Genomic DNA, 245,782 nt, shown 5'->3' with positions numbered 1-245,782 from the left:
GGAATGTTCTATAGCAAAAAGTGTAAAATATATATATTTTTTAAAATTGTCGCTCTTTTTTTTGTTAATAAAAAAATAAAAACCTCAGAGGTGATCAAATACCACAAAAAAAAAAACTCTTATTTGCGGGAAAATAAGGACTGTAATACAAATATGTAGCAGAATACAAATTGGCCTAAAATGTTAAATTTTGATTTTTAATTTTTTTTTTTTTTTTGAGAATGTTATATAGCAGAAAGTGAAAAATATTGTTTTTTTCTTTTTCAGAATTGTCCCTCATTTTTTGTTTATAGCGCAAAACGCAAAAAAAAAAAAAAATGCCACCAAAAGAAAGCTCTGTTTGTGGGGAATAAAAGGACATCAATTTTATTTGGGTACAGCGTCGCTCGACCGCAAAATTGTCAGTTAAAGCAACACAGTGCCGAATCTCAAAAAATGGACTGGTTATTAAGGGGGGTAAATCCTTCGGGGGCTGAAGTGGTTAACTGACCAAAGCTTTCCAGCAAAAGTGGCAGTTTGAGGGCCGAGACAAACCATTGACCACTGACAGGGGTGCTTAGAATAATTGGCTTTTATGTAAATAAAACCATCAATACACATCTCCCCAACAGTAGATCCCTCCCAGCAGCAATTGACCCTTCCGCAACATAAGACCCCCCCCCTAGCCAACAACAATAGACCTACCCAGCAACAATAGACCCCCCACAAAAAAATAGATTCCCCCAGCAGCCAGCACCAATAGACCCTCCAGTACACCATAAAATGCATTCAGTGTTGGAGGTGGCGGAGCTGCGTTTCCCAGCATTCCTGCTGAAAAAAAAAAAAGCCCTGGAAAGCTCTATTTGTGGGGGAAAAAAAGGACATCAGTTTTATTTGGGTACAGCGTCGCACGGTCGCGCAATTGTCAGTTAAGGTAACAGTGCCGAATCGCAAAAAATGGCCTGGTCATTAAGGGGGGTAAAACTTCCGGGGCTGAAGTGGTTAAAGCAGTGGAAAGAATGTAGTTTTTCCATAAATGAAACCCCTGCAATGTAAAGCAAAACACGCCGCGCCTGCAGAACACTCAGCCTTGTTTATTTTCCATGAAGATGGCGGTAAACAGAACCCGCGTGCCTCTGATCAATTTTCAGAATGAAGCGTTTTATTACCTCGGAGATCTCTCTGGTAACCAGATCCTCCTGTACAGCCGGCGCCAGGTTTTATTGGTTTTGCAGCTCCCCGGGGGGGATTGACATGAAAAGGCAATTTGACAATATTGGTTACTTCTGTAGGACTGTACAGCGCGGTGTGCGAGGTCAGGGCGGTATGTGGGGTCAGCAAGGTCAGCGAGGTGTGTGAGATCAGCGAGGTCAGGGCAGTGTGTGAGATCAGCTAGGTCAGTGAGGTGTGTGGGGTCAGCAAGGTCAGCTAAGTCAGGGCGCTGTGCGAGGTCAGGGCGCTGTGCGAGGTCAGGGTGCTGTGCGGGGTCAGCGGGGTCAGGGCGGTGTGCGAGGTCAGGGCGCTGTTCGAGGTCAGCTAGGTCAGGGCGCTGTGTGAATGTCAGCGAGGTCAGGGCGGTGTGCGAGGTCAGGGTGGTGTGCGAGGTTAGCGAGGTCAGGGCGGTGTGCGAGGTCAGGGCGGTGTGCGAGGTCAGCGAGGTCAGGGCGCTGTGTGAATGTCAGCGAGGTCAGGGCGGTGTGCGAGGTCAGGGCGGTGTGCGAGGTCAGGGCGCTGTGCGAGGTCAGGGTGGTGTGCGAGGTTAGCGAGGTCAGGGCGGTGTGCGAGGTCAGGGCGCTGTGTGAATGTCAGCGAGGTCAGGGCGGTGTGCGAGGTCAGCGAGGTCAGGGTGCTGTGTGAGGTCAGCGAGGTCAGGGCGGTGTGCGAGGTCAGGGCGGTGTGCGAGGTCAGGGCACTGTGTGAATGTCAGCGAGGTCAGGGCGGTCAGGGTGCTGTGCGAGGTCAGCGAGGTCAGGGTGCTGTGCGAGGTCAGCGAGGTCAGGGCGCTGTGCGAGGTCAGGGCGCTGTGCGAGGTCAGGGCGCTGTGCGAGGTCAGGGCGGTGTGCGAGGTCAGGGCGGTGTGCGAGGTCAGGGCGGTGTGCGAGGTCAGGGCGGTGTGCGAGGTCAGGGCGGTGTGCGAGGTCAGGGCGGTGTGCGAGGTCAGGGCGGTGTGCGAGGTCAGGGCGGTGTGCGAGGTCAGGGCGGTGTGCGAGGTCAGGGGGGTGTGCGAGGTCAGGGGGGTGTGCGAGGTCAGGGGGGTGTGCGAGGTCAGGGCGGTGTGCGAGGTCAGGGCGCTGTGCGAGGTCAGGGCGCTGTGCGAGGTCAGGGCGCTGTGCGAGGTCAACTGAGTGTGCGAGGTCAGCGCGTTCGCAGGTCTGGTGATAGGAAAGAGATCTTTGTATTCCGGAGACGTTACAATGTCATCCAATCTCCTTCACAGCGATGCACACGCCGTATATTATATATTCCATACAAACCCCCATAGTAATCGCTGAGCAACCACTAAAGTCCCATTCACATTGCTGTATTCCCATCTCTCGTGCTTTGCATAATTACCAGTCCCTATATTATCCATAGACTGTATACATATCCTTTTTATTTATTTATTTTTATTGGGGTTAAGAACAAACAGAGTTCTAAGCAACCACTAAATTCCCATGGCTATTTTCCGATCTTCTGTGCTCCCCATAATTCATACCAATCTTCATACTATCCATGGATTGTATCAAATCATCTTTTTTTTTTTTTTTTCAATGTAACCACACCACATACAATGTTTCAATGTAACAATCTTTAAACATGATTTTTTTTTTCTTTTTTTTGTTGAACCAAGTCTTCATACTGTCGATTGACTATAGAAAACCAACCTTCCTTTTTTTTTTTTTCTTTTATCCTTTTTTTTTTTACGTTCCTTTTTTTTTTATTTGTATTGTATTGGCGCTGATGACAACCAGAGCAAACATGGAGATGTCGCCCTGAGCAACCACTAAAGTCCCATTCACATTGCTGTATTCCCATCTTCCGTGCTTCCCATATTTCATACCAACATTCATACGATCCATGGATTATATCAGATCATCTCTTATAACAATCGGTTTTTAAAAAATGAATCCATGACTGATCCTGAATTGATGAATTTAATTATAATTTATATTTTTTTTTTTATTGTTGCTTCAGACAGACAAAATAAAGGTGAGTGATCCGTATCGATATTGTCTGGTCTTTGCATGTGTGCTTGTTTGTCGAGTTCAATAATTTCAACATTAAAATCAGAAATTGCATGATTGTTATAAAGAATAATTAGCAATAATAAAAAACGTTAAACCCCAAAACCAAAACTGTAACATATTGCAGCTTACCAATCAATTGATGTGGCGGCTGCATTTGTTTCTCTTTTTTAGGTTTTTTTCCCCTCTGTTTTCACCTAGTGATCTGGCCAGTAATACATCATCTGTATTAGTGTGCCCCCCCCCCCCCCCACTCTGGTTGAAGGAGCACAGGAGGCACCTCTGGACAGCAGCATTGTCAGTCTGAGGGGAGGGACGTGTTAGATGTATTAGCAGATTTAGATCCACTAAGACTCGGCTCACACCTAATGCAGTTTGCTTTTGATCCATTTCTGCAGTGCATTTTTGCACTCATTTTTTATGTTTTTTTTTTTTTGTTGGCAAATTTGTTGTTCGACAGATTACAAAATAGGAACAGGACACTTGGAATGCTCTTTGAAAGAGCTGGGGATTTTATCAAGTGCCAATAACTTCTTAATGCAAAATCACATATGAAAATGTAATAAATTTTATTCATAGCTTTGTTTAAAAAAAAAAACAAGAAAAATAATTTAAAATAAGTTAAACATTTATTTAAAAAAACGTATCGTGTTTTTTGTAAAAAATTTATCTTTTTTTTTTCTTATTTTTTGTAAAAAAAATGTATCTTTTTTTTTTTTCTTATTTTTTGTAAAAAAATGTCTTTTTTTTATTTTTTGTAAAAAATGTATCTTCTTTTTTCTTATTTTTTGTAAAAAAATGTATCTTTTTTTTTTTTTATTATTTTTTGTAAAAAAAAAAACGGATCATGTTTTTTGTAAAAAATCTTTTTTTTTTTTCTTATTTTTTTTTTAGAAAAATGTCTTTTTTTTATTTTTTGTAAAAAATGTATCTTCTTTTTTTGTAAAAAATGTATCTTTTTTTTCTTATTTTTTGTAAAAAAAATGTATCTTTTTTTTTTCTTTTTTTTGTAAAAAATGTATCTTTTTCTTATTTTTTGTAAAAAATTTCTTTTTTTTTTTTCTTTTTTTTTTTTTTTTTTTAACAAAGCTATGAATAAAATGTATTGAATTTTGTTTTTTTGGATTATTGGCACCTAAAAAATCCTAGCTCTTACAAAACGCATTCAAAGTGTCCTGTTCCTATATGATATGGGATGCGGTGCCCTTGAAATTTCCGCTGACTGTTCTATCCTGTCAAATGCAAAACGCAAATCATGGCAAAATCACATTAAAAACGCACCGCATGCTTTTCTGCAGCTTCTCCATTGAAGACTATTGAACCAAAACTCACGGTTTTGTATTTAAAAAAAGTCCCTGACCCTTTCCAAAAAATGCAGCGGCTGAAAAAAGCACAGATGTGAGCGTGTCCCATAGGGAACCAAGGCAAGTGGACTGTAATGCGTTTCTGCAAAAAACACCAAAATAACGCATAGGTGTGATCCCACCCTTACAAATTGAAGCCAAACTCCAGATCAGACTTTATTATCCTTTACAGCAAATACTGTATTATTATTTTTGTTTGGGATAAAAGTTTTACATAAAAGCCGATTATTCTAAGCACCCCTGTCAGTGGTAAATCGTTTCTCAGCCCTCAAACTGCCACTTTTTCTGGACAGCTTGGTCAGTTAACCACTTCAGCCCTGGAAAGTTTACCCCCCTCCTTAACCACTTAAGCCCCGGAAGATTTTACCCCCTTCCTGACCAGGCCCTATTTTGCGATTCGGCACTGCGTGAATTTAACGGACAATTGCGCGGTCGTGCGATGCTGTACCCAAATAAAATTGACGTCCTTTTTTTTTCCCCCACAAACAGAGCTTTCTTTTGGTGGTATTTGATCACCTGTGTGATTTTTTTTTTTTTTTTTTGATAAGAATGTTTTTTCTCTGTCGCTCATTGACAGACGTAGTCCTTGATTAATATCAACTCGGGTTATACTGCCCTCTACAGGAGTAGGACTAGACAGGAAAGAAAACGTTCTGGCCACACCCTAGGGGCAGTCCCAGAGGGTATATCCTCTCACTTCCTGCTACAGCAAATCAGTTTTTTTCTGTCTAGTTAGGAGTAAGGACCTAGATTCCTTGCTAGGATCTTCGGTCCTGGCAAGATTTTTTTTTTGAAATACTTTTTTAGACAGCTTTTTTTCTCCAGTGTTCTGTGAGATCTTCAAGCAAGTACGCTGAAACTGGGCGACGGGCTGGATGTTGAGATCCGGTGGTCACCCCAGTCAGCCTACGAGCGCGTGCAGGCCATAGCTCCGCGCTGGGTCGGCCACGACATAGTCCCACTGGACGGAGACTGACCCTGCGAGTTAAACGTCTCGCCTGGACGCCAATGACCAACAGAGTCACGGCGTCCGTATTGGTCGACAGCCCCCCCACCCCGGTGGAGAGGGGTTCTGTCAGGAGTTGGCGCCCGCCTGGTTCCGGTATGGTGAGTAGTATGTTCCCCCTTTCCCCCTGTCGGGTTTGTTGGTGGACGCGGGCCCCTCTCTGGGATGGTCGGACACTCGGTTTTCTGGGTCTCCCCTCTATCCTATAACAGGTCACAGATCCCCCAATTTGAGTGTGATTTTTGTGAATAGAAACCAGGAGGCTTGGTTTGGGAGCTGACTATCTAAAAGTCACTATATGACTGTAAGGGTGACTGAAGTCAGTGGCAGACTACTAAGAGGCATTACTATTGAGGTATAGAGGTATCCTACCTGTCTAGTGTGTACACAGGCCGATGCCTATGCCTGAGTTACTGCAGCCACAGATCGCCATCCCTCCAGAAAGCCGGTCACTTCCACAGGCCACACAGCCTCCCGCAGGCCGCACAGGCCGAATGCACACATCCCGCAGGCCGCAGCTAGCTTGCAAGCCGCCGCTATCCTACACAGGCCGCCGCCATTTTCCTGCAGATCGCACGAGGCCGCCATATTGGCGTAGCCTCGTGTCTCCAGCATGGGGGCGGCCATGTTTGAGGTGACCAAACACCTCGTGGAGTAATTGGGAGGCTCCGGAAGGCGTGTAAAGGGGTGGAGCCGCCTCCTTGGCCCAGGGAAAGCAAGCCAAAGACTTCCTGTCTGTAACAGACAGTGCTGGAAGCAGGTTGATAAGAAACTTCTGTACATCAGGTGAGCTTGGGGTCTCTCTCTCTCTCTCTCTCTCTTTCTGAGGGGTCCAAGCAGGTAGACTGAGGGGCGCTACTGCGCTGGGGGACTAAGTTAAAAAATAAATAAAAAAAAAAAAGTTTTTTTTTTCTTGCAATTAATTTTTTTGTGTTTGCTGGCAAGTGTCTTGTTACATGAACCCTGCCACTCATGTATCCCCACCTGATCCCCTCGGGGGGGGGGGGGGGGCCGCAGGACCCTCCAGTACCCCACTTGTGATGATGCGTTATCAGCAGTTTTGGAGTCTTTGGTATCCCGGGTGGAGGTAGCCTGTCAGGGACGGGGGTCAAGAAGAGCGACCCCCGCCTACCCCTATTTCATCTGATACTTCAGATACGGATTCTGAGCTTGTCATTGCCGGGAAACCTTAAATCTTGAGGTTACACCGGCAGAGGTAGCTGAGACTCGTATTCCTTTTTTGGTACTAGCAAGCCTACCAAAATGGTGAAGGGTTTCCCTTGCCCAAATGGGGTCTTCCGTAAACGAGCCCCTGCTATTTCCAAACGCATTGCCAGGCGCTATCATTTTGAGGAATCCCTCATTACAAAGATGGACGGTACCACCAATAGTGGACTCACCGATTTCCAGACTAAATAAAGCCACTGTTATCTCGTTGGATTGACAGAATGGGCCCCACCCATCTCTAGGGTGGGGGGACGTCTTCACTGGTTTCCAGATCCAGGGCTTTCCAGAATCCCGGATAAAGGGGTTCGCAAGGTCATATGGTCGGGATACAAGATCGAGTTTCGATCACTTCCACCGGTGCGATTGTTCCCTTCCAATATTCGACATCCCCGGGTCACTTAAAATGCTTTGCGGGGAACAGCTTGATGCAACAAGCAGTGGTAGTTCCCATTCCTTGGAGGAGTTCTAGTCGAACCTGTTCACAATGCCCAGGAGAAAGGGCTAGGTGCGTCCAATTCTGGTCTTGGAAGAGATGGGTCCATCCATACAGTGGTGGCCTCCCTGTATCAGGGGGATTTCCGGGCGTCCATAGACATTTAGGATGCCTATCTTCATATCCCCATCTTCGCAGGACATCAGCGTTTTCTTTGCTTTTCCCAAAGATCATCCCTGGTTCCCACCAGGAGACTGAACTATCTGGGCCTAATTTTGGATACATCCTTGGCAAGAGTGTTTCTCCAGGCGGAGAAACTCCAGAAGATTCAGTCAATGATTCGGATGTTGCTGTCCCTCAACTGGCTGGGATTGATGGTCGCCTCCTTAGAGGCAGTACCGTTTGCCCAGTCTCATACCCGAATTCTCCAAAGAGGAGATTCTTCTCATATGGAATCGGAATCCCGATTCCCTGGGCAATCGGATCCGATTGAGCGAGCAGACCAGGGAGGCTCTGGTCTGGTGGCTTCGGTCTCCGATGCTCAGCCAGGGGAAGTCATTTCTTCTGATAAATTCCAGATTACCGAAAAGGTGTTGGAACTGAGAGCGATCAGACTTTGTCTGATTTACTGGACCGAGCAGCTCCAGGGCAGTCCGGTTCGGATCCAATCGGACTATGCCACGGTCATGACTTATGTCAATCACCAAGGGGCACCAAGAGTGCCCTGGCGGCCATAGAAATGGCCAACATTCTTTATTGGGGGAACAGTTGTTCCAGTTCTCTCCGCGATATTTATCACGGGGGTGGACAGGCAGATTATTTCAGCCGTCAGATTCTGGATCAAGAGGAATAGTCTCTTCATCCAGAGGTATTTCACCAGCTGTCCCTTCATTGGGGCACCCCGGATATGGATCTGTTGGCAGGTTGGCTCAACAGGGCTCGCGCCCGCGATCCTCTAGCGGACGCAGCAGACGCGCTGAGCGCCCCGTAGTGGAAGTATCAGCTACTGTATGTCTTCCCCCCTCTCAAGTTACTGCTGAGATTTCTCCGCAGGATAGAGGTGGAGGGAACTCCAGTTATCCCAGTATTCCGGGCTGGCCTCGTCAAGCCGGGTACGCCGACTTGGGCAGGCTAGTCGCAGACGCTCCTTGGAGACTTCTTCTCAGGGAGGATCTGCGGTCTCAAGGACCGATCTTCCATCGTGCTTTACAGTCGCTGGTTTTAACGGCCTGGCCATTGAGACCCAGGTACTGAAGGACAGGGGATTGTCAGCTTCAGTTATTCCTACTCTAATTAAAGCAAGGAAAGCGACTTCTAGCAAGGTCTATTATCGCACATGGAAGACTTATATTGCGTGGTGTGAATCGTTGGGATTTCCCCCACGTACCTATTTGGTGACCCGAATTTTGGCTTTTCTGCAAAAGGGGGTTGGGTCATTCCTTGGTGCGGAATTTCATCCAGGGGGTGCGGCACTTGGCTCCGCCAGTCCGCGCGCCCTTACCGCCCTGGGATCTTAATTTGGTTTTGTCGGTTCTGCAGAAACCTCCCTTTTTAAAATATCAGGGAGATTCCCTTGCTTACATTATCCCAGAAGGTGGCCTTTTTGGTGGCTATCACTTCTGCACGCAGGGGGTCAGAACTGGCTGCATTATCATGCCATTCCCCATACCTAGTGATTCATAGGGATAAGGTAGTTCTTTATCCGAAGCCATCCTTTCTTCCTAAGGTGGTTTCAGACTTTCATCTGAATGAAGATATTGTGCTACCTTCCTTGTGTCCTCAGCCCAATCATCCTCGGGAGTTTGCGTTACATTCCTTGGATGTGGTTCGGGCAATCAGGGTATACCTGAAGACTACGGAATCGTTCCGTAAAACGGATTCACTTTTTGTGATCACGGATGGCCCCAAAAAGGGGTTGCCTGCATCTGCCGCGACTATCTCCAAATGGATCAGACAGACGGTGGTACAGGCTTATTCTATTAAGGATCGGAATCCTCCATTCCCTGTTAAGGCGCACTCCACTCGAGCGCTCAGTACTTCCTGGGCCTACCGCCATCAGGCGTCAGTGGTCCAGGTGTGCAAGGCGACTACCTGGTCGTTGGTTCATACCTTTACAAAATTTTATAAAGTTGATGTGATGGCATCGGCGGATGCCTCATTTGGCCGCAAGGTTTTGCAGGCTGCAATTTGAGGAGACCGGTGGTCTACCTCGAGGGTTTTTTTCGTTGGAATTTCTGTTGAGTCTCATCTTTTGATTGATGAGCCTTTAAAACTTCTAGTTGGCACCGGTTGGGCCTTCTAGATTGGATTTTGATTTCCATTATCCCACCCCTCATTTGTGGCACTGCTTTGGGACGTCCCGAGTTGATATTAATCAAGGAGGACTACGTCTGTCAATGAGCGACAGAGAAAAATGGATTTTTGTAAAATCTTACCATAAAATCCTTTTCTCTTAAGCTCATTGACAGACGTAGTACCCGCCCCTCTGTTTTTGAGTTGGGTTGGGTTAAATTCTCTAAACACTGCTTTGTGACATAACTGATTTGCTGTAGCAGGAAGTGAGAGGATATACCCTCTGGGACTGCCCCTAGGGTGTGGCCAGAATGTTTTCTTTCCTGTCTAGTCCTACTCCTGTAGAGGGCAGTATAACCCGAGTTGATATTAATCAAGGAGGACTACGTCTGTCAATGAGCTTAAGAGAAAAGGATTTTACGGTAAGATTTTACAAAAATCCATTTTTACCAAACATATGTAGCAGAAAACAAATTGGCCAAAATTTTTAAAAAATTTTGATTTTTACATTTTTTTGGGGGGGGAATTCCATATAAAAAAATGTGAAAAATATTGTTATTTCTGCAAAATTGTTGCTTTTTTTTTGTTTATAGCGCATGATCAAAAAATCGCAGAGGTGATCAAATACCACCAAAAGAAAGCTCTGTTTGTGGGAAAAAAAGGACGTCAAATTCGTTTAGGTACAGCGTCGCACGACCACGCAATTGTCCGTTAAAGTCATACAGTGCCGAATCGCAAAATACCCCCTATTACTCAGGAAGGGGGTAAAATCAAAGGGGGTAAAATTGTTCAGTGGGAAGCTGGCACGTGTGTCCGGCGGACCTGATGTCCGCCGGTCACTTGCGATCGTTGGGTGGAGAGGGACAAAGGCAGGCGTTTAATGTAAACAAAGCCGCCTGTCACTCTCCCCTGTGTAAAAGCACTGATCACTCGGTCCTGCTATGTAGGACCGTTGATCTGTGCTGTTACACACACAGCCACATCCCTGCACAGCTAGAAACACGCCCCTAGGGACACACTTAACCCCTCCCTCTCCAATAAAGTTAACCCCTTCACTGCCAGTGTCATTTTTACAGTAACAGTGCATATGTATAGCACTGATTACTGTAGTAATGTCACTGGTACCCCCAAAAGTGTCAAAAATGTCAGTCAAGGGTCCGATCTGTCCACCGCAATGTCGCAGTACCGCAAAAAAAATTGCAGATCGCCGCCATTACTCGTTAAAAAAAAAAAAAAACAACAAAAATGACAAAAATCTTTCCCTTAGTTAGTAAACGCAATAATAAACGCAATGTTTTTTACCAAACATATGTAGCAGAAAACAAATTGGCCAAACATTTTTTTGGGGGGGAATTTCATATAAAAAAATGTGAAAAATATTGTTATTTCTGCAAAATTGTCGCTTTTTTTTTGTTTATAGCGCATGATCAAAAAATCGCAGAGGTGATCAAATACCACCAACAGAAAGCTCTGTTTGTGGGAAAAAAAGGATGTCAAATTTGTTTAGGTACAGCGTCGCACGACCGCGCAATTGTCCGTTATAGTCACACAGTGCCGAATCGCAAAATACCCCCTGGCCAGGAAGGGGGTAAAATCTTCCGGGGGTTAAGTGGTTAAGGCAAGTGGGTGAGAGAAGGATCGGGTGGGTGGGAGATGGTGAGGGACGGAGCAGTATTGAGTGGATGCTGGACAGAACGGTATCACCCGGGTGTCACTTACGGCAAGTGGGTGAGAGACGGATCAGGTGGGTGGGAGGGAGATGGTGAGGGATGGAGCAGTATTAGGTGGTTGCAGAATGGAGTGGTATCACCCGGGTATCACTTACGGAAAGTGGGTGAGAGATACCGATCTGCCAGCAGATCTGCTAATGTGGAATTACTTGCATCTATAATTTGTACATATGTGAGTGGCATATCCAATAACATTTGTACACAGAATTATGCTATGTGACATCATTTTTCCCTTACATGAGCATCACCACCTAATGGTTGGAGGAGAAGACCAGTCTCGGACCCTGACATAGGATGTACAAAATATCCACCGATACCGATATTTTGGCCATCACATATTGGTATCGGCAAAGAAAAACCGATATCGGTCTATCACTAAAACAGAGCTTCCTTGGTTACTGGTATTTGATCACCTCTGCGTTTTTTTTTTTTTTTGCGTTAGAAACAAAAAAAAAAGAGCGACAATTTAAAAAAAAAATATATATATATATATATATATATATTTTTTTTACTTTCTGCAAAAAAAAACAAAATGTAAAAAATGTAATTTCTTCATTAATTTAGGCCAATATGTATTTTGCTACAAATTTTTGGTAAAAACAAAAATCCCAAAAATTGCACATTTTAGAGTGGCCTTTTATTGTGGCCAGCCTAAGGCTCCTTTCACACGGTCCACTGTCCGGTGCGGTCCGTTCTCTGCTCAGCGGAGGATTGATCCGCCGATCCCCGCTGAGCAGGCGGGTGGCAGCTCTGTGTGTGGAGACAGAGCTGTCAGATCCCCGCTGTTCTCTATGGGGGAATCGGATGAGAACGGACCGTCTGTCCGTTCTCATCCGATCCGCTGGACGAATGGAAAATAGGGTTTCCATCCATCCGGATTTCAGGGACAGGATCGGATGTCAGCGGGGATGTCACCGACAGGCGGATCTGATCGGATCGTTCGTGTTAAAGGGGCCTAACACAGATTTAGACAGATTTGTGAACAATATTTGAGAGAAATCTGCCTTTTCTGTACAAAGAAAAAGTCTTAGATCTTTGAGTTCAGCTCATGAAAAATGGGGGCAAAAACAAATGTGTTGTGTTTATATGTATATATATGTGTGTGTGTGTGTGTGTGTGTGTGTGTGTGTGTGTGTGTGTGTATATACAGTGGGTACGGAAAGTATTCAGACCCCCTTAAAATTTTCACTTTGTTATATTGCAGCCATTTGCTAAAATCATTTAAGTTCATTCTTCTTCCTCATGAATGTACACATAGCACCCCATACTGACAGAAAAACACAGAATTGTTGACATTGTTGCAGATTTATTAAAAAAGAAAAACTGAAATATCACATGGTCCTAAGTATTCAGACCCTTTGCTGTGACACTCATATATTTAACTCAGGTGCTTTCCATTTCTTCTGATCATCCTTGAGATGGTTCTACACCTTCATTTGAGTCCAGCTGTGTTTGATTATACTGATTGGACTTGATTAGGAAAGCCACACACCTGTCTATATAAGACCTTCCAGATCACAATGCATGTCAGAGCAAATGAGAATCATGAGGTCAAACGAACTGCCTGAAGAGCTCAGAGACAGAATTGTGGCAAGGCACAGATCTGGCCAAGGTTACAAAAAAAATACTGCTGCACTTAAGGTTCCTAAGAGCACAGTGGCCTCCATAATCCTCAAATGGAAGACATTTGGGACGACCAGAACCCTTCCTAGAGCTGGCCGTCCGGCCAAACTGAGCTATCGGGGGAGAAGAGCCTTGGTGAGGGAGGTAAAGAAGAACCCAAAGATCACTGTGGCTGAGCTCCAGAGATGCAGTCAGGAGATGGGAGAAAGTTGTAGAAAGTCAACCATCACTGCAGCCCTCCACCAGTCGGGGCTTTATGGCAGAGTGGCCCGACGGAAGCCTCTCCTCAGTGTAAGACACATGAAAGCTTGCATGGAGTTTGCTAAAAAACACCTGAAGGACTCCAAGATGGTGAGAAATAAGATTCTCTGGTCTGATGAGACCAAAATAGAACTTTTTGGCCTTAATTCTAAGCGGTATGTGTGGAGAAAACCAGGCACTGCTCATCACCTGTCCAATACAGTCCCAACAGTGAAGCATGGTGGTGGCAGCATCATGCTGTGGGGGTGTTTTTCAGCTGCAGGGACAGGACGACTGGTTGCAATCGAGGGAAAGATGAATGCGGCCAAGTACAGGGATATCCTGGACAAAAACCTTCTCCAGAGTGCTCTGGACCTCAGACTGGGCCGAAGGTTTACCTTCCAACAAGACAATGACCCTAAGCACACAGCTAAAATAACGAAGGAGTGGCTTCACAACAACTCCGTGACTGTTCTTGAATGGCCCAGCCAGAGCCCTGACTTAAACCCAATTGAGCATCTCTGGAGAGACCTAAAAATGGCTGTCCACCAACGTTTACCATCCAACCTGACAGAACTGGAGAGGATCTGCAAGGAGGAATGGCAGAGGATCCCCAAATCCAGGTGTGAAAGACTTGTTGCATCTTTCCCAAAAAGACTCCTGGCTGTATTAGATCAAAAGGGGGCTTCTACTAAATACTGAGCAAAGGGTCTGAATACTTAGGACCATGTGATATTTCAGTTTTTCTTTTTTAATAAATCTGCAACAATGTCAACAATTCTGTGTTTTTCTGTCAGTATGGGGTGCTATGTGTACATTCATGAGGAAGAAGAATGAACTTAAATGATTTTAGCAAATGGCTGCAATATAACAAAGAGTGAAAAATGTAAGGGGGTCTGAATACTTTCCGTACCCACTGTATATATATATATATATATATATATATCATTTTTTTTATATTATAATTGTATCAGACAATTACAGTATTCTGAGTTCAGCTCATGAAAAATGGGGACAAAAAACAAAAGTGTTGCATTTATAATTTTGTTCGGTGTTTATATACCGATCAGCCATAACAATATGACCACTGACAGGTGAAGTGAATAACATTGATTATCTGGTTACAATGGCATCTGAAAGTCGGTAGGATTTATTAGGCAGCAAGTGAACATGTTGTCTCTGAAGTTGTTGCTTTGAAAGCAGAAAAAAATGTTCATTGCAGTTTGTGCATGGGGGGCAGTGTAGCCACAGACTGGTCAGGGTGCCCCATGCTGACCCGTGTCCAAGGCCAAAGGAGCCTACAATGGGTACATGAGCATCAGAACTGGAGCACGGAGCAATGGAAGAAGGTGGTCTGGTCTGATGAATGACGTTTTCTTTTACATCATGTGAATGGCCGGATGGGTCACTTACCTGGGGAAGAGATGGTACCAGGATGCAGGATGGGAAGGGGACAAGCTGACGGAGGCAGTGTGATGCTTTGGGCAATGTACTGCTGGGAAACCTTCACTCCTGCCTTTCATGTGGATGTGACCCAAACCACCTACCTAAACCAGGGCTGGCCCAAGACATTGTGCTGCCTGGGTCCAAGAATGAAATGCTGCCCCCCCCTCCCTCAAAAAAAAAATCACGCTCACCAAATGGCCCCCACATCCAATATTTTATATAAATATAAAATGTAGAAAATATTATATATAATGTTATCTTCCATCTTCTTCCATAACTCCCCACCGGACCGGTCAACCAAACACCCCCTGTCTGTCCTCAGTCCTCCTGTCACTCCTGTGTCTGCCGTGCCCACCACCTTAGAAGATCCATCCTGCCCTGCGTGATGTCTGACGTCATTGCGCACACCACGAATACGCGAGGGGCGTTCCGCCTCCTCATACTCATCAGTTTGTACTACGGGCGGCAGTATGAGAAGGGGAAATGCCACCCGTAACGTGACACAAACTGATGACACACAAAACTGCTTGAAGAAAAATCTTGGGCTTCAATTTGCTGCCCCTCTCAAAGTTCCGCCTGGGTCCAATGGACCCAACAAGACCCATGGTAGGGCCGGCCCTGACCTAAACATTGCTGGTAACCAAGTACACCCCTTCATGGCAACCATATTCTCTGATGGCAGTGGCCTCTTTCAGCAGGATAATGCGCCCTGCCACACTGCAAAAATGGTTCAACCATGGTTTGAGGAACACAACAAAGGATTTGAGGTGCTGACTTGGTCTCCAAATTCTCCAGATCTCAATCCAATCCAGCATCTGTGGGATGTACTGGAAAAACAAGTCTGTTCCATGGAGGCCGCACCTCACAACTTACAGGACTTGAAGTATCTGCTAATGACAGCTTGGTGCCAGATACCACAGTGTACCTTCAGAGGTCTAGTGGAGTCCATTCCTTGATGGGTCAGGAAAGGGGGACCTACTCAATATTAGGTGGGTGATCCTACAGTTATGGCTGATGAGTGTGTGTATATATATATATATATATATATATATATATATATATATATATATATGTCTGTGTGTGTGTGTGTGTGTGTGTGTGTGTCTTCCAATATATTCATTATATTATATATTAGTAAGGATGTGGAATTCTCTTATGCAAACAGTGGTATCAGCAGGGAGCATCGATAGTTTAAAAAAAACTATTAGATGGGCACCTTAGAGACCACAACATACAGGGGTATACAATGTACAACATACAGGGGTATACAATGTAAAACATACAGGGGGTATACAATGTACAACATACAGGGGTATACAATGTACAACATACAGGGGTATACAATGTAAAACATACAGGGGGTATACAATGTACAACATACAGGGGTATACAATGTACAACATACAGGGGTATACAATGTACAACATGCAGGGGGTATACAATGTACAACATGCAGGGGGTATACAATGTACAACATGCAGGGGGTATACAATGTACAACATACAGGGGGTATACAATGTACAACATACAGGGGGTATACAATGTACAACATACAGGGGGTATACAATGTACAACATACAGGGGGTATACAATGTACAACATACAGGGGGTATACAATGTACAACATACAGGGGTATACAATGTACAACATACAGGGGTATACAATGTACAACATGCAGGGGGTATACAATGTACAACATGCAGGGGGTATACAATGTACAACATGCAGGGGGTATACAATGTACAACATACAGGGGGTATACAATGTACAACATACAGGGGGTATACAATGTACAACATACAGGGGGTATACAATGTACAACATACAGGGGGTATACAATGTACAACATACAGGGGGTATACAATGTACAACATACAGGGGTATACAGTGTACAACATACAGGGGTATACAATGTACAACATACAGGAGTATACAATGTACAACATACAGGGGTATACAATGTACAACATACAGGGGGTATACAATGTACAACATACAGGGGGTATACAATGTACAACATACAGGGGGTATACAATGTACAACATACAGGGGTATACAATGTACAACATACAGGGGTATACAATGTACAACATACAGGGGTATACAATGTACAACATACAGGGGTATTCAATGTACGATTAACCGCAAACTCACACACACATAATAGGTTGAACTGGATGGACTGATGTCTTTTTTCAACCTCACTAACTATGTAACTATATATTATAGTGGCAGATATCCTCCTTATTACTGTAAAAGCCGAAATGCGTCGGGCGCATGAACCACCCTAATAAAAAAAAAAAGTTATTAAATACCATCATGGTTCTGCTAGAAAAAAGTATTTGAATATTAATATCTATAAAATATTTTCGTCCTCTGTGGTTGTCATCTACAGAGACAGAGAATAATGTCTCCAATATCTTCTCCAAAAAGCAGATTTAATTTCCAGAATATTAGACGTTATTATTTCCTCCAGCTCAGAATCTCAGTCATCCAAAGTCGGCAATTCAATCCTCCCAAAAATTACCAAGTGACTTTCGTGTCTTACATGGCGCTAACGTCTCGACAGTTCTGTTTCTCCACTTCATTTTTACCACTAAAGCCTCCGGAAGATTTACCCCCCTCCCCCTTATGACCAGACCATTTTTTGCCATGCGTTACTTGACAATTGCACGGTCGTGCAACGCTGTAGCCAAATAAAATTGTTGTCTTTTTCCCCACAAATAGAGCTTTCTTTTGCTGGTATTTGATCACCTCTGCGATTTTTATTTTTTTGCGCTATAAACAAAAAAGAGCAACAGTTTTGAAGGAAATTAAACAATATTTTTTACTTTCTGCTATATAATACATAAAAAAATAAATAAATAAAAAAAATCTAATTTTTTCATAATTTTAGGCCAATTTGTTTTCTGCTACATATTTTTGGTAAGAAAATCCCAATAAGTTTTATATTGATTCGTTTTTGCAAAAGTTATCGCGTCTACAAACTACAGGAAAGATTTATGTCATTTTTATTTATTTATTTTATTTTTTTTATACTAGTAATGGCGGGAATCTGCGATTTTTAGCGGGTCTGCTATAAAACATTTGCAATTTAAAAAAAAAAAAAACGAAAAAACCTAATTTTTTTCATCATTTTAGACCAATACATATTGTGCTACATATTTTCAGTAAAAAAAAAAAAAATCCCAGTAAGTGTACAGTGATCACGTCTACAAACTAGGGGATGTTTTATGGAATTTTTATTTGTTTTATTAGTAATGGCGGCGATCAGCGATTTTTTTTTTTTTTTTTGCAGGACTGTTATTGTGGCAGACAAATTGACACTAACTGACGCTTTTGACACTTTTTGGGGACCGGTGGCATTACTACAGTGATCAGTGCTAAAAATATGCACTGTTACTGTACTAATGACACTGGTAGGGAAGGGGTTAATATCGGGGACAATCAAAGGGTTAAATGTGCTCCTAGGGAGTGCTTTCTAACTGAAGGGGAGGTGCTTTGACTGGGGGAAGACAGAGATCCATGGTCCTGCTTCGCAGAAACACAAGACCTCCTTCTTCCTCTGACAGAACGGCAGTCTGCCTCTACCTTGTGAACAATCCCAGCGGACATCACGTCTGCCAGGCACGCTGATTAGTTCCCGATGTGTCCAATCACAGTGATTTCACGCAGGAGGGCCGCCCTGCCGCAGTATATTTGCATGGAGCGGTCCTTAAGTGGTTCAAGTATAACTAAAGGCCAACTTTTTTTTTTTTTTTTTTTTTTTAGTTTTGGATGGAGTGGAGAGGGATTAGAACCTCTGTCAGTGTTTATTGCTGCCTGTGCCCCCATTAGGGAGATTCACCCTCTCTATTTGTTCTGTTTACCATTATCCCGGAAAGGGAAAAGAAAATCCCAGATGTTGGGTTGTCCCCAGAAAGGTAATAGAGGGGAAATCTTCCAATGGGGACACTAGTTCTGGTGATCTAGGGGTCCCCAAGGAATTTCCCACATTTGCATGGATTTCCTCTCACTTCCTGTGTTTGGCTATGGGACAGGAAGTGAAGATAAACCTCCCAAATGGACAAAGCACGCAAAAATCTAGTAGCTCTTGCACCTTTTTTTTACATGCATCAAGTAGCTCTTGCGCTTTTTTTTTATACATGCATCAAGTAGCTCTTGCGCTTTTTTTTTATACATGCATCAAGTAGCACTTGCACTTTTTTTTCATGTACATGCATAGAGTAGCTCTTGCACCTTTTTTTTGTACATGCATCAAGTAGCTCTTGCACCTTTTTTGTACACGAATCAAGTAGCTTTTGCACTTTTCTTTTATACATGCATCAAGTAGCATTTGCACTTTTTTTTCATGTACATGCATCAAGGAGCTCTTGCACATTTTTTGTACATGAATCAAGTAGCACTTGCACTTTTCTTTTTATACATGTATCAAGTAGCACTTGGGTTTTTCTTTTATACATGCATCAAGTAGCTCTTGCACCTTTTTTGTACACGAATCAAGTAGCACTTGCACCTTTTTTTTGTACATGCATCGAGCTCTTTCACCTTTTTTGTACATGCATCAAGTAGCTTTTGCACCTTTTTTGTACATGAATCAAGTAGCTCTTGCGCTTTTCTTTTATACATGTATCAAGTAGCACTTGCACTTTTTTTTTTTTTCATGTACATGCATAGAGTAGCTCTTGCACCTTTTTTTTGTACATGAATCAAGTAGCTCTTGCGCTTTTCTTTTATACATGTATCAAGTAGCACTTGTACCCTTGTTTGTACATGCATCAAGTACCACTTACTCTTTTATTTGTACATGAATCAAGGAGCTCTTGCACCTTTTTTGTACATGAATCAAGGATCTCTTGCACCTTTTTTGTACATGCATTAAGGATCTCTTGCACCTTTTTTATACATGCATCAAGTAGCACTTACACCTTTTTTGTACATGCATCAAGTAGCACTTACACCTTTTTTGTACATGCATCAAGTAGCTCTTGCACCTTTTTTATATATGCATCAAGTAGCTCTTGCACCTTTTTTGTACATGCATCAAGTAGCTCTTGCACCTTTTTTATATATGCATCAAGTAGCTCTTGCACCTTTTTTGTACATGCATCAAGTAGCACTTACACCTTTTTTGTACATGCATCAAGTAGCACTTACACCTTTTTTGTACATGCATCAAGTAGCTCTTGCACCTTTTTTATATATGCATCAAGTAGCTCTTGCACCTTTTTTGTACATGCATCAAGTAGCTCTTGCACCTTTTTTATATATGCATCAAGTAGCTCTTGCACCTTTTTTGTACATGCATCAAGTAGCACTTACACCTTCTTTGTACATGCATCAAGTAGCACTTACACCTTTTTTGTACATGCATCAAGTAGCACTTACACCTTTTTTGTACATGCATCAAGTAGCTCTTGCACCTTTTTTATATATGCATCAAGTAGCTCTTGCACCTTTTTTGTACATGCATCAAGTAGCTCTTGCACCTTTTTTATATATGCATCAAGTAGCTCTTGCACCTTTTTTATATATGCATCAAGTAGCTCTTGCACCTTCTTTGTACATGCATCAAGTAGCACTTACACCTTTTTTGTACATGCATCAAGTAGCTCTTGTACCTTTTTTATATATGCATCAAGTAGCTCTTGCACCTTTTTTGTACATGCATCAAGTAGCACTTACACCTTCTTTGTACATGCATCAAGTAGCACTTACACCTTTTTTGTACATGCATCAAGTAGCTCTTGTACCTTTTTTATATATGCATCAAGTACCTCTTGTACCTTTTTTATATACATGCATCTAATAGCTCTTGCACCTTCTTTTGTACATGCATCAAGTAGCCGTTGCCCTTTTTTTTTTGTATATGCATTTAATGGCTTTTGCTCCTTTCTTGTACATACTTTAAGTAGTTCTTGTACCTTTTTTTGAGCATTAAGCTTTTCACATTTTTTCCTGTGCATTCTTTCACATCTGTTGTGCGAAAAAAAAAAAAACATGCATCCACTTGCTGCGTTTTGGGTGCCACAAGCACAACGCCTGCTTTTTTGCACATTTTTTGTAAATGTGAGCGATTTTGCGTACGTTCACGAAAGGCCACAGTGCGATTGCAGCCCATCTCTCAGGGTAGTAGATGTGCTCAGCCTGCATTCAGTGACTGTGTCAGTCCATGTCACTTTTACACAGCTCCTCTCAGCCGGTCGCTAGCTGCGCTCACTGGTGCGTGCACATTAATTGATTCGGGTAATACTCGTCCGTGTGTCAGGATCGCACTCAAATCTTCCGCTCTGATTGTATTAGACTCCGCAGCTTATCATGCAGAGAGGACAATTACAGTACAGGGAAGCGTCTAGGTTCTAGCAGGCGTCTCCACCGGTCGCACCATTCAGACGGCAAAGGAGAGTTGATTTATTCATGAAAGTATAATGACGGCAGATCGCGGTTATTGGAACGGCGGGTTTGGTTGGAAGCCGCCTAATTATGCAGATAGGAATATATGGTTATTGTAGCGTGGCCTGCCGCAGTTTCATCTGTTCAGCAGTCGCTTTTGTGAAAAGGTACAAAAGACGTTGGAGAGGTGCTCCGGGCCCCTTTATAATTATCAGAATACAAAGAATGGGTGGGGTGGTGTCAGGTATTTTCCTGGAACGTGAATGTGAATAACTCTTCCTGGAAGCGGAGAAGAGCTCAGGGGTAAATGACATTTTGGGATTGGAACGGAATCGTGACCCACAATGTGCTTGTGTGCTTCTGTCAGAATACCGCTTCCTCCAGTCTTGAACATAGATACCGTATATACTCGAGTATAAGCCGACCCGAATATAAGCAGAGGCACCTAATTTTACCACAAAAAAACTGGGAAAACTTATTGACTTGAGTATAAGCCTAGGGTGGGAAATGCAGCAGCTACTGGACCCAGCTGGACCACCACAAGACCCAAAACAGGGGCTGCGGGCATGGTACAGGAGATGCAGGGCTGAGGGCATGGCACAGGAGAAGGAACAGGCATGGAACAGGAGAAGGAACAGGCATGGAACAGGAGAAGGAACAGGCATGGAACAGGAGAAGGAACAGGCATGGCACAGGAGAAGGAACAGGCATGGCACAGGAGAAGGTTCAGGCATGGCACAGGAGAAGGTTCAGGCATGGCACAGGAGAAGGTTCAGGCATGGCACAGGAGAAGGTTCAGGCATGGCACAGGAGAAGGTTCAGGAATGGCACAGGAGATGGAACAGGCATGGCACAGGAGAAGGTTCAGGCATGGCACAGGAGAAGGTTCAGGCATGGCACAGGAGAAGGTTCAGGCATGGCACAGGAGAAGGTTCAGGCATGGCACAGGAGAAGGTTCAGGCATGGCACAGGAGAAGGTTCAGGCATGGCACAGGAGAAGGTTCAGGCATGGCACAGGAGAAGGTTCAGGCATGGCACAGGAGAAGGTTCAGGCATGGCACAGGAGAAGGTTCAGGCATGGCACAGGAGAAGGAACAGGCATGGCACAGGAGAAGATTCAGGAGATGGGACAGGCATGGCACAGGAGAAGGTTCAGGCTTGGCACAGGAGAAGGTTCAGGCTTGGCACAGGAGAAGGTTCAGGCTTGGCACAGGAGAAGGTTCAGGCTTGGCACAGGAGAAGGTTCAGGCTTGGCACAGGAGAAGGTTCAGGCTTGGCACAGGAGAAGGTTCAGGCTTGGCACAGGAGAAGGAACAGGCTTGGCACAGGAGAAGGAACAGGCTTGGCACAGAAGAAGGAACAGGCTTGGCACAGGAGAAGGAACAGGCTTGGCACAGGAGAAGGAACAGGCATGGCACAGGAGAAGATTCAGGAGATGGGACAGGCTTGGCACAGGAGAAGGTTCAGGCTTGGCACAGGAGAAGGTTCAGGCTTGGCACAGGAGAAGGTTCAGGCTTGGCACAGGAGAAGGAACAGGCATGGCACAGGAGAAGGAACAGGCATGGCACAGGAGAAGATTCAGGAGATGGGACAGGCTTGGCACAGGAGAAGGTTCAGGCTTGGCACAGGAGAAGGTTCAGGCTTGGCACAGGAGAAGGTTCAGGCTTGGCACAGGAGAAGGTTCAGGCATGGCACAGGAGAAGATTCAGGAGATGGGACAGGCATGGCACAGGAGAAGGTTCAGGCATGGCACAGATGGTACAGGCATGGCACAGGCATAGCAAAGATATCCAGGGCTGCCATCAGGGGGGTACAGCCCATACACGTGTAGGGGGCCCGGGGATTCTGAGGGGCCCAGGCCCCAACAAACCAGATTGAGTTGTTGCTGTTGTAGTAACTAGCAATTGCTAAAGCAGGGTGGTCGCAGAGTAAGCCGATGCAGCTGAAGGGATGTCTCTTTGCTGACTATTTGAGGCCATCTCTTTGCTGGATTGGAATGTCTCTTTGCTGAATATTTGGGGCTGTATCTTTGCTGGATTGGATTAATTTTCATATATTAAGTTGTAAGAGTGTTAAAATAAAGGCACTGAAGGACTCGGTGTGCACTGAAGGACTCGGTGAGATGGCCAGTGGGCGGATTCGGTGGGACGGCAAGAGGGTGGGCCCTGGGGAATATTGGTTGTCAGGCCCGGAAGGGCCCAGGCCTAAAGCTGTGTAAGGGGCCCCAAAATTTCTGATGGCTGCCCCGTATGGCACTGATGGTACAGGAGATGCAGTGCTGCGGGCATGGTACAGGAGTCTCACTTACCTTTACCTGCAGTGCTGCGGAGGAGTCTCACTTACCTTTCTGCCTTACATTTAAAAATGGTGCCGCCCCGCGCCAACACATCACTGCGCATGCGCCGTCTGCCCGTGAATAGCCGAACCTGTACAGGCTTTCCTGAGCGATAGCGGCGCATGCGCACTGATCGGGGAAAAGGCAAACGAGACCATGACTCGAGTATAAGCTGAGGAGGGGGGCTTTTTCAGCATGAAAAAACATGCTGAAAAACTCGTCTTATACTCGAGTATATACGTTATCAGATATTCTAGCCAACCCCCCCCCCATACAAAACCAGCCGAGAAAAGCTTGTATAAGATCTGGAAGGAAACGCTAACCTGTGAGCAGCGACACCAGGAAAAAATCCTCCCCTCCATCCAGGGAAGGTACTGGTCACAGTATGGATTGTGGGTGCTGTTTTTGGGAGATAAACCGCCCAAGGAGCAGACAGCCGAGTGAAGCACATTGTGGGGTCACAATAAATATAAACTGAAAAACAGATTCAACAAGACAATTATTCAAGTAACAATTTTGTACCAGCTAGTGCCGGGACAAGGCCATCTGGAGCCCAAGGCGAGCATGCCAAATTGTGCCCCCCACTTCCTAAGATGTACGCTATTGTCAAAAGTATTGGGACGCCTGCCTTTACACCCACATGAACTTTAATGACATCTCAGTCTAATGCCTCGTACACACGCATCGATTATTGGCCGGGAGCTTTCGGCCAACGTCCGATCAGCCGTTTTTCGACTTGTTAGTATGATGCTTCCGACAACCGACTCCGACTTTTCGGCCGAATAAAATCTGGTGTGCAGGCTATAAAATTTTTGTTGGCCGTCAACACAACGGCCGATTTTCCATCAGTCAGTACAGATTTTGGCAAACAAAAATCTGATGAGCAAGACTGGGCATGCTCAGAGAAGAAAAAACACACGGAAAGTAAACCAGCACATGACATCACTTCTGAAGTAGATTTTTGTTGGCCGAGAAAATTTGTGTGCAGTCTAGGCACATTCCAACCAACAAAACACCACTTTGGACAAAAGTCGGACGATTGGTCGGCCGATAATCCTTGCGTGTGTACGAGGCATTAGTCTTTAGGGTCTTTGGAAAAGAGTCAGGGGCTTGTTTCCGCGAATGTGCTGCCCTACCCGCAGAGATTTGCCCACACTCGATCACACCTGTAGGTGCAACAAGCCTTGCATGTGGTGGCTACATGAGCTTTCTTTTTTCAAAGTTTCCTCCACCTGCTGGTAACACGCTTCCTGTCCTAGGGTGACAACGCTCATTGACTATATTGTATATATGGTTGAGCAGCATTGTCCCCCACGGATGCTATCCTGATTTGTGCTACCATTTGCAAAACCATAAAGTAGGACTTTTATCGGTGCTCAACGCCTGAGGAATGGACACAAATGAAAAGATTTATTTTAAAAATCACATTTTTATTACATAAAGATAAAGGATGCAACGTGCAATAATTATTTAAAAAGAAATATATCAGACACATGTAGCCTGCCACCCACGCTACACTATATTACCAAAAGTATTGGGACGCCTGCCTTTACACACACATGAACTTTAATGACTCCCCAGTCTTAGTCCGTAGGGTTCAATATTGACCTGGCCCACCCTTTGCAGCTATAAGAGCTTCAACTCTTCTGGGAAGGCTGTCCACAAGGTTTAGGAGTGTAGGGCCATACACACTATTAGATTTTCTGAAGACTTTTTCCTTCAGATTTACCTTTTCTATGTAGTGCAAGGGCCTGCCAGATTGCAGACAAATTGAAAGTGTTTAGGTTTGACCTCATATTATATGGTTTTGGTAAGTCTGAAGGAAAAAGTCTTCAGAAAATCTTATAGTGTGTATGGCCCATTAGTCTATGGGAATGTTTGACCATTCTTCCAAAAGTGCATTTGTGAGGTCAAGTACTAATAATGAGAGAGCCTAGTTGTCAGTCTGTGCTCTAATTAGTCACAAAGGTGTTCTATCGGGTTGAGGTCAGGACTCTGTGCAGGCCAGTCATGTTCCTCCACCCCAAACTCGCTCATTCATGTCTTTATGGAACTTGCTTTGTGACTGGTCCAAATCATTTGGTGGAGGGGGGATTATGGTGGGGGGTTATTTTTCAGGGGTTGGGCTTGGCCCCTTAGTTCCAGTGAAGGGAACACTTAAGGCATCAGCATACCAAGACATTTTGGACAATTTCATGCTCCCAACTTTGTGGGAACAGTTTGGGGTTGGCCCCTTCCTAGTCCCAACATGACTGCGCACCAGTGCAGTGGTTCCTTCACACCAAGCTGGTCTAACTATGTCTTTACGAGGCTGGCTTTGTTCACAGTCATGCTGGAACAGAAAAGGACCTTTCCAAGACTGTTGTCACAAGGCTGGAAGTACAGTGGAAAGCTAGAACCCCTGTCGTCCAAAAGAAAATTTGTGAGGTCAAGTACTGATATGGGATGAGAAGACGTGGCTCACATTTGGCATTCCAGTTCATCCCAAAGGTGTTTAGTACGGATGAGGTCAGGGCTCTGTGCAGGACATTTGAGTTTCTCAGGGCTCTGTGCAGGACATTTGAGTTTCTCAGGGCTCTGTGCAGGACACTTGCGTTTCTCAGGGCTCTGTGCAGGACACATGAGTTTCTCAGGGCTCTGTGCAGGACACTTGAGTTTCTCAGGGCTCTGTGCAGGACATTTGAGTTTCTCAGGGCTCTGTGCAGGACACTTGAGTTTCTCAGGGCTCTGTGCAGGACACTTGAGTTTCTCAGGGCTCTGTGCAGGACACTTGAGTTTCTCAGGGCTCTGTGCAGGACACTTGAGTTTCTCAGGGCTCTGTGCAGGACACTTGAGTTTCTCCACACCAAAACGTGTCAACCCATGTCTTTATGGATCTGGCTTTGTACACATTCATGATAGAACACAAGAAGTCCTTTCCAAGACTGTTGCCATGAGGCTTTGAAAGCACAGGGCAAGTTAGAAACTCTGCCATCCAAATGAGCATTTGTGAAGTCAGGTACAGATGTTTAATGAGAAGACCTGGATCAAAATTCGCATTCCAATTCATTCCAATGGTGTTCAGTAGGGTTAAGGCCACTTGAGTTCTTCCACACCAAACTGGTTGAGCCATGTCTATACTTGGTCATTTGGAGGACTGTCTACACATTGCTGGCCTTATTGTCTACATAACCCTTTTTCTACCTTTTTAACATGGAGGAACCCTTGAAATAACTTTTTGGCTCCAGGGAAACCCTGCTAATAATTATATATACAGCTCACAATACATTAGTGTGATGGTCCGTGGAAAGAATGCTCCTTACACTTATGGTTATTGGGAAGAATGCCCTACTTACAGATAGCCAAAAAGATCATCGGTGTCAGTAATTACTCATCAAAGAGGTAGAAATTGCTTACTGCCCAAGGGATCCCTGGAAACCTCTAGAGCAGTGGTTCTCAACTCCTGTCCTCAGGACCCACTAACAGGCCAGATTTGAAGTATTTACTTGGGGAGATACAGACTAGAATACTGCAATCACTGAGCAGCAAATTATATCACCTGGGATGTATTTTAGTTATCTTGCTAACCTGGCCTGTTAGTGGGTCCTGAGGACCGGAGTTGAGAACCACTGCCCTAGCGAAACCCTGGTTGGGAAACCTTGATCTACATAATCTTCTTTGAAAGATATGCCTTCAGTAAGGTAAAGATTGGGTGGAGAGTAGATACCTGTTTAAAAGATTTCCGTCCCACTGAAAATTGAAAGGTAATAGTGGGTACCAGGTCTCTCTTGGGAAAACCAAGGGAAACCACCAGAAAGACTCTGGAAAGTGGGGATTTGAATGTGCCCAAAATACCAGAAAAAATATTTTAAAAAGTTCTTTATAAATTTTATTCAGAAAGACATTTAAAAAAAAAAAGACAATCATGTATTAAACATTCTACATGTCGTCATACAATAGAAGGAATATATGTATTGCACATTCTACATGTAATCATAATCGATGGATCAACGGGAGCTTCTTCAGGATGCAATAATGTATGAGCCTTCCAATAAATAAACTGTAACGGAACCGCAACCCAGACTGTGCTTGTGGGCTTCGGTCAGTATACGGCTTCCTTCAGTCTTGAACATAGATATCAAATATTCCAGCCGCCCCCCCATAGAAAGCTACCCAACAACCAGGCCCGCCGCAACAAGGCAGGCAAACCAAGCAATTGCTTGGGGCCCCGAGCTGGCCTGGGGCCCCAAGATAACAACTTTGTCAGTCATCTATTTCTCCTGGATATAAAATGTACAGCGGCGGACTGAGCAGTCAGGCACTCTGGACGTGGTGTATATGACGGACGATAAGTAGTGGACGGAGGGGAGGGGCCCGGCGCTGATTCAGTGTGAGGAGGGTAGCTGGGGAGGGGCCCGGCGGCGGCGCTGCTTTTGTGTGAGGTGGGGAGGGGCCCAGTGGCCATTGCTGCTTTAGTGAGAGGAGGAGGAGGGGCCCAGGCTAGCGCTGGATTTCCATTGGTAGTGGCTAGTTCCTGCCCAGTAGAAGGACCCTGGTGATGTCACAGACCATGTGACTGTTTGGTCACATGGTACAGAGAAGTACAGGAAGTGGATGGAACTCATCACATCCCATGTGTCTGCTCTGCAGGGAAGGTCTGTTCCCGGGTTTTTCTTCTGCTTCATCTTCTGCAATCTATGCCAAGGAGGGGGGATGTCTGTATATGCGGGAGGGATGTCTGTATATGGGGGGGGTGTCTGTATTATATGGCGGAGGGATGTCTGTATATGCGGGAGGGATGTCTGTATATGGGGGGGGGGTGTCTGTATATGGGGGAGGGATTTCTGTATATGGGGGAGGGATGTCTGTATATGGGGGGGGGATGTCTGTATATGGGGGGGGTATCTGTATATGGGGGGGATGTCTGTATATGGGGGGGGTGTCTGTATATGGGGGAGGGATGTCTGTATATGGGGGGGGGATATCTGTATATGGGGGGGATGTCTGTATATGGGGGGGGGGATATCTGTATATGGGGGGGGGGGATATCTGTATATGGGGGAGGGATGTCTGTATATGGGGGAGGGATGTCTGTATATGGGGGGGTATCTGTATATGGGGGAGGCATGTCTGTATATGGGGGGGGGGGGATATCTGTATATGGGAGGGATGTCTGTATATGAGGGGGGGTATCTGTATATGAGGGGGGGGGTATCTGTATATGGGGGGGATGTCTCTATATGGGGGAGGGATGTCTGTATATGAGGGGGGGATCTGTATATGGGGGGGGGGCATGTCTGTATATGGGGGGGATGTCTCTATATGGGGGGATATCTGTATATGGGGGAGGGATGTCTCTGTATATGGGGGGGGGGTGTCTGTATATGGGGGGGGATGTCTTTATATGGGGGGAGGGATGTCTTTATAAGGGGGGAGGGATGTCTGTATATGGGGAAGAGGGATGTCTGTATATAGGGGGGGATGTCTGTATATGGGGGGATCCAGCTCAACTCAATGGTCTCTCCTCTGAGGAATAATGTGTGTATTTGCATTATCCCACACAATTTTAATAAAAATATATGAATCATATATTTTTCATATATTTTTATTAAAATTGTGTGGGATAATGCAAATGTATGTACACATCATTCCTCACAGGAGAGACCATTGAGTTGAGCTGGATTTCACATAGAGGCCATATGTTACAAGAACTACTCACAATCAAACAGAAACCGCCAGGGATCGTCAGTATGCGACGCTGACACGCCCCCGCACACAGGACACCATGGAATATATATATATATATATATATATATATATATATATATATTATACCTTTTAGCTGATAAAAAAAAAAAAAGGCTTTGCGTGTGTGCGGGGGTCGGGGGGCCTCCATGTCCATTTTGCTTGGGGCCCCCAAATTCCTTCAAACGGCCCTGCCAACAACTTAGCTTGTTCTGGAACCTTCCTTTATTGAACAACTCACACAGTTTATATACAGCATGGACATCCCCCTCCTGATCAGATTACCCCATCAGGTCAGGGGTTGCCTTATTACATTATCATATGCAGATGAAATTGTATACAGAAATATAATTAACATATCTAAAGAACAACCGACACAAACAGTACACTATTTCCACTCAGCAACTAACAGATGACAATGATTCAATCAACCTTAGCCAATTAACTAGCAGATGGCTGTCCTCGAGCTTCTGAAATACAATACATATTATCATAAGTGTAAACACAGAACCCATTGTAGATAACAGGTGAGTAAATCAGCATGTTCAACAATGTGTGGAAGACAGGTGGTTTAGCTGATATTAGCATCTGCCATGAGTCTGACTGTTTGAAGCCTTCACATGTTTCTTGAGATACATAGTCGACAAATATCACTGTCCCATTTGAAGCAATCCATACCATATTCTCAGTGTCCATTAAGTACCTGTCTTTCACTCCCAGTGACGCTGAGTACCGTCGCATAAACAATATACGATAAGTATCAAATTAGAAATATATACATTACACATAAACAAACATGATACAGGACAGGAGTTGAGAACCACTGCTCTAGTGGAACCCTGGTTGGGAAACCTTGGTCTACACAATATTCTTGGAAAGATATGCCTTCAGTGTCCAACGCAGTTCTGTCTTAGGAAGCTGTACAAAGAACTCCAGTATTGGAGGAGGCCAATCTCATTACTTTACAGGTCCGGACTCTCCTCCTTCCATTCCCCCCCCCCTCTTCAGTTGAATGATGCTCCACTCGCTTCAGGGTCCCAAAAGTGTATACCATCCAGTGTGACAAATATGTAAGCCATTGCGCTAAAATGGAAAATTAACCATGTGGCATTTATTATTGGCTTGCAAAGGCTTTTGAGATAAGCCACTGAGCTGTAGATATCAATGCTTGCTGTTACCTGCACTTGTCTTGAGTAGAGTCCATCATAACCAATCAGACTGCAGCGGTTGTTTTGCAGTGCGTACAATGAACACATTCATAGTATAAGGGAAAGGAGTGCGTGTGCTATATCAATACACTATCGGCACAATCCCCATATATAAATATGTATAAGGGGGACGTCCGTCCATTCTCTACCATTTAAAGATTGGACAGGACAATTGGGGATTTTTAAGTGCCTAGTAAGAATTGTCTACACAAATACCGTATCAGAAACATATTACAAATTTCAACAGTTTATTACAATATTGTTAAAAAGCGTTATTCACATGAATGGGCAGTAATTCAGGCGATTTTTACAGTTCCAAAGAGCATAAGTGCATGTGGATTTTGGATCAACGTGTTTTGCCCTAATGAAGGGCTTCTTCAGGATCCATTTGCAAAAGATTCAATGCACTACGTAAACAAGAACAAATGTGAGACAATATAACATCCTTATCCAATAAGAGAATGAGAAACAATAGAACATACTCCTTTGATAAAGATGTCTTATATCTCAGTTATTAACCATATATATCAATAATACTTTTTAATCTTTACAAAAAGCAATCTACATAAAAAGAGGAAAGGGAACAATGTGAGAAAAAAAAATGATTAGGCTTGAAAAAGAATGACTAATGACCGCGCACAAACGCATGGACTATCCAGAAGCTTTATTGAAGTAATCCATAAGTAAAAAACATCCCAGCCACTCAAGACAAGGAACAAACGATGCATTCCACGCTAGGGGTATGATAAAGCGCTCTTATTGTGAAACGCGTCAACATTTGTTCCTTGCTTTGAGTGGCTGTGATGTTTTTTACTTACAGATGACTTCTACAAAGCTTCTGGATTTTCCATGCATCAGTCTGCCGTCATCCACCTCTCTTTTTTAAGTTTCTGCCGTTGCAAGCCGAACCTGCTCCTTTCTGTCTGGATTTGGGGACCAGAGTATAGGCCAGGGGTGTCCAAACTATGGCCCTCCAGCTGTTCAGGAATAATTCCCATGAGGCATTGTAAATCTCTGACATTCACAGACCTAACTAGGCATCATGGGAATTGTAGTTCCTGAGCAGCTGGAGGGCCATAGATTTGGACACCCCTGGTATAGGCGAACCGAACCTGGAGCAGTGTATTCGTAGGGCAGCCTATTGAAGTGAATGGGCTGCCCTATGGGTATTGCGCGGGAACATGCATAAGAAAGCATGCGTTCACCTGCACATCATAAGGCAATCGGTTTATATAAGTGAAATCATAGTCTTCTTCAAACAACGGTAGGAGTGCTTGGCGGGCTGCAGGAACGCTCACTAAATGTCTAGCCATTTTATTTATAAATCTTTCATTTCATTTTGTGTTTATAACGTCCGACCCCTGGTAGTAAGTTTGTGATATTTTATATCCTCTTTTTATTCTCCTACAGAGCCGTACACGGTTGGATATAGTCAGTCCAGTCTGATCCACCTGGTGGGGCCCTCGGATTGCACGCTTCACGGCTATGTGCATGGAGGTGAGTTCTGAATTTATTTCTGAATAGTTGAAGATTTGCGATCAATTCTCAAAGTTTTAAACATAAGGATAATAATCTGTATTGTAGTCATGTGACTGACATTGTCTGGTCCCATTGGACCCAGTAAGGCGCATGCTGGCCTCTTCCACCAGCTATGATCTGCCTGCATTAGAAAGAGCAGCATAGAGACCCAAAACTAGGGATGCACCCATCCGATATTCGGATCGGATATTGGCGTTGATATGGCCATTATAGCTGGATCGGGGGATCGGTAACATTGACCGATCCACTGGCCGATCCGTTTTTTGCTGAGTCCTGGCTCAGCCATCCCTTACTTGGTGTAGTAGTATGGGATGGGAGCCGCTACTTCCTGTATAGTCCCAGCTCACAGGCGGAGTGATATCAGATGCACTCCGCCTGTGAATGGAGGAGCCGTACACAGCGGCTTTGCTCTGTACTGAAGCCACATGCTATATATGTAGCTCCGGATCGGTTCCGGTATCGGCGATTTCACAATGCCAGATATCGGTATCGGGTCCAAAAAAGTCAGATCGGTGCATCCCTACCCAAAACAAAAATGAGAAATCGCTATACAGTGTCCAACCAGTGAACTTCAAATATAATATTACAGACTTTAAATAGTTGTGAGAATGAGGTCCTTCCAAAAACAGCAAATCCACATTCACATGAGCCCATGCTAGGAAATTCAGGTGAATAGGGACACCACTTCAGTGCACCTTCACCATCCGCTCTAGAATACGCTTACCACATAGGTCTGACTTCCAAATTCTAAGAAGTCAACGTGCGCCTGTGTCACAGAAAAGGATATTACTCCGGAGGAGGATGGAACCATTGTGCTCAGATACCTCTCATTCCAAGGTAACAATCATGGCCGCCATGGTAAAAAGAGAACCGGGAGACCACATAGCGTGAATCCTTAAAAATTAAAGACTTACCGATTGCGCTAGAGCTGAATGACGGCTACAGTACGGTCTTCCAGTTCTGGAAGGGTGTCTATTGACGTCTTCCCAGAACCATTCACCCGCTGAGGCGCACACCCGGCGCTCTCTGGACTCGGGGAAAAGAGATAACAGTGGCTCTTCCAATGTCCAATCACAGCTGATCATGATGTCAAAATTGACATTATGGATTTGTTTCTTTTCTTTTTCAACTCAATTCACAAGGAGTCTGGGATGCAGTATGACTATACAGAGCATTACGTTTTTGAATATATTTTCATATATTTTTTGGGGTGGAATGAGCCTTCCACAATTTTGGTGGTACTGGTATACTTTTTTTACCATTTGAATAAAGTCCTATGTGTGTGTTTGTATTTTATTTATGTGTTATGAATAACGGTGCATCAAAGTTGTGTGGCCCAGTTGTAGTCACATCTTACTATTTTGGTGTTGGTATGACAAGTTAAATATATGATAAATATTTAATTATAAATTATCTTTTTTTGATTGAGTACAGACATTGATATTTCTCTGTCGCTCATTGACAGACGTAGTCCTCTTTGATTCATATCAATTGGGTTATACTGCCCTCTACAGGAGTAGGACACTAGGCAGAAAAAAACGTTCTGGCTCCACCTTAGGGGCAGTCCCAGAGGGTATATCCTCTCTCTCTCTGCTACAGGATGTTAGTTTTTTTCTGTCTAGTCAGGAGTAAGGACCTTTTTCTTTTTAGGTAGCTTTTTTTCTCCAGTTTTCCTGTGAGATCTTCAAGCAAATCACGCCGGATCTGGGCGACAGGCTGGATGTTGAGATCCAGCGGTCACCCCAGCCGGCCTACGAGCGCGCGCAGACCATAGCTCCGCGCTGGGTCGGCTGCGACACATTCAAGTAAGTATGCTGGAGCCGGGCGACGGGCTGGATGTTGAGATCCAGTGGTCACCCCGGTTCAGCCTACGAGCGCGTGCAGACCATAGCTCCGCGCTGGGTCAGCCGCGACATAGTCCCATTGGACGGGGACTGACCCTGCGAGTTAGACGTCTCGCTTGGACGCCAAGAACCAGCAGAGTCACGGCGTCCGTATTGGTCGACAGCCCCCCACCTCGGTGGAGAGGGTACTGTGAGGAGAGGGTGCCTGTCAGTTCCGGTATGGTGAGTAGATGTTCCCCCTTCCCCCCTGTGGGGTTTTTGGGATACGGGCCCCTCTGTGTATGGTCGGATCCTTTTCTGACATTAAGGTTCTACCTCTAGCCTATGACATGTTCACATATCTCCCTGTGATAGTGTGATCTGGTTTGGGAGTTGACACTCCAGCAGGCTTGGTTTGGGAGCTGACACTCCAGTAGCCTTGGTTTCTCCAGTAGATTTGATCCAAGGAAGCCTGGTTCGGTTTACTATAGTAAAATATAAAACATCCAGGGCAAAGGAGGTAATAGCAAGCACCTACCTTATACTGAGGGCTATCGCCATGCTCCCGCAGGCCGACGGGCCGCCATCAGCCTTTTCAGAGCGTTCACAGGCCGCTGCACTGGAGGAGCCACGCTAGATCGGCAGTCCGCCGCCATTTTGTTGTAGACCGCACGTCTGCATTGTCTACATAGGCCGCCCGCAGGTCACGCAGGCCGCCATTTTTTCGTAGCCTGGTGTCTCCTGCATGGGGGCGGCCATGTTTGATGTGCCCAGCCGACCTCAAGGAGTAGCTGGGAGCGCCGGAAGGCGTGCACAGGGGGCGGAGCCACTTCGTTTTAACCCGGGAAACCTAGTACAGGACTTCCCAGTCTGCATAGGACAACGCTGACAGCAGTTAGATAGAAACTTCTCTGCATCAGGTGGTGAGCCCTTGGGGTCTCTCTCTCTCTCTCTGTGGGGGTCCAAAGCAGGTACGCTGAGGGGCGCTATTGCGCTGGGGGATTACATATAAAAAAAGAAAAAGAAAGAAAGGTATTTTTTATTTTTTCAATTTTCACTGGCAAAGTGTCCTGGATTAACATGGACCCTGCCACACATGTATCTCCACCTGATCCCCTCGAGGTGGCTGCAGGACCCTCCAGTTCCCCATTTACTATTGATGCATTGTCAGCAGTTTTGGAGTCTTTTGTATCCCGGGTGGAAGTGGCCTGTCAGGGACAGGGCGCAAGGAAGCGACCCCCGCCTACCCCCATTTCATCAGAAACTTCAGATTCAGAGTCTGAGCCTGTCACTGCAGGTGCAGGTACCTCATCTGGGGTTTGTGTCTCGGGTACTGTCTCTTCAGACAGTGAGGAGGATGTTTCGGCATCTAACATAGCCCGAGAGGAAGCGTTGGTGAACGCACTAATTGTATCTGTCCGGGAAACCTTAGGACTACAAGTTTCATCGTCGGAAGTAACTGAGACTGAAATCCCTTTTGGTACTAATAAACGCACCAAAATGGCGAAGGTATTTCCCTTGCCCAAATGTTTTGGCAATGTAATTAAGGAAGAATGGGGTCATCCAAAACGAGCCCCTACTATTTTCAGACGCATTAATAGGCGTTATCCGTTCGAGGAATCCCTCCTCAAGAAATGGACAGTACCATCTGTGGTGGATTTTCCAATTTCCAGATTGAACAAAGCTACGGTTATCCCATTGGAGGATGCTCCGTCCTTTAAGGATCCAATGAATCGTAAGGTAGAAGCTGTGTCTCGCGCCATCTTTTCCCTGATTGGGTCAGGTTTCAGACCAGTAATTGCTATTGGTCTGGTTTCACAAACTGTGACAGAATGGACCAAGTGGTTACGCCGGGACTTGGAGGGGAGAGATATCCCCCAGGCGGTATCAGATCTGTTGGAACAGATGATACAAGGGTTACAGTTTGTCTGCGACGCTGCTCTAGACGCCACTCCATTATTGGGGCGAGCTTCAATTTCAGCAGTGGTCCTCAGGGGTACACTGTGGCTAAAATGTTGGTCAGCAGACCAAGGTTCCAAGAGAGCTTTGGCTAATCTCCCTTTTCAGGGTGAGCGCCTATTTGGGGCCAACTTAGATGAGATTATCAAGGATCTCACTGGAGGCAAGAGCACTTTCTTGCCACAAAGTACTAAGGGTAAAGGACCTCGTCAGAGATGGGGGCCTTCCTTTTCCTCTCATAAGAAGTTTTTTCGCCCCACGGGCGACAAAGCAAAGCCCTCCAAAACTCCTTCAGGAGGTTTCAAGGGGCGCTGGTCGGGCAAGCAAAAGTCCGGCTCTTCCAGACCTGAAGATAAGACTACTAAAGCCTGAAGGTGCGCCCCCACCCATAGCTGGGGTGGGGGGATGTCTTCACCGGTTTCCGGATCCATGGCTTTCCAGAATCCCGGACAAGTGGGTTCGCGAAGTCATAAGGTCAGGTTACAAGATCGAGTTTCAATCTCTCCCACCAGTGCGATTCTTCCCTTCCAATATCCGACTATCCCCAGATCGCCTAGAAGCTCTGCGGGGGGCGGTCACGGATTTACTGCAACAAGGAGTGGTGGTCCACGTTCCTTGGACAGAGCGTTTTCAAGGGTTTTATTCAAACCTGTTCACAATACCCAGGAAAGAGGGCAAGGTGCGTCCAATCCTGGACTTAAGAGCACTCAATCTTTTTGTCAAGATACAAAAATTCAAGATGGAATCCATTCGCACAGTAGCGGCCTCCCTGCATCAGGGGGATTTTCTAGCATCCATAGACATCAAGGATGCCTATCTTCACATTCCCATTTACGCAGGACATCAGCGTTTCCTGCGTTTTTCCGTAGAAGAGAGCCATTATCAGTTTGCGGCGTTACCCTTTGGTCTCGCCTCGGCTCCCCGGGTCTTCACAAAGGTGCTGGCCCCAGTGTTGGCGCTGTTGCGACAACGAGGCATATCGATTCTAGGTTACCTAGACGATCTTCTGCTCCGTGCGGAGTCTCCGCAGACCTTGTTACAAAACTTAGAGATCACCGTGATCTCTTTGCAAGAGTTCGGGTGGCTGGTGAACCTGCAGAAGTCTTCTCTGGTTCCCACCAGGAGGCTCGAATATCTGGGTCTAATTCTAGACACATCCAGGGCAAAAGTATTCCTTCCAGCGGGGAAACTCCGGAAGATTCAATCAACAATTTAGTTGTTACTATCTGACAACTGGCCTTCTCTTCGGACTTGCATGAGGGTCCTGGGTTTGATGGTGGCTTCCTTCGAAGCAGTACCATTTGCCCAGTCCCATACCCGAATCCTTCAAGGAGAGATTCTTCTCAAATGGAATCGGAATCCAGATTCCCTGGACAATCGGATCCAATTGAGCGAGCGGACCAGGGAGTCTCTGGTCTGGTGGCTTCGGTCTCCGATGCTCAGCCAGGGGAAGTCATTTCTGCCAATATACTGGACGATTGTGACCACGGATGCCAGTCTATCCGGATGTGGAGGAATTCTCGGTCAATTATCTGCCCAGGGGCTTTGGTCCCTGGAAGAATCCAGGTTACCGATAAATGTATTGGAACTGAGAGCGATCAGACTTTGTCTGATTCACTGGACCGAGCAGCAACAGGGCAGCCCGGTTCGGATCCAGTCGGACAATGCCACAGCTGTGGCTTATGTCAATCATCAGGGGGGCACCAAGAGTGTCCTGGCGGCCATGGAAGTGGCCAGCATTCTTCGTTGGGCGGAACGGTTTGTTCCAGCTCTCTCCGCGGTATTCATTCCGGGGGTGGAAAATTGGCAGGCAGATTATCTCACCCGTCAGATTCTGGATCAACGAGAATGGTCCCTTCATCCAGAAGTTTTCCACCAATTGTGCCTTCGTTGGGGCACCCCGGATGAGGATCTGTTGGCATCTCGGCTCAACAGGAAGGTGCGGAGGTTTGTAGCTCGCTCCCGCGATCCTCTTGCAGATGCCGCAGACGCGCTGGTCGCCCCGTGGGGGCAGTATCAGCTACTGTATGCCTTCCCTCCTCTCAGGTTGCTGCCGAAGCTTCTTCGCAGGATAGAGGTGGAGGGAATTCCAGTTATCCTGGTAGCTCCGGACTGGCCTCGTCGAGCCTGGTACGCTGACTTGGTCAGGCTGGTAGCGGACGTCCCGTGGCGACTTCTTCTCAAGGAAGATCTGCTGTCTCAGGGACCAATCTTCCATCCTGCTTTACAATCGCTGGCTTTAACGGCCTGGCTATTGAGACCCAGGTGCTGAAGGACAAGGGGTTGTCAACTTCAGTTATTCCTACTCTAATTAAAGCTAGGAAAGCGACTTCCAGAAAGATTTATCATCGCACATGGAAGTCTTATATTTCGTGGTGTGAATCCCTTGGGTTCCCCCCACGTTCCTATTCGGTGACCCGAATATTGGCTTTTCTGCAACAGGGAGTTGAGCAGAAGCTGGCCTTGAGCACTATCAAGGGTCAGGTTTCAGCATTAGCAATCTTCTTTCAGAAGCCTTTAGCTACTCATTCCTTGGTGCGGAATTTCATCCAGGGGGAGCGACACCTGGCTCCGCCAGTGCGCGCGCCTTTACCGCCCTGGGATCTTAATTTGGTGTTGTCGGTTCTTCAGAAGCCTCCCTTTTGAAGATATTAGGGAGATTCCCTTGCTTACTTTATCCCAGAAGGTGGCCTTCTTGGTGGCCATCACTTCTGCACGCAGGGTGTCAGAACTGGCGTCAGAACTGGGCGCATTATCCTGTCGTTCCCCATATCTGGTGGTTCATAGGGATAAGGTGGTTCTTCGTCCGAATCCATCCTTCCTTCCTAAAGTCGTTTCAGAATTTCATCTGAATGAGGATATTGTATTACCTTCCCTGTGTCCTAAGCCCAGCCATCATCGGGAGCTTGCTTTACACTCCTTGGATGTGGTTCGGGCGATCAGGGTATACTTGAAAACGACGGACTCGTTTCGCAAGACGGATTCACTTTTTGTGATCCCGGATGGTCCCAAAAAGGGGTTGCCTGCATCTGCCGCGACTATCTCCAAATGGATCAGACAGACGGTGGTACAGGCTTATTCTATTAAGGGTCGGGAGCCCCCGTTCCCTGTTAAGGCGCACTCCACTCGGGCGCTTAGTGCGTCATGGGCCTTTCGCCATCAGGCGTCAGTGCTTCAGGTTTGCAAGGCGGCTACTTGGTCGTCAGTGCATACCTTTGCAAAGTTCTATATAGTTGATGTGATGGCATCGTCAGATGCCTCTTTTGGCCGCAAGGTTTTGCAGGCCGCAATTTGAGGAGACCGGTGGTCTACCTCGAGGGTTTTTTCCGTTGGATTTTTAGTTGAGTCTCATCTCTTTTGTCTGATGAGCCTTTAAACTTCTAGTTGGCACCGGTTGGGCCTTCTAGATTGGATTTTGATTTCCGTTAATCCCACCCCTCATTTGTGGCACTGCTTTGGGATGTCCCAATTGATATGAATCAAAGAGGACTACGTCTGTCAATGAGCGACAGAGAAAAATTGATTTTTGTAAGATCTTACCGTAAAATCCTTTTCTCTTAGCTCATTGACAGAAGTAGTACCCGCCCCTCTATTATTGAGTTGGGTTGGGTTAAATTCTCTGACACTTCTTTGTGACATAACTAACATCCTGTAGCAGAGAGAGAGAGGATATACCCTCTGGGACTGCCCCTAAGGTGGAGCCAGAACGTTTTTTTCTGCCTAGTGTCCTACTCCTGTAGAGGGCAGTATAACCCAATTGATATGAATCAAAGAGGACTACGTCTGTCAATGAGCTAAGAGAAAAGGATTTTACGGTAAGATTTTACAAAAATCCATTTTTTTGCAAGGAGGTTGAGCTTCAATCCATTAATTTTGGTGTTTTTGTATGTAAACACAATTGCCAGTTATTGGCATTCCTTTCCTCACACCTTCACAGCATGAGGAGAGAGCCAGTATCGTGAAAGGGGACATCTACACGTGTCCTGATTATCAGTGCAGCCCTAACAGTGCTCATCAGTGCAGCCTATTAGTGCTGCCTATCAGTGCAGCCTATAAGCGCTGCCTAGCAGTGCCAATCGGTGCAACCTATTAGTGCTGCCCATCAGTGCAGAGTATTAGTGCTGCCTATCAGTGCCCCTCAGTGCTGCACATCAGTGCTTCCCATCAGTGCAGCCTATTAGTGCCCTTTAGTGCTGCCCTTCAGTGCTGTCCATCAGTACAGCCTATTAGTGCTGCCTATTATTGCCCTTCTGTGCTGCCTATTAGTGCCCTTCAGTGTTGCCTATTAGTGCCCTTCAGTGTTGCCTATTAGTGCCCATCAGTGTTGCCTTTTAGTGCCCATCAGTGTTGCCTTTTAGTGCCCTTCAGTGCTGCCTATTAGTGCCCTTCAGTGCTGCCTATTAGTTCCCTTCAGTGTTGCCTATTAGTGCCCTTCAGTGTTGCCTATTAGTGCCCATCAGTGCAGCTCATCAGTGTCGCATTTCAGTGCCCATCAGTGGAGAAAAATTACCTGTTTATAAAAAATGTTACCGGAAACTTAAGAAAAATTATTTTATTTTTTTTATTTTTTTTAAATATTTGGTCTTTTTTCGTTTATTTAGCAAAAAATAAAATCCCCAGTGGTGAATAAATACCACCAAAAGAAAGAGTAAAAAAAATGATACAAATGTCATATGGGTACAGTGTAGCATGACTGCGCAATTGTCATTCAAAGTAGGACCGCGCTGAAAGCTGAAAATTGGCGTGGGCAGAAAGGGGGTAAAAGTGCCCGGTAGGCAAGTGGTTAAAATCAATAATACTCACAAAGTCTTCATATTCGCATATGTATGCAAAATTACACCCCGGGACTGGCGCAAACTGTTTCTGAGAATCTGAGGCCTGATGACGTCAGACGTCGCGTGTGTGACGTCATCACGCACTTGATTCCCGGAAACAGTTTGCGCCAGTCCCGGGTTGTAATTGTTCATGCCAGTCCTGGCTTTAAAAAATAGCATAGAAATCGTATTAGTGACAATGGAAAGTGCGTGGGCCTTTTTTCCTCTCGGTCTGTGTACACATCAGGCCCATAGTGACTGTTAGCATGAAGAGTTACAATGCAGCCTCACCTGATCACAGGTCCATTTGATGTAATATATGGAGCCGTTGCTACAGCTTGCAGGTAATTGAGGACGGAGTGATTTGTTTTTAGAGCATTGCGCCCCCCCCTGGGCTCACCAATAGACTCTCAGCCAGCTGACCTTTTATTATTAAAGGAAGACGGCGCAGAGCGGAGTAATATATCCAGACAGCACCGCTCTCCTCTGAAATTTAATGATACGTCTCGGTGTTCGGGGATGACGCTTCTCTGCTGCTATATATAAATGGGAATCCCTGAGACGATGTGAGAACTGCTAGAAAAAAGCTCACGCTGGGTCTCCAGTCATATTAAAGGGCACAAAGTAAAATCAATCCGTGGTACTGCTGGGGGGGTATTCAGCAAAACCCGCAACTGTGCCGAAGTCAGAAAGTGCCCTCTATTTCCATTTTTGAATTAAAGAGGTTTTGTAAACTCAAAAAAAAAAAAAAACCCTAAGACAAAGGTATAATGAGCTAGTATGCATTGCATACTAGCTCATTATGTACTACTTACCCTAGAATGAAGCCCCCGCAGTGCCAGCCACTCAGCGGTGACACGGCCGACATGCTCGGCCGTCCTGCTTCCTGGTTCGCGTCCTCCGGCCATCTGATTGGCTGAAGGCGTGATGACATCACTCCTGCACATGCTCACGGGAGCCGCCGTTCATGGCACAGGGCTCTGAAGGAACGGCACGTGGTGGTCATTCCTTCAGAGCGCATGCGTCGATGACGTCATCGGCTGCATGAAAAGTAAATATCTCCTAAACAGTGCAAGTTTAGGAGATATTTACAGAACCTATAGGCAAGTCTTATTGTAGGATCACCTATAGGTACAGTCAGGGCTTTTTGTCTTGAAGAATAGGTGCAGGATACTCCCCCTTTCTGACTTTCTGTACAACAATAAAGCCTTGGCAGCAACAACAGATTTTCCCCACAGCCTGCATCAATAGACCCCCCCTTAACAGTAGATCTCTCCCAGCAACAACTGACCCCCCCCCCCCCAGCACCATAAGACAAACCCCAGCAACAATAGACTTCCCCACCAGTAACAATAGACTTCCCCACCAGTAACAATAGACTTCCCCACCAGTAACAATAGACTTCCCCAGCAAAAATAGACCCCCCTGCAGTGCAAATATGGATCCCCTCCAGCTACAATACACCCCCTACCAGCCACCATCAGTAGACCCTTCAGCACACCCCAGCACCCCTTGCATACATTCAGTGCCAGAGGTGCCGAAACTGCGTTCCCCCCCCCCCCCCACGTTCTTTCTGAAAAAAAGCCCTGGGTACAGGTTATAAGAGAGGGTTTACAACCACTTTAAGTGAGCAGGGCTGCTGTTAGAAATCACGGGGGCCCCATACAGCCTACCTGAAAGCCCCCCCCCCCCCCGAAAATATCAAAATGGATGTTTTTTTACTTAACCACTTACAGACCGTATGCCGCAGTTTTACGTCGCTAGTTTGACGTTAAATACCGGAGTTATGGCAGCAGATAGCTGCTGTAAGAATATTTAATAATAATCTCGCGCTCGTACTTCATTATGTCAGAATATTTATACTGCTCTGAATATAACAGTGTCTATTTATGGTTAATAAGCAAAGATCTGTGAGGAAGGAGAATCTCCACTTATTCCACAAATCAATATGTATTGAATTCTTTTTAATTGATTAATTTCTTTTTAAAAGCATATACCAATCTTAGTGAGTACAGTCTACAGCATGGAATATATATATAAAATATTTATTCTCAGACATGTATTCACAATAAATGATCAAATAAGAAGTGACACAAAGAAACAACTCTACATAAAATACTAACTTTAAACAATTAATGCAATGTGATGTTTAGCTCAATAATGAAAGTGAAACTGAAACAAAGTGAAAGCAAAATGAAAGTAAGATTACCATTTCTTCCCAGGTATAGCACAAACCATAGGTAACTGTTCTATATAAACAGACCACAATTGTCTGCGAATCACACGGCCGAAAGTCATTCCACTGCAGATGGAGTGAGAATAAGCCATGCAAAACGGAAGACTTAAAATCGCAAATAATGCGCTAAATCTGATATTAATAAAAATGTATAAAAACAAAAATCAGCTCTTTAGAGAAAAATCTATTATGGTTTATACGGCTGGGATTGTAATCTTATTACCCTTAAATATGCAATATAAAACATATAAGGAAGGAAATAAACAATTGTTGAATAATATCAAATAACACAGCAAGATTATATTTACCACACTTAAGATGGCTGCTAGCTTCAAATAGTCGTTACCAGAGTCCTAAGATGGGTGCCTTTCTTAAGATGGTGGTGAGTGAGGGAGGAGTTTCGTTTGGCGTCCCTCAAAGTTTCAGATGAATGATGGAGCAAGATGGAGTATGTCTGGATGAGTCTATAAATGGATGTAGTAGCGTGTGTGTTGTATGTGTATTGTATGTTGGGCAAATGTAATGTGTCCTATCTCTCATCTGGGTTCCTCTTTTATACGGTAAGAACAAAGGGCTATAAAAATTACCATAAGTTAAACCCAGAGGGATGAAACATTATCCCCATTGGTTGGGATATTCTATACCTTAACTGGTGAGGTCATAGACACACCTCTCCTGATAATTCAATTCTTTGTATAATAAAATTAAATGATGATTTCTCTATATTTAAGAGTAATCATAAAACACATATAAACTTGTCCATACTCTCAGTACATACATAAATGTACATCTGTATCTCCATCATTCACCTTGGCAAGTAATGCCATTTCAATAATTATATTTTTAATACAATATAATATTTCTATATGGGAAATATCTCAACTATCCCAAGACTGCATTTATTAGCATCTCCAAAAGAGGGCAGTAGTGTACCGTTCATTAGATTTTATATTATCTTTATTATATTTAACATAATTACCACTATTCTTATCTGATGATCTTTGACCTGTCTGGCTAGTGAAGATCCATTAATTATTTAAATCCTGACATAACTGTCAGACATTTAGACCAGGATTGGAAGATCTATAGTGTCATAAAAACTTACACTGGACCTACACACAAACTTCTCTGAATGAGGTAATTAGTGACGAGATACACATGTTCTTACACTTAAAAATAAAAAGAATTCTAAGTAAGATTACTACTGTGAGAATATAAACCCAAAATGTGATATAACATTCCTAAATATATATGTATATTTTGAAGGTTTTTTGATCCTTATCTACCTATCAATAGTATGGGGTTTGCCACCGTCCCTATTAGAATCGTGTTTGGGGTTGGTACCTCAGGCCATGAAAAAGTGGGGACTTTAACCACTTTACCACCGGAGGATTTTGCTGTCTTCCGTCCAGGCCACTTTTTGCAATTCGGCGATGTGCGACTTTAACTGAAAATTACGCGGTCGTGCGACGCCGTACCCAAACGAAATTTACGTCCTTTTTTTCCCACAAACAGAGCTTTCTTTTGGTGGTATTTGATCACCTATGCGATTTTTACTTTTTGCGCTATAAACAAAAAAAGAGCATTTATTTTGAAAAAATAACAATATTTTTAACATTTTTTTTTATATGAAATTCCCCCCCAAAAAAATGTAAAAATCAAATTTTTTTAAAATTTTTGGCCAATTTGTTTTCTGCTACCTATGTTTGGTAAAAAAAAATCGCAATAAGCGTATTTTGATTGGTTTGCGCAAAAGTTATTGCGTTTACTAACTAAGGGAAAGATTTCTGTCATTTTTGGTGTTTTTTTTTTTAACGCGTAATGGCGGTGATCTGCGATTTTTTTTTTTTTTTTTTTTTTGTGCAGGGCTGGGATATTGCGGCGGACAGATCGGACCCTTGACTGACATTTTTGACACTTTTGGGGGTACCAGTGACATTACTGCAGTAATCAGTGCTATATATATGCACTGTTACTGTAAAAATGACACTGGCAGTGAAGGGGTTAATTTTATTGGAGAGGGAGGGGTTAATGTATGCCTGGTGCTTACTGACGTGTGGGGGGGGAGGTGACTTTGTGAGACAGGGACAGATCGGATGTCCAGCTATGCTGAACACTCCGATCTGTCAGTCCCTGTCACTTAGGAGATCCGCCCGCTCTGTTTACACAGGCGGGCGGATCTCCTCACTCGATTTCCCGACGATCGGGGCAGAGCAGCGGCGATCGCCGCTGCTCCTCCCCTGGCCCGACTCCCGCTGTGAATGAAAACAGCGGGAGCGCGCCTCCGGCGGCGCGCGAGCGCCGCCTACAGGGGGAGGAGTCCAGCGACGTAGGTCTACGTCGCTGGACGGGATCGTGCCACTTTGCCGCAGTACGCTCAATGTGAGCGGTGGGCAAGTGGTTAAGGGCAAAGTAACAGAAAATAAACTAGGATAAAGGTAGTAAAAATAAAGCATTTGTTTACTGTTTTTGTAACATAATATATATATATATATATATATAGTAGAATAGATAATTGTGAGGGGCTATAGACCCCTGGGGAAGAAAAGTGATTTAGTTCGGAGATGGTGACAGGTGTGAAAGATGTGACTTATTTTTGGGAAGCCTCCCAACGCGTTTCGGCTCTCAGTCGAGCCTTTTTCAACTGTAAAAGTCACAGTTTATCCATTATTTTCTTGCCATGTGTGATGGTGTTGATCCCTCTGGAGCAACGAGAGCCAGAGCCGTGTAGCGGTCTATGCTGCCATTGAAGGCCGCCACCTGTTCAATCTTTACTTCAGATTGTCCCATCAGATGGTCCTCTGGTGTGTGCTATGTTATCCCTTGGTCGGAACCTGGTATGTCCAACCTTGCAGGGTTCCTTTAGGTAGGTATCACTCTCTGTGCAACAGGAATGATCTATATATATATATATGTCCTGATCCCGGGCTATGTATCTTGCCACGGTGGATCACTTGCTGTGAAATACATAACACGGTGGTCAAGTGTACAGCTGCATCATAGTATATAAAGAGAGTGTATACTATTTTGCTTTATAGCTTGCCTTTACCTTTAGCCAATTGCTCAGGTGAGCCCTCTCTTGGGTTGCTAGTGGTATTGCCAATTTGCTCGGTTGGCTAGGCTGTGTGTGGCTCCTTCGGTCCTCTCTTCTCCCTGGCAAATCACACCTGTCACCATTTCCGAACTAAATCACTTTTCTTCACCAGGGGTCTATAGCCCCTCACAATTATCTATTCTACTGTGTATATATATATATATATATATATATATATATATATATATATATTATGTTACAAAAACAGTAAACAAATGCTTTATTTTTACTACCTTTTATCCTAGTTTATTTTCTGTTACTTTGCCCTTAAAGTCCCCACTTTTTCATGGCCTGAGGTACCAACCCCAACACACAAATATATATGTATATGCCTTACATATAATGACATAATTATGGCTAATATCTTTTCACACATAAAAATGTATCTTTAAAAACTTATATATAGTTCATTTTAAATGTCTGCTAGAGTATACTGGGGTATTGTCCATTGTTATATACAGATAAGATTACAAGCTAGACTAGTATGGTGTCTCGCTAATTGATCCTTATCTGATGAAATGTCCATGTACCCCTTTATTTATGATAAAAGGAATACAAAGACCTCTGTTGAAATTCTACTCTCTCTTGTAACAGACATTTTGGTTTAACAAGTACATATGAACTCTCATTCACCTATAAACAAGATGGACGCTGCACTATTCAGAATCTTATATGCATAATATGGAATATACATGGCTTTTTAAATCCATTTTTTTTCCTATTATTATATTAATCACCCCCAATAATCCCGACACTGCCATAATCCCGGTATTTTTTTAAACTGCGGGCGTTCTGCTTTAACATAAGGGTGGTTCCAGCGGCTGATTCGCAGCAGGATCACCCTTATGGGCGGCGGGAGAGGTGAACCCCCTCCTGGTGCTTCCTGGACGTTTTTCCCCGCTTACCGGTAGCGGCACCATTTCTCCCACTGACACCAACAGTGGGGCACCATTTCTCCCACTGGCACCAACAATGAGGCACCATTTCTCCCACTGACACCAACAATGAGGCACCATTTCTCCCACTGACACCTAGAATGGGGCACCATTTCTCCCACTGACACCAACAATGAGGCATTTTACAGTGCAGCCCCCGTTACATCACAGTGCCCCTTTACAGTGCAGCCCCCGTTACATCACCGTGCCCCTTTACAGTGCAGGCCCCAGTACATCACCATGTCTCTTTACAGCGCAGCCCCCGTTGCATCACCGTGCCCCTTTACAGTGCAGCCCCCGTTACATCACCGTGCCCATTTACAGTGCAGCCCCCGTTACATCACAGTGCCCCTTTACAGTGCAGCCCCCGTTACATCACCATGCCCCTTTACAGTGCAGCCCCCGTTACATCACCGTGCCCATTTACAGAGCAGCCCCCGTTACATCACAGTGCCCCTTTACAGTGCAGCCCCCGTTACATCACAGTGCCCATTTACAGTGCAGCCCCCGTTACATCACAGTGCCTATTTGCAGTGCAGCCCCCTGTTACATTAATGTAAAGGGGCACTGTAATACAAAACAGGGTTGTGGTGTGATGGGGGGGGGGGGGGGGGGGGGGTTAAGAACAGACTCCATGAATATCCAGGCAACACCCATCCACAGGTCCCTGGAAAAATTGTCTGCCATGAAACTGATCCCTGGTGCCAAACCGATGGGGGTCCGCTGTTCTAGAGGTTGTATATCGTCTCTTGCATTGTGGGTATTTCTGGAAGGCAGAGCGGACTTTTCCTCCATTTTCCTGTCCCCCCTCCTGATTGGTGCACATCACTCTCTAGGCACGCTGCTTTTAACGCCATTTCAGTCACATAAAATTAGAAGCGTCATTTCGCACCTCGCCTACTAACGGCTCGCAGCTAACTCATGCGATATTTACCAATAAATTAGCTGGGATTGCTGTTCCAAGTGCAGGTGTGCAAAGTAACAGCTCATTAGCATATCCTTTGCTGTGTATCTGGCTGGAGAATGCTGGAGCCAAATGGAAATCTTTGTTTCTCTTTTTTTTTTTTTTTTTTTTGGAGAATTTCAGCTGGTTTTAAAGGAAAAGTACGATCTTTAGCTGAAGCCGATTCCCGGAGTGCTTTTCTAGATTTACAATCATGGCTCTTTTCCCAGCAATGTTAAGGGCTCATTCACACTAGCAGTTGGGGGTGGTAAAACACAGTGGTTGAGCAGGTCACCCTGGTGGATGATGCAGGCTCAAGTGAGGTGCAGGGTCTAAGCACTAACTGGTATTCCCCCGGAGCTCCTGATGGTGGGGATGGGTTTTGCTGCGTGTTAGTACCAGGTTGTGGTCCTCAGGATCGCCCCACCAGGAGATGAGCAAGCCGGGGTTCAGTAGCGGATATAGCAGGTAGGGATCACGCAGAAGTGTAGTCAGTAAACAAGCCTAAGGTCGTTACCTGGTGGTAGCAGGCTGGGATCAAGCGGAAGCATAGTTAAGGATCAAGCCAAAGGTCGGTAAGGAGTTGTTGCCTTGAATATATTTCTAGTATTTTTTTTTAGGAAATAAGAATTTAATTGTATATATGTGTGTGTTTGTGTGTGTGTGTGTGTATATATATATATATATATATATATATATATATATATATACACATACATACACATAATTAAATTTATATTGCCTTGAATATATATCTAGTATTTATTTATTTTTTTTGTAGGAAGTAAGAATTTAATTGTATATATGTGTGTTTGTGTGTGTGTGTGTGTATATATATATATATATATATATATATATATATATATATATATATAATTACATTTTTATTGCCTTAAAAAAAATATATATATATACTAGATATATAGTCATATTAACCAACAAATACTGACCCTGCTAAACTTGGTACAGACATCTAGATGTCAGTGACCTCAGGGCACAAAAGAGTTAATCTATTGCAATCAGATGCGGCAAGATGAACACGGGAGTCACTTAGGAAATGGCTGGGATCCTCTAATGTTAGGCTCCATGTACACAGGACGTTGTTAAAAGTCCCTTTGAATGCTGGAATTTTTAGGACGTTTGAAACGTCCGTTCAGTCGCGTTTGTACCCGCGTTTAGCGGGCGTTTAGCGGCGTTTGCGGGCGTTTGCGTTTAGAAGCGTTCCTAGAGGTCAAAAAAATTATTCCCCTTTAAAATGGAAAAACGCGAACGCTAAACGCGGGTCATCGCGTTTGGACGCGTTTGGACGCGTTCGGACGCGTTCAGATGCGTTCGGACGCGTTTGTGAGTTTGAAACGCCGGGAAACACGTTCGAACGCAAATAATTGCGTTCTAAAAACAGTCCCTGAACGCAACTGCCTGCAAATGACTGTAAACGACCTGGTGTACATGGACAGATAAGATAAAATGTAGGTGGGTTCAGGGGCTTCTGAAAAAAACGCCCAACTGCTCCTAAACGGCCATTTCCAGCGTCCCGTGTACATGGAGCCTTAGTTTCATCATTTTCCTGTTTAACCGCAGCTTTCTTTTAATTCTACATCAAGCTGTTGGCTTCCTTGGCAAGGCATTGAGATGTTGATGTGAAACTCATTAGTGTGTATTATTATCTGCAAGAAAAGATGAGATTACTGAACACGTAAAAGCATGTCTATCCCGAGTGTCTTTGTCTCCCTGTCATTTATGAATCCCACAGTTCCATAAAAAATCTTTAGAAGCTCATCCACTTATTGTGTATAGCAGGGATCTCCAAACTACGGCCCTCCAGCTGTTGCAGAACTACAAATCCCATGAGGCATTGTAAAACTCTGACATTCTCAGACCTGACTAGGCATGATGGGAATTGTAGTTCCTAAACAACTGGAGGACCATAGTTTGGAAACCTCTGGTGTATACGGAACTGTAACTTGGAGAGGATCCTGAAGGTTTCCAATGTCCATTTCTGACAGATGGCCGCATCCCCGCCAAGGTTTGAATAGCAACAGTCCTAGCTCAAGTCCAGAGCATTCAATACTACCAATATGAACTCAAGACCTTTTGCATGGAAAACCCTGAAAAAATGCGTGCATGCGGTGTCTTCTCTTAAGAATTTTACCTTTCAATGTAAAAAATGGCAAGCATATAAAATAAATAGTCTCCACTGAAGAATGTAGGTGTCTTATTATCCAGTGGCTGAGCCTGACCTGCAGAGGGAAGCCTCACAGGATCCAGTAGTGTGGGAACACAGACAGGTCACATTGGCTGAAGACGCAGGCTAACCTGAGGTGTGAACTAAGTGCCAACCGGTGTTCCCCAGAGCTCCTGATGGTGGAGATGGATTTTGCTGCGTTTTTAGCACCAGGTCGCAATCCTCAGGGTCGTCCCACCAGGGGGTAAGCAAGTCCGGATCCGGTAGCGGATAAACAGATAGAGATAAGGCAGAAGAGTAGTCACGGGAACAAGCTGAGGTCAGGGCGGGCAGCAGACAAGCGAGCCGGGTCGTCAATCAGGATACCACAGGTTCAGGACAAAACAGCAAAGTCGAACACAGGGAAAGAGGAAACCGCTCAGGTGAATGGAGGTCCTAACGATCAGACAGGGTGCTGGTTAGGTCCGCAATCCCGGCAGCTGTAAACAAATAGAAATAGGCTACCGCACTCCAGCTTGAAGGTATGAAACGATAAAATCCATTTATTGAAGATCCAAACAATCCATGGTGACAAAATCAGAGACAGGGGACAAACGCAGTTGACGCGTTTCACAAAGTTACTTTCGCTTAATCATAACCAAGCTGGAGTGCGGTTGCCTATTCCTATTTGTGTACAAAACAGCAAAGGACAGGCGTGCCTGCTTCTCTTATATAGGCCACTTGGGCGCCAAACATAATGGTTGTTGCGTGCGCATGCGCACATCTGCGTGGCCGCGCATGCACGCCTTCGCGCACACGCATGCGCACTGGTGGGGTTTGAACAAAAATATATTTTATTAATGATAAAGTGATACGAAATGATTCCCCCGCAGCCACTTCCTTTTGTACCACCTCCCCCTCTCTTTAGATCAGGCATGTCCAACCTGCGGCCCGGGGCAATGCGGCCCACTGCCCCCTGACAATTTATTTTTTATTTTTTGCTGGGGAGGAAGAAAGTCGGGTCGGGGGCACGCCCACAGCGGCTTCCAACTAAATGTAGGCAGAGGCTGCCTCTGAAGGGATCATCCTCTAGTTGTGTTAAATTAGTGCTGGGGGGGGGGGGGCGTCAGCGCGGGAAGGGCGCGGCGGCGTTTTATTACTTATATACCTTAACTATAGTATATATTTTATATGCGGCCCGAGAAAATTTCTCTACACTCAATGTGGCCCAGAGAAGCCAAAAGGTTGGACACCCATGCTTTAGATTGTAAGCTCCATGAGCAGGGCCCTCCTATTCCTTTTTGTATTGAACTGTATTGTAAATTGTGCTGTCCCCCTTTTTATTGTAAAGCGCTGCGCAAACTGTTGGCGCTATATAAATCCTGTATAATAATAATAATAGAAAGGATCATGTAGATCTATCTTAACCACTTTAAGGCTGCTCACTGTTCTGCTACTGCGTAGACTTACGTCACCTACAAATCCCATGAGGCATTGTAAAACTCTGACATTCACAGACATGACTGGGCATGATGGGAATTGTAGTTCCTGAACAACTGAAGGGCCAAAGTTTGAAGAAGACCCCCCCTGCCCTAGAGACACACTTAACCCTTTGATCACCCCTGGGATCACAGATTTCTATGATCATTTTACAAGTCCCTCCCCTATACAGTTAGAAACACTCCCCTAGGCTTACATTTAATCCCTTGATCCCCCACTGTTAACCCCTTCCCTGCCAGTGTCATTATTACAGTAACAGTGCATATTTTTAGTACTGATTACTGTAGTAATGTCACTGGTCCCCCCAAAAGTGTCAGGTGTCCAGTCTGTCCGCCGCAATGTCGCTGTCCCGCTAAAAATCGCTGATCGCCACCATTACTAGTAAAAAAATAAAATTTAATTAAAAAAAGGAAATACATCTATCCTCTAGTTTGCAGACGGGATAACTTTTGCACAAACCAATCAGTATACACTAAGGCCCCGTTCACACTGGGGCGATCCGACTTCCCGGGGCGACCTCACAGGTCGCGGCGCGCAGCTCGCACCACGACCTTGGAGCGGCCGGCACGGACTTCATAACATTGAAGTCTATGCAGTTCGCTCCGGGTCGCCCCAAAGAAGCTCCGGACCCTTTTTCTAAGTCGGAGCGACTTGTGTCGCTCCTATTAGAACGGGTCCACAGCTTCTCTATGCCAGGCGACCTGTCAGGCGACCAGGTCGCCTGACAGGTCGCCCCGGTGTGAACGGGGTCTTATTGTGATTTTTTTTTTTGCCAAAAATATGTAGCAGAATACAAATTGGCCTAAAAAGATGAAAAAGTTAGATTTTTTTTTTATTGCCTATGTTTAATAGCAGAAAGTAAAAAATATTTTTTATTTTTTTTCCAGAATTGTCGCTCTTTTTTTGTTTATAGCGGAAAAAAAACAAAAATCGCACAGGTGATCAGATACCACCAAAAGAAAGCTCTATTTGTGGGGGGGGGGGGGGGAGGACATCAATTTTATTTGGGTAATGCATGACACGACCGCACAATTGTCAAAGTGCAGTATCGCAAAAAATGGCCTGGTCATTGGGGGGGTAAAACCTTCCGGTCTAGAAGTGGTTAACCACTTTCCAACCGCCGCACGACTATTTACTGCGTCAGTCTGGATCTCCTGGGCAATCCGACGTATCGCTACGTCGCTCGCCCAGGAGCCTCTAGGGGGCGAGTGTGCGCCGCCAGAGGCGCGCTCCCGCCCCCGCTCGTTCCCTGACATCCCCGCGCGAGTGACCGGCAGCTCCGATGTCCGCCGGTCACTCGCGATCTCCCGCTGGAGAGGGAGAAAGGCAGGCGGCTGATGTAAACAAAGCCGTCTGTCATTCTCCCTGGTGTAACAGCAGAGATCATACGATCCTGCTATGTAGGATCGTATGTCTCTGTGGTTACATCACAAGCCACGCCCCCCACAGTTAGAATCACGCCCCTAGGGTTACATTTAACCCCTTGATCTCTAATAAAGTTAACCCCTTCCCTGCCAGTGTCATTTTTACAGTAACAGTGGATATGTATAGCACTGATTACTGTAGTAATGTCACTGGTACCCCCAAAAGGGTAAAAAATGTCATTCAAGGGTCCGATCTGTCCGCCGCAATGTCGCAGTCCCGCAAAAAAAATCGCAGATTGCCGCCATTACTAGTTAAAAAAAAAAAAAAACAATAAAAATGACAAATCTTTCCCTTAGTTAGTAAACGCAATAACTTTTGCGCAAACCAATCAAAATCCGCTTATTACGATTTTTTTTTTACCAAAAAAATGTAGCAGAAAACAAATTGGCCTAAAATGTTAAAAAAATTTTGATTTTTTACATTTTTTTTTTGGGGGGGGGGGGGGAATTTCATATATAAAAATGTCTGAGAGGCAAAAATTGCCCATTGCTTAATGAACCCCCTAGCAACCTCAGGAGAAACCCTAGAGTTCCACAGAACCCTGGTTGAGAAACCCTAATATAGGCTATGAACCCTCTGTCATCATGTGACTGGCTGGATATTGGGGGCAGTAGTTTGTATGTTACCCTCGTTGAATGGTAGGCCTGGACCGTTCACCACTCTGTGCGCTTTACTCTGTAGGTGGATTAATCCTCCACGTCTACTGGCTGTGATAGTTCCACCAGAAGCAACCTCTTGATGCTTCCTGAACGTTCCCCGATCTTCAAAACCACTTCACCATCCCTGGCTTGCACTGGCTCCCTTCCGGGACCTGTTGAACATGGCGTCACGTGATGCTAGTGACAGCGCGTTTCGCTTTGAGATCACGTAGCTTCGTCTGGACCAAAAGGGCAAGCCTTAGTTGCAATGCCAATCATATGGCCTTGCATAATCTAGAGCAGGGATCTCTATAGTTTCTAAAGAAAGGGTCAGTTTATTGTCCTTCAGACTTTAGGGGGGGCGGACTGTGGGCAGCGGGAGTGGAAATTTTCCTGGTATCAGTGGGAGTAAACATCGCCACATTTGGTATTAGGGGGAGGAATAGGGCCCCATTATTGGTGTCAGTGGGAGAAATGATGCCTCATTGTTGGTGTCAGATGGAAGAGTAGTGTCTCGGATCAGTGGGAGGAATAGTGCCCCCATTATTAGTGTGGTGGAAGAAATGATGCCCCATTGTTGGTGTTGGATGGCAAAATAGTGTCTCGTATCAGTGAGAGGAAGTGTGCCCCATTATTGGTCTCGGTGGGAGAAATGATGCCCCATTGTTGGTGTCAGATGGCAGAAAAGTGTCTCATATCTGTGGGAGGAATACTGTCCCATTATTCTTGTCAGTGGGAAAAATGATGCCCCATTGTTGGGGTCAGGGGCCTCTCGTAGATGCGTGGTTGGGTCAGGGGCCTCCCATAGACATGTGGTCGGGTCAGGGGCCTCCCACATGCGTGTGGTTGGGTCAGGGGCCTTCCATAGATATGTGGTCGGGTCAGGGGCCTCCCACATGCGTGTGGTTGGGTCAGGGGCCTTCCATAGATATGTGGTCGGGTCAGGGGCCTCCCATAGACATGTGGTCGGGTCAGGGGCCTCCCACATGCGCGTGGTCGGGTCAGGGGCCTCCCATAGACATGTGGTCGGGTCAGGGGCCTCCCACATGCGCGTGGTCGGGTCAGGGGCCTCCCATAGACATGTGGTCGGGTCAGGGGCCTTCCATAGATATGTGGTCGGGTCAGGGGCCTCCCATAGATATGTGGTCGGGTCAGGGGCCTCCCATAGACATGTGGTCGGGTCAGGGGCCTTCCATAGACATGTGGTCGGGTCAGGGGCCTCCCACATGCGCGTGGTCGGGTCAGGGGCCTCCCACGTGCACGTGGTCTGGTCGGGGGCCTCCCACGTACGCGTGGTCTGGTCGGGGGCCTCCCACGTGCGCGTGGTCTGGTTGGGGGCCTCCCGTAGACGCGTGGTCGGGTCAGGGACCTCATTGCAACAATCCTTGTATGCTGCATCGCTGTGCTTTGCAATATAGTAAGCTCTTAGCGACTGATACAGCTCTGCCTTTGGAATCTAAGGACGGTGTTTTTGTTTACACTTTTTTATACTCTCCATTAAAATTCTCCTGTGATTTAATTTTCTGCTGCATTTGCAGTATAAATAATGTGACATCTTCTCTTTAACTATATCTCTTCAGATAGAATATTTAAAAAGCTTCCATCGAGTCCTGTAAATGCGGGGAGTGAATGAATTCCTTGCAGGAATTCGTGTGCCTCTGTCAGAAAACCTATATATGGGTTTTTATTTTTTTGTTGATATAATGACATAATTTTATTTTCACATGAGCACCTACAAGTGGGGCCTTGCGGCTCTTTATGGTGCAAATAAAAACCCGGTTGCCATAGAAACCCTTCATTATCACGCCGTAACTCCGCTTTAATTACACAGCTCCAGACAGTCATTTAAAAAAAAAAAAAAAAAGGGCACTTTTCAAAACGGCATAAATTTGCGGGTTTAAAATTAGAACGCGCTTCTCATATACAATATAACTCCCTGATACAAACTGCATTCCATTAAAGAGATCCCAGCGCGCGCTCCTTTGTTTATGCGCTTTTGTTTTTTGTTTTTTTTTATTGTATTTTTTTTTTTTTACAGTAATTTTTTTTTGTTAATTGTAAAATGTGTCGAGGCCAAAGATGCTGCTTGAAACAATTATTGTTAATTTTGTTTGGGGTAAATAATAATACAAATAGCGCGCCGTGGTGCGCGCTGTAATTGGTTAATTGCTTATGGATACATTGTGACTGCTATAAGGATGCATCGGAGGACCTGAGATGGACTTTCCTGCAGATCTCTTGTACTTATCCAGATCAAGACATACAGTGCCTTGCGAAAGTATTCGGCCCCCTTGAACTTTGCGATTTTTTGCCACATTTCAGGCTTCAAACATAAAGATATAAAACTGTAATTTTTTGTGAAGAATCCACAACAAGTGGGACACAATCATGAAGTGGAACGAAATTTATTGGATATTTCAAACTTTTTAAACAAATAAAAAACTGAATAATTGGGCGTGCAAAATTATTCAGCCCCCTTAAGTTAATACTTTGTAGCGCCACCTTTTGCTGCAATTACAGCTGTAAGTCGCTTGGGGTATGTCTCTATCAGTTTTGCACATCGAGAGACTGAAATTTTTGCCCATTCCTCCTTGCAAAACAGCTCGAGCTCAGTGAGGTTGGATGGAGAGCGTTTGTGAACAGCAGTTTCAGTTATTTCCACAGATTCTCGATTGGATTCAGGTCTGGACTTTGACTTGGCCATTCTAACACCTGGATATGTTTATTTGTGAACCATTCCATTGTAGATTTTGCTTTATGTTTTGGATCATTGTCTTGTTGGAAGACAAATCTCCGTCCCAGTCTCAGGTCTTTTGCAGACTCCATCAGGTTTTCTTCCAGAATGGTCCTGTATTTGGCTCCATCCATCTTCCCATCAATTTTAACCATCTTCCCTGTCCCTGCTGAAGAAAAGCAGGCCCAAACCATGATGCTGCCACCACCATGTTTGACAGTGGGGATGGTGTGTTCAGGGTGATGAGCTGTGTTGCTTTTACGCCAAACATAACGTTTTGCATTGTTGCCAAAAAGTTTGATTTTGGTTTCATCTGACCAGAGCACCTTCTTCCACATGTTTGGTGTCTCCCAGGTGACTTGTGGCAAACTTTAAACAACACTTTTTATGGATATCTTTAAGAAATGGCTTTCTTCTTGCCACTCTTCCATAAAGGGCAGATTTGTGCAGTATACGACTGATTGTTGTCCTATGGACAGAGTCTCCCACCTCAGCTGTAGATCTCTGCAGTTCATCCAGAGTGATCATGGGCCTCTTGGCTGCATCTCTGATCAGTCTTCTCCTTGTATGAGCTGAAAGTTTAGAGGGACGGCCAGGTCTTCGTAGATTTGCAGTGGTCTGATACTCCTTCCATTTCAATATTATCGCTTGCACAGTGCTCCTTGGGATGTTTAAAGCTTGGGAAATATTTTTGTATCCAAATCCGGCTTTAAACTTCTCCACAACAGTATCTCGGACATGCCTGGTGTGTTCCTTGTTCTTCATGATGCTCTCTGCGCTTTAAACGGACCTCTGAGACTATCACAGTGCAGGTGCATTTATACGGAGACTTGATTACACACAGGTGGATTCTATTTATCATCATTAGTCATTTAGGTCAATATTGGATCATTCAGAGATCCTCACTGAACTTCTGGAGAGAGTTTGCTGCACTGAAAGTAAAGGGGCCGAATAATTTTGCACGCCCAATTTTTCAGTTTTTTATTTGTTAACAAAGTTTGAAATATCCAATAAATTTCGTTCCACTTCATGATTGTGTCCCACTTGTTGATTCTTCACAAAAAATGACAGTTTTATATTATTGAGACCTGAAATGTTGCAAAGTTCAAGGGGGCCGAATACTTTCGCAAGGCACTGTATATAGGAACAGAGGTCTCTATGGTCATTTTACAAGTCCCTCCCCCATACAGTTAGAAAACACCCCCTAGGCTTACATCTAACCCCTTGATCACTCACTGTGTTAACCCATTCCCTGCCAGTGTCATTAGTACAGTGACAGTGCATATTTTTAGCACTGATTACTGTTGTAATGTCACTGGTCCCCCCAAAAATGTCAGTTAGGGGTCCAATCTGTCCGCCGCAATATCGCAGTCCCGCTAAGAATAGTAAAAAAACGAAAAACACAAAAATTACATAAATCTTTCCCGTAGTTAGTAGACATGATAACTTTTGTGCAAAGCAATCCAAATACGCTTATTGCGATTTTCTTTTCTTTTTTTGTTTTGTTTTGTTTTTTTTTTTTGCCAAAAATATGTAGCAGAATACAAATAGGCCTAAAATGTTTAAAAAAAAAAATAGATTTTTAATTTTTTTTTTTTTTTAGGAATGTCACTTGACCCCTCAAAAGTGTCAAAAATGTCAGTTAGGGGTCCAATCTGTCCGTCGCAATGACGCAGTCCCGCTAAAAATTGCAGATCGCCTCCATTACTAGTGAAAAAAGAAACAAAAATGACAAATCTTTCCCGTAGTTAGTAGACGCGATAACTTTTGCGGAAACCAATCAAAATACGCTTATTGCAAGTTTTTTTTTTTTTTGTTAACCAAAAATATGTAGCAGAAAACAAATTGGCCTAAAATGTTAAAAAAAATGTATAGGTTTTTTTTTGGGGAATGTTATATTGCAGAATGTGAAAAATATATATTTTTTTTCAGAATTGTGGCTCTTTTTTTGTTTATAGCGCACAAAAATAAAAATCGCAGAGGTGATCAAATACCACCAAAAGAAAGCTCTACTTGTGGGAAAAAAAGAACATCAATTTTATTTAGGTACAGCGTCGCATGACTGCGCAATTGTCAGTTAAAGTACCGCAGTGCAGAATCGCAAAAAATGGCCTGTTCATTAAGGGGTCAAATCCTCCCGGTCCACAAGTGGTTAACAATTCTGGGCTTCCCCGATAAATGGAAAGCTGGTTCTACCAATGGCGTTTCTAAGGGTCCATTCAGACTAGCGCGACTTGTCAGGCGACTTGTCAGCCTGACAAGTCGCGCTCGGTCGCTCGCCATTGATTAGTACAGGACCCATTCTAATAGGAGCGACACAAGTCACTCCGACTTAGAAAAAGGGTCCTGTACTACTTTGGGGCAACCTGGAGGTGACTTGCATTGACTTCATTTATATGAAGTCCGTGCAAGTCGCGCCGAAGTCGCGGTGCACTTCACAGGTCGCCCCACAAAGACGGATCGCGCCAGTCTGAATGGGCTGTGAATGCCTCGAAGGGCGCTGAGTTTGCACTTTCACAATACTGGACAATGCATACTTCTAAGGCCCCTTTTACACTTGTAGTCCATCAGGCAGACTCTGTTTATCTCAGTGGGGATCGATCCACCGATCCCCCGCTGAGCAGGTGGATGGCCGCTCTGTCTCCATGCTGTGTGCAGAGACGGAGCTGTCAGGTCCCCCGCTGTTCTCTATGGGGGAATCGGATGAGAAACGGACCGTCTGTCCATTCTCATCCGATCCGCTGGATGGATGGAAAATAGGGTTTCCATCCGTCCAGATTTGACGGATCGGATGTTGGAGGACATGTCTCAGCTGACATCCGATGCCGCATAGAGATGCATGGGGCATCCATTCAGATCCGCCCAAAAAAACGGACAGGCGAATTTGACCGGTCCGCCTGTGTTAAAGGGGCCTTAAGAGTGCGCAGGCCTGACAGAAGAAGGTAGATAATAAAGAGGTTTTAGAGAGCCGAGTACCCCGCTGCCCTCTGGTACAATATAATTGTCAGGAAGATGGCATTGCCCTTTAATTTATCTAACCGGAGCCCGTAGCTTCCACCCATCCCCCGGCGTATCTTCACCAGAGAAGTGTCAGCTGGGAGCGGTGCGGCCGTATTAATGGAATATTCTCTTCTAGTCCTCGGAATAATCAGATTTTCCATTGCTGGACAGAGTTCGACCTTTAGGAAGGAATAAAGAGAATCAATGTCACCTAAGTGAAGCCATATGTGATACAGCTGTTGTAGAGGAATGTATCCCGCGCTCCGAACATACAAGCATGCAGACGGCTTGATTTGTTTCAGCTACATCTGAGGGTTTGCCAAAAACTAAAAATGAAACTTCTGATTTCAAGACGTGTTAACCACCTCCCGCCCGCTGTATGGTAAAATGATGGGCCCAAGGTGGCTCTCTTTTTCTGGGATGACTTCGCTCTACTTTTGTCTGCGCCTGTGCACCCACAGGGGCGGGCAGCGCTGCGATCAGCGGCACGCTGTGTCCCTGGGACACGGTGCATCCCCAATCTCGGTAAAGAACCAATGATGAGGCTCTTTACCTGTGTGATCAGCTGCATCCAATCACAGCTGATCACATGTAATTAAAGAAATGCTGATATCTCCTCCCACTGGCAGCGTGTGAGGAGAGGAGAGCCAATCAGTGGCATTTTCTCACAGGGGAGATCTGAACAGATAATCAGGGCACTGATCAGCAGTGCAGCCCCAACAGTACCCAACAGTGATGCCAGTAAGTGCTGCCTTTCAGTGCCATGAATCAGTGCAGCCTATCCGTGCCACTTAGTGCCCATCAGTGCCACCTATCAGTGCTCATCAGTGCTGTATATCAGTGCCACCTATCAGTGCTGCATATAAGTGCCTCCTCCAAAAGTGCAGCCTATCAGTGCCGCCTCATCAGCGCACATCAGTGAAGGAAAAAAATTACATATTCACAATTTTTTCTAACAAAAACTAAGAAAAACATTTTTTTTTTTTTTAAATTCTTGCGCGGGTAGGGAGGAAAGTGGACACATGTCTGCTCTTCTTCTCTTCTAATTCACCCAGAAGTGAGGCATGTCGTAATTTCCGGGTCCCCGTTAACAGTTTCCCACTCACATTGGTCTTCCTGTATCCCTCCTACGGCACGCACACACACTGGGTGCCAGAGGAGGGATACAGGGGAAAGACCAATGTGTGTGTGTGCCGGAGGAGAGATAAAGGGGAAAAAATCAGTGTGTGTGTGTGTGCCGGAGGAAGAATACAAGGGAAAGATCAATGTGTGTGTGTGTGTGCCGGAGGAGGGATACAGGGGAAAGCACTATGTGTGCCGGAGGAGGGATACAAGATAAAGACAAATGTGTGTGTGCCGGAGGAGGGATACAAGGGAAAGATCAATGTATGTGTGTGTGCCAGAGGAGGGATACAAGGGAAAGATCAATGTATGTGTGTGTGCCAGAGGAGGGATACAAGGGAAAGACCAATGTGTGTGTGCCGGAGGAAAAATACAAGGGAAAGATCAATGTGTGTGTGTGCCGGAGGAGGGATACAGGGGGAAGCACTATGTGTGCCGGAGGAGGGATACAAGATAAAGACCAATGTGTGTGTGTGTGTGCCGGAGGAGAGATACAGGGGAAAGAACTATGTGTGCCGGAGGAGGGATACAAGATAGACCAATGTATGTGTGCCGGAGGGGAGATGAAGGGGAGAGACCAATGTGTGTGTGTGTGTCTGTGCCGGAGGGGAATAGGGAAGAGGCCAATGTATGTGTGTTTTTTGGAGAAGGGATACAGGGGAAAGACCAATAAGTGCGTGTGTGGCGGACGAGGGATGTAGGGGAAAGACCAATGTGTGTGTGTGTGTGCTAGAGGAGGGATGTAGGGGAAAGATTGATGTGTGTGTATGTGCCGGAGGAGGGATGTAGGGGGAAGACAAATGTGTTTGTGGGTGTGCCGGAGGAGGGATACATGAAGACCAGTGTGTGTGTGTGTGTGCACACCAGAGGAGAGATACAGGAAGATCAATGTGCGTGTGCACCGGAGGAGGTATGTAGCAGAAAGACCAATGGGTGTGTGTATGTGTGTGCCAGAAGAGAAATATCGGGGAAAGACCAATGTGTGTATGTGTGTCAGAGGAGGGATACAAGAGAAAGATCAGTCTGTCTGTGTGTATGTGTGTGTGTGTGTGTGTGCTAGAGGAGGGATGTAGGGAAAAGACCATTGTGTGTGTGTGTGCTAGAGGTGGGATGTAGGGAAAAGACCATTGTGTGTGTGTGTGCTAGAGGAATGTAGGGGAAAGACTAGTGTGTGTGTGTGTTTGTGTGTGTCCTGGAGGAGGGATATAGGGGCAAGACCAAAATGTGTGTGCCGAGAAGGGATATAGGGTAAAGACAAATATGTGTGTGTGTGCTGGAGGAGGGATACAAGGGAAAGAACAATGTGTGTGTGCTGGAGGAGGGATAGGGAAAGAACAATGTGTGTGCGCTGGAGGAGGGACACAAGGGAAAGGACAATGTGTGTGTGTGACAAGGGAGGGATACAGAGGAAAGACTAATGTGTGTATGCGCGAGAGGAGGGATGTAGGGGAAAGATCAATATGTGTGTGTGCGCCGGAGGAGGGATGAAGGGGAAAGACCAATGTGTTTGTGCCAGAAGAGGGATACATGAAGACCAATGTGTGTGCCGGAGGAGGGATATATGGGAAAAAAAACAGTGTGTGCGCGCGCGCCAGAGGGGGGATATGGGAGAAGACCTATGTATGTGCCAGAGGAGGGATACAGGGGAAAGACCAGTGTGTGTGCCAGAAGAAGAATATAGGGGAAAGACCAGTGTGTGTGCGCACGCCAGATGAGGGATATAGGGGAAAGACCAATGTGTGTGTGTCATGGAGGAGGGATACAAGGGAAAGACCAGTGTGTGTGTGTCGGAGGAGGGATACAGGAAAACCGGTTGGTGTGTATGTTGGAGGAGGGATTAAGGGGAAAGACCAATGTGCATGTGCGTGCACTGGAGGAGGGATAGTCCAATGTGTGTGTGCTAGAGGAGGAAAACAAGGGAAAGACCAATGTGTGTATGCGCTGGAGGAGAGATATAGGGGAAAGACGGATGTGTGCGTGTGCGCCGGAGGAGGGATGTAGGGGAAAGACCAATGTGTGTGTGTGTGTGTTTGATCTTTCCCTTGTATCCCTCCTCTGGCAATCAGACACACACACACGTTCTTCTTTCCCCTACATCCCTCCTCCGGCACACACACATTGGTATTTCCCCTATATCTCTCCTCTGGCGCACACACACATTGGCTTTTCCTTTGTTTCCCTCCTCTAGTGCACACACACATTGGTCTTCCTGTATCCATCCTATGGCACACACACACACTCATCTTTCCCCTGCATCCCTCCTCTGGCACACAGTGTGTGTGCGTGCCGTAGTAGGGATACAGGAAGACCAATGTGTGTGCTAGAAGAGGGAAACAAGGGAAAGACCGATGTGTGTGCGCCGGAGGAGGCATAAAGGGGAAAGACCAATGTATGTGCTTGCAGGAGGAGGGATATAGGGGAAAGACCAATGTAAATGTTTGTGCTCCAGAGGGAGGAATACAGGGGAGAGACCGATGTATGTGTGTGTTTGCAGGACAAGGGATATAGTGGAATGAGTGTGAAGAAGGGGATACAGAGGAAAAAACAATGTATGTGTATTTAAGACCAGGAAGAGGTTGATTTTCACAGTATGAAAGTTAATATAGAACTTTGAAATGTATACAGTGTGTGTGTTATAGAAATAATGCCTATTGGAACCTCTGTATGCTGCATTAAGGATGTGACTGCACGTTACTTAAGTTGTAAAAGAGTCTTGCGACTCCTCTTTCCAACCTTATGCAGACTTTTCCTGCAGCTGCAAAGCTACGTTTATCTCCAATGGTCTACTCTACACGTTACAAGACAGGAGAGAGATAGAAAAACATTTGATCTGTTTTAGAACAGAGAGAGAGAGATAGGTAGACACTTTTTCCCCCTGAGAATTAGCCAAGTGAATGGTCATCTCCTGTGGGAGGCTTATGAAATAAGGAACGGTTATCCGTTAGTTTCAGCTTTCACCTGACAGTAAGTGCCGTCACTTCCATTCCTCAGGAACGTTCAGATTCTCATCATCTGTTACCGACTCCTACTGGCTTCAGGGAATTCAGTTTTCTTCGAGTTTTCTCAGAAATTTAACAGCGTCCTGGCCTGCCAAAAAAAACAAATTATTGAAGATTACAATGTCTATTTTAAACATGTCAGAAATTAAATCTGATAAAGAAGGAAAATGAAAAGTGGGACAGGACGAATGGACATGCTGCTCAGTTTTTGCCTTCAAAGTATCTGACCACCTAGGAAGGGCTTGGCCGTCCAGTTGTCATGAAGTTACAATCTCCAGATTCTTCTGGTTGATGTTGGATTACAGAATATACAAGAACTTGAAGTTCCACAGTAACGGTATCCATGTATTCCGAAGAATGAGGCTCCAAGTGATCATGGACTCCCCTTTCTTCCGACTACAACGAAGGACCTGAACTTTGGCTGCTGGTAGACCACAGAGTGCATGCAGAGATCATTTCTTGCCAACTGTTTTTTTTTTTTTAACTTGGCTTTATGAATAAAGAGCTTTCAGGCCTTATTATATTTTACTACTAGAACAGTGAAATGGTTGTTTTTACACCTTCCCAGTTGGCCTTTTTGTTAACCTCCTACATCTCAAATTCCAAACCTTAAGGCTCTGTAATTTTGCTCATTCAGAGTCCCTTACAAGTCCACCCCCACCCTTGACCACATATTGTATAATCATTTTTTCTGTGCAACCCCATTGCATAGTTGGAGCTTTTGTAAATATCCAGCATCTCTGCCTTCCAGAATGCGTCACTTGGGCCCAAGGAGCAAATCACCATGTCCGAACACTGTCACCTAACTAGAAGGATGAGGTCATCAGCCCTGTGTAAGCTCCTGCACAATACCACACAGAGCTTAGAGGGGGTTTGACTTGGTTGGAGCAATGAAACAGTAAGGGAGCATAGAGAAGGTATGTAGCCAAGGAGCAGCCAGAGAGCATAGAGAAGGGATGTAGCCAAGGAGCAGCCAGGGAGCACATAGAAGGTATGTAGCCAGGGAGCACAGAGAAGATATGTAGACCATGAGCAGCCAGTAAGCATAGAGAAGATGTATAGATTAGGAGCAGCCAGGGTTCACAGAGAAGATATGTAGACCAGGAGCAGCCAGGGAGAACTGAGAAGGTATGTAGACCATTAGCAGCCAGGGAGCACAGAGAGGGTATGTAGCCAAGGAGCAGGCAGGGAACACAGAGACGGTATGTAGACCAGGAGCAGTCAGGGAGCACAAATAAGGTATGTAGCCGAGGAGCACAGAGAAGGTATGTAGCGAAGGAGCAGCAAGGGAGCACAGGGAAGGTATGTAGACCAGGAGCAGCCAGGAAGCACAGAGAAGGTATGTAGCCAAGGAGCATAGAGAAAGTATGTAGCCAGGGTGCACAGAGAAGGTATGTAGCGAAGGAGCAGCCAGGGAGCACAGAGAAGGTATGTAGACCAGGAGCAGCCAGGAAGCACAGAGAAGGTATGTAGCCAGGGAGCACAGAGACGATATGTAGACCAGGAGCAGCCAGGGAGCACAGAGAAGGTATGTAGACCAGGAGCAGCAGGGAGCACAGAGAAGGTATGTAGACTAGGAGCAGCAGGGAGCACAGAGAAGGTATGTAGACCAGGAGCAGCCAGGGAGCACAGAGAAGGTATGTAGACCAGGAGCAGCCAGGGAGCACAGAGAAGGTATGTAGACCAGGAGCAGCAGGGAGCACAGAGAAGGTATGTAGACCAGGAGAAGCCAGGGAGCACAGAGAAGGTATGTAGACCAGGAGCAGCAGGGAGCACAGAGAAGGTATGTAGACCAGGAGAAGCCAGGGAGCACAGAGAAGGTATGTAGACTAGGAGCAGCCAGGGAGAACAGAGAAGGTATGTAGACCAGGAGCAGCAGGGAGAACAGAGAAGGTATGTAGACCAGGAGCAGCCAGGGAGCACAGAGAAGGTATGTAGACTAGGAGCAGCCAGGGAGCACAGAGAAGGTATGTAGACCAGGAGTAGCCAGGGAGCACAGAGAAGGTATGCAGACCTGGAAGTGACTTTCAACTGGAAGGGTCTCTTCAAAATGTTGTTGTGAACTGTTTTCCATTTTTAGTGTAGAGTTTCAATGATTTACTAAAGGTAAATAGGCTGTTCCCTTTGCAAGGGAATTTGCAGTCTGCAAGGGAATTTTCCCCAGAGCTTAGTAAATGAGGTGAAGCTCTGCTGATTTCCATCAGTATATCATGTGCAAGCAAAAATGTTGATCTATTCTATTTTACTTGCACATGATTGGGTATTCATTGCAAAGGGAATTTATAAAACCTTTACCAAGCGAAGGGAAAATTCTCTTGCAAAATGCAAATTGAACTGCCTATTTGCTTTTAGTAAATCAACCCAATATGCTGTATAAGCATGGTCCACGTAATTATTCCTGGAGTGCATGTAGACAGGATGTATCTGCAAAGAGGTTGCAGGAGATCAGTGACTCTGAGAAGTAAATAAATCATTTAAAAATGGTCAAAAAAGCATATTTCCTTTTAAAGGAGTTAGTTTTTGATGCCATTTGCAAATGAAATGTCATGCAGTCAGGGTTTTATCTACTTGATTTAGACCTGTATCCTGCTGCATGGCACATGATATGTCAGTCTGCCTTCTTATGGTTAATATATCCGTATATATAGTATGAAATACAAAAGATATGAGGGTGTTGCCCCTGGAACCAATCAGATTCCTCATTTTAGTCTCAGTTCCTATATGAAAGATGAAACCTTATTGACTTTTATGGGTAGGAGCCTCGTACTTTGTCTTCCTTGGTTTTCTTATTTCAAGCCTATAGCTTGCATTTACTGAGCCTGTTGTTGAAATGTGGTTTTCGGAACGTTGACCTGGTCACATGTTTTCAAGCTATATATTTACCGTAGATATAAACATATTGAACCCAGCTGGATTTCAACAAGTTACATTCCATGGTTTCATCAGAATTATGCCAAAATCCCAAGCAGATGTGTTCAGTCTCAATTTTTTACATTAGGACTGCATCACTCCCTGCTCTTTTTTTCCAAATTAGGTCAAGGTTTTTTGGAAAAAATGTGAAAGTCCCACTCTAGTTAAAGTTGAAACAAAGTTGTCTGTTCAGACAGGCGCTGCATGCAGAAGAGTATCCTGCACCCATGTATGTAATCCTTCTGCTTTTCCCCTTCTTTGTCCTCTTCCTACCATGAGGCAGCACTAGGAGCCTGAGTGGCCAATCAGCAGGCCAAAACTTTGTCATAAGAAATAAAATCAAAGGCGTAGATAAGGAGGGGGATAGGGGGGTCCAAACCCCCTCAGGGTATCCAGCACTGATGTATGTAATCCTTTTGCTTTTCCCCTTCTTTGTCCTCTTCCTATCATGAGGCAGCACTAGGAGCCCGAGTGGCCAATCACCAGGCCAAAACTTTGTCATAAGGAAGAAAATCAAAGGCGTTGTGAAGAAGAGGGATTGAGGGGTCCAAACCTCCCCAGAGTGTCCACAGCACCTCCACTCTGGATGACAGTCACTGTACACCAAAAACAATGCAGCCACCTTCCGCTGTCCGTCAGTATTCAGACACAGGCAGTTCAGAGAGAGGGAGGCTCTCTTTAGTTGCTTGGCTGTGTCATAAGACTTTATTTCACTGAGCCCACTTGGGACTGCCTGGTGAGTTATTTTCATGGACAAGATAGAGCTGTAGTGGTGGAAAGGGGGGGGGGGTTCTGTACTAGGGGAACTATACTCTTAAGGGCAGAGCTGTGCTTGAGGTGGTGGTGGGGATCTCTATTTGGAGGGTGGGAGCTGTATTTAGACTCTTGCTTGTGGCACAGTAATTAAAGTATATTTTTTGGGTAAATGCTCAATTTTTAAGCACCACTGTTTGTTTGTATTTTTTTGCCATGGCACGCATGGTGCTGCCTAATTCATTTGTTTCATTCATCCTAATTCATTCATTAATTTATCTGTAGTTGCCCAAGGCTAATGGCGCTTTTCCACTGCATGGAACAGAACGGTTTGGCTCGCTTTTGTGCTTTTCCACTGCTGGTACCGCATGGTACGGTGTAGGAACGGTTCGGTAAAGTACGGTAAGGCGGCGCTTTTCCACTGCATGGAACCGAACGGTACGGCTCTCAAAAACAGTACCACCTCGATTGTGGTTCCAAGAGGTACCATACCCGGTACCATATCCCACAATCCTTTGCATGCAGTCACTACTAGCCACTGATTGGTCAGAGAATCCCACCACCCCGTTGTTATCCCACCCACTTAACTTTAGTACTACTTTAGTGGAAAAGCAAACCATACCGTACCGAACCGTTCCAACACCGTACCATGCGGTACCAGCAGTGGAAAAGCAAACCGGGCCAAGCCGAGCCGGTACTTGCATTGGAAAAGTGCCATTAATAACCCCCAGGAAAAACATTATCTACAGCCCTGGATTGACTAAGACAGATGAACACTAAGTGGTCATTAAGCTTCTGGGGTGAACCCACTCTGGGTTGACGGACTGTGATACGCTGTCTATACAGGTACATAACCTACTTTGGCTCCACCCTTTTGCCAGAGACTCCCTCCACTTTTGGTACATTTCGAAATGCTCTGGAGGCCTACTCTCCCCACATTTACCTCTCTTATCCATAATTCCTAAACCATCGTTTCTCCTGGGACGAAACTCTCCAGGTGCATTCAAGCACTGGATTGACTCGGGAGTGACCAGATTCTATCGCTTGCTTCCTCCAAAAAGTTTGAAAGTCTTCCCCAGCCTACCACGAGATTATTATTAACAAACTCCAAGCGTATTTAATATTTACTAGTCAAAGACTGTCTCCACTACAGCCTACCTGTCTGGCAAGAGACTAACATTCAAATAATTTGAATCCAAAGGCAAAGATGACTCATGCTCCTCAAGGTTATTGTCTTTACTTTATAGAACCCTGATAACTAAATACACTCTATTGCCACTTAATTATGTACAAAAATGGGAATCTGACCTTGGAGAAGAACTGGAACATAAAGAGGCACAAAATTGGGACACCACTAAACACTGATGTGGTGGAAACCAACAAAAGTGTTTTTTTAAGGTTACATGGTACCCAACATAAGTGCAAGTAATCCTTGGCAATCCAACCACATGTTTCCTACATACTTGGTTGGGCTTGTTCCATTGTCCAAAGATTATGGTTGCAAGTTTATAGAATCCTTTGCATTTGTCTTCAGAAATTGCCCCTTATGAACCCCTCTAAAGCACTCCTAAATCTAAAACTTTTAAACTTCTCCAAACACCAGTCTACACTTACGACTTATGCTTTGACTGCCTTTAAAACAAACAGTAGCAAAAACATGGCTCTCCAACACTTTGCATGTAACAGAAGTCAAATCTAGGCTATATTGGACACTGATCAAAGTACAATGTCCAAATTTTGCAAAGTCTGGGAACCATGAGTCGCACACATTCTACAAGCTAAACCTGACTGCCATCTCCTCCATCTATTGAGTAAACCATGCTTCACAAATTCATTGAGAGTTCTCTCCAGCCAAGCCCCACCCCCTGTCTTCAATCTTTCCTCTCCCAAACCCCATCTTTTTTCCTTTTATTTAGATCTCTGTAGGCAGCTGCAGTCTATTTTCTCCACTGCAGGTGGTGCTGTCCAAATGCAGATGGGGGAGAAAGTTGAGAGTAACCTAGTTCCTCTATGGCAGTGGTCTTCGAAGTGCGGCCCGGGCGCCAGATGTGGCCCTTTGTTTTTCTTTATCTGGCTCCTGGGGCATTGTTCCACCAACTGACACCAATAATAGGGCAACATTTCCCCTACTGTCACCATCAATGGGGCACTATTCCTCCCATTAAAACCAATGATGGGGCACTGATGCCGGGGTGATTTCTACTCCCACTGGGCACAGTCCGCTCCTCCTAAAGTCTGAAAGACAGTTAACCAGCCCATTGCTTAGAAAGTTTGGAGACCCCTGCGCTATGGTTTCCTGGGTCACAGGGAGGCAGCTATTTGATTGTATGCTGGAACCCGGGGGGACTTTGGTGGCCATTGCATCAGGCAGAGTCTATTTAAGATCTTAGCTCCTGGTTTTCGTGCACGTTTTGCGAGTTGGAGTGGGGACAGGTCACTGGTCTGTCAAGGACAGTTCTGAGCATCAATGAAAGGTTTTGGAGGAGTAGGGAAAGTGCAGGGACACGCCACCCTTTGGGGAAGCCACCTCACTTGGGTACGGAGGGCCAGGCTGCATTCCACTCCTCGAGACAGACGCTGTCGACCCCTTTGAGTCTTCAATCTACTGTCTCGTCTCTGTTATAACTTGTGAGTGTTCCTGGTTGAGTTGCCTTCCCAACCAAGCCTGTTGTTTATTGCTGGACTTTTGTTACAATGTATTCCTTTTACTGCTCTTGGACTCCGTGTGTTTTCTGCCCGCCACATCACGCTGCACCTTCCCACATGTCCATTCTACCATTTCTTTCTTTATTAACTGGTTGCGTTACACAACAGTACCATCAATGCCCTCATTTTTTTATACTGTCTGAAGCTTTTACAAATATATTGTCCATGTATTCTCATTACAAAATATATGCAAATGTGTAGCTTTTGGAAACTTAAGAAATAAAAGAAATGCTGACCATGTGCCCCCTTTACAGTTTATCTGACCATATCTGAAGTCTTGAAATCCATAGAGAGAGCCATATTCTACCTGCTGAGGGCTTAGCTATAGTGCAACTGACCTCCCTACTTCATTGGCTCAATTTGCATGAACTCACCATTCTAGGAACAGAATCTGGGAAGGACAGATATTCCTAATCCTAAACATTTTACTGAAGTCCTGGTCACAGTACATATGATGTCATTCTCCGGCACCTGTTGCCTTCCTCTCAGCTCTTGCTCCTGGAGCAGAACATGGCTCCTCTCTTGCTTGTTGCAAGGGTTCCATACATGCAGTTAAATCCATGCAGACACTCTTTATAGCTGAGACATGCGCAGTCTCTCTATAGTCTAGTTCTTACTTGAGTTTGCTGAATGTCTCACAGAACAAAATGGAGGCTTGAGTGCCCTCGGGGGAAGAGAGAAAGTTCTGCCCTTCCCCAACACTCACCTCCGACATGTAATGGCTTTAGTAAAATATCTATAGTCTTAAAAGGATACTAAACAATATCCCTTTTCTCCAAAAGTAATACATACCATCCACTACTTAATGACCCTGTAATCTATTTTTCATGAAATTGTTTTTTACTGTGTTTTTCAGCCTCCTGGTAATGTCCTCTGTAAGCTCCCGAAACTCTCCTCCCATCCTTAATTCCATTTGTTTGAAATGAGCAGTGCACATTAGTTACAGTCATGTGCACTGCCCTGTGACACTACAAATCCCATTGTCCATCTCAGGAGTGAGCAAGAGAGGGTGGCTACGTTCCTACACACAGTGGAATCTAGGCAGGGTGGCTACGTTCCTACATACAGTGGGACACATGCAGGGTGACTACATTTCTACGAACAGTGTGACCAAGGCATGGTGCCTGCATTCCTACATAGTGGGACCAAGGTAGGGTGGCTACATTCCTACATCCAGTGGGACCAAGGCAGGATGGCTACGTTCCTACATACAGTGGGACCAAGACAGAGTGGCTACATTCCTACATACAGTGGGACCAAGGCAGGGTGGCTGCATTCCTACATACAGGGGGACCAAGCCAGGGTGGCTGCATTCCTGCAAACAGGGGGACCAAGCCAGAGTGGCTACGTTCATACATACAGTGTGACCAAGGCAGGGTGGTTACGTTCCTACATACAGTGGAACCAAGGTAGGGTGGCTACATTCCTGCATACAGTGGGACCAAGGCAGGGTGGCTATGTTCCTACATACAGTGGGACCAAGACAGGGGGGCTACATTCCTACATACAGCGGGACCAAGGCAGGGTGGCTATGTTCCTACATACAGTGGGACCAAGACAGGGGGGCTACATTCCTAAATACAGCAGGACCAAGCCAGGGTGGCAACGTACCTACAAACAATGGAACCAAGCCAGGGTGGCTGCATTCCTACATACAGTGGAACAAAGCTAGGGTGGCTACATTCCTACATACAGTGGAACCAAGCCAGGGTGGCTACATTCCTACATACAGTGGAACCAAGCCAGGGTGGCTACTTTCCTACATACAGTGGAACCAAGGTAGGGTGGCTACATTCCTAAATACAATGAGACCAAGGCAGGGTGGCTACTTTCCTAAATACAGTGTAACCAAGGTAGGGTGGCTACATTCCTACATACATTGGGACCAAGGCAGGGTGGTGGCTACATTCCTATATACAGTGGAACCAAGGCAGGGTGGCTACATTCCTACATACAGTTGAACCAAACCAGGGTGGCTACATTCCTACATACAGTTGAACCAAGCCAGGGTGGCTACTTTTCTTACATACAGTGGAACCAAGGTAGGGTGGCTACATTCCTAAATACAATGAGACCAAGGCAGGGTGGCTACATTCCTAAATACAGCGGGACCAAGGCAGGATGGCTACATTCCTACATACAGTGGGACCAAGGCAGGGTGCCTACATTCCTGTATACAGCGGGAACAAGGCAGGGTGGTGGCTACATTCCTATATACAGCGGGACCAAGGCAGGGTGGCTACATTCCTAAATACAGTGGGACCAAGGCAGGGTGCCTACATTCCTATATACAGCGGGACCAGGACAGGGTGGCTATATTCCTGTATACAGCGGGAACAAGGCAGGGTGGTGGCTACATTCCTATATACAGCGGGACCAAGGCAGGGTGGCTACATTCCTAAATACAGTGGGACCAAGGCAGGGTGCCTACATTCCTATATACAGCGGGACCAGGACAGGGTGGCTATATTTCTACATAAAGTGGGACCGTGGAGAACAAACATAGCCACCCAGAGGGGACGTTTTTGAGTTAAGAATACATAATTCATTAGAATTTTTTTCTTTTTTAAACCAGAGTTACGTGTCACTTTAGGGTGTGAATAAGATTCAGGAGGGAAGTATTTTGTAAAAACAGGGGAGCCAACCTCCTACTAACAGATGAAAAGTTGAAGAGTAGAGATGAGCTTGGGCATCTTCTGAAGTGATGAGATAAGGAGGATGCCCAAGCTCATCTCTATTCAAGAGTAACTTTATAGACTACTGAAAGAGTATTGGATGCCTCAAACAAGCTTCCAGCATGGTAGTGAGCCAATCAACGGTAAGTAGCTCAGGATGAGCATAAATCCATCTTCATACAGGAATGTATGACCCAATAGTCTTCTATATTAATTAACTGGACCATCTCGCCCATGCCCCATGCATGTCATCAGTGAATGTGGATCTGCTCCCAGCAAAGAGTTCTTGACAATAAAACAGGCACTGTGTCATCTGTGAGCTGGGTAGTCCTTTTATAAAGGATCATATAGCATAACCAATTAGACTCTACTCTTTACAGTAGGATTCAAAGAATTTACAATTTTAAACTTCAGAAATACATATTTATCAGCTTGAATACCATATAGCTTTACAATGTATAATCTTTTGAAAACTTGATAAAATGGTGTTTTTATAATGAAATAAAATGAATAAAAAGTACAAAATTAAACTAAAGTTTCAAAGTCCAATCTAAAACTAGCGAAAGAGCTGAATGAAAAGCATTTCCGATAGACAATATGACTCACATTTGGTGGGACATCCCAAAGGTATTCAGTAGGGATGAGGTCAGGGCTCTGTGCAGGACACTCAAGTTCCTCCTCACCAAGCTGGTCAAGTCATGTCTTTATGCTGGCTGGAAGGGACCTTTTCAAGACTATTGCCATGAGGCTGGAAGTGCAGGGGAAGGCTAGAACCCCGGTCATCCAAAAAATAACATGTTGAAAATGTAAAGTAATACACTTGGGTGCCAAAAACCAGAAAGCAAGCTACTCACTAGGGGGGGGGAACCTCTGGGTGAGTCTAGGATGGAAAAGGACCTGGGGGTACTGGTAGACAACAGGCTTGGCAGTGGCATGCAATGCCAAGCCCGCTGCAAGCAAAGCCAACAGAATACTGGGATGTATAAAAAAGGGGATTCACTCCAGAAATAAAGAGATTATTCTCCCACTCTACAAGACTCTGGTCCGGCCACATCTGGAGTATGCTGTCCAGTTCTGGGCACCGGTCCTCAGGAAAGATGTGCTGGAACTGGAGAGATTCCAGAGAAGGACAACAAAAATAATTAGGGGAATGGAGGACCTCAGCTATGAGGAAAGACTACAAGCACTGAACTTATTCTCTCTGGAGAAGAGACAATTGAGGGGGGATATGATATCAATGTACAAATACTGTATGGGTGACCCTAGCATAAGGAACAAACTATTCAAAGAAAAGGAATACAATAAGACACGTGGCCACTCACTAAGACTAGAGGAAAGGCGGTTTAACCTTAATATACGTAAGGGGTTCTTCGCTGTCAGAGCAGTAAGGATGTGGAATTCTCTTCCACAAACAGTCGTATCAGCAGGGAGCATCGATAGTTTCAAAAAAATATTAGATGGGCACCTTAAAGACCACAACATACAGGGGTATACAATGTAGAACATACAGGGGTATACAATGTAGAACATACAGGGGTATACAATGTAGAACATACAGGGGTATACAATGTACAACACACAGGGGTATACAATGTACAACATACAGGGTTATACAATGTACAACATACAGGGTTATACAATGTACAACATACAGGGGTATACAATGTACAACATACAGGGTTATACAATGTAGAACATACAGGGGTATACAATGTAGAACATACAGGGGTATACAATGTACAACATACAGGGGTATACAATGTACAACATACAGGGGTATACAATGTACAACATACAGGGGTATACAATGTACAATATACAGGGGTATACAATGTACAACATACAGGGGTATACAATGTACAACACACAGGGGTATACAATGTACAACATACAGGGGTATACAATGTACAACATACAGGGGTATACAATGTAGAACATACAGGGGTATACAATGTAGAACATACAGGGGTATACAATGTACAACATGCAGGGGTATACAATGTACAACATACAGGGGGTATACAATGTACAACATACAGGGGTATACAATGTACAACATACAGGGGGTATACAATGTACAACATACAGGGGGTATACAATGTACAACATACCGGGGGGTATACAATGTACAACATACAGGGGGTATACAATGTACAACATACAGGAGTATACAATGTACAACATACAGGGGTATACAATGTACGGTTAACAGCAAACACACACACACATCATAGGTTGAACTGGATGGACTGATGTCTTTTTTCAACCTCACAAACTATGTAACTATGTAACATTTGTGAGGTCAGGTACTGATGTTGGATAAGAAGACCTGGCACACAATCGGGATTTTGGTTCATCCCAAAAGTGTATAGTAGAGTTGAGGTCATGGCTTTGTGCAGGACACTAGAGTTCCTCCACACCAAACTGGTCAAACCGTGTCTTTATGGAGCTGGCTTTGTACACAGTAATGCTAGAACTGAAAGGGACCTTTCCAAGACTGTTGCCAAGAGGCTGGAAGTACAGGGGAAGGTTAGAACCTCCATCATCCAAAAGAACATTTGTGAGGTCGGTACTGATATTGGATGAGAAGACCTAACACTCAATCGCCGTTCCAGTTCATCCCAAAAGTGTTCAGTAGGGTTGAGGTCAGGGCTTTGTGCAGAACACTCAAGTTCCTCCACCCCAAACTGGTTAAGCCATGCCTATATAAAGCAAAGGTGTTTGGTAGAGTTGGGGCCAGGGCTCTGTGTATACTAGTCAAGTTCCTCCACACCAAACCATGTCTTTATGGAGCTGATCTTATACACAGGGACACAGTCCTGCCTAACTCACAAGATTGGAATTACATACTTTTCTAAAATGTTTCTGTAGGCCTTACTCAAAAATTTGGGGAGGTGTCCTCTTTCTGTTGGACATATCGTCTATATAGGCAGCAGAGTGACTTAGTGGTTAGCATTTCTGCATTATAGAACTAGGCTCATTAGGTCTGAATGTTGGCCAGTCCAAGGCAATATCCTCAATGCACACAATCTTGAAAATGGCTGAAGGGTGAGTGGGTGCTGTTGTGACCAATGGCTGGAGACCAGAAGGACTTCAAGAAAAGAGATACTTTTCCAGCACACCAAGGAACTTACAGGAGCTTAGCAAGTGAGGTAGCCATCTTGGGCGCACTCAACTGAGCCAATATCTTTGGAGATTGGGTGGAAACCCACGCAAGCATTGACAGAACATGCAAACTCCATGCAGATAGTGTCCTGGCCAACATTCAAGGCAAGAGATGTCACCAGCACACCAAGGAATTCAATAAAAAGGTTTAGAACTTTGATTGATCACATCACCGCAAAAGATAACAAAGTTTCAGAACCTTCCAGGACCCCCTACCTGATGAAGGGTTTCTGTCTGGCTTTGAAATGTTGCTATCTTCTGCTGTGATGTGATCAATCAAAGCTCTGAACCTTTTTATTGAATTCCTTGGTGTCCTGGTGACACATCTCTTGCCTTGAATGTTGGCCAGGACACCATCTGCATGGAGTTTGCATGTTCTGTCAATGCTTGCGTGGGTTTCCTCCCAATCTCCAAAAATATTGGCTCAGTTGAGTGCGCCCAAGATGGCTACCTCACCTGCTAAGCTCCTGTCAGTCTTCCGAAAGAAAAGCGCTATTAAGTAAAATATGTGGGCACTTTGATGATTTGACTTTACTTGGAGTTTTAGTTTAATGTGGAGAAAAGTGACCCTTCCTCAGATAAAAGCAAAGTATGACCAGCCGGCTGTCATAGCCACGGGCGGCCCAGGAATGCAGAAACTTGGAGAGCCGCAGTCATTTGAGGATTTCTGAGATAAAGCCCATCACTTTGTAACAGCTGGACGCGGTTGGCATGGCTTCTCTCCATCTGAAATGATAATAAATTCATATAGTCTTTGAAGATCAGCTGTGAATTATCTTTTTATGGTGACAGGTGTCAGTAGAGCAGGTGTCTTCATCTCCTTGTAAAGGTGTTTCTGTGTTTACTGATGAGGAGCAGAGGTGGCAATTCATTGTAAAAGCTGCAATGTGCGTATGATGATTAATTTGTACAAAACAAGGAAATTGACAGTTTTTGCCATGGCAACTATTTGGAGCTCTGCTGTCATTCTAATGCCCTGTGGAAAATTAGAGCTGACATCTGATTGGACCTCAAGCTTTACTGTTTTTTTAACATCTATAAAATATACCCAGCTTATTATTCTGTACTAGGGGACTTAAGGGCCAGTTTCAGACAATGCTTGTTCTTCAGGACACTTGTTTTTAAGTCCTGCTCTGATTGCAGATTGTTTTGTTTTAGTTAGAGCCTGTGTCACGTCTTGCTACCTTCAACAAGGACACAGAAAAAAAATACATTTCTAGTAGAGGTAGGTAGGCTAGGAATTGCTGGGAAAAGGGTAATTGCCCTTCACTTTTAGAGGGGGGGCAGGGTGATCAGAGCTGCTGAGTCACTTCTGGGAGAAGTGAACTGGGCTAAGGCATGTCTGGCAGGGGGAGCAAGGTGGGCTGAGCTGCTTAGTCACTTCTGGGAGGGGGAATTGAGCTAAGCCACTGAGTTGCTAGGTAACTTCTGGAGGGGGGGGGTCTGAGGGTGCAGGGTGATCTGAGCTGCTGAGTCACTTCTGGGAAAGGAAGGCAAGCTAAAGCCCCGTACACACGTGTCGATAGTTGGCCGTGAATTTTCGGCCAACGTCCGATTGGCCGATTTTCGGCTTGTTAGTATGATGCTTCCGACAAACGACTCCGACTTTTCGGCCGAAAAAAATCTGGTGTGCAGGCTATAAAATTTTTGTTGGCCGTCAACACAACAGCTGATTTTCCGTCAGTCAGTACAGATTTCGGCAGACTAAAATCAGATGAGCAAGACTGGGCATGCTCAGAGAAGAAAAAACACACGGAAATAAACCAGCACATGACATCACTTCTGAAGTAGATTTTTGTTGGCTGAGAAAATTCGTGTGCAGTCTAGGCACATTCCAACCAACAAAACACCACTCTGGACAAAAGTCGGACGATTGGTCGGCCGATAATCGTTGCGTGTGTACGAGGCATAAGTCTATTTTGGGAGGGAGGGGCAGCATGAGCTTGAGCTACCAAGTCCCTTCTGGGAGGAAGAACTGAGCTATGTCACTTCTGGGATGTAGAGCAGGTTGCGCTGAGTTGCTAGGTAACGTCTGGTTGGGGGGGGGAGGGGCGCTGAGGGAGCAGGGTGATCTGAGCTGCTGAGTCACTTCTGGGAATGGAAGACAAAGAAGTCTATTTTGGGAGGGGGGGCAGCATGGGCTTTAGCTACGGAGTAGTTTATGGGAGTCAAAACTGAGCTAAGTCATTTGAAGAAGAGGGGAGCAAGGTGAGCTTAGCTGCTGAGTCACTTCTGGGAGAGGAAGCTTAGCTATGTTATTTCTAGAACTGGGGAGCAGGGGAAGCTGCTGAGTCACTTTTGGGAGGGGAAGCTGAGCGAAGTCTCTTCTGGAGGGGGATAGCAGGGTGAGCTGAGCTGCTGGTTCCCGTCTGGGATGGGAAGAGCTTAACTAAGTCATGTCTGGGAGGGGGAGCAGGGTGAGCTGAGCAGCTAAGTCACTTCTGGGAAGGGAAGACGAGCTAAGTCTATTCTGGGAGGGGGAGCAGCATGAGCTGACCTGCTGAGTCATTTATGGGAGGAGAAACTGAGCGAAGTCATTTCTAGGAGAGGGGAAGCAAGGTGAGCTAAGCTGCTGACTTCTGGGAGAGGAAGCTGGGCTATTTAATTTCTAGGACTGGGAAGCAGGGTAAGCTGCTGAGTCACTTTTGGGAGGGGAAGCTGAGTGAAGTCTCTTCTGGGTTGGGGATGAGTTGAGCTGCTTAGTCACTTCTGGGAGGAGAGCAGGGTGAGCTGAGCTGCTGGTTCATGTTTGGGAGGGGAAGAGCTGAGCTAAGTCATTTCTGGGAGGGGCTGCAGGTGGGGCTAAGCTGCTAAGTCACTGCTGAGAGAGGGAGAGGGGTGAGCTGAGCAGCTGGAAGAATGACTTATCAAGCAGAGAAGAAGGTAGTTACATTATAGAACAGACCTCAGGAAGCAGACCCTTCCATCCCACATGTGGGGAGCTCCCTAGATAAGCCCAGTGGACTTCCTGACTGCCACTTGCAGTGCTCTGATCGATTTTTTTTTTCCTGTTTTTTCCTAGAATTGCTTTTTTTTTAAGTTACACATTTTTAATCCTTGCATGCCTTTTTATTTCCAGGTGTTACAATGAAGTTAATGGACGAAGTGGCCGGAATTGTGGCTGCCCGCCATTGCAAGACCAACATAGTTACAGCTTCTGTGGACGCAATTAACTTCCATCGCAAGATTCAGAAAGGTGGGTCAGCATTTATGGTTTTATCTATCTACGGCCAATAAGAATAATTTATTTTCTGATATTTTATCATGCAAATCCTCTATCCACATGTAGCCTCAGAGTATTATTCTGACCTGGAGACACAGCTAACCTTTGTCATCACCTGATGGTAAAATCTACAACCCATGTGAAGAGGCTTCTTCAGCCACCTGGGATAAACCAGGATCCCATGCCGGGGGGGGGGGGGGGGGGGTGCAGGCAACCTGTTCAGGACAATGACAGGCGGATATATATATATATATATATATATATATATATATATATAAATCAGGGCTGGCCCAAGACATTGTGCTGCCTGGGTCCAAGAATAAAATGCTGCCCCCCCCGCCAAAACAAATCACACCCAACAAAAGGCCCCCCCACGTCCATTATTTTATATAAATATAAAGTTCAGAAATTATTAGGTATATATACTTTTATCCTCTTCCATAACTCGCCAGCAAACCGGTCCACCAAACACCCGCTGTCTGTCCTCAGTCCTCCGGTCACTCCTCTGTCTGCCAGGTCCACCGCCGCAAAAGATCCAGCCTGCCCTAGGTGAGATGGAGCGTGCTGATGTGTGACGTCATTGCGCAGACCACAATCATGCGAGGGACGTTCCCCGGAGGAGACGCTCCGCCTCCTTATACTCCATCAGTTTGCACTACGGGCGACATTTTCCCATCTCATACTGCCGCCCGTAGTGCAAACTGATGAGTATGAGGAGGCGGAGCGTCTCCTCCGGGGAACGTCGCCGCAAACTGATGACACACAAAATTGCTGGAAAAAAATCTTGGGAGTCAATTTGCCACCCCTCTCCAAGTTCTGCCTGGGTCCAAAGGACCCAGTGGGACCCATGATAGGGCTGGCCCTGTATATAATAATAATAGTAATAATATTAATAAAACCAGAAAATATTTTTTTTTACCATGGTATGATGAGATTATTCTGTCTTCTTTTCATATTTCGTTGGAAATAATAAAAGGGCCTCCGCTCCCCTCTAAACGATGATTGCATTTCATTAAGGGAAAACACGAGGATGAGAAATGTTACGCCGTAATGCCTTTTGATGGGCCTTCAACAGATTTTTGTTGATGATATTGTTAAAGTGCTTCCTACTGAGCTATGAACATTTCGTGTTATTAATGTGATTGCGTTTTTAAATAAGCCTATAATTTCCACTTTACGCAGGGACTCATTTAGCAATCACAGCTAAAGAGATAAAATGATTTTGCTGGTGTAATTAAAAGGTTACAGGGAGAAAAAAAGATGAAGCATATGTGTTATTACTGGGAGACGTCCTAAGTGATGGCACTAATACTTCCTTCCAGCATGCCATTTCCCTAACACCGCTGTGCGTCCAGACCACAGACACGAACACCCGGGAATACGCCGGGAAAGAAGATGCTGTCAACGTTATGGCGGGTTAATAACTGCAGCAATCTACCAGAAAATCAATGGAAGCTGTACATTGAATACATGGAACAGGAATATAAATTTTTTTTTTTTTTTAGCTCAACATAAATATGTATATAGAGATCCGAAGCTGATACATTTTTCTAAATGTCATCTGTCGATTTTTAAGGAATAAATTTGTGTAAAATACATATAAATGTACAAGCGCAGGTGAATAAATTATTATTTGCGTGTGTGTTTGAGAATATAAATGTGTGTACATATTTAATTTATTTTATTTTTTAAATATATATATATATATATATATATATATACAGTATATACTATAGACACACACTATATATTGGCAAGAGTATTGGGACGCCTGCCTTTACACACACACATTTTTCACACAAATAGAGCTTTCTTTTGGTGGTATTTAATCACCATTGTGTTTTTTATTTTTGCTAAACAAAGTTTTCACAGTTTTATACATTTTTCCTAAAAGGTAATTTTTCTCCTTCATTGATGTGTGCTGATGAGGCTGGACTGATGGACACTGATAGACACTGGTAGGAGGCACTGATGGGTGCTGATTGGCAGCATGATGGGCACTGGTAGGTGGTACTGGTGGGCACTGGTAGGTGGCGCTGGTGTGGACAGTGTGGGACCGATGTCCCTCTTACAGAAGTCGGTGATCGGCTTTATCTTTTTCTCCTCACACTGTCATTGGCTGACAGTTGATCATGTGGTAAAGGGCCTGGGATTGGCCCTTTACTCCAATATGTGATCAGCCGAGTCACCAGGACTCGGTGATCACAGAGCACGCTGCTACCCTAAGGTGCGTGGGAAGCGTGAGAACCTGGACGACATTGGGAGGAATTGTGCCCCATCGTTGGTGTCATTGGGTCCCATTGTTGGTGTCGTTAGTAGGAACTGTGCCCTGTCATTGGTGGGAATTGTTCCCATCATTGGTGGGAATTGTTCCCATCATTGGTGGGAATTGTTCCCATCATTGGTGGGAATTGTGCCCCATCATTGGTAGGAAATGTGCCCCATCATTGGTATCATTGGGCCCCATTGTTGGTGTCATTGGGATAAAACTGTGCTCCATCGTTGGTGTCTTTGGGAGGAATTGTGCCCCATCACTGGAGTCATTGGGAGGAATAGTGCCCCATCATGGTGTCTTTGGGAGGAATTTTGCCCCCATCGTTGATGTGATTAGGAGGAATTGTGCCACATTACCGGAGTCATTTGGAGTAATTATGTCCCATTATTGGTGTTATTTGGTAGGAATTGTGCCCCGTCATTGGTGTTATTTGGTAGGAATTGTGCCCCGTCATTGGTGTTATTGGTAGGAATTATGCCCCATCATTGGTGTCATTGGTAGGAATTATGCCCCATCATTGGTGTCATTGGTAGGAATAGTGCCCCATCATTGTTGTCATTGGTAGGAACATTGCCCCATCATTGGTGTCATTGGTAGGAATAGTGCCCCTTCATTGGTGTCATTGGTAGGAATAGTGCCCCTTCATTGGTGTCATTGGGAGGAACTGTTCCCCATCATTGGTATTATTGGCAGGAACTTTGCCCCATTGGTGTTATTGGGAGGAACTGTGCCCCACCATTGTTGTCAGTGAATGAAATAGTGCCCCGTTATTAGTGTCATTAGGAGCAACTGTGCCCCATCATTGGTATCAGTAAATGAATAAGTGCCCCGAGGGCCAGATAAAAAGCAAAGGGCTGCAGTTTGAAGACCACTGATCTATACAAAGTGATCAGCCATAACATTCTAAACACTGACAGGTAAAGTGAGTAACACTGATTACAGATCTGCACAAAGGGAAAAATCTGTTTAGTTTAGGATTCATTGGGGGAAATTGTGCCCCATCATTGGTGTCATTGGGAGGAATTGGGCCCCATCATTGGTGTTGTTGGGCCCCATTGATGTCATTGTTAGGAACTGTGCCCCATCATTGATGTCATTGGTAGGGATTGTTCCCCATTATTAGTGTCATTGGTAAGAATAGTGCCCCATCATTGATGTCATTGGTAGGAACTGTGCCCCATCATTGATGTCATTGGTAGGAACTGTGCCCCATCATTGATGTCATTGGTAGGAACTGTGCCCCATCATTGATGTCATTGGTAGGAACTGTGCCCTATCATTGATGTCATTGGTAGGAACTGTGCCCCATCATTGATGTCATTAGTAGGGATTGTCCCCCATTATTAGTGTCATTGGTAAGAATAGTGCCCCATCATTGATGTCATTGGTAGGAACTGTGCCCCATCATTGATGTCATTGGTAGGAACTGTGCCCCATCATTGATGTCATTGGTAGGAACTGTGCCCCATCATTGATGTCATTGGTAGGAATTGTGCCCCATTATTAGTGTCATTGGTAAGAATAGTGCCCCATCATTGATGTCATTGGTAGGAACTGTGCCCCATCATTGATGTCATTGGTAGGAATTGTGCCCCATTATTAGTGTCATTGGTAAGAATAGTGCCCCATCATTGATGTCATTGGTAGGAACTGTGCTCCATCATTGGTGTCATTGGTAGGGATTGTCCTCCATTATTCGTGTCATTGGCAAGAATAGTGCCCCATCATTGGTGTCATTGGTAGGGATTGTCCCCCATTATTCGTGTCATTGGCAAGAATAGTGCCCCATCATTGGTGTCATTGGGAGGAATTTTGCCCACATCATTGTTGTCTTTGGACATATAGCAGGTAAAGCATGGATCCTTGGCTGAGACTTGGGTTACAGTCTGCAGGGAAAGACAAACATTGTTCCCAAATCTTGCTTATTAAAATCTGGTCCAACCACTTATGCTAAACTCATCAGGCATTGGACCGCTACCAAACACAGTATTAAAGTAAGCATGAACCCAAAAGGTAAAGATTTGTTATGTTATACAGAACACCTATAAATGGTAATTGTGCCTCAGCAGCATGCTGAATTTATACCTTTTCTCGTATGTGAGTGTGCCTTGGCGCTCCTGTGCCTCCAGCCTTCTAGCCGTGTATCTACAGCGGTGGCTTTGACTGCTAGTCTCAGGAGGTTTGAAGTAAAATATTCGTGATGTCACTACTGTTCTTCTTACGGTTTTCCTTGCTAGAGTATCTGACATAAGAATGCAAAGTCTTGCATCTACACTGAAAAACAAGGCATAGCCAGTAATGGAGAAAAGGTCAGCTGTAAGTAGGCCGCAATCAGTACTGGAAATACTTCACAGGTATTTACCTTGATTTGAACAGAAAGGGTGCACTTCTCAGAGGGTTGGAAAGATTCTTGTGCCGACAATCTTAGCAGCTCACGGGGAAGAGGATGAAGCTAAAAAAAAAAAAAAAAGTAAACAAATACCCCCCCCCCCCCCCCTTTTATCTACCATCTTTGCACCCACCTTTTTTTTTTTGAAAACATAGTAAAAACCTTACAAGGGACTTTTTTGTATTTTTCTTTTCTACTCCTTATCTTAGTAATTGGATAGGCTTCTTCTTACACCACAATCTTTGTTGGTATCCACCTCCTTTCCTTCTCCTGTGCTTGAGTGATGTTGATTCTAGGCTGTGTGCTCTCCCCCTCCCTTCTCACACAGCTCAGATCGATTCTCAATTGGCGCTTTTCCACTGCATGGAACCAAACTGTTTGGCTCGCTTTTGCGCTTTTCCACTGCATGGTAGCGCATGGTACGGTGTTGGAACGGTTCGGTACGGTACGGCGGCGCTTTTCCACTACATGGAACCGAACGGTATGGCTCGCTTAAACAGTACCACCTCAGTTGTGGTTCCAAGAGGGCCGTACCGGTACCATATGCCACAATCCTTTGCATGCAGCCTTGACTGTTTGTCACTACTAGCCACTGATTGGTCAGAGAATTGTTGTTATCCCACCCACTTACTATTAGAGGAAAAGCAAACCGTAACGAACCGTTCCAACACCGTACCATGCGGTAACATGCAGTGGAAAACCAAACCGAGCCAAGTAGGGCCGAGTGGAGCCGAATCAGTACTTGCAGTGGAAAAGTGCCATTACACACAGCCTCTATTTGCACACTTTTATGCGGCACAGTCGTTTTTATCTGGGAACGTCACAGGTCAAAACTACAGCATAGAAGGCAGCTACACAGTGTGCAGATAAAGGCTTCGTCTGTAAGAGAATCAATCTGAGCTGTACGAGAGGGGGAGGAGGGGAAGAACACACGGCACCAATCCAACATCAATCAAACACAGGAGAAGGAAAGGAGGTGGATCATAACAAGATTGTCGGCATAAGAATCTTGAGAAAACTGTAGCCCCTCCCACAGGTATTTACCTTGATTTGACGAAAATAAATGAATAAAGTAAAGTCCACACTGTAAAATCAGTCCATGTTTGTTGGCACCCTTGGTGTATGAAGATGAAGAGTTAAGTGGGCAATCAAAATAGCCTTCACCTCCACCAGATCCAATTGACCCCCCTGATGACGCCACGTATTGCGGCGAAACATGTAGGCGGAGTCTGCCATCAACCTAAATGTCACAAGCCGGAAGGAGCCTCCGCTGTATAGCGGTTTTAAAACTACATTGTCTACATTGTTTGAACTCTGCGCATTTTATCTATTATGTGGTGAGTGCAATAAAATTTTTTACATGTAAATCCTGGTTTGAAGTACTGCACCATTGGTTGTCTTATCTTCTTTTTTGGCAACATACATCCTTTGGAGACTCACAGGCATCAAGGTCCATTGCCTCAGGAAGGATTTTGAGACCAGCCAATTGTTCTCCAGGGGGATCTTCCCCTTGGGAGTTGTATATTGCTATTTGGATCACTGTGAGAGCAGTGGTCAATTGGATCTGGTAAGAGGCGTATTACTGCAAGCGGTGGAGGTGAAGGCTATTTTGATTGCCCACTTAACTCTTCATCTTCATACACAAAGGGTGCCAACAAACATGGACTGATTTTACAGTGTGGACTTTACTTTATTCATTTATTTTCGTCTCAACATGAGCGCTGCATTTTTATTATCTCTTTTGCTGTTATCATTTTATGATTGATTGCTGGCTGCTTTTTTCTAGTTGGAAGCGCGTTTTTTTCTATTTATTATTTACCTTGATTTCACAGGGAATAGGAGGAAGCGAAAAAAAAAGTAAACCCGTACTTCTGTTTTAAACTGTATAAATGCCATACTACAGCACTGCAGCCCCATAGTCATGCATGGGTCACGTTCAACAGCAGTAATGCCCACTGAATGCAGCATGCTGTTGAATTTTTGTCACGCCATGTAATACACAGGACTTGCCACTATGGCTAACAGAGGGTGAAATCAGGGAAAGGCTGGATAAACTTAACACAAACAAATCACCAGGCCCGGATGGCGTACATCCGAGAGTACTCAAGGAACTCAGTAAGGTTATATCCAGACCACTGTTCCTGATCTTTGCTGACAGTATTAGGACAGGAGATGTACCAGGGGATTGGAAGAAAGCTAACGTGATTCCGATATTCAAAAAGGGGCAGAGGCATATCCCGGGAAATTATAGGCCTGTCAGTTTGACATCAATAGTATGTAAACTTCTGGAGGGGATGATAAGGGACTATATCGTAGAGTTTGCTAAAAACAACAACATCATCAGCAGTAATCAGCACGGGTTTACTAATGGGCGTTCTTGTCAAACCAATCTCTTAGCATTCTACGAGGAGGTAAGCTGTGAGCTAGATAGGGGGAGACCAGTGGATGTTGTGCACTTGGATTTCGCTAAGGCGTTTGATACAGTTCCCCACAAGCGCTTAATTTATAAAATAAGGTCTGCAGGTATCGACAGCAGAGTTTGCTCTTGGATATGGAATTGGCTTAAAGGGCGTGTCCAAAGGGTGGTAATAAACAGCGCATACTCAGACTGGTCTGAGGTGGTAAGCGGGGTGCCCCAGGGCTCAGTCCTGGGACCAACCTTGTTCAATTTATTCATAAACAGCATTGAGGACTGGATCAGTAGTGCGTTATCAGTTTTTGCAGATGACACAAAATTGGCCAGGGCAATAACTGCACAGCATGAAGCAGATATCTTACAGAATGACCTGGACAAAATTACAGAGTGGGCAACGACATGGCAAATGAGGTTTAACGTGGAGAAGTGTAAGGTTTTGCACTTGGGGACTAAAAACATAAAAGCACAATACACGTTAGGAGGGGAACCCTTGGGGGAATCAAAAATGGAGAAGGATCTGGGAGTCTTGGTTGATGATAGATTAGGCAACAGCATGCAATGTCAAGCGGCAGCTGCCAAAGCCAGCAGAATATTGGCATGCATAAAGAAAGGGATGTATTCCAGAGATAAGACTATAATCCTTCCACTTTATAAAACTCTGGTCCGACCGCATCTGGAGTATTCTGTCCAGTTCTGGTCGCCAGTCCTCAGGAGGGATGTGTTGGAGCTGGAGAGAGTCCAGAGAAGGGCAACTAAACTAATTAGGGGATTGGAGGACCTTGACTATGAAGAGCGTCTACAATCGCTCGATTTATTCTCCCTGGAGAAGAGACGTCTGAGGGGGGACATGATAGCAATTTATAAATATCTTAATGGGGATCCCAGCTTAGAAAAAAAGCTGTTCATTCGAAGGTATTGCATGAGGACTCGAGGGCATACAATGCGATTAGAGGAGAAGCGTTTTAACCACAGGCAACGTGTGGGGTTCTTTACTGTTAGGGCTACAAGATTGTGGAATTCTCTACCACAAGAGGTGGTTTCTGCGGGAAGTATGGTGGCTTTCAAAAGACTCTTAGACTTACATCTCAAGGATCAGAACATTCAGGGGTATGTGAGATGAGTACAGCCACACACACACCTACACAGGTTGAACTGGATGGACTATTGTCTTTATTCAACCTCACCTACTATGTAACTATGTAACTATGTGTACAGCCCTGGGTGGCTGCATATTTCTTATTTTTTATTTTTATTTTCTACTCCTTATCTTAGTAATCTTATCTTGGATAGGCTTCTTCTCACACTGCAATCTTTGTTGGTATCCACCTCCTTTCTTTCTCCAGTGCCTGAGTGATGTTGATTCTAGGCTGTGTGCTCCCCCTCCTCCCCTTCTCACACAGCTCAGATCGATTCTCTTACACACAGCCTCTATCTGTACACTGCTTTGCTGCACAGCCATTTTTATCTGGGAACTTCACAGGTCAGAACTACAGCATATTAGGCAGCTACACAGTGTGCAGATAGAGGCTGCGTCTGTAAGAGAATCAATATGAGCTGTATGAGAGGGGGAGGACGGGAAGAGCACACGGCACAAATCCAACTTTAATCAAACACAGGAGACGGAAAGGATGTGGATCACAATAAGATTGTCGGCATAAGAATCTGAGAAAACTGTAGCCCCTCCCACAGGTATTTACCTTGATTTCACAGGGAATAGGATGAAGCGAAAAAAAAAGTAAACCCGTACTTCTGTTTTAAACTGTATAGCCATACTGCAGCCCCATAGTCATGCATGGGTCACGTTCAATGGCAGTAATGCCCGCTGAATGCAGCATGCTGTTGAATTTTTGTCACGCCGTGTGTACAGCCCAGGGTGGCTGCGTGTCCGTCAGGCGAGGTAAAATCGTGATTCGACCACCTGGTTTTGGGTGAACGAGACCTAAAAGTCATGATTTGTGTTAAACACTATAACCAATCAGACCCCCTTTTTCCAACCATCTTTGCACCCACTTTTTTTTGGGAAAAGATAGTAAAAACCTTACAAGGACTGTATTTTTTTTTCCCACTCTTTATCTTAGTAATTGGATAGGCTTCTTCTCACACCGCAATTTTGACGGAATCCAGTTTCTTTCCTTCTCTTGTGTTTAAATATTGTTGACTCTAGGATGTGTGCTCTCCCCCTCCCTTCTCCCCCTCTCACACAGCTCGGATCGATTCTCTTACACACAGCCTCTATCTGCACACTGCTATGCTGCACAGCCGTTTTTTATCTGGGAGCTTCGTAGGTCAGAATTGCAGTGTGCAGATAGAGGCTGCGTCTGTAAGAGAATCAATCTGAGCTGTGTTAGAGGGGGAGAGCACACAGCCCAAATCCAACATCAATCGAACACAAGAGAAGGAAAGGAGGTGGATCCCAACAAGATTGTCGGCATAAGAATCCAGAGAAAACTGTAGCCCCTCCCACAGGTATTTACCTTGGTTTTACCGGGTGCACTTCTCAGAGGGCTGGAAAGCTTTTTATGTATTAGCAGCTCAAAGGGAATAGTGTAAAGCTTAAAAAAAAAAAAGTAATGCCATATTACAGCACTGCAGCCCCATAGTCATGCATGGGTCACGTTCAACGGTGGTAATGCCCACTGAATGCAACATAGTGTTGAATTTTGGTCACCATGTGTTCATGTTCTAGAGCACACATGTTAAACACAAGGCCCGCTGAGTTGCCTGGGGGGGCGCCGGCTGGGGTCGTCGCACTGGGGGCGGTTTGATGGAGGCTGATGCCCCCCTCCCCCGGCGGCGTGCTCCCGCCGGGTTTGCTATTGCACCCTCTGGGACCCACAGACGTCTGTTGCTGACCACGACGCGGGACACCCGGCAGACCGCCCTCTGATCTGTCCCGCTGAATGTTGATTTGCACTATGGTGTGCTGACGCACGCTACCTTTTTTTTTTTTTTCAATATGTTCTGTACCGTATTGCACTTTTATGCCCCTTGGGAGCGGCAATGTTACGCTGCCTCCCCTACTTTGTAGTTTTGTTGTTGATGTCTCATTTTTGTCTGTTCTCCTGTACATTAAATAAAGATTCATTAAAAAAAAAAAAAAAACACAAGGCCCGCGGGCCGGATCTGGCCCTCCAGGCTCTATCAAGTGGCCCTCGCACCCAGTTCTGCAGCCGGGTCATGGTGAAACTCAATTCTACCACCTCTGGCTCTGGCCCTCCGCTCCCTGCTGTCACTTGCAAACACAGCAGCTCCCAGAAGTAACAGATCCCTGCACACACTAATGGCAGGGACACTTCTCCAGAAGCTGAGAGAGTGAACGACCTCTTTGAAAGGCGAGGCAGAGCCGCCTACACAGGTATGTACTAGAGCCAGGCCAGGTAGGAGAGAGAGATGCAAGAAAGCTTTGGGGGGGGGGGTCGTTTGCACACTGTGCATAGTGAACCCTTAAACCCTACACTCTCTACCTAATGCACTCCTGAACTCTGCACTCTGTATGTAGAGCACCCTAGATACAACTGGCCCCTTTGAGGGCAATCCTACTGCTTATGTGGCCCTTTGATGAAATTGAGTTTGACACCCCCTGTTCTAGAGGCAGTTGAGGTGAGGTGAAACTGGTTTGACCGCCTGGTTTTAATGACCCCCCCCCCCCCCTCCCGCAGCTAGTGTCAATGAGAAGACATGATTTGTTTTAGACACTCTAATAAATAGCCCCCACTTTTTTTGGAAAAGATAGTGAAAATCCTTTTTTTATTTTTTCCATTTCTACTCCTCATCATTGTAATTGGATAGGCTTCTGAAATATTTTTGCCTTAGATCTCGGCAACACGTTCATTGTTTTCTTATTCGGCTTCAGCTCTTCACCGGTATGTGGTTTTGTGGAGAAGCCTTGACATTTGGCAATTCTCTGCTCTTGCGAAGGTGCTCATTAGAACAAGTACTGTTCATATAATAAGGAGCAGGTTTCCCAGTAATGCCTAGGAAAATTCAAGGTCTTGTCTGACCGACGCTAATTAATTTGCTTTAATAATTGACATCTGCTCCATGAAATCATTTTGTCGATGGAACACAGAGCATAGCTAAGCTTGGCAAACCCCACATCATGTTTTTTAATACTCTTTAAAATATTCTCAGTTTGCAATTTTAAGGTTCTGGGCGGCCATAAACGTTTCTGAGAATTATGGATAGTGAGCGTATCCAAACCAATATCTTCCAAGCCTTCCCACAAACTTAGCCAGTGCAAAACCTTTTGGGTGCAGGAAAGTCTCTGTTCTCTTTTGACATTAAAGTGGAAGCAATAAACGGCCTGGTCATGAAGGGGTTAAAATCTTCTGGAGCTGAAGTGGTTAAAAAAGCTTCTCCAATGCCACATTTGAAGCAGGTGTAAACGAGTCCTAAGGGTCATTTTTCCCATTGACCACCAATGAATTTTTTTCCCAGACACATAAAAAATGATTTTCAAGGGTTTCTCTGGAGTAAAAAGGTTGATAAAGACTGGGCTAGAATGACTGCTTGGCCAATAAGTGGCGAGGCATTGACACCCACATTTGTGAAGCTGTCAACATCAGCGTTGTTGGCGCTGTAAATGGATTTAGGCATCTTATATTTATCTCTGTTTTCGAAAGCTAATGGCACTCAACTTTTGAGCAATCATGCTTGCCGAGAGGATCGATCGTTTTTTATGTCCAAATTGTCCATCCAAGTAATTAAAATGGATCCAACGCTGAGTTTTCCCGTACAGGAAAGGATAGCCTGCAGATAGAGTTCTCTAAAAGCATATCATGTACAAGCGCCTTACGGATGTATTGGCTTGCACAATGGCTATTCTGCGCAGCAGTAGAGAGAAGGGAAACAATTGGATTTTCCGACTGCTCGTAGCGTAGAAAGCTGACCTGATAGTTTCTCAAATAACAAGTACCAACGGCTATTTTTAACTAACAGTGGCTGTTGGAGGTCAAGGTCATCATTAGCGTTTACATTGGATTTCTTGTCTTGCGCGGCGGGCCTGAGCACGCGGTGGTTCCCATAAGAACGCTGTGTAGCTGTTTAAATGATTAGATGCTGAGGAAGATAGATGCCTAGCATACTTGGCTGGCTTTATCACAGATCCTTCTTCCTCTTCAAGAATGAGAGTCTGAAATGGAATACAACAACATGACTGGGGAGTATTTAAAGGGGAAAAGTCGGTCATATACCACAGGCTTTATATAAAGAGGAACTGAACTCTGAAGGCTGTGCCCAAAACGTCAGGCAGAATTTAATTGATGGGTCGTTAGTATTGCCTTTGGAAGCCTTTCTCAACCTTTTTGTGCATCAGGGAAACTCCTAAAATAGTTGTCAGGTCTCTGGGAGCTCTTACTCAGGCCAAGATCTGGGGGTGGGCTATGTCCCCCCAGATTTTGGTTGTGTTCATCTACAGGGCCCCTATTAGAAATCATTGGGCCCTAGGGCCATTGATAGAGGGGTTACTACCAGTGCTCTTGTATGGGGCCTGGGACAGGAGGGGGGTATAGGCAGCAAGGTGACCAGCATGGCATGGGAGTATTTACCTGAACCGATTCCCTATATGGCTCTCTTTAAAGCATCTGGAAGCTGGCTTCTTCTTCTCCTCCCTCCCATTGGCTTTCAGCTGCTGCAGAGAGAGCCATACAGGAGATCAGTTCCAGTAACTAATCCCCCCCCCCCCGGCACACCGATCACCCTCCCTATGCATCCTATGTTTCTCCCTGTGTACCCCCCACCCCCAATAATTCTGCCATCTTCCTTCCTCTCCTTCCTACCGAAAGTTGCAAGCACAATATATGTCTTATTTACCAGTCCCTTCCTTTCCTAAAGAAACACAAGGAGTGATCAGTACTGATCACTCATTGTGTTCATTCATAAGTGAAGCATTGTCATGTCAGGTTGTCTGTATGGGACCCCATGAGGCCCCATACTGTCTGCCTGACAGCCTCCCCCCCACCTTGTGTAGGGATGAGCCAATGGTTCGGTCCAGAGTAGATTCAGGCTAAACTTTGGGCTGTTCGGGGGTGAGCCAATGGTTTGGTCCAGAGTAGATTCGGGCTAAACTTTGGGCTGTTCAGGGATGAGCCAATGGTTCGGTCCAGAGTAGATTCAGGCTAAGCTTTGGGCTGTTCGGGCGTTCTGTCTGCTCCTGAAAATAAATAAATAGACGCCTCTCTGTCCCTGGCCTCTGCTGCTGAACTGATGGGGCCTGGGGAACTTTTATTTAATTGGCCTCTAGTATTGTTGTGCATGCACCCAAAGCTATATAAAGAGATTCCTCTTTGTCCCCAGGCTGCCTACTGAACTGTTGCCTGGTGCAGTAGGGCCAACTCTACCCACCCAGGTCTCTGAGAGTGCATTCACTGATCTATGAGCCAGTCTGATGGGGAAAATTAATGTAAGGGAAACTCTGATGGGGACATTTGATGTAAGGGAAAAATCTGATAGGGGTCAATGGATGTAATGGGCACTCTAATGCAGACAGTTGGGGCACTGATGAGGACAAATGATGTAAGGGGGCACTCTTGGTAGGGACCCCTTGTGTAAGGGGGGAGTCTGATTAGGCCTCCTGATATATGGGGCATAGGTTCTGTTTAATCATCCTAATCTAATGACAGCCCAATACATACGAGTGTTCCCTGTTCATTCCCGTACCACCTCTGCACTACCTTTCAGATGTTTTCATGACTCACAAAGGAGAAGCGTGCCAGTTTGAGCAGGAAGTGCTGGTTCCTTGCATTTGTCACACAGTGGGAGAGGCTGTCAGTGACTCACACAAAATGTTGACATTATGCCCCATGACTCTTTTATCCGCACCCCTAGATCAGATAGTCTAGATCCCGCCCTGGTCTTATTACAACCAACTCATGGGAGTCAATGGAAGAAATGCCTCTACATTGATGGTCAATGGAGTATAAATGGTGGTCAGAATGCCACACTTACAGAGAGCTATAAAGATAATTGGTGGCATGCTGCTGGGTTTGCCAAGTGGGTTTGTCTCTTGAATTATGCAGGCACCATCCGATGTGAGGTCAGTCTGCATTAGCTTAAGGAACCCCCAGCAACTTTTAGAGGAACCCTAGGGTTTGAAAGAGGCTTGCCTATGGCCTCCTTGCATCTGATCTCTTCCCCATTACTGACTTCCAATGTCTTTTTATTCACAATGTCTCTATGTGGAGGTTGCCATCTTGGTAGAGGCAGGGATATGCTTCCTCATGGCACAGCCTCTCCAGTAATGAGTAGCATGATCGGGACATCCCCAAATCTCAGTCCAAATCTCTGGACCCTAAGAGTCCGAGGCAGCAGAGCCTTAGGTCTCACATGGTACACATACGGCTAGGAGGCTGTAGCCACAGTAGTGCAAAAGCGCACTCACATACCTGTAAGTCCACAGCTATTTTTCAGGAGGAATTCAAGACAAAGGGTTATTTTTTTCAGGGTACCAACTTAGTAAAAAAATGGAGGCAACCACCCCAACTTATAACTGGCTTTTGCAGCAAGATGCACATGGAAGGGCGATGCACATCACAAATCAAAGATTTCCTAGCACAGTTACCAGCACAGCCTGCAAAACAACTAAATTGGCCCTAACAGTTTACATTAAAGACAGAGGGCTTTGTTTGCACACATTTGTATATACTGTAGTCCTAACTCTAACATTTGCAAAGCCTCCATAGTTGGAGCACATGTAAGATTAAGTGTAGGAATGCCTGGAGGGAGCCCACCCCTCCTTAAAGGCACGGGGATGCATGTGACGCCCAGCAAAAGCCAAGGCTTTCAGGATATCCCTGCACATAATTCAACCAACTGTACAAAAAAGTGCCACCCCAACCTACCACCTAGGTACAGTTAACATTTTTTAAATGTTCTCTATACCATTGCCAACATTTGTTGGTTCATTTCCACTTCAAAAAGAAATACTCTACTAAAGGCTGATCTGTGGAGGAGGTAGAAGTGAAAATCGAGCGGACTATATATTACTGATGTCTTGCAGATAATCTCCCCTCTCGCTTCACCGCACTCCTGAGATTGTCTCTGACCAAACTGACTTGTTCATTGTATATATTTTTATTGAAGATATTGATTACATGCAGTGATTTGAAGACTTGCTACAATGAGTGACATAGTTTGCATTACACAGCCAAGTCAAGAGATGGAGTCCATACCCCAAGGGGAAATCCAGAACGCTCATTAATGACCATCCATGTTCCATGCCCAATAGACAAATGGCTGTTTGTAAAGAAGTCCTTTGTAACTGGATGTCTTCTAATATGTTTCAAGAAACTATACATTGATTTAACATATGGCAATATAAAAGGAAAGGAAGAAGGAAAACGAATGGGGTGAGCAACTACATGGCAGATGAGGTTTAATGTTGAAAAATGTAAAGTAATGCACTTTGGCGTCAGAAACATGAAAGCAAGCTACTCACTAGGGGGGGAACCTCTGGGTGAATCGAAGGTGGAAAATGACCTGGGGGTACTGGTGGACAACAGGCTTGGCAGTGGCATGCAATGCCAAGCCGCTGCAAGCAAAGCCAACAGAATACTGGGATGTATACAAAAGGGGATTCACTCCAGAAATAAAGAGATTATTCTCCCACTCTACAAGACTCTGGTCCGGCCACATCTGGAATATGCTGTCCAGTTCTGGGCACCGGTCCTCAGGAAGGATGTGCTGGAACTGGAGAGAGTCCAGAGAAGAGCAACAAAAATAATTAGGGGAATGGAGGACATCAGCTATTAGGAAAGACTACAAGCACTGAACCTATTCTCTCTGGAGAAGAGACGATTGAGGGGGGATATGATATCAATGTACAAATACTGTACTGGAAACCCTAGCATAAGGAACAAATTTTTCAGAGAAAGGGAATACAATAAGACACGTGGCCACTCACTAAAACTAGAGGAAAAATGGTTTAACCTTAAAATATGTAGGGGGTTCTTCACTGTCAGAGCAGTAAGGATGTGGAATTTTCTTCCACAAGCAGTCGTATCAGCAGGGAGCATCGATAGTTTCAAAAAGCTATTAGATGGGCACCTTAAAGACCACAACATACAGGGGTATACAATGTATAACATACAGGGGTATACAATGTAGAACATACAGGGGTGTACAATGTACAACATACAGGGGTATACAATGTACAACATACAGGGGTATACAATGTATAACATACAGGGGGTATACAATGTACAACATACAGGGTTTTACAATGTACAACATACAGGGGTATACAATGTAAAACATACAGGGGTATACAATGTACAACATACAGGGGTATACAATGTAGAACATACAGGGGTATACAATGTAGAACATACAGGGCTATACAATGTACAACATACAGGGCTATACAATGTACAACATACAGGGGTTTACAATGTACAACATACAGGGGTATACAATGTACAACATACAGGGGTATACAATGTACGGTTAACAGCAAACACACACACATCATAGGTTGAACTGGATGGACTGATGTCTTTTTTCGACCTCACAAACTATGTAATAAAAACTGACTCATTCATATGATGCCTATGGAGCCAGATCTTCCCTTCATTGGCTCTGTTCCACTCCACAGAAGATGGATTGATTGGCACTTAGAGGTCACTTGTTGGGTATCTGGTTAAGTTACAATTGTACCTGACACAATGTCACTGTGATGTCAACCTCTGCTTTTTACAGTCATTGCAAAGGGATGCACAAAGCTTAATGTTACTCTGTCATGAGAGAACCAGGAAGGATGCCATTGCTGCTTTTGTGAATGCTAGTTCCTTGGCTGTCATGCTAATGCTTTGGCTTCCAAACTATCTAGGTAACTGACCTTGAGAAAGTATGGAAAAGGCCATTGGGACACATTTAAAACATGCTTATTCTATGTTTGAGTTAAAATAATTACATAAATTTGACACAGCCAGGCAACTAGGATTTCCTCAGGAGGCCAGCAATGGTTCCACCTGCGCTTCTCTTATGACAGGTTTACAGAGAACCAGTCAGGATTGGAATTGTGCAGATAGTGTTCCACTTCTTTGGTTGATGGGTCTGCTCTTCTGTAATGTGCATATGGAGTCCCCAAAACAAATATCAAGAGATCAACTAGTTCCTGGGATCACCACCTATGGCTGCTCTTCTTTACCACACTATTGGCTCATCACTGTGATGGGCAGTTTCTCCAATCCACTAGCGAGGCACGGCTTGTTAGTAGGTCTCTAGCTATCACATGTACCCAACATTCTACTGGGGGGCCCACTCAAATACAGGGCTGTCCATGGGCGTAATACTTCATCTCGCAACCGCCCTTCAAGGCCAGCCATGCAGACCACACTGGTTGCCGGTGTGTACGGATGGTAGGTTGAAAACCCTTTTCTACACCAAATCCCAGGTTCACCATAGCACCGACCTAAAAGTGGTTGGGTGTGGTTGGGACATTACAGGACCCTGTATTTCACTGTGGTTCCAAGTCAGGGCCCCCAAGTCAGCTGTATACCTGGGGCCCATTTCACATGGGGGCCCAAGCCATCTGGCCCATGTTCCATAGAGTAGTCTTCTCTTCATCAGGAGGGTGACTTCTTCGCCCGACCACCACCACTTCTGACCCAGTACCTTGTATTCAGGACCCTGGCCACCAGCATCTGTTGAATGTATTCTGAGTTACACCCGTCCAGCCACGCGTGGCCTCACTGTGTACTGCTCCATCTTACACACTGCCACTCAGGTGTATAGCGTTCTCTTGAGTAACATCACTCCAGCCAGAAACCAAAGTCCAATATCTTTATTTGTAATAAAGAGTATTGGAAAAAAAGGATGCATCTCTGGGCTGTGGTGGGGCAGCCAGCAGCTCACACAGATAAGTAATATACCTAACTTATAAATAATCCTAAGAAAAAGTGTGGAGCGCCAAAAGTAAGTGAACAGCAATTAAATGTGAATACTGTGTTATAAATGGACAACGCATTGAAATAAATTCCAAAAAAGTGCTAAAGTGAAAATAATGTATGTTCATACTAGGGATAGACCGATTATCGGCACTTTCTCCGATATATCGGTATCGGCCCCGGAACTGGCCGATATTGCCAATGTTTTTGTGACGTCATTCTGCCTTCTTAGGCCGCCTCCCTTGCCTTGGACAGCCTCGTCTGGAGTCGGGACTAGTCTCGTGGGAGTGTATTACAGCCATACACCCACCCACAGCAGCCCCGGTGCCAGCCAGCCACCCACCCACATCCACAGGCCCTGTACCAGCCACCCACAGGCCCTGTACCAGCCACCCACAGGCCCTGTACCAGCCACCCACAGGCACTGTACCAGCAAATCAGCCACCCACAGGCCCTGTACCAGCCACCCACAGGCACTGTACCAGCCAGTCAGCCACCCACAGGCCCTGTACCAGCCACCCACAGGCACTGTACCAGCCAGTCAGCCACCCACAGGCCCTGTACCAGCCACCCACAGGCACTGTACCAGCCAGTCAGCCACCCGCAGGCTCTGTACCAGCCAGTCAGCCACCCGCAGGCTCTGTACCAGCCAGTCAGCCACCCACAGGCCCTGTACCAGCCACCCACAGGCCCTGTACCAGCCAGCCACCCACAGCCCCTGTGCCAGTCAACCACCCACCACAGGGTGCCAGCCAGCCACCCACAGCCCCTGTGCCAGCCACCCACCTACCACAGGGTGCCAGCCAGCCACGCACCACAGGGTGCCAGCCAGCCACCCACCACAGGGTGCCAGTATGCCAGCCATTAAGTATTCAACAAAAATTAACATGTTCAGTACCAGATTTGTGTCAAAAATTGTCTTTACTTTTCAAAACTTTAAATATACAAAATATCGGCCCATATTGGCCGATACTGATACGTTGTGACCAAAATATCAGTATCCGTATCAGCCCTGAAAAAAACCCTATTGGTTTATCCCTAGTAGATACAGTATCTCACAAAAGTGAGTGCACCCCTCACATTTTTGTAAATATTTTATTCTATCTTTTCATGTGACAACACTGAAGAAATGACACTTTGCTACAATGTAAAGTAGTGAGTGTACAGCTTGTATAACAGTGTAAATTTGCTGTCCCCTCAAAATAACTCAACACACAGCCATTAATGTCTAAACCGCTGGCAACAAAAGTGAGTACACCCCTAAGTGAAAATGTCCAAATTGGGCCCAATTAGCCATTTTCCCTCCCCGGTGTCATGTGACTCGTTAGTGTTACAAGGACTCAGGTGTGAATGGGGAGCAGGTTTGGTAAATATGGTGTTATCACTCTCACTCTGGAAGTTAACCACTTGCCGACCGCTGCACGACTATTTACTGCGGCGGTCAGCCCCTCACAGGCAGAGTGACGTAGGTCTACGTCGGTAGCCTGTGAGGGTCTAGGGAGCGAGCGCGCGCCGCCGGAGGCGCGCTCCCGCGTGGTCACGGACCCCCCCCCCGCGCGTGTGACTGGCGGACCCGATGTCCGCCGGTCACTCTGCGATCGTCGGGGGAGAGGGAGAAAGGCGGGCGGCTGATGTAAACAAGCCGCCTGTCATTCTCCCCGGTGTATGAATGATGATCATACAGTTCTACTATGTAGAACAGTTGATCACTGTTCATACATCTCAAGCCACAGCCAATCACAGTTAGAATCACGCCCCTAGGGACACACATAGCCCCTCCCTCTAAAAAAAGTTAACCCCTTCACTGCCAGTGTAATTTTACAGTAACAGTGCATATGTATAGCACTGATTACTGTAGAAATGTCACTGGTACCCCCAAAAGTGTCAAAAATGTCAGTCAAGGGTCCGATCTGTCCGCCCCAATGTCGCAGTACCGCAAAAAAAATCGCAGATCGCCGCCATTACGTGTTAAAAAAAAAAACACCAAAAATGACAAAAATCTTTCCCTTTGTTAGTAAACGCGATAACTTTGGCGCAAACCAATCAAAATACGCTTTTTGCGATTTTTTTTTTTTGTTACCAAACATATGTAGCATAAAACAAATTGGCCGAAAATGTTAAAAAATTTTGATTTTTACTTTTTTTTGGGGGGGAATTTCATATAAAAGTGAAAAATATTGTTATTTTTGCAAAATTGACGCTTTTTTTTTTTTTTTATAGCGCATGATCAAAAAATCGCACAGGTGATCAAATACCACAAAAAGAAAGCTCTGTTTGTGGGAAAAAAAGGACATCAAATTAGTTTAGGTACAGCGTCGCACGACTGCGCAATTGTCCGTTAAAGTCATGCAGTGCCGAATCGCAAAAGACCCCCTGGTCTTTTAGCAGCCAAATCCTCCGGGGCTTAAGTGGTTAAACATGGCACCTTATGCCAAAGAACTCTCTGGGGATCTGAAAAAAAGAATTGTTGCTCTACATAATGATGGCCTAGGCCAGGGATCCTTAAAATAGGGCCCTCCAGCTGTTGTGGAACTACACATCCCATGAGGCATTCTGAAACTCTGACATTCACAGACATGACTAGGCATGATGGGAATTGTTGTTCCTGAACAACTGGATGGCCATAGTTTGAAGACCCCTGGCCTAGGCTGTAAGAAGATTGCCAAGACCCTGAAACTGAGCTGCAGCACGGTGGCCAAGACCATACAGCGGTTTATCAGGACAGGTTACACTCAGAACAGGCCTCACCATGGTCGACAACAGAAGTTGAGTGCACGTGCTCAACTGATAACTGAAATAAATCCTAGGTGATATAATTTGCTGCTCAGTGATTGCAGTATTCTATTCTGCATCTCCCCAAGTTAATACTTAAAAGCTGGCCTGTTAGTGGGTCCCGAGGACAGGAGTTGAGAACCACTGGTGTAGAGGGATATGCTTTGTTCATATTTCATGTCTGAGGTTTACAACCACTTTAAAGCGGAGTTCCGGCCACAGATTCGTTTTTTTTTTTTTTAAATACCTCCCAAACCGTGATCCACCGCCCTTCTTACATCTGCTAATCCGATTTTATACATGTAAATAATAGATTGGCAATACTAAAACCTTACTTTATAAAATTTTTGCAGAGCGCCGCCATCTTTTCCATGGTCCCCCGAAGCCGCAGTGTGCACATATATGCCCTGCTTCCTGGTTGTAGATGGAGGGGGGGCCGATCAATGCAGCGCGAAATCTCGCGCATGCCCAGTACAAAGGAAAGTACTGGCAATAGGCTGGCGCCGTCCGCGCTGTGCTCCGCCTCTCATCGCGTCATTTTCTGTTTGGAAATAACGCGATGAGAGGAGCGGCCGGCCGCCTACGTCACTGCTCATTGCCTCCTGGGAGTGATTAGTAAGAGCTCCCAGGACGCATTGCGGGACAGGAAGTGACGGTGTGGGCCGCGGCCGCACAGGGAGGAAGTGGAAGGAAAGGTGAGTATATTTTCTGCTGAAACAAGGTAAGTAAAAAAAAAAAAAATTCAGGAATATCCAATTCTTTTTCAGGGTACAATAAAGAAGCGGATGCCACCAAAATCTAAAATATCGATTTTGCGGCAGGAACTCCGCTTTAAGCCTTTTCTACAAGGTGTAATGGGGATCTGCTAGACCCAAATACCAGGGACCACAGAGTGACTGACATGCTAGTTCTGCCCACATTCCTGTGCCACACTATTGGGTTGTCATCATGAGTAGCACCTCAAACCCAGTGCTGTATTTTGGCCTAGGCCAACAAGGCCCAGGCCTAGGGCAGCACTTTCCAGGGGGGCAGCAAAAACAGCTGCCCCCCCTCCACCTGAGACTTTATTGACCACTGGTTGCTAGAGCCGCCTCTCTCACCCCCCCTCCTCTCTTTCTCACACCCCCTCTTCTCTCTCTCTCTCACCCCTCTTCTCTCTCTCTCATTCCCCCTCTCTCTCCCCCCCCCCTCATTTTCTCTCTCATCCCCCCTCTCTCTCATCCCCCCTCTCTCTCACCTCTCTCTCTCTCTCTCTCTCTCTCTCTCTCTCTCTCTCTCTCTCTCTCATACCCCCTCTCCCTCTCACCCCTCCCTCTCTCCCTCATCCCCCTCTCACTCTCCCACCCCCCTCTTTCACCCCCTCTCTCTCTCCCTCCCTCAACCACCCCCCTCTCTCCCACCCTCACCCACCCCCCTCTCTCTCCCACCCTCACCCACCCCCTCTCACGAGATCTCAGGGGTTCATGCTGGGACTTGTAGTCCTTACATTTTGGAGGGAGTCACATCCGTTAAATAAGGAAGGAGTGGGGCAAATTTACATAGGAGGGGCGCCCAATTTTAGTCTCGCCTAGGGCAGCACAAAACCAAAATACACCACTGCTCAAACCAATAGCAAGGCGAGGGGCAAAGTAGACAATCCTGGTGTTTTTTTATATATAATATACTGAATATCTGCTTGGATATAAGTGGACAGTTTTAAAGACTGCAATTCATGCCACAAATAGCATATTAGACGCAGTCACGGTTCAGAGATTTGCCACCCCCTGCGGGTAGATTGTTGGGTGAATGGGTTGGTGTAATAGACAGTAATATAGGAGTTCAAACTGTGTATACAACTATACTTCAATAACATTTATTTAGTCTCCTAAAAATGCCCAAGGGACTACCCTTAAATCTGATACTGTGCCTTGTATCTGGGATGCCTGCCAAATATATGATCTCTAGGCAAAGCATACATTGATCTCATTTCTCTTCCATTCACACTTCCACAAATATTAACTTACAGCGTTCTGATGAGGCATGCACCTGGACTTCATTTAGGAGTAATTAATTAATTAGTAATAATTAATTAGAGATTAAAGCTGAACTCCCATCAAAATACTCAAAAGGGAACGGTCCTACCTGCTATAAGATTCGGATTTCTCTTCAGCTAGACACAATGCCTAGCACAGGGGTGCCCAACCTTTTGAAGAGCAAGGGCCACTTACAGTGCCTTGAAAAAGTATTCACACCCCTTTAAAATTTTCCAAATTTTGTCATGTTACAACCAAAAACGTAAATGTATTTTATTGGGATTTTATATGATAGACAGGGCCGGCCTTACCATGGGTCCCACTGGGTCCATTGGATCCAGGCAGAACTTGGAGAGGGGCAGCAAATTGCCTTTTTATTTTTTTAAATCCAAAAGGTGTTTATTAAAAACTACAGAAAAAAAAAAAAAAAACAGAGAAGGGAAGGGAACAGGTGAAAACATTCACAGCAATGACAATCGGGTACATACATACATGTTGAAAAATACCGCACCCTCGCAGGGGTCACATCTCTTGGTGAGAAGAAACAGCATAGAGCAATACAAAAACAGGAATAATTACAGTAGTGTTAAGATAATAGAAATGGCCGAACCTACTTAGGCCGATATAAACATAAACCAAAGCAGCAACGTATCAGGATAAACAGGGTTCGGCATAAGCGCAGGAAGAAACCTCCCCACATCAACCGTGTAAAAGTGACACCCCCCGAGAGCACCACGCCCACGTGGCCATCATACCCATATCAGAATCCAAGGGATAGAGAGATACCGGGAACAGGTCTCCACCACAGCAAAGGAACGGAGGAGCCCAGTTCCCAGAAGGACAACAAGAGAGGGAGGGAAAAAAAAGGGAATGGGTCGAACAGAGAGAAGAGAAAAAGAAAGGGGAATACAGGAAGGGAAGAAAGAGGAAGAAAGGGAAAATAGGAGTTCAGGTGAGAAAGACCCCATTACAGCCAGGATGTCTACCAACAAACTAAGCCTGCAGAATACGATACATAAGCAGCTGTGCAGGTGCTAGTCCCGGGCAATCCAACCAATCCTGCCAGATTTTATAAAACTTTGTGGCTGCATTACGATGGCGATACGCTAGCTGTTCTCTTAGCAGAATATAATTGACTCGTGCCACCCACTGTGCCAATGTAGGAATCGTTGGACTCATCCAATAGTTAGCAATCAGTTTCCTGGCCAAGTATAATAGCCTATGCACCATTATATATGCACCAGGGGTAAATGGCTCCGGGTCTAGTATGCCCAACAGACACACCAGAGGGTCAACCGGTATAGGTGCATGGGCAACTTGTGAAATGCATTGTGTGACCTGAGTCCAATACCTAACCAACTTCGGGCAACGCCACAGCAGATGTATAAAATCTCCCCTGTGGGAATCACATTTAGGGCAAAGAGGCGTATCCCGCCTACCCCACTTATGCAGGAGGACTGGGGTACGATACGTCCTATGGAGTATAAAGAGCTGGGAAAGCTTGTGGGAAGCCGACAGAGACACCGAGGGAAGGGCCTCTAAGGCCTGATCCCACTGATCTCCGCCAATATCCCCCAGATCCATTTCCCATGCCGCTCTACACCGCAAGGAGGCCGGGTCCTGTATACACGAGAGAAGCCATTGGTACATAAGGGAGATCAGTCCCCGTTTATCTTGAGCCCTAATCACTGAGTTCACAATCGTCTGGTCCGCCTGTCGTATGGGGGACAGTCGCTGCTGGGTCTGAAGGGCATGGCGCAGTTGGAGGTAGCGATAGAAGTGTTGGCGAGGGAGATTAAATTCAGACTGAAGGCGGTCAAAAGGCTTAAGCACAGAGCCCTCAAACAGTTGGGCAAAGTACCTTATACCCCTGTCCCACCACCCCAGAGAGTCTTGCAACCTAGCGACCTCTGGAAAGGCCGGGTTGTCCCAAATTGCCTTTTTATTATTTCAAACAAAATATGAAAAAGACAGAATAATCTCATCATACCGTGGTAAAAAAACTATTTTCTGGTTTTATTATTGTTATTAATATTATATACAGGGCCGGCCCTACCATGGGTCCATTGGACCCAGACAGCACTTATAGAGGGGCGGCAAATTGCCTTTTTATTATTCCAAATGAAATCTGAAAAAGACAGAATAATCTCATCATACCGTGGAAAAACAAAACTATTTTCTGGTTTTATTATTATTATTATATACAGGGCCAGCCCTACCATGGGTCCCACTGGGTCCATTGGACCCAGGCAGCACTTGGAGAGGGGCAGAAAATTGCCTTTTTATTATTCCAAACAAAATATGAAAGACAGAATAATCTCATCATACCGTGGTAAAAAAAACTATTTTCTGGTTTTATTATTATTATTAATATTATATACAGGGCCAGCCCTACCATGGGTCCCACTGGGTCCATTGGACCCAGGCAGCACTTGGAGAGGGGCAGCAAATTGCCTTTTTATTATTTCAAACTAAATATGAAAAAGACAGAATAATCTCATCATACCGTGGTAAAAAAAAAAAAATTCTGGTTTTATTATTATATACAGGGCCGGCCCTACCATGGGTCCCACTGGGTCCATTGGCCCCAGGCAGCACTTGGAGAGGGGCAGCAAATTGACTCCCAAGATTTTATTTCCAGAAGTTTGTTTGTCATCAGCTTCGCTGTGTATTACGGGTGGCATTTTCCCATCTCATACTACCACCTGTAGTGCAAACTGATGAGTATGAGGAGGCGGAGCCTCTCCGGGGAACGTCCCTCACATGATCGTGGTGTGCGCAATGACGTCACATATCAGCGCACTCCATCTCGCGCAGGGCAGGCTGGATCTTCTAGGGCGGTGGGTACTGCAGACACAGGAGTGAGAGGAGGACTGAGGACAGACAGTGGGTGTTTGGTGGACCAGCGGTGAGTTATGGAAGAAGATGACAGTATATATAATATTTTCTAAATTTTATATAAAATAATGGATGTAGGGGCCTTTTGTTGGGCGTGATTTTTTTTTGGGGGGGGGGGGGGGGCGCAGCATTTAATTCTTGGATCCAGGCAGCACAATGTCTTGGACCAGCCCTGGTGATAGACCAACACAAAGTGACACATAATTGTGAAGTGGAAGGAAAATGATACAAATAAATCTGTGAAAAGTGTGGCTGCATTTGTATTCACCCCCCGGAGTCAATACTTTGTAGAACCGCCTTTCCCTGCAATTACAGCTGCAAGTCTTTTTGGGGGATGTCTCTACCAGCTTTGCACATCTAGAGAGGACATTTCTGCCCATTCTTCTTTGCAGAATATCTCAAGCTCTGTCAGATTGGATGGAGAGCGTCTGTGAAAAGCAATTTTCAAGTCTTGCCGCAGATTCTCAATGTGATTTTGGTCTGGACTGTGACTGGGCCATTCTAATACATGAATATGCTTTGATGTAAACCATTCCATTATAGCTCTGGCTGGATGTTTCGGGTCATTGTCCTGCTGAAAGGTGAACCTCCGCCCCCATTTCATGTCTTTTGCAGAATCTAACAGTTTTTCTTCTAAGATTGTCCTGTATTTGGCTCCACCCATCTTCCCATTAACTCTGAGCAGCTTCCCTGTCCCTGCTAAAGAAAAGCATCCCCACAACATGATGCTGCCACCACCATGTTTCACAGTGGGGATGGTGTGTTCAGGGTGATTTGCAGTGTTCTTTTTCCACCACACATAGCGTTTTTTTTTTTTTGGGCCAAAACGTTGAATTTTGGTGTCATCTGAGCAGAGCACCTTCATCCACATGTTTGCTGTGTCCCAAACTGCAGGTCCAGCCTTTACAACTCCTTTAACCACTTGCCGACCAGTCACTGGGACTGTACTGCGGCAAAGTGGCTCGATTCCGTCCAGCAACGTAGACCTACGTTGCTGGACTCCTCCCCTTCTGGGCGGCGCTCGCGCGCCGCCGGAGGCTCGCTCCCGTTGTGTTCAGTCACAGCGGGAGTCGGGCCAGGGGAGGAGCAGCGGCGATCGCCGCCGCTCTTCCCCGATCGTCGGGGAATCGAGTCTGGAGATCCGCCTGCTTGTGTAAACAGAGCGGGCGGATCTCCTAAGTGACAAACAGTGACAGATTGCAGGGTTCAGCATAGCTGAACATGCGATCTGTCCCTGTGTCACACAGTCCCCTCCCCCCACACACTTTAGTAAGCACCAGGCATACATTAACCCCTCCCTCTCCAATAAAATTAACCCCTTCCCTGCCAGTAATCATATTTATAGCACTGATTACTGTAGTAATGTCACTGGTACCCCCAAAAGTGTCAAAAATGTCAGTCAAGGGTCCGATCTGTCCGCCGCAATGTCGCAGTCCCACAAATAAAATCACAGATCGCCGCCATTACTCGTTAAAAAAAAAAAACACCAAAAATGACAGAAATCTTTCCCTTAGTAAACGCAATAACTTTTGTGCAAACCAATCAAAATACGCTTATTGTGATTTTTTTACCAAACCTAGGTAGCAGAAAACAAATTGGCCAAAAATGTAAAAAAATTTCGATTTTTACATTTTTTTGGGGGGAATTTCATATTAAAAAATGTGAAAAATATTGTTATTTTTTCAAAATGTACGCTCTTTTTTTTGTTTATATCGCAAAAAGTAAAAATCGCATAGGTGATCAAATACCACCAAAAGAAAGCTCTGTTTGTGGGAAAAAAAGGACGTAAATTTCGTTTGGGTACGGCATCGCACGACCGCGCAATTGTCAGTTAAATTCGCACAGTGCCGAATCGCAAAAAGTGGCCTGGACGTAAGACAGCAAAATCCTCCGGTGGTAAAGTGGTTAAGATAAAAAGCCTTCTGTGTACTGCAGCCCCCTAATACTTACCTAAGCCGCCCCCCCCCCCCTCTATCCAGCAATGTCCATGAGTGTCTCAGCCATCCGGGACTCTCCCTCCTGAATGGCTAAGGCACAGCAGTGGTGCCATTGGCGGTCAATCATACTTAGCCAATCAGGAGAGAGAGGGGATGGTTCCAGACAGCTCCATGTCTGAATGGACACACGGAGCTGCAGCCCAGCTCGGGTGCCCCCATAGCAAGCTGCTTGATGTGGGGGCACTCAACAGGAGGGAGGAGCCAGGAGCTTGGCAAGCGGAGGATCTGGGCTGCTCTGTGTAAAACTATTACACAGAGCAGGTAAGTATAACATGTTTGTTATTTTAATGGAAAAAAAAAGACTTTACTATCACTTTAAGTCTTCACATTTTTTGGAAGTTTCAGGTTTTATTTTTTTGCATACGAGAAAAAAATCACATTCGGCCCCTCATTTCAGCTAATATTCAATTAAATACACCCAACATTAATTTAAAATGATTTCTATTATTCAGCTATTGTGTCTTCGGGGTCCGGAGGACGAGAAGACTCCCAATCTACAAAAATATTACATTAAACTGCCGAAAGGAAATGCTTAAAAGGACGGAAACATCTCCTAATTAAGTATTCTCAAAATATCCCGCAGCTGAATTTAATAGAACTTCCCAGCAAATGATTTTCCTCTAAAGTTTCTTGCGCAGCTTTAAATTATTATAGGGGAAGACAGACAGAAGGAAGTACGAAAATGTTCAAGCAACTTTATAGTGTTAGGTTTGTGAGTCCATTATGGCTTTGTTTTTTTTGTTTTTTCCTTCTTGTATTTTTATAATAGAAATCCCTACTCTACCCACGTGTAAGAAAAATATATTTTAAAAAAAATATTTTTTAACCACTTGCCTACCGTGCACTTAACTCCCCTTCCAATCCAGACCAATTTTTAGCTTTCAGCGCTCTCACACTTTGAATGACAATTGCGCGGTTATGCTACACTGTACCCATATGAAATTTGTATCCTTTTTTTCACACAAATAGAGCTTTCTTTTGGTGGTATTTGATCATTTCTGGGTTTTTTATTTCTTACAAAAAAAAAAGACAGAAAATTTTGAAAAAAAAAAAAGTTTTTCTTATTTTCTGCGAGTAAATTTTGAAAATAAATACATTTTTCTCCTTCACTGATGTGCGCTGATGAGGCTGCACTGATGGGCACTGATGAGGTGGCACTTATGGGTACTGATGAGGTGGCACTGATGAGGAGGTACTAATATGCCGCACTGATGAGCACTGATAGGCTGCACTGATGGGCACTGATGAGGTGGCACTTATGGGCACTGATGAGGTGGCACTGATGAGGAGGTACTAATATGCCACACTGATGAGCACTGATAGGCGGCACTGATGAGCACTGATAAGCAGCACTGCTGGGCACTGAGAGGTGGCACTGCTGGGCACTGAGAGGTGGCACTGCTGGGCACTGAGAGGCGGCACTGCTGGGCACTGAGAGGCGGCACTGATGGGCACTGAGAGGCGGCACTACTGGACACTGATGGGTGGCACTGATGAGCACTGATGGGCGGCACTGATGGGCAAGCACCATCAGTGCCCACACTCAGTGCCCATAGTGCTGCCAGTCAGTGCTCATCAGTGCCTAGATGAGCAGGCACTGACTAGCAGCACAATGGGCACTGATTGTGGGCACTGATGGAGGGCACTGTGGGCACTGATGGTGAGCACATTTTATTTTATTTACCTCCTGTTGTAATCAGGGCACTGGTGATCAGTGCCCTGATTACATTTGTCTGTGTCCCCGAACGGCTGATCATCTCTGCTCCTTCCTCACATGCAGTCTCTGTGTGAGGAAGGAGCGCTGGCGATGAGAGATGATCTCATATGTTTACATATGAGATCATCTCTCATTGGATGGGCCGATCACGTGGTAAATGGCCGCTGTGATTGGCCATTTACCATGATCTGTGATTGGCTGTGTTCAAGGGACACGGTCGACACAGATTTTCCCCGATGCGCGCTCGCGGGAGCGCGCGGGGAGCCTGTCTCTGGGAGGCCGTTTAAAGACGGCCTCCCGAAAATTCGAGTCCGCGCTGCAGCCGTACTTCGGCTATAGCGCGGACCGGAAGTAGTTAAAAAAACATTCTTAATTTATTTTTCCCAAATATATTTGACATATATTTGAAATACTACAATTTTGGCCATATTCAATATATTTATAAAATGTTTTTCCCTAAATATATTGGAAATCTATTTTTCTTCCATATGGGTATCTATGCCACCAAGAATGAAGGCAAAAGGGGGTTCAGCCTGATACTAAAGGCGTACCTAATAAAGTGTCCGGTGAGTGTTTGTCCCATCTAAAAACAACCAGAGCGCAGGTAGGTTTCAGCCCATTACCTGACATGAGCAATACCAACCAGAAGTGTATATTTATCCATTGGGGAGCTAGAGAAACTCTGAAACAGTCAAGTGATCGTTCAGTTTTTCGTACTTGTTGTGTTGTAATTCATTTTTATTACCTCCAGTATGCTGTAGAAAGCCTGAGAGTCCAGTTTACACAAAGGGTAATGTGTTTAATGGCCAAAAGTGAGGGGATGGAGTTACCGTTGGCAATTATTGCGAAGGGTAAAGCGTTTACCACAATCTTGCTGATCGTACAATACTCTTGATATTGACGTGGTATTGACGCGGGATTGAGCTTTAGGATACACAAGGTATTTCCAGTCGTGAGGTTATACTTTTATGAAATCCCATTGTGATTAAATGCAATTTTGGTTCTCTGCAATTAAACCCCCGAAGAACGTGGGAGAAAAACAAACCGTGGACTTGGGGCATTTTGCAGCTAAATTGATCTCCTGGAAAAAAACATTTGTCTTTAGTGAAAATGATGAGGGCGAATAATCCCCATCGTTTACGCAACAAGATTAAATGGTTGGAGGGAGAGATTGAAGGAGATCATCAATGTACACCATGATTAAAGATGTATTGTGAAGCACAAGGCAAGACCGGCTATCTCCACCATGAGATTAATCGCAACTGTCTGCATAGTCTGGGCATTGTATTTACTGGAAGAGGAGATTTAATACAAAGGACCAGAAATCTAACATTTTAATTTTATACAATATATAAAAGGGAGTAGATTTTTTTTTTTGGAACAAGCCAATTTTCTCAGCTTCGGGGATCACCCAAAACCAATCATCTCAGCTTCAGGGATCACCCAAAACCAATCTTCTCAGCTTCGGAGATCACCCAAAACCAATCTTTTCCGCTTCAGGGATCACCCAAAACCAATCTTCTCAGCTTCAGGGGTCATCCAAAATCAGTTTTCTCAGCTTCGGGGATCACCCAAAACCAATCTTCTCAGCTTCGGGGATCACCCAAAACCAATCTTCTCAGCGTCGGGGCTCACCCAAAACCAATCTTCTCAGCTTCGGGGATCACCCAAAACCAATCTTCTCCGCTTCAGGGATCACCCAAAGCCAATTTTCTTAGCTTCAGGGATCACCCAAAACCAATCTTCTCAACTTCACAGATCACCCAAAACCCAATCTTCTCAGCTTCGGGGATCACCCAAAACCAATCTTCTCGGCTTCGGGGATCACCCAAAACCAATCATCTCAGCTTCAGGGATCACCCAAAACCAATCATCTCAGCTTCAGGGATCACCCAAAAACAATCATCTCAGCTTCAGGGATCACCCAAAACCAATCTTCTCTGCTTCGGGGATCGCCCAAAACCAGTCTTATCAGCTTTGTGGAATCACCCAAAACCAATCTTCTCAGCTTCGGGGATCAGCTAAAACCAATCTTCTCTGCTTCGGGGATGGCCCAAAACCAATCATCTCAGCTTCAGGGATCACCCAAAACCAATGATCTCAGCTTCAGGGATCACCCAAAACCAATCATCTCAGCTTCAGGGATCACCCAAAACCAATCTTCTCTGCTTCGGGGATCGCCCAAAACCAGTCTTATCAGCTTTGTGGAATCACCCAAAACCAATCTTCTCAGCTTCGGGGATCAGCTAAAACCAATCTTCTCGGCTTCGGGGATCACCCAAAGCCAATGTTCTCAGCTTCAGGGACCACCCAATACCAATGTTCTCAGCTTCAGGGATCACCCAATACCAATCTTCTCATCTTCAGGGATCACCCAAAACCAGTCTTCTCAGCTTCAGGGATCACCCAAAACCAATGCCTTTTCCAATTGGACCATTTATTATTTAATCACTTCAATACCAGGCACTTATACCCCCTTCCATTCCAGCCCAGCTTTCAGCGATGTCACACTTTGAATGACAATTGCACGGTCATGCAACAGTGTATCCATATGAAATTTTTATAATTTTTTCACACAAATAGAGCTTTCTTTGGTGGCATTTAATCACCACTGGGGTTTTTAATTTTTTGCTAAACAAAAAAAAAAACATTTTGAAATTTTAGTTTCTGATATAAAATTTTGCAAATAAGTAATTTTTCTCCACTGATGAGACTGCACTGATAGGCTGCATTGATGAGACTGCACTGATGTGCACTGCTAGGGTGCACTGATGGGCACTGATAGGCTGGACTGATGAGGCATTGATGGGCACTGACCAGGGTGCACTGAGGGGCACTGACCAGGCTGCACTGATGGGCACTGATTAGGCAAGCACTGATAGACTGTACTGATGAGGCATTGATGGCCACTGATAAGCGGCACTAAGGCGGCACTGATGAGGAGGCATTAGTGGGCACTAATAGGCAGCACTGATTGACACTGATGGGGCTGCACTGATGATCAGTGTCCTGATTATCTGTGTACATATACCCTGTCCCACTTGCAGGTTACCAGCTCTCCTTTCGTCACACAGATACAGCGCGCGAGGAAAGTACTGCCGATAACCGGCAAGTCTGTTTACAATGTGATCCGCTGTGATTGGCCCTTTATCCCTGTGATTAGCTGTGTCTGAAGGAAACCTAGATATTCGAGTTTCTGCAAATGTCACCAGCAGAACAGTGACAGCATAGAGAAGCTCTGGGAATATGACTTCTGTACAAGATCCTCAACTGAATACTAGAAAATAATCACCCAATGCAGTCTTTCTTCTGAGGAACCCTTTAAATAATTTTGAGGTCATCCCTGCTAAAACCAATTAATTGGGAAGAATACCCCCATTGCAGTAGGTCAAACTTCCACCCTTACAGACAGTTAAAAAGATTATGGTTGTCATGTTGTTGGCTTTGACTAGTGATTTTGGACCCAGAACTATACAGGCACCATCAAATTGGAAGCCAAATAGCCACAGCTCAAGGAACTTCTAGCAACCTCTGGTGGTACCCTAGTGTTAGGGCCAGGGTCTAAAACCAAGACCTCTGCTGCGTCTAGCGGTAACTCTTCTTGCTGAGCCACCTGAGATGTTGGACAGCTCCTGAGGACCTCAACCTGATACTAACACACTGCAACCTGATACTAGCACACAGCAAAACCCATCAGGAGCTCTGGTGAATACCAGTAAGTGCTTAGACCCTGAACTTTGGGTGAGCCACTGTCATCTGCTGTGACTTGCTTGATCCCTACCTGCTATATTTACTACTGGACCCCTGCTTGCTTATCTCCTGGTGGGGTGATCCAGAGGACCGCAACCTGATACGAAGACACAGCAAAACCCATCAGGAGCTCTGGTTAATACCAGTTAGTGCTTAGACCCTGCACCTTGGGTGAGCCCCCTGTCATCTGCTGTCACTTGCTTGATCCCTACCTGCTATATCTACTACTGGACCCCGGCTTGCTTATCTCCTGGTGGGGCGATCCTGAGGACTGCAACCTGATACCAACACACAGGAAAACCCATCAGAATCTCTGGTGAACACCGGTTAGTGCTTAGACCCCGCACCTTGAGTGAGCCCCCATCATCTGCTACTGGCCCCCGGCTTGCTCACCTCCCGGAGCGGTGAACCTCAGAACAGAAATCTAGTACTATCATTCATCAAAAACCATCTCCACCTTCTGGAGCTCTGGTGAATACTGGTTAGTGCTTAGAACCCACACCTCGGGTGAGCCTGCATCATCTGCCATGACCAGTTTGTATGCCTATTCTGATGGCCGTGGGAGCCTCTCTACTGCTATAGCTACTGGTCTGCAAGCCTGAGCCCTGAACGTGACCCCGGCTTGCTTATCTCCTGGTGGTGCGATCCTGAGGACTGCAACCTGATACCAACACACAGCAAAACCCATCAGAATCTCTGGTGAACACCGGTTAGTGCTCAGACCCCCGCACCTTGAGTGAGCCCCCATCATCTGCTAGTGGACCCCGGCTTGCTCACCTCCCGGAGCAGTGATCCTCAGAACAGCAATCTGGTACTATCATTCAGCAAAACCCATCTCCACCTTCTGGAGCTCTGGTGAATACTGGTTAGTGCTTAGAACCCACACCTCGGGTGAGCCTGCATCATCTGCCATGACCAGTTTGTATGCCTATTCTGATGGCCGTGGGAGCCTCTCTACTGCTATAGCTACTGGTCTGCAAGCCTGAGCCCTGAACGTGACGCCTAGGATTCCACTAAACCCTGGTTGAGAATGGCTGATCTAATGTATTCATTTTTGGGTGTCCCAAGGTTCAGCTTTTAACAGAACTTACCAATCCCCATAAGGATTTTCATACCATTATAGCAATGACTATTCTGCAAGAGGATAAAGCAGCTGCCCCATAATGGCTGCCTCTTCTGAATTCCATTCTAGAATCCCCTGTAGCTGTTAATGTGAAGCGCGTTGCCTCGCTCAGCCCCCTTGTCCCCTGAGCCAAAAGCACCGAGTTCTTTCAAAGTCTTGTAGAAGCGTCGATATCCTTCATATAACAGGCCATCTGTCCTGCACTGCCAACCATGTATAAAGTTCAGCAATGCTTTTATCCCTTTTAAAAATTAATAATGGATTTTAGTACGTGACATGTCTTTCCTTTCTAATATAACCCCTTACTGTTTAATTATGGAAACTGGCACGCACTTGTTGTTATATATATAACATTCCCCCAATGGTGAAGGCCATGTTTTAAATCTTTCATACCGAAATTAATTTACAGCAACTTTTGCCAAGCAAGAATCCTCTTATTGTGGCTGCAGCACTGGGAGGCTGACGGAACACTGCGTGAAGAATAGGGAGAGGGCACAGATCACGGCCTCTACATAGACTGAAAAACAGAACATTTTTTATTTATTTATTTTTTTAAGCTTGGCAAATTGTGCTTCTACCACTAATGTGCTGCATGACGTTTTTTTTTTTTTGTAGACATTATGTAATAAACAACAAAAGAGCCTTCTGAATGGTTTATAAAACACAGAAGAAGTAAAATCTGAATTTGGCAACCAATCAGATTGCAGCTGACATTTTTTCCAGTGCATTGCATGATCTGGGAGCCCTCTTTTCCCATTAGTGCCTGCCAACTATGTCTCCAGTTTTTCCATGTTGTTTTCATTTCTTTTTTTCCTTATTTTTGGTCATTCTGGGTATAACACATCTCCTGTCCCAAGGTGACAACACTTCCTCCACTGCACTGATCACCAATGTAAGGGGCATTCTTCCCACTAACCACTAATCTAAGGAGCATTCTTCCCACTGGCCACCAATGTAAGGGACATTCTTCCCACTGACCACCAATGTAAGGGACATTCTTCCCACTGACCACCAATGTAAGGAGCATTCTTCCCACTGATCACCAATATAAGGAGCATTCTTCCCACTGATCACCAATATAAGGGGTCGTTCTTCCCATTGAACACCAATATAAGAGGCATTCTTCCCAATTTTTGTTTATTAAAAGTCTTGCAATCAATAATCATAAAATCAATATACATAAATAAATATATACATATTTACATGAAAATGGAAAAAAATACATAGCAAGTTCTGCTCTCAAATAAAGAATGGCTTTACAGCAAAAACAAAACTCACATCATGAAACTGTCATTACCGGAGAAAATAATCTTAGTAGGACTCACACCACCACACCAGACATCCAACCTGCGAGGTCAAGAAACAAAACCACCCCCATTATGCATGCAGCCCTTCTTCAAAAAGAAGATATTAACCAACAAAAGCTAAGGGCGTGAAAGAAATAGCATAGGAAAAGAGCTCCTCACCCAGAGATGGACAGTTCACCAAAAGCAGGTCTGATATTCCTCCACGCCCTTATCCAGACCGCTCGAGGCTCCCTGCCCTTCTCAAGACCCCGAATCTTCCCAACCTCACCCAGAATATCGTACACCACCACCTCAACAGGGAGGACTTTCTTCCGCAGGGTAATCTGGCACCGTGCATTCCACGTGAAGTAACGGACAACTATACTAACTAGAAAAAGTGTATCCAAATCAAAATCCCAGCGAGTCGGGAATGCCCCGTACACCCACTCCGCATAACTCATGCGATAGAGAAAAGGGAGGCCTAGAGCCCTCCCCACCCTTTTATACACCTCTATGTTAAAGGGACACTGGAGCAAAAAGTGGTCCATAGATTCCACTTTACCAACACACTCCGCTCTAGGACAATCCCGATCATCCACAGGGCGATGCTTCAGGTTCCCTCTCACATAGAGCCTTCCATGGAAAGCGAGCCAGGCTTGATCCCTAAACTTCAAAGGGATTCTTCCTAAGTTAATTAAACGCAACCCCTCCCTCATTACGGGGCCTGGGCAATCCCTTAAGGTCAGTGACACACTGAAAGCAGAGCCCAAAATCCTCTTCTCCAGAAGCTTTCTGGGGAGGGACTTGATATCCCCCACTGTCACCTGCCACTGCCTAAGTATTTTCAGACACGGGGCAACATAAGCCGGAAGCTTGCCATGTCGGACTCTCAGACTTTTCACTGGCCCGCCATCTTCCCAGCATCGCAGAAAAGGCCTAAACCAAGATTGAAAAATACCCACCCATCCCGGCGGGGTCTCTGCTAACATATTACCAAGATTATACTTTAAAAAGAGCAGAGAAAAGAAAACTATAGGGTTGACCATTCCTAGACCACCCTCCCGCCTGGACAGGTAAGTTACATTGCGTTTGATCAGGTTCAGCCTATTTCCCCATAACAGTTGGAAAAAGCAGCTGTACACCCTTGCATAGAGAGATTCCGGCAAGATACAGACAAAGCTGACATATAAAAAGATTGGGATCAGGTAAGTTTTAATCAAGTCAACCCTTTCCCTCAAGGAAAGTTTCCATTTCTTCCAGCTTGCCACCTTGGCATTGGCATTCAACAACCTGCTTTCCCAATTTCGATGACCATAGTCACCAGGACCAAATTTGATGCCCAACACTTTAATTTCCTGCTGGGGCTCTGGGAAGGCATCCGGAAGTTCGAAGCTTTCACCCTCCTCACCCATCCAGAAAACTTCACTCTTTTCATGATTGATTTTAGAGCCAGAAGCCTCTGTGTACTGCTCTATCACAGAGACCACCTCCTGCGCCTCCTCCATCCCAGAGATAATAACAGACACATCATCAGCATAGGCCACGATCTTCAAAGGTGGCACACCAGCAATGCCCAAAGGCACCCCACACAACGATCCACTCTCTAACCTTCTTATGAAGGGGTCGATTGCGAATACATATAGCAGGGGGCTCAAAGGACACCCCTGGCGCACACCAGAGCCAACCTCAAAAGGCCGTCCAACCCAACCATTAACAAGTGGGAAGCTCTCAGCCCCTTTATATAATGTTTTCAGCCAATCAATAAACCTCCCCTGCAGGCCGTATCTACCAAGTAGCAAATACAGGTACTCATGATTGACTCGATCAAAAGCCTTCGCCTGATCCAATGCCAGCAAGTACTTTCTCCATCCAGCAGCCCTGCATCGCTCCAAAGCCTCCCGGACAGCTAAAATTGCTGAAAAGGTACTTCTGCCCTGGACCGAGCAGTGCTGATGATTGGACAACAAATCGCCTGCTACTGACGACAAGCGCCAAAAAAGAATCTTCGCCAAGATCTTTCTATCAACATTGAGAAGACTGATGGGGCGCCAGTTCTCAATTATTGAGGGGTCTTTACCTTTTGACAGAAGAATCACAGCGGATTGCCTCATGGAGGGAGGGAGAGAACCCTCTTCTAAACAGCTGTTATAAACCTCCGCTAAAAAGGGAGCCAGAATGGACTTAAAACACTTGTAAAATTCAGCTGTCAACCCATCTGGCCCAGGCGATTTTTTGGTAGCCAGCTTCTCTATAGCACGAACTACCTCATCCGCTGAAATTGGTTCTGTCAAATCCATCAAAGGCAATGTACCATTTCCCAATCCTGGAGTAGAATCCAGAAAGCTTTCCATCCTGTCCCGACTAAGGTCCTTTCTTCCCAGAAGGTCTGCGTAATATGACCTGAAGATCTCCAGGATCCCTGATCTGGACTTAACCAGGGAACCCGTACTATCCCTCAGACCTATGACCGTCTTAACTGCTATGCCTTGCTTACAGTTCTGGTAAGGATCAGGCGAGTGATATTTCCCGTAATCTCTCTCCAGAACCAAGGAGGCATGCCGGTCGTATTGACACTTCCTAAGAAGAAGCTTTACCTCCGAGATCTCCCCTGGATCTCCTCCATACGAGACAAGACGATCAAGCTTCCTCCGCAAATGCTGGTAGACAATATACATACCAAGCTGCTTCTTCTTACTTATGGCCTTGAAAAGTCCAATCGCCCTTTGTTTCACAAGCTCCCACCACTCTGACTTACTGCTGCAAAAGTCCAGAATAGAAACCTGTGCCTGAAAAAAATCCTCAAAGGATTGTCTTACCTCTACATCTTCCAGGAGAGCCGAATTCAGTTTCCAGGTACCCCTTCCCCTGGGTGGAGTGTCCGAGGCATTCAGAGTCACAGACAGCATACAGTGGTCAGAGAACTCCACCGCCCTCAACTCAGGAGCCGAGAAAGCAGAGTTCTCCTTTAAAAAAAACCTATCTATCCTACTCTGACTATTCCCTCTCTGAAACGTGAATCCCGTGCTGCCAGGGCAGTGCTTAATGTGCACATCTACCAGGCCTGCTTGTCTAACCATATCTCTAAGAAAAACGCTATCATAACCCAGCCTGTCTATGGAGACCCTCCTGTCTTCAGGCCTAATTATGGTGTTAAAGTCACCTCCAAAGACAACCTGCTGGGATGTAAAAAGGAAGGGCTTGATCTTTGTGAAGAGGCATTTCCTGTCCCATTTTGACTGCGGTCCATAGATATTGATGAGGCGCAGGTCCTGCCCCCTAACAGAGACGTCTAAGACCATGCATCTCCCCATTTCTACCTCAATTATCCGCCGGCACGTTACCATATCGGTTTTAAAAAGAACCGCAACTCCGCTGCAAGGCTCAGCCGCAAGAGACCAAAAGGAGGGACCGCATCTCCACTCCCTTTTTGCTAGATGGACATCGGCCAAAGTATTGAGCCAGGTCTCTTGCAAAAATAAAATCTCAGCATCAAACTCACTGAGCAAAAATAAGGCAATATCACGAGCTCTTGCAGATTTCACGCTGGCGACATTAATGGTCGCCACCTTTATCAGAGCGGGCACTGCCATCAGGATGATTGGGGTAGTCGTTTCTTAACCTCCACCACACTCTCATCACCCGAAGCAGCTCTCTTTACACTATGTGACTCCCCCTCATCCATAGATGATAAAGAAGTAGATAAATCGGATACTAACTCCTCCCCTGATAAAACCGAAAATGTGTTGCCAAGAGGAACCCCTCCTGGCTCTAACTGTAAGGAAGAAATGACCGCCTTACTGGTCTTCCTCTTCTTCTTTTTCTTCCTCTTTGTCCTCTCCCACCCCTCATCATCCGAATCCTCCACAACAGAGGGTGAGACATGGGACATGGACACCCCTCCCTCAACCCCATCGACCCCACCACCATCCAGCACCCCTGCACCCTCTTGGCCGCGTTTGCGGTGTCGAGAGACAGGGACTGGAGGTGGAGTAGGCCGAGGGGGAAGATCCACTATACCTGCCCCCCCAGCAGCTTCCGCTAGTCTGGAGGATCTACGCACAGTAGATGTAGGAACAACAGGAAGGACAGACTCAGGGACCACATCACTAGGGGAAACAAAATCTGACACAACAGACACAGGAAGGACAGACTCAGGGACCACCTCACTAGGGGAAACAGAATCTGACACAACAGACACAGGAGGGGCAACAACAATTTCCTCTCTAACTTCAGCTGCTTCATCTTCTTTATCAAGCCTCTGCAGCTCAGTCTCCAATCCTGGCAAGTTATGCAGTGCCTCTGGGCACTGGCTATATGGATGACCCAGCTGCTGGCACAAATTGCACCGAATCTGGGTGCATTCTCTGGCCAAATGGCCTAAATCCTGGCACAGTGAGCACTTCTTGTGGGTGCAGGACGATGCAAAGTGGCCTTTATCACCACATTTATTACATACCTTAGGCTGACCTTGGTAGAAAATGGTCAGCCTATCCCTACCCAGAAAGGCTGAGCAGGGAAGGTGCTGAACTACATCGCCCAGCACCCCCAATTTTAGTGACACTGTCCAGGCCCCTGTCCATATCCCATGCTCATCAAGGACCTTCCGCAGTGGAGTGAGGACCTCGCCATATCGGCATAGCCATACTAATAAATCAGCCTCTGGTATGGATTCGTTACGCACCAAGATGGTCACCGACTTTATCAGAGGCTGTCTTGAAATCACCTTTGGCACCAAACCACTCCACTGCTGAAGGCCCTTGCACCTCCTAAATCTCTCCCAAAAGAGATCCAAACTCTCAGGTTTCACAAACGACAAATCAAATTCATAACTTCCCACCGGGCAAATCAAAGCAAAAATGTCACAGGCTTTAAACCCCATTTCCAAGACCAACTCGGCCACTCTCCCCCTTACTGGCGGCGTTCCATCGCCCTCCCACCGCAACTGAACCACATTCCTCCTCCTATACCCACTAACCCACCCCCCAACAAACCTCCTTGAATTGCGATTACTAACCAAATCCCCACCACCCACCCTGGTGCGACTCCCCAAAGCTGAAGCATAGCTTCCAACATTCCTCCCAGCAGAAAATCCATCAGTTTGTTTTGAAACATCCGACACAGACATAACAGATAACGATTGTACAGATCCGGGATTGATCTGTACAATCGATAAATCTTTCCTCTGCTGAGCAGGGGGAGAAATGTCATTTCTATTTTTCCCAGCAATATTATCCCCTTCACCACCACCCACCACATTCATTGCTTTATGATTATTGTCATTTTTAATACTTGCTGGGATATTTGTTGTCTTCACTGCAGAATCCATAGTTGGTGCTGCACTGGTAAGAGTTTCAGCTGTCATCTTCTCTTCCACTGGGACAGGGTTTTCAGCTGTGGAAATGGAATTCAGTTCTAGCACAGCAGCAGGTAAAACACTGCAGGTAACTTCCATGGCTGCTTCCATTCCAAAAACAGCAGCATGCTGATCCCCTCCCCCACCAGCAATCAGCCCTGAAACACTGGGAAGCTCTGGTGAAAGTGAAACAGACTCCTTGGAGCTGGCAGCCATTTTGCTTTCAGAGGGACTACTGGTCTCAGCCAGACCAGCAAAATCCATGTCTGGGGTGTCAGATGCAGGTCCATCCACATTCACCTGATGGTCCGGGGATTTCACGGTCAGGGATTTTCCCTGCATGTCTGTACTGGTTGTGTTCACAGCAGAATCTCCAATAGGTAGCTGTAGGCAAAGCTCCTTCTCACCTGGGACACCATCCACAACAGCAGGTGGGGCAGACATGTTGGATGGCAGCATGGTATACTGGGATTTCTCCACCAGTACTGGCTTTGCTGGTTTGTATCTCCTCTGCCCATCCACAGGGATTTCTGATGGATCATCAGTGAATGCAAACTTATCTGCTCTCAGGGGGGACTCCATCTCCTGGATAAATGTCAGGGATCCATGCCCACTCTCAACCCCCTGGCTGGTTGCCGCTGGCGATTCCCAGTTCTGGCATGGGGGGAGAGGTGCAGAGGCAGATGGAGCCGGGTCATCCATTAACGGAGCCTGCTGATCCACAGAACTTGCTGATGCTTGGCTGGCAAATCTCCTCTCATTATCAAATTTTTCTTTAAACACTCCGCTTCTATCTTTCAACTTTTCCAGTAATAAAGATTGTTTCTTTACCTTATCTTCCAATTCCTGTAGCTCAGGCTTCATGGCTGTACGATTTTTACTCCAGGCCTGGCAGTATTTGGCTCTGAAGGATTTGTGTTCAGCCTTCAAAACTTTAAGCTTTTCTTCAGCTCTTCCAATCGCCCTAAAACGATTGATAACCTTCTGGCTGAAGACATCCGCATTCTCATCGGGGCCTGGACCCACAGACAGGTCCTCCACCTCCTCCTCACTAGGCCCCGTGTCATCAGGGGGGTCCCTCCCAGGGCCTCCCCCAGGATCAGGCATTGTTCCTGGGCCAAGCTAGCAAGCAAGGCCCAGGCTTGAAAAGGGCTGGTTCTCACAGAGAGCTCCTTGGGTGTGTCCTCCTCCTTCTTCCCACTGACCACCAATGTAAGGAACATTCTTCAAACTGATCACCAATGTAAGGGACATTCTTCCTACTGACCACCAATGTAAGGGGCATTCTTCCCACTGACCACCAATGTCAGGAGCATTCTTCCCACTAACCACCAATCTAAGGAGCATTCTTCCCACTGATCACCAATCTAAGGAGCATTCTTCCCACTGACCACCAATGTAAGGGACATTCTTCCCACTAACCACCAATGTAAGGGGCATTCTTCCCACTGACCACCAATGTAAGGGGCATTCTTCCCACTGACCACCAATGTAAGGGACATTCTTCCCACTAACCACCAATGTAAGGGGCATTCTTCCCACTGACCACCAATGTAAGGGACATTCTTCCCACTAACCACCAATGTAAGGGGCATTCTTCCCACTGACCACCAATCTAAGGAGCATTCTTCCCACTGATCACCAATGTAAGGAGCATTCTTCCCACTGACCACCAATGTAAGGGACATTCTTCCCACTGACCACTAATGTAAGGAACATTCTTCCCACTGACCACCAATGTAAGGAGCATTCTTCTTACTGACCACCAATGTAAGGAACATTCTCCCACTGACCCCCAATGTAAGGAGCATTCTTCCCACTGACCGCCAATATAAGGGGGATTCTTCCCACTGACCACCAATGTAAGGGACATTCTTCCCTCTGACCACCAATGTAAGAGGCATTCTTCCACTGACTACCAATGTAAGGGACATTCTTCCTACTAAAGACCAATGTAAGTTGGCATTCTTCTCACTGACTACCAATATAAGGGGGATTCTTCCCACTGATCACCAATGTAAGGGACATTCTTCTCACTGATCACCAATGTAAGGAGCATTCTTCCCACTGACCACCAATGTAAGGAGAATTCTTCCCACTGATCACCAATGTAAGGAACATTCTTCCCACTGATCACCAATGTAAGGAACATTCTTCCCACTGACCACCAATGTAAGGGGCATTCTTCCCACTGACACCAATGTATCGATCATTCGTCTCACTGACCAACCGATGTAAGAAACATTCTTCCCACTGATCACCAATGTAAGGGACATTCTTCCTACTGATCATCAATGTAAGGAACATTCTTCCTACTGACCACCAGTGTAAGGAGCATTCTTCCCCCTTACCACCAATGTAAGGGGCTGTTCTTCCCGCTGAACACCAATATAAGGAATGTTCTTCCCACTGACCACCAATGTAAGAAGCATTCCTCCCAATGACCACCAATGTAAGGTAAATTCTTCCCACTAAGAACCAATGTAAGTTGGCATTCTTACCACTGACCACCAATATAAGGGGGATTCTTCCCACTGACCACCAATGTAAGGGACATTCTTCCCACTGATCACCAATGTAAGAGGCCTTCTTCCCACTGATCACCAATGTAAGAGGCCTTCTTCCCACTGACTACCAATGTAAGGTAAATTCTTCCCACTAAGAACCAATGTAAGTTGGCATTCTTACCACTGACCACCAATGTAAGGGACATTCTTCCCACTGATCACCAATGTAAGAGGCCTTCTTCCCACTGATCACCAATGTAAGAGGCCTTCTTCCCACTGACTACCAATGTAAGAGGCATTCTTCCCACTGACCACCAATGTAAGGTAAATTCTTCCCACTAAGAACCAATGTAAGTTGGCATTCTTACCACTGACCACCAATGTAAGGGACATTCTTCCCACTGATCGCCAATGTAAGAGGCATTCTTCCCACTGACTACCAATGTAAGAGGCATTCTTCCCACTGACCACCAATGTAAGGAACATTCTTCTCACTGAGCACCAATGTAAGGAACATTCTTCCGACTGACCACCAATGTAAGGAGCATTCTTCCCACTGACCACCAATGTAAGGAGCATTCTTCCCACTGACCACCAATGTAAGGAGCATTCTTCCCACTGATCACCAATGTAAGGAGCATTCTTCCCACTGACCACCAATGTAAGGAGCATTCTTCCCACTGACCTCCAATGTAAGGAGCATTCTTCCCACAGACTACAAATGTAGGGAACATTCGTCCCACTGATCACCAATATAAGGGACATTCTTCTCAATGGCCATAATACAAATGTACCATGCGCTGTAAATATATTAATGATTAGTTGGTGTTTCCTGAGGCTGGAAAGTTGTTTACAAGAATCCTTTGTGTTAAATGGGTTGAGAATGACTGCTCCATTGTATCTATGGAGGAATCCATGGTTGTCACACTCGTACAGAACTACAAATGCATCTTCCTCTAGAAGGTGAGAACCCCTCATAACAGTCACAACAGGCGTACAGACCCGGGAACTCAGAAATCTTAGAAATAAAAACCCTGAGATAAAGACCAGACTGTCAGCATTTACCAAACACTGACCCTTGAAGCCGAGGTCCAATAGCACAGTGCAGAATAATGAAGGAAGCGTTTTCCCCATAGTGGGATTTTTCCTGGAGATGTTCTATGTCTATGTTGTATTCTCCTATGTCTGTGAAAGAGGTGTTGTATAGATTAACCCTCTCTCTTCTTTTTCAGGTTGTATAATCACCATATCTGGACGCATGACCTTCACCAGCAACAAATCCATGGAGATTGAGGTGTTTGTAGATGCGGACACTCTGGTTGGTGACACCCAGGAGCGATATCGAGCCGTCAGCGCCTTCTTCACCTATGTGTCTCTGAGCAAAGACCTCAAACCGCTTCCCGTCCCTCAGCTTGTGGTAGGTACAAAGTCTACTTACTGCCATTGATTGAAGGAATGACACAAAATGACACCATCTTGACTCTTGTCCTTATAGTTTATAATGTCAGTTAATGTTACAGATCAAAAAAATTTAGAGTGATTGACCGTAAAGCCACCAGTCAGTTTTTCTTGTACGAAAATTTGTGTATATTAACAATTTACAAAGGAATAATTGATTGGGTCTACCCATGGAAGAAGGGGGAAGCTGAAGTCCCACATTAAGCCACTTGACAGTCTTCTATTTCTCAGGGATTTTAATGGGAAAAGCCCTGTGCTGACTTCCCAGGTCTGTACACCTTCTGTGCCCATTATGAAGGGTTCCTGCCATCCCTGTGCCCAGTTCCCAGGTCTTTACACCTGATGTGCCCATTATAAGGGGTTCCCACCATTTATGTGCAGAGTTTTTGGGTCTGTACACCTGCTGTGCCTATTAATGAGGGGTTCCCGCCATCCCTGTGGCGAGATCCCGGGTCTTTACACCTGATGTGTCCATTATAAGGGGTTCCCACCATTTCTGTGCAGAGTTTTTGTGTCTGTACACCTGCTGTGCCTATTAATGAGGGGTTCCCGCCATCCCTGTGCCGAGATCCCGGGTCTTTACACCTGATGTGCCCATTATAAGGGGTTCCCACCATTTCTGTGCAGAGTTTTTGTGTCTGTACACCTTCTGTGCCCATTATGAGGGGTTCCTGCCATCCCTGTGCCCAGTTCCCAGGTCTGTACACCTGATGTGTCCATTATAATGGGTTCCCACCATTTCTGTGCAGAGTTTTTGTGTCTGTACACCTTCTGTGCCCATTATGAGGGGTTCCCGCCATCCCTGTGCCCAGTTCCCAGGTCTTTACACCTGATGTGTTCATTATAAGGGGTTCCCACCATTTCTGTGCAGAGTTTGTGTGTCTGTACACCTACTGTGCCCATTATGAGGGGTTTTGTTTATTGAAAAATCTTCCAAACAACAACTTCTATACAATAAAACCATAATAAATAAATTAATAAATAACATATTTACAAAATAATTGAATATAACTATACAAAAAAAAAAAAAAAAACGTTTTAGCTGCACAGACCACCTCCCCCGTCCATATTCCCCAATCATCCACAATTTTCTTTAAGGGGCTCTGGGTGTCTCCATATCTCAACCATACAGATAAATCCCCTTGTGGTATGGACTCATTGCGGACAAGAATTGTCACCATTTTAATGAGTGGCTGGCGTGATACAACCCTGGGGATGAGCCCTTTCCAGTCCGGTAGGCTCCTACAACATGGTCATATCTCTCCCAAAATATGTCCAAAGACTCCGGACAGATAAAGGACAAATTGTACTCAAAAGAACCAGCCAGATTGATCAGGGCGAAGATATTTGTGGGTCTAAACCCCATCTGCAGAATCTTAACAACTGCCCTCCTATGTGGAGGAATACTTTCACCCTCCCATCGAAGCTGCACAACGTTCCTCCTTTTAAATAATGAAGAAGATAAAACATTTCCATGCTCCTTCCCTGCTCGCTCCCCATCCCAGATCCTGCAGCAGCACTAGCTTATGTTTTCCTCCCAGACACACCACCAGTAATTACAGCACAAACACACCTGCTGACAAGGAGTCTAAATCAACCATAGCAGTCATTGGAGCAACAGAGACAAGACCCACCCCCTCCCCCTGCTCTGACACTCCGCTGCTTTCCTGAGTTCAAACACAGTCCCATCTACTGTAGACTCCCAGACAGCTGTGGCACCACTACTCTCAGCACCTCCTCCCTTATTCTCAGAAACACCTGCTTTATCTGGTCCAGGCAAAGCCTCTGCAATGTCTGTGGTGCTCCTCTTTGCAGACTCTTTCCCCAGAAGCTCACATTTATTTCCAGGTCTGCAGTCAAGTGCATTTGACATTTTTTCAGCAGGTGCATCAGGTTGCACTGCATGCTGCACATTGTCTATGGCTCTGGGCTGACAGCCGATAGCACTACAACCCTCAGCAAGCTCATTGTCGTTATTAAAGTTTACACCACCTTGCACACACACTGTATCTGCTTGCTGTGTTACCTCTGCACTGTCATGGCCGAGGGTGAAATCAAACTTTCTCCTGGTTGTCGCAGACTTTATGGTGAATCTTCCTTTCTCCACAGGTCTCTCTTTCACAGGGCAAGAAACGGTATCCATCTCCTCATCTTCATCTGAGGAATCTGCAGAAAAATTGAACTTTCTTCCATCCAGAGGGGATTCCAGCTCAGTGATGAACTCCAGCATGCCAGTAGTACCCCCCTCAACCTCCTGCTCAGATGTTCCATATTGCTGCTGCAGAGGGAGGGAGACAGAGGTCTCCAGCATTGGGGGTTTAGCAGATGTCTGAGGTGTTGAAGAGCTGGGCTCATCCTCCGGACCAACTTTCTCACTCTCTGCTGACTCTGTCGGTACCTGCATCTCCTCACTGACTGGGTCACTCTCCATGCTGGAAGTGGCTCCTCTCCTCATTCAGCAGAAACGTTCCTCGTTCTTGTATTTCTCCTTAAATGCTCCGCTGCTTTCCTTCAGAGACCTTCTGCTTCATCAAAGCTTGCTCCAAGTCCTTCAACTCAGGCCTCAGAGCCGGTCTCTTCTTGCTGTACAGTTTGGCACAAAACAACTTTTTCTTTTTAAATTCAGCTTTCAAAACTGCCAATTTCTCTCCCTCTTTCTCAATCTGCGTTAGCTTGTCTACAATCCTCCGTCTAAAGGCAGACAGGGACTCATCTCTCCTTGGGCCAGGCCCAGTATCTTCCACAGACTGAGGCTTAGTCACAGGCCTATCCAGGGGGCCCCCTCCGGGGTCCTCCCCAGGATCCAGCATCCCTCCTGGGGCAGAGAAGCTACTCTAACCCTCGGCTTCTGGAAGCACGCGAGCTAAGGAACCAGCAACCTCACTGTCAATGAGTAGAATGGCAGTTTTCCTCCATCCCTGTGCTGAGTTCCTGGGTCTGTACACCTGCTGTGCCCATTATGAGGGGTTCCCTCCATCCCTGTGCTGAGTTCCCGGGTTTGTACGCCTACTGTGCCCATTTTGAGGGGTTCCCACCATCCCTGTGCGGGGTTTCCAGGCCTGTACCCATTATTAGGGGGTTCCCACCATCCCTGCTTACGTCTTACTTGCTCCCGATGGTAAACAGTGTTCAGGAGCTGATCGGTGACAGCTCAATCACAGTGCTGAGGTTGCCGACACAGAGCGGCAGTACCAGCCCCACACCCCCACATAACTGCGTCCAACTGGATAGTCATGTAAAGGTGAGTGGGAATAATCAGATCTCTGCTTACCAGTCTCTGCCTGTAACTGAAATATCATTTTTGAATTAAATATTTAATTAAATGGCATTACTTTTTTCCCTCCAGGATCTATTCTGGGTGTTCTATCCGAAACCGGGCTTTCAGTTTTTGGAATTACACCCCTCCCTCCCTCCATTTCTGTCGTTTGCATTTCATAAACAGCCTAAATAATTAAACAGAAGCAGATAAGACGTCTGTTGTGTTTTCATAATACAAATATATTGCGGTTATAAATAATCCGTGGAGCACTTCATTAAAATTCATCACGCAGAGCTCCAATCTTCCACACGCAGCAACTCAGGTGTAGCAGATAAAATACCACCACAAATCCTTCCCACCATCTATATCACATTGTTGTAATTGTTTTCAGTTAGAGCCGGTGATACTCCCAATTTTATGATTTGATAATAAGTAGGCTGTGAATTATATATGATATTGATCCATCAATGTATGGAGCACAGGCGGGATATGGTTTGTCATTTTCAATTACAGTGATAAAGGGGCTTTCTTCGACAGTCCCCTCCTGGACTCCCTAATAAGATAAAATAACATAGGATATTCATATAGTATAATCTTATTATAAGTCATTTTTACTATTATTTTTTTGACAGTATTATTCTGTCCAGAACCTCTCCTGTCCTCTGGAACTCCCTAACCCAATCTGTCCAGAACCTCTCCTGTCCTCTGGAACTCCCTAACCCAATCTGTCCAGAACCTCTCCTATCCTCTGGAACTCCCTAACCCAATCTGTCCAGAACCCCTGCCGTCCCCTTACCCTAATCTGTCCAGAACCTCTGCCATCCTTGGAAACCCCTACCCCAATATGTCCAAAATCTCAAATGAATCCCTTTACTCAATCTTTCCAGCGCCTCCCCGATCCTCTGGAACTCCCTACGCCAATATGTCCAGAACCTCTGCCATAGTCTGGAATTCCTTACCCAAATCTGCCCAACTATCTTTTGCTCTGTCAGCTTTTAGGGGATCCCTGAAAACCCATTTCTGGGGTGCTGTGACACCCCAGTTGAGAAATGCTGTTGCAGACAACTATAAGAGGATGTTCACACTTGCTTCAAAATGTGACATTGGACGCGCTTTTTTAAACCACGTACGGACTGCCCACCGTGTATTTAAGTCGCTACTTTGACGTTAAATATCAGTGTTATGGCTGCCATAACCCCGGTATTTTTTTTAAATGGCGGGCGTTCCACTTAATCATAAAAGTGGTCCCAGCAGCGAATCCCAGCGGGATCATTTTTATGGGCAGCAGGAGAGGTGCCCCCCTTGCCGCCTCCCAGTCATTAAAATGATGTGGTCCTTTCCCGTCCTAGGCAGAAAGTCGAGGAAGGGCAAGATGGCACCACCCAACTCCACTCTATGACCTTGGAGGACCAGAGAGATGTCATACGTCACTTCCTCCCAACGCCCTTAAAGGGCCATTTTTTTTCCATGATAAAAAAAACTTTTTTTTTTTTTTTTTTTTGCTTTTTAGTGTAGATGTGAGGTCTTTTTGACCCCCAGATCTCACATTAAAGAGGACCTGTGCAGCTTATTTCTAATACAAGGGATGTTTACATTCCTTGCAATAGGAATAAAAGTGATCAAAAAATGTTTTTAAAGGGACAGTGTAAAAATAAAAGGTAAAATTAAATAGGAAAAGAAAAAAAAACATGCAGAAGCAAGCGCATACGCAAGTTGTGCCCACATATGTAAACGGTGTTCAAACCACACATGTGAGGTATTACCGCGATCGTTAGAGTGGGAGAAATAGTTTGAGCCCTAGACTTTCTCTGTAACTCTAAACTGGTAACCTGTAGAAATGTTTAAGTGTCACCTATGGAGATTTTTAAGTACCAATGTTTGTCGCCATTCCACGAGCGTGCGCAATTGTAAAGCATGACATGTTGGGTATCTATTTACTCAGCGTAACATTGTCTTTCACATTATAGAGATAAATTTGGCTAACTTTACTGTTTTCTAATTTTTTTAATTCAAAAAAGTGTATTTTTTAAAAAAAAATTGCGTTTGTAAGATTGCTGAGCAAATACAGTGTGATGTAAAATATTGTAACGATCTCCATTATATATATATATATATATATGTTTGGGGGTTTTTCTAGCAAAAAATACTGATTTTAACTTGTAAACAACAAGTGTCAGAAATAGGCCCGGTCCTTAAGTGGTTAAATGCTCTCAAAGCTCCTGTCACTAAATAAAATGATCACCTAATAGTCCTGTTCACACGTTGTGTTTGCTTCGCTTCGCTTCATTTCAAAAATGATCCCCTATTTCTCTTTCATTCATCGACGAACACAGTACTTTATTAATCATAACTACTGGGTTATATTGCCTCCTCCAGGAGTAGAATTAGGCAGAACAAAAAACACCTGGCTACGCCCACAGGCCGTCCTCAGCTGGTATATAACCCCCCCCCCCCCTCTCTGCTCTAGGTAATCGGTTTTAATCTGTCTAGTCAGGAGTATAATATAAAGGGGTATTGCTGCGCTAAATATAAACTAACAAAAACAATGATAAAATATACAGACAAGGAGTCACTGCTCAAGGTGGTGTAATTGCCTGATGACTCACACAGGTGCATGCCCCGGCTCGCCTCCGTGAAAACTTGATAAAAGAAAAAGAATTGGCAGCACTCCAGGTTGAGTCAAAATCCAGGTTTATTGACTGGACATCCAAATATGACAATCGTGACAAGGTAGACGCGTTTCACACACTGACTGTGTGCTTAATCAGACAGTCAGCACACAGTCAGTGTGTGAAACGCGTCTACCTTGTCACGATTGTCATATTTGGATGTCCAGTCAATAAACCTGGATTTTGACTCAACCTGGAGTGCTGCCAATTCTTTTTCTTTTATCAATGATAAAATATAAATGGCAAAAAGCAGCTAACACAGATCCTGAATATAGAAGTAGATCAACGATAGATATGCATTAAAGGTGTAGCGCTATTCTAATTAATAGGGGGCAGATGCACAAGTCCAAAACATGAAGAAAAAGTCCACAATGAATGGGTGTCCACTCCACAGCAAGGGTGTATTAAGGTGCAGACCAAAAGGAACCACCACCGAGCCCAAAGACCACACTGCCTCTTATCAAATAGCCAGGACCTTCACTACAAAGGTCATGGAAAGTAGAAGGACCGGTGATCAAACAGCTTCTCCAATACTGCATCCCAGGGTAACAGGTATATTCCCCTCTGGAACTGGATGGCTCAGGTGGAGACAAAAACAGGCATTCCTCATAGCGTAATATGTCTAAAAGGCTTTATTTGCAGACACCCAAAACTGCTTACATGATAGTAGAGTAAGAACTGCCTTGAACGATTCCTCCATATGTGGTCGGCATCTGTGTATTCCCCATCGAAAAGATGGCCGCCGCGTCTCCTCGTGGTAGCGTCTGCCGCCGTAGGCTCCTTCAAACACGTTTCGTCATACGCTGACGTTGTGTAGGGAACTCTTCAGCATAGCAAGACACTTTGGACAATTTAATGTTCCAATATTTGTAGGAACAGTTTGGGGATGGCCCCTTCCTATTCCAACATGACTGCGCACCAGTGCACAAAGCAAGGTCCATAAAGACATGGATGAGCAAGTTTGGGGTGGAGGAACTTGACGGTCTTGAGTCCTGACCTCAACCCAATAGAACATCTTTGGGATGAATCTTAGCAGAGACTGCAAGCCAGGCCTTCTTGTCCAACATCAGTACCTGACCTCCCAAATGCACTTCTGTAGGAATGGTAAAACATTCCCTTAGACACACTCCTAAACCTTGTGGACGGCCTTCCCAGAAGAGTTGAAGCTGTTATAGCTGCAACGGTTGGGCCAACTCCATATTGAACCCTCCAGGCTAAGACTGGGATGCCATCAACCACTTCACACCCATGCTATAGCCAAAAGACTGCTACAGCACAGGCCTAAAATGCTGGGAGGATGTACCTGGGTGTCCTCCCGTTCTCACCCAGGGGGCATTCGGGTGGCACAGTCTATGATTACCGAGTCCTTGGGACTCGGCTGATCACAGATTGGAGTAAAGGGCCAATCACAGCCCTTTACCACATGATCAGCTGTCACGTGATGTAAACAGAAGCTGGTCATCTGCTTTTTTTTTTCTCACACTAATAGCATGAGGAGGAAAAAAAAAAAAAAGCCCATTACTGGCTCCTGTAAGAGGGACATCGGCCCACACTGTCCCTATCAGTGCCACCTAACAGTGCCCATCAGTATTGCTAATCAGTGCCCACCAGTGCAACCCATCATTGCCCATCAGTATGGCTAATCAGTGCCCACCAGTGCAACCTATCAGTGCCCATCAGTACTGCTAATCAGTGTCCACCAGTGCAACCCATCAGTGCCCATCAGTATGGCTAATCAGTGCCCATCAGTATTGCTAATCAGTGCCCACCAGTACCACCTAACAGTGCCCATCAGTGCTGCTAATCAGTGCCCACCAGTGCCACCTATCAGTGCTCATCAGTGCCACCTATCAGTGTCACATATCAGTGCAGCCTCCTCATTAGTGCCACCTATCTGTGCTGCCTAACAGTGCCCATCAATGCAGCCTATCAGTGCAGCCTCATCAGTGCCACCTATCTGTGCTGCCTAACAGTGCCCATCAATGCAGCCTATCAGTGCAGCCTCATCAGCGCATATCAATGAAGGAGAAAATTTACCTGTTTGAAAATTTTTATAACAAACTACGAAAACAGTTTGTTTTTGTTTTTTGCTTGTTTAGCAAAGAATAATTAAAAAAAAAAAAAAAAAAAAACATTGGTGATTATATACCACCACAAAAAAGCTCAGTTTGGGTGAAAAAAAATAATAAAAATGTAATTTGGGTACAGTGCTGCATGACCGCGCAATTGTCATTCAAAGTGTGACAGCCCTGAAAGCTGAAAAGTTCATGTGTGTGTAAAGGCAGGCGTCCCAATACTTTTGACAATATAGTGCACTTTCCTATCTATTTACTAATGAGGATTAAAAATAGTTCATGTTGATTGAGAGAGTGAAGTTCCGCTTTAAATACAGGCCGACTTCACAGCAGAGAAGAAGAATGAAAGCGCAGAATGAGAGGGAAGAATTTCCTAAAATGGGTACTATGGAGCTGACACTCATCCCAGAGCCATGCCAGCTTTTTATGGAAGGTTTGCTTATAAAATAGACCTTTTTAGGCAAACGGGAGTATATTAGAATATTTCATAACTTGCATCCAACTGATTGATGAATGAAGTATCTCAGAAGGGAACGCTCCTTTTTAAGCTTGGCGCCATCTTTGACTATGAGCCATAGACATCATTACCTTCTCCGATGATTAAAGATGCGGTGTACTGACGTTTCTATCTCTGCTTTTTTTTTTAAACCCAAAATCTCATGGTCCAGGTACCCGATAGGATCTAGGGAAGGAACTCGTTAACAGGCTCTATTTTGGGAAATGATTGTAATGGAACATTGGTCATTAGCCGGTCCTCATCTCTAATTATAGGATACGAACGCTGAAGAGCGAGGCCTGTGAAAAATGATGAGTGTACATGAGATTACATAATATCTCTGAAATAAAGGTACTCATAAATATTAAACGCTGGCTGGAAGGGATATGGAAAAGGATCTATAAATAAAGGAAAACATTTAAGGGAAGGTTGGAGCGCAAGGGTATCGATCTAGAAGCTTCATTTTTTTTCCAGAATCAATGTTTATTAACCACTTTACCACCGGAGGATTTTGCTCTCTTACGTCCAGGCCAATTTTTGCGATTCGGAACTGTGCGAATTTAACTGACAATTGCGCGGTCAAGCAATGCCGTATCCAAACGAAATTGACATCCTTTTTTTTCCCCCCAAACAGAGCTTTCTTTTGGTGGTATTTGATCATCTGTGTGCTTTTTATTTTTTGCAATATTAATAAATGCGAAAATTTTGAAAAAATAACAATATTTTTCTACTTTGACAGTTAAAAAATATCCAATATATTCAATTTTTGTCATATATTTAGGCCGAAATGTATTTAGCTACATGTCTTTGACAAAAAAATTCTCAATGAGTGTATTTTTAACCCCTTTAAGACCGAAAGATTTTACCCCCATTCCTGACCAGGCTATATTTTGCGATTCGGCACTTAATTCCTTTAACGGACAATTGCACGGTCGTGCGACGCTGTACCCAAATTAAATTGATGTCATTTTTTTCCCCCACAAATAGAGCTTTCTTTTGGTGGTATTTGATCACCTGTGCGATTTTTACTTTTTGCGCTATAAACAAAAAAAGAGCGACAATTTTGAAAAAAATAATATTTTTTACATTTTTTTTTATATGAAATTCCCCCCCCCCCAAAAAATGTAAAAATCAAAATTTTTTAACATTTTAGGCCAATTTTGTTTTCTGCTACATATTTTTGGTAAAAAAAAAAAATCGCAATAAGCGTATTTTGATTGGTTTGCGCAAAAGTTATTGCGTTTACTAACGAAGGGAAAGATTTTTTTCGTTTTTTTTTTTTAACGAATAATGGCGGCGATCTGCGATTTTTTTTTTTTTTTTTTTTTTTTTTTTTTGCAGGACTGCGACATTGCGGCGGACAGATCGGACCCTTCACTGACATTTTTGACACTTTTGGGGTTACCAGTGACATTACTACAGTAATCAGTGCTATAAATATGCACTGTTACTGTAAAAATGACACTGGCAGGGAAGGGGTTAATTTTTATTGGAGAGGGAGGGGTTAATGTATGCCTGGTGATTACTGACATGTGTGGGGGGAGGTGACTGAGTGACACAGGCACAGATCGCAGGTTCAGCTATGCTGAACCCTGCAATCTGACACTTTCTGTCACTTAGGAGATCAAAGCGGGCGGATTTCCACACTCGATCCCCGACGATCGGGGAAGAGCGGCTGTGATCACTGCCGCTCCTCCCCTGGCCCGACTCCGACAGCGGGAGCGAGCCTCCTGCGGCGCGCACGCGCCGCCGAGAGAGGGGAATGTCTGGTGACGTAGGTCTACATCGCCTGACAATAACGAGCTACTGTGCCGCAGTGTCCAAGTGGTTAAAGATATCCGAGCGGTATAGTGCAAGGAGCAATGATAACAGCCAGTCACATAGAAATATTGTATAGAGTTTATAAAAAAAAAAACATATGAATATATATATATATATATATATATATATATATATATATATATATATATATATATATATATATATATATTTTTTTTTTTTTTTATTTTAGGTTCTGTCAATTTACGCAGCGCTTTACATATACATTGTACATTCACATCAGTCCCTGCCCTCAAGGAGCTTACAATCTAAGGTCTCTAACTCACATTCATACATACATATATATATTACCATTCAAAAGTTTGGGGTCACCCAGACAATTCCATGTTTTCCATGAAAACTCACGCTTTTATTCATCAAATGAGTTACAAAATGAATAGAAAACATAGTCAAGACATTGACGAGGTTAGAAACAATGATTTTTATTTGAAATAATCATTTTGTCCTTCACAATTTGCTTTCATCAAATAATTCTCCATTTGCAGCAATTACAGCCTTGCAGACCTTTGGCATTCGAGCTGTCAATTTGTTGAGGTAATCTGAGGAAATTTCACCCCGCGCTTCCTGAAGCTCCTCCCACAAATTGGAATGGCTTGATGGTCACTTCTTGGGTACCATACGGTCAAGCTGCTCCCACAACAGCTCAATAGGGTTGAGATCTGGGGACTGTGCTGGCCACTCCATTACAGACTGAATACCGGCTGACTGCTTCTTCTCTAACTAGTTTACTGCTGGCAGGTAGTGCTGGTGGGTACTGCTGGTTGGTAATTCTGGCAGGTAGTGTTGGTGGGTACTGCTGGCGGGTAATGCTGGTGGGTACTGCTGGCAGGTAGTGCATGCCCATCAATGCAGCCTCACCAGTGTCCATAAATGCAGCCTGATAAGTGCCCATCAGCTCATCCTCATCAGTGCCCATCAGCTCATCCTCATCAGTGCCCATCAGCTCATCCTCATCAGTGCCCATCAGCTCATCCTCATCAGTGCCCATCAGCTCAGCCTCGTTAGTGCCCATCAGCTCAGCCTCGTTAGTGCCCATCAGCTCATCCTCGTTAGTGCCCATCAGCTCAGCCTCATTAGTGCCCATCAGCTCAGCCTCATTAGTGCCCATCAGCTCAGCCTCGTTAGTGCCCATCAGCTCAGCCTCGTTAGTGCCCATCAGCCCAGCCTCGTTAGTGCCCATCAGCCCAGCCTCGTTAGTGCCCATCAGACCAGCCTCGTCAGTGCCCATCAGCTCAGCCTCATCAGTGCAGTCTCACCAGTGCCCATCAATGCAGCTTGATCAGTGTCCATAAGTTTAGAATCACCAGTGTCCATAAATGCAGCCTGTGTCAAGTACAGTTGCAGCCAGCCCAGCTGCCCGAGCCAGTCACATGTGTCCCGACTCCCTGGCGTGCCCTTTCTCTGCCTGCCTCTGAGATTCGGGAGTTGTAGTTTGCTAGCTGCACTGCTCTAAGTTCTCCACTCACTGGAAGCTTGAGCGCGCATGGACTACAACTCCCAGAATGCAATAATCGGCCGCCGCGCCCCTGGCCCGACTTCCTCCGAATAAAAAAAAAAACGGTAGCGGGCCGCATTGCCTGCGGTCCTGGGCCGCAGGTTGGACATGCCTGTTCTAGAACTTGGATATACCTTTCAGCATTGATGGGGCCTTTCCAGATGTGTAAGCTGCCCATGCCACACGCACTCATGTAACCCCATACCATCAGAGATGCAGGCTTCTGAACTCAGCACTGATAACAACTTGGGTTGTCCTTGTCCTCTTTAGTCCGGATGACATGGCGTCCCAGTTTTCCAAAAAGAACTTTAAATTTTGATTCGTCTGACCACAGAACAGTTTTCCACTTTGCCACAGACCATTTTAAATGAGCCTTGGCCTGGAGAAAACGCCTGCGCTTCTGGATCATGTTTAGATAGGGCTTCTTTTTTGGCCTATAGAGTTTTTGACGGCAACGGTGAATGGCACGGTGGATTGTGTTCACCGACAATGTTTTCTGGAAGTATTCCTGAGCCCATGTTGTGATTTCCATTACAGTAACATTCCTGTATGTGATGCAGTGCCGTCTAAGGGCCCGAAGATCATGGGCATCCAGTATGGTTTTTCCGGCCTTGACCCTTACATACAGAGATTGTTCCAGATTCTCTGAATCTTTGGATGATATTATGCACTGTAGATGATAATAACTTCCAACTCTTTGAAATTTTTCTCTGAGAAACTCCTTTCTGATATTGCTCCACTATTTTTCCCAGCAGCATTGGGGGAATTGGTGATCCTCTGCCCATCTTGTCTTCTGAGAGACACTGCCACTCTGAGAAGCTCTTTTTATACCCAATCATGTTGCCAATTGACCTAATAAGTTGCAAATTGGTCCTCTAGCTGTTCCTTATATGTACATTTAACTTTTCCAGCCTCTTATTGCTACCTGTCCCAACTTTTTTGGAATGTGTAGCTCTCATGAAATCCAAAATGAGCCAATATTTGGCATGACATTTCAAAATGTCTCACTTTCAACATTTGATATGTTATCTTTAATATATTGTGAATAAAATATAAGTTTGAGATTTGTAAATTAGTCCATTCCTTTTTTACTCACAATTTGTACAGTTTCCTAACTTTTTTGGAATTGGGTTTGTATATATTCCCTTCTCATTGGCTTACCTCTACACAGGCTATCCCCCCTTCAATCCATTATGAATGCTGCCGCCAGACTCATCCACCTTACCAATCGCTCAGTGTCCACCGCTCCTCTCTGTCAAGCCCTCCACTGGCTTCCGCTCACCCAACGAATTAAATTCAAAATACTAACAACATCTTACAAAGCAATCCACAGCTTAGCCCCCAGCTACATCACTAGTCTAGTCTCAAAATACCAACCTAAACGCTCTCTTCGTTCCTCTCAAAACCGCCTGCTCTCTAGCCCCCTCGTCACCTCCTCCCATGCTCGCCTCCAGGACTTTACCAGAGCCTCTCCATTTCTATGGAACTCCTTACCCTTATCGGTCCGATATCTCCTACTCTATTAGCTTTTAGGCGATCTCTGAAAACCCTCCTTTCCAGAGAAGCCTATCCTACCCACACCTAACAAATATACCTCAAATTTCTCCATCAGCCCATCCCCCACGGTTATTGCCTTTTGTTTCACTTGACCCTCCCTTCTAGATTGTAAGCTCTAACGAGCAGGGCCCTCTAGTTCCTCCTGTTTTGAATTGTATTCTAACTGTATTGTCTTCCCTCACATTGTAAAGCGCTGCGCAAACTGTTGGTGCTATATAAATCCTGTATAATAATATATATTGTTCTGGGGTTTGGAGCATTGAAATTCACTTGGTGCGCTGAAAACTTTGCTGCGCTGAAAAGCGCACTTGCGGATATTAATACATGCTAAACGCCATTATTCCCTTGTACTGAAAAGTACAATGTACAGCTCTTTTGCATAGAGAAATCCAAGCACGCTCAAAGTGAGACACAGGCACACGCTGTATTACCATTAATGTCCATAGGAGCAGTCCTGCCCAAGGCAGCGCTCTTGTTTATTTTATAGTCCGAGAACAATAGGGGTTTACAGGGAAGGTGGCGTCAACACAACCAATCACACATATATACTTTCAAAAGTACAATAGAAAAGGGGAGTGTATGTTTATTGAGAAACCTGAAAGTGTGCATGAGATTCCAACTGTCAAGTGAATGCGAAACAATGGACGATTACTAAAAATGGCTGCCAAACACTATTGTGGATTCTTATGCCACGCCAATTCATAAGCATGCACTCCCGTCATAACCTGTTAGAGTGAATCCTATATAATATAGTTCATAAAAACCATATTTGATAGTGATTATGCTACTATTCCAGTAAATGGGACGATATCGGCAAAGGACAATAGCAGCAGTAGTTCAATCATGCAGATCAAGCATAATAGAAAGATACCAGCCATTATTCCAGTAAAAGGGCCGATATTTATCAAAACGATAATAATTCCACATCACAAACATATCTCCGCCAGTGAATACCGGGGCTCCGACTGGCTGATATACATTTGCGCGGTTGAGTTCACATCACACTGCCATAGATACGGATCGGTGTTCTCTTCAAGAGAAACACTTTGAGGAACACAACAAATTCTCCAGATTGCAGTCCAATCGAGCATCTGTATGATGTGCTGGAAAAACAAGTCCGATCCATAGAGGCCCCACCACACAACTTACAGGACTAAAAGGATCTGCTAGTGACCGCGTGGTGCCAGATACCACAGCATATCTTCAGAGGTCTAGTGGAGTCCATGCCTGGACGGGTCAGGGCTGTTTTGGTAGAAAAGGAGGACTTGCGCAGTATTAGGTGGGTTGTCATAAAGTTATGCTGCAGGTATACTGAGCACCTTTGGACCATGTGTCACATGTTCCTTTTCCTTATGGATTTCTAATAAAGCATTTTTGAACATATCTTCTGGATGTGCCACCACCTTTTTCTCTTTTCACGGATTACCTCTGATTGCAGACCAGGCAGGTACCCAGATCTTCACAGCAGTACATGGGATCTCGCAGGCTGATTGGAGCGGTGTGAACCCAACTCTTTGTTACATAGGAGGAAGACAATCCGCCAGAGGCAGTGTGATGATTTGGGCAATGTGCTGCTGGGAAACAATTGGCTCCTGCTATGTATGTGGATGTTACTGGACACGTACCACCTACCTAAACATTGTTGGTAACCAAGTGCAACCCTTCATGGGAAGCGTATTCCTTGATGGCAGTGGCCTCTTTCATCAGGATAATGCCCCCCCCCCCCCCCCCCCCCCGTCACACAGCAAAAATGGCACAAGAATGGTTTGAGGAACGCAACAACGAGTTGGAGGTATTGGCATTGCCTCCAAATTCTCCAGCTCTCAATCCAATCGAGTATCTGTGGAATGTGCTGGAAAAACAGGTCCAATCCATGGAGGCCCCACCTCACAACTTATGTGACTTAGTATCTGCTGGTGACCGCTTGGTGCCATATACCAAAGCTTACCTTCAGAGGTCTAGTGGAGTCCATGCCTGGACCAATCAGGGCTGTTTTGGTGGAAAAGGGGGACTTACTTAATATTAGGTGGGTGGTTATAAAGGTATGGCTTCCGGTATGCTGTGGTATCTGGCACTAAGCTGTCAGTGGCAGATCCTTTAAGTCCTGTAAGTTATGAGGTGGAGCCTCCATGGATCAGACTTGTTTTTGCAGCACATCCCACAGATACTCAATAGATTGAGATCGGGAGAATCTGGAGGCCAAGTCAACACCTCCAACTCGTTGTGTCCTCAAACCATTATTGAATACATCAGACCAGGCCACCTTCTTCTATTGAAGAGAGAAGACCGGGCGCCGATCTAAGTGTAGCAACATCGTCTTCTCTCTTCTTGTTTTGGGTCATACAGGGTTACTTCACCCTTCACTGGAGGCAGCCATCGAAGTGTCTAGCAAGCCACACCGGACTTTGTGTACCGAAGCCCACCTTGCCATACCTTGCTCTATGCATAGATACTGTATGCAGTTCTGACCATCTGTTTGCGCCAATCTCTCCTCTCCACCTTCTTCTATTGCTCTGTGGTCCAGTTCTAAAGCCAGTGTACCCATTGTAGGCACTTTTGGCTGTGGGCACGGTCAGCATGGACACCCTGACTTGTCTGCGACTACACAGCTCCATACACAAAAAACTGTGATGCTCTGTGTGTTCTGACACCTTTATATCAGAACCAGCATTACCTCTTTATTTTATTTTTTATTTTATTTTTTATTTTATTTTTTTTTAGCAATTTTGGCTTCAGTAGCTTTTCTATTGGATCAGACTATACGGACCAGCCTAAACCCCTCCCCCATCTCCATTAATGAGCCTTCCCTCCCCACCTCCATCAATGAGCCTTTGCTCCCCACCTCCACGAAGAAGCCCTCCCCCCACCTCCATCAATGAGCCTTTGCTCCCCACCTCCATTATTAAACCTTCACTCCCCACCTCCATATATGTGCCTCCACCTCCATCAATGAGCCTTCCCTACTCACCTCCATCAATGAGCCTCTCCCCTCCACTGCCATCAATGAGCCTTCCTTCCGCACCTTCATCAATGAGCCTTCCTTCCGCACCTTCATCAATGAGCCTTCCTTCCGCACCTTCATCAATGAGCCTTCCTTCCGCACCTTCATCAGTGAGCCTTCCCTCCCCACTTCCATCAATGAGCCTTCCCTCCCCACCTCCATCAATGAACCTTCCCTCCCCACCTCCATCAATGAGCCTTCCCTCCCCACCTCCATCAGTGAGCCTTCCCTCCCCACCTCCATCAGCGAGCCTTCCCTCCCCACCTCCATCAATGAGCCTTGGCCACCCATGACCCTGTCAGTGGTTCTCCAGTTTTCCTTCCTTGGACCCCTCTTGGTCGGTCCTGACCACTGCAGTCCGGGAACATTCCACAAGAGCTGCAGTGTTGGAGTTGCTCTGACCCAGTCTTCTAGACATTACAATTTGGTTTTTGTCAAAGTCACTCAAATCTTTACACTTGCCTATTTTTTCTCAACTTCAGGGACAACATGTTCACTTGCTGCTTAATATAGCCCACCCACTTTTAGGAAGCCATTGTAACCAGATAATAAATTTTATTCACTTTACCTGTCAGTAGTCATAAGGTTATGGCCTAACGGTGTATACTCCATTACCTATCCGTTGGCTGAGTTGGTTATGGGATAAGCCTGTAGAGCAGATCCAGTTCTCATTACCTAAGCTGACCTTTCATAGAGGAATGCAGCCGAGGTCCTTCTACCTGCGTCGTTGCAGCCAGTTTTTGGAAGCTGTTTGCCGAAGCCTGGCTTTCCACATGAAAGATGTTGTGTCCTCGGGCAATGAGGAGGGGAGAACGAGGAGGAGATTAGGCCAGATTATTCCAGCGATGATTTGTGACCTAGAAATTACTTTAGGGTGCCTGGAAGCGAAGGTACTGACATTTGTTAGGCTGACGCGGTGGCTTGCTCTTGTCCCACGGTTTGACGCGGATTTGTTGTGTCAGTGGTTTCACCGCTGCACAGCTCCGGAGCCACCGACAATTAAACATTAACGCAGGGTCATGTTTAAACCCTATACGCCGATGAAAATAGAAAGACGAGCCTCGAAATGCAGCTCTTCCAGGGAATGCGCCGTCCTTCCACAAGTCCACCTCCCCACTTCAAGGTTTAAGGATTTTTACCTTAACCAATTGCTGACCACAATACATATACAGTGGGGATTGAAAGTTTGGGCACCCCCAGTAGAAATTTGTATAAAGATTTGCATAAAGAAGCCAAGGAAAGATGGAAAAATCTCCAAAAGGCATCAAATTACAGATTAGACATTCTTATAATATGTCAACAAAAGTTAGATTTTACTTCCATCATTGACACTTTCAAAATAACAGAAAACATAAAAATGGTGTCTGCAAAAGTTTGGGCACCCTGCAGAGTTAATATCTTGTACTGCCCCCTTTGGCAAGTATCACAGCTTGTAAACGCTTTTTGTAGCCAGCCAAGAGTCTTTCAATTCTTGTTTGAGGTATCTTTGCCCATTCTTCCTTACAAAAGTTTTCCAGTTCTTTGAGATTTCTGGGCTGTCTGTCACCCACTGCTCTTTTAAGGTCTATCCATAGATTTTCAATTATGTTGAGGTTAAGTGAAGGCCATGGCAAAACGTTCAGTTTACGCCTCTTGATGTAATCCCCCGTGGATTTTGAGGTGTGTTTAGGATCATTATCCATTTGTAGAAGCCATCCTCTCTTTAACTTCAGCTTTTTCACAGATGGCATCAAGTTACCATCCAAAATTTGCTGAAATTTTATTGAATCCATTTTTCCTTCTACCCGTGAGATGTTCCCTTCATTAAATTCTGTGCCCCTTCTTCTCCAAACGTACCTTTGCTAATTCCGGCCAAAAAGTTCAATTTTAACCTCATCGGTCCACAGAACTTGTTTCCAAAATGCATCAGGCTTGCCTATATGTTCATTTGCAAAGGCTGATTTTTGTGGTGAGGATGTAGAAGAGGTTTTCTTCTGATGATTCTTCCATGAAGACCATATTTGTACAAGTATCTCTTTATAGTGGAATAGTGTACCACAACTCCAGTGTCTGACAGATCTTTCTGGAGGGATCGTGCAGTCAAACGTGGGTTTTGAATTGTTTTTCTCACAATCCTGCGAGCTGTTCTGTCTGATATTTTTCTTGGTCTTCCAGATTTTGCTTTAACTTCCACTGTTCCTGATGACTGCCATTTCTTACATTCCGAAACAGAAGATATTGACATCTGAAAACGCTTTGCTATCTTCTTACAGCCTTCTCCAGCTTTGTGAGCGTCAACTATTTTCAGTTTCAGTTTTCTAGACAACTGCTTAGAAGATCTCATGGTGCTGATTGTTGGGGCAAGGTCAGATGAGTCTGGGCATTTAAAACCTTTGAGATTGACATCACCTGGTCTTCCCAGACGATGATTGAGAACAATCCATGAAACTGGCAGGTCTCAGCCTTGCAAAGGGGGGGGGGCAGTGCATGCTATAATTTATGCAGGGTGCCCAAACTTTTGCAGACACCATTTTTTTGTTTTCTGTAATTTTGAACGTGTCAATTATGGAAATAATATCTAACTTTTGTTGACATATTATAATAATGGCTAATCTGTAATTTGATGCATTTTGGAGATTTTTCCATCTTTCCTTGGCTTCTTTATGCACATTAATACAAATTTTTACCTGGGGTGCCCAAACTTTCGATCCCCACTGTACAGTATATACGTTGCGGTTTGCAAGTGGTTTACCGGGATATGGGCGGAGATCTCACCCATAATCCTGGTATTTGTTTTTTTCACAGCTGCCGACTGGCTTTCTGAGGGGCCGCTTTCAGAAGCGGCCCCTCCGCCGCTCGCCGGTGTTTTCTTGAGCTTACCCTTTCCGCTGGCTCGCCTGGGAAAGGATCTGACGCTGAAGTGAATATGGTACACTTTCTCACTTTCTTATCTATTTACTAATACTAGCAGCATGAGAATAATCAATGTTGATTGTGAGAGTGAAGTTCCACTTTATTGCACTCTCTACATTAGGGTAAAAACCCTTCTGTGCTGCAGGATCACAAGCAGGCCTCCTCCCCCCGTATACCTGCCTGAGCCCGATCTCAATCCAGCGATGTGCATGAGAGCAGCATCTCTCTCCCTCCTCATTGGCTCAGATACAGCAGCGGGAGCCATTGGCTGCTGTCAATCACAACAAGTGAGGATGGATCGATCGGGTCTCCGATGACGTAACCCGGAGGCGGCGTCCATGACGTCACATTCGGGTTACTCTGCTGCAAAAGGCGGCAGATTTAAAAAACGACTATGCAAAAATGCCGTTTTCTGCGTTTTGCATACATGGAAGTGCAGTGGGAGGGGTCTGGGGTCTTTTAGACCCTCAATCCCTCCATAAAGAGTACCTGTCACTGCATATTGGTGTCACAAGGGATGTTTACATTGCTTGTGACAGCAATAAAAGTGATCAGATTACAAACCTGTAATAAAGTTAAAAAAATAAATAAATAGGAAAAATAAATTGAAGCTGCCTCCGTCACTCGTCTCGTGCACGAAAGAAAACGTATACGGAAGTCGAGCCGCGAATGAAATCGCTATTCAAACCACACATGTGGGGTATCGCCACGATTGCCAGAGCGTGAGCAATAATTTAAAAAAAAGAGCTACACTGTAACTCTAAACTGGTAACCATTAAAAAAATTTAAAGCGTCGCCTATTGAGATTTTTATTGACCGTAGTTTGTCGCCATTCCACGAGTGTGCGCAATTTTAAACCGTAACATGCTGGGTATCTATTTAATCGGCGTGACATCATCTTTCACAATATACAAAAAAAATTGGCTAACTTTACTGTTTAGTTTTTTTTAAATGCAGTGAAATGTGATTTTTCATAATTTTTCCCAAAAAAATGGCGTTTTAAAGACCGCTGCGCAAATACCGCGTGACAAAAAATATTGCAATGACCGTCATTTTATTCTCCAGAGTCTTTGCTAAAAAAAAAAAAATTATATATATATATATATATATAATGTTTGGGGGTTCTAAGTAGTTTTCTAGGAAAAAATACTGATTTTAACTTGTAAACAAAAAGTGTCCGAAATAGGCCTGGGGCTTAAGTGGTTATCAAGGTTCTTACCATAAAGCAGGAGCAGCACTTAGCAGGTTTGGTTAATATGTGTGAAAGACTTTCCTTTTTTCGTTAGAAAATCTATTCGTGTATGGCCAGCTTTATTTTTATTTTTTTTACAAGCTGGGCTCACTGTGTATGTTATAGAGGAACCTCGCTTCCTCTGCAGATCTTCAGCCCAGGAAAGTCTGTTACACGTTGAAAAACCAAACCTGCAAATTGCGCCTCCTCGCCGTGGTGAGGACCTTGTTACGCTGTCAGGATTTGACAGATTACAGAACGAGGTCCGAGGCTCGCGGCGTATCTTCCAGGGGACTTATCAAGGGGCTGAAATGTAAATGAGCAATTTGTAGGAGTTGAAGCTTCCCCCGGCTCAGAGATGCAAACAAGTCCGGTCAGAGCAATTTACACCGCCATGGAGAAGGGAGCCAAGCTGTGAAGACAACGTGCAAATCGCATGACAGCAAAACGGGAAACATCTTCATTAGACTTTATAATTGTAGAGGAGCCAGAAGTTCAATAAATGGCTTGGATCAGTTTTATGTTCATGTTACAAGTTTATAAACTTTCATTTTAGATTTATTTTTTTTCTTTATTGGTTTAAGATCCATGGGGCTTGCAGATGATAGGCATTCTAAGATCCACACGATTAAGCTCCAAGGGGCAGGGCGAAACGCGTTCGATTCGTGGCCTGGTGGGAGCCCAGGCTGAGGTTGTAACTTCGCCATGGGACACCAGTGTGGATGTACGGCACCGGGGGTCCCTTTCATCTTCTCTCCAGCGCTTGCATGCTTGTTGGCAGATGGGTGCTCAACCTGTGCTCCTCCAGCTGTTGGGGAATTACAGCCGTGGCCAAAAGTTTTGAGAATTACACGAATATTAATTTTCACAAAATCTGCTGCCTCAGTGTTTTTAGATCTTTTTGTCAGATGTTACTATGGGATACTGAAGTATAATTACAAGCATTTCATAAGTGTCGAAGGCTTTTATGGACCATGACATGAAGATTTGCAGTGTTGACCCTTCTTTTACAAGACCTCTGCAATTCTCATTGGCATGCTGCCACTCAACTTCTGGTCCACATCCTGACTGATGGCCGCCCATTCTTACATAATCAATGCTTGGAGTTTGTCAGAATTTGTGGGTTTTTTTTTGTTTACCCGCCTCTTGAGGATTGACCACACGTTCTCAATGGGATTAAGATCTGAGGAGTTTCCTGGCCATGGACACACAATTTCGATGTTGTGTTCCCCAAGCCACTTTATCACTTTTGCCTCATGGCAAGGTGCTCCACCAGGCTGGAAAAGGCATTGTTCCTCACTAAACTCTTGAGGATTGACCACAGGTTCTCAATGGGATTAAGGTCTGAGGAGTTTCCTGGCCATGGACACACAATTTCGATGTTGTGTTCCCCAAGCCACTTGGTTATCACTTTTGCCTCATGACAAGGTGCTCTACCATGCTGGAAAGGCATTGTTCCTCACCAAACTCTTGAGGATTGACCACAAGTTCTCAATGGGATTAAGGTCTGGAGTTTCCTGGCCATGGACACACAATTTCGATGTGTTCCCCAAGCCACTTGGTTATAACTTTTGCCTCATGGCAAGGTGCTCCACCATGCTGGAAAGGCATTGTTCCTCACCAAACTCTTGAGGATTGACCACAAGTTCTCAATGGGATTAAGGTCTGAGGAGTTTCCTGGCCATGGACACAGTTTCTATGTTGTGTCTTGGTTATCACTTTTACCTTATGGCAAGATGCTCCACCATGCTAGAAAAGGCATTGTTCTTCACCAAACTGTTCTTAGATGGTTGGTAGAAGTTGTTCCTGGAGGATTTTTCTGTACCATTCATGGCGTGTTCTTAGGCAAAATTGTGGGTGAGCCCACGCCCTTGGCTGAGATGCAACCCCACACATGAATGGTCTCCGGTTCCTTTACTGTTGGCATGACACGGGACTGATGGTAGCGCTCACCTTTTCTTCTCCGGAAAAGGTTTTCTCATGATGCCCCCAACAATCGGAAAGGGGATTCATCAGAGAAAACAATTTTACCCCAGTCCTCAGCAGTTGAATCCCTGCACCCAGTGCAGGACAAAGTCATTTAGCACCCAGGGCAAAAATGCCAAATTGCGCCCCCCCAAGTGTATGAGCATTGTGTGTCAGGAACCCCCCCCCCCTCCTTCCACGTGGAAGTGTATCGCTTCCAGACTGTAATAAAGGGCCCCATGATGGAAGTAAAAGGGCCCTAGGCTCGAAGGGAAGAGCCCTGGCCCGGGGGTTATGGGGGGGCCCTTCATGGTTTTTTGCACCAGGCCCCTGAAGGTTCTAGCTATGCCTCTGTCTTTGGAGGAAGACATGTGTTACACCCTGTGCATTTTTATGTGTGTTAATTTTTTTTTTTTTTTGCACCCAGTGTTAAATTTGTGTGTGCACATGGCAACCTGGAGCTAAAAAGTTTTTAAAAATAAAATGTAAAAAAATATAAATCTTACAAAACCCTAAAACCAGACATCAGGGTAAAGGTGTGTAGCACCCTCTTAGGTAGGTGCTAGAGAGAGAGTATAGTTTTTGGCTCTATCTGCCTATCAGAGAAGCAGCAGGCAAATCTATATTGCTTTCTGCCTACCAGAGAGCAGGATCTGTTAGTTAGGTCTGCTCAGTGTGCTCAGTATGTGATTCATTGAGTCTAGAGAGTGTTTCACGCTGGTCCAATAGGGAGGCATGTTGGACAGTGGCAGGAAACCTGATCAATGGGTACATAGGCTTTGATACAGTCCTGGTGATTGGCAGGGGCAGGACACCTCGGTGCTGTATAAAAGCCAGGAGCACATGCACAAGTTCTGCCTGTGCATAATGTTCAGAATGATAGGCAGAGGCGCATAAAGGAGTTCAACATATGGCTTAGTAAATGGTGTCAAGAGCAAGGATTTGGCTTTGTTTCTCATGATAGCTCTACTTGGAATAGAAATGAACTGTACAAAAAAGATGGTTTGCATCTTTCTCTCAAAGGAACAAATGTACTTAATGAACAACTCCAAAAATTTGCGAAAGAGTATTTAAACTAGGAAGGGGGGGCAAAAGAGTGGAAATACAAGAGTCCAATTGCCCCCCGAAACAATGCCAGAACAGGTCAGAAGCACAGAGGTTAAGAAATGATAAGCTCAGAGTCCTGTCCACAAATGCTCGCAGTTTAGGTAAAAAAATCAATGAACTTGGGTCAATAATGGCATCTGAGAATGTAGATTTAGTGGCTGTTACGGAGACATGGTTTAATGAAAGAAATGACTGGGACATAACCATACCAGGGTACTCTTTATACAGAAGAGACAGAGAAGGCAAGAAAGGAGGAGGAGTGGCCCTGTATGTGAAAGATAGCATTAAATCTAACCTAATACAAGTTGGTGAGGCCAACATAGAGTCAGTCTGGGTTACGTTGCAGTTTGCTAATCATGCAGTAACTCGTGTAGGTGTGATATATAGACCACCTGGTCAAGTCAAAGAACTAGATGATCTACTAGTTGAAGAAATAGCTAAAATGACAATGAAAGGAGAAGTTATCATTATGGGAGATTTCAATCTTCCAGATATAAACTGGAAAACCAAAATAGCAAGTTCTACCAGGAGTACAGATATTCTAAATTCCCTACTGGGGTTGTCTCTGCAACAAGTGGTTGAGGAGCCAACCCGGAGGGAGGCCATTTTGGATTTGGTATTCACAAATGGGGATTCGGTATATGATGTCATTGTAGGCGAAACCTTGGGATCTAGTGATCACCAGTCAGTGTGGTTTAATATAAGAACTGTGAAAGAGTCACACCACACAAAAACAAAAGTTTTAGATTTTAGAAAAACAGACTTTTCAAAAATGAAATTAGTCATAAATGAGTCCTTATCAGACTGGAACGGATTACATGGAGTCCAGGAGAAATGGGACTACTTAAAAGGTGCATTATTGAAGGCAACAGAAAATTGCATTAGACTTGTCAGTAAAAGCAAAAAAAGGAAGAGACCACTGTGGTACTCAGCAGAAGTGGCCCAAATCATTAAAAATAAAAAGCTAGCATTTTGTAATTATAAAAAAACCCAGAGCAATGAAGATAAGGAAATCTACAAGATTAGGCAGAAAGAGGCCAAGCAAGTTATAAGAACTTCTAAAGCGCAGGCAGAAGAAAAACTAGCTCAGTCTATGAAAAAGGGGGATAAGACATTCTTCAGATATATAAATGAAAAAAGGAAATTAAAACAAGGAATAACTAAATTAAAAACAAAGGACGGAAGGTATGTAGAAGAGAATAAAGGGCTAGCCGACTGCCTTAGGCTCCATGCACACAGGGCGTCATAAAAACGTGCTCCAAAGCTGTTTACATAACGCCGGGAAACAGCAGCTGTAAAAACGTGCTTTCAGTAGCTTTTTCTACTAGCGTTATTGCACGTTTGGCCACAGTAGCTGTTAGCAGCGTTTTTTTCTGCCTCCATTCAAAATCAATGGTTCCCTATGGGAGCCTATTGATTTGAATGGAAGTCACACCGCAGGTCGGATCAGGGTGATCCGACTTGCGGTGCGACCTGCACTGTGAGAATCTTGAGGGGGAACTCCACGCCAAAATGGGGAAAAAAACGGCGTGGGGTTCCCCCCCCAGGTTCCAAACCAGGCCCTTCGGGTCTGGTATGGAATTTGAGGGTAGCCCCGCGCCGAAAAAACGGCGTGGGGTCCCCCCCAAAATCCATACCAAACCCTTATCCGAGCATGCAGTCCGGCATGCCAGGAAAGGGGAGGGGACGAGCGAGCGGCCCCACCCCCCCTGGATCATACCAGGCCACACACCCTCAACATGGGGGGGTGTGGGTGCTTTGGGGCAGGGGGGGCTCTGCACCCCGCACCTCAAAGCACCTTGCCCCCATGTTGATGAGGACAAGGGCCTCATCCCCACAACCCTGGCCGGTGGTTGTGGGGGTCTGCGGGCAGGGGGCTCGTCGGAATCTGGAAGCCCACTTTAACAAGGGGGCCCCCGATCCCGGACCCCCTCCCTATGTGAATGGGTATGGGGTACACTGTACCCCTACTCATTCACCCCATAAAATGCAGTGTATGGAAATAACGACAGGAGACGTTTTGGAAAATTTATTAAAAATCTTCATCCGGCTCTTGTCCTCTCCGGGGGTCTTCTCCTCTCCGAGGGTCTTCTGCTCTTTTGCTGTCCGCCCTTCTTGTCTTCTCCTCTCCGGGGTTCTTCTGCTGTCTTCTCTCCGAGGGTCTTCTGCTCTTTTGCTGTCCGCCCTTCTTGTCTTCTCTCCGGGGGTCTTCTGCTGTCTTCTCTCCGAGGATCTTCTGCTCTTTTGCTGTCCGCCCTTCTTGTCTTCTCCTCTCCGGGGGTCTTCTGCTGTCCGCCCTTCTGCTGTCCAATCTTCTTATCTTCTCCTCTCCGGTCTTCTGCTCTTTTGCTGTCGGCTGTCCTTCTTCCTCCGGTCCTCCTCCGACGACGTCTCCAGCGATTATGCCGGCCTCTGGTCTCTGCAGCTTATTATATAGCCATTAGGGGCGTGGCCGCCAGATGACGTCATCGGGAGACCACGCCCCCTTGTGTCACAGATGACGTCATCTGTGACCCCAAGGGGGCGTGGTCTCCTGATGACGTCATCTGGCGGCCACGCCCCTAATGGCTATATAATAAGCTGCAGAGACCAGAGGCCGGCATAATCGCTGGAGACGTCGTCGGAGGAGGACCGGAGGAAGAAGGACAGCCGACAGCAAAAGAGCAGAAGACCGGAGAGGAGAAGACAAGAAGATTGGACAGCAGAAGGGCGGACAGCAGAAGACCCTCGGAGAGGAGAAGACAGCAGAAGACCCCCGGAGAGGAGAAGACAAGAAGGGCGGACAGCAAAAGATCCTCGGAGAGAAGACAGCAGAAGACCCCCGGAGAGGAGAAGACAAGAAGGGCGGACAGCAAAAGAGCAGAAGACCCTCAGAGAGAAGACAGCAGAAGAACCCCGGAGAGGAGAAGACAAGAAGGGCGGACAGCAAAAGAGCAGAAGACCCTCGGAGAGGAGAAGACCCCCGGAGAGGACAAGAGCCGGATGAAGATTTTTAATAAATTTTCCAAAACGTCTCCTGTCGTTATTTCCATACACTGCATTTTATGGGGTGAATGAGTAGGGGTACAGTGTACCCCATACCCATTCACATAGGGAGGGGGTCCGGGATCGGGGGCCCCCTTGTTAAAGGGGGCTTCCAGATTCCGATGAGCCCCCTGCCCGCAGACCCCCACAACCACCGGCCAGGGTTGTGGGGATGAGGCCCTTGTCCTCATCAACATGGGGGCAAGGTGCTTTGAGGTGCGGGGTGCAGAGCCCCCCCTGCCCCAAAGCACCCACACCCCCCCATGTTGAGGGTGTGTGGCCTGGTATGATCCAGGGGGGTGGGGCCGCTCGCTCGTCCCCTCCCCTTTCCTGGCATGCCGGACTGCATGCTCGGATAAGGGTCTGGTATGGATTTTGGGGGGGACCCCACGCCGTTTCTTCGGCGCGGGCTACCCTCAAATTCCATACCAGACCCGAAGGGCCTGGTTTGGAACCTGGGGGGGAACCCCACGCCGTTTTTTTCCCCATTTTGGCGTGGAGTTCCCCCTCAAGATCCTCATAGTGCAGGTCGCACCGCAAGTCGGATCACCCTGATCCGACCTGCGGTGTGACTTCCATTCAAATCAATAGGCTCCCATAGGGAACCATTGATTTTGAATGGAAGAAAAAAAACGTATAACGTGGCTTAACGCACGTTAAGCAACGTTATGGAGCCTTATGGAGCCTTTAGCAGCGTCAGACGTTTTTTGCAGCTTGACGCTGGAGCTCCTGAACCCACAGTTCCTGGGTTTTTTTTGGAGCTGTAAAACGCCTATGCCACTTGGAGCTCCTAAAAGCTCTATGTGTGCATGAGGCCATAGAATAACATAGATGGGCGTTCTGCAGCTGCAAAAAAAAACGTCTGACGCTGCTAACAGCAGCTGTAAAAACGTCCAGTGTGCATGAGGCCTTAATGAATACTTCTGTTCAGTTTTTACAGAAGAAAAAGAAGGAGAAGGACCTCCACTCGAAAGGATGACTAATGAATCATTTGATGCATGTGTCTTTACAGAGGAAGAGGTTCTAAGATTGCTGTCTAAAGTGAAGACAAATAAGTCACAGGGTCCTGATGAGATACACCCAAAATTATTAAAAGAGCTTGGTGGTGAGCTGGCAAAACCATTAACAGATTTATTTAACCAATCATTAGTAACAGGAGTCGTCCCGGAAGATTGGAAATTGGCAAATGTCGTGCCCATTCACAAGAAAGGTAGTAGGGAGGAATCGAGCAACTATAGACCAGTGAGTCTGACATCAATAGTAGGCAAATTAATGGAAACCCTATTAAAGGATAGGATTGTGGAACATCTTAAATCCCATGGATTGCAAGATGAAAAACAACATGGGTTTACTTCAGGGAGATCATGTCAAACAAATCTTATAGATTTTTTTGACTGGGTGACTAAAATAATAGACGGTGGAGGTGCAGTAGACATTGCATATCTAGATTTTAGTAAGGCTTTTGACACTGTCCCACATAGAAGACTTATCAATAAACTGCAGTCATTGAGCATGGACTCCCATATTGTTGAGTGGATTAGGCAGTGGCTGAGTGACAGACAACAGAGGGTTGTAGTCAATGGAGAACATTCAGAACAAGGTCATGTTACCAGTGGGGTACCTCAGGGATCTGTACTGGGACCAATTTTGTTTAATATCTTCATAAGTGATATTGCAAAAGGCCTCGATGGTAAGGTTTGTCTTTTTGCTGATGACACAAAGATATGTAACAGGGTTGATGTTCCTGGAGGGAAACGCCAAATGGAAAAGGATTTAGGAAAACTAGAAGAATGGTCAGAACTCTGGCAACTGAAATTTAATGTGGATAAGTGCAAGATAATGCACCTGGGGCGTAAAAACCCAAGGGCAGAATATAGAATATTTGACACAGTCCTGACCTCAGTATCTGAGGAAAGGGATTTAGGAGTAATTATTTCAGAAGACTTAAAGGTGGGAAGACAATGTAATAGAGCAGCACGAAATGCCAGCAGAATGCTTGGATGTATAGGGAGAGGTATAAGCAGTAGAAAGAGAGAAGTGCTTATGCCGCTGTACAGAACACTGGTGAGACCTCACTTGGAGTATTGTGCGCAGTACTGGAGGCCATATCTCCAGAAGGATATAGATACTCTAGAGAGAGTCCGGAGAAGAGCTACTAAACTAGTACATGGATTGCAGGAAAAAACTTACCAGGAAAGGTTAAAGGACCTTAACATGTATAGCTTGGAAGAAAGAAGAGACAGAGGGGATATGATAGAAACTTTTAAATACATAAAGGGAATCAACTCGGTAAAGGAGGAGAGCATATTTAAAAGAAGAAAAACTACCACAAGAGGACACTGTTTTAAATTAGAGGGGCAAAGGTTTAAAAGTAATATGAGGAAGTATTACTTTACTGAGAGAGTAGTGGATGCATGGAATAACCTTCCTGCAGAAGTGGTAGCTGCAAATACAGTGAAGGAGTTTAAGCATGCATGGGATAGGCATAAGGCTATCCTTCATACAAGATAGGGCCAGGGACTATTCATAGGATTCAGATATATTGGGCAGACTAGATGGGCCAAATGGTTCTTATCTGCCGACACATTCTATGTTTCTATGTTTCTATGCTGTGAGGTCTTTGGCTGCTGAGCAGAGTCCCGGGGGGAGGGTGGCGGCTGCCTCCTCGTCTATAGCAGTGGCACGTGGCATCAGGAGGTCGTCCTGAGGGCCAGAGGAACGGAGCTGAACCCAGAGGTCCAGGAAAGCTGACTTAAGGGGAGACACTGGAGACCCAAGAAAAACCGTATCATGAGTACAGGGGATCGTGTCTCGGGGCCTGACCTAAGGGGGGCCACCCCGGAGTAGAGTGGATGGGTTTCAGTGGTCAAGAAAGAGGATACTAGGAGAGTGTCCTGAATTGTGATCGACCAATATCGTTTTTTTATTGCCGATATCGATATTTTGGTCATCGCATAACGGTACCGGCTGATATTGGCCGATATTTTCGTACATTAAATTTTTTTTTTTTATAAAGGTACTCTCGTGGAGGTATATGGGGGTCTAAAAGACCCCAACCCCCTCCTCTGCACTTAAAAGCATTCAAAACACCAAGTTTGGCTGTTTTGAATGCTGTAATTTTTTTTAATTTGGCGCCGAGTACCCAGAAGTGATGTCATGACATCACTTCCGGGTTTTTACACGGAGACCCGATCAGAGCCGAATGCAGCTTTGATCGGGTCTTCTCTTCAGTGGCCGTAAATGCTGGTTGCTCGGGTCTCCCAGTGTGGCGGGAGACCCGGGCGAGCCACGAAAGGAGGCGGGAGGGGGTTACGTCCCCTCCCGCTCCTTGTAATGACAGACGAGCGGCTTCTCAGCCGCATCAGTTGTCATTACAAGTCAGCCGACCATCAGCTATGGACGCCGGTACTGGGGTAATGCCTCTAGCTGCAGGCATCACTCCAGTACAAGCACTTTTCCGAAATATCGACAATATCGGTAGCCTCAGGGGCCGATTCCGATATATCGGGGGAAAGTGCATATCGGCCCCTGATATATCGGCTTTGCCGATAATCGGTCAATGCCTAGTCCTGAAGATATCTTTAGTTCATCAAGTCATCTGGAAAGAGACTTAATCCTAAATCCACCGAAGTGGCAAGGTGGACCAACAGCCTGGCTGTATCAACAGATCGGTGTCCTCCAAACTTTGTGCATAGTTAATCTGGAGTATCCCACTAATCCCTTCTCCCACCCCTAATTTATACAATAAACCAAAACAACCACATATCCCTGGACTGATTATTGACTGAGCCAGGCAGTAAAGACTGAGAATGTCAATGTTGCTAACGGTAACCCAGGGGGACCTGAAAGAGTGAAAAACCAGCACTCCGGAGCAGTGCTACGGGTGGTTTTTCAGGAACACATAAACAGTGTGTTTTGGGAGGCAGTGGTGGTTGTACAATGAATCTGTTCAGATTAGGAGATTAGGCCTAGCACTCCGCCACTGTGGGGGCAGCCCCAAAATGGCAGGAAGGGGGGCCTGCTGCAGAACACGTGGAAGGGTCTCGCTGCGGGACTGTAATAAAGGGCCCCGTGATGGTAGTAAAAGGGCCCGGGCTCGGATGGAAGAGCCCTGGCTCGGGGGTAATGGGGGCCCTTCATTTTTTTTGCACCAGGGCCCTGAAGGTTCGAACTGCCTCTGTCTTCAGAGGAAGACCATGTGTTACACCTTGTGCTTTTTTATGTGTGTTAACTTTTTTTTTTTTTTTGCACCCGGTGTTAGATTTGTCTGTTCATATGGCAACATGGAGCTAAAAATGTTTAAAAATTAAATTGAAAAACAATGTAAATCTTAAAAAACCCTAAAACCAGGCATCAAGGTACACATAAACCTGCATGTTTTGGAAGGCAGTGGTGGTTGTACAATGGATCTGTTCAGATTAGGAGATTAGGCCTAGCACTCCGCCACTGTGGGGGCAGCCCCTAAATTTCAGGAAGGGGGCCTGCTTCGGGACCCTAATAAGGCTCCGTGATGGAAGTAAAAGGGCCCAGGCTCAGAGGGAAGGGCCCTGGCCAGGGGGTTATGGGGACCCTTCATGGTTTTTTACACCAGGCCCCTGAAGGTTCTAACTATGCCTCTGTCTTCAAAGGAAGACCATGTGTTACACCCTGTGCATTTTTATGTGTTAACTTTTTTTTTTTTTTGCACCCGGTGTTAGATTTGTGTGTGCATCTGGCAACCTGGAGCTAAAGATGTTTAAAAATTAAAATTAAAAAAATGTAAATCTTACAAAACCCTAAAACCAGGCATCAAGGTACACATAAACAGGGTGTTTTGGTTGGCATTGGTGGTTGTACAATGGATCTGTCCAGATTAGGAGAATTAGGCCTTGCGCTCCGCCACTGTGGGGGCAGCCCCAAAATGGCAGGAAGGGGGCCTGCTGCGGGACCATAATAAAGGGCCCCGTGATGGAAGTAAAAGGGCCCCGGGCTCAGAGGGAAGTGCCCTGGCCAGGGGGTTATGGGGGCCCTTCATGTTTTTTTTGCACCAGGGCCCTGAAGTTCCAAGCTATGCCTCTGCCCTCGGAGGAAGACCATGTGTTACACCTTGTGCACTTTTTTGTGTGTTAACTTTTTTTTTTGCACCCAGTGTTAGATTTGTGTGTGCACATGGCAACCTGGAGCTAAAAATGTTTAAAAATAAAATAATGTAAATCTTACAAAACCCTAAAACCAGGCATCAAGGTAAAGGTGGTTTTTCAGGAACACATAAACAGCGTGTTTTGAGAGGCAGTGGTGGTTGTACGATGGATCTGTTCAGATTAGGAGAAAAAGAAAGTTGAAAGTCAGAACAAAGAAGGTGGTAATCTACAGTGTGATCTCGCCTGCTAAATATGTATGACATTGGATAAAAATAGCAGATCACACCTCAAGGTGTTTTCAGACGGTTAATTAAGAATTTCAACATTTTAAGCTCTGTGGAAATCAAAGCAAAGTTATACAACCGAATCTCTTTATTATAAGAGAAGATGTGTTCACTGAAATGTTTCTCTGTTTCCGACATGTCTAGTCAAAGCTTAGAGTGAACCTTTTGAACAGATCATCTTCTGTGCAGGTGAAAAAACCCAACCGCGTTCGGAAAGCCTTGATGTTACATCGACATTAAAATTCTGGTAAACTCCCTGCCCTCCCGCTATCCCATGAAATGCCTTTCTATTGGCTGCTGAGACACCTGATTGAACACAAAGAGAGTGGTGGGCATATCCGAGCTTCCAAACTAAGAAGCTAAGGTATCCTGAGAAGATTTGTGTAGAGCAGCCTATATTACATTTTTTAACTCAGTGGAACCCCTTAAAATAGTTTTCAGGTTTTAGGAAACACCTATGGCACTTTTCCACTGCAAGTACCGGCTCGGCTCTACTCATCCCTGCTCGGCCCTGCTTGGCCCGGTTTGGTTTTCCACTGCATGGTATGGTGTTGGAACGGTTCGGTGCGGTTTGGTATGGTTTGCTTTTCCACTAAAGTAGTAATAGAGTAAGTGGGTGGGATAACAACGATTATCTGACCAATCAGTGGCTAGTAGTGACAAACAGTCATCTGCATGCAAAGGATTGTGGGATATGGTACCGGTATGGTACCTCTTGGAACCACAATGGAGGTGGTACTGTTTTAGCGAGCCGTACCGGTCGGTTCCGTGTAGTGGAAAAGCGCAGCCGTACCGAACCGTTCCTACACCGTACCATGCGGTGCCAGCAGTGGAAAAGCACAAAAGCGAGCCAAACCGTTCGGTTCCATGCAGTGGAAAAGCGCCACTAGTGAGGTTAGCCCATCAGGGGTCATTGGGAAAATAACCCTTGCATTGGCGGTGGTAAGTGGAAAGAATGCCCACCTACAGGGGTGGCCAGAATGACACCCTTGCAGTCATGCTTTTGGCTCTGCCAAATGGCGTTGGACCTGGAACTATGAAGGCTCCATCAGATGGGAGGTCAATTAGCCATAGCTCAAGGAACCCCTTGCCACCCCTGGATGAACCCTGGTTGGGAATGGCTAGTGTAGAGTCTTTGGTATATACTCAGAATAAGCAGATGGCAAGAATTTGCATTGGCAAAATGACAAATCAACCCGAAACCAATGGGTTTGTTTTTGGTTTATACAACAAGTTGAATCGACCACCACCTTCCTATTTTTCCTCTAGTAAAGCTGGGACTACACTGATTTAATTTTATTTCAGAACGTTTCTTAAATTTTCTAATGGGTCAATTCAACAATCTTTTTCAACTGGACCGGCCGTGACGTCACTCGGGAGGCCGTTCTGAGATTAAAGTAGTGGTTTTGTACCCTTGTACGTCATCATGGCCTTCCGAGTGACGTCACATCCGGTCCAGCGCCATCTTGCGGTCCGCGCTGGTTCTGGCAGCAAATGCCCGCTTTCTGCTGTCATTCATCTACATAGCCCAATGGCTCCGGTGCCGTTTTCCACTCAGGACCGCCCGGGAGAGTCCCAGGACTCACCACAAAGAGTACATACTGTACAAGATGTGAGTTGCCCTTTGTCTTGCTTTTAATAAATTGGATTGCTACTAATGCTGCACTTAGTTTGGCGTCCTTCTGTGCTTTTTTTTTGTATAACTACAGAGTTGCCTGCTTCACTCTAAAGGGTGCTTCCACTGATGCTGTTTTTAGGTCATTTTCATACTCTATCTCCATATCAGTACTTGGGTATCTGTTTCTTGTTATAGACCTATTTTTTATGGACTTTTAAACTTCTGGCTCTGGGATTTGTATTGATAGTGTTGTTTGTATCATATCCCTCTAGCATCACTGTTTTCTTTATACCTATTGTCCTTAGCGCTGATGGGTATTTAATTTGTATGCTACCACACTTCGATCTGAGGTCCTCTCTGAGAAAGGAGTCAAGGCTGATCCCAAAAGGTGGGATTTGGCACCTCTATTTCCTTCAGCTTAGTTTGCTATTGTTAGTGTTGTACAGGCTGATCACCTTTTCTATCATCTCTTGAGTGCATACGAAGCTTTTCCCATGTATGTGCGAGGAATATGTATAGTGATATGCTGTTTGTTGCAACTCAGCATTGTGAATGGATATTTTTCATATACACGCGCATCTCATAAATATAGAATATTATCAAAAACGTAATTTATTTCAGTAATTCAATTCAAAAAGTGAAACTCATATATTTTATATAGATGTGTTACACACAGAGTGATATATTTCAAGAATTTCTTTTCATTTTGATAATTATGGCTTACAGCTAGTGACACCCCAAAATTCAGTATCTCAGGAAATTAAAATATTATATAAGACTATTAAAAAATCAGTATAATTGTTAGACACCTGTTCCTCTTCCTTATATACGGTGCGATGTAGCACGCTAACCACACCCCTGAGGACGTCATCGCTGACGAAACACGTAGGGAGGAGGTTAGACGTGTGACGCCATCGCGCATCCGGACATGGCGGCCATCTTTTAGGTTGGAAACAATCGGTTTCCTGTAAACTACGCTTTTATATCTGTTGGAATGTGAGTAATTCACTTGATTATTCTTAATAGATCTACTGTTATTTGAACGTACTACCCCATGAGTGTCCCTGTTTACATTTATAATCTACACAAGCCCCTGGAGTTAAATGAAGGATCTTTGGGGAATGAATGGTGTCTGGGCTTCTAACTGCTAAGAATACTACCATGCCATTTTGACCTTCCTTACAGGAGGTCCACAACTTGGGGTAAGAGGCAGTGTGTTCGGTGTTGGTGGCTTTCTTTTGAGCTCTACTCAATCAACCCTTGCATTTGCTTCTTAGTTTAATTTTTGATCTTATTAGTTTTTAGACTTTCATATACTTATAGCGCTGCACTCTTTCTTTGTCATTGTAATACAAAAATGTTGTCTTAGTGAAAAGTCTGTCCATGTACAGTATAGGATGCACTCAATACTTGGTCGGGGCTCCTTTTGCATGAATTACTGCATCAATGCGGCGTGGCATGGAGGGGATCAGCCTGTGGCACTGCTGAGGTGTTATGGAAGCCCAGGTTGCTTTGATAGCGGCCTTCAGCTCCTCTGCATTGTTGGGTCTGGTGTCTCATCTTCCTCTTGACAATACCCCACAGATTCCCTATGGGGTTTAGTTCAGGCGAGTTTGCTGGCCAATCATGCACAGTGATACCATGATATCATGATCAGGTATTGGTAGGTTTGGCAGTGTGGGCGGTGCCAAGTCCTGCTGGAAAATGAAATCAGCATCTCCATAAAGCTGGTCAGCAGGGGGAAACATGAAGTGCTCTAGAATTTCCTGCTAGAGGGCTGCACTGTCTTTGGATTTGATAAAACACAGTGGACCAACACCAGCAGATGGCATGGCTCCCCAAATCATCACTGAATATGGAAAATGTTGCATTTCATTTGGAAATCAAGGTCCCAGAGTCTGGAGGAGGAGTGGAGAGGCACAGAATCCAAGTTGCATGAGGTCCAGTGTGAAGTTGCCACAGTCAGTGATGATTTAGGGATGTCATCTGCTGGTGTTGGTCCACTGTGTTTTATCAAATCCAAAGTCAGGACCACCCCTTAGCAGGAAATTCTAGAGCACTTCATGCTTCCCTCTGCTGACCAGCTTTATGGAGATGCTGATTTCATTTTCCAGCGGGACTTGTCACCCGCCCACACTGCCAAAACTACCAATACCTGGTCACATGATCATGGTGTCACTGTGCTTGATTGGCCAGCAAACTCGCCTGACCTAAACCCCATAGAGAATCTGTGGGGTATTGTCAAGAGGAAGATGAGAGCCAACAATGGAGATGAGCTGAAGGCCGCTATCAAAGCAACCTGGGCTTCCATAACGCCACAGCAGTGCCACAGGCTGATCGCCTCCATGCCACAGGCTGATCGCCTCCATGCCACAGGCTGATCGCCTCCATGCCACAGGCTGATCGCCCCCATGCCACAGGCTGATCGCCCCCATGCCACAGGCTGATTGCCTCCATGCCACAGGCTGATTGCCTCCATGCCACGCCGCATTGATGCAGTAATTCATTCAAAAGGACCCCTGGCCAAGTATTGAGTGCATCCTATACAGTACATGGACAGACTTTTCACTAAGCCAACATTTCTGTATTAAAAATACTTTTTTTTTTTTTTTTTTATTGTCCTTTGTAATATTCTAATTTTCTGAGATCCTGAATGTTGGGGTGTCACTCGCTGTAAGCCATAATCATCAAAATAAAAAAAAAAGAAATGCTTGAAATATATCACTCTGTGTGTAACATCTATATAAAATATAGGAGTTACACTTTTTGAATTAAATTACTGAAATAAATTAACTTTTTGATGATATAATTTTATGAGATGCAGCACCTGTATGTATCCTCACGAGATATTGATCCACATGATAAAAGAATTGCTGAGCAATGTGAGCCTGTACGGGTGTGCCCATTCACTATTTAATCAATATTTGGACATTGGGGACAGTCTGAGAGATTTTACCCCCCCCCCCCCTTCCTGATGTATTATTTTCCTCTCCATTAGAACTATTGTATATACACACCCTTTGTGCTGCCACATTCAGCACCGTTTGGTTTTTCCTTGTCTGACCTATCCCAGCCCAGGACGCACATTTTATTCTGCGCATAGGCGATTGGTGGGAAACCCCTTTTAAGGTTCAGTATGACCGTGGCTTTCGTTTTCCAAAAATGTTTTTTATTCTCTCCTTCCAGATTTTCCTTTCCCCCCTGAAACCCGAAATCCGCTTTCCAGCGCCAGGAAAATTTGGCGCAGTGTATTAAACAGATGCAGTATTTTTGCCTGAAGGTATTAAAGGGAGCAGCTTCCCCCAGAGACAAGATGCAGATAAACCCTTTGGTTTTAACGGTGTGATTATTACTCCGGCTTCATAGCTGAGATTCCTAAAGGCTTTATTTTATTTCTTTTTTCCTTTTTTTTTTATTTTTTTTTTTTTTATTTCATGATCTGTCGCAATAATTTTCCATTTTTGTCCAAAGTAAAAAGCTTTGCAAATATTTGACCTTATAGAACCTCCTCAAAAGGAAAAAAAAATGCAAATCAAACTGACCCTCCCTGTAAAAAAAAAAAAAAAAATAATTAAAATACAAATGTTAAAGCTGTGTTCTGAGTACAAAAACCTTAATTTAGATATTATCCCCACAAAAGCAATAGAAATCCACTCAGTGCCTTTGCAAACCCATATATTGCCTTGTAAAAGTAACGGTGACATCATTAGTGTTGCTGTACATAGCCCGTAGGCAGAGCTGTGGGAGGGGCCCATCAGGCCCCACCCACTACAGGCTGCCTGCAGAAAACTACAGGAGGGGGGCGGAGACCAGACCAGTCCCCCTGCACAAGGAGAGAAAGAGAGAGCAGAGCTGTGAGAGGGGCCCAGCAGGCTCCACCCACAGAAAACTACAGGAGGGGCAGAGACAAGACCAGTCCCTCTGCACAAGGAGAGAGTGCAGAGCTGTGGAAGGGGCCCATCAGGCCCCAACCACTACCGACTGCCTGCAGAAAGCTACAGAAAGGGGCGGAGACCAGACCAGTCCCCCTGCACAAGGAGCGAGAGCAGAGCTGTAGGAGGGACCCAACAGGCTCCACCCACTACAGAAAACTACAGGAGGGGTAGAGACAAGACCAGTCCCTCTTTCCAAGGAGAGAGTGCAGAGCTGTGGAAAGGGCCCATCAGGCCCCAACCACTACAGGCTGCCTGCAGAAAGCTACAGAAAGGGGCGGAGACCAGACCAGTCCCCCTGCACAAGGAGCGAGAGCAGAGCTGTAGGAGGGACCCAGCAGGCTCCACCCACAGAAAACTACAGGAGGGGCGGAGACCAGACCAGTGCCTCGGAAGAAGGAGAGAGTGCAGGACTGTGGGAGGGACCTAGCAGGCTCCACCCACTACAGAAAACTACAGGAGGGTGGAGACAAGACCAGTCCCCCTGCAGAAGGAGAGAGCGCAGAGCTGTGGGAGGGGCCCACCAGGCTCCACCCACTACAGAAAACTATAGGAGGGGGCGGGGACAAGACTAGTCACCCTTCACGATGAGAGAGACCAGAGCTGTAGGAGGGGCCCAACAGGCTCCACCCACTACGGAAAACTATAGGAGGGGCAGAGACAAGACCAGTCCCTCTGCACAAGGAGAGAGTGCAGAGCTGTGGAAGGGGCCCATCAGGCTCCAACCACTACAGGCTGCCTGCAGAAAGCTACAGAAAGGGGCGGAGACCAGACCAGTCCCCCTGCACAAGGAGAGAGAGCAGAGCTGTAGGAGGGACCCAACAGGCTCCACCCACCACAGAAAACCACAGGAGGGGGCAGAGACAAGACTAGTCACCCTGCACAAGGAGAGAGACCAGAGCTGTAGGAGGGGCCCAACAGGCTCTACCCACTACAGAAAACTACAGGAGAGGGCGGAGACCAGACCAGTCCCCCTTGCACAAGGAGAGAGAGAGCAGAGCTGTGGGAGGGGCCCAGCAGGCTCCACCCACATAAAACTACAGGAGGGGTAGAGACAAGACCAGTCCCTCTGCACAAGGAGAGAGTGCAGAGCTGTGGAAGGGGCCCATCAGGCCCCAACCACTACAGGCTGCGTGCAGAAAGCTACAGAAAGGGGCGGAGTCCAGACCAGTCCCCCTGCACAAGGAGAGAGAGCAGAGCTGTGGGAGGGGCCCATCAGGCTCCACCCACTACAGAAAACCATAGGAGAGGGTGGAAACAAGATCAGTCACCCTGCACAAGGAGAGAGAGCAGCAGTGAGCGATCTTTATTACAGGAAGCCCCCGCACAGTGGCAAAGTTTCACACTGAAGCTGTACTATAGGCTGTATGAATAAAAAGTGCTCTATGAATGGAGGAGGGGGATCTTTCATTCATCTTCTGAGACCTGCTGATTGGCTGTGTACAATCACAGCACACACAGGGCTCTGTACAAAGAGGATCAATCCGGCTCTTTCTTCTCCCTGCAAAGCAGAGAGAAAAGCAGCCAGATCTGGTAATAAAAGCAGTGAGCACACATTACATTTGTTAGGCACACAGTTAACCAATTGATTGACCCTAAATGTGAACCCCTTCTCAGCCAGTGTCTTTAGTACAGTGACAGAGTATATTATCACTGTATTAGTGTCACTATTGATGTCAGTGTCAGTTTCCCTCCCAGCAAGGGTCTGTTAGTGTCAGATTGTCCACCACACTATCACAGTCCCACTATAAGTCACTGATTCCAGCATGTACCCCATAGTTTGTAGATGTTTTAACTTTCTCACCAACCAATCAATATACACTTATTGTGATATGTTATTTGTTTCTATCAAAGACATGTAGCAGAATACATTTGTTGCCTTAATTTACGAAGAAATTAGATTTTATTCGATACGTTTTATAACAGAAAGCAGAAAATATCATTTTTATTTCAACATTTTCTGTCCTTTTTCATGTATATAATTAAAAGTTAAAAAGTCGCTAGTGATCAATAACAACCAAAAGAAAGCTCTGTTTGGGTGAAAAAAAGGATAAATTGAATTTGGGTGCAGCGTTGTATGACTGTGCAATTACCAGTTAAAGTAGCGCAGTGCTGAATAGCAAAAAATGGCCTGGTCATGAAAGGGGTAAAACCTTCCGGAGGTCAGGTGGGCAAAGCAAACCTCTTATTTTTTACCTGAATAGACACGAGTGAGACTTGCAGCACAAGTTATTTTATCGAATGTGGGGGGGGGGGGGGGGGGAAGCTGGGTTCCGTAGCTCCATAGCAACTGGAAAGTAATAATCTCTGTTATTATTTAGTTTTATTAAAGTTTCTAAATCTGTATGTGAATGTATTCAGGTTTATAAAAAAAAGAAGCCTTATCTAATGTGTTTAACTACTTCAGCCCTGGAAGGATTTGCCCACTTAATGACCAGACCATATTTTGGGATTCGGCACTGCGTTACTTTAACTTACAATTGCGCGGTCGTGCGACGCTGTACCCAAATAAAATTGACGTCCTTTTTTTCCCACAAATAGAGGTTGCTTTTGGTGGTATTTGATCACCTCTGCGATTTTTATTTGTTGCATTATAAACAAAAAAAGGGCAACAATTCTGAATAAAAATGTTTTTTTCACTTTCTGCTATATAACATTTCCAATAAAAAAATGTAAAAATCAAATTTTTTCATCATTTTAGGCCAATTTGTATTTTTGGTAAAAAAAAAAAATCCCAATAAGCGTATTTTGATTGATTTGTGCAAAAGTTATCGCGTCTACAAACTAGGGGCAAACTATGTCATTTTTATTACATTTTGTTTTTTTTAATAGTAATGGCGGCGATCTGCGATTTTAAGCGGGACTGCAACATTGCGGCGGACAGATCGGACACTTAACTGACATTTTTGACACTTTTGGGGGGGCCAGTGACATTACTATAGTACCGTATATACTCATAAGCCGACTTTTTCAGCATGTTTTTTCATGCTGAAAAGCCCCCCTCGGCTTATACTCGAGTCACAGTATCACTTACCTCTTCCCCGGTCACTGCGCATGCGCCGCCGTCGCTCGGGAAAGCCCGTACACGTTCAGCTATTCCCGGGCAGACGGCGCATGCGCAGTGACGTGTTGGCATCGGGCGGCGCCATTTTTAAATGCAAGGCGGAAAGGTAAATGAGACTCCCCCGCAGCCTCTGCATCTCCTCAGGAGATGTAGTGCTGCGGGCATGGTACAGCAGATTCTCCTGTACCATGCCCGCAGCACTTCATCTCCTGTGCCATGCCTGTACCATCTGTGCCATGCCTGTGTACAATCTCCTGTGCCATGCCTGTGTACAATCTCCTGTGCCATGCCTGTGTAAAATCTCCTGTGCCATGCCTGAACCATCTCCTGTACCATGCCTGTACCATCTCTTGTGCCATGCCTGTACCATCTCTTGTGCCATGCCTGTACCATCTCTTGTGCCATGCCTGTACCATCTCTTGTGCCATGCCTGTACCATCTCCTGTGACTTGCCTGTACCATCTCCTGTGACTTGCCTGTACCATCTCCTGTGCCATCTCCTGTGCCATGCCTGTACCATCTCCTGTGCCATGCCTGAACTATCTCCTGTGCCATGCCTGAACTATCTCCTGTGCCATGCCTAAACTATCTCCTGTGCCATGCCTGAACTATCTCCTGTGCCATGCCTGTACCATCTCCTGTGCCATGCCTGAACTATCTCCTGTGCCATGCCTGTACCATCTCCTGTGCCATGCCTGTACCATCTCCTGTGCCATGCCTGTACCATCTCTTGTACCATGCCCACAGCCCTGCATCTCCTGTACCATGCCCGCAGCCCCTGTTTTGGGTCTCATGGTGGCCCAGTTGGGTCCAGTAGCTGCTGCATTTCCCACCCTAGGCTTATAATCGAGTCAATACGTTTTCTCAGTTTTTTTTTTTAGGTAAAATTAGGTGCCTTGGCTCATATTTGGGTCGGCTTATACTCTAGTTTATACGGTAATCAGTGCTAAAAATATGCACTGTTACTGTACAAATGACACTGGCAGGGAAGGGGTTAACCCAGGGGCGATCAAAGGGTTAAGTGTGAGCCTAGGGGGTGTTTTCTAACTGTGAGGGGGAAGGGCTTGTGGAATCAACACCTGTGTTCCTAAATAGGCGGATCACAGGAGCCTTGTGTTCATTCCAGAGAGAAAAACAGTCTGCTGTGTTTACAACATCTGACCGGTGTTCTCTCTCAGCGGAGCAATCGCGGGTTCCCAGCGGAAATTGCGGCCGCCAGTCCCATGGATCAGCTTCACTGCTGCCTAATGGGGGAGCACGCGTCTCTAGGAGCGCTCCCGGGAAACGCCATAAAGGTACGGTGGTTAGTGCAGCCGAGCTAGCCTGCCGCAGTGTATCTGCGGAAGGCGGTCGGCAAGTAGGTAAAACTCTTTCTGTGTAAGGATTTATACGTAAGGACAGCCATGTCTGCTGATTTACACTGGGTGCTTCCTCATAGTCAGCCTTCATAGACTGAAAAACAATTTCTCTATCCCAGCGGTTGTTTAGGAAGGATGTTGACTGCACTGCCTTGTATTCTCTAAGCTGATAGAAGCTGAAACTATAAGTAAGTAATCCAGTGAATAGAGAATTTAACTCAAGTTCCTCAAACCTCCGGATACCAGAAAGAAAGCAACCTTCAGACTTCCAAATTGGAGGTTTAATATTAGACATAGCTACGTGAGAGAGCACACCCATATAAAGCCACCCGATGTGCTCTGATATGACCAGGCTTAGATCACCCTTTATAGGGTTTCCTTATCAGAACATCAATACATTGGTATGGGGCAATTGCCCATGGTGGTATTCACCTGATAACATTTTAGTAAAAACATAATTACAGTGCCTTGCGAAAGTATTTGGCCCCCTTGAACTTTTCGACCTTTTGCCACATTTCAGGCTTCAAACATAAAGATATAAAACTGTAATTTTTTGTGAAGAATCAACAAGTGGGACACAATCATGAAGTGGAACGAAATTTATTGGATATTTCAAACTTTGTTAACAAATAATAAACTGAAAAATTGGGCGTGCAAAATTATTCAGCCCCCTTAACTTAATACTTTGTAGCGCTACCTTTTGCTGCAATTACAGCTGTAAGTCGCTTGGGGTATGTCTCTATCAGTTTTGCACATCGAGAGACTGAAATTTTTGCCCATTCCTCCTTGCAAAACAGCTCGAGCTCAGTGAGGTTGGATGGAGAGCGTTTGTGAACAGCAGTTTTCAGTTCTTTCCACAGATTCTCGATTGGATTCAGGTCTGGACTTTGACTTGGCCATTCTAACACCTGGATATGTTTATTTGTGAACCATTCCATTGTAGATTTTGCTTTATGTTTTGGATCATTGTCTTGTTGGAAGACAAATCTCCGTCTCAGTCTCAGGTCTTTTGCAGACTCCATCAGGTTTTCTTCCAGAATGGTCCTGTATTTGGCTCCATCCATCGTCCCATCAATTTTAACCATCTTCCCTGTCCCTGCTGAAGAAAAGCAGGCCCAAACCATGATGCTGCCACCACCATGTTTGACAGTGGGGGATGGTGTGTTCAGGGTGATGAGCTGTGTTGCTTTTACGCCAAACATAACGTTTTGCATTGTTGCCAAAAAGTTTGATTTTGGTTTCATCTGAGCAGAGCCCCTTCTTCCACATGTTTGGTGTCTCCCAGGTGGCTTGTGGCAAACTTTAAACAACACTTTTTATGGATATCTTTAAGAAATGGCTTTCTTCTTGCCACTCTTCCATAAAGGGCAGATTTGTGCAGTATACGACTGATTGTTGTCCTATGGACAGAGTCTCCCACCTCAGCTGTAGATCTCTGCAGTTCATCCAGAGTGATCATGGGCCTCTTGGCTGCATCTCTGATCAGTCTTCTCCTTGTATGAGCTGAAAGTTTAGAGGGACGGCCAGGTCTTCGTAGATTTGCAGTGGTCTGATACTCCTTCCATTTCAATATTATCGCTTGCACAGTGCTCCTTGGGATGTTTAAAGCTTGGGAAATCTTTTTGTATCCAAATCCGGCTTTAAACTTCTCCACAACAGTATCTCGGACATGCCTGGTGTGTTCCTTGTTCTTCATGATGCTCTCTGCGCTTTAAAAAGACCTCTGAGACTATCACAGTGCAGGTGCATTTATATGGAGACTTGATTACACACAGGTGGATTCTATCTATCATCATTAGTCATTTAGGTCAACAAGTTTGAAATATCCAATAAATTTCGTTCCACTTCATGATTGTGTCCCACTTGTTGTTGATTCTTCACAAAAAATTACAGTTTTATATCTTTATGTTTGAAGCCTGAAATGTGGCAAAAGGTCGCAAAGTTCAAGGGGGCCGAATACTTTCGCAAGGCACTGTATATAGTTAGTCAGGTTGAAAAAAGACACAAGTCCATCTGGCTCGACCAATATATACACAATCCAATACCCACAGTTAATCCAGAGGAAGGAGAAAAAATCCCAGAAAAGCATGATCCAATTTTCTACAGCAGGGAAAAAAAAATCATTTCTGATGCCCCGAGAGGCAATGGGATATTCCCTGGATCAACTCTACCTATAAATATTAGTACCCATTTATATTCTGTACACCCAGGAAAGAATCCAGGCCTTTTTTAAAGCAATCTAGTGAGTTGGCCAGGACCACCTCTGGAGGGAATCTATTCCACATTTTCACAGCTTTTACGGTGAAGAAACCTTTCCATATCTGGAGATGTAATCTGTTTTCCTTTAGACGTAAAGAGTGCCCCCTTGTCCTCTGTGATGACCTTAATGTGAACAACTCGACACCAAGTTCATTATATGGACCCCTTTATACAAGGTGATCACCCCCCCCTTATGTATTTATACATGGAGATCATATCCCCCCTTATGTATTTATACATGGTGATCATATCCCTCCTTATGTATTTATACATGGTGATCATATCCCCCCCTTATGTATTTATACATGGTGATCATATCCCCCCCTTATGTATTTATACATGGTGATCATATCCCCCCTTATGTATTTATACATGGAGATCATATCCCCCTTTATGTATTTATACATGGTGATCATATTCCCCCTTATGTATTTATACATGGAGATCACTCCCCCCCCCCCCTTATGTATTTATACATGGAGATCATATCCACCCCCTTATGTATTTATACATGGTGATCATATCCCCCCCCTTATGTATTTATACATGGTGATCATATCCCCCCGTATGTATTTATACATGGTGATCATATCCCCCCCTTATGTATTTATACATGGTGATCATATCCCCCCTTATGTATTTATACATGAAGAGCATATCTCTCCTTATGTATTTATACATGGAGATCATATCCCCCCTTATGTATTTATACATAGAGATCATACCCCCCCTTATGTATTTATACATGGAGATCATATCCCCCCTTATGTATTTATACATGGAGATCATATCCCCCCTTATGTATTTATACATGGTGATCATATCCCCCCTTATGTATTTATACACGGAGATCATATCCCCCCCCCCCTCTTATGTATTTATACATGGAGATCATATTCCCCTTATGTATTTATACATGGAGATCATATCTCCCCCTTATGTATTTATACATGGAGATCATATCTCCCCCTTATGTATGTAGACATGGTGATCATATCCCCCTTATGTATTTATACATGGTGATCATATCCCCCCTTATGTATTTATACATGGAGATCATATCCCCCCTTATGTATTTATACATGGAGATCATATCCCCCCTTATGTATCTAGACATGGTGATCATATCCCCCCTTATGTATTTATACATGGTGATCATATCCCCCCTTATGTATTTATACATGGAGATCATATCCCCCCTTAATCTCCTCTTCTCAGGAGAGAATACATTCAGTTCCTCTTTCTCTCCTCATAGCTGAGCTCCTCCATGCCTCTTATCAGTTTGGTTGCCCTTCTCTGCACTTTCTCCAGTTCCCCGATATCCTTTCCGAGAACTGGAGCCCAAAACTGAACTGCATATTCCAGATGAGGTCTTACTAATGATTTGTACAGGGGCAAAATGATATCTCTCTCTCTGGAGTCCATGCCTCTGTTAACATGTTTTTAACAAACTCACAAGCGCCATTTTAGCTTCACTAATCCATATAGAAGATACATTAGGATATGTATATATATCACTCTAACTTATCATATATTTTACCATTAATACTAGATAGTTTTCATCATACATGTGTTTATAAATGTAATATCATACACTATGATGTAGGAATCAGTAGAGATCACATTATCTTTATACATGAACTCCCTCCTTTGATCATTACTGGTCATACATCTCGTTCCTTGCACTAGTTTGCTTTAGGAAGGCTCGGCTCTTTGTTCCTATTACTTCTATTCTCTTCATAATTGATCACACATTAGTATTTAGCATTTCCAACTCAATTAAAGGACATGTAGGCTAATAGACCCTCACGTGACCATTAAGAAGGCTGTAGAGAATATTAGGATTCTCTACAATCCTACCTCCTGGTCATCTGCTGATCACCAAACCCCATCTCCTTTTGATTTTCATCTACTGCTGGAAGAGCTTTGCAGCATGGTTTCTAACAGCAAACCCTGTGATGCTGCTCTCACCTTTATTACACCTGTACCTTTGCCTCACAGGCATGGTTTCCAACTCTTCGCATCCTTTTTCTGCTCAGCTCTCCATCAGCAGATGTTGCAAAAAACGTCCTTACTAACTGGCCTATAGGTGGACAATGTCCCATCCCTGTCCTTACCGGGACATATTGGTAGGCTAGACCCATCTACATGTCGGAAGAATGCCTCGAACCAGGGTAGGAACCCACCCTTTGCACCCACACCAGCAAGCATCCATCTTTATTATTGCTTTTTCACACTTAGCAGTCACAATGCTTTCACACTCTAACTCAGGGTTCCTCAACCAGAGTTCCTCCTGAGGTTGCTGGGGGTTCCTTGAGCAATAGGCAATTTCTGCCTCTCAGATAAGTTTCCAATGACACCATTGTTCCTTTTAGCTCTCTGTAAGGGGGTATTCTTCCCAATGATGACAAGAGTAAGGAGCATTCTTCCCACTGACTGTCACACCAATTTGTCATGAGTTGTAGAATTTAAATTTTTAGCAGGGGTTCCCCGAGACCAGAAATGTATTTCAAGGGTCCTTCTGTGTTGAAAAGGTTGAGAAAGGTTGATCTGACTAATAAAAAAATTCACTGAGGAATATATTTTTTATTTGCCCACCTGTCACCCTTGAGTTCCTGTACTAAGACATATAGCAACTGGTTGTTTAAACCCTTCTAGGAAGATATCACATCCCCTGTCATTCATGTGTACTAAATCCCCTTTGAATTGACGTGGGTCCTGTGCATTTCCCTCAAAATGATGAACTGCAAATCCACTAATTTTCCCTACAGCCTTGTAACACTCCCAATTAAACTTTTGTGCATGTGAAATTCTATCCATAAGAGTCAGGATATAACTAGCGAGACAGCTATGTATGTAGTTAGAAACTTCCCTCCCATCCAACGCATGTCTTCCCGCACCCTTTTTACCAGAGGTTCTATCCGCCCCTTTCCGCTTTATGTCGTTACATCCCAAATGTATTATTATGGAAAACGGTGGATCATTAAATGTTGTCTCAGCTGTCGCCAAGTCATTCCCCGCTCCCCCACCCACTTGATCTAAATCCCTTGTTCAGTGAACCCCAAATTTTCCATATTCCGCCACCTGGCTCTAGAATGTGCCCAATATATACAGTGGTGCTCATACGTTTACACACCCTGGCAGAATTTATGATTTCTTGGCCATTTTTCAGAGAATATGAATGATAACACAAAAACTTTTCTTTCACTCATGGTTAGTGTTTGGCTAAAGCCATTTGTTATCGAGCTCAATTTTGGTCTCATCACTCCAAATGACTTTGTGGCAGGAGGTTTGAGGCTTGTCTCTGTGCTGTTTGGCGTATTGTAGGCGGAATACTTTGTGGCATTTGCGTAATAATGGCTTTCTTCTGGCGACGCAACCATGCAGCCCATCTTTCTTCAAGTGTCTCCTTATTGAGGATCTTGAAACAGCCACACCACATGTTTTCAGGATCCTGTATTTCACCAGAAGTTATTTGTGGGGTATTTTTTTTTTTGCATCCTGAACAATTTTCCTGGCAGTTGTGGCTGAAATTTTAGTTGGTCTTCCTGACCGTGGTTTGGTTTCACCAGAACCTCTCATTTTCCACTTCTGGATTAGAGTTTGAACACTGCTGATTGGCATTCTTAATTCCTTCGATATCTTTTTATATCCCTTTCCTGTTTTATACATTTCAACTACCTTTTCCTGCAGATACTTTGACAATTCTTTTACTTTCCCCATGACTCAGAATCCAGAAATGTCAGTGCAGCACTGGATGAAAGATGCAAGGGTCTGTCAGGAGTCCAGAAACTCATTGACCTTTTACACACACACACTAATTACAAGCAAACAGATCACAGGTGAGGATGGTTACCTTTTAATAGCCATTCAAACCCCTTTGTGTCAACTTTTGTGCATGTTATCAGGCCAAAATCACCAGGGTGTGTAAACTTTTGATCAGGGTAATTTGGGTAGTTTCTGTTGTCATCATGATATAAAAAGAGTAAACACAGTTGATTGATAATAAATGGCTTCAGCCAAACACTAACCATGAGTGAAAGACAATTTTTTGTGTTATCATTCAAATTCTTGGAAAAATGGCCAATAAATCATAAATTCTGCCAGGGTATGTAAACTTATGAGCAAAACTGTATATGAATGTCCAACGATCAAAACGTTCTTAACTCCCTGAGGGAGCTGAGCTTCTCCTGAGGCCTCTTCAGCATGAGTTGAGTCAGGGACTTGTCTCAGTCCCCCACTTGTGGATTGCAAATCGATTAATGCAGACACAGTCCATGTTACTTCAGGAGGTGGTGGGAGGGATTTTATCCTTGGAGGGTCTTGGGCAATTTCAGGCACAAGTTCTTCAGTCTTAATTTCAATTTTCATTGTCTCATCATGGTCTGGCTCACCTTCCCCCTCAAGGATTGCAGGTGACATTGGTACCAGTGCAGGCGTCTCAGGGCACATGACATCAAAGAATGCATCAATGAGTGTATCAAGGGATGGCTCAGAAATAAAGGACAGTTCAGGCATCTCACTTTCTTCTCTGCTGTTTTCCATTGTTCCTTCGAAATGAAGTGACAAACACATCTGAGTCTTTCTTAGACTTAAACTGGTTATAAACCTTCTTGCAAGCACATAAGCTTAGTTTATAGCATAAAACAAACATATTATCACTCCTAACACGATTCCTCCTATTTTCAGTAATCCTATCAAGAATGAACTTCACAAGTTCCCTTAAACCAATTAGCTGGGTTCAACTAAGATGTCCATGACGGTACACCCCCCCCCCCCCATTGTGACTAAGGATGTCATGCACATCACCTTGCAATTCCTCTGCTGCGGTTAGGTGAGCATTTATGTCATAGCTATTGTCAACCATATAGGTACAACATTCCTGCTTTATCACTGTACATAGTCCTCCCTGGGACGCAAATAGAATGTCTAAACCCATACGGTTAGCAATCACCTGTCTTCTTCTATTAATTCTTCTGCTTCATCTTTCAATGCTGCTAGGACATGACCCAACATTATATTGGTCACATTTGCATTAGGGATGCACCGATCCGACTTTTTTGGATCCGATACTGATACCGATATCTGGCGTTGTGAAATCGCCGATACCGGAACCGATCCGGAGCTACACACAAAGCAAGCGGCTGCAGTACAGAGCAAAGCCGCTGCTTCATGTATACGGCTCCTCCATTCACAGGCGGAGTGCATCTGATATCACTCCGCCTGTGAGCCGGACCTATACAGGAAGTAGCGGCTCCCATCCCATACTTCTACTACACCAAGTAAGGGATGGCTGAGCCGTTACTCAGCAAAAACCGGATCGGCCAGTGGATCGGTCAATAGTACCGATCCCCCGATCCATCAAAAATGGCCATATCGGCGCCGATATCCGATCCCAATATCAGATTGGTGCATCCCTAATTTGCATAACTATTAATCTTATTTGCCATCTCATGTCCCCATCCAGAAAAGAAGTCCATGCTTTAAATGCCTCCCGAATACTGATATGTTATACTTCTGTGCAATGTCCGTCATGGCATCTGTAGCAGCCTTTATTGAGTAGACCTTGCTCTCTGTAGATCTCTTTTGTCTTTTGCAAATTATGGGTTTGTGACGTACGCTAGGGGAAATCATAGTACATATCCAACAATCTGAAAGATTGAACGGAGTACTGATCACCTCATGCATTTGGATCATCCTGTTCAAGAAGGTTTGGCTTCCCACATATATCGGACCCAGGAATAATACCTTCAGGGCACCCTGCCATGCTTCCATCTTCCTCTTCCACAGATGACTTATTCTGGAAACTAAAAGGACACAATTATTATGCTTCCTAAGCACCGCCTGCCAAGATCTGGGGCCCCCTCCAAGACCTTCATCCCTTAAACTAGCCTGATTGCTCAGGTACCACGGCTTTATGCACGTGTTTACAGTGTGATGCATGCACCCAAACCTCTCTGTCCTCAAGCTTTACAGCCATTGGGGTATCACGAACCGGCAGGACTGGTAGTGGATCCTCTGGACCAGAGAGCCGATGGCGCGGGTTGTACTAGAGGATCGGTTCTAAGTAGTTACTGGTCTTCACCAGAGCCCGCCGCAAGGCGGGATGGATTTGCTGCGGCGGTAACTACCAGGTCGTGTCCCCTAGTAACAACTCGATCTCTCTGGCAGCTGATATGGCGTGGTACACAGGGAGTAGGCAAGAGCGTAGTCGGACGTAGCAGAGGTCAGGGCAGGCGGCAGAGGTTCAAAGGCGAGACGTCGGTAGCAACGGGTTCGGCAACAGGCAAAGCAAACAAACACAGAAGGGAACGCTTTCTCAGAGGCACAAGGCACAAAGATCCGGCAGGAAGCTGTGTGAGGAGAAGGTATTAATGGGCAGTGCACAGGTGAAGCCTAATTAAGTCAGCACTGCCCTTCACAAACCTTAACCCTTAATAACCAGTTTGGACCAGGCACCAATCACCTGTGCACTGGTCCTTTAGATCGAAGAGTCCCGGTGCGTGCGCGCACTAGAGAGCACACACGCCGAGACGCAGGAGCGCCGCCTGGGGACACACGCTGTGAGCGCTTCGAGGCCAGCAGGGGGCCCGGAGCGCTGAGCGTAACATGGGGTCACCATCACTACACAATGAGGTCCTGATCATCTAGGCTCAAGACCTTTTCTCAGGTGCTTCTTAAGCATCACCCAGTCACCTGGTTGTAACTTGTGTGTCCCTTCAAGACCATCTTGATCTGGAAGTGAAGCATAGATTTTATTGTGCAACTGATTGAGGTGTCTCTGTAGTCCTATCACATGCTCTGTGAGCGTGCCATAGGACTTAGTTAAGGCCTGTGGATAGTACAAACCTGGCACATCTTTGGCACTGATCCAAAAAGTATCTCATAAGGAGATATCTTTTCTTTCTGTTTCTCAAAGAGAACAGTGCAATAGGTAATCCCTGTAGCCAATTCAATCCTACCTTAGCCTTAAGTTTCCCAAACTTTTTTTCTTTCAACAACCCATTATATTTTTCCACTTTACCTCTCGCAGCTGGGTTATATGTTGTATGTAGGCACTGTTCAATATTGAAAGCAGTCAGTATCTCTTTCATTATCTTACCTGTGAAATGTTTTCCACATCACTCTCTATTTTTTCTGGAATTCCATATCTACATATAGGGGAGGACTGGGCCAGGGGGAAGGGGGGCAATTGCCCCCTTGGCCGCTCTGATGTCCTGTAAAAAGGCTGCACCATTTCTGCCACAGACATGCCTAAAGGATTCCTGGTGAAGAGAAGTAAAAAGTCTCTGACCTACTGAGTGCGGGATGAAGACAAGGACAGAGCGCAGGCCTCCCCAACCCCAGCATGGTTTGTGTAAACTGTGTCTGAGCAAAGGCCGGTTCCATGCCCCACTCGAGACTCTCCTCCCCTGGCCACCCCCAACCGAGCTGTCCCAGCTCCCCCCAACCGCCCCCTGCTGGCCAGGTTGGAAACCCCGGATTCAGCCGATGAGTAAGAGAGTACCTGGAGCAGTGCTTCAGCCTGGAATAGGGGTCAGGAGTAGGATAGGAAGAGGGAGAGTGGGAGGGGGGGTCAAGTCTCTGCACCATGGGCCTCTGATTTGTACTTGCCCCCTGGGCTGAAAGTTGCCAGTCTGCCCCTGCCTACATACTACTTCCTGTATCAATTTCTTCGCTGTTGCTTTAGCTGTAGCCTTCTGTACTGGGAAAGCTTCTAACCAACTACTAAAACAATCTACACAAGTTAAGACATACTCATACATTCCCACTTTTGGCAACTGTATGAAGTCTATCTGCAATCTCTGAAATGGGTATAAAGGTCTTGGGATATGACCAGATGGCGTTTGTACCTTATTCCCTGTGTTGAACTGTGCACAAATCAAACATTGTTTTGCCATTGTTCCAATACCTGGTGCAAACCATATTTTTACAATTGCATCCACCATCCCTCCTTTGGCAACATGAGAGGGGAGACGCGCCATAGAGCGTAAAGCAGAATACATAGAACGGGGGGCACAAGGCCTCGTATCCCCATGATGCCAAATATTTTTTTCATTCTGTCTGCACAGGGCCTTTTTCCATTTACTCATTTCTTCCTGCAAACTTATCCAATGTTTCGCCATCATGTGTCCCCTTTAGGAAACACACTTTTTCACTTATCCTCTCAACTAAGGGAAACAGAGCAGCCTCTTTAGCAGCTTTATCTGCTCTCTGGTTTCCGATAGTGACGGGATCACTTCCTTTTGTATGAGCTTTTACCTTTACCAAAGCAACAGCAGCTGGCAAGATGATAGCCTCCAATAGAGCCTTTATCTGAACAGCATTTTTTATTGGTTTACCTTTTGAGATGTCAAATACTTTCTACTTCTCCACAGCGCAGCAAAATCATGCACTGCGACGAAAGCATAGCATAAATCGGTATAGATATTAAAGTGGAGTTCCACCCTCAAAAGTCACTTTACCCCATCCGCTTGCTCCGTGTCACCTGAAAAATAAATGGATAATCACGATTAGTTTTTTTCTTTACTTTCCTTGTTTTAGAAGAAAATATACTCACCTTACTTCCACTTCCTCCCTCTGCGGCCTGCGCCGTCACTTCCTGCTTGCATTGATTCATGGGAGCTGAACGTCATCGCTCCCAGGAATCAATGCGCCTGCACCGGCCCCTCTCGTCACTTCCGGTGCAGGTGCGTCATTCACTGCTAAACAGCTTCTGGGCATGCCCAGAAGCTGTGCAGGAATGACCCGCCTGCACCGGACATGACAAGCGGGGCCGGTGCAGGCGCATTCTGGGATGAAGAGGATGCAGAAGAGGACACAGAAGAGGGTGCCAAAGAGGACACGCTGGCTTCAGCTGCCCACACCTGAGATGGCAGCGCTGGAGAAGAAAATTTCAAGGTAAGTATTTCTTCTAAAAGGTAAGTGCGACCGGGACAGTTCAGAGGCTATCCATTGTGGAATGCACTAGTGCTGACTGTCCCGGGGGTATTTTTAGTGAAAAAAACTTTCCGAGGGTGGAACTCCGCTTTAACCCATTGACCTTCTGCTATTCAACATGCCTTTGTTAATGCTTCTAGCTCGGCCACTTGGGCCGAACAATGGCTCGGCAATGCTTCCTGAACTATCACCTTTTCCCGATCAACTATAGCCATTCCTGTGACAGGTGAACCCTTCTCTGTATAGAACCGGAACCATCTACCCATATTTCCATATCTAGGTCCTCAAGAGCAACATCTGTCACTGTTGTGGATAATTCATAATATGCCTCTGTACTATTACCACAATCATGCTCCCACGCCTCAGAGATGACAGAAGTAGAGTGGGTGGGTTCAGCACATTACAAATTTTGATTGTTACTTGGTGTAAGCAGGGCGGATGATAGGGGTGAACCACCAGTCCTCCTGTAGGGGGCCTGGGCATACAGGGGGGCCCCAACAGCATGGGGAATCGCTCTGGTCAGGCAGAGAGGCAATTGCAGAAGGCTGCCCTGTGCAGGTCTCTGCAGCAACTGAAAGCCAGTTTCTCCTCCTCCTGCCAGCTTTCAGCTGCTGCGGAGAGAGACACAGACACAGGGCATCATTGCTGTAATTGCTTCTCTGACACCGATCCCCCTCCCTGTTCTGCCTGCTTCTGAGCCGCCCCCCTCCCTGCGTGCCCCTCTTTCCCTGTGCTGCCCCCCCCCCCAGCGCTGCAGGCTTCCCTGCACTGTAAAAATAAATAAATAAAATTAAAAAAAATTGTAAATTAAAATAACTGTAAACATTTTTTTAAAACAAATGTACATTTTTTTAAATGTAAACAAACAGTAATAAAATGGCTAAAGCCCCATTCACAATAAGGCGACCTGTGAGGCGACCTGGTCGCCTCACAGGTCGCCGCAGGTCGCCTTCCATAGGGAAGCTGCGGACCCGTTCTAATAGGAGCGACACAAGTCGCTCCGACTTAGAAAAAGGGTCCGGAGCTTCTTTGGGGCGACCAGGAGGCGACCGCCATAGACTTCAATGTTATGAAGTCCGTGGCGGCCGCTCCGAGGTCGCGGCGCGCTGCTCGCACCGCGACCTCGGAGGTTGCCCCTGGAAGTAGCGTCGCCTGCATGTGAACGGGGACTAATTCACACAAGTTCTCTGTTATGTTTGTGTCCGCTAATAATGATTTTATTGTATTTTTTGTGAAAATATGGTCTGCCAGGTAGGCTGTACGGGGCCCAATGATTTCTAACCGCATCCCTGGGTGCAAGCAATGCCAACTTATGTGTGGTCAATCTAGCAGCAGACAAATGCTTGGTTTTGATGTGATTAGGCACGAGGGACCATTACAATCAAGGTATTTCCCAATACTATCTCAGCAGTTTTCTCCACCATCACTGCTGCAGCAGCTGCAGCTTTTACACAAGGTGCTGCCGCACAGATAACAGGATCCAACAGCTGAGAATAGTACCCCGCTGGCTTATACCTGTCCCCATGTCTCTGTGCCAGTACTCCTGATGCTGGATTATTTGCCTCATGGCAAAACAAATAATAATCCTTTTTGTAATCAGGCATGGCTAAACCTGGGCTTGTCCTAATGGCTTGTTTCAATGTTTCTTTTGCTTGCTTTTGTTCCTCTGTTAATTTGAAATGTCTAATTTTACTAGATGTCAGTGTATATAAAGGCTGGGCAATCTGTGACATGTTTGGAATCCAGGTTCTACAGCAGGGGTGTCAAAGTCAATTGCATTGAGGGCTGCATCAGCAATAGGGCTGTCCTCAAAGGGCCGGTTGTATCTGTAAGACGATGCATCTACTTAGATACTTAGAAGTATGCAGTGTACAGAGTGTAGCTTTCAAGAGTGTTCTACATACAGATTGCAGAGTTCAGGGCTGCGCTATGTACAGACTGCAGGGTTGAGGAGTGTGACACACAGAGTGTAGGGTTTATGGGTGCACTTTGTACAGAGATAAGTAGTACGCGGTGTGCGGAGTACAGAGTGCCCCCACCCCAAAAAGCTTCCTTACATCTACACTGCCTGGCTCTAGTACCTCCCGGCAGTGTAGGTGGCTCCGCGTCTCTCACCTGGAGGGAGATCATTGGTCGGCACTGCTGTGCCCTGCTGTGAGTGCATGCAGGAATTTGCAAGAGCCAGAGGTGACGGAACAGAGTTCCACCACGTTCCAACTGAAAATAAGCCCTGGGTGCAAAAGCCACATCAAATAGCCTGGCGGGCCGCATTCGGCCTTGTGTTGGACACCTCTGTTCTACAGTAACCCACAAGACCCAAAAATGCCCTGAGTGCCTTCTGATTCTTTGGGAGAGGATATGCTTGTATCACGGCCTTTCTTTCTGATGTGAGATGCTCCCCCCCCCCCCTATAGATACAATGTCCCAGAAAAAACACTTTCTCCTGGCACCATTGTAGCTTTTCTTTTGAAATCTTACATCCTGCTCTGCCAGAGATTGTAAGAGACTTTGGCTCGGCTCACACTGGGGTGGCTTCAAAGTCGCCCGACTCTGAAGCTGCCCCGCGCAGAGCGACTTCAAGCGTGGCTTGCAAAAGACTTCTCTAATAGAAGTCAATGCAAGCCGCTCCGAAGTTGCCCCCAAGTAGTGGGGGTCAGTAACTAAGTCGTCTGACAAGTTGCCCCAGTGTGAACCAGGACTTAGAGATGCCTTTTCACAGTTCTCTTAAGTATATGCACATAAACAGAGATCATCTACATATTGTAGTAGAGTAACCCCTGGTGGCATCTGCCATTGATCATCTAACACCTGTTTGAGCACTTGGTTAAACACACTAGATGATATGGACAGACCCTGGGGAAGTCTTTTCCATGTAATGTATCTGGCAAAAGTGAGTACACCCCTCACATTTTTATAAATCTTTTATTATACCTTTTATATGTGACAACACTGAAGAAATGACACTTTGCTACAATGTAAAGTAGTGAGTGTACAGCTTGTATAACAGTGTAAATTTGCTGTCCCCTTAAAATAACTCAACACACAGCCATTAATGTCTAAACCACTGGCAACAAAAGTGAGTACACCCCTAGGTGAACATGTCCAAATTGGGCCCAATTAGCCATTTCCCTCCCCGGTGTCATGTGACTCATTAGTGTTACAAGGTCTCAGGTGTGAATGGGGAACAGGTGTGTTAAATTTGGTGTCATCGCTTTCACTCTCTTATACTGGTTACTGGAAGTTTAACATGGCACCTCATGGCAAATAACTCTCTGAGGATCTGAAAAAAAGAATTGTTGCTCTACATAAAGATGGCCTAGGCTATAAGAAGATTGCCAAGACCCTGAAACTGAGCTGCAGCACGGGGGCAAAGACCATACAGCGGTTTAACAGGACAGGTTCCACTCAGAACAGGCATTGCCATGGTCAACCAAAGAAGTTGAGTGCCGTGCTCAGCGTCATATCCAGAGGTTGTCTTTGGGAAATAGATGTATGAGTGCTGCCAGCATTGCTGCAGAGGTTGAAGGGGTGGGGGGGTCAGCCTGTCAGTACTCAGACCATACGCCGCACACTGCATCACATTGGTCTGCATGGCTGTCATCCCAGAAGGAAGCCTCTTCTAAAGATGATGCACAAGAAAGCCCTCAAACGGTTTGCTGAAGACAAGCAGACTAAGGACATGGATTACTGGAACCATGCCCTGTGGTCTGATGAGACCAAGATAAACTTATTTGGTTCAGATGGTGTCAAGTGTGTGTGGCGGCCACCAGGTCAGGAGTACAAAGACAAGTGTGTCTTGCCTACAGTCAAGCATGGTGGTGGGAGTGTCATGGTCTGGGGCTGCATGAGTGCTGCCGGCACTGGGGAGCTACAGTTCATTGAGGGAACCATGAATGCCAACATGTACTGTAACATACTGAAGCAGAGCATGATCCCCTCCCTTAGGAGACTGGGCCACAGGGCAGTATTCCAACATAACGACCCCAAACACACCTCCAAGATGACCACTGCCTTGCTAAAGAAGCTGAGGGTAAAGGTGATGGACTGGCCAAGCATGTCTCCAAATGGAAGGTGGAGGAGCGCAAGGTCTCTAACATCCACCAGCTCCGTGATGTCATCATGGAGGAGGGGAAGAGGACTCCAGTGGCAACCTGTGAAGCTCTGGTGAACTCCATGCCCAAGAGGGTTAAGGCAGTGCTGGAAAATAATGGCGGCCACACAAAATATTGACACTTTGGGCCCACTTTGGACATTGTCACTTGGGGGGTGTACTCACTTTTGTTGCCAGCGGTTTAGACATTAATGGCTGTGTGTTGAGTTATTTTGAGGGGACAGTAAATTTACACTGTTATACAAGCTGTACACTCACTACTTTACATTGTAGCAAAGTGTCATTTCTTCAGTGTTGTCACATGAAAAGATAGGATGAAATATTTACAAAAATGTGAGGGGTGGTTCTTCCAGTCTCACTGAGAAATATGCGTTTGCAATGTCTATCACCGTGAAGCGAGTTGCTCACTAGAAATATTAGAGATCATTGTATTTGGATTAGGGACCAGAGGGACGCTTTGTTTTATCACTTTTATTGCTCTCAAATCTTGCACAATTGTGTACTTAACAGGGGTGCTAAGGTCTAAGGGTTTATTTTTTACTGGGTAGAGAGACGTATTGCAAGGAGAATCTACCTATCCCAACACCCCTTTTTCCATATACAATTTAATCTGTCCTCTGTTACTGTCCTTTTGCTGCTGGGATAAGGAATACTGGGGTAATTTCAGCAGAGGGACCCCTGGCTGCATTTCCACACTGACCGGAGCTACATTATTATTATTATTATTATTATTATTATTATTATTATTATTATATAGGATTTATACTTGAGGGTAGACAGTACAAATACAATACACTTAAAAACAGTAGGAATCAGAGGACCCTGCTCGTTAGAGCTTACAATCTAAGAGGGAGGGTCACAGAGATACAAGAGGTAATAACTGTGGGGGATGGGCTGATGGAGAAAATAAAAGTACAGTTGTTAGGTGGATGCCAGATAGGTTTCTCTGAAGAGATGTGTTTTTGGGGATCGTCTGAAAGTAGACAAAGTAGGAGATAGTCGGACAGATGGGGGTAGAGCATTCCAGAGGATGGGAGAAGCTTGGGAGAAGTCTTGGAGGCGGGCATGGGAAGTGGTTACAAGGGAGCTAGAGAGCAGGAGGTCCTGGGAGGAACGAAGAGAACGTGTTGGTCGGTATTTTGAGACCAGATTAGTGATGTAGCTGGGCGCCAAGTTATGGATGGCTTTGTAAGTTATGGTTAGTAATTGAATTTAATTCGTTGGTTGAGTGGCAGCCAATGGAGGGATTGGCAGAGGGGTAGCAGACACAGAGCGGTTTGCAAGGTGGATGAGCCTGGCAGCAGCGTTTATGATGGACTGAAGGGGGGATAGTCTTTTTAAAGGTAAGCCGATGAGAAGGGAGTTGCAGTAATCGAGACGAGAGATGACCAGGGAGTGGATTAGAAGCTTTGTGGCATCATTGGTTAGGAAGGGACGTATCTTGGAGATGTTGCGGATGTTGAGGCGGCAAGCTTCGGACAGTGACTGGATGTGCGGCTGAAAGGACAGTTCAGAGTCCAGGATTATACCTAGGACCTTGCCATGGGTGGACGGGTTGATAGTTGTGCCTTTTGATGTTGACAGAGAAATCAGGGGAGGAGGACCGTGGGGAAGGAAATATCATGAGCTCGGTTTTGGATAGGTTCATTCAATATTCCCACGTCCTCTCTAGAAGTAGCCCAATATTCCCACGTCCTCTCTAGAGGTGGCCCAATATTCCCACGTCCTCTCTAGAGGTGGCCCAATATTCCCACGTCCTCTCTAGAGGTGGCCTAATATTCCCACGTCCTCTCTAGAGGTGGCCCAATATTCCCACGTCCTCTCTAGAGGTGGCCCAATATTCCCATGTCCTCTCTAGAGGTGGCCCAATATTCCCACGTCCTCTCTAGAGGTGGCCCAATATTCCCACGTCCTCTGTAGAGGTGGCCCAATATTCCCACGTCCTCTGTAGAGGTGGCCCAATATTCCCACGTCCTCTGTAGAGGTGGCCCAATATTCCCACGTCCTCTGTAGAGGTGGCCCAATATTCCCACGTCCTCTGTAGAGGTGGCCCAATATTCCCACGTCCTCTCTAGAGGTGGCCCAATATTCCCACATCCTCTCTAGAAGTGGCCCAATATTCCCACGTCCTCTCTAGAGGTGGCCCAATATTCCCACGTCCTCTCTAGAGGTGGCCCAATATTCCCACGTCCTCTCTAGAGGTGGCCCAATATTCCCACGTCCTCTCTAGAGGTGGCCCAATATTCCCACGTCCTCTCTAGAGGTGGCCCAGAGTGTTTCTGGCAACTCTGCAAGCACAGGTGGTTGTGTTCTTTTCTTGCGCTGCTGCAATTAACACATGCAGACTATCGGACACTTTTTCTTCCAATTCAGTCAGTGATGACGTTGCGAAGACTCCCTCTGGGGTGTAAGTTACGGAGCATTGTAATTTCGATAAAATATCTCTTCCCAGCAGATTACAAGGCACCGTATCAGACAACAGGAAAGTTGACTGCAAGGAAATATCTCCTAATTTCACCTGAAGAGGGGGAGTTTCCTGCAATATCATTGTGGACCAATTTAGTCCTACCACCGGCACACTGCACTCTGTGGGCAGACGGGAAATAGTTTGTGTAGATATTACACTTTTATTGGCCCCTGAGTCCATCAAGAAGGTCAACTCGCTGTCTTCAAAAAATGGCATTTCCTTTATGGTTAATTTTACAAAAGCATCTTGGCCATTTGTGTCGGAGATTACTGGCAATATTGCGTTTAGTCAATCTCTCTTAACCCATGGTTTCCTGCCCTGTCTCCATGGCAGACGGCATTCTCGTGCTATATGACCAGGCTTGCCACAATTGTAACAAGTCAGGGTGGAGAACCATTTTCTCTCTCTCTTTAGTTTTAGTTACGCCTTGTTAGTAAATTGGTCCTTCTTTCTAGGCATGCAGCCAGCATTCCTCATATCAGCACGGTACAGATATCTGACCTCCACCTGGCTCTGGGCCAGATACGCCCAACAAGGAGATGCTTAGCGCTGTTAGATTATCAACATAGAGAAAACGGGAGAGGAAATTAAGGTTTACAGAAAGTTTTTTTAGATAGAAAACGGCCAGCTCGGGCTTAAGATATTATCCCTGCTGACATTGATCAGTCAGTGTCTCATCGCACTCTATCATTCCAGACGTTCCAGAGAGAGGACATGTCCACTTTCTTTATCTTAGAGCAATTTCAGAGATAAATGATTGGTGGTCAGCGGTCCTTCCCTGGTCAGCTTCCTAAAGCTGAAACCATCCCATGCACACCCACTGCCTCCTTTTGAGGATTTTATCCCGGTGTTCTGTCAGAATACCATACCCTATCAGAATTCCATACCTCCGTCATTTCCGGTTGCGGATCAGCTGTGGCTTCATCATGAATCAGCTGTAGCCGCGTCACAAGTCGTACTGCACATGCACTGAATAGGTAGGGCATTTTGATAACATCGTAAGGGGTCAGGCAAAAGTCCTAGTGTGCATGCGCACCAACGGGTCAGCAGCGGGATCTCTGATAACAAACATCCATCAGATCTCCATGGCCCACACTGCGCTGACCCGACACTGCACCGACCCGACAATCCAATCTCCATGACCCACACTGCGCCGACACTGCACCGACCCGACAATCCAATCTCCATGACCCACACTGCGCTGACCCGACACTGCACCGACCCGACAATCCAATCTCCATGACCCACACTGCGCCGACCCGACACTGCACCGACCCGACAATCCAATCTCCATGACCCACACTGCACCGACCCGACACTGCGCCGACCCGACAATCCAATCTCCATGCCCCACACTGCGCCGACCCGACAATGAGACAGTGGGCGTGCGCGTGTGGGTGGGGAATAGGATTGTCTCATTGTCGGCTCAGTGTGTGCCATGGAGATCGGATGGATGTTTGTTATAAGAGATGCCGCTACCCGATGTGTTGGTGCGCATGCGCCCGCTCATGCGCAGTAGGACTTTTGCCTCACCCCCTTACGATGTTATCAAAATTCCCTACCTATTCCGCGCATGCGCAGTAGGACGTGTGACACTGCTACAGCTGGTGCATGACGAACCCGCACCGGAAATGACGTAGGTAGGGAAATCTGATGGGGTAGGGTTTTCTGATAGAACACCGGGACCTTTCAGGACAGGGTGTGCTGTCACATGCACGCTGGATTCCCTAAGACACAGCGGAGACCAAAGGATCAATGGGGAAAATGAAAGTGAAACAAAAGTACAGTAGGAGAAAGAGAGAGAGAGATCAAGGGGGAAATATTTTGGTTAGTACTCTGCTTTTAACCACTTGCCGACCACCAGCAGTACATATACTGTGGCAGGTCGGCTCTGTCCCATGAAACGATGTAACTGTACGTCACTTATGGGACGGCGAGTGGGGGCACACCCATTCGCCAAAGGGGGGAGCCAATCAACAGGTTTGGTGGGCCGCGATTGCCATTGGGCACCTGCGATCGCTCCCCTGTGGAGACAGAACGGTGGTCTGCTAATGTAAACATGGCAGACCGCGCTGTTCAGTCATTATTGAACAGGTCCCTGTGTTCATTCAGTAAATAAATCCTCCCACCCACAGTTAGAAAGCACCCCCTAGGGATACATTTAACCCTTTGATTGCCCCTGGTGTTAACCTCTTCCCGTCATTATTACAGTAACACAGCACATTTATAGCACTGATTATTGTAGTAATATCACTGGTCCCCCCAAAAGTGTCAAAAATGTCAGGGGTCCGATCTGTCCGCCACAATGTCGTGCAGATCGCCGGCCATTACTAGTAAAAAAATAAATAAAAAATAAATCTTTCCCCTAGTTTGTAGACGCGATAAACTTTTGTGCAAACCAATCAAAATACGCTTATTGGGATTTTTTTAACAAAAATTTGTAGCAGAATACAAATTGGCCTAAAATGATGAAAAAATTTTGATTTTTAATTTTTTTTTTATTGGGAATGTTCTGTAGCAGAAAGTAAAAATATATATATATATTTTTTTTTTTTCAGAATTGTTGGTCTTTTTTTGTTTATAGCGAAAAGAAAATCTTTTTTTTAATGTGTGTAGCATGCCCGGTCTCCACAACGCCACAATTACTTTTCCAGTTAAGTAAAGTAATAAAATGTTCGATTGTTGTCAGTTTTTGCTGCTGGATCACACAGTGGATCTTTCCACCACCGCCTCCACCACCGCCACCATCCTATCTATGGCTAGCAACATACAAAAGCGTTGTTGGTGAACCTGCTGCCTGTTTAACACAGCTGTACATAGAAGAGGCTGGAGGACTGCAGATGTGCGCGGCATGCCATGTGACACAGCTGGCCGCCGTGTGCTTTAGAGAGACATGTACTCTAAGCCTTCACATAAATAATATATTCCAGGAGGTGGGGAAGATCCATTACCATGACTTTTCCCATCTTCTGCATAATCAAAGAAGCCGGTTGACTCCAAACATACATCACAACGCTTCATACATTTATTTTATTGGGTTTTGAATTAAAATACTTTTGGTTGTAAAAAGATGACAAGATTAATACTGGCAGAGGCCGATCCAGATTATATTTAACACCTTTGCGCAGGGAGGTGGGGGAAGGTTTGATGCCGGGAGGTGGGGTTTATGATCAGGAGACCACTGTGATTGGCTGTCATGGCGGTCACCTGATCGGAAAGCAATCTGAAGCTTTCCATTAACTGTGCCAGGAGCGCGCAGGGCGCGCAGTCTCGTCTTAGCTGTGTTGACTAATTGGAACGCAAATATGCGGCCTCTCGGTACCAAGACCCACCCGCCAAGAGGCTGCATATTTTTAGACACTGATGTAAAATTTGACGACTAATGGACCAATGCTGGTCCTCGGCCACCACATCTTGCAGTCATTGCTTATAACTTGCAAACAAGCAGTACCCCTGCTGGGACTGAAGACAGTGGACACCTCCACAGTTTATGATAATATGGACTGGGGGTCGGGCGGGTCGCTCTCTCCCTCGTGGCGCAGCATGTTCCCGTTGGGGCGTGGCGGGGCCTGGGCCCGCCAGCACAGATACAGTTTACACTGAGGAGTTCCACCAACTGCAGATGTTTATGTTACTGCTTTAATAACTTGAGCACCATAAGCGCCGGTTCACACTACCGCGACGCTACTTCCCGGGGCGACCTCCGAGATCGCGGTGCGAGCAGCGCGCCGCGACCTCGGAGCGGCCGCCACGGACTTCATAACATTGAAGTCTATGGCGGTCGCCTCCTGGTCGCCCCAAAGAAGCTCCGGACCCTTTTTCTAGGTCGGAGCAACTTGTGCCGCTCCTATTAGAACGGGTCCGCAGCTTCCCTATGGGAGGCGACCTGTGAGGCGACCAGGTCACCTCACAGGTCGCCCTAGTGTGAACCGAGGCTAACAAATGTTTCAAAGGGATTTTGATTTCTTGTTCTACAGTCATAGACTGTTTGTACCTTTGCATATCCTTTATTCTGAAACCAATAAAAATATTGAAAATATATATAATATAATAAAAGGTTGCACAAAAAAATAAAAATACAACAGAACATAAATTCTTGTCCTCCAGGCACTAACTAAACAGTACAGGTTCCTCTCTCAGGTATTAGCTTTTCCGAGTCCATGGCCAGAGCAACCTCCTTGCTCCAGTCCTTTCTTATTTATACCACCTGTTGGTGGTCACAAGTGGGAAGCAGCACCTGACTAGCATGCATAAAGAAAGGGATGTGGAGAAGTGTAAGGTTTTGCACTTGGGGACTAAAAACATAAAAGCACAATACACGTTAGGAGGGGAACCCTTGAGGGAATCAAAAATGGAGAAGGATCTGGGAGTCTTGGTAGAGGATAGACTAAGCAACAGCATGCAATGTCAAGCGGCAGCTGCCAAAGCCGGCAGAATATTAGCATGCATAAAGAAAGGGATGTATTCCAGAGATAAAACTATAATCCTTCCACTTTATAAAACTCTGGTCCGACCGCATCTGGAGTATTCTGTCCAGTTCTGGTCGCCAGTCCTCAGGAGGGATGTGTTGGAGCTGGAGAGAGTCCAGAGAAGGGCAACTAAACTAATTAGGGGATTGGAGGACCTTAATTATGAAGAGCGTCTGCAATCGCTTGGTTTATTCTCCTTGGAGAAGAGACGCCTGAGAGGGGACATGATAGCAATTTATAAATACCTCAATGGTGATCTCAGCATAGAAAAAAAAGCTATTCAGTCAAAAGGATTGCATGAGGACTCGTGGGCATACAAGGCGAGGGATGTTTTGGAGCTGGAGAGAGTCCAGAGAAGGGCAACTAAACTAATTAGGGGATTGGAGGACCTTAATTATGAAAAGCGTCTGCAATCGCTTGATTTTTTCTCCTTGGAGAAGACGCCTGAGAGGGGACATGATAGCAATTTATAAATACCTCAATGGTGACCTCAGCATAGAAAAAAAAGCTATTCAGTCGAAAGGATTGCATGAGGACTCGTTCTTTACTGTTAGGGCTACAAGATTGTGGAATTCTCTACCACAAGAGGTGGTTTCTGTGGGAAGTATGGTGCCTTTCAAAAGACTCTTGGACGTACATCTCAAGGATCAGAACATTTAGGGGTATGGGAGATGATTACGGCCACACACACCTATACAGGTTGAACTGGATGGACTATTGTCTTTATTCAACCTCACCTACTATGTAACTATGAATCCTACACAGTCAAGGTGGCCCGGAAAACCAGGACCGGATTCCACCTTAGTTTCCCACATATGAAAGAATGCAAAGTAATACATAGCGTCCCTCAATCACTTAGACTTTCATTATGTCACAAAGCGTTGGAAGACCCCCCTGGTCTTTTGAGTCAAAATATCTTGTGAGAGTTTAATATTTTTATAAGGGAAGAAGGAAAAAATGAAGAAGGAATAATGTATTACATAAGAGAAGATTAAAATGTTGGACATCTATTGACTTTGGGGATTTGCAATAAATGTTTGCACAAAGCACAGTTTTTTGGGGGGCTGCAGGCCCGGACTGGCCATAGGGCAGACCGGGCATATTCCCAGTGGGCCGTGCCCGCGGCTCTCACTCATCGAAGTTCCCTCACTGCGGCCGGCTCAGCGGCCACTCACCCTTCTGCTGCTTCTGAGCAGAAGGCTGATTGGCCGCGGAGCTGGACAAGTTAACAATCAAATGTTCCCGGTGCTTCTGAGCAGAAGGCTGATTGGCCGCGGAGCTGGACAAGTTAACAATCAAATGTTCCCGGTTCGCAGTTTCGGGGGGGGGGCGGCGGGGAGAAGGTAAGTGCCTGCATTGATGTTCCTCTGTGGTGAGTTTAGCAGGGCTGTATTATTTTTTTGGAAGCTCTGGATTACATATAGTTTCCGGTATCTTTTCAGGGTTACAAGAATGACCAGCAGCTCGGGGAATGAGAATAAAGTGAATGTATCTTAGCACTAAGAAACCTGTACTAGAAGCTGAAAGCCAAAAAAAAAATATCAAATGGAATTAAAAAGATCAAATCTAATTAAAAAGATCAAATTGAATTATAAAATGCACTTTACATCAATACCTAAAAAATGTGCAGCTCCGAAAAATGAACTCTGGTTTCCCTTTAAATATATTCTGGATCGGCCTCTTCCAGTATTAATCTTGTTGGCTTTTTACAACCAAACCTTTTTTCTTAAAACCCCTTAAAAAATAAATGTATGAAGCGTTGTGATGTATGTTTGGAGTCAGCCGGCTTCTTTGATTATGCAGAAGATGGGAAAAGTCATGGTAATGGATCTTCCCCACCTCCTGGAATATATTATTTATGTGAAGGCTTAGAGTACATGTCTCTCTAAAGCACACGGCGGCCAGCTGTGTCACATGGCATGCCGCGCACATCAGCAGTCCTCCAGCCTCTTCTATGTACAGTTGTGTTAAACAGGCAGCAGCTTCACCAATACCATTTTTGTATGTTCGAAAAGGTAGCAAGGTGTGGGGCATGAGTTGGGATTTTTAGGGTACCGTTATGTAACCAATAAGAGAAGTATATCTAAAAAATATGATTTTATTTATCACATGAAATCAAAAAGGACTAGGGGTAACAATACAAGATATTACTGTTACAAGACAATATGGAACATTATCATAGCAACAACATAATTGTTAAAATATCATATAAAATAATATCCTTGAAATTGTGGATGGACTAGTCAGAGGTCACAGTCAGCTTGGAGGTGCCAGAACTGTTATGTGTCCCTCTAATCGATCCGAATTCCACTACCCGACATGTTTCGCGGTATATACCGCTTCTTCAGGGGTACAAGGGGTGTAATTTGATACAAAGCCACTAAGAGATGACAAAGATAAATATACAATTATCATATGTCAATATAGACAAACATTCATGCATATATAAATTCATCCTGTTGTTTCGAATATCCGTGTGTGTCGAGTATGGAGCGTTGGCCACTCCAACTCCTGACACAAGTACGTCATTTATTCGATCACATGATAGACATTTTACTTACATGAGCGTACAAAAAAGGATCATCTACACTGGTATGTAGGCCAAGGCATATGTATGATACTACCATTGGTGGGACTGATGATTCATAACAAGCGGAGCATAGGCATCGGTCGCCAACTACTGCTTTATTGCCTTTGGGTCATCCTTGCCCGCCCGGGGGACGGTAGTTGGCGACCGATGCCTATGCTCCGCTTGTTATGAATCATCAGTCCCACCAATGGTAGTATCATACATATGCCTTGGCCTACATACCAGTGTAGATGATCCTTTTTTGTACGCTCATGTAAGTAAAATGTCTATCATGTGATCGAATAAATGACGTACTTGTGTCAGGAGTTGGAGTGGCCAACGCTCCATACTCGACACACACGGATATTCGAAACAACAGGATGAATTTATATATGCATGAATGTTTGTCTATATTGACATATGATAATTATATATTTCTTTGTCATCTCTTAGTGGCTTTGTATCAAATTACACCCCTTGTACCCCTGAAGAAGCGGTATATACCGCGAAACATGTCGGGTAGTGGAATTCGGATCGATTAGAGGGACACATAACAGTTCTGGCACCTCCAAGCTAACTGTGACCTCTGACTAGTCCATCCACAATTTCAAGGATATTATTTTATATGATATTTTAACAATTATGTTGTTGCTATGATGATGTTCCATATTGTCTTGTAACAGTAATATCTGGTATTGTTACCCCTAGTCCTTTTTGATTTCATGTGATAAAATTATATTTTTTAGATATACTTCTCTTATTGGTTACATAACGGTACCCTAAAAATCCCAACTCATGCCCCACACCTTGCTACCTTTTCGATTCTGATTAGGGATGAGGTACCTCATTATTTGATATCAAATCCAATGAGCTAACTTTTGCCATTTTTGTATGTTGCTAGCCATAGATAGGATGGTGGGGGAGGAAAGATCCACTGTGTGATTCAGCAGCAAAAAACTGACAAACAATCGAACATTTTATTACTTTACATAACTGAAAAAACAGTTGTGGTGTTGTGGAGAATAGGCCTTGCTACAAACACCAAAGAAAAAAAAAATAGAAAGATACAAAGTAACATTGTTTATAAACATTGATCAGACAGGAGATAGAGAGATACAAAGTAACATTGTTTATAAACATTGATCAGACAAGAGATAGAGAGATACAAAGTAACATTGTTTATAAACATTGATCAGACGGGAGATAGAGAGATACAAAGTAACATTGTTTATAAACATTGATTAGACAGGAGATAGAGAGATACAAAGTAACATTGTTTATAAACATTGATCAGACAGGAGATAGAGAGATACAAAGTAACATTGTTTATAAACATTGATCAGATTGGAGATAGAGAGATACAAAGTAACATTGTTAATAAACATTGATAAGATGGGAGATAGAGGGATACAAAGTAACATTGTTTATAAACCATAAGAGTCCATTCACACTGCCGCAACTTGTGAGGCGACTTGTGTGCCCTCAAGTCGCCCCAAGTCGCTTGACATAACAAAAGCAATGTTAATCAATGAGTGCCGTCTTAATATGCACTACTGAAGTGGCTCCGACTTCTGAAAAGGGTCCTGTACTACTTGGAGGGCGACTTGTGATCCGACTTTCCATTAAAATGGTCCTGAACCAGAAAAAAAGATAATTTTTCTTAGAATTTTTAGTAACACAGGTATATGGCTCCTCTCCACCTGGGCATTTTTGTTGCAGGCATGCCTGCCTCCAAAGACGCCCAAAAAATGCCCGATAAATGCCTGCAACAAAAACGCCCAGGTGGAGCGGAGCCATATCCCTGGGCTACTAAAAATTCTAAGAAAAATGATCTTTTTTTCTGGTTCTGGACATGCTACAGAGCTGAAACTTCACAGGTACACTTTTAAGACCCCCCCCCCCCCCCAGATACTAATCCAAAGAAATCTTTTTTTTTTTTTTTTTCAATAATTTTTTCAATATTTGGCTCTCTATCAAAAACGAAAATTTTTAAGAACTTTTTTTTGTGTGATTGAGCATGACCCAGAACCATCATATTCTGATTGGCCACATACAAAGTCGTCTATCATACAAGTCGCGCTGAATACGCGCAAAGTCGCGCTAACAAGTCGCCCCTTATGAGGCGACTTAGAGGTCGCGGCAGTGTGAACCGGCTCTTAAACATCGTGTTATGGCGCTTTTCCACTGCATGGAACCGTACTGGTTCGGCACGCTTTTGTGCTTTTCCACTGCTGGTACCGCATGGTATAGGGTCGGAACGGTTCGGTACGGTACGGTATAGGTTTGCTTTTCCACTGCATGGAACCGAACGGTACGGTACGGCTCTGAAAAAACAGTACCTACTCGATTGTGGTTCCAACAGGTACCAAACTGGTACCATATCCCACAATCCTTTGCATGCAGTCACTACTAGCCACTGATTGGTCAGAGAATCCCACCCACCCCGCTGTTATCCCACCCACTTAACTTTAGTACTACTTTAGTGGAAAAGCAAACCTATACCGTACCGTACCGAACCGTTCCGACACTATACCATGCGGTACCAGCAGTGGAAAAGCAAACCGGGCCAAGCAGGGCCGAGTAGAGCCGAGCCGGTACTAGCCGGTACTTGCAGTGGAAAAGTGCCATTAGTGTACTTTTAAACAGGACAAATTCTAGACTAAAATCTGTACTTTATAATTATGGCAATAATATTTTTTGTAATGCTCACACTGATCAAAGTAAAAAAAAAAAAGTGTGCTGCTTTATTTTTACATATTTGTCTATTGACTGCTTACAAGATAAAATAACTTATGCTAAATTCTATCCCAAAAGAAAGCGTGAGAAAGCGGCGATTAAAATATTGACGATCAATCCATGAGATAAAGTGAGATGTTTTATGAAGCTCTTTATGCAATATTTAGCGCGCAGTTTTCCTGATTTTGTGACATTTACTGCAAGCTCGTTTTAATTTAATGTGTTGGTGCTTTAACTATCGTATGTAATATTTTATAGAAAATGACATAAATATCATAGGGAGATAATAATTAGTAAACTGACCCTCCAAAGGGCAAATGAAAAACAGTAACCAACGTTCTGACACTTTTCCTGCTTTATTCAAAAAAAAAATGTTTTAAATGTATTATTACCTCTGTCCAGGAAAATCTTATGTTTTTTTTTTGTGTTCAATGTAGCTGGAGACTGAAGAAGAGAAGAAACGGTTTGAAGAGGGAAAAGGACGTTATCTGCAAACCAAAGCCAAGAGACAACAAATGCAGAGCCAGTCTCTGACCCAACAATAATGATCTATGATGGAGCCTGTGAACACAGAGATAAGGCCTTCAACCCAACGCCGGGCCAAACCCCTCACTATAAATGGGGCTTCGTGGATGTATCATATCATGTTAATTTATGCCGTTGTTTGTGCACTAATACGGAACGTATTTATCAATGGGAACACATTGTGTGTGTGTGAAGAGCACTTGTAGAAATTAGACAACACTCAGTAGGTAGCGATAATCAGTATTAGGATAATGACCCGTCTTGGGTGCTATGACCCGTCATAGGGGGTGTCTCCACCCAGTTCTCATTTCAAAGCCACAATAATAAAAATCTGTAAAGGGGAGACACAAATGTATGAAGAAAATGTTTGTTGAACCAATTTTGGGGACACAAGATCAAGGAAATGACAGAAAAACAGAAACCGCGTCAATTTTGTGGCTCTGGCCCCCCGCGGTCTTCCATGCTGGGTACACAGGGCGTTATTTTCCCTATGTACTTTCTGATCAGAAATCTACCAATCCGATCCCCGGCCCCAAACTTGGGGGGCTCATAGAATTCTGCACAGTATGCAACCCCAAAATGTATTTCTGCATGTGCACCCTGTAACCCCAATGGCCATATATGATTTGCATACGTATACAATTTTTTAAAATTAGCTATTCAAATTTTCAACGTTAGCATTTTTTTTTTTTCCAGGGTGACAATGCTCACCCACTGCCTTAAAGTAGTGAAAAAAAGTGCAAAGGCTGAAAGTTTTTTAAATGCATTCTATGCATGAAGGTAAAAAACCTTCTGTGTGTTGCTGCCCCCCTTAAAACCAGGTGGTGGCTTAGCTGCGGTTTGACTACCCACCTAAATTCTAACATTCCAGCTGGACTGGGCTGTACACATGCCATGGCTGCCCTGCTTTGCTTCACGGCCACTGCATTTTCACCCTGGCCGGCAGAGTCTGATAGGTGGCGATGCCTGTCAAACTAACCTGTTGAGGTAAGTAAGAGTATGCTGCAACCGTGAGCCAAACACTTGGCTCATGGTTGCAGGGTGGTATTATAATACAAAATCCCCCTTGAAGTTAAAAAACAATCATTTAGGAGGCAGTGGGATCTCCTTCTCAACACCTGTCAGCCGGTGCTTTACCGCAATCCACCACAGATCAACGGTAAGCACTGCAGCCCATGGAGGCTCCATAAAATTGACAAATGGACCTTGGTCTCTCCCTCAGAAAATATTAATCTGTTTCCATGATATGGAGAAATGCACTTTGGTCTCTCCCTCAGTAAATATTAATCCAGTTCTATGTTATGTATGATGTGCCTTGGTCTCTTCCACAGTAATTAATAATCTGGTTCCATGATATGGACCAATGCACCTTGGTCTCTCCCTCAGTAATTAATATTTTGGTTCCATGATATGGATGATCTACCTTGGTCTCTCCATCAGTAGAAATAATCAGGCTCCATGATGCGGCCGAATGCACCTTGATCTCTCCCTCAGTAATTATAAATCAGGCTTTACGATACAGATGAATGCACCTTGGTCTCTCCCTCAGTATTTAATAATTTGGTTGCATGATCTGGATGCTATACCTTGGTCTCTCCGTCAGTAATTAATAATCAATTTCTTTGATATTGCCAAATGCACCTTGGTCTCTCCCTCAGTAATTAATAATCAGACTCCATGATATGGCTGAATGCACCTTGATCTCTCCCTAAGTAATTAATACTAAAGTTCTATGATATGGCCGAATGCACCTTGGTCTCTCCCTCAGTAATTAATATTCAGGCTCCATGATACAGCCGAATGCACCTTGATCTCTCCCTAAGTAATTATAAATCAGGCTTTATGATACGGATTATTGCACCTTGGTCTCTCCCTCAGTAATTAATAATCATGCTCCATGGTATGGCCGAATGCACCTTGGTCTCTTCCTCAGTATTTAATAATTTGGTTCCATGATCTGGATGATGTACCTTGATCTCTCCGTCAGTAATTAATAATCCAGTTCCATGACCAAATGCACCTTGGTCTCTACCTCAGTAATTAATAATCAGGCTCCATGATCTGGCCGAATGCACCCTAAGGAATTATAAATCAGGCTTTATGATACAGATAAATGCACCTTGATCTCTCCCTAAGTGATTATAAATCGGGCTTTATGATACAGATAAATGCACCTTGGTCTCTCCCTCAGTTATTAATAATCAGGTTCCATGATATGGCCGAATGCACCTTCGTCTCTCCCTCAGTAATTAATAGTCATGCTCCATGATCTGGCCGAATGCACCTTGGTCTCTCCCTCAGTAATTAAAATTTGGTTCCATGATCTGAACAATGTACCCTGGTCTTTCCGTCAGTAATTATTAAACCAGCTCCATGATATGGCCCAATGCACCTTGGTCTCTCCCTCCGTAATTAATAATCAGGCTTTATGATACGGATCATTGCACCTTGATCTCTCCCTCAGTAATTAACAATCAGCCTCCATGATATGGCCGAATGCACCTTGGTCTCTCCCTCAGTACAGTAATTAATAATCATGCTCCATGAAATAGCCGAATGCACCTTGGTCTCTCCCTCAGTAATTAATAATCAGGCTTTATGAAAGGAATATTGCACCTTGGTCTCTTCCTCAGTAATTAATAATCAGGCTCCATGATATGGACGAATGCACCTTTGGTCTCTCCCTCAGTAAATAATACTAAAGCTCTATGATATGGCCGAATGCACCTCGGTCTCTTCCTCAGTAATTAATAATCAGGCTTTATGAAAGGATTATTGCACCTTGGTTTCTCCCTCAGTAATTAATAATCATGCTCCATGATATGGCTGAATGCACCTTGGTCTCTCCCTCAGTAACTAATAATCAGCCTCCCTGATATGGCTGAATGCACCTTGGTCTCTCCCTCAGTAATTAATAATCAGCCTCCCTGATATGGACGAATGCACCTTGGTCTCTCCCTCAGTAAATAATACTAAAGCTCTATGATATGGCCGAATGCACCTTTGGTCTCTCCCTCAGTAACTAAGGTATACGATTGCTTCCTGTAGCATTGTCTGGCAGACAGGATAAAAACTCTCTTTAGATGTCTCCCTAGTGTGAGCCCAAATGCCTAACAGCTAAGTCAATGCCAGCCTTGCAGACTATACCAGCCATTGCAGTATCCATAAGCGGAGAGCGACACTTGCTTGTTTTATTCATCTAGTAGGGTGGGATTAACCCTTCATTCATATTCACAACGCATAGAAATCAATATTTGCATGTAAAATGTTAGTCAAAAAGAGATTTATCTCAAGTCATTAAGTGATTTAGGTCTGCCTGGGTAGCCTAGGCTTTGGGTATTCTGCTTTCTATCAATATACAGCAATATGGCGATGTTCCCTGTGCTTAAAGAGAAAATGTTGCAGTTGAGAGAAAATGTAAAAATAAAATTAAAAAAAAATCATGATAGTTTTGTATTTATTTTAAAGTCGCCCATACATACCCCCAGTCTCTGTATGGGGCCACCTGAACAAACCACCCGGTTTCTATCCGGTGGGTTAGACCCTCATAGTACCGTACCTAGTTGTTGGGAAATGTAAGGGAGATTGTAAGATCAGATTGTAACCTGTGTGGCCAGCTACAGATTTTACATGTTTCATATCTGTGTTGCGCAATTGATCTATCTAGGATCTATGGTATTAACTGGACAGAAGTCAGGCACTGGAATATATATACAGTATATATGATATATGTATATATTCTGAATATAAAACCTGTACTGTATATCAGTGTTTTCTTTCATTCTTCTGCAAATGACTCAATAGAAGTCAGTTCTGGTTATGGGCAATTGGGTTTTCCTTTCTACATGGTACCAGGGTTGTCAACTGTTCCCTTTACTTCAGAGGTGTAATTAGGAATGTTAGGGCCCTGGTGAAAGAAACCATGAAGGGTCCCACTGACCCCCCCCCCCTCTTCTCCCCTACCCTACCCTCTTCTCCCCTCCCCTCCCCTCCCCTCTGTTTTCGGTTGGGGGGGGGGCCTTAACTACGGTCCTGCAGTTGGACCCTTTCACATGTTCTGCAGCAGGCCCTCTTCTTGCCTCTTTATTTAGTGTGACCCTTACAAATGTTCTGCAGTGGGCTCCCTTCTGTCATCTTGGGACCCTCCCATGTTGGTGGAACGCCAGGGCCCGGTCACAAGTGCAACATTTGCAACCCTGATAGTTCTGCCACTGCTTTGCTTACCGACATATATTACGTGAGTTCTGTGGCTAGTTAAAGAAGAATTTATGGCTATTTTTTTTTTTTACATTATTGAGTTCCTGATGGGACAATGTATGTGTAGTACTCTTGGGTGCCCTGTGACATTAGATGTGATGTCAGAAAGGGCACCCCATATTGGCACTCAGCCCCCTGATTCTGCAGCTAGCAGGGGAACTGCTGTTCTGTTTTTGAACCGCCTGTCCCCAGGTCTCAGCCTGAGACAGGCAGAGGGAGGGGAGACACGTCAAAAACAAGAAAAAGAAAGCGCCTCCCAAGTGCAGCAGCAATAGTATTTATTGTATGGACATAGAGAATAGAAACACTCACAATGGTAATAAAGGCTCATTAGCATAGACATCACTCCGTGTGCTACTGGCTGAAGAAGCTCAGCTTGATTCCCAATCCTCTGTGCTGAACCTGCAGCAATAAGACTGTTCCCCGGTAATATGGCCACCCAGCTTACTGGAACCAGCATGGAGCACAAACCAGCGGTATGATGTCACGTGGCGGTACCGCGTTTCGGAGCATATGTTTAGTTACATAGTTAGTTGAAAAAAGACACAAGTCCATCCGGTTCAACCATAAAAAAAAAAAACGTATTGAAAACCCAACCATACAATCCCATATATACAATCCTATACCCGCTGTTGATCCAGAGGAAGAAGAAGAAAATAAACCCCAGCAAATCATGATCCAATTTGCTACAGCAGGGGGGAAAAAATTCCTTCCTGATCCCCCAAGAGGCAATCGGATATTCCCTGGATCAACTTTACCTAAAAAAAAAATGTTAGTACCCATTTATATTATGTACACCCAGGAAAGAATCCAGGACTTTTTTAAAGCAATCTAGTGAGTTGGCCAGAACCACCTCTGGAGGGAGTCTATTCCACATTTTCACAGCTCTTACTGTGAAGAAACCTTTCCCTATTTGGAGACGAAATCTGTTTTCCTCTAGACGTAAAGAGTGCCCCCTTCTCCTCTGTGTTGACCTTAAAGTGAACAACTCAAACCCAAGTTCACTATATGGACCCCTTATGTATTTATACATGGAGATCATATCCCCCTTATGTATTTATACATGGAGATCATATCCCCCCTTATGTATTTATACATAGAGATCATATCCCCCTTATGTATTTATACATGGAGATCATATCCCCCCCTTATGTATTTATACATGGAGATCATATCCCCCTTTTGTATTTATACATATTTATCATATCCCCCCTTATGTATTTATACATGGAGATCATATCCCCCCTTATGTATTTATACATGGAGATCATATCCCCCTTATGTATTTATACATGGAGATCATATCCCCCCCTTATGTATTTATACATGGTGATCATATCCCCCTTTTGTATTTATACATGGTGATCATATCCCCCCTTATGTATTTATACATGGTCATCATATCCCCCTTTTGTATTTATACATGGAGATCATATCCCCCCCCTTATGTATTTATACATGGAGATCATATCCCCCCTTATGTATTTATACATGGTGATCATATCCCCCCCTTATGCATTTATACATGGAGATCATATCCCCCCCCCCCTTATGTATTTATAAATGGTGATCATACCCCCCTTATGTATTTATACATGGAGATCATATCCCCCTCTATGTATTTATACATGTTGATCATATCCCCCCTTAATCTCCTCTTCTCAAGAGAGAATAAATTCAGATCCTCTAATCTTTCCTCATAGCTGAGCTCCTCCATGCCTCTTATCAGTTTGATTGCCCTTCTCTGTACTTTCTCCAGTTCCCTGATCTCCTTTTTAAGAATTGGTGCCCAAAACTGAACTGCATATTCCAGATGAGGTCTTACTAATGATTTGTACAGGGGCAAAATTTATATCTCTCTCTCTCTGGAGTCCTCTGTTAATACAAGAAATTACTTTGCTTGCTTTGGAAACAGCAGCTTGGCATTGCATGCTATTAAGCTTATGGTCTACCAGAACACCCAATAGTTAAACCAATCAGTGCCTGGCTGCCCTCTGTTGAACATTATAATACGTATAATGTTCGGCCTTTTATCCAAGTCTCCTCTGTGAGACCAACCTTTCCCAGTGCGCCCATTTTCTTGTGGTTAGGAGAGACATGTCAGCCTCTCGTCCCTCTGCATTCCTCCTGCCGTAGCTGGCCAGGAACAAATGCTGGGATTCGGGGGCAGGCGGTACAAAAGCGAAGCAATGGTCTCCTTGCTAGCTGCAATGTTGGGTGTGTGCCAAGAGGGGGTGCCCTTTAGTGTTATAGGGCACCTATGGAGAAAAGACAATACTACATGTATCAGGAACTCAGTAGTGTAAAAAAAAGCTTCTTAAAGTTTGTATAAAAACAAATGTATCACTTTTTCTTTACATTGTAACTGTTGTGATAAATTTGCCTTTCCTTGAGAAAACGGGAACCTCCGCCCTTTCTGTAGACTGATCATGTGACCAGTGGCGCAGTATCTGCTTGTGGAGGAGAATAGTGCTGATTGACTGGCTGTGTGTGAACATCAGTCCACTCTCCACATTGGTCACATTAGTAGGAGCTTTAAACGGGGGTAACTCCACTTTTGTGGGAAAAAATAGTAAATAACCAAAATAATCAACCTATATAATTGCTTCACAAGCCATATAATTCAATGTCAATAAAAATGTCCTTTTCCAAACTGTAGTTTTCTGTAAAATGCAATATGGCAGCCTGGAGGTGTTCTGCACACAGATGGTATACAAAGTGCCCCCCACAGAAATGTCATTTCCTGCTTGTGTGATTGGGTCACTAATTTTCCCAGAAGTCTGCACTAAGATAGAAGTCAGATTTTAGGCATCCCCTGCAATAGGAGTTACATTTTTGGTGAGATACTCCCTAAGGATTAAATATTTCTAAGGAGATGCAGATCCTGCCACTTTTCTCATTAGAACACACAGAGTGCACCAGGTGATTATAATGAACCAGACCCTCCCATTCACAATCAGTTTGCACAGGACATGGGGAAACAAGCAGGTGTTTCTTAAAGCGATATAAAAATCTGCTTTGTTATTTTTACCTACAGGTAAGCTTTATATTCGCAGGTTTCCCGCATCGCATATATGTGAACCGGGACTTACTCTACTTTTGTTGCAAAAAAAAACATTCCCCTCTGGGTGATCTCTGTACATTACAAAACAAGCCCTTATTCTCTTGCTACCCATGTACTACATATAGGGAAGAGGAGGGGCTTTTTTTTTTTTTTTTTTTGACAGAACATTTTGGAAATACAAGCTCCCTATTCCTAAAGCGTAACTTCACTTTTGTTGGGGAAAAAACATTCCCCTCTGGGTGATCTCTGTACATTGCAGGGATTTTAACAAACTTTGTTGCAGATTCCTACATTTTGTTATTCTGAAGAAATCGTTGTTTGCTCCTCTGTGCTGAGTGGGTCAAATGGGAGTGGTTTCATAATTATCCATCAGCTGTGGCAGCTGCAGGGCTCTAATGAGGAAATCTGCTGGGCCTGCATCCCTTTAGACGTGTTCCTATTGGGAGGATCTCACCAAAAATGACATTTGTGTTGCAGGTGATGCCAGAAATCTGACTTGTATCTTAGTGCAGACTTCTGGGAAAATTGGTGAGCCAATCACACAAGCAGGAAATGATGTTTCTGGGGGTGTGGTCAGTATACATTCTGTGTACAGAACAGCACCAAGCGGCCATATTGTATTTTACAGAAAATTACAACAGCCGCAGATTGAAAAGGAAAGGTCATTTTTAATAACATTCATTTGCAATATGATTTGTGTCGCAATTGTATACGTTATATTCTTTTTTTCTTTATTTTTTTCCCCCACGAAAGTGGAGTTACCCTTTAGGGTGGAGGTTTGTGGATGGCGATCCCCAAGACGCAGTATTTTCATTGGCTTTGCTAAGCTGCTATGTAATAGAGGCTTTAATGTGTTTGCGATAAGAGTTAAAATTATTTTCCTACTGAATGTACAAAGTTATGAGACCAAATATGTACGAATTAGAGCGTTAGTTTTGTTATGTTTAGTAAGACATTTACCCTGCGAAGCTGTTTGTTGTGAAAGACATGACTATTTATAATAAAAAAAAGTCTATGGGAAATGGTGTGTGTGTTTTTTTTTTTTTAACCACTTCAGCTCCAGGAAAATTTACCCCCCCCCCCCTTCATGACCAGGCCATTTTTTGCGATGCAGCACTGCAATATTTTAACTAACAATTTGGCAACGCTGTTCCCAAATAAAGTTGATGTCCTTTTTTTTTCCCACAAATAGAGCTTTTTTTTTTGGTGGTATAAAATCGGTATTTTTTTGCTAGAAAATTATTTAGAACCCCCAAACATACATATTTATTTTAGCAGAGACCCTAGAGAATACTAAACTAATTAGGGGATTGGAGGACCTTAATTATGAAGAGCGTCTGCAATCGCTTAAATTATTCTCCCTGGAGAAGAGACGCCTGAGGGGGGACATGATAGCAATTTATAAATACCTCAATGGTGATCTCAGCATAGAAAAAAAACTGTTCAGTCTAAAGGATTGCATGAGGACTCGAAGGCATACAATGCGATTAGAGGAGAAGCGTTTTAACCTCAGGCAACGTGGGGGGTTCTTTACTGTTAGGGCTACAAGATTGTGGAATTCTCTACCACAAGAGGTGGTTTCTGCGGGAAGTATGGTGGCTTTCAAAAGACTCTTAGACTTACATCTCAAGGATCAGAACATTCAGGGGTATGTGAGATGAGTACAGCCACACACACCTACACAGGGGGAACTGGATGGACTATTGTCTTTATTCAACCTCACCTACTATGTAACTATGAATAAAATGGAGATCATTGCAATACTTTGTCTCACCGTATTTGCGCAGCGGTCTTACAAACACACTTTTTTAAAATTAAAAAATAAAAAAAAACAGAAAAGTTTGCCCAATTTGTTTGTATAATGTGAAAGATGATGTCAGGCCAAGTAAATAGATACCTAACATGTCATGCTTCAGAATTGCGCACACTTGTGGAATGGTGACAAACTACGGTACTTGGAAAATCTCCATAGGCGATGCTTTAAAAAAAATTTTGTGTAATATTAAAATTTGTTTGATGATCTGAATCATTTATGTGTCAAATATGCAAAAAAATTAAAATAAAAATTTAAGGTAATAGTTTTGCACAGAGCAGCCTTGATCCTCCTCTTCTCGGGGTCATCAGCCAGCGCTTCTGGCTCCTCCTCTTCTGAGCGCCCACATAGCAAGCTGCTTGCTCTGGGTACACTCATGCATGCTTGCTCCTGAGCCCTGCTCTATGTGTCCATAAGACACACAGAATGGGGCTCTGCCCCGCCCCCCTCTCCCTCCTCACTGGGTGTGATTGACAGTGGCAGGAGCCAATGATGAGCATCTGGAGGGGGATTGCTGGATCACAATCGGGCTCAGATCCGCCCCCTCTCCCTCCTCACTGACTGTTATTGACAGCGGCGGGAGTCAATGAGGAGGATCTGGAGGAAGATTGCTGGATCAAAATCAGGCTCAGATCCGCCCCCTCTCCCTCCTCACTGACTGTTATTGACAGCGGTGGGAGTCAATGAGGAGGATCTGGAGGAAGATTGCTGAATCACAATCCGGCTCAGACCCGCCCCCTCTCCCTCCTCACTGGGTGTGATTGAGAGCGGCGGGAGTCAATGAGGAGGATCTGGAGGAAGATTGCTGAATCACAATCTGGCTCAGACCCGCCCCCTCTCCCTCCTCACTGGGTGTGATTGAGAGCGGCGGGAGTCAATGAGGAGGATCTGGAGGAAGATTGCTGGATCACAATCCGGCTCAGACCCGCCCCCTCTCCCTCCTCACTGGGTGTGATTGAGAGCGGCGGGAGTCAATGAGGAGGATCTGGAGGAGGATTGCTGGATCACAATCAGGCTCAGACCCGCCCCCTCTCCCTCCTCATTGACTGTTATTGACAGCGGCGGGAGTCAATGAGGAGGATCTGGAGGAAGATTGCTGAATCACAATCCGGCTCAGACCCGCCCCCTCTCCCTCCTCACTGGGTGTGATTGAGAGCGGCGGGAGTCAATGAGGAGGATCTGGAGGAAGATTGCTGAATCACAATCTGGCTCAGACCCGCCCCCTCTCCCTCCTCACTGGGTGTGATTGAGAGAGGCGGGAGTCAATGAGGAGGATCTGGAGGAAGATTGCTGGATCACAATCCGGCTCAGACCCGCCCCCTCTCCCTCCTCACTGGGTGTGATTGAGAGCGGCGGGAGTCAATGAGGAGGATCTGGAGGAGGATTGCTGGATCACAATCAGGCTCAGACCCGCCCCCTCTCCCTCCTCATTGACTGTTATTGACAGCGGCGGGAGTCAATGAGGAGGATCTGGAGGAAGATTGCTGGATCACAATCAGGCTCAGACCGACCCCCTCTCCCTCCTCACTGGGTGTGATTGACAGCGGCGGGAGTCAATGAGGAGGATCTGGAGGAGGATTGCTGGATCACAATCAGGCTCAGACCCGCCCCCTCTCCCTCCTCATTGACTGTTATTGACAGCGGCGGGAGTCAATGAGGAGGATCTGGAGGAAGATTGCTGGATCACAATCAGGCTCAGACCCGCCCCCTCTCCCTCCTCACTGACTGTTATTGACAGCGGCGGGAGTCAATGAGGAGGATCTGGAGGAAGATTGCTGGATCACAATCCGGCTCAGACCAGCCCCCTCTCCCTCCTCACTGGGTGTGATTGAGAGCGGCGGGAGTCAATGAGGAGGATCTGGAGGAGGATTGCTGGATCACAATCAGGCTCAGACCTGCCCCCTCTCCCTCCTCACTGGGTGTGATTGAGAGCGGCGGGAGTCAATGAGCAGGATCTGGAGGAAGATTGCTGGATCACAATCAGGCTCAGACCCGCCCCCTCTCCCTCCTCACTGGGTGTGATTGACAGCGGCGGGAGTCAATGAGGAGGATCTGGAGGGGGATTGCTGGATCACAATCCGGCTCAGACCCGCCCCCTCTCCCTCCTCACTGACTGTTATTGACAGCGGTGGGAGTCAATGAGGAGGATCTGGAGGGGGATTGCTGGATCACAATCAGGCTCAGACCCGCCCCCTCTCCCTCCTCACTGACTGTTATTGACAGTGGCGGGAGTCAATGAGGAGGATCTGGAGGAAGATTGCTGAATCACAATCCGGCTCAGACCCGCCCCCTCTCCCTCCTCACTGGGTGTGATTGAGAGCGGCGGGAGTCAATGAGGAGGATCTGGAGGAAGATTGCTGAATCACAATCCGGCTCAGACCCGCCCCCTCTCCCTCCTCACTGGGTGTGATTGAGAGCAGCGGGAGTCAATGAGGAGGATCTGGAGTAAGATTGCTGGATCACAATCCGGCTCAGACCCGCCCCCTCTCCCTCCTCACTGGGTGTGATTGACAGCGGCAGGAGCCAATGATGAGCATCTGGAGGGGGATTGCTGGATCGCAATCAGGATCAGACCCGCCCCCTCTCCCTCCTCATTGACTGTTATTGACAGCGGCGGGAGTCAATGAGGAGGATCTGGAGGAAGATTGCTGGATCACAATCAGGCTCAGAGCCGCCCCCTCTCCCTCCTCACTGACTGTTATTGACAGTGGCGGGAGTCAATGAGGAGGATCTGGAGGAAGATTGCTGGATCACAATCCGGCTCAGACCAGCCCCCTCTCCCTCCTCACTGGGTGTGATTGAGAGCGGCGGGAGTCAATGAGGAGGATCTGGAGGAGGATTGCTGGATCACAATCAGGCTCAGACCTGCCCCCTCTCCCTCCTCACTAGGTGGGATTGAGAGCAGCGGGAGTCAATGAGGAGGATCTGGAGGAGGATTGTTGGATCACAATCAGGCTCAGGTCAGTATTGGATGGGCTGGATGGAGAGCTGCACACTGAAGGTTTTTTTTACCTTCTTGTATAAAATCCATGAAGGCAAAAAACCTTCAAATTTTAAGGACCACTTGAGAAATTTTAGACCAGGGTTTCTCAGCCAGGGTTCCTCCTGAGGTTGCTGGGGGTTCCTTGAGCAATGAGCAATTTCTTGTTCCCAGATAAGTTCCCAATGACACCATTGATCTTTTTAGCTATCTGTAAGGGGGTAATTCTTCCCAATGACTACAAGTGTAAGGAGCAATCTTCCCACTGACTGTCACACTAATGTATCATGAGTTGTAGATGTAGTCATTATTAGCAGGGGTTCCCTGAGACCGGAAAGTTATTTCAAGGGTTCCTCTGTGTTGAAAAGGTTGGGAAAGGCTGCTCTAGACTTTCTATAAGAAGTCTCATCACACTGCTGAAGTTCTTGATGTCTACCTTTCCCCCAGCTGCTCCCAGTGCCTGAAAACATGTTGCATTGACAGCGCCGTCGAAGGTAAAAGAACCCGATCTGCTAACAATGCAGAACTTCTATGTCTGACATTACCGGTTCTAAAATAAGGTGTTTAATGGTTTTATTCTAAAATTTCATTAGCATGTTGATGAGGGGGGACCAGGGAAGGCAAAATATAAGCCGATTAAACTTCAGCTTTAATGCTATTAGTATTTAAACAGAGTTGTTGGTTTTTAATAAATTCATAACTTGAGTAAAGGGAATTCTTAATATGTTCCTGGAGTTCCGCCATGGAAGTAAGCGTTATCTCCTGAAATAATGTGCCATTATGCTTTGTTTATTGTATTGTACAAAGATTGGTGTGGATCATTTAAAGTCAGGGGTCTCCAAACTTTCTGAACCAAGGGCCAATTTACTGTCCTTCAAACTTTAGACTGTGGCCAGTGGGAGTAGAAAATGTCCTAGTGTCAGTGGGAGTAAACAATCACAATCCCACCCATGATATTGGAGAAATTGTACCCCATCATTGGTGTCAGTGGAAGGAATAGTACCCCATCTTTGGTGTCAGTGGAAGGAATATTCTCCATTGCTGGTATCAGTGGAAGGAATAGTGCCCCATTGCCGGTGTCCATGAAAGGCATAGTGCCCCGTTGTTGGTGTAATTACAAGGAATAGTGCTCCATTGTTACTGTCAATGGAAGGATTAGAGCCCTAATTGTTGGTGTCAGCGGAAGGAATAGTGCCCTGTTGCTGGTGTCAGTGGAAGGAATAGTGCCCCATTGCTGGTGTCTGTGAAAGGCATAGTGCCCCAATTGTTGGTAGGATTAGAGCCCTAATTGCTGGTGTCTGTGAAAGGCATAGTGCCCCAATTGTTAGTAGGATTAGAGCCCTAATTGCTGGTGTCTGTGAAAGGCATAGTGCCCTGTTGCTGGTGTCAGTGGAAGGAATATTGTGCCATTGTTGGTGTCAATGGAAGGTATAGTTCTCCATTACTGGTGTCAGTGGAAGGAATAGTGCCCCATTGCTGGTATCCATGTAAGGCATAGTGCCCCATTATTGGTGTAATTACAAGGAATAGTGCTCTATTGTTGCTGTCAATGGAAGGATTAGTGCCCCAATTGTTGTGTCAGTGGAAGATATAGTGCCCCATTGTTGCCATCAATGGAAAGAATAGTGCCACATTGTTGGTGTCAGTGGGAGGAATAGTGCCCCATTGTTGGTGTCAGCGGGAGGAATAGTGCAACATCGTTGGGATCAGAGGTAGGAATAGTGCTCTGATGGTGTCAGTGGAAGGAATAGTGCCCTGTTGCTGGTGTCAGTGGAAGGAATAGTGCCTTGTTGTTGGGAGGAATATTGCCCCATTGCTGCAGTCAGTGCAAGGATTATTGCCCCATCGCTGGTGTCAATGGAAGGAATAGTGCCCTATTGCTGGTGTCAGTGGGAGGATTAGTGCAACATCGTTGGGGGTCAGTGGTAGGAATAGTGCCCTGTTGCTGGTGTCAGTGGAAATAATAGTGCCCTATTGCTGGTGTCAGTGGAAGGAATAGTGCCTCGTTGTTGGGAGGAATATTGCCTCATTGCTGCAGTGAGTGCAAGGATTATTACCCCATTGCTGGTGTCAATGGAAGTAGTGGTGCCCCGTTGGCGTCATTGGGAGGAATGTGGCCATTGCAGTGGAGGGAATAGTGCCTGATTGCGGGTGTCAGTGCAGAAAATATTGCCCCATTGTTGAAGTCAGCAGCAGAAATAGTGCCCCAAATGCCAAATAAAAGCAAGCAAAGGGATGCATCCGTCTCCCAGGTTGCAGTTTGGAGACCACTGATTTAAAGTGTACTGTATGTCCAGTCCTCATGTTCTGTCATGCTGACATTTTAGGGGACAGAACAAATGGGCCATCATCTTACACAAATCATATCTGCCAGCGCATAAGTACCTCCAAGTCACCCCCAAAAGTCTTACACCCTATCAAATCCTCCTTATATACACCTTTTCCCACCATGAGATGTTCACCGTGCCACCTGCTACAAACGTCTCCTGGCCAGGCTTTGCTACAATTCAATCTCCAGTCCTATTGAAAGACTTTCCACTTTTGACATAAGACTTTTGAAGTGGTGGAGAAGATCTCAGAGAAGGGTTCGGGTGCCAGAAGAGCATTACAGAAAAACTATAATAATAGAACAGTGAAGCCCTGTCTAAAAGCAGGTACCATAAGGGACCTGTTATCACCTTTGTTGGCTATAAAAAAAAATTAAGCCCTACCTCTAGTTTTAGCTCTCAACCAGCCAATGCCAGCAATAGTGTTTTAATTGGCAATGAAGGTACCTTCAACTAGGGTTGCCACCTCATTCCTTTAATTCAGGACTCTAATTGAGTTTAATTACCACCTTAATCAGCCACAGAACCTGTGTAATGTGTGTCCTGGTTTAAAGGGATGAGGTGGTAACCCTACTTTCAATGGATGGATGGGATAGCGGATGAGCAGAGCTTAGCTCGGAGGTCAGGTATGGAGAACCCTTCAGTATTCTCAACAACCATCCACACATTGCTGTACATCCTTACATTCTCCCAGCTAATGGAGATTCTTGGTTCCCCGATCTTGCAATCCATGTTCACGCCAGTCAATTGTGTCTAACAAACGTGCCATACCCTAATACAAGGCAGGTCCTGAGGAATTCTTCACAAGGGAAGGAAGGAAACCATAAGCCAGGGGTGTCCACGGGCTGCATCAGCATTAGGGCCAGTTGTATCTGTAAGACTAGATGTACAGAGCACCCCACCCTTATATCAGATGTCAACAGTACTGTACTGTATTTTGGCCTAGGCCGACAAGGCCCAGGCCTAGGGCAGCACTTTGCAGGGGGGCAGCAAAAAAAGCTGCCCCCCTCCACCTGAGGGCTGCATCTCCCACCTCTCTTTCTCTCTCACCCCCCCTCCTCTTTCTCTCACTCACTCACCCCTCCTCTCTCTCACACCTCTCTCTCTCTCACCCCCCTCTCTCTCAACCCCTCCTCTCTTACCCCCCTCTCTCTCTCACCCCCTCTCTTTCGCTCATCCCTCATTTCTCTTATCCCCAACCATCTCTCTCTCACCGCCCCCCTCTCCTCATCCTCTCTCTCCCCCCTCTTTTTCATCCCCCCTCTCTCTCTCTCAACCCCCTCTCTCTCCCTCCCTCACCCACCCCCTCTCTCTCTCTCAACCCCCCTCTCTCTCTCCCTCCCTCACCCACCCCCCCTCTCTCTCCCACCCCCTCTCACCCCCTCCTCTCTTGAGATCTCAGGGGTTCATGTTGGGGCTTGGAGTCCTTCAATTGTGGAGGGAGTCACATCCGTTAAAAAGGAAGGAGTGGGGCAAATTTACATAGGAGGGGGAAGGGGGGCACCCAATTTTAGTCTTGCCTAGGGCAGTACAAAACCAAAATACACCGCTGGATATCAAGAGCCCCTCCACCCTCCCTTACATCACAGTGCACCCCCTTACCTTGTACTGCTGCCAGGGAGAAGCTGGGGGCAGAGCTGAGAAACAAAGTGCAAGATCTGAAGGAGGATCAGAGGATTTGGAGTCTGCTGAATGCTGAGACTAGGCAAGGTGGAGATGAGGGGGTGCTACAGTAAGGCGTAGGATCTGCCAACTGCTGAGATGGGGAGGGGGAGGGGGACTAGAGTCAAGCCTCTCCATAACTGCACAGAGATGTGAAGAATCTGGAGGAGGAGTTCTTTCCTCCCCTCTGCAGTTGACTGCTGAGACAAGAGGGGTGCCACAGCTGCAGGATAGGTATAAGGGCCGGTGCGCAGTTATGTTGGAACAGGGAGGGGACATCCCCAAACTGTTCCCACAAAGTCAGGAGCATGAAATTGTCCAAAATGTCTTGGTATGCTGACGCCTTAAAAGTTCCTTCACTGGAACTAAGGGGCCATACACACTATAAGATTTTCTGAAGACTTTTTCCTTTAGACTTACCAAAACCATATAATATGAGGTCAAACCTAAACACTTTCAATTTGTATGCAATCTGGCCGGCCCTTGCACTACATAGAAAAGGTAAATCTGAAGGAAATCGAACCACAAAAGTTGGATAGTGTGTATCCAGTTTAAGGGGGCAAGCCCAACCCCTGAAAAACAACCCCACACCATAATCCCCCCTCCACCAAATTATTCTGACCAGTGAACAAAGCAAGGTCCATGAAGACATGGTTGAGTGAGATTGGGGTGGAGGAACCGGACTGGCCTGCTCAGAGTCCTGACCTCTATTAGAGCGGAGACTGTGAGCCAGGTCTTCTTGTCCATCATCAGCGCCTGACCTCACAAATGCGCTTCTGCAGGAATGGTCAAACATTCCCATAGACACTCCTAAACCTTGTGGACAGCCTTCCTAGAAGAGTTGAAGCTGTTATAGCTGCAAAGGGCGGGCCAACCCAATATTGAACCCTACGGACTAAAGCCTCGTACACACGCACAGATTGTTGGCCGTAAATTGTCGGCCAACGTCCGATCGGCCGATTGTAGGCTTGTTAGTATGATGCTTCCGACAACCAACTGCGAATTTTCGGCCGAAAAAAATCTGGTGTGCAGGCTATATAATTTTTGTTGGCCAACAACAGAACGGCCGATTTTCGGTCAGTCAGTACAGATTTCGGCAGACAAAAATCAGATGAGCAAGACTGGGCATGCTCAGAGAAGAAAAAACACACGGAAAGTAAACCATCACATGACATCACTTCTGAAGTTGGTTTTTGTTGGCCAACAAAAGTCCAGTGCAAGTCTAGAGCACATTTCAACCAACAAACACTGGACAAAAGACGGCCGATCGGTCGGCCAACAATCTGTGTGTGTGTACGAGGCTTAAGACTTGGATGGAAGAATGGTCAAACATTGCCATAGACACTCCTAAACCTTGTGGACAGCCTTCCCAGAAGAGTTGAAGCTGTTATAGCTGCAAAGGGTGTGCCAACTCAATATTGAACACTACGGACTAAGACTGGGGTGGAAGAATGGTCAAACATTCCCATAGACACACTCCTAAACCTTGTGGACGGCCTTCCCAGAAGAGTTGAAGCTGGTGTAGCTGCAAAGGTTGGCCCAACTCAATATTGAACCCTACGGACTAAGACTGGGATGGAAGAATGGTCAAACATTCCCATAGACACTCCTAAACCTTGTGGACAGCCTTCCCAGAAGAGTTGAAGCTGTTATAGCTGCAAAGGGTGGGCCAACCCAATATTGAACCCTACGGACTAAGACTGGGATGGAAGAATGGTCAAACATTCCCATAGACACACTCCTAAACCTTGTGGACGGCCTTCCCAGAAGAGTTGAAGCTGTTATAGCTGCAAAGGGTGGGCCAACCCAATATTGAACCCTACGGACTAAGACTGGGATGCCATTAAAGTTCATGTGTGTGTAAAGGCAGGCGTCCCAATACTTGTGACAATATAGTGTATGTTGTCCATTGGGAACTCAAAAACTCTCTTCTTGAGCATAGCTGTAATTCTCAGTCCTCACGACGCAAAGCCACCAATCAGACATTTATTCCAAACTCTCTTCTCTTGCATAAGACCTGAGACCTCGATTGCTCTTTACCCCAGTTTATCCAGGCACAGACTCGTGTCACTTCTCTGCATTTTCATTTGCTTGTTTCAGCCTTGATAACTAGTCATGCTTACATTAATCTCAGTGATCTGCATCTGTATCACACCGAGAGGACAGCTCGTGTCTATGTCACAGGCATGGAGATAAGTAAGAAATACACAGCACAGAGCAATGCTTCCTATAAAACAACACTTCGCACCGGGAGCGCGGCCATCGCATTCTTTTGTTTGAATGAAATATGCAGGAACACCCTGAGATTTGTGAACGGAAAAAAACGAACCGCTCCCTACTGATCAAAGCATGGTGCGCAAAGGGCAGATGGTGGGTGTGTCTAAGGCTGACCCAGTTCTGGTCTACAGTGTCTACTGAACTCTTATATATACTATGGGGACCCCGGGGCTCTCTACTGTACAGGAAGGAACTTCATCCCCTGCAGATTGTGTAAGTTTGCCCACTTACAAAGACATGAAGGGTTTATAATTTTTATTTAACCACTTGCCGACCGCTCACATGGAGCGTACTGCGGCAAAGTGGCTCGATATCGTCCTCCCCTTGTGGGCGGCGCGCGCGCGCCGCCGGAGGCTCGCTCCCGCTGTATTCAGTCACAGCAGGAGTCGGGCCAGGGGAGGAGCAGTGGTGATCACCGCCGCTCTTCCCCGATCGTCGGGGATCGAGTGTGGAGATCCGCCCGCTTGTGTAAACAAAGCCGGGCGGATCTCCTACGTGACAGGCAGGGTCAGATTACAGGATTCAGCATAGCTGAACCTGCGATCTGTGTCTGTGTCACACAGTCCCCTCCCCCCACACACGTTAGTAAGCACCAGGCATACATTAACCCCTTGATCACCAATAAAGTTAACCCCTTCCCTGCCAGTGTCATTATTACAGTGACAGTGCATATTTTTAGCACTGATTACTGTAGTAATGTCACCGGTCCCCCCAAAAGTGTCAAAAATGTCAGTCAGGGGTCGGATCTCTCCGCCACAATGTCGCAGTCCGGCTAAAAATTGCTGATCGCTGCCATTACTAGTAAAAAAAAAATCCGATCTGTCCGCTGCAATCTCGCAGTCCCGCAAAAAAAATCGCAGATCGCCGCCATTACTAGTTAAAAAAAAAAACAATAAAAATTACAATTTCCCATAGTTAGTAGCTGCGATAACTTTTGCGCAAACCAATCAAAAAACGCTTATTGCGATTTTTTTTACCAAAAAAAGTAGCAGAAAACAAATTGGCCTAAAATGTTAAAAATTTAGATTTTTAAATTTTTTGGGGGGGGGAATTTCATACAAAAAAATGTGAAAAATATTGTTATTTTTTCAAAATTGTTGCTCTTTTTATGTTTATAGCGCAAAAAGTAAAAATCGCACAGGTGATCAAATACCACCAAAAGAAAGCTCTGTTTGTGGGGAAAAAAAAGAATTTGGGTACAGCGTCGTACGACCGCGCAAGTGTCCGTTAAAGTAACGCAGTGCCGAATCGCAAAATATGGCCTGGTCTGGAATGGGGTAAAATCTTCCAGTCTTAAAGCAGTTAAAAATACGCTCATTGAGAATTTTTTTGTCAAAGACATGTAGCTAAATACATTTTGGCCTAAATATATGACACAAATTGAATATATTGGATATTTTTTAACTGTCAAAGTAGAAAAATATTGTTATTTTTTCAAAATTGTCGCTCTTTTTTTATTATTATCGCAAAAAATGAAAAGCGCAGAGGTTATCAAATACCACCAAAAGGAAGCTCTGTTTGTGGGAAAAAAAAGGTCGTAAATTTTATTTGGGTACAGCGTTGCATGACTGCGCAATTGTCAGTTAAACTTGCACAGTGCCAAGTTGCAAAAAGTGGCCTGGACGTTAAGCAGGAAAATCCTCCGGTCTTAAAGTGGTTAAAATTATAGAGGCAGAATATCAACCAAAAATCCAGAAAAACACATGATACAAATGTTATACATTAAGTTGCAGTTCGGTGAGTAAAATAAGTATTTGATCGCCAAGCAAAACATGATTTAGTAGATGGTGGAGAAACCCTTGTTGGGAAGCACAGAGGTCAGACGTTTCTTGTAGTTGGCTACCATGGTTTGCACACATCTCAGGAGGGATTTTGGTCCACTCCTCTTTTCAGATCTTCTCCAAATCAGGGTTCCTCAAACTATGGCCCTCCGGCTGTTGCGGAACTACACATCCCATGAGGCATTGTAAAACTCTGACATTCACAGACATGGCTAGGCATGATGGGAATTGTAGTTCCTAAACAACTGGAGGGCCATAGTTTGAAGACCCCTGCTCTAAATCCTTAAGGTTTCTTGGCTGTCGCTTGGTCCTTAACCACTTTACGACTTCTCACAGTAATATTACTGCGGCAAAGTGGCTCGTTATCGTCTGCCGACGTAGTACTACGTCGTCAGACACTCCCCCTTCTGGGCGGCGCTTGCGCGCCGCCGGAGGCTCGCTCCCGCTGTTTTCATTCACAGCGGGAGTCGGGCCAGGGGAGGAGCAGCGGCGATCGCCGCTGCTCTTACCCGATCGTCGGGGATCGAGTCTGGAGATCCGCCCGCTGTGTATAAACACAGCGGGCGGATCTCCATAGTGACAGGGAGTGACAGATCGGACTGTTCAGCATAGCTGGACATCCGATCTGTCCATGACTCACACAGTCACCTCCCCCCCTACACGTCAGTAAGCACCAGGCATACATTAACCCCTCCCTCTCCAATAAAATTAACCCCTTCCCTGCCAGTGTCATTTTTACAGTAACAGTGCATATATATAGCACTGATTACTGCAGTAATGTCACCGGTACCCCCAAAAGTGTCAAAAATGTCAGTCAAGGGTCCGATCTGTCCGCCGCAATGTCGCAGTCCCGCAAAAAAAATCGCAGATCGCCGCCATTACGCGTTAAAAAAAAAACCACCAAAAATGACAGAAATCTTTCCCTTTGTTAGTAAACGCAATAACTTTTGCGCAAACCAATCAAAATACGCTTATTGCGATTTTTTTTACCAAACATAGGTAGCAGAAAACAAATTGGCCAAAATTTTTTAAAAAAATTGGTTTTTACATCTTTTTTGGGGGGAATTTCATATAAAAAAATGTTAAAAATATTGTTATTCTTTCAAAATAAACGCTCTTTTTTTGTTTATAGCGCAAAAAGTAAAAATCGCACAGGTGATCAAATACCACCAAAAGAAAGCTCTGTTTGTGGGAAAAAAAGGACGTAAATTTCGTTTGGGTACGGCGTCGCACGACCGCGCAATTGTCAGTTGAAGTTGCACAGCGCCGAATCGCATAAAGTGGCCTGGATGGAAGACAGCAAAATCCTCCGGTGGTAAAGTGGTTAAGGATTTAGAGAAGATCTGTAAAGAAGAGTGGACCAAATTTCCTCCTGAGATGTGTGCAAACCTGGTCACCAACTACAAGAAACGTCTGACCTCTGTGCTTCCAACAAAGGTTTCTCCACCAACTACTAAGTCATGCTTTGCTCGGGATCAAATACTTATTTTACTCACTGAACTGCAACTCAATTTATAACAATTGTATTACGTGTTTTTTTGGGGTTTTTGGTTGATATTCTGTCTCTCTCTATCATATAAAATACATCTATGATAAAAATTATACACCCTTCATTTCTTTGTAAGTGGGCAAACTTACAAAATCTGCAGGGGATCAAATAATAATTTTCCCCACTGTAATTGTGAAGTGGAAGGAAAACAATAAATGTTTTTCAAAATGTGTTACAAATAACTATATGAAAAGTGTGGCTGCATTTGTATTCACCCCCCTTTACTCTGATACCCCTAACTAAAATCTAGTGAAACCAATTGCCTTCAGAAGTCACTTAATTAGTAAATAGAGTCCACCTGTGTGCAATTTAATCTCAGTATAAATACAGCTGTTCTGTGAAGCCCTCAGAGGTTTGTTAGAGAACCTTAGTGAACAAATAGCATCATGAAGGCCAAGCAACACACCAGACAGGTCAGGGATAAAGTTGTGGAGAAGTATAAAGCAGGGTTAGGTTATAAAAAAATCTCCCAAGCTTTGAAGATCTCACGGAGCGCTGTTCAGTCTATCATGGGAAAATGGAAAGAGTATGGTACAACTGCAACCCTACAAAGACATGGCCGTCCACCTAAACTGACCGGCCGGGCCCCTACCAAGACATGGCCGTCCACCTAAACTGACCGGCCGGGCCCCTACCAAGACATGGTTGTCCACCTTAACTGACCGGCCGGGCAAGGAGAGCATTCATCAGAGAAGCAGCCAAAAGGCCCATGGGAACTCTGGAGGAGCTGCAGAGATCCACAGCTCAGGTGGGAGAATCTGTCCACAGGACAACTATTAGTCGTGTGCTCCACAAATCTGCCCTTTATGGAAGAGTGAGAAGAAGAAAGCCATTGGTGGAAGAAAGCCATAAGAAGTCCTGTTTGTTAGAAGTCATGGGGGGACACAGAAAATGTGGAAGAAGGTGCTCTGGTCAGATGAGACCAAAACTTGAACTTTTTGGCCAAAATGCAAAACATTATGTGTGGGGGAAAACTAACACTGCACATCACCTTGAAGACACCATCCCCACTGTGAAACATGGTGGTGGCAGCATCATGGTATGGAGATGCTTTTCTTCAGCAGGGGCAGGGAAGCTGGTCAGAGTTGATGGGAAGATGGATGGAGCCAAATACAGGACAATCTTAGAAGAAAACCTGTTAGAGTCTGCAAAAGACTTGAGACTGGGGTGGAGGTTCACCTTCCAGCAGGACAACGGCCCGAAACATCCAGCCAGAGCTACAATGGAATGGTTTACATCAAAGCATATTCATGTGTTAGAATGGCCCAGTCACAGTCCAGACCTAGATCCAATTGAGAATCTGTGGCAAGACGTGAAAATTGCTGTTCTCCATCCAATCTGACAGAGCTTGAGATATTCTGCAAATTAGAATGGGAAAAAATGTCCCTCTCTAGATGTGCAAAGATGGTAGTGACCCTCAAAAAGACTTGCAGCTGTAATTGCAGGGACAGGTGGTTCTACAAAGTATTGGGGGGGGGGGGGTGAATACAAATGCCCCCCCCCCCCCTACACACACACACACTTTTCACAGATTTATTTGTATAATTTATCATTTTCCTTCCACTTCACAATTATGTGCCACTTTGTGTCGGTCTTTTACATAAAATCCCAATAAAATACATTTACAATTTTGGTTGTAACATGACAAAAATGTGGAAAATTTTAACGGGTATGAATACTTTTTCAAGGCACTGTAGTCCCTAAGGGGATCTTGATAAAATGCACATAGCCCTTGCTGTCAAAGTGGGGATAGCATGGATCTGGGGTTAGAGAAGGGGGGGGGGGACTACCTTTGGTTAGGGGCCTAGGCAGAAAGGATATGTACTTTGTGACTGAACTGTCCCACACTTGGCTTTAGTGCTTCGGTCAGTATACCGCTTCCTCCAGTTTTGAACATAGATATCAGATATTATAGGCGCAATATACAAGACTAGCCAACAATAGCTTGTATAAAACTGGGACGCTTTAATGAACAACCTCACCTAGAATATATATCCCACAGGAGGACATCCCCCTCCTGATCATATTACTCTGCACACAGGAATATAGTTACCATAGCTAAATATTAACCACTTTACCACTAGAGCATTTTGCTGTCTTACGTCTGGGCCATTTTTTGTGATTCGGCGCTGTGCGAATTTAACTGACAATTTCGCGGTCATGCGACTCCGTACCCAAACGAAATTTACGTCCTTTTTTTTCCCACAAACAGAGCTTTCTTTTGGTGGTGTTTGATCACCTGTGTGATTTTTACTTTTTGCGCTATAAACAAAAAAAGAGCGTTTATTTTGAAAAAAATAACAATATTTTTAACATTTTTTTATATGAAATTCCCTCCAAAAAAGATGTAAAAACCAATTTTTTTTTAAATTTTTGGCCAATTTGTTTTCTGCTACCCATGTTTGGTAAAAAAAATCGCAATAAGCGTATTTTGATTGGTTTGCGCAAAAGTTATTGCGTTTACTAACTAAGGGAAAGATTTCTGTCATTTTTGGTGTTTTTTTTTTAAACCAGTAATGGCGGCGATCTGCGATTTTTTTTTTTGCGGGACTGCGACATTGCGGTGGACAGATCGGACCCTTGACTGACATTTTTGACACTTTTGGGGGTACCAGTGACATTACTGCAGTAATCAGTGCTATAAATATGCACTGTTACTGTAAAAATGACACTGGCAGGGAAGGGGTTAATTTTATTGGAGAGGGAGGGGTTAATGTATGCCTGGTGCTTACTAACGTGTGGGGGGGGGGGAGGTGACTGAGCGAGCCAGGGACAGATCGGATGTTCAGCTATGCTGAACACTCCGATCTGTCACTCCCTGTCCCTGTCACTCCCTGTCACCTGTCACTACACAAGCGGGCGGATCTCCAAACTAGATTCCCCGACGATCGGGGCAGAGCAGCGGCGATCGCCGCCGCTCCTCCCCTGGCCCGACTCCCGCTGTGATTGAAAACAGCGGGAGCGCGCCTCCGGCAGCGCGTGAGCGCCGCCTACAGGGGGAGGAGTCTAGCGACGTAGGTCTACATCGCTAGACGATAACGAGCAGTAGCAGCACAGTGGCTAGTGTTAAAGTGGTTAAGTAAATTAAACTGACCACCTTGACAATTAGGGATCTCATTCCAGGTCAGACTTGCCGGCATTAAACTCATACCATACAACATACATTATTACAAGTGTAAACACATCCCCTAGCAGACAATTTAATTAGCACAAATAACAATGCAAACAGTGATATCCCCCCTCGAGCAACTACTAGCTGACAATGATATACCCTGTTTCCCCAAAAATAAGACAGTGTCTTATAATAATTTTTGCTCCCAAAGTTGTGCTAGGTCTTATTTTCAGGGGATGTCTTATTTTTTCCACAAAGAAGAATATGGTACACATTTATTGTTGAACAAAAAAAAAGGAAATGTATTACCCCTATATGGTACGGTAGTAGTGGGGTATTGGATATTACTGCATGTGCCCAAAGAATGAGGTCCGCTGACTACCTGAATATACTGAATGTGCAGGTCATTCCATCAATGGGCTTTCTCTTCCCTCTTTCTTCTTTACCTTTTTTGGGTATCATGAGACCCCCGATTTTGTTTGCGCGATGTTACTGCGATTCGGCAGGCGGAAATCGCGGCAACATCGCACAGCGTTTGGGGTGCCATTGCAAATCAACGGCAACGCACAGGCGTCCCGCGATTTGCAATGATTTCCGGATTGCGGGCAGAATCGCTGTGATTCTGCCGCGGTCCGCTACGCCCACATGTGAACGTAGCCTAAATCCAGGCTCTGGCTTTGAAGTCCCCTCCGATCCGAAGAGGGTAAATGATGAAAAATCAATTAGCACAAAATAATACTTCCGAAGAACGCCCGTCATCTACCTGACTGGGTGCCGCTGCTTTGAAGTGGAAGGAATAGTTTCGGCAGGGAGATTAGTGACCTGGAAATTGACAAAATGTGTGGGATATGTAGAAAACAGACGAAGGCGAAGAGGAAGGAAGACAGAACAAAGGATTCTTGGCTGGGTTCCCTCAAGGATAAAACATATGTCTGCAAAGGTGCACCTTCCTCGGCTGCCATTAATTTGAACTGACAATTATGACAGCTCGCTGGTGATAGATCGTTCCTTCTTCATTTCGTTAGTAAGCAAAGGAAGATACGGAGAATATTCCGCACATGGGGGCTCACGCTTCAAAGGGAAAGTCAAGCAGCCAATCAGGGGTTTGGTTTCAAGGCCAATTCCACCCGAAAACTGATCGATTCTTCATATCGCAGGATGAAGATATAACTGGGGATACTTTGTTTCATTTCATTTAGATTCATTAACCACTTTACCACCAGAGGATTTTCCTGCTTAACGTCCAGGCCACTTTTTGCAACTTGGCACTGCGCAAATGTAACTGACAATTGCGCAGTCATGCAACCCTGTACCCAAACGAAATTTACGTCCTTTTTTTCCCACAAACAGAGCTTTCTTTTGGTGGTATTTGATCACCTCTGCTCTTTTCATTTTTTGCGATATTAATAAAAAAAGAGCGAAAATTTTGCGAAAAAATTGACATCTTCTACTTTGATAGTTAAAAAATATCCAATATATTCAATTTTTGTCATATATTTAGGCCAAAATATATTAAGCTACATGTCTTTGACAAAAACATTTTCAATGAGCGTATTTTTAACCGCTTTAAGACCGGAAGATTTTACCCCATTCCTGACCAGGCTATATTTCACGATTCGGCACTGTGTGAATTTAACGGACAATTGCGCGGTCGTGCGACGCTGTACCAAAGTGAAATTGATGTCCCATTTTTCCCCCACATTAGGGTATGGCACATTTGTTAGACACAATTGACTGGCGTGAACATGGATTGCAAGATCGGGGGAACCAAGAATCTCCGTTAGCTGGGAGAATGTAAGGATGTACAGCAATGTGTGGATGGTTGTTGAGAATACTGAGGGGTTCTCCATACCTGACCTCCAAGCTAAGCTCTGCTCATCCACTAGCTATCCCATCCATCCATTGAAAGTAGGGTTACCACCTCATCCCTTTAACCACTTTACCACCAGAGGATTTTGCTGTCTTACGTCCAGGCCACTTTTTGCGATTCGGCACTGTGCGAATTTAACGGACAATTGCGTGGTTGTGCGACGATGTACCCAAATTAAATCTACGTCCTTTTTTTTCCCCACAAACAGAGCTTTCTTTTGGTGGTATTTGATCACCTGTGCAATTTTTACTTTTTGCGCTATAAACAAAAAAAAGCGACAATTTTGAAAAAATAATATTTTTCAAATTTTTTTATATGAAATTCCCCAAAAAAATGTAAAAATCAAATTTTTTTAACATTTTAGGCCAATTTGTTTTCTGCTACATATTTCTGTTAAAAAAAATCACAATAAGCGTATTTTGATTGCTTTGCGCAAAAGTTATTGCGTTTACTAACTACTGGAAAGATTTTTGTCATTTTTATTGTTTTTTTTTTAACTAGTAATGGCGGCGATCTGCGATTTTGTTTGCGGGACTGCGACATTGCGGCGGGCAAATCGGACCCCTGACTGACATTTTTGACACATTTGGGGGTACTAGTGACATTACTACAGTAATCAGTGCTATACATATGCACTGTTACTGTAAAAATGACACTGGCAGGGAAGGGGTTAACTTTATTTGTGATCAGTGGGTTAAATGTATCCCTAGGGGCGTGTTTTTAACTGTGGGGGGGGCGTGGCTTGTGATGTAACCACAGAGACATATGATCCTACATAGCAGGATCACATGATCTCTGCAGTTACATCAGGGAGAATGACAGACGGCTTTGTTTACATCAGCTCCTTGGCCAATAGCATGGCTTTTCCTTTCAGCCAATCAGGAAACGGGTCTCAGGACCTGCTTCCTGATTGGCCAGGAGGAGAGTCAGTGTGACAATAGCGAATATTCATTCACTATTGTCACACAACTGGGTGGGCTCAGGGTGCAGTGCTCTGCGCCCCGAGCCCACCCTTTTTTGAAGCCTATCAGAGACTCTGGCTCTAATCACATGCTTAAAAAAAAAAAAAACCCCATTGGAATCCATGCTTTCGGTGCCCTACATGTAGATTAGGGGGCCGAACGCATGGATGGGAGGGACGGCGCCCCTGTGCCCCCAATGGACAGCCTGCCACTGTCACGCGATATTAGAACAGTTTATGAAATGCAAAAGCTAAGTTCAGGGTACACAATCGCAATATATTACCCAATTTTTTGTTAAAATATAAAAGACGAGGTTGCGCCAAGTAAAAAGATACCAAACACGTCAAAGCTAAAAATTGCGTGCGCCCGTCACAAACTTCACTACCCTAAATCTTCCATAGGCAATACTTTAAAAACCCTACTGGTCATCAGTTTAGTGTTACCATGAATAATGGGCCCAGGATTATTGATCTCACTCCGGTGCACACAGTGATATGTAACGTGTAGAGCAACTGACATGCGTAAGTATTGGGACGCCTGCCTTTACACACACATGAACTTTAATGGCATCCCAGTCTTAGTCCGTAGGGTTCAATATTGAGTTGGCCCACCCTTTGCAGCTATAACAGCTTCAACTCTTCTGGGAAGGCTGTCCACAAGGTTTAGGAGTGTCTATGGGAATGTTTGACCTTTCTTCCAGAAGTGCATTTGTGAGGTCAGGTACTGATGTTGGACGAGAAGGCCTGGCTACACTGATACTCATGGTCCCAGAGCAGTTATACATTGACATTTAGGGTTCCAGAGTGGCAGTACCCTGAAAATCAAGGCCCTGGAGTGGTAGTACACTGGCAATCAAGGTCCTACAGTGCAAAACCCTGACACTCAAGGCCCCAGAGCAGTAGAACCCTAACACTCAAGGTCCCAGAGAAATAGTACCCTGACACTCAAGGTCCCAGAGAAATAGTACCCTGACACTCAAGGCCACAGAGCAGCAGTACATTGATACCCAAGGTACTACAGCCGTGGTATACTGACATTTAAGGCCCAAGAGTGGCAGTACCCTTACACTCAAGGTTCCGGATTGGTAGTACACTGAAATTAGGGTCCTACAGCAGCTGTACACTGACACTCAAGGCCCCAGAGCAATAGTACCCTTGCACTCAAAGCCACAGAGCAGCAGTACCATGACACTCAAGGTGCCAGAGTGGTAGAGCCCTGACACTCAAGGCTCCAGAGCAATAGTACCCTGACTCTCAAGGCCCCAGATCAGCAGTACCCTTACACTCAAGGCCCCAGAGCGGCAGTACCCTGACTCTCAAGGCTCCAGATCAGCAGTACCCTGACACCCAAGGCCCCAGAGTGGCAGTGCCCTCAAACTCAAGGCCCCAGAGCGGCAGTGCCCTCAAACTCAAGGCCCCAGAGCGGCAGTACCCTGACACTCAAAGCCCCAGAGTAGTAGTGCAGTGACAATTAAGGTCCTTCAGCAGAGTACACTGACACTCACGGCCCCAGAGCAGCAGTACATTTATACCCAAGGTACTACAGTAGTGGTATACTGACACTCAAAGTCCCAGAGCAGTAGAACCCTGACACTCAAGGTCTCAGAGCAGCAGACCACTAATACTCATGGTCCGAGAGTAGCAGTACACTGAAACTCAAGGTCCCAGAGTGGCAGTACCCTGACACTTAAGGTCCCAGAGCAATAGTACCCTGACACTTAAGGTCCCAGAGCAATAGTACCCTGACACTCAAGGCCCCAGAGCAGCAGTACATTGATACCCAAGGTTCTACAGCCGTGGTATACTGACATTTAAGGCCCAAGAGTGGCAGTACCCTGACACTCAAGGTTCCGGATTGGTAGTACACTGACAATTAGGGTCCTACAGCAGCTGTACACTGACACTCAAGGCCCCAGAGCAATAGTATCCTTGCACTCAAAGCCACAGAGCGGCAGTACCCTGACTCTCAAGGTGCCAGAGTGGTAGAACCTTGACACTCAAGGCTCCAGAGCAGTAGTACCCTTACACTCAAGGCCCCAAATCGGCAGTACCCTGACACCCAAGGCCCCAGAGTGGCAGTGCCCTAAAACACAAGGCCCCGGAGTAGTAGTACACTGACAATTAAGGTCCTTCAGCAGAGTACACTGACACTCAAGGCCCCAGAGCAGTAGTACATTTATACCCAAGGTACTATAGTAGTGGTATACTGACACTCAAGGTCCCAGAGCAAGAGAACCCTGACACTCAAAGTCCCAGAGCAGTAGAACCCTGACACTCGAGGTCCCAGAGCGGTAGAACCCTGACACTCAATGTCCCAGAGCAATAGTATGGGCACTCTAGGCCCCAGAGCAGCAGTACATTGATACCCAAGTTACTACAGCAGTGGTATACTGATACTCAAGGTCCCAGAACAAGAGAACCCTAACACTCAAGGTCCCAGAGCGGTAGAACCCTGACACTCAAGGTCCCAGAGCAGCAGTACACTGACATTCAAGGTGCTAGAACAATAGTACCCTGACACTAAAGGTCCCAGAGCAGCAGAACACTGATACTCAAGGTCCGAGAGTACAGGTACACTGACACTCAAGGTCCCAGAGCAGCAGTACATTGACATTTAAGGTCCTCGAGCAGCAGTACACTGACACTCAAGGTCCTAGAGCAGCAGTACCCTGACAATCAAGGTCCTAGAGCAGCAGTACCCTGACACTCAAGGTCCTAGAGCAGCAGTACCCTGTCACTCAAGGTCCTAGAACAGCAGTACCCTGACAATCAAGGCCCTAGAACAGCAGTACCCTGAAAATCAAGGCCCTAGAACAGCAGTGCACTGACACTCAAAGTCCTAGAGCAGCAGTACCCTGACACTCAAGGTCCTAGAACAGCAGTACCCTGACAATCAAGGCCCTAGAACAGCAGTGCACTGAGACTCAATGTCCTAGAGCAGCAGTGCACTGACACTCAAGGCCCTAGAACAGCAGTGCACTGACACTCAAGGCCCTAGAACAGCAGTACACTGACACTCAAGGTCCTAGAACAGCAGTACACTGACACTCAAGGTCCTAGAACAGCAGTACCCTGACAATCAAGGCCCTAGAACAGCAGTACCCTGACACTCAAGGTCCTAGAGCAGCAGTGCACTGACACTCAAGGCCCTAGAACAGCAGTGCACTGACACTCAAGGTCCTAGAGCAGCAGTACCCTGACACTCAAGGTCCTAGAACAGCAGTACCCTGACAATCAAGGCCCTAGAACAGCAGTGCACTGAGACTCAATGTCCTAGAGCAGCAGTGCACTGACACTCAAGGCCCTAGAACAGCAGTGCACTGACACTCAAGGCCCTAGAACAGCAGTACACTGACACTCAAGGTCCTAGAACAGCAGTACCCTGACACTCAAGGCCCTAGAACAACATTACCCTGACACTCAAGGTCCTAGAACAGCAGTACCCTGACAATCAAGGCCCTAGAGCAGTGATACACTTATGGTCCTAAAACAAGTTGCACAGACCCCAGAACACTGACACTTGGGGTCCCAGAGCAGTAGCACTCTGACTCTCAAGGTCCTAGCGTAGCAGTACACAGTCCTGGGATCTCAGAGCAATGGTGCAGTGGCACTTATGGTGGGATATCAGTCGCTCAGTGACGTGGGGTCCGGTTCCCCTGGATTTCCATAGATCACCCCTTCATTTTGTATGAGTTGGACCAATAGAAATCCTCAGTCAGAGAACGGGTAATTGATTATCTTGTTGTGAAGTCCATATCTAATAACTGCGCTGACATGACATTCCATGTAATCAATATACACTGACAGCTTCACTCCCCATGATCTATTTTTACAATCCAGGATAAAGCATCTTATGAATCCCTTGACATTTATTCTTTGTATCCGGCTATTTATAAATTCCGTGAACCGTGACCCAACTACCTTGGCAACAACTATTTGTTTCTATTAATATTATCATCAACGACCAATAACCAACCACTTCATAATGAGCGCCGTTCAGATGTCATACGGTACAGATGTCCAACCTGGCCTGGTATATAATAGGGGGTTAATGGTTGCTGCATGTTAAAGCTGAACTCCAGGCACAAATACTTTTATTGAAATGCATTTGTCCATAGCCACAAGGGATATAAATCCACTTTGTGAGCACCAAATTTCTTTGAAAACCCAGATATTATCTTGTAAAAGTAGCTGTGACATCATCGCTGTGCTGTACATAGCCTGTGCAGAGAGCAGAGCTGTGGGAGGGGCCCATCAGACTCCACCCACTACAGAAAACTACAGGTGGGGGCGGAGACAAGACCAGTCACCCTGTACAAGGAGAGAGAGTAGAGGTGTGGGAGGGGCCACGCAGGCTCTACCCACTACAAAAAATTACGGGGGATGGGGGTGGAGACAAGACCAGTCACCCTGCACAAGGAGAGAGAGAAGAACTCTCACATTTAAGCATTTTTCACATTTTTCACTTTTATCATCAAGCACTTTTTAAAGGGGCGACAGACCGACTGCACCATAAACCCCCCCCGACCACACCAGGCCCCACACTGTACCCCCCCCCCCCCTGGCCACAGGGAGACAGGACAGACAGGACCCTCACTCACCCTGCCTGGATGCAGAAGCAGGCGGCGGCAGCTTCGGCTTCTTCCCCGTCTTTTGTGTCTCCTCCCTCCTCCTCCATGCCCAATGGCATGGCTTCTCCTTTCGGCCAATCGGGAAACGGGTCTCAAAGCCCTCTTCCTGATTGGCCAGAAAGAGGATCCGTGTGACAATAGCAAATTTTCATTTGCTATTGTCACACAACTGGGTGGGCTCGGGGCGCACTGCTCTGCGCCCCGAGCCCACCCTTTTTTAGCCTATTAGAGCCTCTGGCTCTAATCACATCGCTAAAAAAAAAAAAAGCTCCATTGAACTCCATGCGTCCGGCGCCCCGCATTTAGATTAGGGGGCCGGACGCATGGATAGGGGGAGCAGCGCCCCTGCTCCCCAAATGACCAGCTGCCACTATTTCGTGGGGGAGGGATTATGAGATGAGGTTGTATTTCAGGGGTTGGGCTTGGCCCCTTAGTTCCAGTGAAGGGAACTCTTAAGGCGTCAGCATAATAAGACATTTTGGACAATTTCATGCTCCCAACTTTGTGGGAGGAGTTTGGGGATGGCCCCTCCCTGTTCCAACATGACTGCGCACCAGTGCACAAAGCAAGGTCCATAAAGACATGGATGAGCGAGTTTGGGGTGGAGGAACTTGACTGACCTGCACAGAGTCCTTAACTCAACCGATAGAACACCTTTGGGATGAATTAAAGTAGAGACAACATCATCTCTCCAACATCAGAGTCTGACCTCACAAATGCGCTTCTGGAAGAATGGTCAAATATTCCCATAGACACATTCCCAAAGATGTTCTGTCGGGGTGAGGTCAGGACTCTGTGCAGGCCAGTAAAGTTCCTCCACCCCAAACTCTCTCATCCATGTCTTTATGGACCTTGCTTTGTGCACTGGTGGAGGGGGAGGGGTGATGGTGTGGGATTGTTTTTCAGGGGTTGGGCTTGGCCCCTGAAACCCAACAGAACACGTTTGGGATGAATTAGAGCAGAGACAGCGAGCTAGGCCTTCTTGTCCAACATCAGTGCTTGACCTCACAAATGCACTTCTGGAAGAATGGTCAAACATCCCCATAGACACACTCCTAAACCTTGTGGACGACCTTCCCAGAAGAGTTGAAGCTCTTATAGCTGCAAAGGGTGGGCCAACTCAATATTGAACCCTACGGACTAAGACTGGGATGCCATTAAAGTTCATGTGTGTGTAAAGGCAGGCGTCCCAATACTTTTGGTAATATTGTGTATATACTACATGTCATTGAGTTCGAGTTTACATCTCCTTTAAGAAGATATATTTAAGAGCTGGAGAATACTGAGGACGATTTAATGAGTGTTGAGAGAAGTGCAGTTTTATGTAGCAGACACATCAGAGGTGTACTCCGGATTTCATGTACATCTCCCATCACTGCAGTTAGCAGCTCATTACCGCCTAAAATATTGATGCGGCGGGGACTGTTTGAGAATTTCTTCATGTTGGCTGATATAAAAGTATGTTACTAACACTATACTGCCAACAAATGTCCATGTTTGTTCTCTTTAAGATCACCGCACAAGGTCACTCTGTTTAACTTTTCCACATGGAAAGGGTTCTTTACTGTAAGAGCTGTGACAATGGTTTCTGGGTATAAAAAAAAAGAGGGAACACCATAGAAACACGTTGATCTCTTGGAGTTGCTGTCAAGCACTATATACTCTGGTGAATTTCACAGAACAATTATAGAAAGTGTGCAGTGCGGGTAACAAGCTAGTTAGAACCACTTTCCTGCATATAATTTTGAGATTCAATATTATTACCCCAGTACAAGAACCAGAGGTTCCACCACTTGTATAGTTTGCTTTAGCTTTTGAACGGTTTTCTCTTCGCTAAAGTTGATTTCTTCCCCCGTTATCTCCCAGCTGGATGTGGAGTACCCACACTACAGATGATCTACTCTGCTGGATACGAGGTCCTCGCACCATGGATGATCTCCCTCACTTGATATTGGGTGTCCCCACCATAGATAATCTCCCCCACTGGATATAGGGTACCAATGCCATAGATTATCTCCTCTGCTTGATATTGGGTGCCCACACCATAGATGACCTCCTCCACTGGATAAGGGGTGCCTACACCATATATGATCTCCTCCACGTGATACAGGGTACGTGCCTTAGTTTATCTCCCCTATTGAATATGGGGTACCCACATCATAGATAATCCCCCCTGTTGGATATGGGATACCCACACCATAGACAATCTCCATCACTGGATATGGAGTACCCACATCATAGATCTCCCTCACATGGCCAGTGCTGTATTTTGGCCTAGGCCAACAAGGCCCAGGCCTAGGGCAGCACTTTGCAGGGGGCAGCAAAAACGCCACCCCCTCCACCTGAGACACTATTGTCCACTGGTTGCTAGAACCGCCTCTCTCATCCCCTCTCTCTCACCCCCCTCTGTCTCTCTCTTACTCACCCCCCTCTCCCACTCTCACCCCTCTTCTCTCTCTCCCTCCCTCTCTCTCACCTCCCTCTCTCTCTCACCCCCTCTCTCTCTCTCTTGTTCTCATTCCTCTCTCATCCCCCTCTCTCACCCACCCTCTCTCTCATCCCCCTCTCTCTCTTTCTCTCTCTCATCCCCCCTGTCTCTCGCTCTCTCTCTCATCCCCCCTCTCCCTCTCTCTCTCATCCCCCCTCTCCCTCTCTCTCTCATCCCCCCTCTCTCTCTCATCCCCCCTCTCTCTCTCTCATCCCCCCCTCTCTCTCTCATCCCCCCTCTCTCTCTCGTTCACCCCCCTCTCTCTCTCTCTCATCCCCCTCTCTCTCTCTCATCCCCCCCTCTCTCTCATCCCCCTCTCTCTCTCTCACCCCCCCTCTCTCTCTCTCTCTCACCCCCCTCTCTCTCTCTCTCATCCCCCTCTCTCTCTCATCCCCCCTCTCTCTCTCTCTCATCCCCCCTCTCTCTCTCTCTCATCCCCCCTCTCTCTCTTATCCCCCCTCTCTCTCTCTCTCTCTCATCCCCCCTCTCTCTCTCTCTCTCTCATCCCCCTCTCTCTCTCTCTCACCCCCCCCTCTCTCATCCCCCCCTCTCTCTCTCTCTCATCCCCCCTCTCTCTCTCTCATCCCCCCTCTCTCTCTTCTCCCTCTCTCTCATCCCCCCTCTCTCTCACCCCCACTCTCTCTCTCTCCCTCCCTCACCCCCCCCTCTCTCTCCCACCCCCTCTTACCCCCCCTCTCGTGAGATCTCAGGGGTTCATACTGGGACTTGTAGTCCTTCAATTTTGAAGGGGGTTACATCCGTTAAAAAATGAGTGGGAAAAATGTATAGGGGGGGGGGGGGCGCACAATTTTATTCTTGCCTAGGGCAGCACAAAACCAAAATACACCTCTGCATGGCCACACCTAAATGATCTCCTCTACAGGATTTGGAGTCCCTACACCAGATGGTCTCCTTCATTGAAAATTGGGTGCCCATGCAATGGATGATCTTCCCAACTGGATATGGGGTACTCACACCATAGATGATCTATCTCACTAGATATGGGGTACCCCCACTATGGTTTTCCCCCACTGGATATGGGTGTCCACACCATACAGTAGATGATCTCCCCCACTGGATATGGGGTACCCACATTATAGATGATCTTCTTCATTGGATATGGGCTAATCACACCATACATTATCTCCCTCACTAGATATGGGTTTCCACACAATAGATAATCTCCCCCACTGGATATAGAGTACCCACACTATAGATGATCTCCTCCACTGGAGATAGGGAGTACCCACACCATAGACAATCTCCATCACTGGATATGGAGTACCCACATCATAGATCTCCCTCACATGCCCACACCTAGATGATCATCTCTATTGGATATGGAGTCCAGATGGTATCCCCTATTGAATATTGGAAACCCATGCAATAGAAGATCTTCCCAGCTGGATATTGGGTACCCACGCCATAGATGATCTCCATCACTGGATATGGAGAACCCACATCATAGATGATCTCTTCTGCTGGATATGGGGTCCCTACATAAGATGATGATGGATATGGGGTGCCCATACCATTGATCAGCCGTTCTCAGCTAGAGTTTCTCCAGAGGTTGCCCAGTGTTCCTTGAGCCGTGGTTGATTGACCTCCTGTCTGAAGGTGCCTGTATAGTTCGAGCACCAATGCAAAGCCACCAGCATAACACTTTTTCAGCCGTCTTTAAGGGTGGCATTTTGATTACCACTGTGAGGCATGCATGCTTCCTACTGACCACCAAGGTAAGGAACATTTTTTACCAATGATCTACAATGAATTGGTTTCAGTAATGGCTCCCCAAGACCTGAAAGTTATTTTAGAGGTTCCACTGATGTAAAAAGGTTGAGAAAGACTGTCATGATCTCCCCCACTGGATATAGGGTACCCACATCATAGATGACCTGCCCAATTAGATACAGGGTACCCAAACCATAGATGATCTTTCTCGCTGATTGATTACTCACACCATAGATGATCTTCCTCAGTGAATATGGGGTACCCACTTCATAGATTATCTCCCTCACTGAATATGGGGTACCCACACCATAGATGATCTCCATTGGACATGAGTTACCAACACCATGGATGATCTCCCCCACTGGATGCATGGTACCCACACCATAGATGATCTCTCATATTGGATATGAGGTACCCACCCCATGCATTACTTCCCCCCCTGGATATGGGGTACTTAACAGATGATCTCCGCTGTATGGTGTACCCACACCATAGATGATCTCCATTGGACATGGGGTACCCACACCATGGATGTTCTTGCCCACTGGATGCAGGGTACCCACATCATAGATGATCTACCCAATTAGATACAGGGTAGCCAAACCATAGATGATCATTCTCACTAATTGATTACTCACACCATAGAGGATCTTCCTCAGTGAATATGGGGTACCCACTTCATAAATGATCTCCCTCACTAAATATGGGGTACCCACACCATAGATGATCTCCATTGGACATGGGGTACCCACACCATGGATGATCTCCCCCACTGGATGCAGGGTACCCACACCATAGATGATCTCTCATATTGGATATGAGGTACCCCCACCATGCATTACTTCCCCCCCCCCTGGATATTGTGTACTAAATAGATGATCTCCACTGTATGGGGTACCCACACCATAGATGATCTCCATTGGACATGGGGTACCCACACCATGGATGTTCTTGCCCACTGGATTCCAGGTACCCACCCCATAGATGATCTCCCTCATTGGATATGGGGTACCCACACCATGCATTACTTTCCCCACTGGGTATGATGTACTAAATAGATGATCTCCACTGTATGGGGTACCCACACCATAAATGAATCCCCCCTATTGCATATAGGTAGCATTAGCACATCAGCATTAGCTAAACACCATGCAGATCACTGGATGGAGGATGAATTTAAGTACTGTATGTCTCCAGGTGGGCTGCACAGAGGATAAGAGGAGTACTGAGGCAGGATGATGCCTGAACAAAGATGGTGCCCATAGGAGGAGAGGGCAGAGTAACAGAAAGATGGGTTCATCTCCTTTCACTATCCATTCATAGGTTGGGGTGGGACCAGGATAACCTGGGCTCAGAGAAAGTTGGTTGAATGATGCTGAGGACTTCTACTGGTAAAAAAAAAGTACTGCAGGGGAAATCTCTAGATTCATGGTAAATATTGCAGCCAAAAAAGCTGTTTTTTTGTTTTATCTTTTATTGACCATGCTTTTTTTTGTTTTGCTATTTTTTTAGTGGAATTTTTCTTTAGGTTATAGTGTCTTGAAAAAGTATTCACACCCCTTGAAATTTTCCACATTTTTCATGTTACAACCAAAAACATAAATGTATTTTATTGGGATTTTATGTGATAGACCGACACAAAGTGACACATAATTGTGAAGTGGAAGGAAAATGATAAATGGTTTTCAAAATGTTTTACAAATAAATATGTGAAAAGTGTGGTCTGCATTTGTATTCACCCCCCTTTACTCTGATACCCCTAACTAAAATCTAGTGAAACCAATTACCTTCAGAAGTCACCTAATTAGTAAATAGAGTCCACCTGTGTGTAATTTATTCTCAGTATAAATACAGCTGTTCTGTGAAGCCCTCGGAGGTTTGTTAGAGAACCTTAGTGAACAAACAGCATCATGAAGGCCAAGGAACACACCAGACAGGTCAGGGAAAAGGTTGTGGAGAAGTTTAAAGCAGGGTTAGGTTATAAAAAAATCTCCCAAGCTTTGAACATCTCACAGAGCGCTGTTCAATCCATCATCGGAAAATGGAAAGAGTATGGCACAACTGCAACCCTACCAAGACATGGCCGTCCACCTAAACTGACCGGCCAGGCCCCTACCAAGACATGGCCGTCCACCTAAACTGACCGGCCGGGCAAGGAGAGCATTCATCAGAGAAGCAGCCAAGAGGCCCATGGGAACTCTGGAGGAGCTGCAGAGATCCACAGCTCATGGGGGAGAATCTGTCCACAGGACAACTATTAGTCGTGCGCTCCACAAATCTGCCCTTTATGGAAGAGTGAGAAGAAGAAAGCCATTGGTGGAAGAAAGCCATAAGAAGTCCTGTTTGCAGTTTGTGAGAAGCCATGTGGGGGACACAGCAAACATGTGGAAGAAGGAGCTCTGCTCAGATGAGACCAAAATTGAACTTTTTGGCCTAAAAGAAAAAAAACATATGTTTTAGGGTAAACTAACACTGCACATCACCCTGAACACACCATCCCCACTGTGAAACATGGTGGTGGCAGCATCATGATGTGGGGATGCTTTTCTTCAGCAGGGACAGGGAAGCTGGTCAGAGTTGATGGGAAGATGGATGGAGCCAAATACAGGGCAATCTTAGAAGAAAACCTGTTAGAGTCTGCAAAAGACTTGAGACTGGGCGGAGGTTCACCTTCCAGCAGGACAACGACCCGAAACATCCAGCCAGAGCTACAATGGAATGGTTTACATCAAAGCATATTCATGTGTTAGAATGGCCCAGTCACAGTCCAGACCTAAATCACATTGAGAATCTGTGGTAAGACTTGAAAATTGCTGATCACAGATGCTCTCCATCCAATCTGACAGAGCTTAAGATATTCTGCAAAGAAGAATGGGCAGAAATGTCCTCTCTAGATGTGCAAAGCTGGTAGAGACATCCCCAAAAAGACCTGCAGCTGTAATTGCAGGGAAAGTATTGACTCCGGGGGGTGAATACAAATGCAGCCACACTTTTCACAGATTTATTTGTATCGTTTATCATTTTCCTTCCACTTCACAATTATGGCCACTTTGTGTCGGTCTATCACATAAAATCCCAATAAAATACATTTATGTTTTTGGCTTTAAAGCGGTGTTCCAGCCTTTTCTGTGTTTATTAAAAGTCAGCAGCTACAAAAAGTGTAACTGCTGACTTTTAATAAACACACACTCACCTGTCCCACGGTCCAGAGATGCGGCCGCCCGAAGCCTCGATCCTCTCCCTCGGGTCTCAGCGGCGCCGGCATCACTGGTGTGGGCACCCGGCTGTGACAGCTTGCGGCTTCACAGCCGGGTACGCACTGCGCATGCGCGAGTTGTGCTCCGCGTCTTGATTGGCCGGCAATCTTCTGGGACCTCTGACATGTCCCAGAAGATTGCAGGGAGGGAGGGGGAGAGGAGAACTCTCGCTCGGGGCACCGCGGTGCTCTGAGTGGAAGTAGGAGCGGGTCAAAACTAGGTACCCATCCCCTCCCCCCCCCCCAAAAAAAAATGACATGCCAAATGTGGCATGTCAGGGGGTCAGGACTACGGAAAGCCGAAGTTCCACTTTTGGGTGAAAATGACAAAATATGGAAAATTTCGATGGGTATGAATAATTTTGCAAGACGCTGTAAAAAGTACATGAGCTTGATCAGTCCCAGGAACCTCCCACCATTCCATAAGGACAAACAATAGACTTCTATCAAGTGCCAGAATTTCCTGACTGCCAGTCTGATTCTAATGGGTACCAGTGCCAACCCTTCCCACAATCCCCAGCCCCAGCAACGTTCTGTCCGGCATATTATTTCGCAGTGTTCATGTAGTGTAATTATAAGATGCTCGGGGATTAGTAAGTGAAGTCTGGGGGTGAGCAAGTGTGCGTTTCCACAGTCCTTAGTAAACCTACTTATTACAAAGCCTGACAGACTAATCACTGCGTCCGACCATCTGCCGCAACATCCAGCACTGCCAGCCAAGCACTTCAGGCTGAATCATGTAACAACGCAAATCAATCGCACCAATGGAACGCACAGCTTACAATCTAACCCACGTGGCCTGACTCTGGCCGCTCTTCCTTCCTATCACCGAAAACTCCGGCATGTTTTTTCCGCTCATAAATATTTTATGTGCATTTTCTTATCTTATGTAAGACAACACGGACACGAGGAACTGTATACAGAGAGAGAGGAGGAGGAGGAGGAAGAGGAGGAGGAGGAGGAGGAGGAAGGGTGAATAGGAAAAGCTGAAGTCAGCCAACTGCTAGCTTAAAAAATATAATATATATATATACAGTAACTCACAAAACTAAGTACACCCCTCAGATTTTTGTAACTATTTTATTCTATCTTTTCATGTGACAACACTGAAGAAATGACACTTTGCTACAATGTAAGGCTCCGTTCACATGTAGGCGTTTTGGGGCGTTTTGGTGAGTTTTTCTGCTCTAGGATCAGCTCTCAAAACGCCCAACAAGACAAATCCTATTCATTTCAATGGCCCCTGTTCACGTCTGAGCGTTTTGACGCTGTGAGCAAAACGCCCAACGCTCAAAAAAGTACATGAGCTTCTTTTTGGGCAGATTACAGGCGTTTTCCATTGGTCTCTATTCAATGCACAGAAAACGCCTGTAAATCGCGGTAAAAAAAACACGTGGATCTATTTTAAACTTTTATGCTTTTGCTTTTAGAAATTTTGTAGAATAAAATTCATATTTTTCATCATACCTTTGTCTCCTATTGCTGAGCCTTTAAAGTCCGGTTAGGAAGGCGGGGGGTTCTGGCTTATCTGGTCCCGCATCTTGTTGCTTCATTCTTTTCTTGTATCACCTGTCGTAATGGGGTTAAAAAAAACTAAAATTTGCCCATTATAGTACAAAAAGAGCAGATAATGGTTACTATAAGGGGTTAATTTATTCTGTGAAACAGCAAAAGTAATAATATATATTACTTATACATATACAGTATCTCACAAAAGTAAGTACACGCCTGACATTTCTGTAAATATTTTATTCTATCTTTTCATGTGACAACACTGAAGAAATGACACTTTGCTACAATGTAAAGTAGTGAGTGTACAGCTTGTATAACAGTGTAAATTTGCTGTCCCCTCAAAATAACTCAACACACAGCCATTAATGTCTAAACCGCTGGCAACAAACGTGAGTACACCCCTAAGTGAAAATGTCCAAATTGGACCTAAAATGTCAATATTTTGTGTGGCCACCATTATTTTCCAGCACTGCCTTAACCCTCTTGGGCATGGAGTTCATCAGAGCTTCACAGGTTACCACTGGAGTCCTCTTCCACTCCTCCATGATGACATCACAGAGCTGGTGGATGTTAGAGACCTTGCGCTCCTCCACCTTCCGTTTGAGGATGCCCCACAGATGCTCAATAGGGTTTAGGTCTGGAGCCATGCTTGGCCAGTCCATCACCTTTACCCTCAGCTTCTTTAGCAAGGCAGTAATCGTCTTGGAGGTGTTTGGAGTCGTTATCATGTTGGAATTCTGCACTGTGGCCCAGTCTCTGTAGGGAGGGGATCATGCTCTGCTTCAGTATGTCACAGTACATGTTGGCATTCATGGTTCCCTCAATGAACTGTAGCTCCCCAGTGCCGGCAGCACTCATGCAGCCACAGACCATGACACTCCCACCACCATGCTTGGCTGTAGGCAAGACACACTTGTCTTTGTACTCCTCACCTGGTTGCCGCCACACACGCTTGACACCATCTGAACCAAATAAGTTTATCTTGGTGTCATCAGACCACAGGAGATGGTTCCAGTAATCCATGTCCTTAGTCTGCTTGTCTTCAGCAAACTGTTTTTGGGCTTTCTTGTGCATCATCTTTAGAAGAGGTTTCCTTCTGGGATGACAGCCATGTAGACCAATTTGATGCAGTGTGCGGCGTATGGTCTGAGCACTGACAGGCTGACCCCTCCCCCACCCCTTCAACCTCTGCAGCAATGCTGGCAGCACTCATACCTCTATTTCCCAAAGACAACTCTGGATATGACGCTGAGCATGTGCACTCAACTTCTTTGGTCGACCATGGCGAGGCCTGTTCTGAGTGGAACCTGTCCTGTTAAACCGCTGTATGGTCTTGGCCACCGTGCTGCAGCTCAGTTTCAAGGTCTTGACAATCTTCTTATAGCCTAGGCCATCTTTATGTAGAGCAACAATTCTTTTTTTCAGATCCTCAGAGAGTTCTTTGCCATGAGGTGACATGTTGAACTTCCAGTGACCAGTATGAGAGAGTGAGAGCGATAACACCAAATTTAACACACCTGCTCCCCATTCACACCTGAGACCTTGTAACACTAATGAGTCACATGACACCAGGGAGGGAAAATTACTAATTGGGCCCAATTTGGACATTTTCACTTAGGGGTGTACTCACTTTTGTTGCCAGCGGTTTAGACATTAATGGCTGTGTGTTGAGTTATTTTGAGGGGACAGCAAATTTACACTGTTATACAAGCTGTACACTCACTACTTTACATTGTAGCAAAGTGTCATTTCTTCAGTGTTGTCACATGGAAAGGTATAATAATATAATTATACAAAAATGTGAGGGGTGTACTTACTTCTGTGAGATACTGTATACACACAGTACACATATACAGTAAATGTATATATACAAACACCAGCCACTTTATTAGGTACACCTTTTCAATTGATTGATAACAGAAATTGCTAATCAGCCAATCACATGGCAGCAATGCATTTAGGCATCTAGACGTGGTAAAGACGACTTGCTGAAGTTCAAACCAAGCTTTAGAATGAAGAAGAAACAGGATTGATGTGACTTTGAATGTGGCATGTTTGTTGGTGGCAGACGGGCTGGTCTGAGTATTTCTGGGATTTTCACACACAACCATCTCTCGGAATTAGAGAGAATGGTGGGAAAAAGAGAAAATATCCAGTGAGTGGCAGTTGTGTGGCGGAAAATGCCTTGTTGATGTCAGAGGAGAATGGGCAGACAGATGATAGAAAGGCAACAGTAACTTTAAATAATCACTTGTTACAACCAAGGTATGCACAATACCATCTCTGAATGCACAACACATCCAACCTTGAAGCAGATGGGCTACAGCAGCAGAAGACCACACCGGGTGCCACTCCTGTCAGCTAGGAACAGGAAACTGAGGCCAAAATTGGACAATAGAAGATTGGCAAAACGTTGCCTGGTCTGATGAGTAACGATTTCAGCTGCGACATTCAGATGGTAGGGTCAGAATTAGGCTTAAACAACATGAAAGCATGGATCCACCCTGCCTTGTATCAACGGTTCAGGCTGGTGGTGGTGTAATGGTGTGGGGGAGGGGGGGGGGTAATGGTTCAGGCTGATGGTGGGGGTGTAATGGTATGGGGGATATTTTCTTGGCACACTTTGGCCCCCCTAGTACCAATTGAGCCCATGGCCTACCTGAGTATTGTTGCTGACCATGTCCACCCCTTTATGACTACAGTGTCCCCATCTTCTGATGGCTCCTTCCAGCAGGATAATGCACCATGTCACAAAGCTCCAATCATCTCACCACTGGTTTCTTCACCATGACAATGAGGTCACTGTCCTCCAATGGCCTCCACACTCACCACATCTCATCCAATAGAGCACCTTTGGGATGTGGTGGAACGGAGATTGGTATCATGGATGTGCAGCCAACAAATCTGCAGCAACTGTGTGATGCCATCATGTCACTATGGAGCAAAATCTCTGAGGAATTTCCCGGAAAATAGATAAAAATGTTATGTTGGCTTAGATAATCATAATTCCAGTAACCGGTCATTAATTTCATATTATCCATCATTTTAATTGTCATATTGACCTATAGTCACTCATCCTGTCTCGGTCAAGTTGACCACCAATAAGACTAGTAATCAACAAAGAATGTATTGTGAAATATTGTGTAATCTTGTGTAACCATTTTCTTGGACTTACGCCTCTCATAGGCTCTCATGTAAAAGTTATGTATAAAAGCTGTAACCAAAATGTAATCTGTGTCACATATCCGTTGTAGGATAAGTGTACCCGTTGTACGGCTGTATCGCGTATATATTCTGAGTAAACATATGGAGACAAATGCAAACCTGATTGGCGGTAGATGTCCCGTTATTTCAAGGCTCGAACTTAACAATATTTCCAACACCTTGTTATATCTATGCTATGAAGAATAAAGGCAAAAGGGGGGTCCAACCCGCTACTAGCAAGGTGCACCTAATAAAGTGTCCGGTGAGTGTATATATATATATATATATATATATATATATATATATATATATATATATATTTACACACTGATCATCAAAAAATTCTGACCAAAAGTTGTCCAAGGAAGGAGGACCAGCCAACCGATGACAGGGTGATGGGCAGCCAAGGCTCCCTGATGGAGGTGGGGAGGGAAGGACTTTCATGTACAAAAGTCGAAAAAGTGTGAATGGAGCCTTAAACGGGCTTGGTGTTCTATGTTGTATTAAACAGTAAGAATAGAGAGCTGGTTCTCAGAGTATTCTTAAGCTCGACCAGTGGAAAATTCTGTCTGGCTCCTTGAGAAATGAATCTGAAGACAATTAAATGCAGTCGGGCATCTCTGCCAATCATAACATATCTGCACATACAGCTCTCAATGTTCTCTCCCCCTCCATTGTCCGCGCAGCCAGTTTCTGCAGAGGAAGCTTAAAGAAGAATGAATGTCCTGTATGACACCAAGTGCCGAAGATCATCCAACGCTAATCCCCCAGAGGACTCCCAGGACCTGAGAGGCCGCAGTATTCGGCCTCATTCACATTTGAGTGTTTTGGAATTGCGGTCAGAATCATGCGATTCCAGAATCATAGCAATCAGGGTCTTCAGAACTTATTTGATGGTAACAATTCCCATGAATGGTTATGTTGGATCAAGGCTTCAGACACCAGGACAGCAGGATGCCGGGTTTAGTTGCAACTAAAGCTGGCATCCTGGCATCTTGGTTTCTGCAAAAGGGGGAGTTTGTTTCCCCGAAAACGCTTTGGCTTGATGTACATGTTGCTACTTTGTAATAAGCGTCTATGAACCATACTTTAACAGTTGCATTTCTCTGGACAGCGGGCCCTCCTTTCTTTTTATCCAAGTCTTTGGCAGGGTAGAGGCACTTATCAGCCTGGGTGTCCTCTCCCGGCTCTCAGGTGTGAGGTGCTGCAGATTTGGACTGAGAGCAGGAGCTGCCCAACTTTCCTATGTCAGCAAGCGGGCGATTACCACTTGTTAATTTGAAAAGACTCCCGCTCTCCATCCCGTTCTGCAGCACCTCCTGCCCTGCTGTGATGATGACAGAGGTGGAGGAGCGGGAGACCTGGGAGCAGGGCAGCCATTGGAAATTTTGGGGCCCCTTACACAGCTTTAGGCCTGGGCCCCCCTGGACTTGACCATCAACATTTCCCAGGGCCCCCCCCCCATGGCTGTCCCATCCCATGTCCTCCTCCATCCCATGTCCTCCTCCATCCCCTGCCCTCCTCCATCCTATGCCCTTCTTCATCCCATCTCCCCAATCCAATGTCCTCCTCCATCCTATGCCCTTCTCCATCCCATCTCTCCAATCCCATGCCCTCCTCCATCCTATGCCCTTCTTCATCCCATCTCCCCAATCCCATGTCCTCCTCCATTCTATGCCCTTCTCCATACCATCTCCCCAATCCCATGTCCTCCTCCATTCTATGCCCTTCTCCATACCATCTCCCCAATCCCATGTCCTCCTCCATCCTATGCCCTTCTCCATCCCATCTCCCCAATCTCATGTCCTCCTCCATCCTATGCCCTTCTCCATCCCATCTCCCCAATCCCATGTCCTCCTCCATTCTATGCCCTTCTCCATCCCATCTCCCCAATCCCATGTCCTCCTCCATCCTATGCCCTTCTCCATCCCATCTCCCCAATCTCATGTCCTCCTCCATCCTATGCCCTTCTCCATCCAATCTCCCCAATCCCATGTCCTCCTCCATCCTATGCCCTTCTCCATCCCATCTCCCCAATCCCATGTCCTCCTCCATCCTATGCCCTTCTCCATCCCATCTCTCCAATCCCATGTCCTCCTCCATTCTATGCCCTTCTCCATCCCATCTCCCCAATCCCATGTCCTCCTCCATCCTATGCCCTTCTCCATCCCATCTCCCCAATCCCATGTCCTCCTCCATCCTATGCCCTTCTCCATCCCATCTCTCCAATCTCATGTCCTCCTCCATCCTATGCCCTTCTCCATCCAATCTCCCCAATCCCATGTCCTCCTCCATTCTATGCCCTTCTCCATCCCATCTCCCCAATCCCATGTCCTCCTCCATCCTATGCCCTTCTCCATCCCATCTCCCTAATCCCATGTCCTCCTCCTCCTGCAGTCTCATCTCCTCCATCCCATGCCCTCCTCCTCCAATCCTATCTCCTCCATCCCATCTCCTCTCTCTTGCACTGTGCACACTTCCTGGTTGCCGGGGCCCGGGTCCCTCCTGACGCTCAGGCCCCATACAGGTGTAACACCTGTACCCCTCTGATGGTGGCACTGCCTGGGAGAGGACACCCAGGCTGATAAGTGGCATGGCAGAGGTTGGGACAGGACTGTCACTTGGTCCGGGTTCAGACCTCGGTCTGTCATTTAGTGCTATATAATGTACTTCGGCAGCAGCAGGAATTTTTAAAAAAACACAATGTGTGTGAATCGGATAAATCTGAATAATTCCATGCACCCCTAGCAGTGCGCCAAAACCCCCTCCCCCCACCATGTTTTCTGGGCCCTCACCTGCAGACCCAGGACTGGCATGGCGGGTGCACCAGGTAGAGGGAAGGGACACCAGTGAATATCCTTGCATTGATCTCCCTGACATAGTAAGAAGCCAGAAGCGACGTGCATTACACCACTTCCGGTTTTGGCGTTCTGCACTCCATTCGCTTCAATAGAGAGCAGGGAAGACCCCCGAAGCCTCATTAAGGAGAACATTGGCTGCCAGTGCTGATCTGATGAAGGTTTTCCAGCATGCTGGTTTGGCCGGCTTCTGTTGGACCGGCTGATGTACACAGGCCGAGTGTTGACCGTTTTTTGTTGAACCGGCTGATATTTGGCCCGTGTGTACCAAGTTTAAATGTGTGATCTCCCTCAGGCAGCGATACATTGGGAGATATTGCGTGCAATCTCCCTATCTTAGTGATACATTGTAGGAGGATTGGAGATTCTGTGTGTGATTTTTGCTTGCACGTGATTGGCTGAAGGAAGTCATCAGAGCTTCACCTCATTCACTAAAATCAAGGGATAATTCTCTTACAAAGTGAACAGTCAATTTTCCTTTAGTAAACCAACTCCAAGTTATCAGGAGGGGGTTGTTTGCATATGGGGCGCAGAGGCGCCACCCCCCCATCCATGCATTAAGGCCCCCTAATCTACATGCGGGGCGCCGGACACATGGAGTTCAATGGAGCTTTTTTGTTTCTTTTTAACCATGTGATTAGAGCCAGAGGCTTTGATAGGCTAAAAAAAGGATGGGCTCGGGGCGCAGAGCACTGTGCCCCAAGCCCACCCAGTTGTGTGACAATAGCGAATGAAAATTCGCTATTGTCACACGGATCCTCCTCCTGGCCAATCAGGAAGCGGGTTCTGAGACCTGTTTCCCGATTGGCCGAAAGGAGAAGCCATGCCATTGGGCATGGAGGAGGAGGGAGGAGACACAGAAGACAGGGGGAAGAAGCCGTCGTCAATGTATCAGGATGAGGGACTGTGTGTGTGCTCTCCCTCCATCCCCCATACATTGTATCACCATCCTGGCAGACTGGAGCCTCCTCCATCACAGACACAATGTATCAGGATGAGGGACTATGTGTGCGATCTCCCTCCATCCGCCATACATTGTATCACCATCCTGGCAGACTGGAGCCTCCTCCATCACAGACACAATGTATCAGGATGAGGGACTATGTGTGCGATCTCCCTCCATCCGCCATACATTGTATCACCATCCTGGCAGACTGACGCCTCTCAATCACAGACACAATGTATCAGGATGAGGGACTGTGTGTGCGATCTCCCTCCATCCCCCATACATTGTATCACCATCCTGGCAGACTAGAGCCTCCTCCATCACAGACACAATGTATCAGGATGAGGGACTATGTGTATGATCTCCCTCCATCCGTCATACATTGTATCACCATCCTGGCAGACTGACGCCTCTCCATCACAGACACAATGTATCAGGAAGAGGGACTATGTGTGCGATCTCCCTCCATCCCCCATACATTGTATCACCATCCTGGCAGACTGGAGTCTCCTCCATCACAGACACAATGTATCAGGATGAGGGACTGTGTGTGCGATCTCCCTCCATCCGCCATACATTGTATCACCATCCTGGCAGACTAGAGCCTCCTCCATCACAGACACAATGTATCCGGATGGGGGATTATTTGTGGGACCGCCTTCTATTAGTGATACATTGTATCAGGATGAGGGACTGTGTGTGAGATCTCCTTCAGTGATACATTGGGTGGTGAAATCTCAGTCATACATTGTATCAAGATGAGATATTTTAGCCCCCCCCCCCCCATTAGTGATACATTGTATCAGGGTGAGATAGTTTAGCTTCCATCCCCCTCTATTAGTGATACATTGCATTAGGATGAGATATTTTGGCTGCGATTTCTATCACTCAGTGATTCGACCCCCCCCCCCCATTGGTGATACATTGTATTAGGATAGGATAAGGGGGGGGTCTGTGTGCAATCTCCCCCCCCCATTGGTGATACATTGTATCAAGATGAGATCTCTATCAATCAGTGATACATTGTATTAGGAATAGGATAAAGGGCGGGGGTCTGTGTGCGACCCCCCCCCTATTGGTGATACATTGTATCAAGATGAGATCTCTATCAATCAGTGATACATTGTATTAGGAATAGAATAAAGGGTGGGGGGTCTGTGTGCGACCCCCCATTGGTGATACATTGTATCAGAATGAGATCTCTATCAATCAGTGATACAATGTATTAGGGTAGGATAAAGGGGGGGGGGAGTCTGTGTGCGACCCCCCTCCCCCCATTGGTGATACATTGTATCAGGATGAGAGCTCTATCAATGAGTGATACATTGTATTAGGGTAGGATAAAGGGGGGGGGGGGTAGTCTGTGTGCAATCTCCCCCCATTTGTGATACATTATATTAGGATGAGATCTTTATTAATCAGTGATACATTGTATTAGGATAGGATAAAGGGGGAGGGGGGTTCTGTGTGCAATCTCCCCCCATTGGTGATACATTGTATCAGAATGAGATCTCTATCAATCAGTGATACATTGCGGTTCTGTGTGCGATCTCCTTCTATACATTGTATCAGGATGAGATATTTCAGTCGTGATCTCCCTCTATTATTACATTGTATCACGAGGGAGTTTGTGTGCGATCTCCCTCTCTACATTGTATCAGGATGGGGGGGGGGGTTCTATGTGCGATCTCCCCCCATTGGTGATACATTGTATCAGGATGGGGGGGGGGGGATATATGTGCGATCTCCCCCCATTGGTGATACATTGTATCAGGATGGGGGGGGGGGTTCTATGTGCGATCTCCCCCCATTGGTGATACATTGTATCAGGATGGGGGGGGGGTTCTATGTGCGATCTCCCCCTATTGGTGATACATTGTATCAGGATGGGGGGGGGGGGGTTCTATGTGCGATCTCCCCCTATTGGTGATACATTGTATCAGGATGGGGGGGGGGGGTTCTATGTGCGATCTCCCCCTATTGGTGATACATTGTATCAGGATGGGGGGGGGGGGTTCTATGTGCGATCTCCCCCCATTGGTGATACATTGTATCAGGATGGGGGGGGGGTCTATGTGCGATCTCCCCCCATTGGTGATACATTGTATCAGGATGGGGGGGGGGGTCTATGTGCGATCTCCCCCATTAGTGATACATTGTATCAGGATTGGGGGGGGGTTCGATGTGCGATCTCCCCCCATTGGTGATACATTGTATCAGGATGGGGGGGGGGGGGTTCTATGTGCGATCTCCCCCATTGGTGATACATTGTATCAGGCTGAGATATTTGGGCTGCGATGCCAGGCAGTAAAGTTGCCTCTCCTCCTCCTCCATAGTAGTGGGCTGTCTGTCGGGTGGTCGGGCATGCGCTGTCCTCTCCTCTCTCATCCCAATGATGAAATGAAGAAGTGAGGGCTGAGTGGGGAGGGAGGGAGCCCATTGTTCGGGGTGGGTTGGGGGCAGCAGATCCACAGTGAAAGCTCCTCTTCTCCTCCTGGAATGGGGCTGCTGCTGGAGGAGGTGCCCGGTGCCCAGCCAGTGGCAGCAGCTTTACTGATCTCCGCTTCTCTGATCGCTGCCTGGAGGCTGGGGGTCCCTCTATTCTAGGAGACAAAGGGATTGGATGAAGGGTGCCCCTGCACACTGGGTGAAGGGTGCCCATGAAGACTGGATGAAGGATGCCCCTGAACCCTCAAAGGATTACCCCATTGGCTTTGTTACAAACTCATGCCAAGGGGAGCAGATCAAAGGCTGATGGCACCATAACCCAGGTATGGAAACCTTCTATTCATTGTGGAATGTCGGAGAACTACTAGTCTAAGCATGCCAGCTTTGTGCAGGTAATGAGATTTTTTGCTTTGCTATTCATGGTCTGGTAGGGTACAAGGGCACAAGATGGCTACATGAGGCACAAGACCCCTACATAGGGCACAAGACCCTTACATAGGGCATAAGACCCATACATAGGGCACAAGACCCTTACATAGGGCACAAGACCCTTACATAGGGCATAAGACCCATACATAGGGCACAAGACCCATACATAGGGCACAAGATCCATACATAGGGCACAAGACCCATACATAGGGCACAAGACAGCTACATGAGGCACAAGACCCCTACATAGGGCACAAGACCCATAATAGGCACAAGACCCTTACATAGGGCATAGGATACATACATGGGCATAAGACCCATACATAGGGCACAAGACCCCTACATAGGCACAAGACCCTTACATAGGGCACAAGACCCTTACATAGGGCACAACATCCCTACTTAGGCACAAGACCCTTACATAGGGCATAAGACCCCTACATAGGCACAAGAACCATACTTAGGGCATAAGACCCCTACACAGCGCACAAAACCCATACATAAGGCATAAGACCTATACATAGGGCACAAGACCCCTACATAGGACACAAGACCCCAACATATTGCACATTATCCAAGATGTAGGGGGAAGTACAAGTCCTAAAGATGCTGGTGGAACTGTAAATGCCAGCATGTCTTTTTATTAAAGCAGCTTATTTGTTTTGCCCATCAACACCAAGCCAAGTAAATCAGCAGTGATAGAAGGGCAGGGACCCCAAAACTGCACACAGTGTAATAAAGAGACATTCTGGAAAACCTTTACCCTCCAGCAAGAGAGAAATAAGAGCCCCAATATGCTTATGTAGACTGGGGCTTTGACTTGTTCCACAGCCCCTAGTGAACCCAAAGGGTGGCCTTTGGCTTGTAGTTCCATAGCCTCTGGTTTACCCAAAGGGTGAACTTTGGCTCATGGTTCCATAGCCCCTGGTTTACCCAAAGGGTGCCCTTTGGCTTGTAGTTCCATAGCCCCTTGTGTACCCAAAGGGTGCCCTTTGGCTTGTAGTTCCATAGCCCCTTGTGTACCCAAAGGGTAAACTTTGGCTCGTAGTTTCATAGCCCCTGGTGTACCCAAAGGGTGCCCTTTGGCTTGTAGTTCCATAGCCCCTGGTGTACCCAAAGGGTGCCCTTTGGCTTGTAGTTCCATAG

At 45.5% G+C, this 245,782-nt stretch overlaps 2 protein-coding genes and 2 long non-coding RNA genes across 11 annotated transcripts in view; 3 read left to right on the top strand and 1 right to left on the bottom strand.

Moving 5' to 3' along the window:
* The first annotated feature begins 3,156 nt into the window (after positions 1–3,156).
* On the top strand, positions 3,157–193,729 carry ACOT7 (acyl-CoA thioesterase 7). The gene is made up of 5 exons (XM_082273348.1): positions 3,157–3,168; positions 31,636–31,722; positions 78,439–78,555; positions 123,193–123,377; positions 193,393–193,729. The coding sequence occupies exons 3-5, from the start codon at positions 78,447–78,449 to the stop codon at positions 193,498–193,500; spliced, it is 402 nt and encodes a 133-aa protein (XP_082129474.1). The 5' UTR covers positions 3,157–3,168; positions 31,636–31,722; positions 78,439–78,446; the 3' UTR covers positions 193,501–193,729.
* A 1,047-nt stretch (positions 193,730–194,776) lies between these two features.
* LOC309567638 lies at positions 194,777–197,330 on the bottom strand. 7 transcript variants are annotated; one of them, XR_014225942.1, is made up of 6 exons: positions 196,262–197,330; positions 196,043–196,207; positions 195,655–195,764; positions 195,342–195,450; positions 195,122–195,286; positions 194,777–194,903 (listed from the first exon to the last, which is right to left on the bottom strand). It is a non-coding gene; the product is annotated as an uncharacterized lncRNA (long non-coding RNA). The 7 variants fall into 7 exon arrangements; XR_014225943.1 differs by having other exon boundaries at positions 196,043–196,151; XR_014225944.1 differs by having other exon boundaries at positions 195,122–195,231; positions 196,043–196,151.
* LOC309567639 lies at positions 194,788–195,999 on the top strand. 2 transcript variants are annotated; one of them, XR_014225949.1, is made up of 3 exons: positions 194,788–194,880; positions 195,318–195,481; positions 195,959–195,999. It is a non-coding gene; the product is annotated as an uncharacterized lncRNA (long non-coding RNA). The 2 variants fall into 2 exon arrangements; XR_014225950.1 differs by lacking the exon at positions 195,959–195,999 and adding an exon at positions 195,686–195,790.
* Positions 197,331–244,340: 47,010 nt separating the features above from the next.
* GPR153 (G protein-coupled receptor 153) overlaps positions 244,341–245,782 on the top strand; it is a 170,395-nt gene continuing 168,953 nt past the window's right edge. The window contains exon 1 of the mRNA XM_082273312.1: positions 244,341–244,530. The gene's annotated coding sequence lies outside the window, so the exon portion shown is untranslated. The remainder of the gene's footprint in view (positions 244,531–245,782) is intronic.

The sequence above is a fragment of the Pelophylax lessonae genome (genome assembly GCF_965119305.1).
Source record: "Pelophylax lessonae genome assembly, chromosome: 12".
In the NCBI taxonomy this organism is placed as follows: Eukaryota; Metazoa; Chordata; class Amphibia; order Anura; family Ranidae; genus Pelophylax; species Pelophylax lessonae.
This window is presented reverse-complemented; position numbering and strand designations above follow the sequence as displayed.

What these genes read in the sequence shown, in the direction of transcription:
- ACOT7 (XM_082273348.1), top strand. Translation starts at nt 78,447, where the DNA reads ATGAAGTTAATGGACGAAGTGGCCGGAATTGTGGCTGCCCGCCATTGC. An exon ending in CCATCGCAAGATTCAGAAAG is followed by an intron (nt 78,556 to 123,192) that starts GTGGGTCAGCAT and finishes CTTCTTTTTCAG; the next exon opens with GTTGTATAATCACCATATCT. An exon ending in TTCCCGTCCCTCAGCTTGTG is followed by an intron (nt 123,378 to 193,392) that starts GTAGGTACAAAG and finishes TGTTCAATGTAG; the next exon opens with CTGGAGACTGAAGAAGAGAA.